The sequence below is a fragment of the Thamnophis sirtalis genome, unplaced genomic scaffold, assembly GCF_051295495.1.
Source record: "Thamnophis sirtalis isolate CommonGarterSnake01/CBP01778 unplaced genomic scaffold, rThaSir2_p1.2 scaffold_1, whole genome shotgun sequence".
NCBI classification, from domain to species: Eukaryota; Metazoa; Chordata; class Lepidosauria; order Squamata; family Natricidae; genus Thamnophis; species Thamnophis sirtalis.
The window spans coordinates 24776628-25064985 of NW_028261381.1; the positions used below are offsets into that span (position 1 = coordinate 24776628).

Below are 288358 nucleotides of genomic sequence, written 5' to 3' on the forward strand. Positions count from 1 at the left end.
CTGAAGTGCTGAGGAGCTGAGGTGCTGAGGTACTGAAGTGCTGAGGTGCTGAAGTGCTGAGGAGCTGAAGTGCGGAGGTGCTGAAGTGCGGAGGTGTTGAGGAGTTAAGGTGCTGAAGTGCGGAGGTTCTGAAGTGCGGAGGTTCTGAGGTGCTGAAGTGCTGAAGTGCGGAAGTGCGGAAGTGCGGAAGTGCTGAGGTTCTGAGGTGCTGAAGTGCTCAGGCACTGAAGTGCTGAGGAACTGAGGTGCGGAGGTACTGAAGTGCTGAGGTGCTGAAGTGCTGAGGAGCTGAAGTGCGGAGGTGCTGAAGTTCTGAAGTGCGGAGGTGTTGAGGAGTTAAGGTGCTGAAGTGCGGAGGTTCTGAAGTGCAGAGGTTCTGAGGTGCTGAAGTGCTGAAGTGCTGAGGTTCTGAGGTGCTGAAGTGCTGAAGTGCTGAGGTTCTGAGGTGCTGAAGTGCTCAGGCACTGAAGTGCTGAGGAGCTGAGGTGCGGAGGTTCGGAAGTGCTGAGGTGCTGAAGTGCTACAGATCTGAAGTGCTGAAGTGCGGAGGTGCTGAAGTGCTGACTTCTGAGGTGCTGACGTTCTGAAGTGCGGAAGTGCTGAAGTGCTAAGGTTCTGAGGTACAGAAGTGCTGAGGAGCTGAGGTGCGGAGGTGCTGAAGTGCTGAGGAGCTGAGGTGCTAACGTGTGGAGGACCAGCGGATCCTGGTAAGGACACACTTCTGGAATTATGGGTCACAGGTCACACTTCTAGAGCTGAGATGCCATTGCCCACCTTGCACCAAGCCTTGATGACATGTTTGCTTTCCGTATTTAGTGAAATTGGGGGGGGGGCAGACACCTTGGTGGATGTCTGTAAAATCCTGTTGCCAATCCCCATTTTAAAGGCAGATAAATCATAGAATCAATATAGAGTATCAAGAAGACTTCTGCTACTTGTCGACCTCCGTTCTGATCAAACTTTGAAGAAAAAAAGCTGCAAACCTCAATAGTTGAGCTTGTTTTGCATATGAAGCTATCATCACTATTGCAAATTTTGTTGATGCAATTGTGATGTCATGCGACCTCACAAAAAAGGTACTGTGAGGAAGTAACTTGTTGGGATACCTTTGCAGATTGGCATTTGGGAACAAAGTGAGAACTTTTCCCACATACTAAATCAAAACATGTACCTCTAGAAATTGTTTTGAATTGTTTGTGTCTGTTGTGGCATGAAAGAGAAAAACGTTCTTTGAATTGAAAGGCTCTTCATGGGGAATATTGACGGCCAGTTATATAGATCATTTGAGATAGTTCACAGATCCATGGCTGCATCCCAGTGGTGGGATTCAGCCAGTTCACACCTATCCAGGAGAACCGGTTGTTAACTTTATGAGCAGTTCGGAGAACCAGTTGTTGGAAGAAATCTCCTTTTTGTTTTTTTCTACTTTACAGGGCTAATCCTGTAAGGAAGGCAGGAAGGAAACATTCTGGTGCTGTTTCTAGCCTAATCTTTATTGCCCTCCTTACAGAAACTGCCTCTCTGGTTAACCCTAATTACATTGTAACAGCTAAGGTGAAGCGCCCATCGACCTGAGTGATATTGAGTTGGCCACACCCAAAGAGTCACATAACCACCGAGCCCCGCCTACCCAGCTGGTCATTAGGGCAGAGAACCGGTTGTTAAATTATTTGAATCCCATCACTGCTGCATCCCCTACATTGTAGGATTTACATTTTTAAAGCAATGTTAGTTTTGATTTTACCTGTTATAATCTGTTAATGTTTTATTTCATTTAGCTGCCTAGTGTTGCCTTTAGGTCAGATGGGCCACATATAAATAGGAAAATTGAATTCTGTGGGGTTTAGATAAGTAGGTTGTAGCTTCTAGGAACAATTGAAGGGGTGAAAATCGCATGGGGAACAGGAATGTCTCTTACATGTTGAATTGTCTATCCATCTGCTTTCATGAAAAAAGGTCATAAACTTCCCCTATAAGTCATAGGAGATTGAAAGTAGCTTAAGGTTATGGGACCTTATCAATTGAAAGAAATGCCAAAATATTTAGAAAGTGGGGCAAATGTAATTAACCAATCATGTTCTATTCTAGACATTGTCTCTCAAGTTACAAATGTCAAAGCTATTCTGCCTTGTCACCTATTTCTTTATCTTCTAGTTTCCATCACTGATTTTACGATGGAAAAAGATCTGTTGAGAAAATTAAGAGAAAACATGAAGTGTCTCCAAAAAAAGGTAAGAGAAAATATTTGTTCATAGGCTGTCACAATAAACATGTGATGGAATCAGTGGTGGGATTCAGCCTGTCCGCACCTATTCGGGAGAACCGGTTGTTAACTTTCTAAGCAGTTCGGAGAACCGGTTGTTGGAAGAAATCTTATTTTGGTTTTTTCCGCTTTACAGGGCTAATCCTGTAAGGAAGGCAGGAAGGAAAGATTCTGGTGTTGTTTCTAGCCTAATCTTTATTGCCCTGCTTACAGAAAATGCCTCTCCAGTTAACCCTTACTACATTGTAACAGCTAAGGCGAAGCCCCCAGCGACATGAGTGACATTCAGTTGGCCACACCCACCTAGACACATGACCACCAAGCCCTGCCTACCCAGCTGGTCATTAGGACAGAGAACCGGTTGTTCAATTGTTTGAATCCCACCACTGGATGGAATGTATAAAAATTTAAGAAAGACAGACAGGCAGATTAGGTAGTTAGAGACAGACAGAAAGAATATTAATTGTGGTTTCTGTTACGACACGGTTAAGGCATCAACCTGCAAACTCAGAGACCAACATTTCTTGCCCCACTTTAGAAGCAAAGTCAAGTGGGTCACCCTGAGCCAGTCAGCTTCTCTTAGCCCTAGGAAGAAAGCAACACCGAATCACTTCTGAAAAACCTTGCTAAGAAAACTGCAGGGACTCATCCAGCCATTCCCTGAGAATCATTAAAAACTTTGGATCTTTGGTCATTGCAGGAGGAACGATCAAGACTTCCTCTTCTGTCATCTACCACCGAAGAACGGAGACGTGCTGAGGTATATAATGTATACTTGTAGCTCACTTTAGAATATATTTATGAGAAAAATAAAAACAAATGATTTCTTCACAATTGGTAATTGTGAATAATGCATGTGCAGCATATTTTATAGAGTATATATGTTCGCTTTATATTTCTACTATATGGATGAAATCCATGCACACACAGATCTCTTCAATACAAACTAGTTTATTTGAAACTTCTATTCAAGAATGGCAATTGTCAGAGTTCATGCTCATTCTTGGTTGGCTCCTTCTTTGCCACATTAGCTAGTTTCTTTGGCCACATACAACACCAATGGCAGTGAAATAAAATGTAGATGATTCAGATTTTGTTTGAACCACCGTGTTTTGCGTTTCCTAAAGAAATGAACTAACACTAAATCATTCTTTTTCTATCCCGGTGTGAATAACCTTTATTGCCTGTATTGAATATCTACAGCAATAAATCGGGAGTTGCACATTTGTGCTCATCTTGACCTGCATGATTTTAATATGCACAAATATGCTTGTCTACACCCCAGACTTTTTTCCCTAAAGAGGATGTTTCAACAAATATCTTCTTTACACTGACATGAGAGAATTTATGGAAAACAAATTCATGTAATTCTTCTCATGACCATGAAATGAAGGAAATTATCAAGCAAGCGTTTAAAATTCATTTTGTTTTTCATTCTTCACGGAACTGCCAGGTTTCCCGGAGTCCAGAAAAGCACATGGACCAGAACATCAGTTTAAAGATGCGTTCCCATTGGGTAAGCAACCTAGCATGTGAGGAATCTGTTGAGAGTCCAGTACCGAGAGACAATTCATGTCATAAGAAGAGGTGAAGAAGCCCAGTGGGAGTGATGGGGTGGGGGGGTAGGGGGTAGTGAGTGGGCTGATATGGAAATATATTCCTGACTTGTGATGTATTTTGGCTTCTCTAGATTGTTCAGACAAAAACTGAAAAACTGGAAGGAGATCTGAAGAGAACAAGGGACCAGAGTTATATGTAAGTCTTTGCATAGTTCATCACATCTTTTTATAACCCTATTCAGTTCACACTTTCAATACAACATTCATCATTTGTCCATTGGCAATGGGACTGGCCATTTTACGAAACAAGTGATGGAAAATTATATTCTAGTAAAGCTTGGGAAAAAAGGGTGGAATGTGTTGTAACTGTATCAAAAGGTTTATAATTCAAGTTAAAAAAAAAACAACCCAAGGGCCTAATTTCTCTCTGGTCTTCATAATTTGCAGAAAGACAATGGAAATCTCAAAACTTCTGGCAGAAAAAGAGGAGCTCAAAGTTCAAATTCAGGAGCTTATAAAGGAAAACCACCAACTGGCCAAAGAAAAAGAGGAGCTCTGCGAAGAGTATAAAGAGTATAAAGAAGAGATGAGCAGGTTAAACAATTTAGATAGCCACCCTGACTTTCTCTTCCTTTCTCAGCTATTTCAATTAGTTTTAATTTTAAACAAGTTTTATAATTCAAATTAAAAAACCTAAGGGAGCTAATTACACTTTGCTCTTGATATTTTACAGAAAAATTAGTTCAGAGGAACTTGGGCAGCTGGAGAAACTGAGGCAAGAAAACGAGAGACTCCGCTGCAAGGCTCAGAAAGAAGCTGCGGAGAAAGCAGAGCTCCTACATGAGAATAATGATCTCAAGGAAGAACTTTATAGGTGAGAAATATTTAGATAGCGATTTGACTTTTTCTTTCAAATTCAGATTTATTTATTAGATCCCTTAGGCCAGATATACTGGATAAAAGAAATATTCCATTCATGTATGTATGTATGTATGTATGTATGTATGTATGTATGTATGTATGTATGTATAACTGAGTAAGAGAAGAGCAATAGTTATAATGGAATGCAATAATAATTAGTAATTCAAGTAATAAATTAAGAGGGCTAATATCTATCTGGTCCTCATAATTTACAGAAAGATAGCAGTGATGTCAAAACTGACTGTAGAAAGTGAAGCGCTCCGAAACAAAACAGAGATTCTGACGTTCAAAAATATTGAACTTAACGATGAGAAAGAGGAGATCTTCAGAGCGTATGAAGAAATACTGTGCAGGTGAGAAATTTTTAGATAGCCACCACAAAATACTTCTTCCAGAATTTCATATTAGGGTCTCCTTATCTTAGAAAGCTTGGAAAAACTCCTTACTTTAGAAAGAAATTAACAAACTATGTCTCTTATTCTTTTACATATACAAATCTAGGAGTTAGTCTCATGGAATGGGAAGATACGTATAGAAGAGACTTTTCAATCTCCATCCCCCGGTGCCCAACAATATTAATATACTTTCAGAGTGTTTCCTGACATCAAAGCAGTTCCCGTTATTTTAACTAAGAATACTTTGTTGTTGACCCAGATTCACAGCTAACATTCTGATTTTTTTTCAGAAAGGAACTACTGAGGATAGGCCGCTGCACCTTATTGACAGAGAGAGACCAGATGAAAGACAAGACAGAAGCTCAAGAGAAAATGAAGCCTCAGATGGCAGAATATCAATTGAACTCCAAATGGCTTAAAGCTTCGGTAGACAAAATTAAAAAATCTAAGGAACCCGGGTCAAATATTCTGAGGTGGCTGCAGAAATCTCTCAAACTCCTAAAAGAGGATTCCTCTGAACGGTCAAAACACACCCTGCCAGAATGGCTTAAAGCATCTGCCACCAACCTCCCGGAGGAATGTGCTAAAGCAGCCAGGGAGGATGTGAATGATTGGCTAGAAGCATCAATAAATCATCTCCAGGAAAAAGGGCCAGAAACGTGCGAGTTAGATGTGGAGGGATGGCTAAAAGCATCTATTATAGGCATTCAACATCTACAAAAGTTCAAGTCAGAGTCTCGTGGAAGCTGGGAAAAAGGGGATGGCTTGCTGAATCAATAGAAAACCTGAAGAAGGGGACTTCCTGTGGTGACGTCACCGTGCTTAGAGTGGAGGGAAGGAAGCTCTCCTAACTTCTAACTCTAACTCCTTTGTTGGGCTCTTTTTTGAGCACTGTTGATCCTGAAGGGGTCAACAGATTAAAGGGGATACTCTGTAGATGCTGGGGTGATAAGGCAAATCCCCCCACGGATAGGAGAAACCCCCTAAACGGACAAGGAGATATCCTACAAAAGTTCAAGTTAGAGTTTCGTGGAACCCAGAAAAAAAAGGGATGGCTTGAAGAATCAATAGAAAACCTGAAGAAGTAATGTCCTGAAGGATCTGAAGAATATGTTAAAATGACTTCGAGGATCCTTAGAAAGCCTGTCCCTTTCTAGAGAACCTAGACCAGTTCCTGAAAAATGTCTTCCACAATCCTTGAAAAACCTGGAAGAGGAAGGTCCTAAAGTATCTAAACAAGATGCCAACAAATGGCTTGAAATAGCTATAAAGAATCTTGAAGAAGAAGGACCTAAAACGCCACTCCAAATACTCAGGAATGCCTTGAAGCCTCTATTAAAAGCATTCGGGATCTACAGAAGTCCAGATGAGAAGGTTTGAAAAAATCAATAGAGAACCTCAAGAAGCAATATTCTGAAGGAACCGTGGAAAATATATTTCAATGGCTTCAAGGATCCTTAAAAAGCTTTGCATTTTCTGAAGAACCTATAGGACTTCTTGAAAAATGGCTTCAGCAATCCCTGAAAAACTTGGAAAAGGTCCTGCAACGTACAAACAAGATGCCAAAAATAGCTTGAAGTATCTGTAAACAGTTTCAAAGAGGAAGGATCATGAAACATCCCATGTGGTCCTTGGGAATGGCTTGAAGCATCTATTAAGGACATCCAGAATCTCAAATAATCTAAGAAATCAAAAACAAGCAGGGGAAAGACGAAGGAGAGAGTGATTTGGGTAGAACTTCCTTACTTGGAAAGAAACTGAAATATGGATGGATGGCTTCAAACGTCTTTAGCAAGTTCCAGACAGCCTGGTTCTACTGCATCCAAAACAGATATGCAAGCATAGCTACAAACATCTCTGCGAAAACTCAATCAAGAATCCCCAGAAGAAGCTAAAAACAATCTGGAGGAATTGTTCTAGGAATCCAGAGAAAATGTCTGAAGAATCCAAGCAATAGGTGAATGATTAGCTTGAGATAGCCTTAAATGACTTCCATGAGGGAGGCCCTGAAACTCCCCATCCATTCCATCTTGGTATATACTTGTCTCTCATTTCTGCTGCTACTAGTGTTACTGCGATCAAGATGACTAAATGAACAAACTGGAAATGTATCAGCAAGTATTTATTCTTTTGGTTTTCCAGAACTTCTTGGGCCTTTTTGGAGTGAGTGACATACTGTTTTACTAATGGACTACGGTATTCCAACGTGAGCTTCATAACCAATGAACCCTTGTCATCAACAATTTTTATTATTGTGGACTTCCATTTGGGTGTTCCACATATCCCAGCTGATTCTACTCTGATAGGAGGTCTTTAGGGTCACCCTGGAGAGGTGGCGAAGAAGCGAGGGATTACTTGATTCCGGGAGATAGGCAGCTCTCCTGCTTGATCCCAGGAGCCCTCCCAACCAGTGGAGAAGAGAGACAGCCATTATGACTGGAATCAAGCTGGAGCAACCGAGATGAAGTGGTGTGTGAAGAGAGGATTGGAACTTGGTGAGATGATTTTCAACTTCTTTATTAGAGACCCACCTAAATAAAAGAAGTTTTAAAAGTCTCCAAAGTGCAGAAAGTGGCAAGGTAATACATGGAGAAAAATTATAGACCCAAAAGAGAAATCACATTTTAAAGGAAGAATATGAAGTTTTACAATATAGAAAGACTGAACTGGAATTTTGTTGCTTTTAAAAGTGACTTTGATTTGCCTGCAATATTATTTGATTGTTGGAAGAAATTGTAAAAAGAATGTTTTTTTTTCTTTTTGTTGAACATTGATAATCAGCTGTTAGAGCTCTCCCTCATCTTGGCACCGAAAATTACAGTTGAGACACCATCTACTGGCCAAAGAAGATACTATATTATTATATGGTTGGAAAGAACCTTGGAAAAAAATGAGTTGATATGAAAAAAAGAAAAGAAAAGTCAAGAGTGATAAGAAGAGAAAGAAAGTGAAAGGAAAACAACTTCTGGAAGGCTGTCTTTTTGTTTCCCCTTTTTTATCTACTTGTTTTTTGGTGGCAAAAATCCAGTCAGAGTCTTGAGAAAGCCTAAGGAAGAGATGGTTTGAAAAATCAATAGAGAACATCACGAAGCAATGTTCTGAAGGAACCATGGAAAATATATTACGATGGCTTCAAGGATCCTTAGAAAGCTCTGCATTTTCTGAAGAACCTATACCACTTCTTGAAAAATGGCTTCAGGAATCCTTGAAAAACTTGGAAAAGGTCCCGAAACATACAAACAAGATGCCAAAAATGGCTTGAAATATCTGTAAACAGCTTCAAAGAGGAAGGACCATGAAGCATCCCATCTAGGTCCTCAGAAATGGCTTGAAGCATCTATTAAGGGCATCCAGGATCTCAAATAATCTAAGGAATCAAAAACAAGAATGGGGAAGACGAAGGAGAGAGTGATTTGGGTAGAACTTGCTTGCTCTGAAAGAAGGATGGATGGATGGCTTCAAACAAGTTCCAGACAGCTTGGTTCTACTGCATCCAAAACAGATATGCAAGTATAGCTACAATCATCTCTGCAAAAACTCAGCCAAGAATCCCCAGAAGAAGCCAAAAACAATTGTGGAAGAATGGCTCTAGGAATCCAGAGAAAATGCCCTGAAGAATCCAAGCAAAAGGTGAATGAGTAGCTTGAGAAAGCCTTAAATGACTTCTATGGGGGAGGGCCTGAAACTCCCCATCCATTTCATCTTGGTGAGAAAATCATGCAATATCAGAAGCAGTAGCATGAGATCTGGAATCAAGTTGACAAAATGAACAAACTGGAAACCTCTCAGCAAGTATTTATTGTTTTGGTTTTTAAGAACTTAATGGGCCTTTTTGGAGTGAGTGGCATACTGTTTTCTTAATGGATTATGGTATTCCAACATGAGCTTCATAATTAACGAACCTTTGTCATCAACAGTTGTGATTATCTAGATGCTGCCTTAAGTTGGGTGGGAGGATAAAAGAAAGAGAGAGGAGGGAAAAAGGAAAAGGAAATAAGGAGAGATTGATACGGAGGAAGGAAAGGAAATAAGGGCCAAAGAACAAGCACAATTTATGCCAAAATGCCAAGAATGGATAGACAATGGTAGAGCACAGAGAAACAAAGCTTTGGAAGTGAAAAGGAATCAACCAAAATCAGGAGGGTCCCTTGACTGCAGCATTGCCGGCATAACAATTCATCTTATGGGGAAGGAAAGAGGTGCATTATCAGGAAACCTCTCGAGACTTCCATGCCCGTCAGACAGTTACAGACCATGGTCTCGTCCACAGTCTGGGCTATATACACTCAGGGCCTTTGAGTATCATCATTACTACAGGGGAGTAACTTATGGGGTTCCCAGCAGCTGGACGGAGATCATTGGACCTGAAAGTGTGGCAGCATGAATGGATTTCCAGAAAAATTGCAGACTACGGGAATCCTTTCAGCAGTTCCCAAAACGCTGCACAGCTGTTTGCACTACTCAGGTGATCCTGAGGATCAGGCAAACATCCAAGTGGTCTCAACAACTCTCTAAAAGAATGCAAATGACCAGCTGTCTGCAAGGAATATCAATCCTCTCCTTCCTACCACCCAATCAGAGCTGAAGAAGCTTCTTGAATGAAGAGGGAAAATCTTCTAAGACTTGATTGGTTCTTCTATTTAATTTGCCTTCTGCAGGTACTTAATAAAGCCTGAAATCTCCTCATTAACTGGTGTGTTCATTGTGTTTGGATACTCAAGGAACCATTTTTTCGGCCCCTGGGCCGTTGCCTGATACTTGGCGAAAGAACTTACCTTGGTCAAAGTTTTAAAGAACGTGTTTAACATGTCTGAGAACATCGTATCTTATTTGATACGATGTGTCAAGGTAGCACAGTGGTTAGAGTGCGGTACTGCAGGCTACTTCAGCTGATTGCTAGTAGCGGTTCCGCAGTTCAAATCTCACCAGGCTCAAGGTTGACTCAGCCTTCCATCCTTCTGAGGTGGGCAAAATGAGGACCCAGATTGTTGGGGGCAATAGGCTGACTCTGTAAACTGCTTAGAGAGGGCTGTAAAGCACTGTGAAGCGGTATATAAGTCTAAGTGCTGTTGCTATTTGTAATTGAGCCATTACTGTTCCTATTCATTTTTGCTGAATGCAAAAATATAAGATATTCTTAATGTTAGCATTTGAGCACAAGATTTTAAGAAGGAAAACATTATTTTTGAATAAGCAATTTAGAAAAACTCAGTGCACTTCCGGAGAGGAAGGAATCTAGGTTCTTAACAGTTGACCATACAATTTTGTAGTTAGATGGTGTTTGCTGCATAGGCTTCCTAATCTGTATGTAATACATTTATAAATTTATAGATAAGAGATAAATTTAATAAAACTCTGATCAATGGAGACAGTAAGGAGAATGATTTTACTTGTGATATATTGCAACCCATAACAGGCGCATGACACTGTGCGACTGCATTTTATGCAGCTAACCTTGAGGCTATCACTTTTCCAACAAAAAATCTTATACTCAAACTGTTGGGAAAATTGGAGAATCCTTCCAAAGACATCATTAGAGCTTTGCAAGCAGACTATGTTGAAACTATGTGATTCTTTATAATGTGTTTCATTATACATTAAGAAGGTATAGAAAATCTTTTGCAAATGAGTGAAAATTAACCTCTAGATTAAATTACATTGGTAATATCTGATTCCTCATGCATGAACCTAAAACACTGAAGCTGCATTTCTAAGTTCTTTCCATGTTCTTCTCTTAGCTGCATCCGGTTTGCTATTTCTGTTTTAATTATCTTCTTTCCAATACATTTACCAGTAACCTATTGATAGAGCTTCCCTCTGACTTAGGGACAATTTTCAAAGCATTTTTTTAATAGTCTCACTGCATTAGATGGAAATCCACAGCACACAAAACGTCAAGGACTTCCTCATTACAGAAGAATGGAAATCTTCCCTTAAATTCTATTTTTGATGTTCTTGAAGAGAACTGGAATAAAAAAATAAGTTCCCTTGTCCCCAGTTTCTGTTATATGTTCCCAGGGTTTGAGTTCTGGAGCAATCTTTCACAGATCCCTTTTAAACACTGTATTCTTGAACTTTTATCTAATGGCATTTTCTTCTATTGTCTACATTTGGCAAAGGCGCAAGTCAAATAAAACATTTTTTTTTCTGGAACATTTGCAAACCGTTAAGAGTATGTCTTCTAAAATCTGATTCATACGGTTAAAGTGTAGTTTAGCCATACAAATAGCAGATTCTCAATTTCTAATTTTTTGGTTAGTAAATAAAAGTTTCGGCATTTAATGTGGCTGCTTCTTGCAACTTTGAAAACTCTGAATTTCTCCCAGGTTTAGAAAGGTTCGATTGAGCATATCTAGTTTGGACCCCAGCTTTTTCTGATAGTTTCCCCCTTAGAGGGGTTAGATAAGGCAACAACTTCAAGATCCATCAATATGATTCCAGTGATCCAAGATAACCTATTTCAGTTTTCCCAGCTCTTTGAAATGTGATATACTCTGCTGCTAAAGTTCTCCAGGTTTTCTACCTTATAATGCTTTGGGAATTTACCTACATTAATTTCCATTTACTATAAGGCTGGCCAGTACTCCAAATATTGCTAAAATCTGCTACCAAAGGCATTTAGATTTGCTCAGAAACAGATCCGTTATAACTTTTTCAGAATTATTTAAGAACTGAACCCAAGATCTATTGCTTGAAAAACATATAAATAGGCAATCCTCAATTTACAACCACAATCCAGACACAAATTTATGTTGCTACGCGACAGTTAAGTGAATGTGCCCATTTACGGCCTTTATCACAGTTGTTAAGTGGATCACTGAAGTTGTTAAGTTAGTAACACGGTTGTTGAATGAATCTGACTTTGCTTGTTAGGAGGTTGCAGAAGTTGATCACACGACCCCGAGACACTGCAAGAGTCATAAATATTTGGCAGTTGCCAAGCATCTGAATTTTGATCACGTGGCTATGGCAATGCTGCAATGGTTGTAAGCAGTCATCAGTCATTTTTCAGGGTAACTTCAAACAGTAACTAAATGAACTGTTGTAAGTTGAGGACTGCCTGCACTTTTTGAAGTCTGATTTACTTCAGAATAAACTAGGCAACATTTTCTAGACTCTATATTAAAATCAATTGAAAAGGAGAGGGGGGGGAGGAGAGTGATGAATTCTATTCATTTGAGTGGAGCTGTCCCCAAAATGCAGAAGACTAAGAGCTGCCATGGTAACTTCTTTGTGGTGACTTTGTGAAAGACAATTTTCTTATTTGCTTTGATTTCTGCCCCTGCCTGCTTGCTGTTCCTTTGTCTTGGAAAATTGCCAACACTCTCCGCCGAGCCAGATTTCTCAGTAACAATTTTATTTCCATTCTTCTTGTCACTGTACATTGTGATCAAACACTTTTCCCGGTTGTCAAGCTATTTATTGCGTTTTATGTAGCAAACCAGTACAAAATCAATATTGAATGGGACACAGATTGAAAGACACTGTGTCTTCCCTCTCCATCACACAATGTTAAGAATGGGCAGCATGTCAAAGCAAATTCTTAATTCTTTTCTTTTCTGGATTTGATGGAATTATGGCTCTCATTCACTCGGCTCTACTCAGTCGTCCCGGCCCTACCCCAAATAAAGGGACCATGGGTCATAAAAAGGAGAAACAATGGAGTGATGGAATTATAATTTTTAATGATTGTAACAAATTGTAATTTCACACATGACAGGTCTCCTGATCTTTAGCTGGAAATATTAGAAGTAGAAAAATAAGTGTTGGCAACTTATATATATTTATATAGTTATATTGTTATGTGGCTAATTTGCTAATTTGCTCTAAGATGCATAAAACAAATACATTTGCTTTACTTTATACCACAGATAGCCAGCCTTTGGATCCAAATAATAGTTTCTCAAGTCGAGAGATTCCATTCATTGGTTTTAACTCACTAGCCAATTATGATCTGATGGTAAACAAAACAAAAATAGAATATTCCCCCCTCCCTTTTTGTTTCTTCCTTTGGGTCAGTTTTTGACTCCTGGAAATTGTTTGGACCAAGCCCTGTAATTTTGGGGGGGACAGGATTTTGAAAGTGGTTTGCCCTTGCCAGCTTTCTAGGGCAGTGAGAAAGGGACTGGCCCAAGGTCACCCAGCTGTCTTTTTGCCTAAGGCAGAACTAGAACTCCTGGTCTCCCAGATTGTAGCCTAGTGCCTTCATCATTCATTAACCTGGCTCTCTTCATTATGAGCCACGGTGGCACAGTGGTTAGAGTGCAGATACCACTGATTGCCTGCAATTTGGCACCAGGCTCAAGGTTGACTCAGCCTTTCATTCTTCCGAGGTGGGTAAAGTGAGGACCCAGATTGTTGGGGGCAAGAGGCTGACTCTGTAAACAGCTTAGAGAGAGCTGTAAAGTGGTATATAAGTCTAAATGCTATTGCTATTACTTAGGGGGATATGAATGACGTACCTACATGAATGTGAGGCACCAACTACCAGCTATGGACAATGGTTCTTTGTGAATCTAGTATGTGTGAAGATTCTTATTTTTGGCCTTGCTGAAATAGGAGCTATAAAGTGATTTTATTTCCTACCTTTTGGGACCTGATCCCAGGCCAAGGTGGTTGAGGAACAGCTTTATTGAAAGTTTCGTTGCTTTCCTTTGAGGGGGGGGGGGGTTGGTTGCTTAGTAGTTCAAATGCTAAATCAGGTTTTTTTCCTCCCTTTACATATTCAAAACAAATTCCATAGCTTGCAACACAGCATACACAGCCTCCAAAGATATGAATAGCCTACTAATGGTGGATGGGTTGGATTTCATACCTCTGAAATGATTTAGGAATGAATTCCAAATAAAGAATGACAAGAGTAATGGGAATGAAATTGTATTAAATAAAATTATTTAAATTAAATTAACCCAATATCCACAGCTGACTGGTGGCTATAGAGGATGTGGGTAAGGTTTGTGTGGCTTGTGTGAGGTAACCAGCTCTAATAAGCGCACACACACACACACACACACACACACACACACACACACACACAGCCCAAGAAAGCTTAAAAAGGCCAATCGTCTAAATTGGGACAGCTCGCACTCATTTATAGTTGCTATGACAACCAGGCTTTCATATTTGAAACTGTAACATTCCAGGAGCAAGTTGGGCTTTGTGAATGAAAGTACGCCTGCCCTGCAGTAAATTGCACTGTACAATGTGGAGCTGAAGGTCGAAGGGGGAGAAATACACCCAAATGCATGTGGAATAGAAAATAACGCTAATAGGATCCCAGGGAGACCTCTCCCCCACCCCCCAGCTGCATTTTTAACCTAGGAATTTGCTTCACTATTAATAACATTAAAATGCTTTCTGCGTGTCATTTTTCTGCAGCTCATGGCAACCTGCAACTTAGTCAAACTTCCCAGAGCAACCTCGCGGACTTGCCTGGAATACCGTAAGCGTGCTGCAGTGCAGTGCAGGTCGCCTGACTGCCTCAATTTTCCATCTGACCTGCAAAGTGAGGCTACCCTGCAATGTTGATTTCTTTTCGGTCAACAACACAAGGCAATGTGTGCATTCAGTTTAAATACATGCACAGGCACAGAGACACACAAATCTCAACCTAGAAAACGCTGACCCTCGGCAAAGTGCCGATAGTTCACCTTCAACATTGAGACATTGGTCATAACGTCAGCTTTGGGGACCGATGGGGCTCCTACTTAGCCACAGAGTGTTCAAGGAAGAGAAAGCTGCATTGATTATATATTAGCCTTTACTCCACCTGAAGGAAAGGGCTGAGGTGACCTAAAATTGGAAGGAGGGGGAGGGAGAAGACAATTGGGGAGGGGGGGAAATCAAAATCTATTCTTAGAGAAAGGCTTCACATCTTGCACTAAAACATGGCTTATATATGAATTACATTTTATTGAATGGATCTCATTTGGAGGGGTTCGTACAGCATCCTTCATTAGAACCTGCATTATGTCTCAGCAAAAATGACAAGCTCTACAGGGTGAGGCGCCATCTTCGCCTAGAAACAAAAGGCGTGTATTTGCTCCGTAGGTTTTGGCAGGGTCTGTTCTCTCAGCTTATTGTTTAGCTCCTCCCCCTGCCAAAACCTACAATCTGAGCTCTGAATATACTCAACAATTGCTCCATTAAGATTTTTTTTTTAAACCATAGTTGGATAAGTTTTATATCTTAAGATAAACTACTCACCTAAGAGCTAGTGTAGTTGAAGAATACACTCGTATTAGGAACAAAAACCAAATTGTAAATATTGAGCGAGCTTTCAGGCTGCACCATCACACCTGACTTGAAGTTTTTATGCCGCAAAAAAATTCCATCTGCCTGACTTCTAATGCCACCTCCCACCGCACCCAAAAAACAAATTGTAACAGCATGCATTCCTAGGAAAAGAATAAAAATATTCAACTTTTCTTTGCCTAAAGAATTTCCATTTCGCTCTGTTCATTGGATCAAAATTATTCCCCTCAAGAATCTTTGGGAAAGTAAGGGGGAAATGTAAAAGGAACTTATCATTGTTCTGTTAAAAGTTAAGTGAAAGTTATTCATCATTATTCAATATTACTGAATTTCCAGCCTACATTATACTAGAAAACTCCATGAAAAAGTCTATTATAAATCGATTAATACTGGTTAATGGTATCCTGGTGGTGGCAGAGTGCTGCAGGCCCTCCAAATGATGGGTAGTTTGCCAGTTTGCAAGACACCATTAACATCCTAGTTTTTCTAGAGTGGTGTGAATATCCGCCAAGGGAAAACTGAGGTTAGGTGAGGAATACGGGCCACAGATGGGCTGCATTGACATCTTCACATAAGATGTGCATATTATTTATTATATCCTGATTTATGATACTGTATATTTGCATTATTCAACCTTCCCGGCTTAGGAGGCCACTGGAGATGGGGGGGGAGGGGATGCTTTCGCGGATGCGCACCCCTTTTACAAATGCAGCTGCGCACATGCATGAACTCACCCACGGCCTGTTCCGAAGAGGTTGTGGCCCAGCACTAGGCCGCAGACTGAGGGTTTCTGACGCCTGCTGTATGTGATATAGTATTTAAGTGTTTTCTTCATTTGTTTCATCTTATAATATAAAATGAATTTGTATCCCTGAGGTACAAATGGACACAACTCTTATTACAATTCATAATATGAAAATGGAGAAAAAACCCAGAAATGTGGGCGGAACTATCTTAAAATTGATCAACCTGTGAATCGCTTCAATCTATCATGCAAAAAAAAAAAAAAAAAGGAAAAGAAAAGGAGAAAAAGAAGAGCCTTTACTCACAGATAATGACAGTAGACTTTTATTAACATATTTTACAATATTGATTATGGTAGTTTTAGTTTCACATGTCGATTCTGTTTCTACAGTAATGTACTGTACTTAGATTTCCATTCATACAAGTTATCTCACCAGGACGCTGGAGGAATAATAGCAGCAGCAGCAGAAGCAGCAGCACACACACGCCGATCTAGCTTGGACCTGTTATGCTCTCCAAGTAAGTTTAATAAAGCAGATTTTTAAGAAGTTACGGGAGGAATCCAACTTCTGTTTCAGCAGCATGCAGGCATATTTCAAGTAGGATTTCCAAACACGTGTCTTGTCTTTTTGTCTTTAAAATGACCAGTGACTTAATGCACTAGTATCAAAATGAACATTGTGAAATACCAAGGTTTAAAAGTTAAGGCGAATAATTTTACTTCACAGCCATATACACAATCGAAAACATTCCATTTTAAATAACACGTTTGAGTCATTTTCTGAAAACATTATCTCTTGTGAAGTTTCAAATTATACAGAGGAGAAGCCCTGTCATTGTTATGCCATGAGATGCCCAGGATATTTCATCTTATCCTCATAAAATGGCTTGGTTCTCATTGGTAAGCAATGCAAAAAGAACAGAGGAGAACCAGGAGAATTTTGGATGCATTGACAAATGAAATCATGTTTTAGACAAAAAAATATTTTTTCCAGTAATGATGGAACAATATACAGACTTATAGAAATCCTCCCAATATTTGTGTTCATGTCTTTGTCTACACAATTTTCTATAAAATATATTGCCAAGTGTTATATTTTTCTAAAAACCGAAAGGGCTTAGAAGATCCTTATACAAATAATCCCACAGCCCGGCCCATGTGCTTTTCTATAGCTGAAGAGAAAGCAGCTTTCAATCAAATGCAAGGCTTTATAATGAGAACGCTTTTTAAAAAATAGTTTCCAGGTAAATGCCCCCCCCCTCCAGAAAAAAAAATATGTTTAAAATATGTAAATGTCACAAAAGCCTGACAGCATTGTTTGAAATTGTCAACTCTGCAAGAAAAAAAGAAAAGCATTTTGGCAGCGAAATATCAGCACTGAAAAGTACTGCCTGCCTGTGTGTTTCATTTTTGCCAAGGATGCCCATTCTGGCTGATTTCAAATTCCTCAAAACCAAAACGCCCTGAGGGTCTTAATTTCTACAACACAAAGGCCTGCTCACATCCTCCCAATCTGTGCTTAAATCAATGTGTGCAACCAGTTACATACACTGACTCCTCTGTGTAATCTGGGAGTCAAAGACTAGGAGGGTGAAAGGGGGGGGGGGAACGACTCTGTCAAACTTGGCCTTGCTCTGAAGCCTTGATTGCCCCACTGCCTTCAAGATCAAAGCATCTTTACTTGAGATGCAAAGGGGGAATGGTGAGAAATAGGAACCATTTGAGCACGGCTATCTTGCAACTCAATTCCTTACCCCAAGCTGCTTGAAACTCAATTAAGTTTCCAAAGAACAGCCCACTGGCAAATACTCATCAAGCCATCTTCTCCTGCACCACAACCCTACCAACCTGAAAAAGTCAGCTAATGGAAATGAGAGGAAGGGCAGGCTTGTGGCTGGGCCAGTGTCTGACCACGTGGACCCTTTGTTGCATGCACAGGGGCAGTTGAATAGATGCCTTGGGATTTCTTTGTAATTAAATTAACTGAAATGTCAGACACAACATTGTGTACACGTTGTATTATATTCAGAGTGGTAAACTACTTATTTTACAGCTATTTCACTAATCTCTGGAGTATATCTATGAAATTCCTGAGAATGAATAAGGTTTTCAGCAATGCCTGAAACTATTTCAATAGCTCTCTGGCAATAAGCGAAATATTTTCTAAAAATCTTTTAGACATTTCTATACAATTCCACAAATTGAAAGTGTTACAACTCTTACATACTTACAAATGCATATTGAGCAAAATCTTAAAACACAAGGAAAAGAGAAAGAAAAAAGGAGCCACATGTTTAGCAGGTGTCAACAGATATACAATTTCATCAGCACAATCAAACCACCCCAATCAGGGAAAAATAAAACACTCAATGGCCATTTGGTGGCATCTTTAAAGTACAATTTGTGCTTGTTTATTAGTGGATTAGAAAGCAACAACTATAAAATTAATTTAGATTCCATATCAAATCAGGAGAAATAATTCTTTTGTGTTTATAAATTACCAGCACCCAATTAATATAGGGCTTCATTTCACGACCTGGCTTCATGCTTTCCCAGAGAAGAAAAGGCTGGGTTCCCATTCCCTTAAAGCAAAAGCTAATCAAGGGGCAAATATAATAAAGGGGATGTCAGTTAGCGACCTATAAACCATTGTAATGTGGCCCCCATCGTTTATTGATGTGATCAAAAGTATGTGATACCCACTGCTGTTCCAGCATATTGTATCTTTCCTTACATATATAGAGTGGTTTGCCACGCCTGTAAAGAAAAAAAAAATCAGAAAAATAGCAAGGCTGATGCAAGATAATCGGCTACTTTAAACACTACCCTCCAACTATGACTGTCTGGAACTAAGGAAACCCAAGTTATCTTGCGTTATCACTTATTGTCTCAAGTTGGTTGTTTATTGCACAATTTCACTTAGGCCCACACCTCCTTTTCCACTGGCCGCAGCAGAATCCCACCCATGTGCTACCCAGAGGATGTGATGTTTACACATACAAATATCTTTTCATCTAGAAATAGACCCAAACTGTTACTAGAGAACTGTTTAAAAACAAAAGTTTGCCAGTACAGGCTCAAATGCCTACTAACCGTGTTTTTAAAAATTACCTGAGATCTCTGTCCTCTTCACCATGAGCGTCCAGGTAAACAGAGCCCCAAAGGCAAAACCGATGACCACGAATTATGATGATTACAGATGCATTGATCAAAAGAAAGATGCCCGTTCCAGCTCCACAATTTTGTGAGTGCTGAAGTTTTATTACAGAGCATGAAAAAAAGAGAGATGACATTTATTGTTAGTGCAATTACAACAAAGGGGAAAATATTTTGTTTTAATGAATAAAACTGCATTATCTCAGAACAATCTTATCCTTGCCTTTTCTGCATCTGTAAAAGAAGCTCTTCTGACTTAAACTGTGAACATATTTGTGAGTCAAAATCTGCCTTATTATCAAAGGCAAGCATGCATATTATAGATAATTTAGCATTAAAAGAGAAACTGATTCCAATGAACTGTCTTTTAGACTTTTAGCAATTGGGAATCAGATTTACCGAAAAAATATTTTTTAAAATTTTTTCCAACAATTGTTTCATTGAAAGAAGCGATTCATCTAATGATAAGTATTGAAAGTATTTTCCCTTTCTAAAATATTGTTTGGCAGCAGAACAGTAACTTTACAAGTCTCTTACCAAGACACATTCACAGAAGCTCTGCCGTTTGCAGCACAGTCCTTTCAAACACACAAAAGCACCACAAACTAAACAAACTGCAGGATCTTTGGGAACTTTGGAACAGATGAAACAACTCTTTCTGTGATAGTACTGAAAAACAGTATTATAATTTTCAGGCAATTGTAGAAGGTGTGGTAAATCCCAGGTAGGTTTTTCTATAAGTAAGACCTGGAAAAAAAAGAATTAAAAACAAACAAACAAACTAAAGTTAAATAGCATCTTTATAGTGCTCTGAATATATAACTGTTTCCTTGTGAAAGTAAGTTGGCATCTGACTTTGTCAAGATAAAACATGTTCAAGTATGTTTCTATAGATAAAGGAAGAAATGACCCAGATTGGAATGACCATCTGGATGACCAGGTCATTTGAGGCCAAACACATGCTTCCAGCTCAGTCCCTGCTTTGAGTTTTCAGAGACACCCAAGGGGCTCTTCGCAGAACCATTATCTTCAGGGAAATTCAGATTCCCTTTGCTTTGTCTTTTCACTCAACCCAATTTAAATCTCTTTGTGGTTTGTAGATCTATTTATTTTTAAAAGGTGACTTTTTCTTCCCAAAAAATACTTTATGTTATGTTAACTTATTTTTTCTCTTTTGCTTTACGCATCTATTGTGTGTAAACCTCAATGAAATAACCGTAGTTGAAAACAAGTGTGACACTGCAGCACATTCAGAACAAAAATTGACTGGTTAAAAGAAAAGGTCATTCACTATACATGTAACTAGTACTACATTAACCCACTGGATAAGTATTACATTAAATCCTGATGTTTCCCACTGTAGGCTCTGTAAAAGGAGAGCCCTGCCAATCTATGGTGGTAAAATATCAGGAGGAGTCTAGTAGCGCCTTTTCTGACTAACACATTTTATTAAAAGCCATGAGCTTTCATGAGTTTCGGTATCTCAAATGTCTGACGAAATGTGACGCTGTCAGAAAAGATGCTACCAAGGCTTCTCCTGATGAAAATCTGAAAAATTGTTTACTTACCTTGACTTGGGTTGGATGCTTGTCAGCAAATGAGACCAATTCTGAACACCACTGGGATATAATGTCAAAGGCTGACACAGACCAGTCAAGGCAAGAGGCACTAGGAAACTCCGACGATTGAAAAGAAGATGGTAGCAAACCCAGGCAATTTGCAAGAACAGTAAATTCTTCATCTTCCTATTAAAGAAACAAAACAATCAAAAGGGAAAGAGCTAGATGATATATATTCCAAAGGAAATAAAATTTCATAATACCTGGCAGCTGGGTAGCTCCCCTCCAAAGAGGTGATGCTGAAGAAGGCTGGTTATCCTGAGGAAAGGCAGGCAGAATTGCTGTAAGTAAGTCTCTATGGAGTGTGAGCACCAAGTACTGGAGCTATCCTAAATTAAAAGGAACACACAAAACAGGTGACTTTAACAATTTAGCTGTTGAACTGATAACCAACACCAACACCCTGCATGCAATTTCATAACGAGATATAGTTGGTGCTAAAAAAGTTTGACTAAACGATATACATAGACTATACCATATCTTCAGTTTCCTCTTGTTCTTGTTCATAAACCTTCCCTTTGAAAAGTTCACTGATCACATGGCTGAGTAACACCTGACAAGACTTTTTTGCATTGATCACGTTCTGTAATTAAGAAGAAATTCACCATCAAATGAGGAAAAATAAATAAATGCAGTCATTCCCACACGGGAGTCTCAAACTAAGATAAACATTTCATTGCATTAATAAATAATCCCACCAAGAAAGGTTCTAGTATTCCCTTCTGTAGGGAATACAAATCTTCCGCATATATAAAAATGGGCCCTACAAGAGAAATCAAGTGTTTATACATCAAAGCAGTCATAATGCTCTAGACTGGATAATAAATTGGGGTGGGTAGGAGGGCTGTACATCCTAATTTTCTACAGCAGGATGTCTTACAGACCAGTTAATGGAGGGTTGTTTATTCAAATGCACAAAAAAAAGAATAATGTACTTAAAACCAACATTCAAACGTGGAATTTTTTTTTATTTCATTGGGAAGCAACATTCTGATTGTAGGTCAGAACATCTGCATGTACTTCCTGGATGGTAAGAAGCATAACGACCTGGAAAATAGTGTCAAAATTAAGGAGCCCACCTTGCACAGAGCTGTGTAGCACCAGTAGGCTTGGGATAAAACTAGACTTTCACTCTGCTTGAGGGAGACTGGCCAAAATATATTCAAACTGTGTTACTGTTCTTACCGTTTGCCTGTGGCATGAATAATACAATCAAGGTTCAATAAGTTCATAACTTATTCTACAGCTTACTAACTTACTGAAAAGTATTACAGATACCTCCAATTGACTAAAGTCAGGATGGATGGAGTGAAAGTACCAGACACATAACAACGGATGGTTGAGCTTTTGGGACGTTGGAGCAGTCATCTGCATCCATGTAAAAACAGGAGGACAGAGACTTAATAATAAACAAGAAAAAAGCTTGAACCCTCTATTTCCATTCACCTGTGTATTACATTAGGGTGGTATTTTTGAAAGGTTATGGCTCTCCAGCCCTTGGGTATTTCAAAAGCCAAGTGTGAGTAAAAGTTAAGTGGCAACATCTGACATGGTATGTCTGCAACATTTATTTGTCAATGTTTATGAATCCAAACATGCGAGAAAAAATGATTGTGTGCACACAAAAATCCCAGAGGAGGAAATGGGTTGCCATACACTAACTAATCACTCATACTTTGTGGTGAGTTTCAATATTCAGGAATGGTCTATAGAGGAGGGAAAACACAATCTATCTTACTCAGAATTCCCTTCTGGAAGCATGGTTTGAAGCCAATTTGGTTGGGAGTGACAAACAAGGAATATAGTTCAGGTATAGCAATATACAGGGCATTCAGAAAGTATATAGACCCCCTTCACTTTTGTCAATTTTGTTATGCCACAGCCTGATTCTACAGTGGTTGAAATTCTTTTTTTTTTTTTTTGGTCATTAACTCAGCACCCCATAACAACAACAGAATTTTAGAAATATCTGTAAATGTATTAAAAAGAAAAAAACTGAGATAGCACATTGGCATAAGTATTCAGACCCTTAACTCAGTACTTTGTTGAAGCACCTTTGGCAGCAATTACAGCCTTGAGTCTTTTTGGGTATGATTTGACAAGCTTTGCACACCTGGATTGGGGGATTTTCTGCCATTCTTCCTTGCAAATCTTCTCAAACTCTGTCAGATTGGAGGGCGACTGTCAGTGGACAGCCATTTTCAGGTCCCTCCAGAGATGTTCAATAGGGTTCAAGTCAGGACTCTGGCTGGGCCACTCGAGGACATTCACAGAGTTGCCCCTAAGCCACTCCTGAATACTTTCTGTATGCAATGTATATAGTTACTGATGTTATGCTGCTATGGATAGAACCTTTGTGGGAGCAAACAGGCATCTTGCAAAAATTCAAAGTCCAATTTTTGTTAAAAATTCTAACAGTAGCACAATGGCCAGGACAAAACAAGTAATATAGCTACTTTGGTTTATTTCAAAAGGCTTCAATACTTATCACCTACTTTTATTTCTGCCCAATGAGGCAGACTGTTAAGTCAACAGCTAATCCCCCAATGCATCTTAGTCATCATCGAGACAAAGAACCTCAAAGTTAAAAAGGCTTTAAAGGGCTTTCTGGGTATAAGATTGCTTTTTTAAAACAATGTAACAACAATGTAATAATGTTTAAATATATCTTTTAAACTATCATAGATGAGTTCTTAAAAGTATTTCAGAAATGTTAATCTATCTGTCCCTTAATTTGGGGGAGGGGGACAGGGGAGGACATTTCTGTACTGCAATCACAGTTTGGCCAAACAAGTGGAGGCGGGAGCAGTTGGGGGGCAGTGGAGGGAAAGGGGGGGGATGGTGTGCTATGTTCATGGGATCACAAAGAGTCAGACATGACTTAGCGATGGAACGATTAAAAAAAAAATCATCTACACCATGCACCATACTTTCACACAATAATCTATTTAATTCTAGACAGCAATTATTTTAATACATGATCAGATAAATAAAAATCTACCCCGTTTATTTTCCACTAAGAACAACAGATTATCGATTGAACAAATCATGTGAAAGACTAAAGTGCTGGCCTGTCTCCAGTACCCAGCTATAGTAGCTCCATTCCAATTACATTTGCAGAATTTACTCATTTATGGTGGGTAAAGAGGTCAAGGAATATGTGTTAAATGTGTATACCAAGAGCCCCTTGGTTGAGATGGGAGATTAAAGAAATTGATTAATTGACTGACTGACTGACTGATTGAATATTGACTCCTATAATGTGTACATTTTAAAATAAAAATGGCAGCAATGCTGTGGTGTTGCATTAATAGTTGTGCAATGAAACATTATGTGATTTATTGCTTCTGAACATCACTGTTTCTCAGCATTGCCACAGTGGCGCAGCCTTCTGTTTTCCTATCTCAGAAACTAACAGACCTACATCCATGTTTCTAACTGCAATTCTTCTCTTGTGTGTGAACAAGGAAGGCATTGTAGTCTTTACAGGTCTATGCTTCAGCACAGACATGGATCATGGGGCACAAGTTGCAAGATATTTGAGATGGGATTCTGCTTTTCATTCAACCCTAATACTCCCAAGACTAATCAAGACAGACCGAAAAGTGTAAAGTACTGCAAACTCCTACAGCTACATTCCAACAAAAACATTCGACTGGCGCTTAACTAAGATACAACTACCTCCTTAGCAGCTTTCTTCAGATTTTTATTAAATAAACCAACCGTTTTCAGAGCTTCTGAATTCATCCAAGTCATCTTGTCCTCAGGGCTGCATTTCACAGAAAGTGCAACTAGAGCTTGTATGTACAACAATGTGAAAAGCACTTTTATGATACAGACAAAGTGTTCTGTAACAATACAAAAATATCATTAGACATTCTCAGGCCTCACATTTTTATGTATTAAAATATGGTCCCTAATTCGTACAGTCTATAAATCTGCAAATATTTTTCCCAGATGGGTAATCAAACATCAAGACAATTATACTGCTGAGACAACCATTCTAATTTTAAGCTTGCTGCTTTAAATCAATGTTTTATCACTGTTCGTGTTATGAATTTGAGTATGTTTTCTTGCTACTCTGTACTCTTTATCTTTGTTTAATCTGCAAATCATGTGAGTAAACTGAATGAGGCAATGGTTCTGGCGCTGTCTGAATAATTCAAAACCATGTTAAAGAAAGATATCATTGCCTTTTAAATAAACTAATCTAAAATATTAATTATCTGATCATAATAATGAGATCTTGTCCTTAATAATCAAGAATGGTAAACTAGACCAAGAGTTCTCATAATAGGCAGCACAATGAATAGACTGCTTAATTAGAGTTATTTCAATGATAATGGATCTATGGAACAATGTGTAGTTTTTTTGTTGTCTATCCCTCAGAAACACCTAAGTTTAGTAATGTGCAGAAAGATATAATTATAGATATAATTCCATGATAATCCAAGAAAACTAACCACCATGTTTCAGAATTTGTCTTCTAGATCAGTGTTTTTCAACCTTGGCGACTTTCAGTCCTTTGGACTTCAACTCCCAGAAGCTATGCTGGCTGGGGGAATTCTGGGAGTTGAAGTCCACAGGACTGAAAGTCACCAAGGTTGAGAAACACTGTTCTAGATATTCACAAAATCCAGATTGTTTTGAATGTTTTTAAATTTAACACATTTCTTGAAACACTAGCCAGAACTGAAAAAGGATGCTTGCTAATACTGAATGACGTTACAGCACACTTTATGGTTATCACTATTCTATTCTATGTTTCTCATAATTTAAATTAAATAGGGTTGGCCTTCCTTTCACAAATAGCCCATGGCATAATGCTGATCTCTGCTAAACTAGCTTGCTTTAAGAACAAGTATTTGTGCTTTTAATTTGCTAAACTATAGTCCTGATATCATTAATCCTCGGCCATGCTGGTCAAAACAAATGGAGTTGTAGTTAGGCATCATCAGGAGTAGATGTTCTCCACCCATGCCTTCAGTACTGTATTCTAGAGTTCTTTTTCCAAAGTTCTACATCTCCTACCGAAATGTAGAACTTAGGAACAAGCTTCCACACAACCTTATTTCTCAAATTGTCCAATTTGAGGTTTTCTTCCTATCATGTAACTATCTTTACCTCATGGACCTGTTTAGTTTACAGGCAGCTGAATACACCATACCACTACATTAGAAGGTAGTAAGAATCAAAAGATTCATTGCCATGAACAGTTCTAACTAAGAGCTAGATTAAAAAGGATGCTACTTACACTTCCAGTGTGAGCCTGTCTATGCACATGTATGCTAAATGTATGAGTGTATGACTCTCTGCATATCTCTCTCTCCCTCTCCCTCTCTTTCTCTCTCTCTCTCTGTTTGTGTGTGTACAGAGACAAAGCTACAGTAATTGCAAGGAGATGCACTTATGAATGGAACTGGATGGAGGGAAGGGAATTTAGGATTATGTTTCTCCCATAATCCCAAACCAGATTCCTCTACTCTGCAGGTGCTCAGAGAAAACCTTTCATTAGCCTTACTCTTAACTGCTCATTCTAGACAGCCCTAAAAACGGTTTACCTGCTGCCTTTCATGTATTTTTAGAATTCATGAGAACTGCAAACCAATGACTAAACTTTCCAAGTTAAAAAACCCCCCGAAGAAGCTCCTCTACACTGAACAGATTTTTAAATATTGGTTAAAAAATTTTTTTAAAAAAAAAAATCAGAATTCTGATGAGCTCTTACAGTATCCATCATCTGCCCTCCTTAAGGCTTTATTTTTTAACTTTGGACAAGTCTTACTTTCATTTTCATTATTTTCACTTATTCATAGAGAAAAATAATTCTTGCACAGCTGATTTAAAAGAACTCAGCTGAGGTATTAAAAAAATCACAAGAGTGAAGCCAACAGCATGTCAATTGACCCTATAAAAAGTGAAATGTTCATTTATACTGTAACAAAATTACAGAATGTATCCTTTAATAGTTGTGCAAAAGAAAATAGATCAACCTTTTCAAAATCATAACATTAAAAGCTTTCAAAATATGCAGTAATAAAGAATCCCTGCTTCCTTCAGACTCCAATAAAATGCTTGAATATATGTGCATGCAACAACTATTATAAATACTGTATTGTAGCAGTTTCCACTGTACTCTGTGCCAAAAATGCTAGTTTGCATAATAAAAATATTCATCCCTCTCCACTCTCCAACAATCACAATTCAACGTGAAATATTCAATACGTTTCTTCAGCAAACAAATGAAGAAAGATCAAAGAGGAAAAACCTTTCCCATGCTCCTGCAACTCAAAGAATTTAAAGGAATTTTGGGGCCTCGTGGTCTCCCTCCATTGTTATTTGATAAAGCTAAGAAGACAAGACTTCCAGATATGGCTGCCAAAAAGTCACAACAAAAATTCTGCCTGCTGCCCACTTCTAGAGCATAACTCATTCCTAAAGAATACCAAGCAAATAAGATTGATTTGCTGCAATTCTCAAAAATCGAAAGAGAGAGAGAGAGAACTTACTGCCCTCTATCTATTATTTATGTAACTTTGGTAATGTACCTTTGCGCAGTGGCTGAGGCATGGTTAAAATCTGGATGAGTAAAAGAGATGGGACATCTTTATAAAGCACTGGAACCTCTGGCTGATCCTCACTGGACATCCTGACAAAAATATATGCAGTTAAAATCCACATCAATTTTCTCCAGATTTAAATACATTTTTGACCCATTGCTATCTGATTCTAAATATCAAATAGAACATCATCATTTAAAAGTAAAATTGGAAATATTTGGACTAAAATGGAATTTATTTCACCTTGATTATTTAATCCTATTTGTGACATTTGAAGAAACAAAACTAAGTTTGAATATTTAAGATAAAACAAGAAAGGATCAAAAGAATGAATTGGCAATGGATGAATGCAGATTCAGAACAAAAGCAGAATATAAGCACTTTGAGGAGGGTTATTATAGAATGAAAATTGGGCAAATAGAAAAACCAACATGTGAAGCAAATCGAAGCAAAACAAATACATGAAGCAAATTGTACAAGCAAAGCTTTGCTTAGCTTATAAAATGGCTTTCCTGCTGATTCACCAAACTTGCCCTAAAAACATTCTATAAAAAATTCAATTCATGGTTATATGAAACTCCAATTGGCATTCTAACTTCCTGAACTTAAAAAAATTGTGGATAATTATGTAAATGTGAACACAAATGTTATAAAATAGTTATACTAAATAGGGATTGATAAGCACATTAAAATGGGTATTACAAATAACCCAAGTTATATTTTTACATGTATTCAATCTTCTCAATAATTGGCAACATTCATTTCTCTTTCAGGTATATTTTAACAGGCTACTAAACTTTCATAAATCAAACAGAACTTGATCTTCACAAAAACAAATGATGCATTTAGTTCCTTCACTAGAAGTGAAAGTAAAATTCTAGAAAATGCCAGTTTAGATAAGCTTCTTTAGTTTATGTCAAGCATCAGAGTAAATTAAGCCTTAAATCTACACTATTTATTAAAAGCTTAAGCAATTTCTTCATCATGATATGGAAGCTGTCCTTTAAAAGTCTGTTTGCAGTATAGAATATCTACTCTACTAATCCCTTCAATGCCTGTGGGACAAGTTGATAAATATAGCTTTGCATTACACCCATAGAAATAGTTAGTGAGGGGAAAGCCCTAATGTTTTTCAGGGGAAAAGACCACAATTATTTTATTTTGAACGAAAATTTGTCAAGTTGGTTTAAGAGCTGATAGATTCCAAATTCAGAGAAATTGACAACATTGATGGGAATCATGGCTGAACAAAAAAGGCGGGTTTCCACATTGCTGACTCAGATTTCCAAATGCAACCTATATAAATAAACTATGGCTACACTGAGCTAATAAGAGCCAGTTTGATTTAGTGGTGAAGGCACCAGGCTAGAAGCCAGGAATCTGCAAGTTCTAGCCCTGCATTAGGCATGAAAGCTGACTGAGTAACTTTGGGATAATCACTCTTTCTCTCAGCCCAAGTCCTTGGAGATTAAAGGAGTATTGTCTGCATTTGCCATTTTGAATTATTTATAAAAATGTGGGAAATAAAGAAATATGAAAGAAATAATAAATAAGTTCAAGCCAACTGCCAAATCTGTTTCCTACATGCTAAAGTCCATGCCTTTTCTGATTTTCTGAGGGAAATGGTGCCAACTCTTAAGTTAAAAAAGGGAATGGTATGGGGCCATTCAAGGGCCATGCCACATAAGGGCATCCTCATTTAATGGGCTTGAGTCTCATATGATTCCCATAGATGTTCTTAGTCACAGAGGCTAAAGTTCAAGGAATTATTGAGAAGAATGCTCATCTACTCAGGGAAAAAAGAAAAAGGAAAGGGGCGGATAGTAGACACACCATGGGGATTTAGATGGGGTGAGGGAAGCATCTGCCCAATTTTCTTTCTGGTAAATGTGCATTATGTGACTAGCCACACCTACCATAGTCACCATTATGTGGTTATGCAAGAGACCAGCCATTTGTCTGAAGAATGAGAACATGATTTCTAAATTCCAAGGATTTCCTATATTTTTGCTAATTCAAGTTTTTGAAAAAAGCTTTTGAACAAGCCACAGACACTCTTTAAATAAAGCTCATCACACATTGGCCAATGCTTTTCTAGGGGTGTACATAACCTGCTTCAATTAATCAAGGAATACAAACACTATTGCTAACTGGGTAGGCCTGATATTGTTTGATATAAGGATTTTTTGAAGTCTGGAAGGCTATTTTGGGGGTTATACTACTGTTTTATGCATCCTGCACCCAAAACCAAGAAAAGGCAAAACAAATTTTTCAATAATGACACGTTGATGGGATTTTGGACACCAGTTCAGAAACTGCATGCAATACTTGAGGTTGTGAATGTTTATCCTAAACAGGATTGTAAAACAGGGTTATGTATCTTTCCTTGATTAAAACAAGGTGAATATTAAAAATGTCTGTCTACTTACTCCAATTCTTCATCCTGTATCAACCGTGTCAGTTTCTTCCATGGATTGTAAGCAGAATCAATGCTGTAGAGTCTCATGTGCATGGCCAAAACATGAAATAGCTGATCTATAGAAAGAGAAATGAAGGGGGTTTTTTGGATGAAATTTCTCCATTTTATATCCCTTTGAAAAGGTTTATTCACCGTTTTTTTTATGTTTGCTTAAAACAACTTCCTTAAACCCTGATAGTTGGCTGCAACTAGACTCAAAAAATTAATTCCAATCCTAGATAAAACGATGAACTGCTACTGCCACGACTGAATTTCTTTGGTGCTACAGGTGAACACTTCAGGGGTTTCAATCTGATCTAATTACAAGATTGGGGGTCTCCATCCCCCGCTTCATGGCCCGGTGCTGGGCTGCAGCCTGTTTGAAACCAGACTACAGAAGTGGTGTACAAGCATGCACAAAGCTGAATTTGTGAAAGCAGTGTGCACATACAAATGAAACCATCTCCTCTCCCTCCCCCTGCTGCCACTTCCGCCAATCTGCCGAGCGGGAAAGGTTGGAGATTGCTGTACAAAATATTCTCAGTTTCATGGAATGCTTGCATTTCTCAATCTTTCCCATTGATAGCAAGAGTTCCTTAGAACTCAGTCTTGGGTTCGTATTTTCTTTATATAATCTTCCTCTAGGCACTTTGATTTTACATATCAAATTCTGCTACTACCTTTTTGCTAATGACTTTGAGATTCAGAATGGGACAATTTGCTGCGGCCAACTCGCCACAGGACAATTTGCTGAAGAATAACTCAATCATTAAATTTAATTATTTAAAATAATTAAAAACTTTCTTATTCACATTTCATTTGTCCTTCCTAAGCAGAGGCAGGTTGCTACTGTTCGCACCGGTTCGGGCGAATAGGTAGTGGAAATTGCGACTGGGTCGCCGAACCAGTAGGGACAGCAGGCTCGCCACGCTCCCAAACCGGTTCCCCAGTCGCAGCATGTTTTTTTGACATTTTTTATGACCTATTTACAGGCAACTGCGCATGCAACGCCAGTACCAGCAGAAGACCACCCCTGCTCCTAAGGCATCCTTTCTTTAATGATTCTATTTCACTATTTCTTTGATACTAGTGTAACTCTTATCCCACAGAGAGTAGTCCTATGGCGACTTGTACTAGACCTTTTTGATTTGTCTGTCATTGCCTTGGATGACATGACATTGGCATTGCTCTCCAACTGCCCAGGCAGGATTTGAGACTGAATGTGCTGTATCACCTTTAACTGAACACTGAATAAGACTAAAGAAATTATTGCACTTTACTTTGCTTATCTCATCATTCCTCTAACTGTATCTTATGTTGGGTTTCAAGGTTGCCAGTTACAGATCACCCCCCCCCCCAATTTGTGAGGAACATACCAATCCAAATTGAAAAATACCTTGCTATCTCCGGAGGGGGGGGGGAGCTTTAAGAATTAGAATCTTACTACTGGGTTTTTAGTTTTAGTTCATGCTTTACTTTTTGTGCTTGAATTAATGTAGCAAGCTTAGGGCTAGGTTACTCAAGAGTTTATTCTAATTCTTGATGTTGCTATTCACTTTATTTTTGACCTTCGCTACATTGCCTTCACCTTTTTATTGTTAACCATTGCATTAGTTGGAAATTCAAGTAAGATACTAATACAAATTACCAGGGTTGATGAATTACACACACAATTATTTAAAAGACCTGCTGTTTGGCTCACGTCCCTGCACACCATTATCAGTCCAGGGTCTTTTGCTACTACCTCGTTGTGGAAAAGCCACTTCCCAACAAAGAGCTTTTTCCTCACTTGACTTGTTTTTTTGGAATAAACTTCATCCAAGATCACATTTGGAACCAAATCACTGAAGGTTTAAAAAACATTAAAAATGCTTCTTTTTCAAGGGGCCCCTGCAAGGTTGCTTCAAAATCAGTCACTCAATACATTTTTATCTGATTCTTCATATATTCCAAGTTAATATACATGCCACAGACATTTCAGTTTTCACACTTAGTTTACATTATGATATAATTGATTGTAATGTCAGGGCACTTTTAAAAAATTCTGTGTTTGTACTGCACTTAGTTATACATCCATAAAAAGCCAAATCATTATTATCCATGCTTTTGCTACATACCGATGGATGGATGTGCAAACAGATCAGCCAAAATCCTCACTACTATTTATTCTGACATCTAGAATATAGTCCAGCTGTGCCCACAGGCAAGTCTAGATAATCTGGTAACTTTTTATGCAACCAAAGCCCCCATTTTATTCCCTGTCCGGAATAAAGAATTCCAAGAGGAGCTAAATGAAACAGGATATTTGAGGTTTATTTTTTGTTTGGATCTACAGATCTAGGCAAAATGAACAAAATTACACAAAATGAACGCAGGGAAATAACAATACTTTCTATTTCTATTCTATTTCTCATTCAAATATAGATGTAAACAAAATTACTACATAGATGGGAATCCCATAAACCATTATCAATTTTTTTCCTTATATTCCCATGCACGGGCAGTCCTCAGCTTACAACAGTTTGTTTAGTTCAAAGTTCCAACAGTACTGTAAAAAGTGAGGCAGGACCATTTTTCACACTCATGACCATTAGCATTCCCATGGTCACAGGATTTACATTCGGATGCTTGACAACTGGTTCATATCTATGACGGTTGCAGTATCCCGAGGTCATGTGATCACTTTTTGCAACCTTCTGACAAGCCAACTCAATGACGTTTCACTTAAGCGTATTACTAATTTAACAACTGCAGTAATTCACTTAACAAATGTGGCAAAAAAAAAGTTGTAAAATGGGAGAAAACTCACTTAACAAATTTCTCTTACCAACATAAATTTTGGGCGCAATTGTGGGTGTAAATTGAGGACTACCTGTATATTTTGATTCAATTTTAATATATTCCAGCCAAGGGACCATATGCATTTTACTAGATTGTTTCTTTCAAAATAGTGCAATGTATTTTTAGTTGGTATCAGTATAGAGGCGCTCCTATTTATTTACTTTTTTGTCCCATCCAAAAAATGTATTTCTATTTTCTCTTTATTTTATTTATTACCCCGGTTTCTAGCCTTGTGTCCCTATCACTTGTAGAGGCTCTTAAAAATGCCACGTATAAATATAAATCACAGAAGGAATTAATTTATTTTCTACAAATAGACAATTATTCATAGACACTTGGGAGGCCAAAACCAGCTCCTGCTGAAGTCAGCTGCTTCATGTAGAGCTTGAAGGCTGTAATTAACTTCTTGGTTTGCCAAATAATTGTAGGCATGGATGACATTGGAACTAAGTGCTGTCACCTGTTTTCTGAATCAGCAGCAGTGAATTAGGACAAAATGAGCTCCCATTCAAACTGTCAAGAGATGTTTAGTGAACATTCATTCCTTTGTTCTTTGGCTTGTATACGTTTATATAAGCAATGACCCCACCCACCCAGGCTAAAAAAACTCTCCTTTGGAAATGGTAATGGTTGTAGCTGTAGAACATAACACTGTATTTTTATGGGGGGAGGGAAGGGAGAGTATTAGACCTAGAAGTCCATCCATGTGAAAGGCAAAAGGGAAGGATTGCTGTTTTTGCTGATGCTCTTTCTTCTACAGAACCTTGTTGCCACCTCCCACAGAGTTCAAAAGTAGGGCTCTCTAACCTTGGCAACTCTAAGCCTGGAAGACTTCAACTCCCAGAATTCTCCAGTCAGCACATCTGGCTGGGGAATTCTGGGAGTTGAAGTCTGCCAGGCTTAAAGTAGCCAAGGTTGGAGACCCCTATTCTAAAAGGTTCTTCAAATCTCTGGAAAACAGCCTGCTTCAGTTTTCCAGTCACGAAACTGTCACCGGATGGGGAACAATTACATATGCCTCTCTGTATTGGTTCAATTGCACAATTTGGCATAACCACAGACTCAGGCATCTTTTCTCTGGCTACTTGATACTATGATTTTATAGACATAAATTCCCAGCAATTTTTGTCTGTGTTTTTTCTAACAAGCTAACATATTATGATTTGCAGGAACGGTACAGAAATTCTAGCATATAACTGGAAACTTCTTATGAGACCTTGTTCGTTCACTCAACACCATCCATAGCTAGTACAAATAACTTACAATATATCTCATTTATATTTCTTTTTTTTTGGGGGGGGGGGATTGATATCTGTTTTCATTACAAAGGGGAATAATGATCAGGGTCACTTCTATACTTCTGCGATAATTGTGAGAGCGGTGGTAGCGCAGTGGTTAGAATGTAGTACTACAGAGCACTTCTGCTAACTGCCACCTGCCTGCAATTTGGCAGGCCGAATCTGAGCAGGCTCAAGGTTGACTCAGCCTTCCATCCTTTCAAGGTCAGTAAAATGAAGACCCAGATTGTTGGGGGCAATAGGCTGACTCTGTAAAATCGCTTAGAGAGGGCTGGAAAGCACTGTGAAGTGATATATAAGTCTAAGTGCTATTGCTATTATTCCAAACAAACATTGCATTGTTGCACACAACATATTGATTTGTTTCAAGGTAAAATATGCTACTCTCAATACCACTACCAAAGAAACTACCGAAGAAAACCAGACTGTTATAGATAAAGAATACACACACATAAATTAAATTCATTCATTTCCCTGTACAAATTGCATTTACGTTTTCTTAAAATTATCTGCAACTTAATATTAAGGTTGAAACCTTAATTACTTATTGGTGGAACACCTCGTAAAACCCAAAGGCACTGATTTTTAAATACAAATGCATAGAATTCCATCAGACAGTTATCTTATGGTTGCACTTCAAATTTTGGACTTCATGCACTTACATACTGGTTCAGAATAAACCTATATTCAGTTTTACATGACTCCTAAGCAGCATAAGACACCAAAAAAAAGTTGCAAGTGAGACCGGGTCTGACATCTGCTTGTGATATATAGCAAATTCTGCTCAGATTAGAATATTAGTACCAAATTAGCTTCGCCTAGAATTCATATATATATAATTATTATTATAAAGAAAATATATAATATAATCAAAATTTAAAAAACACTGATTCATACAATGTGTAATTTCATATTTTTTTTACCAAAGAGAGGAAAAAAGGCAAACATTGCCCCCTAATGGGAACATGGTACTAAAGAAAAAGGGCAAGAAATGTGCCTTCTTTCTTTAAAAGTACTGAATTTGCAATTCTAAAAAAGCATCTATACTTTTTACTAAGCCATTAGCATTAGCACTTCTAGTAAGCTAGATGGAATTTAACAGTGTCCACGTCACTAAATTGTGCTAATTTTACATGAATATACCACAGGATATTGAAAGCTAAGTGATCTTTGATCTTTGACACACATTACGTGCAGGTTGCGAACTGGCAGTAACACTGGCAGCAACCCACCCCTGATCTATACTAACATATAACTTGCACCCACCCCCCAGCCTTGTCAGCTAGAAAGCTGGCAGCCCAGGTTGGAGACCTGAGTGCCATGTGACGGAATGAGCTTCCATCCATGCCTTACCTCCTGCTAACCAAGCAGTGCGAAAGCATGCAAATGTGAGTAGATAAATAGGTACAGCACTCTGTGATGTTATACTGGTCACATGACTGTGAAATGTTTTCGTACAGCACTGGCTCAGTGGCTTTAAAACAGAGATGAGCACTACCCCATATAGGCAGCAACGACTAGAAATCTGCAGGGAATCCTTTACCTATACTAGGGGCTTTCATTCAGCCCAATTATAACTTAAAATGGACGCTGAACGAATTGTTTTTAGGAGAATCCTGAAAGCTGTTAAGGTGTACCTTGAAAAACTCCATAGCATTTCTACAAAGTGGAACAAAACAGCAACAAATATGATAAATATAGCGACCAATAAATCCAATTAAGAAGTCCAGATAACACCATATAAATGAGCAAAAACCATCTAGTATTTTTGGTCAGTATTAATTCTAAATGTCACATATAACAGAATCCTTGTAAATAATCCACTTCTTACTCTTAATTCTCTTCTTCCCATCCCTTTTCTATTAAGATTAGATAATGGGCATCCATGCAGATTTTATGCAACACAAGACAATGCTGCTTAATTAATGTCAAGTTTTATCTAGGGCAGAAATAACAACATTTTGGTCTCTTTGAATTTCAGACACCAGCAACAGCACAATAATAGTATTAGGCTGTTACTTAGGATGAGCTGATATGGTTTTGGGGCTCATGCATATGGTGGTATTTACAGGGTGGTCTTAATTATGTTACTTAATGTAAAACTAATTCAATAACACTCTCTTACTTGAAGGATTGTAGCTTTGGGCAACAGACTTTACAATGATTTTCAAGGGAGTTGAGATTAGCATGAGACAAGCACAGCTTTACCTATTATCAGCTTTGACCTAATAATATAAGCTTTGAGCGATTGCAAAAAGTGATTAAAAATGGAATTATGGAGGCTTAAAAGTTGAAAAAAGTTGTCTGATTCCAACCTAAACACACTGTCTTATGTAACAAGAAATAGATTTTCCATACTTCAATGTTTAAACTTTTAAAAATGGATGCGGCACCACTTAGCAAAATTAAAACAGAGAACAAATTAGAAACTTTCAATGACCATTTACAACCATTTATTTAATTTCAAAAATGAAACTCTTTTTTAAATTTAAATGTTTATAATTTGGCTTCTGTAGACTGTTTTTATCCTTTAAATATAATTAATTTATTCTTTTATTCTTTCATCTTCTTTCATACTTATAAATGAAGCTCTTTTAACATCAGGTAGCTAGACAGACAAATTTTTTAAAAAAACAACTCTGACTTTGCAATCCTTCCTACAAAGTTTAATTATTCGCTATTATCCAATATTACATTAATCCCAAAAGAGGTAAAACCCTAAAATATACAAATATAATACAGTGTAAAACCCATACTAACTCAAAAAATAAAGTCTTCTTCAAGTCAAGCCTGACATCTGGTTATTTCATGGGCAACATTAGACTCAAAAGGGATGTTACCTTAATTTACCTACAGAAAGAGTTCCACAATCAATATTGGTTGTCAAAAAAAGATCCTGTGCTTTGATTCCATCAACGCTGGAATCTGGGCTTCAATTACAGCTCATAAATCACAAATATATTCACCACCATAACTGTGACCCCCAAACATATTAGAGATTACTACATAAGAAAATACAACTTGCGCTGAAAACAATTTAATGGCTTATACAGTTGCTGTAGGACTGGTATATGGAGTCCACACTAAAGGTCATCTAAAAGTCTGGCTGCAACAATTTCCATCAAGCTGAAATGTATTCAAAACCAGCTTATATGACTATATCAATCAGTGGTGGGATTCAATTTTTTTTACTATGGTTCTGTGGGCGTGGCTTGGCGGGCATGGCAGGGGAAGGATACTGTAAAATCCCCATTCCCTCCCCACTTCAGGGGAAGGTTATTGCAAAATCCCCATTCCCTCCCGATCAACTGGGACTCGGAAGGCAGAGAATAGATGGGGGTGGGGCCAGTCAGAGGTGGTATTTACCAGTTCTCCGAACTACTTAAAATTTCCTCTACCGGTTCTACAGAACTGGTCAGAACCAGCTGAATGCCACCTCTGGTATCAATGATTAAAAATCTGGTTGATCTAAGAAAGATGCTGAAGCTGGTAAAGGACACTCCTTAGCCACAGCCACCATTTAAGCATTCAAAAAGAAAGATGAATCCAGAAATATCTCCAGGTAGTGCTTCTGCTCCTTCAGAACCAACGTCTTTTCTTTTTCTTGTTTCTCTGAGAATACTGAAAATATGGTATGCTGTGTTCCGAATCTCAACTATGCCTCGAGGGTTAAGCTTTATATAGAACCATTCAGACTGACATTTAGCTCACTGTCCTTTTCATACTGTCTCAGCATCAGTAGTTGCATTAATCATTCCTAATTTTACTTCCCAACACACAGCTGTCCTCTTACATCTGCTAAAACAACACTTGACCTATTTGCTCCTACATCTTCAAAGACACCTGCTGCTAGAAGACTTCACCTGGAACATCATATTCTGTATCTAATCAACAAATGTTGCAGTTGTATGATTGACGCAGAACACTGTGTTCAGACACAAGACAGACACTTCATTAATCAATATCCAAGGAAAGACTGAGGGATGTGGGGGAATAAAAAGGTACAAGAGTTTTAATTGCACTAGAGAACAACATCATCTAAATATCAATAAATTGCATGTAGTGCTTCTTATTGATCTAAACATAAATGCACTATAAACCTTTTTAACTCTTAGCAGAAGATGGGGTGAATCTGCCAAATCAGAATTAGGGCTTCTAATCATTCAGTTACTTATGTCAAGTATACTGAGAGGTAAACAGTTACTATAGAGACTTTTTAGCAAAGTGCTAGGTTTTTTTAAAATCCCAATGACATCCTGCATTATCTTTGAAAAACCTCTGGGCATGCTGTGCCTTGAATAAGTAGGAAATGAGAAAACAATGCAAGGAAATTAGCCTAATTTGGATGCAATGGTAATAGAGTGATTGTGTGACACCCTTTAGAAAGAACATCCCTGTGACTGAAGAGCTATCATGATTCCATGTATGAAGGTCTTCTGTATTTCTCAAGCAAAGAGCTACACTTGATTTTGAGGAGTATGCTGAGAGCTGTATTCCTCAAGTGAAAGATGGAGACAGGACAAAACTAAATTTGCTGTTGATAGTGATGTGTCAAAACCTCCTACTCCCCCACCCCGCCCAAGACATATACTATTTTTGACCTAATGGCCACGCTTGGTCTTTTGGATGGTGTTTGGGGGGCAGCAATACAATGGAAGGGCAGGCTACAAAAAGTAAAAAAGCAAAATAGATTCTATATTAACATATGTAGCCGTTTTGCAAAGTTTTAGCAATTTCTTTTATTGCTGACAAACCAAAAGTATTATGCTGTTATTTAGGTAAACCAACAAGCTGAATATGTGTCTGTGTTCTCCTTCCTTTAATCGAGATGCAAAAAGATTAGACATTATCAATTTTAGAACTATTACATCTGAAGTATTAGAACTGTTTAAGATACCTCAGATTCATTAATCATGAAGATAGGCTTATTTCAACGAAGCATTTTAAATGTGACTTCCTTTTACAGCCCTTTCCAGATATTTTGGACTATAATGACCAGTGCCAATAGCCACTATGACTATGACATGAATTATATTCTGAATTACAACACATTACGTTAAAATGTCAGTTAATGAGCACATGTGGCTTTTTAGTTAAATTCTATGTTTTCTCATGCTTTGTGAGATCCAAAACAATGAACAGATTTTGCATTTCAAGAAACTGGGTCCAATACTTAAGGCCTATATAAGTCCCTGATGGCTGATTGCCAAATACACAAAATGGCATAAATCTGGAGTCTGGGTTATATAGTTAAGCACAAATCTTGATTATATATCTTCCTTCCAGGGTGCAATTTAGCCCAGGAAGATAGAATGACGGTGAAAATAGTTGTTCCAATCAAAAGAACTGGCAAAATATATTATCCATGATATAATCCTGGATCAAAGTTTTGACCTTGTACAGACAAAAAAGAGAAATAATCTCTCCTAGTTGTGACTCAAAGTTAATATAATTACTTGTATTATGAAAATGTTTCTGTATTTATAGTTTTCCTCATGATCCGTAGTCACCTTACCTCATATATTTATTAAAAAACTGCAGAATTTCAAACCAGGGAAGAATTTGGTAACGAGAATAAAACCAAGAGATCCTTTATAGATGTTTCTGTTTTAAATATTTAACTTTAAAGAATTAAAGATTCTGCTTTGATTCTAAAGAAAAACAAAACAATCCCCACAAATACAATACTCACTGACAAAGTATTATATCAGTCAGTTGGCCAATTTTGACTCCATATTTTGGCCCACCTAGGACCTCTGGATATTTGTGAAGTCACACAGCTTCCTTCCTGAGCTAGCTGAAGTCAATGATGGCTATTAAGTCATAGAATCAAAGAGTTGTAAAGAACCCCTCCATTTCCTGCTCGGTGCAAAATCTACTAAAACATTGGGGTCAGGTTAAGATTTCAATTCCATCCGCCGGCCAGTGTCGACTGGCAACTACCCGGAGGAGAGCCTTCTCTGTGGCTGCTCCGACCCTCTGGAATGAACTCCCCGTGGAGATTCGCACCCTCACCACCCTCCAGGCCTTCCGCAAAGCCCTTAAAACCTGGCTGTTCCGACAGGCCTGGGGCTAAAGAACCGTTGCCCCCGTCTCGAATGGTATGATTGTTGCGTGTTTTTAAATCATGTATTGTTTTGTGTTGTTGATAATTTGTCTGTATCCCCCTTCCCTGGTTTGAGTTGTGAGCCGCCCTGAGTCCCCCTTCAGGGGAAAAGGGCAGCATATAAATGAAATAAAAACAACATTCAACATTCATTCATGACAACTATTGACCTGATCCAGGTGATACCAGACCATGTTAAATTGGTAATTTATTCTAGCATAGAATAAAGTCTAGTATTCTAGTATAGCTTGTGATTAGAATGTGGGATATGGTTTCTACATGGCTTCTCTGAAATGGGCAGATGATGCCATGATCAGCTTTAGAATGGCAGCTAGTATATACACTACAGGAACTGAGGACTTGTTTAAAATAATTGGAAATCATTCATGAATCTTAGTAGTCTTCGAAAATAACTAAGAGAAATGTCCACATTGTGGACTCAAAGTCTGTGAATATATGAGAGCTACAGCCTGCTGATTTATAACCCATTAATTAAATTTATTAATAAGTATCTTGGACAAATATAAACTTCAAACTTTCAAAACAATTTTGTACCTATATGAAAAGAAAAAGACATATCAAAATGGGATAATTTGCAAGTATACCTATTTGGTAAAATCTCTGTAATTAAGATGTTTTACCAAAAATAGTATTTTTATTTCAGACTTTACTAATATTGATAACTGACATCCCATTTAAACAATGGCAAAAATGATACTTCTAAATTCATATGTCAAGGGAAAAAACAGAGAATTAGATACAAATCATTGCAAGATGCCAAAGAAAGAGATGGTTTAGGTTACAAGATTTGAAATTGTACTTTGATGCTTGCTACTTCATCTGGATGAAAAAGTGGGTGATTCTCCAAAACAAAAGACTACTGGGGCATGAATTAAGATTTGGATGGCACACCTACTTATGGTTGACAAGGTTAAGTTGAACATTGACTTTAAGAATCATTTTGTTAGGCATGCCATCCTAAGGTTATGGAATAAATATAAAACAGGATTCCCTCTTTGGGTACCTCTTTGGGTGTCATCTCAGGAAGTTTTTACAGAAAAGAAATGATGGCAAGCCCAGGCTGGTGGTTAGAGAATAATTTTTAATCAAGGTGGAACTACTCTTTAATATAAAAAAGAGTTGGAGTTAATTAGAAGGGTGTGTCTATCATTGGTTTACATACATACAACTCAAAGAATTAAAGTAGCCAAAATGTTATGGGTTTGACCTTGCAAAAAACGAATTTGAAATTGTATTATGTGGTAATTATGAACAGGTTATTACCAAAGTTTATAATCTGTTATTGAAATTGAATTTGGAGGACAAATATGTAAAGCAATGCATGATTCAATGGGCAAAGAGTTTTGGACATAATGCTGTAACAATGGAAACACAGGTGGACGAAGAGTTTAAAATTTACATTGAACTAGAATTTAAAATAATTTTTCTATAAAATGTACAGTTGATATTTAACACCTAATAAATTGTCAAAGATTTATAAAGGTACTTCAAATGTTTGTTGGAAATGTAGGCATATAGAAGATATGTTCTATTAATGTTGGTGGTCTTGTGACAAAGTAAAGAAAAACTAGGGTAAGATTCATATTTTAATATAGAAAATTCTTAATATAAATATATAAATTAAACAAAAGACTATTCTTCTAGAATTAATGAAAAAAGAACCTAAAAACAATTGGAACTTTGTTGTTAGATATGTTGACCACAGCGGGAATGTTTTATGTGCAAAAATGAAAAGAAACATTAACTTCCACAATGAAAGAATGATAGAACAAGCAGAGATGGTCAAATTAACGGCTTTAATCAACAAGAATATATCTAACTATCTGGAAATCACTTCTGGATTTTGCACTGAAGATAGAAAAAAAAAAGAAATTGTTACTTTGTGATTTACTGATTAGACACTTTTTTTGTTAGCGAAATGTCTAGTATATGTGAAATAAAAAGGCTGTAATGTAATATGTTCCTTCTACTGAACTGAAAAAGTTAATGCTTTTTTCCACTTTGTCCTTCACTTCTCTCTTTCCCTTTTCCCACAATTTTCATTTTCATTTTAGACTCTTAGTATGTTTATTAAAATTTTATAGTCAACATCAAATTGAACCTGGAAGAACCCATCTTACTATTCCTCAGTTGCCACACAGAAAGGGAAGGAGGTTGGAATAGCTTACTAGACACAACAGAGTGCTTTCTCGTGAGAACCAAGGTCATCTCCACCGGTAACGGATAAGGTCGGGGAAGGACTACCTGGAGAGCTAGCCTTGTCCTAATTGGCCAACGTGACCTGTGACACTTGGGGATGGGTTTATTTTCTATTTTAATTATACTGAAACCATAGGAGCTATTTAGAGTTGATTTTCCTTTAACATGTGCCGATATGATGTACTCAATAAAGAAGTCCTTTAAGGTGGATTCAATTCTCAGGGTTCTGATTTGCTTGGGTTCATTAGTCAAAACCTTGACATATATTAGATAAACAATACTGTGGCAAGATTTTTCTCCCCTTTCCCAACAAACTTCAGCACAATGTTTATGTATGTAATTCTGTTGAAGAGAAATTTGTTTCTCTTAACTATCATATTAAGGGAAACATAAATATGACTGTCAGGGCCATGTGACTGTGACAAGGCATCAAAATGTGGATTTTTCTCTTTCAAAAAAAGTGAAGTTCAGTTAGGAAAAAGCTAAAAAGGGAGATTGAGAGTGATACATTTTTAAAAAGTAGGTAATTAAAGGAAGTTTTTTATCCATGTATTGATGAGTCAGCCAGCTAGAGTTCTGTCCTCTCCTTATCCAACAGAAAGCAATTTCAAAGTCAGGTTGGAGATCAAATAATACCTGGCAAACAAAAATCATCTTGTTTTCTTGATCAGTAATTCAAGGAGTGTTTCCATTAAGGATTATTTCGGGGTGGAAATTTGATGTGCAATTTATATTCAGCAATGTTCTTGACTTGTACAGAGACCACTTTCTTGAGGACAAAGAAACTAAAAGTCTAAACAATTAAACAACTAATGGATAAAAAACACAATCAAACTCTACAAAGGTTGCTCGAATTATTTTAAGTTGACTCTAGTAAGAATAACTTAGATAAAACTAGCTAAATTATGTAGAATCTAGAGATACATACGTAAACAGGATCTCTTTCCAGCTGTGCTTGCACCCCCTAGGCACAGGTTGCCTCCCCGGTGAACCAGTTCAAGTTCTAAGTTTGTCCTGAATAAACAGAAGGGGAATAGCCTTATTTTAATTATTTACAAGCTCTAACAAAAATAGTCCAATTGATTTGTAAAACTCCCCAACCCCACCCCAAATGAAAGGAAACAAGAACATGACAGAGTATGTATGGCATACTAAACTGTCAAGGCAAGTTAATTTTCTCCTGAAGCTGCACAAATTCTTCCAGTCTCTCTTTTGTGCAGCCACAAAGATCATCATCTCACCATCCACTTATATCATTAAATGACTGCCCAGCTTCCTACAGCTCTTGATTGGGGGGGAAAAAGTTTAAAAAGGCAACTACAAAACTGCTGCTTTACCCTGCATCAGAGTAAAGAGAGCCCTGATGGTTCAGTGGTTAAAGTGGTCAGAATGTAGTATTGCAGGCAGACTCTGCTCCACAGGCTGGAGTTCGATGAGGCTCAAACTGGATTCAGCCTTCCATTCTTCCAAGGTTGGTAAAATGAGGATCCAGATTGTTTGGGAAAATATGTAAATAATGCTTCGACACTGTAAACCGTCCAGAGAGTGCTGTAAAGTGCTATGGGGCGGTATATAAGTCTAAACGCTATTGCTAAATGCTATTATCAGGGTAAAAGCAATTTGGTACCCTACAAATGTGGAATTTTAAGTCCTCCAGTTGTTGTAGAAATCAGTGGCAGATGGTAACTGAAATCGAGAAACATTTGCTGGGTACCAGATTGCCCATCCCCAAGATACAGCATAGCTAATTCAAATAATGTAAAGCACTTGGAAGGATTTCATTGAATATAAACTATTTTGCAAAAATTCCAGTGGCATATGTCAGAAAAGAACTCTTTTTGTACAAAATGTTTGTTAAAACATATTCACGTTACTAAAATAGTAGCATTTCAAATAATAATATTCCTAAGTTTGCAGCTTATGTCACCATTTTTTTTTTGAAGGAATGCTTTAATCCTCCTTACATTGAGAAAAAGCAATTTAACAGTGAAAATGTTTGGGCTCTGAGCTCCATCTGGTTGCTGCTGATAAGGCCAGCCACATGACTAGGGAATTTTCCACTCTTCAGGCAATTTGCAGCACTCGCTGAATTTCTAAAAACTTAACAGCAAAGCTGTGACACAGATTTCATATTAGTGAACAGGAAAAAAATGCAAATCACACCTTAGATCACTAGGTGAATATTAAAATATTTATTTCCTGAAATCTCTTCAGGAATGATAACTCACTGTTCTATAAAAAGAGAAAGACATTATTGATCCTTGAGAAATAACAAAAGGTGGCCCCTGTCCTTGAAAAAGACTGCACAGAAAGAGATGAGTGAGGAGGGGAAAGGAAAATAAAGCTTTTTCAAAATAAAAATAAACAGGATTGTACTCTCTCAACTGAGCCAGTAAGAGTGGGCCTACTTCCTGTCACTCCCTCTGCTGTGGTGAAATGGCCATTAGAAGTTAACTAGATTCCTCACAGAGCTTGGGATGGTCCATTTTGCTCTCTGTCCTCTTCAGTCATTTTACCTTCCAAATAAAAAGCTTTCTTCAACTAAAGCAACATATTTGCATAATTTCTGGATTTTTTTTTCAATACAGTAGAACAGGAGTATCAAACTTCATGGCACCACGTTGTTGTCATGTGACATATTGTGACTTTTTCCCCTTCACTAAAATGTGGATGAACATGGCCAGTGTGTGACGCATCCGCCCTGCGGCCCACGAGTTTGACACCCCTGCAGTAGAACTATCCGTGACATCTATATAATGATTTTGAATGTGTGGGACCAGCCACCATTTTTAGTAGGATCACCAAGTAAATAAACCATTGGATTTTTTACATTTCTAGAAGCATTCTTATAAACTGATACTGTATATTTTTCAGATAATGAAAACTATCCTGTACTTAAAAGTACTACAACCTCATTTTTGGTATTCCAGCACTGTTAACACATGTTTTGTAGAATTCATTTTTTCTTGTTGCAAATGGTTGGAATATATGACCTTTAAAAGTTGTAAAGTCCAATAGCACTAAAAAAGAACTTTCTGAAACCTTTTAAGAAAAATCCTGGTGTACGAATAAGTAACAATAACAAAGAACTCTTTAAACTAAATTTAGTTCTTAATACTTTTACAAAGGTCAAAGTATACAGCCATTCATCAGCTTAGAAAAATCACAGTTCTTCATAGCTTTACTGTCTTCTTGAAGACTCAAGAAAAGGTTACTATCTTCCTGAAATACTCACATGCATTAATAACTCTGATGTATCATGCACAGACAATGTGCAAGTATGCCCTGAGGTAATTCTACTGACTTTCAAAGTACCTAGCAGTCAATGGTGGGTTGCAGGCGGTACGCCCTGGTATGGGTGTACCGGTGCCTGCCCAGAGCACTGGGTACCCGGTATGGTGCTCCGGAGGGCCCACTCGCCTGCCTAAGCGCCTTACCTGTCCTTAAACTCTTCGGCGCTTCCGTGCACGGCACATACAGTGCCTGCGCAATGCTCCGCCGAGCAGCTGGAGCGTCGCGGAGGTGTCGCTGGAAGGTAAGACCCATGCGCGCGCTGCGCGCATTTATGTGGAACCCACCACTGTTTGCAGTGTCACACAAAAAAAAAAATCATTGTGGCAGGAAAAGCTACAAAAAAGTAACCAAGCATCCATTCTGAACACATGGGGCAGGTTATTTTATAAGAATTAGTGGAAATCAGAATTTGTAATTGTAAAAATTGAACATTATCAAACTGCAATTGTGATGACAATTCTATTTTCCCTGCAACTGTATCTACCCAGTGAAGATTTTCCAAAGTCAAAGGGCTCTTTAATAGAATCCTTTGAGACATATTTATTTTATTTTAAAACTTTTAAAAACATTTTATTTACCAGAATACTGGGTGACTCACAAAAATCAATACAATCATAAAAACTATACGAAATATTTGATGAGGATAAAATCAATCGCTAAAGATAAATTAGAATAAGTGCCCATGACGCAGTCTGATAAAATTCTTCTGAATGGTTTTCAGTTTTTATTTACCAAGGTTATGTGGAAAATGCTTAGTAAGATCAACTCCCGTTTATTCATTGTTGTACCCACATTTCCTCATTCCATAAACTTGTAGGTTGAGGGTTGGTCATTAAGGCAACTGAAACAATCTTTCAAATAGTGTTTTACCCACCTGGCTACTGAGTACATAAAAAGAAAATCATTGTCTGGTGATCCAGGAGTCTTGCTGTAGTCAGTGTATTTTTTCTGGGTAGTATTTTTGATATCTTTCATCACTGACTCCATTTCTTTACTTAAATTGGTTTCTGACTGTTAAAGAAAAGAGAGCTTGAATTTATTTGGCAAAACTAACAGCAATAACAGAAAAAACAAAGAATGAGTTCTGAAAATATAAGGCAATGAAATATTAAATAGAACTATATAACATTACATTACATCTTAACATAGAGATGTTCTTAACATAGAGATGTTCTTAACATAGAGATGTTCAACAAACTTTCAGCTATTCAATAAAGTATTCACTGTAGTTCATTGACAGAGATGTTTTAAAACAAACACTTCCAACATGCTAGACTTTCATTAAGATTAAATATATATTAATATTATTATATTATTGTTTTTGAAATCAGTACAAATGATAGAATATAAAACAAACTTCACTTAAATATAAAAATAGGCTATATTGTTTTAAAAACTAAGCAGTATGAAGTAAAAAGGAATAGAAAAAACTAAAAAGTCAGACCATATTAATCAGTATTGTAATAGCTGCTCAAAATATGTAACTGTAATTTATTTCCAGTAGATTTGGATTAATTGGACCCTAAAGCTTATAAATGAAAGTATATTTTTAAATGTCATTATAAAGCTTCAAAATATAAAACTACAAATAAAAGTTATGATAAAATGAATAATCCATAAAGATAAATATTCTAAACTGGAAGATTTTAAATAGCTTTCAGTCATAAATGTAGTCATTTTTACACTATTACATTTCTTGAAATATGATTTAGTACTAGAGAAAGGACCTGGAAAGCATGGATTTAATAATCAATATTTACTTATATTAAAATTCAACAGCAAAATGATGAGATAATCATAACTTTATTTTAAAGGTGATATAATTGAATTTATCTTTTTGAAATTAATTTTCCTGGAATGTTTACATTTAATGGAGAAAATGGTAAACAATGTTCGACTTTTTTAATTTTACCAAACAGGTGATGAATTATGAGGAGAAAAAGAGAAAGAAGATGGAAAGACAAATTAACAAGGATCTTTCTGCCTTACAATGATGCTTACTGGGAAAGTTCCCAGCTGCTCTTGAAGTTCTTCCACCTCCTTGATGAGCTCCTGCATATTCTTGGTACTATGACACTGACAAAGGTTTCGCTCTACATTGTTGCCAGGGTAACATGGAAGGACGCTGTTGGCGAACTGCCTACACAGAGGACAAGTAAATTCTCCCTTGTCCACAGCAAAACCCTGGAGAACCTGATCATTCTAAAAGAAACAACAAAATAAGTGAATTTCGGAAACATTTATAACTAACAATTCCAAAGGAAGTGGGGATTAAAAGTAAAAGAAATGAAGACTGCTGAAAGATGATAGGTTTACTTTGAAATTTAAAAAATCTGAAATAGACAATTAATAATCTGATTAATAGCAAAAAAAAAAAAAAATGTGCGCCGAACGGGCAGTAATGCTGGCAGCAACCCACCCCTGGGCCTAATAAAGAAATAATAAAGTGTGTCTAGGAAATTCTTCTTCTGTTGTTGCAACCTAAAACAGCATTTTCAACACATTGCTGCCTCATATTAACTTGGAATTAACCACTATACCAATATAATTTTTAAAAAGCAGCAAGCCAGATATATATAAGGTATCTTTCCCAAAGTCGTGTGCCTTTGACATTTAATAAACATTGCCTCATATCTTCATTTAATTTATTAATAAAAATATTGAAGAATGCAGGACTCAGGACTGAAACTTAACTATCAAGATATACTATGCTTATTGCATTCCCACACTCTATAGTAAATTACTCTGTTAAAATGAGGTAAAAGAAGGCTGACAATACTGTTTCAAAATCTTAACTTTAAAGAACATTGAGACAATTTAGCTTGTCTTCTGATTCTTCTACTTGCCCAGAGCATACCATCAGGACTAAATAAACCTGCAATACATTAAGCTTTATTACCTGTTTGTTTGTTTGCAATTATTTCTATATAAAAGTTATACAAGTTACAAGCTAAATAAATTATCCTGTATTACATTCTTCTTAATTTTAATGAGTTACAATTTGCATTCTTTGCATAAGAATATTTTCCATCCTATTGAACTTCATATACAATTTGTGTTTCATATACATAGCTTTAGAAATGTTTTAAAAATGCAATTAGCCATATTAATTGGAGGATAAATTACAGTGGAAAGTATTTTTTTACTTTCATATTACAAAACATTACTACTGAATCTTTTAGGAAATCTATATTGTTTATAAATTGGATAAAGTACTGTAGAATGTTTATAAATGTGGATTTCCTTTCTTGTATTTTAAAAGTTCCTATAAGTTCATTGAGGTTCCACCAATATCTACTGGAAACTTGTAATAATGTAATAATTTAATAAATAAAAATTATAAATGAAATTTTTCATTTTATCTTACCCGTAGCGATTCCATATAGGATTTATGACAATCTATGTGTAATGTATGGCCACATGTTTGCACATATACACCTCCTTCCCAGCCAATCGATACTGATTGCAGACAAGAACTCTAAAAAGTAAAGCATAACATTTAAAATGATGCATGTGGATTAATCATTACTTTAAAATTATAGGACACAAATTCATTAAAATATTCACATTTTTTAATAATGAGCAAGAGTGGCATAGGCACTGTTAAATCTAAAAATCACTGCTGAAGTTACTAAATAAGTGTATTATGAATGAAAATAATAAAAACAAATACAAACTGCAAAAAATAAGAGTGCAATACAAAGCAACATGAAAAAGAGAAAAAAGGAAAATAAAGAAGTAACATCTCCCTTTAGCCTAGTAGACAATTTTAAAAGCTTGTCACCATTTCTAAATACAACATATATTTTTTCAGCCCTATAACTCATTTCTTCAGTAATCACGTTGTCAATCATTCTGTCAACAAAAGTTCAGCAAAGCAACCACATATAATGATTTTACTCTTTTAGCCTTGTTCGAATAAGCCAACCTTGTATTCCTTCCCTTTGTTTTAAGAATCTTATTTCAACCTCTTCAAAATGAGTCCCAAAGCTAGTTTTCGTTTCTTTTTTTAAAGCCAGAAATCTTTCAGAGCGTTTAACAGATTTCTTTTGTATATCCAGTAAGTAAAGATTCTCCTTTTTTTTTGTCTCTAACAAAGTTCTTCAAGAAATAACAGAGCTCTTTTTTTACAGTAAGAAAAAGTTATCCAAGCCACTTTCCTGGTTCAATTATTGTGCATCTCTTTCAAGGAGTAAGTTATCCATTAGTTCCATTTGTGTGCCCATATCTTTTTCCATTTCTTTCCCATTGCTTATCACATTTAAGTCTTCCTTCAAAATAATTTGAAAATTATCCGTTGCAACTAATTCTTGTTCTGCAACTTCATTACAACATACTCTGTACATCTGTTTATCTTATCAAGACTTTTTTAGACAAAAAAACTTATGTTACAGATTTCTGCTGCGTTCTTTTCTTTATCCTCTAGCTCCCTCTAGTATCCAACATACAAGGTTCCCTTATCATAGAAAGATCATAAACAATTGCCATTTCCCAAGGAATTTTTTTCCTAATAATTCAAAGCTATAATTCCAAATTAGGTTGTTAATTTCCAAAACCCACATTCCACATTCCAAGCACCCTTTTGCTGCACAATTTTTAAAAAATGCATATTTCCAAAACTTTTAAAATCACATTTACTTCCTAAGGAGAAGGTCCTTCAGCTGATAAATACAGATGTTATGTCTTTGCTAGGCTAAAGGGGGATATTACTTCTTTATTTTCCTTTTTTCTCTTTTTCTTTTTCATACTTTGCCAGTCTGAAAGGTCTTAATCTTTCCAGTACAATAAAAAAGAAAAAAATCTAAAAAAGTGATTAACAAACATGGCTTGGTTGAGCTTAATGTCCATAAAAGGCTGCATTATGAGAGTGAGCTTGATGGAATCCAGATTCCTAGCCATTCAACTCATAAATTGATCACAAAGTTATCTGCTCATGATTGCCGATTTCTGGTGTCACTTGGGTAATCTCAACAATCTTGCCTTCTGCTAGACTAGAAAGATTCGACAACCTAGATCCAGCATCCAGCAACAATTCTCCTCATAAATGCCCTCACAGGAAACCCAGACATGTTACCGTTATAAGAGTTGTTATTACTATAGAAATTAGCCTAGAAAACATTATATGATATGCACTGACTAATAGCGGTTGCATTTGGAATACAGCACACGCTAAAGCCTTCATTTAACATTTTTAAAACAAATTTGTAACTCATTAAAATTATCTCTTGAAACCTTCCATAATAATTTTAATTATATGTACTACTATAATTATATGTACTGTTAAGGAAATTAGCAACAGGATTTATTTATTTTTACTGTTCAGAGCATTTCAGCAGACAATTCAAAGGTTTCAGAGGTATACATTTTTCTGGTAACCAAAATAATTTATTTTTTCTCGCTATGATTATTTTAGTGACTAATCTTCTAGAAAGCACCATTATTTGAGCCCATAAATATTAATGCATAGATTAGTTTCAAGTTTTTGAAGAAATTCCACAAGAGATTCTATTACAGAAATAATTAATGTAGTTTGAGTAAATGTTGACATTCTGACTCTTAGAATAGTTTCTCCATAGTATTCAAGATAATCTGTTCTGAATCTAGTATTTTAAATCTCTCAATGGTGTATTCACTGCTGCTGTAGCTGAGTCCATGCATTCTGTTGGTGGTGATTACTTATTTGTTTGTTTATATGCCCCCTTTGTTTTTACAAATAACTCAACCTAGTGAACATATCCAACATACCTTCCTCCTCCTATTTTCCCCACATCAAAATAAAAAACCCAGTGAGGTGATTTGGGCTGAGAGAAAGTTGACTGGCCCATGGTCACACAGCTGCCTTTTACAGCCAAGGTGGGACTTGAACTCTTAGTCTGTTGCTTTAGACCAAACATTATAGAACTTTTCCAGGGGCTGGGCTTTTGCATAATATATCCAAAATAGACGAGTTTTTCGTTTGTGTCTTAAGTGAGAATTCTAGATTGTTTTGTTCTATGATCCATTTATTTATATTCCTGCCTATCAATTGTATTCTGAAGACCCTTCTCCAATTCTATAGTTCATAGCCTTTATGGCTGCCCAATCAAGTGTAAATCTGTTGTATATTTCTTGACAACTGATTCCTTTAATGTTGACAGCAGAGCCCAACAGCTGATGTTATCCACCATTCTATGTCAATACTGTTCTAACCAGTTCCAAGGCTGTTTGTTGCATTGCTGCCATTAGTTGAGTCTTTATATTTAGTTGTACTCTTTTTCAATATATTCCTTGACTTTCATTACTAGAGCTTCCTGCTCATTTGCAGTTTTTTTGCATTTTCATCTATTAAAGAAGGATAATTCATCTATTAAAGGAAGGTTGGTGCATGTTATTTATGTTTGTTCCTCTAACTTTAAGACCACAGTTACCTTTTTCCAAACTGGCTTGTCTCAACATAGACTCAGTATATGAGCAGAACATAATGAAGCAGACTGAGTCCAAATCAGGAAAGGAGTGTGACAAGATTTCCTTCAACAAAATCATCTTTACAAAACTTTATAACATAAGCATTAGTTCTAAATACACTTCATTACAAGAAAAATAAATGGAATAGTCTTCCACTATACTGCTACAAAAATCTACGTACATCTTTAAAGAATTGTTGTAAAGTTGCAAGGCGCGTTTCATATATTGCTGCACAAGTATCATTGGGATATATTTGTTCCTTTTCGGTTGTTGGTAACTTCTTAGGCTCAGTAGTATTACGGCACTGCCCCAAAACTAGAGAAAGAGAGAGAGAGAGAGAGAGGGAGGGAGGGAGGGAGGGAGGGAGGGAGGGAGGGAGGGAGGGAGAAGGGAAGAGGGAGTGGGAGGGAGGGAGGGAGAAAGATATTTACAGCGTATTAGAAAACAGAATTAAAGTGCATCCTCTCCGTGCAGGCTAAGTGTCTTAAAAGAGTCACAGAACTGACTAAATAGCTGGCACTGTTCAATCAAAAATTCTTGTATTGGCATTATATTATCAAGCAAATGTTATTATCAAGAAAATGTTACATTTTATTTTAACAAACAGTTTATAGTAATGCCTTTCACTTCATTCCCAATGGAAAATGGAATTTCCCAATGGAAAAGTTAGTACATGTTGTATTCTTCAAAATAGACACTGGCATATTTTATTTAACCTAATGTTTCTGTTCTCTAATAAGTGAGAAATTGGATAATGTATCTCTGCATGTAAAGAGGTATATCCTTTGCCTCTCATTCTCAAACAAATGCATTCCTCATCTCATTCATCTGTTGGTGCCACAATAGTTTGATTTTTAAGCCATACCTGAAGAAGCTTGTAAGAGAACAACTAATCCTGTTGGTCGCTCTTCCGTAGAAGGGCCACTTTGGCCACAAATAACACAATCATAGATAGCTTCAGAAACATGCTCTTCTGCTGTCGCAATCTCCATAGCATTATCAGCATCTGGTGATTCTAAGGAATGGAGAAATAAGACTGTTAGCAAACAACAGTCTCATAATGTAATAGTAGGGGAAATTAATTGTAATTCGAACCATTACGTGAAGTTTATTGCTTTTGCCCTGGAGGATGCCTTTCTCTGGTCAGATTTTACCAATGTTACACAAAATCTCCATGCTTTAAAATTTTTTGATTGTAACAGGCAGCCTCTTCTGCCAAAGAACAGTCTAGGAGCCTGTTATGTATTTTAGTTCTGCAATGTTACAAAATTTATTTATTGAGTTTTCCAACATATTAGACTTATTAAGTTCTATCACAGAGCTTGAGTGGTCAACCAATCACAGCTCAGTTTGGTCAACCACAACATTGTGAGATTCCAGCATGGGAATTGCTAAAATGAAAACTGAATGCAAATGTCTACGCTGAAAAATACAATTCAAATGTGACATGGACTTCGTTTCATCTTACTTGCTTATTTACTGGGTTAACAATCTTACTGTCTGATACAGCCTGGATAGTATGACCTTGGAGAAGATCCTCAAAAGTTCAACTAAATAATTCTGACTCATTATTAGTGACTTTGGGGATCTGCTGCCCTTAGGATTTGTACTCATAGAGTGACTGTTCTGTCCCAAACCTCTACAATATATACGGACGCAGACTCCTAAGGAGGGAGATAAGCAACCTCGTGGCTGGGAGCCCAGAAAGTTATCTCTATGAAACAAGGCTTGAACTCACGAAATTCTCCCAATTTTTCTCTACGGCTGGATCAGTAAATTGTTGTTTCTTGCAAAATTTCCCTCCCGTTCCCCCACCTCACAGCCCTATGCATACGTACATCAGGGACAGCCTCCCTCTGTTCTTCCTCACTGCTCCCTGACTCAGACGCCACCTGGTGGCCAACAGGCCTCTCTAGTCCCTGCTCTGACTCTGAACACCCAGACTCCATCTGAGTCCCATAGTGTTCATCACTGTCAGATTCCACCAACAGCTCAGCCAGCCACTGTTGGGCCACAACAGTGACTAACAAACAGAATGACTAACTACAGTAAGCCTGCTTAATAAAAGTCTGGCAATGTTTGCAAGAGCCCACTGTGTGATCTTCCCAAAGGACAAAATAACAAAAGTCATTTGAACAGCAGAGCTGAAGTACTGACACTGGCGGAATAGAACTTTCAAAGGTGGATGGCTGAGGCCAGCAGGATAAAAGAAAAATTTTGTAAACTCCATTCAACAAAAGCCATCAGTGCAACATAGTGGATGAAAAATGAAATGAAATGAACTGACTGCTGAAACCATGCACTCATGATCTCCTTGCTTTCTAGCCTGGTGCCTTAACTACTAGCCCAAACTGATTCTCATTTTACACTATGCATTTAAAAAAAATTAAGCCATACAACTCCTGTATTTAAATTAACACTTTGAATGCCCAATATCTTTTAAGTGTTCAGCTAAACTTAAGATCATGTGTACATTTACTTAATAAGCTGAAGAAACTCCAAGACAAAATTCATAGCATTAATCTTAACAGCAATTAATTGTTTTTAATGATCTATTTTGAGAAGAGTAATCCAGAGTTACTCTTCTTTGGCTGCATAGCACCAGATACCCAATACCTCATCACTGGTCTACCTGGTATTCTAATAAATAAAAAAATAAATATACAGAATAGTTACTAATCACTGCAGTTTTGGGGATCAAGAGAACTCTCTCTCTCTTAAAAAAACCCAAACAAACAGCCCCTGATTAATGGAACAAACTTAGATCTTTCTGATCCTCAACTTTGATACTTAAAATGTTTTCTGCTTTCATATCTCCTACACTTAAACAATGAAAACAGTTAATATTCCAAAAGGAAAAGAGAGTTTACAATGTGTAACAGGAAGCAGCGCTGCCCTTATGGAACTGCTGTATCCAGATGATTCCCAGAATCAGCATGCTAATGATTGGTTGGCCTAACGTAGCATGTGTATTCTCAGAAGACCAGTGCAAGCTATTTATGTTCTCAAACTGTGCCGTGTGGCTTCTCTCTTTCTCACCTTCCACTCTTCAAAAAGCGTTACTTCAGAAATTGAGTGTGCCGAACAATGCAGTATTAATGAGAGATTAAAAAAACACCAATTCTACCTACAGTACAGTTCAAAGGATATATTCTTCACGAATTCTCAGAAAACTAAACTCCACACATTAATTTTACCGAGTTTTTTGAATATATCACATGTGATCAAATCAGACAGATTTGAAGGTCATAATTTTATGCAAAATGATGCAATTTTTCCCTTAGAACAGCTGTTCCATCAGGCATCTCTACAGACATAATTCATGGCAGCAAAGCAAAAACTAGCCAGCTGTGAATTATTATTATTATAAGTATATGCTATTTTGCCTTATAACAATTTGAGATAATAAAAATTCATCAATTTTCTGTCCAAAGAGCTAAAGCAACCAAGGAAAAGCAAAAGAAATCACTGTATTTTAAATAAGGCTCCTCATCCAGCTTTATTGGCTTTTACCAGATGTGGTTTTTGAAGTTATAGGCAAAACTTTTCCTGCTCTACCCACAGATCTAGGGTGATTTGTAGTTACTATAGCATTTACAAAAAAACAATATCAGGAAGTCTTGAAAAAGACATGTCCACCACCTTTCGATGCCAACTTTATTCTCCTAACCACTTCTGTTTGGCATTAGCTTAAAAGAACCTCAAAAACAAATATATTACGTAAATTGATTTAAAAATTAAATTAAATTAGCTAAAATATAAGTATTTAAACAATTCAATTAAAATAATTAAAGGGAAATATAATTCAAGGAAAACCTTTCGTTTCAAATAGTTTGAAAGAAAGCAACAATACAGGGAGTGTGGACTTATGACCACAATGGAGCCAAACATTTCTGTTGCTAAGACAGTTATTAAGTGAATTTTGCCCCCATTTTATGACAGTTTTCTTACGACAGTTGTTAAGTGAATCACTGCAGTTGTTTGTAACACGATTATTAAGTAAATCTGGCTTCTCCATTGACTTTGCTTGTCAGACAGTTGCAAAAGGTGATCCACATGATATTGCAACCTTTGTAAATATGAATCAGTTGCCAAGCACTTCAATGTTGAACCCGTGACCAGGGGGATGCTGCAATAGTTGTGAAGTGTGAAAAATATCATAAGTCACTGTTTTCAGTGGCACTGTAATTTCTAAATGTCACTAAATGAATTCTTGTAAGTCAAGGACTGTATGCCCTTTAAGACAATCCTCAGGGTTACTGAAAAATATTGATTCACACACTCATCATCATTAGGACATTATCATTAGTGCATTGTATTTTGTAATTTGTTCAATTGGGAGACATTTCAGTAGAGGAAACCTTATGTTTCAGGAGTCTGGGGGATACAGTTACACTGAGCATCCAAAACAGGTGACACATTTCTCCCCAGATTCTCCTATAGCCTGGAGTAAGAAAGAAGGGATTCAATTTTATAGCCAGGAGCTTCAGTTTCTAATATACATTAATGTATTGAAATTTTCTAAAAAGAACATACAGCTGTCTTTGAAAACCACTGCTCCAGAATGCATGTGACCAAGTGCATGGGTTGCCAGTATGTTTTTGGGTTAAATTCAAGATGTTGCTAGTGAGTATAAAACTGTTCATGGCATGGGACTGAATTACTTTCAGGACCATATCTCACAAGTTGCATCTACCCATACTCTAAGATCTGATAGAAGACACATCTGCTAGGAAGTGTCATCTGGTAGGTCAATGGAGGAAAACCTTTTTGTTGGGGCACTTGTCTTCTGAGCATCATTCATCTGGATATTAGATTTGTCCTGACCCTACTACCTTCCTATGAGGGCTTACAAAGTTGGCTTTGTTTCTAAGCTTGGAGTTCAGCTTCTGTGGCTAAGCCCATACCTTCGTGATGATTGCTTTTATTTTGGCTCCCATATTTGCTATTTATGGTTTTAATCCTGGTGTTTTTATTTTCTATTAGTCACCCTGAGTCATATGTGTGAGATGACTGGCCACACAGAATGGATGGATGAATGGATATTTCAAAAGTGATCCTGAGTTAGGCTTCAAGTCATGCTGGAAGAACCTTCAAAAACAGTTTCAATCAAAATGCTTCTTCTCTGAATTGTCAAATCAGGACTTGCAAAGCCTTCTGGTGGGTACATACTACTGAAAACCACCTGCAAATTCAACTAATTTCCATACATTGGTAAAATCTGTCTGGAGAAATAGGAAGCAACGTAACGCCTGACCAAGCTGTGAGCAACATATTGAGTTTCTTTGCTTATCTACAATACCCTCTTCTACTTTATATTAGTGAGACATGCAGTTACTTGGGCAGTTGCCAGTCTGTAGCTAATATTTTGCTTGTGCTGTTGTTTACATTTAGAAGAAATTAGAAGAAACTGTATATTGCCAGCCCCATTAATTAATTTTTTAGATTAGTTTTGCTTTCTTAGTTCACCCTCTACAATAGAAACACAACTGGATGATTTTGGACCATCACACTCTCAAGGTTAACCAATCTTATAGATTTATTGTGATGTAGAAAAACAGGATGGTGCATGTACACCATCATGAGCTATGAATGAAAGATGTAAAATTAATAAGTACATAAATTTAGTAATCCTTGATTAACAACCACTCATTCACAACCATTTGAAGTTTTGACCATGAGGAAGGAGTAATGATAATGACCGATCCTCAAAGTTGTCATGGTTCCAGCATCCTGTGGTCTTGTGATTGAGATCTTGGCAATTGGCTTGCCATTACAAAAGCTGCAGTATCCCACAGTCATGTGATTGTGATTTGCAACCTTCCCTGCTAACTGCTCCAAATCAAAGTCACTAGGGAAGCTGGCAAGGAAGGTAGCAAGTTGCTTGGATAAATCTCCCCTACCCGCCCACTATCCCTGAGCCTTGTTGCATTTGCCCACACCGTGTCAGTCCCTTGTATATCCTTGCACACCCTCCCCCACCTAGCAGCACCCACCTTACCCCTGTTCTGTCCTACATACCCCTTCATTCTCTCTCACCCCCAGCAGTAGCCACTTACTTGCCTGCTGGCCCGTTTGCAAGCTCTCTGTGACTTGCAGCTTCCTATTGGCTTCCCTACCGACATTGGTTGTTGGAAGCTGGCAGGAAGTTGCAAGGAGGTGCTCACTTAATGATCCTCACTCCTCACTTAATGACAGCAATGACAGGAACTGCAGGGATTGCCATCTCTAAGACATGTGGTCATGGGACATAATGCTTTATGACTACATTGCTTAGTGGCAGAAATTGTGGTCCCAACCGCTGTTATAACTTAACTTACAACAGTTCATTTAGTTACATTATCACTGAAAAAAGTGACTTATGATCGTTTTTGACACTTATGCGGCATCCCCTTGGTCGCATGATTTAAATTCGGATACTTGACAACTGACTCACATTTATGACGGTTACAGTGTCCCAGAGTCATGTGATCGCATTTTGCAACCTTCTGGCAAGCAAAGTCAATGGGGAAGACAGATTCACTTAATTACTGTGCTACTAATTGTAAGAATTGCAGTGATTCACTTAACAAATGTAGCAAGAAAAATCATAAAATGGGGCAAAACTCACTTTAAAAATTTCTCATTTAACAACAGAAATGTTGGTCTCAGTTGTGGTCATGAGGGCTGCCTATACACATTTAAAGCTAACAACTTCAGTTACTGTACCTGGGCATCCACAGGAACAATGAAAGACTCAGGAAAATACAAGTTTTAAGCATTACGGAGATGTAACCTGAGTGGTGATTCATTATCACACATCCTGTCACCTATCTAATTCAAAAATATATTTACCTGAGTCCATCATGCAAATATCATGCAAATCTCAGGAAAGGTGTGGTACTTATAAGGAATAGCTGAGCAATAATGAATGTGCCCACGCTAAATCTGAAGTATCTTTGTCTGCTTCAGATGCAAATACTACAACAAATATAGCTCAAGGACCTATTCCTTTTTTCAATGTATGTTTAACATGAAAACAAAACTACTGGGATAGCTTATATTTAGAGCAGAGATTCATCTTCACTATATGTAGGGGAACCCCATTTTGAATGTAAACAATTATTTCCATAGTTACTCTTACCTAGATGTTCTAAAATGGAATCTAAAGAGAAGATACTATTTTGTTTCGTTCAGTATAAAAGAGGTTCTATTCTTCCTCATTTGCCCTTTAACTTCATTTCCCAATATCAAGAACAACGAACAATGAATAATGCAAACAGAATACAAATCTCACCAACATCCATAGCAGTTTCCATAAAACTTTTCTGCCTTGATGCAAATTCAGCCAAAAGCTTCTGTTGTCGTTCCCTGGCCTTTTGTCGTCTAATGAAATAAAAAGAAGGGGAGTAATTACAAAGTAATTGTTGACATTATTTATAAGGTCTATAGATTGATATAAGAAGAAATTCTTATTCTCCCCCCCCCACCCTAAATATGAAGGTCATTTATGTCCCAAAGTCACTTCAATGTCTCAACTTTTCTTTTCTCTTCTAGCCTGCTAGGACAGAAGCAGTCTAGGACAGAACCAGAAAATGGGAAATTCTTCATCATTACAAGAAATATTCACTGGTTAGAGTTAAGAAACAATTCTTATTACTTTTACATTACTTCTGAGAAATCTTGAAAATGATAAATATTCTTAGCTCCAAATAATAGACTAGCTCAAGGACTAACAGATCAAGAGATATCAATACATGGTATTTTGATTAGCAAGCTATTTGCATACCTGCTGAATGACACACAATTAGACGAATATATAAATGGATTGAAGCTGCATTCAAGTGCAGTAATCAATGGTATCTTATCAAACTGGAGGGAGCGGTCAAGTAGAATGCCACAAGAGCTGGTCATGACACCTATGTTCCTCAACATTTTTACCTGTGATGTTGCATCTGTGTGTCTACTTCTCTACTATTCAAGCTGTTCCATTAACAGCTATTACCATCAATATTTTTTCTTACTACTACTACTACTCGTATCTTTTCTTTCTTTCTCTCTCTCTTTCTTCTTTTCTTTTCATTTCAATTTTCTCCTGCTCTCAATTCCAACAAGAATAAAGTGTTTATGTCACTTTAGATCCTTATAGATCACTATCCTATTTACATTTAGTCTTCTCTTTTGTAAGCTAAACATGCCTCTCTCATTTAACTCCTTAAACTGTCGAAGTTATCTCATCCTAAAAGACACAATATAGTGGACTCTCCTCCTCTGGATGTGTAAAATAGAGACTGGATGGGGATCTATTGTGACTGTTTAATTTTGGATTCTTGCTCTGAGAGGGATAGGTTTACCGTAATTATCTAAAAGGCGCCTTCCAACTATTTAAGTGTGTGTTGTATAATTCAAAACAATATAGAATACGTTAAAATAAAACATTGAATAAAACAAGAACACATTGTATATAATTTTTTTTTAAAAAGTGCCCACATATACGGAATAATGCTGTTGAGATGTATTACACAGGAAGGGGACTAAATATGTTTACAGCACATAAGTAAATTGTAATCTCTCAAAGGAAACTTATATCAAGAATATGAGGCAAACTCATGTTTTCCCAAGATATCTCTCTTCGCTGTGCCTTTGTTAAACGGGCTAACTGTAAATAGAGACCCTTAATAAGGAGACAGAACCAAACTGACAGAATCAGTACAAGTTGGTAATTTTCCGCAATGCCCCAAGGGGGTCCACGCAGAAAGACTGAAAGTATTACAAAGCAACCCAGCAAAATCCTTTTCTGTGCCTTAGTTCCTATAGCAACAAATTCTGCAGGCGATGCCAAGTTTGCCTAAGATGAATAAGCTAGAAAATAGGTCATCCAGCCTCTTTTTGCCCAGTTTTTCTTCTAGCGTCAACAGCAATAGCTGAGCTGCTCAACTCCCCGGCTGATAGATGGCAGTTGCGGGCAGCACTGACAGATAGAACTTTATTGTGATTCATGTTCAGTGAAACAAAGCAAGTCATGCTAGATATTTATATCTGTGCGATGATTTTACATACTGCAAAAGATTTAGAACACAACGTTGCCACAACCTGTTTTCTATTGACATAAGTCTTCTAAGAATGTCTGTACAACATGCCTCCGAACAGAAATACGGTTCTGTGTCCTGGAAACTTAATTTTTCAGAGAAAAAATTCCAATCCACGCAAATGTGTCTATACCGAAATAGTATGCTGTTTACCTTTCAGGTGAGTATTTACCAAAATAAAATACATGGCAATTGCATATTATTCTACCACACTACTGCTTTCAGTATTCTCTTTAAAATCTTTTTTTCTCCTCATATAAAAGCTTTTGGTTACTTTGAATGCAACGTTCAAATCACAGACAGTAGGCTAGATTTATTCTTGCACATTAAGTAATATTGACTATAAACTTTTCAAGTTATGAATCCTGGGACAAATATGGTTACTTAAAACATGCCCATCTGCATTTGAAGTTTTTCCAATTCAAATATTTCAGAAAAACTCACATCTCTTTCAACCCTCCTGGGAACTTAGCTAGCAGAGGGTCATAATTTTATGGTACAGTATACATCTCCGTAATGATAGCAACACAGCAACATGACTGTTTATACCTGACTGTTCCTTGAATCCTCTGTCAAAAAGATCCAATAGGATTATACTTAAGAGTTCTGGTATAAAGACTCTTCTCCAATTCATCCCTTATTTGTTGTTTATTATCATTTTAATTTTTATATATCTGGGGGTGGAAGTGCAGAGGAGATGTCACAACATCTTTTACTAACAAATCTTTACATCTGCTAATTTGCTCCAGTAAACTAGTTTTCATGTACTGGGTCCTCTTCTTCTTATTGCATTACATTGCAATCAGAGCATGACATCACTAAAATACTTTATACAAATTTAGATTGCACTTTTTATAAAGATTTGAAATACATATTACATATGCACTCATTTTTACTTGGAATTTAGGTTCTACTCTGTATGAAAAGTTGACTGCGTCTTACATATGCACTCATTTTTACTTGGAATATATTTTCAGAGTTGCAGATGCTTGATACATTCTATAGGGATTAATTTTCAAATTGCTATGCTAGATCTTTGTGTCATGTTTATGAAATATTCTAACTGTCCCCCCTCCAAATACCATTTACACTTTTTTTTTAAAAAGTATGCATAACTGTGTGAAGGCCTAACCTAGTCAATAGATCAACAACAACAAAATTCCTCTGCTCTTCTCTGTGGCATTTCTGGGGGGAGGGGGGGAGAATATTCTGTTGAAATAACAATTACATTACAACGGAAAATTCTTCATATGGCTGCTGATAAAGAACACAGCAACAACTGATACATCTGAAAGCTGCTAGACAAAGGATAAAAATTGATTGATTTACTAGTTTCATAGCTCACTGAACTCAGTATATATTCTGGAAGGCTTACGGCATATAAACATTATAAAAGCTACAACAGAAACAAATCCAATTAATGAAAAACAACAGTAATAATAATAATTCTCTAAGATGAATACCAATAAAATTTATTTAGAGTTGAAGGCTCATTGAAATTAAGCTGTCTCAAAATTACAAGGGAATAAGCTTCACAGACTTCTAGGCTGAAGAGCAAGGGCTCCCACAAAGAAGACCTCTTGCCTCAGCCATATGACCCTCACTCCCGAGAAAGGGAAAACTCTTTAACAGATCTTTAGATGTTCTCACTGGATATGCACATTCAATTCTCTTCTATACTTCTTTCTAAAGACAGGTAAACAAATAATTAATCAGAAACTATTCCTTTGAGAGCCAGATTTGTACAATGGTTAGCACACCCGTTGACCTTCTGAACTTCAGGAACAACCTTCTCTTCCTCACCACTTCATGATGACTTCTCAAATCCATCAGGACTACCATGCTGAATGCGAGGCTGCTGTAAACCACTTGGTGAACATCGAACTCTATGCTAGCTATGCTAGCTATGTCTACTACTTGTCCATGGCCCATCACTTTGACCGTGATGATGGAGCTTTAAGTCATCTGGCCAAGTTCTTGAAGGAGTAATCCCAGGAGGAGAAAGAGCATGCCAACAAGTTTCTGAAGTACCAAAACAAGCGAGGAGGACATATTGTGTTGCAAGATATCAAGAAGCCAGAGAAAGACTAATGGGGCAACAGTCTAGATACATTGGATCATGCCCTACAGCTGGAGAAGGAGGTCAACCAGGCTTTGCTGGATCTACACAAGCTGGCAACAGAGAAAGTAGACTCCCATCTCTCTGACTTTCTGGAGAATGAATTCCTGGAGGAGCAAGTAAAGGCCATCAAACTCATGGGGGACCATTGCACCAACTTGAAGCGCCCGGGGCTGCCCCAGAATGGCATGGGCGAATACATCTTTGAGAAGCTCACCTTAAGCGAGAGCAGCTAAACTTTGTCCCGTTTGATTTATGCTGTTTCTCTTGGCAGGCAAAAATAAAACAAAAATATGTTTATGTACAATGGTTAAAGGCATTGGGATAGAAACTGGGAGATTCCAAGTTCTAGTCCTATCTTCAAAAGAAAACCAGCTGGGTGACTTTGGGCCAGGACCTTTCTCTCAACTATATGATGAAGGCAAACTACCTCTGAAAAACCTTGCCAAGAAAACTACAGGACCTTGCCTATGCAGTCACTGGAAGCCAAGACTGACTCAAAGGCACAAACATATACAAAAACTATTCCTTCAAACACCAATTTGTATTTTAAAGTTATCTAGATTTAATAAAGACCTTTTGGGAGACTGGATTTTAGACTTGTTTTGGCAGCAATGTATGTTTTGATATGAATCTATACATATTCACAGTCTAGTGGCCTTTTTTGCCTTAACTTTAATTCACTTAACTTCAATTACAGATGGTTCTCGCTTAACAGTGGCAACTGTGACACAAACCTCTATCACTAAGCAACACAACACACCACAGAGATTCTAGCACGTCTTGCTGTTGTCATTAAGCAAATCTGCCATCACATGGTCGCCCTGTGTAACTTCCTGCTGGCTTCCACACTGACTTTGTAAGAAGCTAGCAAAGACAGTTGCAAATGGCAATCACGTGACCATGGGCATGAGTATATTATAAGTATGGTAACTGATTATAAATACCATTTGTTTAACTCCATTAAAAATTCAAACAGTTGCTGAACAACTGGTCACTACATGAAAGCCACCTGTATATTTTTTCAAGGCCAATTCACACACGACATTTCTCTGTCAGTTGAAAAATTGCCAAAATGGTTTTAGTACGACCCCATTCCTTGTATAGTCATAATTTATTACCATAATATGTTGATATACACAGGCAACCATCTTAAAAAGCTCTTGTACTTTGCCTATTTTAACCAGATGTGTCTTTTTCTGATTCATCTAGTTCCTCACTGCATCCTGAGCAACTTCACATTCATCATGTATTTATTTCTGTTCCAATTTGGTAGACATTTAGCTCCACAAGTCTTGACAGCCAAGAGCCAGTCTCTGCTGATATTCATGTGCCTTTAGATATCCTTGCATTTTGCTTGATGGCCATGTGGTTAGCAATCGGAACAGACGTAGGATTTAATTTTTAACTGAAATATATTGTAGAGGTGAATTTCTTGTCTTTCTTTTACTTTAGCTTCCTTATATCTTATTCTGTCAATCAAAACTACAAAACTGCCAGACCCAAATAATTAGGAATAGGAGATGTGTTCAAAACACTAAGAGTTTGTTCTCACCAGCTGTACTCAAGAATCTGAGAACTAATGGTCCAAGCTAATTTGGAACTAGATAAGGGCCAATGGAATTCATGAGAGGTCGGACTTAGGTCTCTTGTGGCTGCGCAATGACTCCAAACTGATTACACATTTAACTCTTCCCTCTAGCAGAGCCTGCTCATCTCCCTGTATTAATACTCATGTACTGTATTAAATAAAATAATAATAAAATAATAAAATAATAAAATAATAATAAAATAATAAAATAATAAAATAATAAAATAATAAAATAATAAAATAATAAAATAATAAAATAATAAAATAATAAAATAATAAAATAATAAAATAATTAATAAAATAATAAAATAATAAAATAATAAAATAATAAAATAAATAATAAAATAATAAAATAAATAATAAAATAATAATAAAATAATAAAATAATAATAAAATAATAATAAAATAAATAAAAAATAAAATAAAATAATAAAATAAAATAATAAAATAAAATAATAATAAAATAAAATAAAATAATAAAATAAAATAATAAATAAAATAAAATAATAAATAAAATAATAAAAATAATAATAAATAAATAATAAATAAAATAATAAATAAAAAAATAAAAAATAAAAAATAATAATAAAATAAAATAAAATTTAAATTAGAACCTGGCTTGTATTGTTGTTGTTAGTTGAGAAGTCATGTCCGACCCATCGCGACCCCATGGACGACGTTCCTCCAGCTTTCCTGCCCTCTACCACCCCCCAGAGTCCATTTAAGATCACGCCTACTGCTTCAGTGACTCCATCCAGCCACCTCATTCTCTGCCGTCCCCTTCTTCTTTTGCCCTCAGTCTTTCCCAGCATTAGGCTCTTCTCCAGTGAGTCCTTCCTTCTCATTAGGTGGCCAAAGTATTTGAGTTTCATCTTGTATTACCCACAACCTTTTACCCACAAACCACTTTTTTAGAATATGTTTTCAAACGCAAAATAAAGCAATGTTTCAAAATAAAGCAACATTAACAGTTTGAGAATAAAATAATACCATGCTTCTATTGTCACCATTTTTTAAAAATTACCTTTCTTCTTTGTCTAAAGTTTTCTTCTCTGCTGGACTAATCTTTTTGGGTGGCACTGTTGGAGTTACTCTTCTACATATTTCTTCAATGATGTGTTTGTTTAATTTACTTTGAAAAGCAGCTTTTAATAAAATCCTTTCTATGGCAGTCATTCCATCGCCATGACAATATTTTGGGTTTTCATGATGAATTAAAGTATCCATATCATCCAACCAAGGAGGATAGTAGGAGTTCTGCTTGCCTGACAGTTTATGGTGAAGCTTAATAAGCAAAGACAATATGCTTTCTTTGATTTCTAAAATAGCTGTTGTTAATTGGGGAGTTGCACCAGGAGCAGACCATTTCATTGAAGACTTTGGTCGAACAGCCTGACTGGCTTCAGTAGTATTGCGGTTAATTATCTCCTGAAATTTCTTTCGACGCTCTGCAACCAGACTGAACACTTGTGCGGTCCCTGAATTCTTGAAAGGAAAACATAAACACTGCATTAGATGCCAAAACCACTTTTTGTAAAACATTTTAGCAGCAACACCAAAAGGATTCTTATTTGTTATTTCAGTTTAATCTTAAATGCTGTGAAATTGACAATTGAAAAATACTGTGATAATGTAATATTACACCCACACCTTTACATATAATGTTCATATATAATGTTGAACCATAATGTGGTATGCTTGTGCTTGATTTAGCATAGAATGGAAATTAACTTGTAACAGTTTAGCAGTGTGTGTGAATCAAGCCATAATAGCTAGTTAAACAACACTTAACAAAATTAAATTTCAAAAATTTAGCTAAGCATTATATGCAAATACAACTTAAATGAATGACATGTTCTGTAAGGCTAAAGTGTATATAAGTCTCCACTGCTACACCAGGTAATGCAATCAGGAGAAGGATCAAGTGCTCTTTATCCCATCTTCCCCTTTTGGAGCAAACTTTCTACATTTCAACTGATTTAATTCACACGCTAAGCTTTGATTGTGTAAAACTTTTTGCTGCATTTGTGTGCATTGTTAAACATGGTTTATTGAAGAAAGTAAAATCCTATTCAACATTTGGGTCATTATACAGAATTACAGGACTATAAAGGTATTTCAAAGTTCTCTAGCCACTGCATAGCTGCTATATAACTTCTAAAGGAGCCTTTGAATTGGAGTAGTAAAATCAGCTACTATTTTTGGATGAGCTTTTTTTAAAAACCTAGATTTGACAGCATGGACAGGTTTGTGTTCAATGTTTCACAGGGGAGATAGACAGTTAGATAAAATTTGTAAACCACTCAGAATCTTGAGGAGGTGGTATATAAATAAATGTAATAAATGCTCCCCAACACATCTTTTTTGCTATTTCTAGTTTTCTTTCAGTACTAAAATGTTAGCAGTTGGGAACTAGAAGTACAATTATTTACTGTAACTTGATACTGAATGCATATAAGGATTGGAGCAGAAACAGGATTTAGTGTTGACTTGGTAGGCTTTAAAACAAATTATTCAATCTGTTGAACAGCTTCTTTAGTTTACCATAAGAGCCGTGATTGTGCAGTGGTTAGAATGCAGCATTGCAGGCTACTTCTGCCGACTGCCAGCTGCCAGCAGTTTTTTAGTTCGAGTCTCACCGGCTTAAGGTTGACTCTGCTTTCCATCCTTGCAAAGTGGGTAAATGAGACCCAGATTGTTGGGGTCAATATGCTAACTCTGTAAACCGCTTTTACAATGCTGTAAAAGCCCTCTGAAGCGATATATAAGTCTAAGTGCTATTGCTATTGCTATGTAGGAAATATGTACTTTTAACATGTATCTTTTATGAAACAGAGGTAAATACCAAGGTAAGTGTTCAGTGTTGCTCCCTGTAAAACCAAGAAGTGTTGTGAAGGAAGAGGGAAAGGCTTGTGGGAAAGAAAAGAGTTGGTGATGGGCAAAGTAAAGAGGGACAGAGAAGTCTGAGAACTATGAATGAGAAGTTCTTAAACTGTCTTGTAGGGTATTTTTTCCTAGATGTCCTTCTCCTTCACAGTTGGAAAAGAACAGAATGAAATAATCAACTAAGATTAAGCAAAGAAATGAAGTTGGGATGGAACAACAAGGCACAAATACTACAAAAGGAGATTCATCAGACAACTTCAAACCATGATTTCAAATGAAGGTATGCTGGTAATATAAAGTTAGTTCATTTCAGCAGGTTGCAATATAAAAAGCATGAGTTAAGCCAAATTAACAATTGAATACTAATATATTCCAAACTGAATTTTTGGGAAATAATAAACTCAGTTTATTCTTATATAAGTACCAGAATGTATGTTAAATTATTTATGATTATTTTTAAATCCAAAGTAAGATTCTAGAACTTCTTTAATTGTTTAACATTTTTATCAATTTATGGTCTAACATTTATAGAAGGGGAGCAACATATAACATTTTTTTCTTCCTTAAAAAGCAATCACTAACAACTGCACATTTAATACTCCAAAATATTTGGAATGCTTAAGAAAAATTCTAATGATGATCCGAAGTATCAAACTCTACCCTACATGATATATTTCACAAGAGGGTGTATATCATAATAATATGAGCTTATTGCCACTCTTGAAAAACTAAAGTAGAAAACCTACTTTCCATTTAGTAGTTATTCTAATAAAATATAAGAATAAAATATAAGAATGCATGTTCATTTTACATAAGAAAAATAGATTATAGCTTCATAATTTTTCCATCTGAGAGGTAGCAATCCAATTATGAATTAGTTATAAAGCATTTAAATAAAATAATATGTTCATGAACATGAATAATTTTTCAACTCAAATTATTTGAGTACTGGAAGTCTAAGTTAACTGGGAAAAGGGGAAACTTAAACAGCAAAAATATTAAATATTAGCAATACTTCCAGCAAAAATTCACACATATTCAAACAAAGCAAGTTGGCATATATTCCATTAACAGGTTACTTATTATTTTGGCAGCTCGCATATAGAATTTAGGACCAAACTAAAGGATTACACTTATATATCTTTTAATACAATCATAAGAATATTTCAAGTGCTATTGAGTCTCAGTGTTTTGAAATAAATATGGAAGTGCCTTAATGTTAGGGCCAGCGTAGTTAAAGCAACATTGTATTAGGTTTACAAAATACACACAAATCTACCTCTCTCTGGAGTCCTTTAGAGCGCCTTGGGTTCTGATAAGTTGGAGGAAAAAGGAGGCTATTAAAAATCCTTTAGACTCATACTGCTAAATACCAGATATGTAAACAGTAACAAAGAAAGATATATTTTAAGCAAACCTTACTTGAATTCACTATAAAAAGATTAAAACCTATGCACAGTAAGAAAAAAAATGGAAGTTACAACTTTACCTGAGAAGCTGCTAAGCCATCAGAGCTTGTACTTGCAGGCGGTTCTCTTTTCACCTCTGGTGCTGTCTCTGGTACTCGCACCCGCACATAGTTAATAAAGTGACGCATGTTCGACACCAAATTATTCCCTGGAAACCAGCTATCATGGCAACGTTCATGGCCCCCCATGGAATCCTAGTATATCAACCGTAACACATGAAACCAGTTATCAACACTGTAGGATTCAATTAGCACAAATAGTAAATATATAAAAATTAATATCAATTTCCCACTAAAATATAGAACAATATCTTTTTTTGGGGGGGGGGGAAGTATGTTCAAGATCAAACAGAATTTATACTTATACTTATTCATGCTGTGCAAAACATTTGGAGAGACATTCTTGGAGTGGTTATGTCACCTAAAGTTTAATCGTGGCTATTTCAAAAGTTTTGAGAATTGTCCAGGAGATGCTTCTCTTGGGATTGCTAACCAAATGAAGTCCTCAAATGGATTGCATGACCCTAATGTGTATCATCTCGCTTTACAAAGTACTCAGAAAACCTGGGCACATGATACTTTTACTACATTCCAGAGTCATGCTACTATCATGGATTTTTCTTTTATCTTATCGTGAATATTATATCTTAGCATTTTATGTGTCCCAGATTACTGTGATATGTTCAATACACTATTTTTTTTAAAAGAAATCCTAATCTACTATTATACACAAATGGAACCCCCCAAAAAATTAAGATAGCAATCCTATGGAATTCATACTTCCATATACCAAGGTCAGCAATGCATGTTCTTTGTAATCCTTCAAAGAGGTTTGTGATTTACTGCTATTCCTATACTATGCTTGGTAAGTGGAGAAGAAATAATTTGCACAAGATTAGTTTGGTTAAAATACTCATTTTTAGCTGACATGTTATATTACTTTTCCTTTGAGCTCACCTTCACCCTTTAAATCCATCTATCTTTACTCAACGAGAGAAACATATAAATCTCTAAAAATAAAATACACCACAAAGGCATATACTAGTATATATTGGAGATTTCTCATGTTGCAGAAATAGAACTAAAATTATATCATACATACATACATACAAGATATTAGCAGATGTGCGGTAGCCCCAATCGTTGCAAATTGCACAATTTTGTAGGAATGATTAAAAATTATCCCATAATAATTTGGTAATATAGCATATAGAATCTATAGGGAATATAGGTTGACTTGAATGGGGATAATCAACAAAAGTGGCAGAAGAAAACAGAATAGAATGGCTGTAACAGGGGAATGTGTGTGTGTGCGCGCACGCCCGTGTGTGCTGGTCTTGTTGTATTCGGGTCTTTTCCTGTGTAAGATTGAGATTGTCTTGGCAACGTTTCAGCGAGGTCTCACTCAGTAGGCAGAAAATATGGCAGAATATAAAAAGAAAGGAAAATTGGAGAAAAATGGTATGGAGCAGCTAGAAATCTGAAAAAAGCACACAATACTGCACCGTTTCAATGCAAAGTTCATTTGTTTTCTATCTAAAATGCTTTAATTAGCACTTACTTCTTCATCAGATTCCTGCTCAGAAGAATTCTCTAGTCCCAATTCAATCAAATATAAAACCATGCAAAGGACATGTTCTGACAAATTTTGATGATCCATTAAAATCTATGACAAAAAAAAGAAACACTTTTTTTTTACTCTCTATAAACTTTTTCAATTTAGAATTCAGGGGAATAAAAGCTTCCCATTCAGAATTCAATAACTGAATATATGAATGAATGTTACAAGAAACCTCAGCCACAACTGGAAAAATCCTTTCATCATAATATTATTATTATTTTTAAAAGAGCTAACTGAAAAAGTACATGCATACTAGTAAGCTTAAATATATGTACTTGTGTTCAGTTTTTCTTTTGGAAATACAATAAAAAAGAGGAAAACCTGTAAAAGTTTTGTACTGCATTATATTGTGTGTACTAAAAACAAAAATTCACGCAAAACTTAAAACAATGTTGAAAGTAAATTTTAGTTTCAAATTCTTTATCCCAGCCTTTCCAATAGTACCTTGTAGAGTAGAGTGAACAGTACAATGTGTAAAGTTTTGCAATGCAAGAGTTTCATGAGTCCTTTATAGCTTGAGTGCAAATGTGTTCGTTTCTTGTAAGGAGGCCAAGGATTTCCATGGACTTTTCCACTCTGTTTTAAACTGTAAAAGACAGAAATTCTACACTGAATATTCTTTACCTGTAAAAGTGAAGAACTATACACTTGAATTTGGACCACTTTTTAAGCTAAGGATACAATAGTTGGAGGAAAAAAGGAATAGAAGACTTAGGGAAAGAAGAAACTCAAAAGGTTGATTTCCAATCTGATTTTACTTCACTTGAAGGAACACATTATTCAATTCACTAAAAAATGAAAAGGTTATATATTTGTGAAATATGGCAGGTGATACATCATTTTGACATATCATTTCTAAAAACTAAAGAAATAAGAACATAGACCAAATCTAGCTCAGAACCATACATTTCATAATATTTTTGCAGTATACAAGAAGTATACATACAACCGCTATGTAGCACCCTAACAAGGAAAGGGATAACTTGTCATAATCTGTAAATAAAGCAGGTTTTCCCTGGCTAAATTGAAACTATATATAAATATTGATCAGATTTTAGAGTTTATCCACACCAATGGATTTTCTCTTGACTATATTCCAGCCACAATTGATTCAACATGCAATACTGAGTCTTGCATATATTCGCAGATTATTTCTCTGGTACTTGGTTTAAACACAAGAAATATCCCATTATATTTAGAAGCAGCTTGCATGCAATTCACCTAGATTGGGCACTAACATAATATAGAAAACCACAATTATTGTTACTATTTCTGATGCAAAGTGTCTATTTTCCTGAATAAGCAGAGTACTGCTGCCAACAAACCAGCGTTAAAAGATAAATTAAAAATTCAGCCATTAGCTTGAAGATGGCTAGTTTTAATTGGTAAGCCTATATTAAAGGAAAGCTGGGGTTTTTTTGCCTCCTTAAATTTTTCTGTAAGGGACCTAAACAGAAAATTAATTAATTCAGAGGGAGAGAGGGAAAAAGGGGGAGAGACAGACAGACAGACAGAGAGAGAGATAAAGACAGAGAGACACAAAGAGACAGAGAGAGAAATTCCAGTTAACAGCTTCCTATTTCTGTTATATAACGGTCTTCCTTTTTATGACACAGAACATATTCCACTTACAATGCAGTATATCTATCCATTGCAGACTGTACATCTCTGCGATAAACTGTTCGGAGAATTACCATGACTGGGTCAAATTCTTCATCCCAGATCTCAGCTGTTAGAAAGAATCAGAACATATTTACTATTATATTATGAATATTTCATTATCGTAATTTTATAATTCATAATGTGCACAAATTCATAATGTAACTATATTAAATATATAATTATAATTTAATATATAGCTATGTATGTACTATATAGATAGATCAGTGACAGAATGCACTTTTGTTTTTCCTCACAATCTCCACTGTCACAACCTTTCTTCCCCAATATTAAAACTGAGCATTATTATCCGTTATATTGTTTTTTATACATCGAAAGTAACCATACTGTTTCTTTAAATCAAGTGATTAAGGAAGCAAAAGCACATATCATTCAAACATTCTGTACAATTAAAACTATATAACTGGTGTTAAAAATGAAATAGAATTATTTCTGAACTTTGTAGATTGCTTGAAATAAGTTGCAAATGTACAGTACATTAATACATTTTATCCTACCTTTAGGTGTATACATTCCTTGCTGCATGGAACCCCCTGCCTCAAATACAGGGGCTTTAAAATCAGCCACAGCCGACAGCATTGATTCAAAACTTAAACTTCCAGGAATAATGCCACTTTTAGGATTAGGATTTTCTGGAATGTTATCATTTGGTTAAGACAATAGCAATCATTAAGAAGATATTTTCTGCAGCAAGGTTTGCCTGTAAACATTGTATTTATCTGTTTAGGAGGAAAAACCTATCAACATGACCTTGTGAAAATACTGAATTTCACCACAAGAGGTCTCTATTAGATCATTTAAATTAGAATCCCATTCTAATTTTACATTTTAGTCTTTTGAGGATTACAGGAATTAAATTTGTAGTACATCTTTAAATAGCCAAATTTACATAGCTAGAAGAATAATGGTATACTGCACTCTTCTGGTTCTTTGTATATATTGCATAACTTTTAAACAGATTTATGCTTCAAACTATCAATTACATAAGATATATGCTTATTTGTCCTGGTCCCCTCTACCCCTACACAGAATTCAAAGCCCAACGAAGTCAAGGCACTTTATCTAAATGCCAAAATATAAACAAGTTTTAAATCTTGTGTCACTTCTTTAGAAACAAATTGTAAAAGAAGCGAAGATAAAGTGTGATAGATTTCTTACATCAAAACTAGAAAGACTTGCCTTGCTGATAGCATTTTGCCAACCTGGTAATACAACAAACATTTAAACTTTAATCCAAGATTAATGTGGTTTTTGTATGTAAAGCTTAGCCACAAATAAGGATTAACTTGATATAGCCAGCACACATTCAAAAATTTTATTTGTAAAATAAATGAAAGCAAAATGCAACAGAATGCCTGAAATCATAAATCAAATAATTTCATATAACAAGGATATAAGGTCTAGTAGAGAACTATGAGTTCTGTCATTCATGCAGAGCTGAGCTACCATTTCGGCTCTTAAAATCTCATCATCTGTCATTCCTAGGAAAAATTGATAGGGAAATTAGTATACTCAAACACTAAAAATAAAAGATTTGTGTTTACTATGCAACTTTTTAACTAAGTGATACACCTGTTCAAATGGCCTAAAGTATATTGAAGAAATCCAAGTATAATACACGTGTATGATATTACAAGCCCAGTTCCATGTAAGAGACCTTTATTAGACATTGAGTCCCATTGAATCATATAGGCTTATTTCTGGATAACACATATATAAAATGCATCGTAAATTAACATTCTCCTCAAGCTGATACCAACATTTAAAAGGGGGGGGGAGGGGAGAAGCTACTTAGTGGGAAATTTTCTCCAGATTTTAATTTCAAGTTATTAAGGCATTGTATAGTTAATACATTATATAATTATTGACTTTTAAAAAATCCCTCACACACAGTTTTTTTTTTAAAATAGATATTTAAAAAGCAACTGTTACCAAGCTTGGGACTTTGAAGTTGAGTCTGTATCATAGGTATATTGATTGTGATGATTAGATTTATCTCAGCTACTATATTTATTGTTCCTTTTGTTATGATGCTTTTTATATGTGTTCATTCTTTGTTATTGGCCAAGATTCATATGTTTTAGATGGTAGTAATATAAATAAACGGATCACATGTGCAATTACAGTATTTTTAAATGCCGTGTTAACTTTTTATATATTTTAGTTTTTTTAAAAATAGTTTCTATCCCATCTTCATTATGCTGGTTCCATGACCATAATAAAAATTTGATTGAACTATCTAAACAATTAACTTTTACTTATTAACAATAAATCCCTGCATGAGTCAATACTTCAAAAGACCTTTTATGAATGCAGTGGCATATACAGTATAAGAATAGTCTGATGCAAATGCATTTGATCATTTGGTCCAACATAAGCTTGAATTTTGTTAAATCATCAGAAATGAACTGTTTCCTTAATAAAGACAAGGAAAAATAAAAAGCTCAAGTAGAGCAAACGCTAACCATTTTGCCATTACTGATCATTTTTCCAACTGACATTAGATTTCACCCTTCTATGGAAATAAGTAGGACAAGAAAAGCCAAAGCTTTTTTTTTTTTTTTTGGTAGTTTGGAGTTGGGATAGAATAATCCTAATGTTAACTTTAGCCCTACAATCTAGCTAAAGTTTAGAGAGTAGACTGCTCCCCCATTGCCAAACCAGAAAGAAATGTTGGATCTGGCTATCTGGTTGTGCACGGCAGGAGTAACAGGTAGTATTCATCTGCCTAGCTAGAAAATAAACTAACATCTTCTCTTCCAGAGATGAAAGAAAAGTTGGCTATTTTGTTGCAGGCATCCTGGAGACTTCAAAGGTCTCAATCAATAACAAAACAAACTAAGTAAGAAGAACCAGATTGTTTTTCCAGGATGTCCAAGCAAAGTCAAGAAATACTTCTGCCTTTATCCCTAACAGACTGTTGAAAACATTGAACTAAATGAAACAACTGATTTGATGCAGTATTTATTTATAAAAATTTATTGACCACCCATCTTACCCCAAGGTTAACTCTGGGCAGTTTACAATCGTTAAAGATGAAGATAAATATAATAACAAACTAAATTAAAACAAGCCAATCACTACGATCCAATGAAAAATGGGGCAAGGGCAGGTTTGTTCATCGATCAACCACCTCTACTGTGGTGTTCCCCCATTGGGGCCCAAGCTTGAATAAGGCAATTTTCTACAATTCCCCAGTTTCGTAAGTCTTTAACTAGAATAGGTAATAAAAGATTAAGGATCAAAACAATAATGCTGCACATATTTACCTGGGAACTAGCCCCATGAAACATAACAATGGGCCACTCAAATTAAGAATTACATGTTGGCTTCCTTAACTATGCCTTTACTATAGCAATCATTTGTAAAAAATAAAAAATGTATATTTAACCAGGTTGCAAGAAATAAGAAAATAAATTGTTACCAAATAGTTTGTACCTGTTGTTACTATAAGTTATCTGCCCCTACCCCATAATTTAAAATTCATTAAGGTCTGTGTTACGGACACTTGCATAAATAAGCTGCTAAAAACTAAAGCATAGAAGAAAAGACTCCAAGTTCACCTAAATGTAAACGTAGACTTAAAAGAATGACAAGAAAGGTTAAAGCGCCTTCTAACATTGACCTCTCATGCTCCGAATCTAGCACTGTATTCTGATGTTGGGAAGCCATTGTTAAGAGATCGACCACTTTGAACCTATAGGGATAAAAAGGAAAACAAAGACAAATTCAGAAATGTAAGAGTGCAAGGGTTTGAAGAAACCTTTGAATTCATGCGACCCAAAAATCTATTCTTACTAACAACGTGAGAGGGTTATGAAGCTGTAGAAAATCCTGCCATCATACACTCGTGCTATCATATAACATATTCTATACATTATATAAAGAATTAGGCCCCAAACAACATTATTAGCTTAATTTGTAAGGTCAGCATCCCTTTTATGCTATCCTTTTTCTAAAATGTCTTGGACCTATCTTGTATTTTCCACCATTGTACTCTACAGAAAATGGAACTTGGCTGACATACCTTGAAGGCTTCTTCCAATTTGCTATGAAGAGGGCAAGCATGGCCTAAATAATCCTAACATCTATGAAGGCAAGAAAATCAAGTAACTAAACTCTTGCCGATTATCTTTCTTTAGCTTTTTGCCATTGCTAAGAGCAAGAAATTTGAGAGGAACCTCTATAAAGGTACCCTGAGCAAGAAAAAAAACAGCCTAGAAGAAGTTGGCTATATTGCTAAAGAAACGTATCAGTCAAAATAACATGTGCATTGGGATACGTTCTTTCTCCCAAACTAAGAGACACTTTCTGACCAGTGTACTATTTGATGTTTTGAGGCATCCAAGTCTGGGATACTGGTAGTTGTCGCTTACTCACCGTCTTGTTTAGTTACTGTTCAAAATTACTACTGTGGTTAAAAAAAGTGTGAAAAATCTTTGCATTTATGACTGTCAAAGCATCCTAGTTATGTAATCATCATTTGGGCATTTCACAACCAGTGCACATTTACAACAGTCATGTAATTGCCATTTGCATGATTCCTAATCAGCTTGTGAAAGCAGAGTTAATGGAGAATGTAGAAATAAAACTGCAAATTGTGGGAACATAGTATTTTATTTAACATGGTAATTTACATAATGACCAAATGGAAAATTATAGAAGTCCATCATAGTCATGTGATTTTCCATCTTAGTGACTTAGTGAGAGTTTCCCATCCCAATTGTGATGAGAAATACCTCTATGTCGAACCTATGTAGGAATGTAGTGAACTCCACTAGGTTTTAAACAACCTATAGAGTCTATATGGGAGAAAGAATCAATGACAAAGATTGACATCCAGAAGACCCTATAGAGGCATAAAGATCCAACATTCAGCTCTACCAAACTCTAGTGAGGGGAGGATTTGGAAGGAATGTTTATGAGATGGCTACAACCATAGATTATGCAATGACACAAGTTTCTGACTTAAGAAATTTCTTCTTGAGAATGGGATTGGTTGTTGTTTTGACTGTGGAAAGTTCCATACAATGGAAATTCCTGGATACATTATTTTTGTGTTATCCCAGAATTAATCTGGTAAACAAATTCCAAACCGCTGCCAAAATGAATGAGCTGATTTCTGATTACATAAGTTTGAAAATAAGTAGGAGTTAAGTACAGGGTGACGCCTTAATAGAAGGCTGAAAAAGAATGTCAGCAGGTGTACAGGTGTATGAGAAGTGATAGACTGGGGGGGAGGGGTGTTGCATAGAGAACAACCAGAGAGTGGGCACAGGTGTATAACAGGCAGATAAAGAAACTCCCTAAGTATCCTCCCTAACTTATGAAACTGGAAAAAGAGTCAGTGGAAGATTTGTACTTTCAGACTTGCAAGATTCTTTTAAGGTAGCCTTAAGAGTAAAGCAGAATTAGCTCACTGGGTCGTGTTTCCAAATAGTGGAAAGGCTGACAGAGATGTTCCCATTTGTTGTGTTTTCAATGGGAACAGCTTTCCAAATTGTTATAATTATTTTCAGTATTATAGAAATATCCTTTCTAAATAGGCCTCTAGATGAATTATTTTCTTTTGAAAGGTTTAATGGGAAATTATTTCTGTAAATCAGCATTTCTCCACTGGAACTCTAGAGTTGTGTGAGAGGTAGTGATTAGAAGAAAAAATTAAGAACATTTTTTTTAACCGTGAACCATGCGATGCTAACACAGTGATGGGAATCTTTATATCCACCGCAACTCAGTTGCCAACTTGATGGTTTAATGTAGTTGTAAAGGTTTAGGGAGCAGCTCTATTTTGAATGTTTCAAATTTGTCTAGATAGTTTCTCTCTTTTCCTCACATCTATACAGTTTGCAATTTTAAAAATGTGTACTGCGGACATATTAACTGGATGTACATTTGTTGGAAATTGGCTTTTTTTGTTTATTGGTATACAAGCAGAATAAATACAGGTAGTCCTTGACTTACAACGACAATAGCGCCCAAAATTTATGTTGTTATATGAGACATTTTAAGTTAATTTTGTCCCATTTTACGACCTTTCTAACCATAGTTGTTAAGTGAATCATTGCAGTTAGTAGCACAATTATTAAGTGGCTGGCTTCCCCATTGACTTTGCTTGTCAGGAGGTCACAAAAGTTGATCACATGACCCCCCTGGGACACTGCAACCATCATAACTATGAGTCCATTGCCAAGCCGCCAAATTTTGATCATGTGACCATGGGGAGGCTGCAATGGTCGTGTGAAAAATGGTCATAAGTCACTTTTTTCAATGCCGTTGTAAATTTGAATGGTCACTAAATGAACTGTTGTAAGATGAGGACTACCTGTAGATTATTTTTTTATACAAAATAATAGCATCTTACCTTTCAAAAACTGAGGAAATAAAATAATCGGGGTCAAGTCGAGAAGCACAAACCTTCGGAGAAAAAGCACACATACACATATGTTAGTTATCATATTCAATTATGTACTAACACTAAACAATGGAGTCAAAGAGAGCGTTGACCTACCTGTAATAGATAAATGTCAGGATCAATCATAGAATTACAGAAGTGAGACTGCACATATGTCATGGCTTGTCCTTTAATCTGCAGGCCGTTCCTTACCCACATATTACTATGAATTTCAGAAAGGCTTGCCTACAAAATGTGAGGGAAAAGGAAAACAATTTTCACATTATTATATTTTATAATTGTAGATAAGCATGTGATCTATTGACTGTGTGTGTTTTTTTATTTTCTGAAAATACATTCTTATATTGAGTTATACAGTTTTTGCAGCAGATCTCCATCAGGATTGAAACCTATGAAAATATTTGTTCTTTTTAGGACCACATATGCATGCTATATCAAGAAAGTAGCAACATATCTAAGTTTCTTTTTTATGCTTTAGTGCAATGATTGCCATCTTCAGCTCCTAGAATAAATTTAAACATTCAATAAAATAAAGTGGTAGTCCTGATAGTACCTTGCCTATTTTTCTTGTATTTAATTTCCTTTGAAAGTTCTCTCATGCTTTTGTTTCTTGAAAACTACCATTATCTAGCAATTTGTCTTTCTTTACTGTGCTCCTTAGGAACACAAATATAAATTGAAACATAATAAAATAAAAATGCTTTGACATAGTGACAAGAGTTTGATAAATACATTCAAGTTGGACAGCTAGAGTCATACATTCTGCTATAAAACAATTGCAATTTAGACTAAACAATTTAGTCTTCCAAGGAGTGTGAGCTGTTCTGTGTGGGGTATTTATAGTGCCTGTTGTAGTACCCCACATAGAACAGCTCACACTCTGCTAGAGAGAAGTTCCTTGAGGATGGGCTCCAAAGCTGAAAGCTTGAAAGACTAAAACTCTGGTCCCAATGACCAATCCAGATTGGATCCTGTAACATTATGCTGGGACACGTGTATTCGCCTTCATTCATATAAATCAATTGCTTCCAGTAAATCCTAGGCAAATTGAATACTCTGTCTATAAAATTTCATCAGTGATCACTATTTGACACCTCTCAAAAGTTTACATAATAGTATGCTGAGATAAGAAAACATTTACCTGAATTTGAAGTGGATGAACCATTAGTTTCATCAACATCTCCTGGTCTGGAAGAAGAGAATCTAAATCTAGCTCTTGACATTTAACAGCCTAAAAATAAAGTAAGTGCATATTTTATCCTCATGTAATCTACTTGTAGAATGTCCAATTTTACTCTGCAAAAATGATTTACCTACCTTACTCAAAAACATAGCATAGTAGCGATGCAATGGGAGATGAAACGTAACCTGATTAGGAGTAGGCTGCAAAAAAAGGACATTAGACTATTAGTAAGAAATTCAACTTGGGGATTATGACAATAGTTTTCTGGACTTGAGGAAACATTCATAGTCAGAACTCAATTTTGCCCTGAAAATCAAGATCACTGAGTCCCCACCTTATCGATGTTTTCTGAAACATTCAATTCATAAAATGTGTTTTTGAAGTACTTGGTAACATAAAAATGAATTTGAAGGGAAAATCTGATAGTGGGCAAGTAAGGATAAATGCCATGTAAGAATTGGGGTGGGGGGGGAGCTTTGCGAGTGTATTTGTCATTTCATTAACAAAGATCCTTTACAAATCATGCAATAGAAGTCACAACATCTTCCAAAGGGATCTATGGCTTGCAATGTGTAACTGCTCCCTGCACAGACAACCCACCAACTCTAATTACAACCATATTACTGATTTACCTAAATATTGATTGTCTATATTTTTAATTGAATATCAAGGATAAAACTCATCTCAATTTCAGCACATCCCAAAGAATTTATACCTTCAAATATTTGTGAGGGCAGAAAATTCTGAATTGCGCCCAAAAAAATATTAAAGGTGAACTGGTAAGCAAGAAATGTAGGCTAAAGGGGAAAAACATCATTACATGTAATTCCAAAATTATATGATATTATATGGTATGATACGATGTTCAAATATCAAATTAAATATACAGGATATACCCACCTCATCTACAAAGTTGATTGCATCAAACCAATCCTGAAGTGCTTCTAGGCAGTATCTAACAACATTTCGTGTGTACTCTTGCGTCTCCTGAAGTGAATTACAAATGTTGCACAGACTGAAAAAAACAAAGACTTGTAGCATTTCAAAGACGTAGTAAGGTAAACGCAGGAAGGCTACATCTTCCATGTTTCTTTTTTGTTTTCCCTAATGTGCCTTGGATTTACAGAGCTCCACTCATGGGAAGATTAAACACAGAGGTGGGGTTTTTTTGCTATTACTTCTCACTTAACAGTGGTTGGAAAGGTTAGCAGTTAGACTTATATACCGCTTCATAGGGCTTTCAGCCCTCTCTAAGCGGTTTACAGAGTCAGCATATCGCCCCCACAGTCTGGGTCCTCATTTCACCCACCTCGGAAGGATGGAAGGCTGAGTCAACCTTGAACCGGTGAGATTTGAACCGCTGAACTGCAGATCACAGTCAGCTGAAGTGGCCTGCAGTACTGCACCCTGACCACTGCGCCACCTCGGCTCTTTGGGTTGCCCCCAAAAGGACCTTCTTTACACTACTGTAGATAGGGAGAGGGACTTTGCATGAAAAGTTTGGGGGGGGGGACACCCTCTCTGCTTCTCTTAATTCCTTCCATGAACAAAAAGAGGATTTGCATTTAAAGGAAAGCCCAATGCCAATATTGGAATCAAGGAAGAAAGCAAGAAAGTGTTACAGATTTCAGGAAAAATAAGAAACAGTTATCCATTTTCCAGGAAAACTGCAAACTTGTTCTTCACACATATATATTCTCTTTTTTCTTGGCTTGCATTTCTTATAGTTGTGTCTTATGGCTGAATGGCTCTTTCTGATCAGATATTCAGGCCAACTGGAATAACATAGTGTATTGGCCCAACGGATCACAAGATTCAGTACTTAACACAGGTTGATGTTTGATTTGACCAAACTGCATCCCCAATCATAAAGATCCACAGGAGGGAGGGGGGAACCATAGCTCAACTTACCCTGATTTTGCAGTGTGAAAGTAAGCCCCACATTGGTTGAGCACAGGCCTCAAGTTCGGCAGCAAAAGCAGCATAGTACGTCTGGGATTCAAACTCAACATGTTCATTAAGTTCTCTTTTATTTAAATTCATGCCTTAAAAGATTGAGACAACATTGTATACTTTAGCTATGAATAATAATGCATGTTTCACACTGTTCAATAAATTTGCTGCTAGCTATTTACAAAAAACTGTTTCAAGCATGCATTAAACAACGAAGTTAGTCAAATATATGTGGGATAAGCATTAAAAGCAAGGAAAATGGCCAAGCAGAAAATAAAAATTTGAAGCTTAATCCTTTTACAGCCCATGTTCAATGCAAACTGATCTTACAACAGTTGGAATACTGTTCTAATTGTAGAAGCCAATTAACTTCATTAATTAATTAATTACAATTAATTACAATATTTGTAACAGCTTTTGAAAAATAATCATTATAAACTCCCTCCATATATGTTTGAAAATGTTCCGTAAAACCGTTTCTCTATTCAAAAATAATGTGTTTGAAATGAAATGAAAGTATCACATACCTTGAAAAAATGACACAAAGTTCATCCATGTTACCAGTAGCCTGTGATCTTCTAAAAATTTCTTAGCCACACTTTGATGTGAAAGGATATTAATAAAGTCACTGACAAGTGGCCAGTAAGTATTGTTTTTTAACAGTGCTTCTCCACAGTTCACAACTACATGTAAACTGTTTTCCTCATCTAAAAGTAAAAGCAAATGTTAACAATGTGTTAAAGATGCAATAGTTAGATAAAGGGATATATATTAAGGATATCTAGGGAGACAGAAAACATGCTGTTATTCTACTTTAGTACTGATAGTACACCAATAGCAAATTCTCTTTGAACCAATCAATGAGTGGGATGGATTTAATAGCATCTTTTCCAACATTACTTCAAATGGGAGAAGAGGGAGTAATCCATAGGGGTTCGTGGCCAAACCTGACTTATCCTTGCTCAATGATGGCCAAACTTGACTTATCCTTGCTTGATGATGGCCAATATTCAGACATCTCCAATAAATACTAGCAATCAGAGGAATGTTTGAAATGGTCCCCAAAAGCTATATTAGGATTGATGATACTAAGAGGTAGATAGCTGAAAGCAACATCTGAAAAAGTCCATAGGCCTTCTATATTTCTATCTGAAACAATGTGAAGTGGACAATGCTGAGACAGAAGTTGCTATTGATAATACTTCAGTAAAACATGCTTCTGCTTCTGGTATTGCAACTTCATCAGGTGTGAAAAGGCATGGGCTATAGGTATATGATGAAAAAGAATGAGGTTGGATTACAGCCATACTTAGCCATAATCTTTTTTAATCCTATGCAGCTCATAACAGACTTCCGACAGAAGAAAATCCCTTCCCATCAAAGGAAATCTTCGTAATTTGGTGATGCAAAGCTACTGCCAGGCTATTTTGGAAACCTATTCACAGAAACCAGAGTAACCAGGTGCTTAAGATTTAGAAAGGAAATGGGATAATAAGCTGTGCCTCCATGTATTTGTGCAGTAGACTAGAAAAGAATCCTTTTTACTTGCTTAAAAGGTTTAACTAGAGAAGTTGGATCATTTCACATGGGGCAGAACCCATTTGATTGAAAGTATAAATGTTAGAACAGAACAGTATCCAAGTCTCTTAAATATTCTGAAAGTAACATGATGACCTCAACAAGTGATGGATTTCTATTTCCTTAATTCCACCTAGCACGGACTTACTAGAAGTAAAATCCAACAATTTTGAACAGCATTGTTCAAATGAGAAAAATTATCATAAAGCAAGATACACACTTACCTTGTAACTCACTTTTAATAAGGCAACTCTCCATCATATATAGAAGGACAGTAACCATAATATCAAGCAGTTGGCATTCTTCTGTCACTTGGCGTGCTAATTCCTCATTGCTGAATAGCTGGACGCTAATGTGTACGATTCTGTTAGACATGGTATCAGATTCATGGCTTTTCTTCAGTGTTTTCATAATAAAAGCATAATGCTGCACAAATGTTTTAGTAAAAGCAATCTGTAATGTATAAAACAAATATTAGTGTTACAATTTGCTCTTTTCATATATGTCACAGTACGTATGCACTGTATGTATTGCTTCAATTATTTTACACCAATCTGGCTGATTTTGAGAGGTTTATAAAAATCAAACATCAATAATAAAAACAATAACAACTCAAAATACAATATCCACAGCACAATTTCTCAATGAAGACCACATTATAATTCATTCTATCCTTCAATTCCTACCTTCAAAATAGTCAGGTCTGACAAGCTTTTCAAAAAGTCATAAGAAAAGGGGTCAACTTCACCTCAAAGGCCACCCTGTTACATGGAAAGGAAGCTTTGATATCTAATTCTCTCACGGTCATGTGGTCAGAGAAAGACAATATATTGCTTGATAGTGAGATGAGAAGCATATAAATTTAATGAATAAAAATAAATTTTAAAAATGTCAAATATATTTGTTAAAAAATAAAGGACAAGTGGAAAAACACCACTGCTCAAAATTGGGAGCCAAATTGTCCACTATATTAGTATGGAGAGTATAAAATTTAAAAAAATACTTTATATAGTGTTTCTATATATATGTTGCAGATAATTTTTAGCTAAACATGACACACCTACAATATTTGGAGTCTCAAACTCTTCATCTCACTGATCCCTTCAAGAATTTTCCGACTATTCACTGATCCCCCTCCCTATACTTATTATACATGTATCAAAATAATTAAATACTAATTTAATTGACGGAATTATGAAAAGTAGTAGTAATAAAATGAACTCTTTAGTCCCATTGACCCTTTGATTTTGATTGCTTTGTAGGAACCTTACTGTCTAAAGTATAAGATCAAATGCAACGTATTTCTGCAAATTTCAGTACATGCTCACTATTTGTTTGCGGTTCATTACAAATTGAAAATAATTAATATGACAGGTATTAATTTGGAAACACTTTTAATATGCATTTTGTAGCAGCTCCTTTGGCGAAATAAACATTTCCAAATTTTCCTATAGCCAGCTAAGAGTCTGTCTATTGTTGCATTTAGAGTTTATCCCCACCCCCACCCACAAGTCTTTTTTGCAGAATTCTTCTACTCAAAAATATTCTTAGGACTCTTTACATGCATTGTGTATTTGAGATCTCCACATAAATCTTCAATAAGCTCCAAGTCTGGGGACTATGAGGCTTTTTCCAAAACCTTTACTTCTCTTTCTTGGAAGATCTTCATGAATGACTTGAAGGAATGTTTTAGATTGCTGCCTTGCTGAAATATCCAGCCTCTTTCCAGATTCAATTTCTTCAGTTTTAGCACCATTTTGAAGAACAGCTCCACTGCAGTAATCTAGTTAGAAGATTACCAAAGAGTGGATAGCAGTAACAAAATTCTTTGTCCAGAAAGGTTCTTAACCTGCCTAAACTAATTAAAAGTGATGTTCGCAGTGGAAGCTCTTCTAAAGGTAAAGGTTCTCCTCGCATATATGTACTAGTCATTCCCGACTCTAGGGGGCGGTGCTCATCTCAGTTTCAAAGCCGAAGAGCCAGCGCTGTCCGAAGACGTCTCCATGGTCATGTGGCCAGTATGACTAAATGTCAAAGGCATTATCTTTCCACCAAAGGTGGTTCCTATTTTTCTACTTGCCTTTTTACATGCTTTCAAACTGCTAGGTTGGCAGAAGCTGGGACAAGTAACAGGAGCTTACGTCACTCCGTTACGTGACGCTAGGGATTCAAACTGCTGAACTGCCGACCTTCTGATTGACAAGCTTAGTGTCTTAGGCACTGAGCCATTGTGTCCCTGGAAGCTCTTCTAGTGACCCTCAAATCTCACATTGCAAATTGCAATTCTAATTGTTTACAGAAATATAACACTTCCCCAAGGAATATTTTAAACGCCACTCAGTGAAGGAGCATTAACTACTCAGTAACAGAAAGTCCTGCAAGGCAGAAAAACCTTCCTCCTCTGCACTTAATTACATTTGTAGATTGCAATTTGTAGATTGCAGTTTTGTTCAGGGTCTGTCTGTTTATTTCTGCTTTGCTGTTGTTTTTTTCCTTTTTGCCTTTAAGTCCTATGTTGACTCCTAGTAACTACCTGGACTAAACTGTACTTTTCTTGGCAAGATTTTCAGAAAGGCATTCCCTCTTTGGGAAGATCTGGGAGGTTATTAACACTTCTTTATAGGAAAGGATCATGCTTGCCCCCTAGGAAACATTCGCCTTTTTAAGGAAAGGATGCTGAGAAGATGGTATGGAACAAGTTACAGAGCATCCTAGAAGACTCAGAATTCAGGCACAAAAACAGCATTAGACGGTCTGGAAGAATATACCCTGCTTGGTTCTATTAGATCTCTTGACAGCATTCAATACTATTTACTATGGAATAATTCTGGATCTCTTTCAAAGGTTGGGAGCTGGGGTCTCTGTTGATAGGGGAGGAGGGGTTGTATCTGAGTGTTTTGACTGATGAATATGGATGAAAATGGAAGGGAACTGTTCAAGTCTATGGGAAATCCAATGTTGAGTTCCATAAGGCTCAAGGCTCTCCCTCATCAGCAAAGGAGAAATTAACATCGACATGAAATCACTGTAAAGAATCAGCCATCAGTCTGGGATAAGGATACCCCATTCAGAAATACCAAGAAGGTCTTGAATCAGTCTGAAGGCTGTAGGAATCTGGATGAAGCAAAATAAATTTGATTAAGTCCTACCAAGAGGTAGTTGCTAGCTGCTGATAAGCATCTGGGCACATAATAGTAGACCTGGTACTCACACAGACAGGGTTGTGTTATCCCTAAAAGAAGCTGTTCTTGACTGGGATTCACAACATCTGCTCATCAACAGGTGGAGAAAGTGGCCAGGACTCTTTCCCACTTTTGGCTGCTATGCCAATTGTGACCCTACCTGGACCAGAATGCCCTGACCTTTGTAATTCATATCTTGATCATCACCCATCTAGACTTGCTGAAACATGATATGCAGTATATTGTCCTGTCTTTGAAGATGGTCTACGAGTTACTAGCAGCATAAAATGTAGCAAACTCATAGATGGAAAATATGCCAACATAGAATTACATCTAAATTCAAGTAATTAATTTGGTTGCCAAAGCTTCTGAAACATTATCTCTAAAGCCCTACAAAACGTAGACAAGGCTGTAACAGACAATGCTTGCCAGCTAAATATATTCATTCAATCATTAGCCTCTCTTTGGGAAGAACATTGGATGTGGGCAAAACAGCAGCGTGTTTTCACCCATAAGTATGCTCAGACTCCACTTTGTTGACATTCCATAAACAAATCAGTTTTATTCCATTTAGACTTTAGCCTGAGCTGACTGATTATTAAGGGTGCCTGTCTTCTTATCTTCTTAAATTACCTTTTAAATAAGCTTTGTGTCCTTTTTATGTTTTCTGTTTTGTTCTGCATTTTTGCTGTACGCTAGCCAAGATCATTTGGAATTGTGGCAAATTTATACAGTAAATACAAATTAAATAGATAAAACAAGAGAACATTAATCTTATATAGATTAAGTTTAAATTTATTAACTGTAATGAAGTGTCAGGATGCACAAGTATTGGTTTAAAATAGCCTCTGATCAAACTAAATTAGATAAAATGGAGAGATAATAGAGAATATAATTGTTCAGTCTCTCTCCAAATTATTTCTCCCAGAAGCCCAACCATGTGTAATTTGAACTCAATTTTTAGGTATATTTTGTCACCTAAAATTTTGGCACCTACATTATATTAATGTAGTGGGACTGTACAATGAGCAGAAAGATAAAATATGCTTTACAAATAAACAAGAAGTAATACAATTCAATGAGTTCAGTTAACTGACTAGCAGAACTTCCAATAGATAGATCCTGGTCCAATAAATTACAATGCATTATGTTTTTTTTAAAGAGCCAAAAAAGTAGATGTGAAATTACTAAGCAACAACTTTACTTTATTTTTAATTAATTATTCTAAGTAAGATCACTCCATATTATTGCTAAGAATCAACACCAGCTTAATGACATAATCAATTAAAATATACATTAAAATAGGTTACATTGTTAAGCAGTCTCATATAAAGATACTTCTATACAGCAATTTTCTTCACACTTATTTCAATTGTGAGTACAGCCTTAAATTTTAAATGCTACCAAAAAAATGACAAAGTCCGTACAATTTTGTATGTATATATGTGTGAATATAAGTATTCCTAGAATTTAGAGTATTAAGAGTTATAGTCCCGTTAATTATGGAAGTCGAGCACAGAAAATGTAAATCATTCTTTTCATAGCTTAATGCATTATAAAGAACCCATGCCATGTCTGATTAAACAATATTCTTATCTTGTTTCCCCAAAATCTCTCACATATAACTAGCAAAAACTCATCAAGCTTTTATCATTCAATAACAAGGAGGGTTCTTTTATGATGTCAGAAATGGAGCAGTTGGCTTGACTGGGCAAAGCAACAATCAGCCTTCCAAAAGGAGGAGGACTTTCATTTATGGTTCACATTTAATAAAACAAGGAGACTACTGCTCTAGAAGAATAAGAGGCACAAAGAGGGCCTTGCCCAATTCATCCAACCAGGAGGCCCATGTTAATTTCTCTTAGGTCATCTTATCTACAATACATTTTAAACAAGTTTTCAAACCAAACAATTCTTCTCAAAGAGATGCATACTGTAACTGGTTAAATCAGGCTGAGTGTACTGATTTTATACAAATTCTGTATGATACTATCTTTCTTTAGGCTTCCCATATTCCATCTTTTCCAATAAGCTCATTTTTACATCAAAACATTTGGGTTAATTTGCTTAATTTGTAATCTTCCTGATGTACAATAGTATTTGGTTGCACAGCTAGTCCTCTGTTAAATTCTATATTTCTGGTTACAGGGAGAATGACACTATTTTTTAATTCTTACAAGAGCTGGCCTGAAAGAAGATATTTTTGGTAGAAGTGGTTGAATAAATCAAGAGGTTCATAATTATATTTAATGGAAATAGAAATAGAGATCTACCAGTGAGATATTATATTTTTACTTCCAGCCAACTCATAACATTGTTCAAAACATTTCTGACTTCTTTCAACACTATCTTGATATTTTAAACTACTGCAATTTAGTCCATATTATTTTCTATACTATTTTCTCTTAGTATCCTGAATATTGTGTTAAATTGTTGGACATTTGCCTCTAACAACAGCCTTAGACTATTACAAATGATTTCACAAATCACTGTCAAATTGTCAGGTCAAAAGAAAGAAGAAATACGCTAATACCTTATAATCTTGATCTGGAAGCATGTTGAGCAAGAAAGTTACCATTTTCTGAGGAAATTCGTATTTTATTGTCCAAAATAATAATTCTTCTAGAAAACATTTATGCTTCAAAACATCCATGATGGACTGATCTGTAGAAAAATGAGAATAAAAGCTAGATGGAAGGGTTCATGGAGAACAGATTACAAAATTTATCTGGATATTTTTGAGACAGACACCAAGATCTCTTGAAAAGTCCATATTTTAGAAGATTTCATATGGCTGTCCAATGCTCCTGACTCTACTCAATCACTGAATGCGTACTACACAGCTGCATCTGTAAGGGGGAAGAGGGCTGTCAAAAAAGTCAAGATCGCAGTTGGACCTTCATAACTGAAACCCCGCCTCTCTTACACAAGTCTCAACATTGCTCACAATGTACAAGAGGCAGAGTTTCAATTACAGTCATGAGGACCATCTTGATATTTTCCTCTCCCCAGAAGTTTCTGTTCATTGTCAGAATAGAAGAGAAAGGTCTGGATTGAAAGAGTTTTCGTAGCTGTAAGGTATTTCTTTGGGGGATGGGTGGGAAGGTCTCTGACAGTGTTAACAGGTGTGGTGGCAATACAATAACATGTACTGGACAAAAGGAAACTATTTATCTCTTTTATTCACTTTTCCTTCCGAAGTGAATAGCCAAACTTAAAACAAGCACAATATACCTATTCAAGATGTAGAATTTCTGTTTTATCAAGAATTAAGTAATAAACAACATCACTGAAAATGGATAATTTGTAAATTTTAACAGCAGGGGAACGAATGCTGAGGCACATATAGTCTCAGGTTGAAGATTTCCTGTTCTGAATGATATGTGGATCATAAAAACATAGACAGATCTATGATTTCTTGCAATAGTTTGGTGTGCCAATTGACTGCAGGAGTCTGGGAGGCATGGAACAGAATTGTTAAGGCAATCTAGCAAAAGACAACTTTTTCCAATGATGGCTGCAGTTTAAAATTCTTTTCAGACTGCAGACAGTGTGGAGGGGCAAAAAAGTAATTTTAATGGTCCCCCCCTCCCAGATATGGGGGTTTTAAAGTCAGTTTTCTGATGTAACATTTGAAGGAAGAAGAAAAAAGTTTCGTTTTTAAAAAAGATGAATTTTAGTGATGTCAATAGGACAGAAAAGTTACATACAGCTAATGGACAGCTGCTTATCCAACTATGCCCTAAGCCATTTTACCTCTTGGGATTCGAAAATGCATAGAACTATAAAATAAGGAACACTAAATCTTCTAATCAGTCTATATTGCTCATATGTGAAATACTATAGAGGCAAAAGTGTGTGTATAGGGGTGTGTGTATGAATAAGTAAAATAAAGGTAAAGGTTTCCTTGTTAACCATGCATGGTGCTCTTCTCTGATCCTTGGCCAAGGGAGCCAGTGTTGTCCAAAGACAATTTCCTTGGTCATGTGCACATATTCTCCCCTTATTAAAGAGATTGCCAGGTAGGGCAGACAATTTTTATCTAGGCTTTCTCCTCCAGGACACTAACCTGGTTACCACGTATGCAGTTGCAAAGTTCTGTTCTGCTGCAATGTCCATAAGAAAAAAATTGGCTACAGAAGTATAGTTATCATCTTGTACCAATTATCTGGACATATCTCTAACAATCTTTGGACTATTGTATTTACTCCTATACTTAACAGAGTTGCACCCAGGTAAACCAGGGAGTGACCCGAACAATCTGACAACATATGTTATTTTCCTTTTTTAACGTCAATACCTTTTAATTATATCTTAATGTCAGTATTTTTTAACATAGTGTAAAAACTAATGTGTATTTCTGATCTTTGACCGTAATAAAGATTTACTTACTTACTTGGTCATGTGCCAGCATGGCTACATGCCAAAGGCACATGGAACACTGTTACTTTCCACCAAAGTGGTACCTATTTATCCATCCTCATTTGCATGTTTTCAAGCCACTAGGTAGGCAGGAGCTGGGGCAGGTAATGGAAGCTCACCCCATTGTGCAAACTTCAGGTCTTGAACCCAGGCTATATATAACCGGACTGACTGATTGTCTGTGTCTGTCTGTTTACACATACATACAAACACACACACATATATGCACTTACTTTTGCTTCTATAATATCATACACATTACAGATCTTGAAAGCACATTCACCTTCATCCATGGAAGCTCAAAACTACCAGTAGAGTAAAACATGGTTATAAACTATAAAGTATCCAACAAACAATTTACTGTATATACCTTTGGTGGTGGTACTTAGTTTTACTCTCTTGCACTTTCCCACACCTTGGTTACCATCCTGGTCTTCCTAAGATAAAGAGATTGAAAATGGATGAATAGAAAAATCTAACATCAGATTTATTATACTGTGCTGGGTGAGACATGAAAATAGACTCCCCCTAGGAACATTACTTCACTGCCCTAAGTTATTCAGAAACACTTCCAGTGTTTCAAGCGAAATATTAGTATGTTATTTATTGAAAATAGGTTATAAAAGTATATTCTTTATCAAAAAAACCTTCTTATAGTCTCTTTTAAATATCTTTCTGTTTAGATGTCCTGTTATGGTTATATCACTTGGGAATCTTACCCCACATAAACTGTCTTTAAAGAACTACTAAAACTCTAAGCTAAGATTGGAAAGCATAATCAATGAGGAATTTGCCATTAAATGGAGAAATAATATAAGGGGTATTATATAAGGGTTACTAAAATCATAAGCATATTTGTTTAAAAGGAAATACTGTTTGGTTATAACACACTCAATTAGAAACACTTGCAAAAGATCTCAATTATTGGAAACATTCAAAGTTTAAGTACTGTTAGAAGAATCTGAAGTATTTTCTCATATCTGAAGCATTTTCCAATACCTAATTATTATATAGTGCAATACATTTCTTCCATTAAAAAATTGGAAGTGTACAGTGGATATTAAAAGTCTATACACTCCTGTTAAAATGTCAAGTTGTGATTTATCTTGGTTTGATTTTTTTACATCTAATAAATCTGGCATTTTAAATGAGGTGTGTAGACATTTTATATCCACTGTATATAATGACAACCTATTGAAATAGTATAATGGCATTCTGCTGAATTAAAATCCAATTAAGTATTTATCTTCCCTTCATGACAATAATCATTGTCATGAAGATTGATGGAAAATCTAATTATTCAAAGAAACCTACTGACATTCACTTAAATAAATTCAGTACATAAATATCAAAGGCAGAATCATTAACTTTAGAAATGTAAGGTTTTCAGTAACTGCTTGAAACCACCTCCTCCCCGATTCTCTCGTATGATATACTACAGGGATCCCCAACCCCTGGTCTATTCACCAGCATCGGGCCACAGCGTGCCAGAAACTGGACCCCTTGAACAAACAAATGCCCATCCATGGAATGCAGACAGTACATGAAAACACACTCCCTCTGGTCTCTGGAAAAACCTCTCTCCTTGGAACCAGTCCATGATGTCCAAAGGGTGTGGGCTGCTGATATACTATATATAATATCTATATTACTGATATATAAAAATAGGAGCAAAAAAATGCCTGATATATAAAAATAGGAGCAAAAGTTGAAATATACCAATATCATAAGAAAATAAAGGCATCAGATTTATTATTTTCCTGGAACTAAATAGCCTACGTTTAATTTCATCAGCAGAAAAATCAGAGAGAATTGATTTTTAAATATTTAAAATCTTATCTGTATGGATTTACATTTATATACAAAATCTCTAAGAATATGGATTTTAAAGTTCTCTGTTTATCATACAAACATTTATTAATAAAGAATTTAGTGACCTATATCCTAAAGTTGCAAAATTAAATAATCCAAGTATATTGGTGTTAAACATTACCGTATTTTCACGACCAAAAGCCGCACCGGATTAAAAGCCGCAGTATCAATTAACGTTAATTTTTTTAACTTTTTCCACATATAAAGCGCACCGGGTTATAAGCCGCACATTTCCCGACGCTTCTGGACATCGCGAGGAGCGGCACGAGGGTTCTTGGCGCTCCGGGGGGCGCCGAGGGCGGCTGGGAGGGGCGCGCGGCTTGGTTTCTCCTCCCTGGACGTCGCAGCGGCGGCCCCGGGCTCACCGATCTCTGTGTTTTTCGCATCGGGGCATGCTCTTGCAGCGCGCCCCGATGCGAAAGGCACTGGGATCGGTGAGTTTGGGGCTGCTGCTGCAGCGTCCAGGGAGGAGAAACCAAGCCGCGCGCCTCTCCCAGCTGCTTTCGGTGCTTCCTGGAGCGCCGGGAGCCACAGATGTCCAGAAGCGGCTTTTGGGGCTGGTGGGGATTGGATTTCCGGCTCGGTGGCCCCTGTCGCTTCTGGACGTTGTGGGGAGCCGAGGAGAGTGTGGGGGGGAGCGCGCGGCGGTTCTTGGCGCTCTGGGAGGCGGGAGAGGCGCGCGGTTTGATTTCTCCTCCCTGGACGTCGCCCGATCTCTGTGTTTTTCGCATCGGGGCGTGCTGCAAGAGCATGCCCCGATGCGAAAAACACGGGGATCGGCGCGCCCGGGGCCGCCGCCGCGACGCCCAGGGAGGAGAAACCAAACCGCGCGCCTCTCCCGCCTCCCAGAGCGCCAAGAACCGCCGCGCGCTCCCCCCCACACTCTCCTCGGCTCCCCACAACGTCCAGAAGCGACAGGGGCCACCGAGCCGGAAATCCAATCCCCACCAGCCCCAAAAGCCGCCTCTGGACATCTATTGCAGTCGCGAGGAGCAAAGCAGCTGGGAGATCTTTTTCCACATATAAAGCGCACCGGGTTATAAGCCGCACTGCCGATTTTGGATCAAAATTTAGGATTTTTAGTGCGGCTTATGGTCGTGAAAATACGGTAATTTCTTATATCCTTTTTTACCTACTCTGGAACCCTTAAGAAAAGCATTTTTCAATACCATAAACAATATCCTTGGGTCCCCTATTCTGTCCAGCCCCACTGGGGGGAATTTTTTCTCTCCTGTGTCATATTAAAAATTATAATTATGTGGCAATTTCCAAACTAATCCTGGGGGGGGGAGGTGTACATCCAAGGCTTTCCGAGTTTTGCATGCAACTCCTGGTCCTCACATTGTATACTTTTACTTCAGATATTTCTTTGTGTCCAATGTTTTAGAAATATAGTACATTAATTAAAAAGATTAAAATAACCCACAATACACTGCATTATAACAATATAAGCAATACTGTACTGCTATGGTGTACCGTAATAGAGCCTGTTATTCAACTAATATTTTCTAACTTGTTGTGGGCCTAAATACCTCATTTTGTTTCTTCTATAAATTCAGTCTGGTAAGGTCCTGAAAATGTTTACTGAGATTAGAAACATTTACTTCTTCAACGATAGCTGAAAACTACCTTGAAATAGCATCAGAAAAAGTCATGTTCTAAAACTGAACTTGAGAGTATGAATTGTGATTTTCCAAGAAGAGATAGCTTTTTTACTAGTTTCACTGTTTATAATAAACTGACCTGCAGAAATTTAGCAATCCCAACAATAAAATAGGAAACGTTTTGTTGACTGAATTTTTGCCATATCAAACTATTTCTAAAAGAACAGCAAAAAAAAACCACCAAATTTGAAAAAAAGCTAAGAGGAATATGACAAAATCCACTGACTTGAAAAAGGAAAGGAAAAAAGAACATATCTGGAATAATGGAGGTGGTGAGGAGGCTGAGATGAGATGAGATGAGATTGTAGGGTGGCCTTATCTGGGGCAGGAATGGTTAATTTGGGTCTGATAGCAATAGGAAATGAAATGAACTAGGCTGTGACCTTGGTCATATTTAAAATATCTAACTGTTTGTTATATTTATTGAATTAAATTGAATTGAATTTATATACCACCTATATCACTCTGATCGCCCTCCTTTTTCTCCACTACAATTAGCAGTTGAGAAACAAATCAGCAAACTGAGGTGTAATAAGACTAATAGCGCATTATACTTCTCTGATTCATTTAGGTTTGGTTCAAAATGCTGTCTTAGTTTTGTGCAAAGACCTTGCTTACAAAGGGATGCGCATAAACTAACTTCAGTATGGCTTAAATTATTGCTGATCTTCAAAAAGAGAAAAATAGTGGAATACATTTTATCTTAAACACTGCTTCTACAGAGATAGACAAATGGCTACCATACAAAACTCTGAAAAAAGTGCCCTAATGGAGAACACTATCAAAGAATTGCTTGAAAAACATTGCATTCTCAATGTTCATAGGATGTCAATATAATAGTGAATCAATGTTATAGTCATGGCTTTCATTTTCTTATTATTTTTTTCTCTTGTGATATAAATCAGCCATCCATATTCAAGCATCATCCTAAACGTGATATCAAGTCAAGAATGTCTCTCTGTCTAATCTCTCCCTTATCATCATCATCATCATCATCATCATCATCATCATCATCATCATCATCATCACTTTAAATAAATAAAGCAGGGAACATAACTAATACTCCCCCTCTTCCTATTTTCCTAACAACCCTTTGAGTAGGTTGGGCTCAAAAAGAGAAACTGACCTCAAATCACCCAGCCAGCTTGTATGCTTAAGGCAGGACTGAAACTTAGTCTCCTGGTTTCTAATCTGATGCTTTAACCACTAGACCCAACTGGCTCTCATTATATTAATTTTAATTTACCTTGAGATACTGAAAAGTGGAAGACCTGAAGGAAGGCATAAAATGTGTATGGATAGATACAATATTGCCTTAGTTAAAGAGATCAAAGTATTCAGTATTTCTTTTTAAGAAAAGGTGTTAAATAAAGCAGATGCAACCCTAGGAGCCTCTTATCAAGTAATTTATTTAAACAAAAATGAGGGTGTCATGGATGTTAGGATTAAATCTAATCCCTTGCTCCATATTGATTAGGGCTCCAGTCTTCCTCTGTACTGACTCCTTTTATTGCCCCTAAGACTGTGGAACAACTAAGTGTCAATTGCCCCTTTTTCCCACGCCCATGCCATATAGACATTTCAACAAATCTACTTAGTTTTGGAAAATAGCACCACAAATTAGGGTTGCTTGAGAAGCTCCTACGATGGATGGGATGCAACACTAGAGCTTAAAGAACAATCTCAGAGGCAGTACATAGGATATCTGAGCCTGTATACAGTACCACCTTGGAAAATACTGTTGGTTGTAACTCACAGAAATAGTTTCTGAGAGGCCTGAATAGTAGCTGCAACTATTTTTTATGGACTCTGAGAAAATTTCCAAAAATGCTGCAATGGTACAAGCATAATTAAAAGTCATTCAGTTTTACTCAAGGATTTAGAAGTATTCATTTAGCTCTTTGACAGGGTCAAAAAGAGGACTAATTTATGTTAAAAAATGAACACGCTAGCTCTCAAGCATATATGGTTTAACTATTATTATATAATTAAGATATAAGAAATAAAACCTTTGAAAGACAAATAGCTTCAGGACTAGAACAAGATAAGTGAAAATAGAAGTAAATATTCTGTCCTGGACAAGAGACAGAGGCCTGAAAGAAGATATTTAAATTTAAAGACCTTTCATAAGGTGGAATCCTGCCTTATGGCTTAGAAAAGTAAAAAGGCAAAAAAGAAAAAAAATACTTAGAAAAGTAAAAAAAAACAAAAAAACAAATCTTGGCTCTCTTTTCAGAACTTAACATTATCCATTTATTGAGTGGATTCTCCATTGAAATAATATTATTCTCAGTTTAGATAACATTAAGTAGGAACATATAATAGAAAAATATTTTATAAAATTATAAAATCTGATATTTAAGATGCTATTTTTTTCTTTTTCCTTCAGTCTTATTTTTAATTCTGGATACAGCTTATTATACTAACCCTCTCCATTTATGTATGTTTAAAAAGTCCTTAACCATTCATGTAAACATAAAATAAGGTGATCTCTGTACATAGTTGCAACGTGCGGCACCGTTTGCTTCCATATGTAGAAACTACATCAGCTAAATCTTTCTTGACCCTGAGCCAGAAGCCTAGTTCCAGGCCACAACTACAGAGACTGAAGCTTCAGCAGTCCCTTTCCCAATGTTTCCCCTTTTATTTCTGTACTACAGATAGATAGATAGATAGATAGATAGATAGATAGATAGATAGATAGATAGATAGATAGATAGATAGATAGATAGATAGATAGATAGATAGATAGATAGATAGATAGATAGATAGATAGATAGATAGATAGATAGATAGATAGATAGATAGATAGATAGATAGATAGATAGATAGATAGATAGATAGATAGATAGATAGATAGATAGATAGATAGATAGATAGATAGATAGATAGATAGATAGATAGATAGATAGGAGGAAATCAGAAAGAAGCCAATCCAATAACTATTCAGAATAACAGAGTTGGAAGGACCTGGGAAGTCTTCTAATCCAGTGTTTTTCAACCTTTTTTGTGCAAAGGCACACTTTTTTCATGAAAAAAATCACGAGGCACACCACCATTAGAAAATGTTAAAAAAATTTAACTCTGTGCCTATATTGACTATATATAAAGTAATTCTCCCACGGCACACCTTACACTATGTCACGGCACACTAGTGTGCCACGGCACAGTGGTTGAAAAACACTGTTCTAATCCAATCTCATTTTCAAGCAGGAAATCTTTTAGCATATCAGAAAAATAGTTGTCCAATCTCTTCTTAAAGGTTTTTTCTTGTTCTAAGAATTCCTGGTTTAGAAATCTGAATACTTATTTATGCCAGGTTTCATTTTTCTCTCCTATCTTTACTGCATATATCAAGATAAATCTGATTTACAATACAAATGTCAAATGTAGACAAAATGTAGTAAATCACAAAGATTTAGAAGTTTGCGTATCATTTTCTCAGCAACACTGATTAAACCTGTTTTACAGAAGTAAAATACATGATATTAAGCTAGCTTATTTTCAGAAGTTACTTTTAACATCAGAGGTATACGTGGCTCTGAATAGCTAGGCATGTGGCCCCATAAGATAGTAAAAATTATAAAAATAAGGGAAGTTTGTTATTTATGTTTATTAACTACATCATATATTATTTATGTGGCCCAAGACAATTCTTCACTCAATAAAGCCAAGAGCAAATCAAAAAATTTGACAACCATGATCTACACTATGATTCCTAATGTTGACAAAATTAATTCAACAAGAGTAGTAATAACAATTTTCTTACTGGAGGCATTTTCAGCATAAATAATCCTATTAAATAAATTCGTTAGCAAAAACAAATACGATGAGGCTCATGGTATCTTAATTTCCATCACACAAGATTACACTTTATTTTATTCTGAAAGTCTCACCTCATCTGAAGAGTCACCTTGCCCTGAAGCTGGTGTAGAACCTGCAAAACCTTGTGAAATTAAAAATTAAAATATCCTTTGTAATTCATACAAAACTGGAAAAATATTTTAAAAACAAACCTACAGTTCTTCTTCCATACAAACCTACATTAACTCTTTAGAATCTGAAATTAAAATCTAGCTAGAAAATGCTAAATCTTTTAAGTGATACCCATGATTTGTTACTATCTCTAGAATGGAACACAAATGTCGCTACTATTGAAATGTCATCTTAGCACAATAACGATTCGTAATCCAAAATCCTGTATTTTCTAAACTTATTGGAAAGGGGTCCTAATATTTCCCATAATTTAAACTGGTATTTAAGAATGAAGATATTCCCCAATTTTAAAAATTGAATAAGGATTCTGACACACTTTTTTCTCCCTGCCTTTGTGCTGTTTCAGGTACGTTTCATAAGCCACTTTAGAAATTCTATATGTTAACATATCAAAGATGGGAATTCTTACAGTTACAATTAAAAGTATTTTTTACACAAACCTTGAACTACTGAAGCGCTAGCTCCAGCTGCTTGATCCTGCATTCCACATGCAAGCTTATCTTCAGTAAATGTCAGTCCAGAACCTTTCAAAGCTATAAGGTATTTTTCATGGCTTTTCTTTGAACATGTATTTTCTCCACCACCTTAAATATATTTCAAAGATACAAGTTCACTCCAAGGACCCATCTTTACAGGATGGTATAGGCTAAAGAAAAAATGGCTAACAGACATTATAATAAATGGTCCACAAGTACTTTACAGAAATTATGGGATGGGATTGGTGCATTATCTTCAAATAATGCTTTCCATTCATAAATATTATATTTTCCAGCACTGCAATGCTTAGTTAGCAAGAAATTTTTATTCCTCTGTAGATAGCATATTCAGCCATAGTGAGTCAAGATCTCTCTGACATGTGAATACACCAGAACTAAAAACCAGCTACCAGACTACAGCTCATCCATCCTTTTATTGTGATTTTTTCAAATTTATCAAAGGTTGAACATTTCTGCATGATATTATTCCAAAATGGAGACTATAAACTTGGTTCTTGAAATTAAGATCAATATGCAAATTCTATTTAAAATTGTTTAATTTGGTTTTGGGAATGCTATTTTTTTCCAACCCTAAGAATGCTGTTAAAGAACATTCTTATAATCAGGAAAGACTATATAAATCATATAAAATGTAAGAGGAAGTTCTAACTAAGCTTGAAAAAATACTGAAATTCTCCTGTCATGATGGACTCTAAGGATAGTCCTTTTAAAAACATATAATCGGAATTGTCATCGTTGGCTGACATATATGTAAAAATATCAAATTGATTTCATGCAACCTGTCACTTGCTGCTCAACTGAGTAAAAATGAACTGCCTCAGGGGAGGCACTGTTGATTCTGTATTTCCATCCCTTAATATGTACTTGTCATGTTCTTAGCTCGCTGGCTGCATTCTCACATTGCATTAAGGCATGATTTGCTTATCCTTTCTTGAATAAAGTACAATAGATTACTTTACACACTAAGCCTTAGTCTAAGAGTCACAATGTGTGGATCATTGACACTCTTAAGCCAAAACAAAATAAATAACTTTATGGCTTAGTTGTGCAATGTATGAAACTAGATCACTACTTTTACTTCTATCTTCATGGACCTTTAAACCTGAACTTGTTAGTTTGAGCAAAAGGAAGAACAATATAGTGTTATAGGGGAACAATGACACATTTACTCTAAGAAAAAGAACAGAAGCAATATGTAGCATATATTCTCTTTTAGCAGATATCCTGATCCTAAAGCATAAAAACATGTTTAATGATGAATGCTCCTTCAAGCAAAATAAAACAACAACTCACCAGAACTAAGACTTTTATAGTACTGCGGATTGGTCAAAACCTGAGTAAGGACTGAACGCATTGCTCCTCCCATTTTTGTCAGATCTTCCAGAAATGAAATGTGAGGTTCCAACATCTGAAGAACTTTGTGAAGTTCTTTTTCTGATGGCAAATCAAGAACTGAAAGAAGCCAAGCAAGAATTTTGCACAAAATTGGTTAAATGGTTTTAATTGCTTAAAAACTACAGATTGGCTTCTATTTTGCCAAATAGAACACACCATTCTTACAATCATAACTTGGACTGTACATGCACCCTATACCATAATAACAAGAATTTCCTCAAAAGAAATCTCTTACTGTAAAAAGGTTTGTAAGTTACCAGCCTAATGATATTTCATTTTTAGGTATATATTTAATATTCAAATGTTTCTTTTTGGGTAACCAGTATAAGATCACAGTTCCTCTTAGCAAAGCATACACAATCTAAGTTGGTAACCACAGTCACTCCTGTCAGTTTTCTGAATATTAGTACAGATGTTGCCAAAAATTTTTACCACTTGTATGCTTCAGCGAATCAGTTTCTATTGGGCTATGCATGGCTGAAGCAGCAAGTGAACTTTCAAAGCTGACAGTTAATGGGCAAAGGAGGCAGGGCTGAGTTGATGAGCAGGTTCTGACCAACTGTTTAGCAAGCACAAAGAAGCAGAGCCAAAATGGTAAAATAGCTCTTGCCAATGGACTGCTGGTATGCATTGGGAGGTAGGAATAAAATGGCAACTGGATTCCAGCCCGGGAATGTACAAAGATCAGCATGTCCCTAATGAAATTGAACCACACTTCATAATGTCTTTATGTGACTAGAACTGGTGACTTCACTCAAAGTGGTTTTGCATAACAGAGATTATTTTGATGTAGGACAAGCTGGATTCCTACAAAGAATTAATTTTGCTCATCTTGTCGATGTCTGATATCAAAGAATGGTTAGGCAAAATGATCTTACTAGTTCCTTGGACCTTGGTGGTTTTCCACCATTCATCATTCATATATCCTTCTTAGTTCAGACCTTTCTGAAAAGGCAAAGCCAAAAAAATAACATTGGAGAATTTATCCTCCAACTTCTGAGATATCTCAATAGTCTGTTTTGTTTCATATATCATCTACTTGAAGCCATTTACAGAAGCCACAAGGAATTTGAGTTGAAGTAATACTGATATGCAGTATTCACACAGAAGTTCCAAGAAAATTGTGACAGAATAATAAACTATTTTAACTAAGTAATTGACTTGCTTTCCTCCTATGTTTAGTGTAAGATTATAGTTATTCTTATAACTTTTGCACCCCAGCAGGACTCATTTTCTTGGTTTTTGAAATTTTCAATTATCCAAGTATTTTTCCTTCTTTCACTCATCACTCCATTCATTATCTTGAATGTAATCTGGTGTTTATAATAGCTTGGCTCTTGCTATTCAAATTGTATTAAGAAGGGCACTGTGTACTGTTTGTGATGTGTTTTTTTAGAATTACTCTTCGAAACAACAGAGAATACAAACTCATCTTCTCTTCTATCTGAAAAACATGGAATTCACTTTTTTCCTTCCAGTTCTTCAAAAAAAACATTAAGAGTTGCTTAAACAGGACAGAAAGAGAAATTGCTTCAAGGGAGTCTACAGAATGTTGCAACATTAAATTCATTTAAAACATAAAATATACATATTTCCTTCGAACTTTGGCAAAACACCATTCATTTGCAAATCACAAATTACTTGAAACTAAACTTTCCTAGAAAATATTGATACTTGAAGCCATCAGGTTGGTATTGACAGTTAGTGACTATATCAATATTTTCAATGATCCTGAAAATAAAAAGGAATATAAACTTCAACCCATCCAAATCAAATAAAACACAATTCAATTTATTACTAGTGTTAAAAATTTGACTTCTGACATAAAATATTGATATTAGGCACAAATATTGATATTAGGTTTACCTGGCTCATTATAACCTTCTCTTAAGTACTGAATAAGACAGAAGATGAATTGCGGAAGAACTAGTTCTGACATTATCAACAAATCTTTTGGAACAGATGGAACTTCTGAGCTTGATTTTATTCGATGCCTTTTGCAGAACCTGTAAATAAAGTTATTCAAAATTAAATTATCACAATTAACAAATGTATCTATTTTCTGATGATGATGATTCTAGCCAGGTTAAACTAAAAAATAATTGATGTATGTACGTATGTATGTACCATGTTTCCCCAACAGGGACTTATTTTCTTTTAACCCCCGAAATAAGCACTTTGCCTTATTTTCGGGGAGGTCTTATTATTTTGGAGCTGCAGGAGAAGGCGAGCGTCGTCACCTCATGGCTGCTGCTGTGTTGCAATATTTTGGGGGAGGGCTTATTTTCGGGAAAAGGCTTGCGCTCAAAAGCCCAATTGGCCTTATTATCCAGGGAGGTCTTATTTTGGGGAAAACAGGGTATGTATGTATATATGTATGTATGTACGTTTTCTGCACTGAGCAAGGGGATTGGTCTCCATGGCTTCAATGCCCCCTTTTAATTCTATCATTATTCACTGGACTTTAATGCCACACTTAAGCCAATCTCTGTACTGGCATGGAATCATAGAAAAGTCATTTTTAAATACTAGCACACCAGGAAAAGCTAGTGATCGCTTTCTAATTCAATGGTATTATTCAAACACTGAACAGGTGTTTTTCTGTGCCGTGGCTTCAAATAAGGAATTACTTCCTGAAAGAAGACTAACCCATTTTCTCAAGCAAGATAAAAAATAGTTTTACTTCATTAGCTTTTCTTTTCTCCAAAAAATATTTTATATCAAACAGATTAACAGGAAAAAAAATGTAGAACATAAGGCCCACATCAAACGTTGGCATTTTATTTAGCAGTGCAGAGACATGCGATTGGCAATTGATGGTTCTGTACCCTGTGTGGATGATGACCTCTCCTAGAAACTTCATGTGCGTTCAAAAAAAGAAGAAGAGAGCTCTGCAACACCCCACAAAACAAATGTCTAGAACTAGATCAACACAACATAAACTGGAACTGATCCAAGAGGAAGGAGGAGAACCATTACAAGTGAGTGCTTCCCCATTCCTAACTGCTTGTCTGCTCCAAAAGGACGCCATGGTTGAAGTATTAAACATTGCTGAGAAATCAAGGAGAGCATTACTCTCACTTCGAACCCAACACAGGGCATCCATAAGTGCAACCAAAGCTGTCTCAATACTGTTATCAAAGAATTGTTCTTATTTGATTTTTGCCCTTCCACAACAAAAAACAAAAAGGAAATTATTTTGATGAATCAAATGAGAAATCTAAAATTCCTACCAGTATAAGGATGTGAGAAAGAGTTGGGAGCCAACTTTTAGCAATCTTAGCAGAACTCAGTCCAGCCTTTGGCATGATCCCAAAGTATCCCAATGAATTGAATGACATTTTCACAGGGATAATAGTTTGTACCCTCAGTGATTTATGGAGGGAACAGACATAACAATATTAACTACAGGAAGCTGAATAGGAGGAAATGGTGTTGAATGATAGAGGTTTGCTGGATGTGACATGTCTGCAAAGTAAGTAAATTAAGAGCAGTTACCAAGAACAAATCATATGTACTGTATGTACACATCATTATTTCATTTATGTAGCTGCTCATGTCACAATAATGACTTCCCAAATAAACCTGGAAAAAGCTTACAAGCCTTCCTGTCTATCCTGTACACAAATTACAAACACCTCAAATTCATCCCCCTCCAAATGGGCATTACCTGAATCGACTTTTGAGTTCATGTAGGTTCCCGAACAGGCAGATGGCAAGCAAACCATATGAGCTTCTCCTTTGTAAGGAGAGGACATAGATTGGTTCTATACTTCTTGTACCATTCTCTTTAGGTGCGTAGGTGATAACGTTAACAGAGTTTGTCCTCTCTTTCACAAATGCTACAAATTGTACTCAACTGGCAATCACAATTGGGCCCAGACTTATGAGTCATTGCACTCATAAGTCAAGTCATTACATAAATGGATCTTATTTTATGATAATTTTTACCATGGTTGTAAGTAGAGTCACACCACTGTGAATGTCAATCCAGCTTAACCAGTGGCATTTACTGATGGAAACTGGGGGTGGGGGGATTCACAAATGATTATGCGATTATATGGCCATGGGATGATGCAACTGATCATAAATTCAAGCCCATTACCAAGTACCCAAATTGCAATCACATGACTGTGGGGATGGAGTGTCAGTCATAAGTTCAAATTTAGGTTGTAATTTACATTTTAGGAAGCTGTCGTAAACCAAACAGCTGTAAGTTGAGGACTATGTGTCTCTCCATTTCATGTTATCCCCTGTTGATCTTAAAAAGCACCTAAGATTGCAAATGTGCACAGTAATTAAGCATTGCAGATAATAAAGCTCAAAGTTGAAGAATGGGGCCATGTGCATGACCCCTACCCTGCTTCTCTTCTGCCCTTCCTTCCACAATATATTTCAGCTAATAGCTCAATGAAAAAAAAGTAAATGTCACTGCCTTCCAAAATATTAGCAGCAGAACCATCTTAACCTTGAGAGGCAGCTGTGATGGAATTCTGTGACCTGAGAATGAAATGTATGCTTCTAAAATACAGCAAAACAAGGGCAGATGGACATTTTTGTGGTTTTAGATAAGCAAGTAGCATTCTTCCCATTAAGTCAAGGTTGTTAGAAGGCAATAAAAAGCATTGCCCTAATATACTCACTAGCTACACTCACTACACACAGTTTTCAAGATTCTATAATCTCATCCCTTTGTTCATTGCAATAAACCTGCCTCCTTTGAATTCCTGAAAATCCTACTTCCTGGATTGTGAGCTGCCATAAGGCGTTTGACACAGTGAATTTCTGAGCTACAAAGTATAAAAAAGAATGATTGCTTCTGATCACTTTCCCATAACATCCTGAGAGGAAGCATTCCCAGCCTAAGCAAAACAAGTGGGCAGATTCTACCTGAAGTTTTGGAAACAGAACATTTTGGAGTACAATTTTAGAATTTAAAGCAAAACTTATTTTACGTTTAGTATATGTTCTTTTTCCAGACATAAAGAGCAAATAAGGAGCTTTATTGGCATAGAATATCTCAGGTGTAAATTAGTACTCTGTTTCCCCCAAAATAAGACCTCCCCGGATAATAAGCCCAATCAGGCTTTTGAGCACATGCACTAAAATAAGCCCTCCCAGAAAATAAGACCTCCCCAAAAATATTGCAACACAGCAGCAGCCATGAAGTGACCACACTTGCTACCTCCTGCACCTAAAAAATAAGACCTCCCCAAAAATAAGGCCAAGTGCTTATTTCAGGGATCAAAAGAAAATAACACTCTGTCTTATTTTCGGGAAAACACGGTATGTAATAACTTTAGAATGCAATAAAATTTTATTTTCATGTAAATAAGTATTCAACTTTGTCATCTTTCATAATCTTTTCCAGAATCCCCATGTCTCCAAAAAGAAAGTTTGGTTTTTCATCTTTACTACACCATCACTTCACTATTTACATTCTTGCTTAGGAGTAATTCCAGTCAGTGGAGTGGAATAACCAGTGCCATTTCCAAAATGTAAAAAAAAAAAAAAAACACCTCGTAAGACATTAGAAAGAACTATTGCATAGCAGTCAACACTTGCTGAGTTAATTATGTCCAAGAAATTATTAACTCTCATAAATATCAACGGTGGAATAAACCTGTTTCTTTAAAGAGACATAGAAAAATAATTTCATTACCACTTTCATTTTCCTGACTCAATAATACCCCATTCAAAAAGTTTCCCTGAACAACAAAAGTAAGGTATCATCACCGTATATGTCAATACCAATGATCTATAGAACACTACCTCACTCCCCATCGTATCTGACTTTTTGACCAAAACTCTGGAAAGACATTTGTACTATGGGCAGTGAGAGAAAATGTAATATGGGTTTGTGAGTGGGTGCGCAGCATGCACACATACACAGAGACACTCATTGAGCAAATTTTTATTTTTGTGTGGCAACTTTTTCTAAATATGAAAAACGTCTTCAAGTAGAAATTTTAGTTTGTTTTCCCAAAGTGCTAAAATACAGGACAAAATATTTATTGATTCATCATACTGCTGTAACTTCCATGATTCTTTAGATATTGTTGTCAGATAACAAGCTACAATATATTTCACTTACTTTAACTGGAAATATGTCATAAACATACATTATTACTTACAAGCTCAGTGACTGGGTTCCAGGGATGGGTTCCTGCCAGTTCTAACCTCTTCTATAGAAGAGGTTCCACAAATCTACCATGCTGTTGGCCACACCTACCCAGTCACATGACTGCCAAGCCACTCCCACCTGGTCACATGGCCAGCAAGCCACTCCCACAAAGTAGGCCACACCTACAGAAGAGGTTCTAAAAAAATTTGAAACCCACCAAAGGATCCTATAATATTCAAAACTATAAGCAATCACTTTATGACTTACAGTAAGATGTGAAGCTTTTCCACAAATCTGAAGACTACTATTATATTACCACTAAATTATAAGATGTAATAGTGTTTTAAATAAACAGCTTGTCTACTGTCATGTGCAACTGCTTGTGCATGAAAATAAAAATGACTAGGGCCCACAGATATCTTTGCTTTCTCTCTCCAAATTCATACTAATAACAATGGGCATGGTCTGTCACACTGAGTAGTCAACACTTGAGACTTGTTTACATATTGGCGTACTTCAGAGTTCATGTATCAAACTACTGACATGGAGGCAGAGGATAGGATGACTCTATCACATGCTTTTTCTGTGATAGGAAAGTTTGGCAGCATTCAATCATCTCATCCTGCCAAAAAAGTACTGAACTGAAAATATGCCCTCATAGCAACTTTGCATCTACTATTATCCCAGCATCACCTGCCACAGATCTACCCAACATTTGGGCACATTATTTACTTTCAAAAAGGAAATGTGCCCCATGTGTCATCTCTTTCATTGCAGTTCTCTGCATCATTTTATAAAGTCTCTTATAAAGCTGTTCTCTCAGACTACTTTCTTGTTCCCAACTCACTATTTTAACTATTTCCTCCATTCTTTAAGGTAATCTATATTTTCTAACCTTTTTCAAGTACATCCTTCAATTTACCCCATTGGCCCTCTATTACTCTTTATACTGTATTAGTTAAACCAGTGGTAGTCAACCTGGTCCCTACCGCCCACTAGTGGGCGTTCCAGCTTTCATGGTGGGCGGTAGGGGTTTTGTCTGATACTGAAGCACTTTCCTTTTAATTTAATTGACTTTTTAAACAAATTTCATAGCATTATTTAAAAACATTTTCATTAGGTTTTCATAAAATCACCATTATTGTGGAACCGGTGAGCGGTTAGAAAATTTTACTACTAACAGAGATACAAAAGTGGGAGGTAGGTATAAAAAAGTTGACTACCACTGAGTTAAACTATGTTTCAAAGGTCCTTCTCCCATCACTATCATTCATATTCAGAAGTCAACATACATTTCAAGAACTATGATAAACATATATACCATTTTGTTTTGCAACAAAATAAAAGCAGGTTGGAGAGGAATTTGTTTTGGTAATTTGCTTGGATATTATTTTGTTCCAGGATTTAGGGACAAAGCCTGGACAGAAATTAGAAACAAGTTTTCAGTGCAATAGCCTGTGTGCCCCATGTCTCCTCTATTTCCTACTATAGACAAGAGTTATTTGGTAGGTGGGATTTCTCTATTTCTCAAATGTAAAAAATGAGCCCTAGCATAGGCCTTCTATTGACAACTGTATAAAGCCTCCTAATAATATAAACATTCATATGGAAAGACTAAAGACATAATTATAATTAATCTCTTATCGGTGTTAAGAGTATATGGGGTAATAGTCATGGGCATTTTGGGGGAAACATAAAAAACTATATGGAAACTTCTATAACTTGCTGATTTGTAGCTAGCAAGAAGGATATTACTGAACAAATTCACATAAAATATTTAACCCTACAATTGCTGGTTTTATATACTATACAGAACCATGAATTAATACACTGACATGATGTAGCCAGTCCAGCCAATGTTTTTTAACTTCAGGAAAAAAAACAGAATAAAAAAGGTAAGAGAGAACTTTATTAATAGTATATTTTGCAATCTCATACATAAAGGCATAAATCAGGAAATATGGAGCCACATTATTCTGCCTTCTATCATGTTTGTGCTTTTGTTTTTATGGATAAAAACAAAGTTTTTAACAGCAAAATCTTATAGGCCTCCAGGGAATAAGGAAAATGTCCCAAGAGTTTGAATTTGGCTGACAGAAATATTGGTACCTAACTTCCATGTCCAAGAACTGATGTTTTCTAAGAATAATTTTTGCTGAAGTAAGGATTGTAACTCACAAACAAATGTAGTTTGTGGAACAAATGTAAGTCAGTTTTTGTAACAAATTTAAAGAGTTAAGTTTTCTTTAAAGACAAATTTATTGTGGCTTCTAAACCCGCTTCATCATGCCTACAAAAAATATGCCACAATATATCAGATTCTGATGGGAGTAATATTTATGATGTTACAGAGAACACATGGTTGTGCTCCTTTTCAAGGGGACTATCCCTGATTCAACACATAGTAAATGGACACAAAAGTACAGGTAGTCCTTGACTTACAACAGTTCACTTAGTGACCATTCAAAGTTACAACAGCACTGAAAAAAGTGACTTATGACCATTTTTCACCCTCACAACCATTGCAACATCCTCGTGGTCATGTGATCAAAATTCAGACACTTGGGAACCAATTTATATTTATGACCATTGTAGTGTCCCGGGGTAATTGTGACCTTCTGAAAAGCAAAGTCCTCAATCCCCCATTGTCAGCTTTAACCTTAAACTGTACTGTTGATCTCACCGCATTCCTAAGAGGTGAGTAGGAGCGTACATAAGCACACTATTGTGCCTAACGTCCCTGTCCTACTATTCCCATTTATTTGTACCCATTTCCTGTGTTCTTATTCATATTTATTCGTATTCCTGTTATCTTGTACATGAGTGACAAAATAAGTAAGTAAGTAAGTAAGTAAGTAAGTAAGTAAGTAAATAAATAAATAAATAAATAAATAAATAAAAGTCAATGGGAAAACCAGATTCACTTAACAACTGTGTTACTAATATAACAACTGCAGTGATTCCCTTAACAACTGTGACAAGAAAGGTCGTAAAATGAGAGCAAAATTCACTTAACAAATGTTTCACTTAGCAACAGAATCTTTGGCCTCCACTGAAGTCTACCTCCACTGAAGTCTACCTGTACTAGGAGAACGAATCCTAAAAGCAGATGCCCACAAAGATGAGTTACTACAGTCCCAATGAAGTAGTAGGTGGCTACTTCTATATACCAAGCTTACATCCACCTGTTCCTCCGGATCACAGCCCTGTCATACCCGGTTGTTATTATTATTTATTTATTTATTTTGCACGTGTGCTTCCTTCAAAGACACTTGGGAGAAAAAGGGAGGGAGGGAGAGGAGGAAGGGAGGCATTCGGGGCTCGTGTAAACCCCACACACTTGGCTGGAGTCCCCCCCCCCTCCCGGGATCCTCCCATTCGCAAGACGCGGGTGGGGGGTGGGTGGGGGGAGAGGGACGTTTCCACTCGCGATACTCACCCGGCTTCCCGCATTACGTTGCCGTCGCCGCAGTCGCAGGCCCCCCCCGCCTGGCTGCGGAACATGTTGTAGTCGTGCCCGGCGTGCTCGCCCTGGTGAAAGCACTCGGCGCAAAGGCTCATGCAAGGCGAGATGCCACAAGTCCGGCAGCGGTAGGCCACGAAGTTGGCCGTCCACACCAGGCCGCAGAGCGTGGCCGGGTCGTAGGCCCTCACCGCCTGCACGAAGCTGTCCCACGGCTCGCCGCCCGCCAGCAAGCAGCGGCACCACCCCAGCGCCTCGGACACCGCCTCGGCGTCGTCGCCGCTGCCCGTCAGGGGACCCAAGACCCGCTCCAGGAGCGCTTGGAGTTCTCCGGCAGCCTCGCTCTCCTCGGCGGCGGCGGCGGCGCCGAGGGCCGCTTTGAGGCGCGCCGCAGTGGCCCGCTTCTCCTGGGCGCCCCCTCCAGCCCCCGCACCCGCCATGAGGGCGGCCGAGGACGTCCCTCCACCGAGGCAGCCGCTGCTGGCGGCGCAAACCCTTCTCAGACTCCGGCTGCGCTTCTTCCCCTCACCTGCCTCTCTCTCGCCTTTCCCCTCCCTTCCCTCCTAGCGGCGCCTCTCGCGATAGCCGGGAAAAAAGTCAGCACCCCGGCCGCCTACGGTAGTCTCTCTCTCGCTCTCTGCCCTTCCACCTTCTGCCACAGCGCTGGGCGGCCTTGCCTACCGGCTTCCCTCATTGCTTTGCCCGCCCGAGACGCCCTCGTCTCCCTCGGGTGGAGAGAGGGAGAGAGAGGTGGCTGCTGGCGGCCGCGTTGATAAAAGCTGCCCGTTTTTGTCTCGTTTGACGGGACCTTCATCCCCAGCGGGTCAGCTGGAAGAGCTGGTTGGAAAGTGGTGGGTGGCGTAGTTGGGCAGGGCCGCCAAGAGGATTATTAAGTGCTGGAACAAGACAAGTATGCCCCCACCCTTCATCTACACATGGACAGATAAATCAATAATGTCATCATTATACATTTACAATGTACAGCATATTTTTTCTTAATAAAGTTTTTTTTTAAATTATTTTTAAACATCCCCTTGCATGAATGGTTTTGATTCCTGGGTGTCATACACTTCAATACCAGTATTATTCCTAGTAATTGCATTTTATTTTCATTTTTAGTTTTACTAACACGTAATTCTAAACCTTCTCATAGTTCTACCGTACATTGTATCATCTTGTGAGATAAAAACCCAATTATCAAATCCTCACAACACAGAGACAAGTCTGGTTCACAATTCAAAAAGGTTTATTTACAGAAAAATAAAAAGTGTTTGCAAAGGTGGCCTCCAAGTCTCCTCCCAAGTACATTGAGTACAAGGAAAGCAAAGAACAGCATTCAAACAATACATTTTATACACTCTACTCCTCAGAAAGTCCCAACCCTTCCTGGTCATTCATTTACATCATTTCTTTCATCATCCCATACTGTAAAGGGTCAAGTTGACATTTTCTTGAGAGGCCCCGATCTCTTATTTGGTTTTTCTGGTGCCTTTTGTCTGAGCAGATGGCTTCCCATCTAACTTGTACGTAGGTGCCTGTAATAACAAAGATTATCTTGTCCTGCTTACTGAACACATTTTGTGTTTAGCAAATGCCCAGTACTTATTACACATTTTAGGCAAGAATATAATGGCTTATACATTTAACATTGTAAAAGAATACAAAAGCAACCTTCTAACATTTTATAAAAGAGTAACTTAATATCATTTCCTTCAATCTTAACATCTGTTTTTCCTATTTCCCTCCTCTGATTTCTACCTCTATTTTAGCCCCCCCTTTTTTTTCCTCTTCCCCTATCATTCTAATATTCAAAGACTCGATCCTTTCTTTTTTCATTATTCAATATTTCAATATGCACTTCTAGTATCAATCATGATCTTTCAAGCATTTATCAAATTACTTAATCATAATTTTTCACTGTTAATCACATTTTATACAATTTAATAATACCCTTATTCAAACTGTTTATCTAATTTACAAACTATTTTTCATCCTCTATAATTCTAATAATAATATACACAAAGCACAGCATTTTTTGAGATCCAGATTTTTGAGATGACATTTCATCCCCATTCATACACTGAAATGAAATATAAACTATATTCATAAACGAAATGAGACTAAACTTGCAAACTTAAATAAATAAGTCATGGAATTAAAATGCAATAAATGACATAAATAACTGTTCACTGAGTTTCCAATTCAATAAAGGTTATGTCAAACAAGGCTGCAAGGCAGTTTTGCTACACACACAAAGTATAGGGTATGAAGTATATATCAATATTGTTTTTCTTTTTAAAAATTAAAAAAAAGTAAACATTTTCCCCTTCATGGGCCCCCTTTGAGCTCCATGAGCCCCCGGAACAAAGTACCAGCTGCACCCCCTCTCCTCAGGCCTGTGGTTGGGTGCTCCATCCAAAGTGGAACGGGTGGCTCTTTGGCTGGAATAGACTTAGAACTTAGAATAACTTTATTGTCACTTGGTACACTATTCGACGTACATTAAAATGAAATTACATTGCATACAGCTATCAGAAGGTCTATCCATCTCTAATATAAACATAAACATGACAAGAGAAATAATAAATATAAAATTATAAAAAACATATATGGTATAAGGACTACTCTAGAAGATCTCTTGAGGTCCCTTCCACCCTTATTATTTTTCCTTCTATGTTTTCATTGAGGAAAGGGGCACTGCTGAGGGATGTGTGTGTGCAAAAACAGAATAAGGTTGGGGTTTTTTTTAATATCTTAGTTCTTCCTGCGGGAAAATGCTGACACCTGTTAAATGTTCATCTTCAAAAGACTTAAGCCGAGACCAGTGTTGTATTTAACAAAAAGCCCGGTAAACTGAAGAGAAATGTCATTTACAGAGATTCGGGAAAACCGAGAGCTGCAGTCCCCGCGTGCTTGTGCAAGGAATTGAAGAACTTGCCCCTAGAGCAGACTTTAATCCGCGTGGAAAGGTGCTGAATACACACAACACACACAACACACACACCCTGCGTAGGACCTCGAGCGGCACTTTTTCTCGCGGTGACCAAGTTCTTCCTTTAATGAACGCGATCCTGTTAGGCATTGATTACGGCTGAATGGAAACTTAAAAGGAAGCAGGACCAGAAGATTTTAGGGATGAAGCAGGGCACTTCTCCCTTCTTACATAGCAACCTGTTGCTAAACAGCCAACTAGCAGGGACTTTAGTGTGAGAACCTTTCCGATGGGAAACTTTCTCCTAAACTTTCCCCGTGCCAAAGGAACAAGTGTCATCCATTTCTAGAGAAGGTAGAGAAAGCCGCCGTACCCATATAGAGCAAGACTTTTTTTTCCCTTCAGACAAGCTCCGCTGTACTTTTATGCCGTGTGCATAAAACGCACAGGAAAAAAACCAAAGAACGCGGAAAGGCAAGGCAAGCCTTGGTGAAGCGAGCAGGAAATAAATTTCATAATCTTAAGGCAAATAATCTTAGGGCAACCGGGAAAAATAAAGAGTTGCTTAAGGCATTCGTCTGTGTGGTCGGCTGGGAGTCGAAAATGACTTGACACAGAAGGCGTTTAAAAACCCTAGAACAGCAGTTGCCGCAGGTTCAGTATTGCTTGATGTTTAGATAAGTTTACGAGCATAATCGTATGCAGATGATTCACATTTAAATGGAAGGATTTTTCTAGGGATTGAGTCGGATCGAACCGAGTAGAATCGAATCAAACCTGTGAGACCATGGAAAGTATTCACTCCCTTAGGGCAGTGGTCTCCAACCTTGGAAACTTTAAGACTTGTGGACTTCAACTCCCAGAGTTCCTTCGGGTATACTGAATGATCAGAAATGGTGTACCAGGGTCGCCTGCTCGGGCGGGGGGGGGGTTGGACTATTTGACTCCAAGGTCCTTTCCAACTCTGTTATTCTGTTACTGTACATTTATGTGTAAGTAAAACCATACTGCTACGCGTTGCCTGATTTATTTCTTTAAAAGTCCGGGGAAATAAAGGATAACAGCATTACATAACAATCCACCGAAAACCGAACTTCTTTACTTTAAAACTTTTTTTCCCTCCCGGGTAGACGTGTCCAAATTGAGATCCTAACAGCTTCGGTTCTTTTCTGTTTGTAGAGGTCCCGGAGTAATGGACCTGGTCCTGGGGAGGAAAGGTTCCCTGTGCTGTTTTTTAGATAGGAACTGAAGGCACGGGACTTTGTTTCCTTTGTTTGGGGGGATGGCTTAAGTTCCTGCACAAAGCGGAAATACGTGATCGCTGAGAAAAGGGCAGAGAGGTAAAAGCGTTTCTATGTTTCTAGGAGGTGTAGCTTCGAGGAGATCTTGCGATTATTTGTATAAATAATTTCTGTACTTGGATGAACAGATAAAATAGTTAATTTGGTTTTCCTCCGGTATAAGGATGTTCAGCAAATTTATTCCAGAATTAATGGAAAGACGGGGGAAAAACAAACAGGAAATTATTGGCTTATTAAGAGACTTGGAGTCTACGCTAGACTGGAAAGAGACTTGGTGGATACAACCATCCTTCTCAGGATTAACTTCATAGTCCTGAGAAGTTCATAAACTCAGAAGTATGAAGTTGTATTTACTTCCTTCCCCCAATTTTTCTCATTCATGTCCATCTGAAGAATGTAAGGTCGTTACTTTAGAACATTTTAAATTTTCCTAAATATTATATAATTCTTCCTTTTTTATTTCTTTTATTTTTATGTATTGGATTTGTAAGCTTTTTTCCTGCAATGTTTAAAGTTAAGCGACACTAAATTTTGAGCATAAAAATTAACAGATTCTCCCCCCCCAGTCTAGTTTGACATTTCAAAATACTATCTTGTTAGTATACATTTAGTTTAATATGTAGTATTAATGCAGCAATTATGGTTTGTAGAGCATAATAATGCAGCAATTATTATTTGTGGTGCATAGCTTAATGCAACGCAAATCCAGATGATTAGTCTGTTGTAATATGAACCAGTGTTTGCTGGATACCATTTTTTCATCCAAGGGAGATTTTTTTAAAGAATTATGAAATATAAATATGAATAATTTTTTGAGTTTTGTATTTTAAAGTGCATGCTCCAGTTTAAAAAAAAATAGATTATACAAAGAAAGTAAAACAGACTAGGAAACAACCATTAATATTTGTGTGTATGTATTCATTCTTTCCCTCTATGTAACTGATTATAAATATCAAATTCTAAGTATGAAAAAGTTAAAACTTAAAGAACTTGAGAGTTGTTTGCAACAAGTTGATGTTTTTGAAAATCCAAAACTCCTGCTTGAACAATATCCAACTCAGCCACATATTGCAGGTAAATTTTACTCTTCTTTCTTGTCATGTATATAGTGTTGGTGTACTACACACATTCTTACAGCTAATTTTAAATGTTATCATTAAATTATATTTTCATTATGTAATATAATAATTCTGATTGTTTTATTCCAGGAATCTTAGAAGTTGGAAATTTAATATTCTGTTAAAGTTTAAGTGATAAAGTTTAATGAATGTCTAATAAGTTTATTTGTTAAATTCTTGATTGGATTCTCTCCTATACTTTTTCTACCTGTATAAATCAGTACTTGATGGAAAATTATAATGTGAGCTCAGTGGAATAACAAATATTGTTCTCAATCTAGATGTTTATATTTAAAAAGGAGGGCCTTTCCTTAGAAGCCTTGGCATTTCACTTCTGTGAGCCACTTTGTTTTTATTTGCCTTTTAAACATATTGTAGCCGTCTTAGTAGGTGTTATACTACATTACTGTTATAAAGTTTGCTGACATATTAATTTATGGATGAATAAAATAAAATGTTGCTTGAATGAGGAAATAGATCAGATGGCCTTTATTCATCCAAGTTTGTTTAGTATACTTCGTATTTGCTCTGAACCTGTGTCTTTATTTAAATGTGTCTTTATTCTCCAGCATGTATGCTTTATACAATTCATAATACATTTGATGATATTGAAAACAAGATTGTGGCAGATCTTGGATGTGGTTGTGGCATACTAAGCATTGGAAGTGCCATGTTGGGAGCAGGGTAAGAACTCTCATTTTCTTATTGCTTTTTTAATATTAAACTAATGAGGAAGGATAAAACGAGTAAGGATGAAAACCAGGGATACTTCAGAACAAAGAACGTCAAAACAAGGAGCCATATCATCTTTAAATAAGTCCATCTAAATGGTACTGGTAGCTTTATAAAGTGATTGTTGCATGTTTTAATGAGTCATGAGTAAAACTAATCAGAATCAGATTACTAGGAAATCCCTGGGCTGTAAACTAAACTACAAAGAAAATAAATAAATAAAGCAAAAGTAATGATAACCCACTACTACGTTGCCACTAAGAAAAGTTACATGATTATAGCAGCCAAATTGAATATTTGTCATTCAATCCAACTACAGGCAGTCCTTGCTTAGCAACTCATTGCTTAGTGACAATTCGAAGTTAGGATAAATCTCCCTGAGTTACTTACAACCTAGTTCCAGAGTTCTCATGGCCATATGCAAACAAACATCTGCATCGAATGATATTTTGGGTGCTTGACAACTGGATTGCATTGAGGGTCATTTGCACCATGCCAGTCTCACAACTGCATTTTTTAGTAGTTTTTGCTGTTTTCTTATATTTATTTCTGGGTTTTGGCAAAAAAAAAAAAACCTCCCATTGAATAAACCAGTGGCATTTGCTTAACAACTTAGACTGTGAAATCAGGCATAGTCACATGCCTGTGCCTGATTTCACATTTTACACAGCGACATCACACTTCAATTAATTACAAGTATAATTTTGATCATAAGTCAAGGACTACCTGCACTGTAAATACAGATTTATTAGGCACATTTCTAATTAACAATGAAATATAGTTACTCATATTATTTTAAACATAATGTGCACCTAAAACATATTGCTAGGCTAGTGGTAAATTAGTACTTAGTTTACGTATGAGTAAACTGTATCAGAGATTTTATAGGATACATACTCCATAGTTCAAACTTTTATGTCTGCTATTGAAGTAGCATCACATGAAAAGTCATCCAAATATGAAATCACATTGACTAATTGTTCAAAATTTATATAACTGACATTTAGAAATCTAAGTTTTTAACAAAAAAAAAAACCAAAATCACAACAGACTATTAAAATTAATCTTAAAATGGATGTTGAACAATAGGAGTTGAGATGTTTTAAAAGTAATATGTGCTGCTATAATTCTCTTAATTTTATTTTCTCTAGATTATGTATAGGATTTGATATAGATGCCAATGCACTGGAAGTATTTAACAGGAATGCCGAAGAATTTGACCTTACAAATGTTGACATGGTTCAGTGCAATGTATGTTCTTTGCCTGACAAAATGTCTAAAACATTTGATACAGTTATTATGAATCCTCCTTTTGGAACTAAGCACAACAAAGGTTAGCCATTTTTTCCTTGATTGGGAATTAACTTCCTGAAAAAGCTATCGAATTTTATTTATTTTACAGAATTTCCATACTGCCACAGTGAACAAAAACTTCCTTTTCTCTTAGCTGCCATTGATGTCTTTCCCTCAGACATAATATAAAGAAACATTCTTCATCCTCACCTTAAAACCTTTGTGCTGGATTTGTTACATTCTGTGGTTCATAGTAAGGTTAATTTATATCTTATCCCTATAATTTCTTTTAGACTGTGTTCCACCAATCATCCATAAATTCAATTCCTTTATGTCCCTACTTTTATCTGACTTAAAACAAGTATAGCTTAGAAATAGCTTCCATTTTATAAACATATTTCTACCATTACATAACATGATTTTCAAATCATGCAATTGCAAGACATTTCTGATATAAGAATATGATTTTACTGGAATTTTTCTTGAAAAAAAAATGAACAGAAGTATCTTTTCCCCAGTCTGACAAATTTTACGACTGCATTCTGTTCTATATTTAAGGTAAAAACATTTGATATTTTAGCGTATACTAGATAATTATTTAACCAATTATGTATTTATGAAGTATATTTATTTGTGAGATAATCAAAAATATCTGACAGAAATCAAACCTTAATCTCCAATGTTAGAACTTTAATTCAGTATAAGAAATAATTGAAGCAATATACCTAAACAAAGATGATTACATAACAGCTGAATTGTTTAAAGTGATTAAACATTAAAACATGCTAATCAGGAATGTTTAAAAATAAAATTCAATTTGCTGTCTGTTGAGAATAGGGTAAGTACTGAATATTTAATACAGATGGTCCTTGATATACAACAGTTCATTTAGTGACTGCTTGAAGTTACAACATTGAAAATAGTATGACAGTTTTTCACTTACTACTGAGATATTAGAAATTCAGGAGAAATAACAACTGTGTGACTGAGTAAAAGAGGCTTAAAAATCTTTAATTTTTTTTTATTTTTATAGGCATGGATATGGCTTTTCTCAAGACAGCTGTGCAAATGGCAAGAATAGCTGTGTATTCCTTACACAAAACATCAACTCGACAAGTACGTCTAAAGTTTGTCCTAATGCTCATCCTTGAAGATTAGAAATTTAGGGTGTTCTAGAATTATAAGATGCTGAAATCAGGTAACCTGGAATAGCTTAAGACATTTTATTAACAGCATATTCAAGATATATTACAATTAAATTTTGTATAATACTTTACAGTTTGTCCATAATCTAGATGTTTAGTTTCCAGTGGCGAGAGAGGGAGAGATCAAAATCAAGAGATCCTCTAATATCTTGCATTCCTTCCATGCTCAGCATATTCAGAAAAAAGCAGATGAATGGAATATAGGAATGGAAGTTGTAGCAGGTAAGAACAAGTTGTTATTGTTAAATTCAGTTTAAAGGCACACAAAGTTCCCGTTAAATATTAAGACTATCTTTATATAGGATACCAAATACCTTTATAGCATGATAAAACATGTTTTATTTACTTTTAATCATTTTATTCTATTGTTTCATAGCAGTTTCCTTTGTGCTTTTTTAAATATGCAAATCCAAAACTATTGTGAAAATAATTTTATAACGGTATCTTAATATAGGTATTTGCATTATAGAAGTTAATCTAATTGAACTGTTGCTACTCAACCAGACACAAGATAGTTTTATGTAATCATAAGTATTATGAATACATAAACGCAGTATCAGATATTCAGATCATATATACATGCATTAACAGTTTCCAGCTAATATATTTCATCCTTTCTCAAATATATTTATGATTTTCCATTACAACTTATATTCTTTTTAATTCACTTTTAGAACTGAGATATGACCTACCAGCATCATATAAATTCCACAAGAAAAAATCAGTAAGTATTAGGCCACTTTTAATTAAGAGTAAGCCTATTATTTTTTTGCTAAATAACAGAGTTGTACGCTAATGATTGTAGACAAAAATGCTTCCGTTTTAATGTGTCTATATACATATAACCTAGCAGCAAAAACAAAATTGACGATCTAAGCAAAAGGCAGAAGAAACGTACTATTTAATTTCTAGAACCATAGGAGTCCTTTATCCTAGTCAACAATATGGAACCTATTTTACTACATACACCAATTCATTCTTCTCTTGCTCTTCAAAGGATTGCTGATGCAATCAAATGTGTGGCACCTAATCTTTCAGTGACAGATTGATGTGTTGTATGATAGATAAGGAAGACATACAAGTGAGAATTCCTACCCAGAAAAGATTGACATTATCATGATGTTTTATCAGAGAAAATAAAACCAACAATACTAACCTTGTAAAAGGAATGCAAAGCTGGGATGCTTAATAACAAATGTTAGGAGAATCATGCAGATTTCCCTGTGGTAAAATCACTGCCAATCCATATGGATGGCAGAATTATTAGAAGGCAGTATTATGTTTTATTTGCATAGGCATTCACTCTTGAAATAATCTGGCATTACTGATTTAAGTTAGACTGTGCCAAACCAGTTCACATAAATAAAAGAGTATAAAATTCTGTGTTTGGGGCCATGCAGGATTTTATTATGGGTACATAAAGTAAAAAAGATTCTTTGGAGTGTGCAGGAACACACATTTAGCACATGTCTAAAACTCCTTAAGTCAAAACTCACATTTTCTTGGGATCTTGTGCTAAGCAACTGCGTGATTACAGGAAAACCTACATATTAAGCATTTGCAGACGGGTATAAACTGAGCATCTGTAGAAACCCCAAATTCATTTTGCCTTCAAATTGAAAGGCCTATGCAATCTCTCTGTTTTGCACATATTCCATTCTACCTGCAATCTCAAGTAGCTATTAACTATTTAGCTAACAACAGTGAACAAGCAAAAAAAAAGTATTTCTAGAGTCTTCCACAGTAGTACCAGGAAGAGTATAAGATAGGAAGCATCCTATAGCTGTTCTGTTTTAATTTGCTTTTTGTCTATCACAAGTAGAATAGTTGGGAAGAAGAAGAACAGGAATAATATGGATCTAGCTATTTGGTTAAGACAAGTTCAGCCCACAAATCCAAGAAAATGGATCACAACTATAATAAGCTCTCAAATTAGCACATTTACTTGTGAAGGGTGCACATGTTAGAAATTAAAACTAAATGGGATTTTCCGCATGTAGAGAAGCATAGACTCGATGGACATCTTTTGTTCATAATACATTACAATACTATTTTTAGAGTCTCTGAAATAAAGGTTGTTATGGGCAGGGTGCATTTTATGGTTGGCTTTACTAGATCAATTCCCTTGTTCCTTCATTATATAATGTAATCTATATTGGATTTTTCTATATGAAGAGCAGAAGCTACATTTGGACACTTTTGCACTAAAACCTAAAGCAACATCTGTTTATTGGGGTACACACTTTCTGTCATTGTCATACAAAGAAAAGTATTCTATTTTGAGAAAATTCTATTGCAACACAAGACAAGTACAAAATTGGAGCTAGGTGCTCATGGTAACGCTACATAGTTGCTTTATTTTATTTATAGATTTTTTTTCTTCCAATAAAGGTAGCAATACAATTTGAAACATCTGGAACTGAACACAAAGATTCACAAAATTTGAATACACAAGATACTGATACTTATTTGTTATATGCTACTCAAGAAAAGTTTTGTACATAACATATTAGGATATAGTTCTGATTCTTCAGCCTTTTCTTTCAGCCTAATTACAGGCTCACTCATCAGATATTTTTAAACACCGCGTGTTAAATCAGCCACTATTCCAAGAGAGAATTCTCAAAATGTAATTTTCTTCTTTGTCTTACAGGTAGACATCAAAGTAGATTTTATCAGATTCCCTTGTGGGGGAAAAGAGATGGATGGTGGAATGACTTAAAACTGTATTAAAATAATAAAAATAGCATTAAATGGTTTTTGAAGTATTACAACTGAATTCCAGCACCATTTTCTGTTTTTAGCTGTTTGGCAGCTGGCTCTTCTTGCACGTCTTCTTCAAGCGGTCTTTTCTTGGGACTTGCTGACTCTGTAAAATTGAGATTTTAGTCATGGTGGGCCACAACAATCACAATCAGACCTACGGTAATAAGTCAAGTGATAGCAAGCTGATTGATATTGTTTTATATATTACGTGACGCCATAGTCAATTTAATTTGGTCTCTTTTTCAGAACAGGTTACAAAACTGCTTACATTAACAAATCTGAGAGTACCACTAAGGAATAGACAGTCCAATCTCATGCTATGTGGGGAATCTACCCATGGATGTGAAACCTTGCTTTCCAGTCTGATTCATCATTTATGCAGAATCATTTATGCAAAAGAGCCGAGGTGGCACAGTGATTAGGGTACAGTACTGCAGCCACTTCAGCTGACTGCTAGTTCTGCAGCTCGGCGGTTCAAATCTCACCGGCTCAGGGTTGACTCAGCCTTCCATCCTTCCGAGGTGGGTAAAATGACGACCCAGATTGTGGGGGCAATATGCTGACTCTGTAAACCGCTTAGAGAGGGCTGAAAGCCCTATGAAGCAGTATATAAGTCTAATTGCTATTGCTAGAATGCATAGTCTCCCCCCCCCCCAAAAAAAAATGCTGCAGATCTAAAATAATGGTTCTGAATACTACAAACAGTTTTAGCTGGCAAGTTTCCAATAGCCTACACAATTCTGTTTTGGGGAGCAAAGTTCCAAACAGCTGACAAAGATTAACACAGAAGCTTTGACAATAGCTTAATAGCACATCAACATAGCCTGTACGTTTTGCATAGCCTGTACGTTTTGGTATCTTGTTCCACAAAGACAAGTCACCTGTGATAATTGCATCTTCACCCTCCTCTTCATCTTCACTTTCAAATTTTGTTTTCTTGCCTTGGAATTTCACTTTTTTGTCTTGTGTGTCTTGTGCTCCCTTGCCACCTTTACCTTTGCCTTTGCGACCTGGCAAAAAATGATACGTACAGAATTAAGATCATCACACTTTTAGAAATTTATTCCTCACAGTAAGAGGGAAGGCAATCATATAAAATAGCCCTCCTCAATTTGGACCATAGGTAGAACTATTGTTTCCATAATTCCCAGCCAATATGGCCAGTATCTGTGTTAGCTGAATGTAAAGAGTAGTCAATCTCTCAAGAAAAGGAATGCTCACAGTGCACAATGGAAAGAAGATTTAGTGATTTCTTTTCCATGTTGTACATGAATAATAAAGGAACACTGATGCTTTCTGTGAACTACAGCTATGGAGCTAACCCAAATAGGTTGATTCTCATTTGTTGTTTTTGTGTATTATCCAAGATGCATGGAAGCTCTTTCTCTAGTGTAAAGTTCCTACTAAATACAATGACTCTTGTAATAACCAGTTCATTTGTTAGTTTGACTACTAATATAGCTGCTACTCTGATAGCAACAAATTGATATTAAGAAGATGTTAAACATGTTTTCCTATGCTATGGCAATGAAGAGTGTGCCCTATTTGGCATGGGTTAGAGTTGCAGAATTTTTCCTCTTATGATTTGTATATTTCTAATTGCTCCAGCTGGTGAAATACAAGGCACTATTAGCAAGATACTGGGATTATCAACGAAGAAGTGATTTTAGAATGAACAAAGTCTGCTCCAATGCATACCATTCTTCTCTAGGCATTCTACCGACAAAATGGTTTTAAAAGAGATTATCTTTATAAGGAGAAGAGGATTTAGAAGACTATCATATTTTTCGGAGTATAAGATGCACATTTTTTTCCTCAAAAAAGAGGCTGAAAATCTGGGTGCATCTTATAAATCGAATACAGCATTTTTTGCCTCCCAAAGCCCTGCCCCTTCACCAAAATGGCCGTGCATAGCCTTATGAAGGCTTTCAGAGAGCTCCTGGGGGCTGGGGAGGACATAAATGAGCAAAAAATGGACCATCTCCCCCCCCCAGCACTCCATAAGGCTATGCATGTAATTTTTTTTTTGACAAAAAACAGGCCTGTTTTTTGCTCGTTTTTGCTCCCCCCCCCCCGGAGCATTCGCAAGCGTCCCCCCCCCCAAGGCTATTCATGCCTTTTTTTAAAGGGGGGTTGTTTTTGCGAAAAACGGGCCATTTTTGGGAGGTTTGCAGAGTGCAAAAAGGTTTTTTTTTTCCCTTTTAACTGATGAGAATTGCATTGATCAAGTGCTGTGCCAGCAGAAACAAAGTCTTAGGTGCTGCAGATTGTCAATGATTTCCTTCTCCAGTACATGGATAAATACACCTGGAAACATCTACCTACTCTCCCTACCTACCTACTGTATTTCTCTCTCTCACACTCTCTACCTACCTACCCTCTCTCTCTCTCCCTACCTATCTACTGCATTTCTCTCCCCCCTCTACCTATGTACCTACCTACACTCTCCTTCCCTCCCTATCTACCCTATTTCTATTTCTCTCTCTATCCCTCTACCTACCAATCTACCTACTCTCTCTCCCCCACCTACTGTATTTCTCTCTCTCTCTTTCTCTCTCTATCCCTCTACCTACATAACTACTCTCTCTCCCCCTACCAATCTACTGTATTTCTCTCTCTTTCTCTCCCACTCTATCCCTCTATCTACCTACCTTTTTTATTTGCCTTATTTGTCAAAACCTTAATGTGTCTTATACTCTGAAAAATACGATAAATAGTACAATTATGTAGCTCAAAGGACTGGAGGAATGCCAGAAGAAAGGGTGAGTGCCTGCTTAAAAAAAAAAAGTAGTTTACTTCAGTTTTTGACATAAGCCAAAGCTTAGAATAGCCTTGATGATGCAAAGTCTAATCTTTCCAGGACTTTTAAAAAGCTCTACTAGCAAATGTCCTTACCCGCATAGGGCAGTCTTGCGTAGATCTATGGAAGGTTAATCACAGAATGGAAGGCATCAAAAGAGCCGAGGTGGTGCAGTGGTTAGGGTGCAGTACTGCAGGCCACTTCAGCTGACTGCTATCTGCAGTTCAGCGGTTCTAATCTCACCGGCTCAAGGTTGACTCAGCCTTCCATCCTTCTGAGGTGGGTGAAATGAGGACCCAGACTGTGGGGGCGATATGCTGACTCTGTAAACCGCTTAGAGAGGGCTGAAAGCCCTATGAGGCGGTATAGAAGTCTAACTGCTATTGCTATTGCTATTGCTATAAACGCACTCAGATGTTCTATTAGAAAGGAACTATGCCTCGATCATTAGAAGCTAGATAATTTTTGAGATCTAATATCATCTGAACCAATATAGAGCTATTAAGATTACTGCTATCTAAGACAATCAATGATTAAGATTTACTTTATTCCCTAAAAAAACAATGGCTGGGGGGTGGGGGCAGGATTATGGCAGTTTAGTGGACATGTTGGTGTGAGTGTACCCATGGCTTGTTTTTCCTTTTCTTGAAACCACTAAACAACTCAGAGATTTATAGAAGAGGTTTTATGGGAAAACCCCACTTTCTGGGTGATGTGTGAAAACAGAAGTTTATATTTTGATCAAATGTGTTTGATTGCTCTCATGGATTGGTAACAAAAGACTTTTCTAGAAGCCACAAAGAGAAGTGGTTACAATCACATTTTAGTAGGAAAAATCCTGAGGCCTAGATATAACTAATAATTGTTCCAAGATCTTAGTTTTGGTCAACTGAAGAACATGCTCAGATCAACAATGTATCTGGAAATGGAAGGAAAGATGAAAATGTACAATTTGAACAAATCCAAACAGACTCACAAACTCAAAAGAAATGTCTCTGTAATGAAAAGGCTTTTGTTGGTAAACAAATGACCAATTTTCAATGTTTGGAGAATACGGTATACAAAAATGCAGATAGTGGCAAGCCACAAATCCATTTTCCGCCCCCCTTGTAGTATCACAAAGAATCAGGTGTGGGCTAGGTTGCTCTTTTTAAAAAAACAAATGTGAATTAGTTATCCTAATAATCTAGTATATGAAAGAAATTCTGCAGTTCTTCCCTGCATGAAAATATTACCAAGAATTTGATTTTCTACATCTTTTGGCCAGAGGGTATTTTTAAGAAAAAAATTGTACTCTGAGGGCAAGTGATGATAGCACTGGAAGGCTATATTTGAAATGTTTATCCATTTTTCAAGGGAAGAGGTATTTAAAACCAAAAACCAGAAGCTTTTTAATGTTTTGATATACTATTAAAAAATTAGGTTGATGGTCAAGGATCACCTCCTTCAGTGCCCCAAAGCCATAGGCTACTCAAAAGCAAGGCCTTTGGCTGGGCTATAGAGCTCAGATCGCGTTGTATTTACCATTTTTTCCCTCAGCCCAATAACAGTTGGTCTTCTAGGACTCGCCTTCCTTTCCCTTTCGCTCTCGCAGCTTGTCCTGTGTGCGTATAAATCTGGTCCTTCCCAGAGACACTGAGGACAAATGGAGCTTTCTTTCTAACACACAAAGATGGGCTCGCTAGATCAGAACTCCTCTCAGAAGAGAACAGTCCATTTCAACAATTTAAGTATAACTTCCAGGAGAGATTAAATGATAAGCAAATGCCTTAAAAGGAACAAATCACCTTTTCCTCTTTTTCTGTTTAACAGCTCCTGCTGGCTCTCCATGATTTTCCTCAGTGCTTCTTTGGCCAGATCTCCTTCAAGCACTTCCCATGTGACATCTTTCTCTCGCAACTGTAATTTCCCATTATTTGCTTCTTGGGCTTTATCCAGTGCACCTTTGGCACTGCTCTTGAACAAGATGATACCCTGTATACAGAAATATAATTTGAATCACTGCAGGCAGCATCCAGCCATTTTAAGCCTCACAATGGGATATTTGCAATGGACAGTTTCTGGGGCAATAGGATAGCTCTGATCCACTGCTTCCAACCATCAGCCAGAAAATAGCATCTTCCTAAAGATTTAAGCAACAGTCACTGCGAATTAAAAATCTTCTATAAGCTTCATCTTACTCAACGGAACTGAATATGTATAGAACTCATTTGGGGGACAGATAATTGTCTTAGGATCGTCTGTGACAAATGCAGAAAGCAGAAGCTGAAGAAAGCAACACACAATCTGCACATTTCTCCCTTATCCTTGAGATACTTGCTGCTGACTACAAAAAGAAATTAGGAATATATTGGCAGGGAACAAATAGTTGCAGTGAGCAACTTATCTAGGATCTAGAATTTTTCCAGTCCATCATTGTTTAGCAAGCAGGAATGTCCTTGGTGTTCTGCAGTATTACTAGGAAATTACTTCCCTACTGAATAGTTGAAAAATATATCAAGTTTTTCTCCGTTAAGATTTTTGCCATTAACGTGTTCTACCAGTAAATTGTAAGGGAGATGAACAAGAATAGTAAAAAAATCAGTGGTCCTTGCTTCAAATTATGCAAATTGAGCCCTGAAAACAGAATGCCATCTATCTGCTTAACATTTCACCATTTAGAAATATCACAGTAACCCTTCTGACCTCTTTTGCACCCCTGACAAAGTCTATCCACTTGATTTCACCATGATTTGAAAAAACAGCATGGAGGTCTTCTCGACAAGTATGATCTTCCAAGTCACCAAAAAACTTCAGCAGGCATCCCTGTTTCTCTTCCAGATATTTCTTTTGAATACAAAAAGAGGAAAGAATGTGTAAGATACTTGTTTATGTCCTAGATGATTTACTGGACTTCAGTAAAAAAAAGACTGCACAATCAGATCTTTCCATAATTTAATCAATAGAGATGTATCCAATAAAGCATACCCAATCTTGTCCCAGTTGAACTGACCTGTCCCACCAGGTCAGACAGGGATTGTTATGTTACAGACCCCTTTTGTTAAAGAATGTTAATTGATGGGAGCTAGGAAAAGTGCCTTCTTGGCTGTTGTTCTCATCCTATAGAACTGTAATGGCGAACCTATGGCACGAATGCTAGAATTGGTACATAGAGCCCTCTTTGGGTGCCAGCTACTCTTCTGGTTTCTGGTGCACACTGAGTAAGCCAGCTGATCTTTGTGTATGCCGGAGGCCTGGAAACCTGAAGACCAGCTGGCCAGTGCAGATGCACTCCAGCTGCCTGGCACTCCGGCACACGCGAAGACCAGCTGGGCGGTGCATGCATGCACACCAGTCAGATGGCTTTCGGGTTTCTGGGGCTCTGGTGCACGCACACACGTTCCAGTTTGGGCACTCGGTGTCAAAAAGGTTTGGCATCACTGCTATAGAATATCTTGCCCTGGAAGGTAAAGCTGGCTCCCACTATTTCAGCTTTCTGGAAGAACGTGAAAACCCGGCTTTGCCAAATGGCATGGGGATCGAAGAGTGGCACAACACCCTGGGGCTGCTCTCACCATTTTTAAAATTGTCTTTTAAATTTTGCTCTCATTTTATTTTTCACACCTTTTTAAATTCTTTTTTAAACTGTATTTCCTTTATATGGTTTTATTTATAAACTGCTTGTTTGGATAGTAGGTGGGTGTTATCTAAATTTGATACAAGGGTTCCCTACCAAGTGGGATGAATGCTAGGGACCTATTGTCCTACCTACTGGGAAAGTGGCCTGGAGGTGGGTGGAAGTAGATAGAGCTGGTTCATTTCTCCAGACATTCCACACCCTAAATCCCATAGAAGATAGTAGGAGCAACCCTGATTTGTTCTACAGTGCTTTTCTGAATATTCCCATTGCCCATAAATTTTATTCAGCATAGCTCTTTTTTCTAGGTGATATGCTTCATCCTTGCTTGATAACGAAAACAAAATACTATATGCAGAATATCCAATGAAGTAACACTGTATTCATCCCATGAGGATTCAGCGATATCCAGCTGATCCAGAGAGGACTGGAAATTCTGTCTGTTTCTGCACACTCTTGTCAGTCCCAGCGTTGCTGGACCTGCCACTCTTTTTGTGGCCACCACTAAGAGAAGGGGCACGGTAGCTAGGGTTTGAGGGAGCAGCCTCCGCGAGGCCGTTCTGCATAGATGGCAGGAGCATGAAGGGAACGTTGACCATGTCCCCCCCCTTTCCACCCCAGTAACTGGCAGGGACCAGCTGTGCAGGTGTTTAAATATTTTAGGGGAGGGCTTATTTTAGCACATGCACTCAAAAGCCGGATTGGCCTTATTATCCAGGGAGGTCTTATTTTCGGAGAAACAGGGTAACAGCCTTTGCAGATGATTTGGTTGCCTTTGTCAGGACAGCCTTCTCCACAGAATGAGTGAGCCAAAAACTCAGGACTGCTCCTAAGGTCCTTCTTTTCATATACTTCGTTAGATTCATCCTAAGCCCAGTAAAAAGCCTTTATGGGTCTATTTCTAAAAGAAAATAATATCTATCGAGTTTCACATCCATCAAGGAGTTTCACTTTATTGGAAGAATTGCACTGGGCACCTCCTGAGGGGTATATGTTTTAGAATTGAGCCTGGTAAACACCTAACCATTAAAAGCGGTTGATTTGAAGTATCCAGCTGACATTGTCCCATTTGCCTTAGTTTCAGGAAATCAGATTGTCTAAGCAATTTCCTCTTTATTTTACCACTGTAGCCTAAATTGTAGCCACCGAAGCATGGAAAAACGTAGCCACCACCAGAATGGATCATATAGTCAGTGAAATCAAAGGGAATGTACCATTTCACTTTCTTCAGCATGCTTCTGTTTCTCTTCTTTCTTCCTGTTGTAAAAAGAAGGAAAAGTCAGATAACAAAACTTGGGCACAAAAGCCGAGTGTTAATTTCAAAGCTGACATTGCCACTTACTGTTTAGCCTTTGCTTTTGCTTCCAGTTTATTCCTTTTCTTCTCATCATTCTTTTTGGCAAAGTAATCTTCCCTGCACAGAATATAATCCAGTTTTAAGTATATGCATTTGGGATTACGACTGAAAAGTACCAAAGTACTGTGAAATCTTCAGGCCATGATTTGAAAACATTAATCAGTATTAATAACTAAACTTAGCTTAGTTGGCAACTAGTGCCAATTGCTAGTGACAGTCTGATCTTAACCTGCAAATACAATAAGAAAATACTCAATAAATCCCAAAGGTGCTTTTTCAAGAGGCAACTGGACTTTCTGGTTTGAAAACTTTAGCTTCTTGGATGAGAAGAGAAACATCTTCGAAGACAAACCAGAAAATCTATGACTGGATGACTGAGAATCTCCATAGACATTTACTCACTAAATCCTTGTTCAGTAAATGATTCTGACCCAGAGTAATTTGTTCATTCAAGACCCCCACGTGCCATGAATCTGCTATAAAGATTAAAAAGTAAAAAAAAGTAATTAAAAAAGGAAATTGGAGAGATTTTATGACTTTAGTTAATTCAAAGCCTCTCAGTTTAGATCTTCTCCTTTTACCCAATTCTAGTTATAGATGAGAAGGTCCAAAAGGGACCTTAAGGAGGTTTCCCTGAAGGCTCCGGAGGACGAAAAATGGCCCAACGTACAAACCGGAAGTCACTTCCAGTTTGCTCATGGGGCCGTTTTTAGTCCTCCGGAGCCTTCAGGGAAGCCTCCTGAAAGTCCCTGAAGGTCTGGTGGACTAAAAACGACCCTACAAGCAAACCAGTCGTTCTTCGTCCTCTGGAGCCTTCAGGGAAGCCTCCTGAAGGTCCCTGCAGGCTCCGGAGGACTAAAAACAGCCCTATGAGCAAACCGGAAGTGACTGCGCTTATGGCACATGAGCCATAAAGGTTCACCATCGCTGCTCTAGTGTAATATAACAACACACATTTTATGTATACTTGGTGGAAAGAAAGGAGATTCAGAGACAAAATATGTTCTTTAAGCTTTGCAGAAATGTATGGCACCCACTATACACACTAAATCCCCTTCCCCAAAATCAAGATCCTCCTCTTTGTATCTTCAGGTCAAAACTATTTCTTTCTTCAAAACTTTGTCTAAATGCAAATTCTTGGGCCCCACAAGTCTATTGGTTTTTCTCTTCCATCTGTTTTTTATTTGTTTAAAGGGGGTGGGGCTACAATGTTCTCTTTACAACACTCTTCCAGAAGGCGCTGAAGACATGGTTTTGCTAGCGAGCCTGGGGAACCCAGAGGGATGGAGCCCATTAAATGTCTTGTATAAATAGGTGTTGTCACAGGGATGGGGAGCTATTAGTTTATTAATTTATTAATTTAATGTTTTTATTATTTTATTATTTTCTTTTATAATTTTTTAAAATGTTTTAATATTTGTGTAAGCCACCTTGAGTCGCCATGGGTGAGTAGGCAGCAATATACATTTTCTAAAATAAATAACCAGAAAGGGCTGTAACACCATAGAATCAATGTCCCTGTGTCTTCTTCTGAGGCCAGGAAAAAAACAAATTGTGGGAAGAAAAATATGTAAATCCCATGCAATAAAATAAGAAAAATAGCAAGATTTTAAAAACAAGGCTTAAAGACAAAAAGTAGGCCATCCATCTGAAGACTTGCACGAAGCTCATATCAAAATCCAAATGCAGAACTGAAATGATACTTACTTGAAGAGCACAATCAGCTCTGTGTCCTTATATTTTTGGTTTGGTGTCCCAACGAACTCCTTGGCAGATTCAACAGTGTCAAATACTGCAAAGATGGATCCCTGGAGGAAGGAAAAGTAGAACTGAATCTCATCTTGGGATCCGATACCACCTTAGGAAATTCAGAGTTAACAGAATTCTGTTCGAAGGTTATTACCTTAAATGTTTTCTGAAGTGTTCTCCTCATCTGAATGTTTTCTACTTTGCCTTTACTATCCAGCCATTCTTTGATATCATCTAAAGTTGCATCTAATGGAAAACCTTTCTGAAAAATAAAAAGTTTAAATAATTCTCTTATTTAAGTTCAGTGTTTTACAGATCTGTGCAGTTCAGAAAAAAAAAGTTCCATTATTATATGTAAGCAATAAGTGCTTTTAATGTGGTTTGGTCCTCCATAATCAATTACTGAGTTTGTGTGTAAATAATTAACACAGAGCAGAAACCATACAACTTACAGCAAAGGCTAGATTTAAATAAAACTCATGGCTTAGAAAAATAAGATTTTCAACAACAATAGTAAATACTTTATACCAAAGACCAAGAGAGGTCTGCTTCATAGGGAAAATGGAGGGGCTGCAAGTTAGACCAAAAACATATTGTTCGTATCTTACTAGAACAGGTGTCTCCAACTCCAGGTCTGTGGACTGCCACCAGGCCGTGGCATGCAAGAAACCGCTCCGCGCAAACAAGCAAAGCCTTATCCACGGGATGCAGGCAGAACGCGGAACCACACCCTCACTAGTCCACGGAAAAACCTTTCTCCATGGAACTTGTCCCTGGTGCCCAAAGAATTGGGGGCCACTGTACTAGAAGGTGCACCTTTCTTAAAGATGGGAAAATGGGCTGAAAAACTTTAAGTCAGGCAAACGGTGGGGAAAGGGTACTATGGTACCTATGTCAAGAAGTGAAAATGGTTATTTGTAATAACGTGCTTCTTGAATTATGAATTATGGATGAATGAACGCAGAATGAATACAAAAATAGTTGGAGATACTTTGTTCACCTGAAGAAAATGAAAGAAGATCAAAATCCAACCAAACAAGCAGATGAAATAGGAAAGGGTCATGAAGAAGGGGAAGACTAAGAAAGAATGATTAGAATTGATGGAATCCTCAAAAAAAGCAAGATGAGGTTTAAAGAACAAGAGTCAATATATAAAGCAGTGTATGGGAAAGCAAAGGTACGTTACAACAACAGAAAGGTATAGAAAGTGATACAGTGAATTAGGGTCAGTAAAAAAAAAATAATTTAGCAATGTTTCCTTTTCTTATGTTAAACCGTAAGTCCTCACTCCTTCTCTACTTCACATACTTACCCTGCAAGGAACAGCATGATAGGTATGTATCTAAATGGTTTATGGTTTAATTTATTTGTATGCCGCCCTTTTCCCTGAAGGGACTCAGGGCGGCTCACAACTCAAAAGGGAGGGGAAGTACAAACAGAGTTACAAAACATAGAAACCATACATAGTTAAAAGCACAACAATCATACCATTCGAAGTGGGGGAGCGAGTCTTTAGCCCCATACATCAAACTAAACTATTTGCATACATCAAACTAAACTATTTGAATCCTTTTTCTAATATATAATAGAGAAGCCCAGAAAAATAAGAATTTCTTTTCAGAGTGATTTTTAGATTATTATGACTCTGGTAATGATAAACAGAATTCTTGAGAATCTGAGATCAAAACACAGTACATTCTTTGCTGAAACATAGGATTGCTTTGTGATATGTAGTAAATTATCAGGAGTCATGCAAGTTACTGAAAAAGCAAAGGAGTATATTCTCAATTTATACAGGGCTTCACCACACATCAACTAAATAGAATTTGGAATCCTTTGCATGTTCTTGGGGCCATTAAACAGAAAACCCTGATGGAAAAGGCAGAGTCAATCATATCAAACCTGAAATTCACAATGATACCTTATACCACCATTCCACTTACAATATATATAGATCTGCTTTTAATTGCATTCTTATATTGTTCAGTAACTTCAGGCAACGGTTTGTCTGGAGATCTTCGGATTTTAGTCTTATCTTCACTAACTTCCATAAGTTCGGTCTTCGATTTCTTTAATGCCCCAACTATTACATCAAAGTCTTTCGTAAGGCGATTTAGCCTACAAAATGGAAGATAAAGAAGTTATTAATTATTTTTGTTGCCTCAGTCAAATGTCTTCCGACAGTCACACATCTTCTGACATTTAAATGAAATGTGTGCAATCTCTACAATTAATCCTCTCAACGAGGGTAGGTGGCTGGATAGCAAAGGCAAAGTAGAAAACATTCAGATGAGGGGAATAGTAGAACCACCCTCCCTCACACAACTTTTTCAGCAGTATATTCCAGCAACCTTACAAAAATCTCTTCGCTTCTCAGATGGCAAGGTCCTGAGAGAAGAATATTAGCTTTTAAGCATTTCTCACTCCCTTTGATGATTTTAAAATGTAAACATTTCTCAGGGGTTTTTCAAATCACATCTCCCTGTGTCTTTCACAATAGCAGTAAACAGACTCTGCCAAATTCTGGGAGGAGAGCCAAATTCCCACAGGAGGATAGTATAAGCTCCAGAGCTTGTAACATCAGCCAGCAACCCCCTCTACACTAGAATGTTCCACCAGCTTCAAGGTCAGGTTTCGATAAGCATGGGAGGCATTAATGCCCTTGATTTAACTAAAGGGAAGACACAGGCATCAGCTGGCCCTACAGAAGATAAGGAAGAACTAGCCCTCCCTACACAAGACCAGGAAACCATCACATGCAAACCTGAGGCAGTTAAGTCAATGCTTCGGTCAGAGACTGCTGAAACTGAATCTCTTAGTACTTTACCACCCTCTAGCTGTCCTGTTCGAAAAACTGAAAAGTTCATTTTCCGAAGGCCTAACACTTCCACAAAACAAAACAAAATTCATCCAAACAGATGAAAGGAATACCAAGCCGATTGATGGGACACACCACCTCTTTATAACACTCTAGATGTTCACCCACAGGTGGTATTTCCTCACAAATGGATTTTAAAAGAGCAAACCAGTGAAAATTATTGCCACACTTGTCTCAGCAGGGACGTGATTCTAACCATCTAATGAATACCCCATAGCTTGTTATTCTTCCTTACAAATGAACCCCTTTTCAAAGCAGCCCTGAACATCTTCAACCTACTGGTTCTTATCCCCAGTCTGGACTTACTTGTTCTGCCCATGAAATGTCCCTCGTGGGAATTGACCCAGACTCAGGATAGTGGCCAACTTAACTGGCATTAGGAGGTCTGCTCTCCATCTTCTTCCTAAGTCCACAATCTACTCATCCCAAGTGTTGTTTTGTCTGAGCACTTATTCAGAAACAGCACTCTAAGAGAACCAGCAAACCATTGACAACTACAGATAGTCCTCAACTAACAAACAGTTCATTTAGTGACGGTTCAAAGTTACATTACTGAAAAAAGTAACTTAAGACCATTCTTCACACTTGGGACCATTGCAGCATCCCCTTGGTCATGTGACCAAAATTCAGACACATGGCAACTGATTCATATTTAAGACCTTTGCAGTGTCCTGGGATCATGCGATCCCCTTTTACAACCTTCTGACAAGCAAAGTCAATGGGGAAGCCAGATTCACTTAACAACTGTGCTAATAACTTAAAAACTGCAGTGAATCACTTAACAACTGTAGCAAGAAAGGTTGTAAAATGAGGGAAAACTCACTTAACAAATGTCACACTTAGCAACATACATTTTGGGCACAGTTGTGGTCATAAGTTGAAAAAAGTTGATAACTACCTGTATATCCTATTAATGATCCATCATTTCTTGGAACATAGCTGAATGGTCTCCAAAACAAGCAAACCCACTTTTTAGGCTACCTGTCCAAATCTGATATTATCTTTTGTGTGGGAGACTTGGATGTTGGGGGGATTCTCAATCCCTAATTATTTTTCTCTGCTAGAGGTGGCAAACCTGGTGGGGAGGGGGTGCTCAGTCTGTTTATAGCTTCTAATTTACATGTCCATGTTGCAAACCAATCACGAACGTAAATTAAACTAGAATATTTGATAGACAAGAAAGATCCAGTTTAAAGAAATTCATGGATTGACATTTTGTGGCCTCTTTTCTATTACCATCAACTTTCCCCAGAGTTAAACCATTCACTTTTTAACTAGCAGCCTTCTGCACAAGTTTCCTTAAATAGGCTTTAATATCAAAATCACAGAAGTAAAAACCTATACTTTTATGTGAAGCAATAGAAGCACATACAACTTTTGAGATTTAAAAAGTCAAACTTCTGTATTTATGATTGTAGAAATATGAGAAATATATCAAATTTAGATTATTTTCCCATGCCATGTAAAAACCCACTCAGAATTTCCTTAAATTCTGAAAGATTACACTGTGTTGAAATAGAATAGAACAGAATCCTTAATAAATGTCCTCATTACATGCAGGGGGAAAAGCTATGCATGTGTATGCCAAAAAAAAAAAGGCAGAACAAAAATCTGCTTTAACAAGTATTCCCCTCGGTGGGTGTAATTGTTTTTAAGGAGAAAAGCCACAGGAGATATATTTCAAATTACGCTGCAGAACATCACACACAAATTAAAAGCTGCCAATTTTCATTATTATGGCCACTAATAAACATGAATCAGTAAATAATCAAACGTACACAATAAAAAGTGCTATTTTTCACAGAGATTTAAAATCAAATCTAGTCTAGGACAAAAGTTTCCTATAAAATCGAAGTTCTTTTTTTTTTTATGAAACTATGAGCCCACTATTAATATTACCTATTGAATTTGATTATTGTTTCTAAAGTCACCCAGCCATCATCTGATTTGATCTTCTCTTGAAGAAACTTGTCCCGGGGTAAATTGTGGTCACCAAAGTAGTACTGTGGAAATAAATAAGAATAATACAAGCATCAGAACCCAAAATATGATACTCTATTCATTGCTTCATTTATTCAGTTCCAGTTCCTTACTGCAAAAGCTTTTATTGCATCTTTTGCCTGTCCCAGTTGGTCCCCACTTACTAAGAACTCATTTAAAGTTACGATGGCACTGAAAAAGGAGACTTATGATCCTTCCGCAAAGGTGCAACTGCCACAAGATCATGAGTCAAGCAGTTGGCAACTGGCAAGCATTTATGATGGTCACCGTGTCATGTGACTGCCATTTATGCCTGTCACTGCTGGCTCCTAACAAATCAATGGGGAAGCCAGCAGGAAGTTGCAAGTCACTGTCCTATGACACCACACTTAAGGACCCACAGTGATTCAAGTAAAGATCACCGCCAAAACTGATGTCACATGTAGGTGCGGTCATGTAATGTTTCACTTTAACAATCATACCTTTTAGTGGCAGAGCTACTGGTGCCCATTGCGGTCAGTAAGTTTAGACTACCAGTTCTCTGGGCTAGTTTAAAAATGCATGTTCTTCTTAAAATGTAAACAACAGCATGAAGCAGTTATGCTAATGATTGTTTTATATTATAAAGCAGAAGTTCCCAACTCCTGGGCTGCGGCCACTTCAGAGTGGGCCACATACCTGGTGAACCAGCGTACACGCACGCCAGCCCACCACTTGCATGAGCCAGTTCCCCTCTCCCCTCTCCCCACCAGGCCTCCAAACCATTAAGGTTGGGGATTACTGTTATAAAGCACTACTAGAAGACTTAAACATGGTAATAAGTATGAAAATAACAAATTGAGCTATATTATCAATTCCAATTTTTTTAAATGGAAAATTTGGATTTGAGATTGTATCCAAAAGAGTGTCACCTCTGATCAATTAGTGCGTAAATTTACAATTTTACTATAGGGTAGCCTTTGTAGTAGTTTAGCTGTAGTGTAGATCAATCTGCTCCAGTATAATGTACTTCAGATGTATTGGATTATATGCCCTATTATCCAAAGCCTTACATTTGCACATTATATTAATATGCATACCAGAAGTATTCATACCTCAATTTGTTGACAAACCTTCTTTTCCAAATCGGACATATTTTCACTATCTCCGTTTTCAGCCATTTTCACTTCCTGCAATCAAAGCAATATTTAGAAACACTGCACATTCAAACCATTAAGACCCCTCTTTTTTTAGTATATCTTTAATCTTTTAGAAAGATATTTTTTACTCTCTCTCCATTGCTCAAACCAGGCACATTGAAGAGAATAATTGAAACTAAAAATGAGAATAGCCTTGGTATATAAAATTAGACACTGTCACACAAGAAGAATCAGTCTGCTGACCCAGGAAAGTATGAACCCACTGGTAAAAAATAAATGTGCTGCATGACAAATGTAATCATTTGTTAATCTGACTTCTAGAGTAGCATATAAAGATAAAGGTTCCCCTTGCACATATGTGCTAGTCATTCCCCACTCTAGATGGCAGTGCTCATCTCCGTTTCAAAGCGGAGGAGCCAGTGCTGTCCAAAGACATCTCCGTGGTCATGTGGCCAGTATGACTAAACGCCGAAGGAGCACAGAACACTGTTACCTTACCAAAAGTGGTTCCTATTTTTCTACTTGCACTGTAACATGCTTTTGAACTGCTAGGTTGGCAGAAGCTGGGACAAGTAACAGGAACTCACTCCATTACGCGGTGCTACAAAGTGGCCTAAATGTCTATAATTATTGCAAATTAATGTATTAAAAGAAAGAGCCAGAAACTCAACAGGTTTTTAATTTTTTTTCTACTTTTTAGTATTTTAACTGTTATTAAATTTGCTTGTTTATATATTTTTTCACTAACATGTATATATAATGTCACTTAACAAATATCTCACTTAACAACAGAAAATTTGTTGGGTTCAATCATGGTTGTAAATTGAGGACTACCTGTACAACAAATACTTTCAAGGTGAATTTTAGTAGTTTTTTTCTACTCAACTACTAAAAAAAAAGCCAAGTAATTTTATGGTTGTAATATTGATATCTTAAACTGTAACAAATAATTGATATAGCGTTTAGACTAGAAAAGAGAAAAATATTCTAAGCTATCTAAACAATAGAATATTAATTGTATTTAATGATAGTCTATAAACCTCACTGTATTGAACAATGCAATGTTATCAAGATGTATAACATAATAAAATGAAAATGGAGAAAGGGAGAAAATGGTATCTAACAGGTCTGGTGCTGGAGCAAAACTGATCTCAAACAATTTGTTATGACAGAGGAGGTCCTAATTCTTATCCAGATCTGACTACTGAATTAGCAGGGTTTTCCAAAAGATCGGAAAAGCAGGCAGGCAAATTTTAGAGGCAATGATCTGTAAGATGTCCTGGAATCAATTCTCAATAGAATTAGTCCTCAAAAGGTGATCACATGACTCAGTGACACTGCAACCATCATAAATATGAGTCACTTGTATATCACCTAACCATGGGAATGCTTCAACAGTTGTGAGTGTAAAAAATGGTCATAAGTCACTTTTTCAGTGCTGTTATAACTTCAAACAGTCACTAAATGAACTGTTGCAAGTTGATAACAGTTAAGTAGTTTACAAGTGTAAAACAGAGGTGGTATTCAGACCGTTTGGACCGGTTTACCCGAACCGGCAGTGGAAATCGCGGGTGGACCTGCCCATCCGCCCCAGTTCTATGCCATCCTACCTAGGCATATTTTCAAGCTGTGTGCATGCGTGCAAGCCCGCATGCACGGACAGCCGTGTTCATGCATCAATGGCTTTTGCGAAGCCGTGCGCGCTCACATTTGTGAACCGGTAGGGAAAGTAAGCAAATACCACCCCTGGTGTAAACTACCTGTAGTTTACACTATCTGGGGAGGAAAGCTGTAATTGGTGAATGTACATATTTATTTGTTCATTGTACATTCATCTTTTCTGCCAAGAGTTCAAGGAAGTTTACACAGCACTCCTTACTCCACGGTTCTCTACTCAAACCCATGGGATAAACTGGGTTGAGAGAAAGCAACTGGCCCCAAATCTTTCAATCAGTTTCCATGGCTGAGGGTGGACTTGAACCACGGACATAATCAGAGCCATAACCATCATACCACAGTAGTTACAATATATGTTGCATGCAGAATACAATCTTAGATAAAATTGTGTATTAATATACTTGCTAAAGAATTCTGGATTAACCAAAGGTTCCAACGTATCTACTTAAGCTCATTATCTACCATGAATTAGTCATCTTGCCTTAATATCTCATAATGACCATGTTTGTTTGTGTTTGTCATAGAATAAGATAGGTAAAGATAACCTAACCATACCTTCAAACTTAGCATTCAGATGCAATGTGAATGTGGAGTAAATAAAATCATTTAAAGTTGAATTTAACTCACTTAACTCACTGCTACATGGATATATCTATGTTTTCTGGCAGAAGTAAAATGTTTGCCATTGCCAACTTCTGGGATTTTTTTAAAAACTTCTGAAGCTATGGGATTTCTAGGTGACTTCCATCCAAATACTAACCAAGTTTGCAGCCTATTTAGCTTTTTGAAAGTCTGTGAAGTGTCACCATCCAACTGTAACTAGCTGCCAGCTATTGAACTGAACTTGCTTGTGAAAATATGCTAAAAGGGAAAATATTTAGAACTAGTGCAAATAAAAAAAATGGAAGCAGCATGGTTTCCCTTACAAAACTGGATAAATAGAATGTCATATTTTTTGTTAAGACTTATCCCATCTCTGATCAATATTAATCTAACTAGTACAAAAAGCACGGTTTTCACTTTCCTGGAAGACAGCAAAAAGATAATGAATCATTATTTTTAGATTCATTAAAATTTTAATTTACCAAATGATATTCAATTTAAAATAAATTAACTCTTTAGTAGCTATATTTGAAGCAGTTTAGAATTCAACTAATATACTAAAAAGCTTGGGTCATAATTTCTTTATTTGCTTTCCCTAATCATGTTATGAATACAGTACCTCTTTTTTTTTGTATTAGCAATCATGCCATTCCATTTCAAATCCTGCCTTGCAAGCTTTATAAATTTAAAACTAGAAGTTGCTAAAAAATGAATTTTATTCCCAATTAAGCAGCAAATTTGTTCCTTTTTTCCTTCTAAAAGACTCTTTTCCCCAGTCAAATATTTCAGCTAGAACCAAGGGTATATTGATTTTTCCAAGAGAAAAACAGCAGCTTATTATTCTCCCAAGTCCCTTGAGCAAAACTCAAGTGTCTGATCAAATGGTTTTAGCCAGAAAAACCAAATGAAGACTTGTTCCACCCAAGAGAACACTGAATGGACAGCCCTCAAAATGAATGAAATAGGCCCAGCAGGAGTAACTGTACAATGTACAAATCACACCCAGCAATTTATCATTTTATGGACTATCACAATCCTAAAGGACTCTTGGTAGTTCACAAGTATTATCTGTTCAGTTTTCATGTCACCTGTATAAACTAGGCATCATGGCTTGTAAACTACAGTTTGAGTGTATTGTATAAACTCCCTTATTCAATAAACTATGATGCTCCATGAGATGAGAAGCCAACTCATCCCAGCATAACTTGTAATCATATATATTTATTATCCTCTTTGAACAATGAAGCTCAGACCACAAAGCTGGATTCAGACTTTCCTTATTTATAAAAGGTTTATCGTAACTTTCTAAGAATCAGCCCATCATTGTTTATAAAACAGGTGTTAAATTATGTTGTTTAATATTCAAGAGTATAGGAAGACATAGAATAGAGAAACAGAATGCCAAACATATCCACATTAACAGAATGTCAGTTTGGCATCTGTTGAGTTATGTTTCTATAAATTTAAAATACTATGGTATTAATTCAAATCTTTACTTTGATCAGACCAGTATAGAATTTAGAACTACAACCATTTTAGTAATAATGAAACCTTTGAGATATTTTTTAAAAAATACTGAAAGGCTAGGATTACTCAATTTAATTTTATATCACTATACATGTTCCTTTGAACTATATATCAACATCAGAGCTTTGATTCTCACAGAGGAAGCAACTTGGATCTTGATTAAACCATTTAAAGCTTTGGGTCTTCCATAGGAATAGCATCCTTCTTTTCCATAGGGTGGAACAGTACCTATTTAATCCACCCCTATATTGTTTGTTAGATTTATAACTTGCCTTTCGATCAGGAACTCAATAACCCAATAACTTGCTACTCTCAACTTAAGTCTACTCAGAAGATCTCCTCACAATGAGTCCTGTCTGATGGCTGTTGCCCTACAAAGAATTTACATGCAGACTTTTTTCATATTTTTCCTATTGAATTAGTGGAATAACTAATATCTGCTGATACTATACTTTTCTTTTTATTGTTGTGTGGCCTTATCATTGTTTTAATCGAAAACATATTCAGAAATCCGCTATCCAACCTATGTTTTGGAGCAAATTACTAATTATTTCCAATGTAAGTTGCCTCTTCAGAGGCAGAAGATGGCAGAGAAAATTCTACAGATGACACAAGACTTTTAATAAAGTTTCTGAAAACTCTTCCTTGTTACAATAATCCTGCATACCAAACAGAAAAAGTCTGGAAAAAGATTCCCCTAACTTACTGTCCTATGTACAATTTACAGCTCCCAGAATTCCCCTACCAGTTAGCTCCAAAGATTATTATTTCAAGGTTCCAAGTTTGGTAGCCACCAGTTACCCTAAGAAAAATTATTTAACAGAACAATTGTTAGAATCATTGTTAGAGAAAGTCTGTTACTAACTCCTGTTCATTTTCTAATAAACCCTCTACGTCTTGCTACCACTTCCATTTTACTCAAAATTGAAAAGGGGAGAGAAGTCAGCACTTAGAGAAGCTGCTACTCTACTATTCTCTTACAACTATGTGCATTTTAAGTAAGGGATTCATCTGCCCCTTTACGGGCTCCATGTGATACAGCACTACATTCTCACAGTATCTTTCTCTTCTGTGGAGAATCTCCTGAATACAGACAGTTCCCAGAGTTTAAAAGGAAGAAAATGTTGCCCTTATTCCTCCTTTTTCCTACTCGGAGAGAAATACTCTCAAATAAAACACGGGGACGAATCCCGTTGCCTCCTGCAATCTGCAAGTGATAGAGCCCGAAATAAAACACGTTTAGACTTCTATCTGTTATCTTATGCATGCTTGACCAAATGAATAAAATTAACAATTAAAATTAACAATGTCGAGATTCTACCGCCTCCTCCGGCTCTCCGTATTAGCGCAGCTCGATCACCCAAGCGAGCCTGAAGATCAGGTGTCATTTATGAACCCCAGGACCCCAAGTCCGCCAGCCCCCTAAGTTTCTTTTTTAATTATTTACGTATTTGAATTTATTAGCCGGCCAACTCCAATGGACTTCCCTGGTCCAGTATCCCTCCCCCGCCCCTCACTCCTTTCGCCCCCTGCGCCCACACTACAGGCCCCGACCAAGGCAAGGAGCGAACCGGCGAACCCATCCAGATACAGAACGTGGGAACGCGGTGGAGCCTTAAGGGGAAACTCCCCGTTTTGCAAAACTCCCCCCGTTCCGCGATACTTTCCGCCAAACCCGGTGGACGGCGCCCCTCACCACTACGCTACCACGACGGTATCCCTCACTCACGTGGACCTTCTATGACTGTATGGTGGTCAATGATCGATTCCCACCGCGAGAGCCGCCGTCGACCGCCCTGTGGGGCAATCCTCCCAAGCCGCTTTCCCCTCCGCGATAGCCCCAAGAGCCACGGCCACCGACGCACGTGGAAACTCCGCAGCCTCGAAAAGAGATGTGGGGGGGAGGGAGTATCGCGAAAACGGAGCCGGACGAAAACCTAACGGGCGGGAAACGGAGAAAGTACTGCAGCCAAACCGACCTGGAAGAAGGAGCGACTGCTTCCTCCGCCCGCTTCTTCGAGCGGCAGGCCTCCGCGGCGGTTAAGGCTCCTACCTTTAAACGCGGATCTTTCCTCGCCGGCCAGCCCAGCAGCCAGTGCGGCAGTAACCACACCTCCTTCCCGTCCGGACCCACGCGGGTGGAGTTTCATCTCCGCCTTGACTCCTTTCTGGAGGACGCGGCGGCCTGGTTGGAAGAGGGGGGTGGGGGGAAGAACGTGCGAGCGAAGGCAGATTCGAATCTTCCGCTCCCCGGATTCGCTGCTCGAAGATTTTTCTGCCGGGATTCTTCCCGCCGCTGGCGGGATTTTTTGAAAAGGCCGGCATTCCTTGGAGAAGGAACGGAGAGAGGGAAACTTCGCGTATCTTAATGTCTGTGGAGATTCTCAGCCATCCAAGGGCCACGGTTGTCCCAAAGGTGTTTTTTTTCAAGAGGCACTTCAAGAGGACTAGATGACCTTCAAGGTCCCTTCCAACTCTGTTAATCTGTTACTTGAAGCTTCATCGGTTCAGTTCTTCAATTCAGGATTGAAGAATGTTCTTGGATGAGACTTTGTTTTTTTCCTTGAAGATGTTTTGCTTCTCATCTGAGAAGCTTCATCAGTTAAGTTCTTTCAATTCAGAACTGAAGTTCTTGGATGAGGCTTTGTTTTTTTTTCCCTTGAAGATGTTTCGCTTCTCATCTGAGAAGCTTCATTGGTTCAGTTCTTTCAATTCAGAACTGAAGAAGTTTCTTGGATGAGGCTTTGTTTTATTTCCCCTTGAAGACATTTCCCTTCTCATCCAAGAAGCTTCATCGGTTCAGTTTTTCAATTCAGAACTGAAGAAGCTTCTTGGATGAGAAGCAAAACTTCTTCAAGGAAAAAACAAAGAAAGTCCAGTTGCCCCTTGAAAAGGCACCTTTGGGATTCACAATTCTTAATTTTGCTTTTTCTTCTAATGGACAATTTGTCAATTCCGTCATTGCTCTAAGAGTAAAGAGGCTGCAGAATAAGACACTGTACACCAGTATGCAATTTAGTTAAGTTTGGATTCCCTCCCTGTGCTGAGTGAATTCTTCACTGTGGAGTACAAACAACAGTGTAAGTATTCAGGTATTTGTCGACCTTATTTGTGGAACTGAAGAAGGTTTTTGGATGAAAAGTGAAAAGTTTCCAAGGGAAAAAACCAAAATGAAGTCCAGTTGCCTTTGGGGAAAACACCTTTGGGACAACCATGACCTGAATGATTGAGAATCTCCATTGACATTCAGATATTTGTCATTTATTAAGTACTGTATCTCATAGTCAAGTAAATCGTGATTTAGCATGAGCTTAGCTACTGAAACTTTTAAATAGCTGCTTCATGCGCTTAAGTAAAAAAGCATGTTTTTACTTATTTCAGGTATCTGGGTTCACTTTAGGCACTACACTAGAAACAACTGAGCTAGAAACTAAACAGATGTTTCACCCAATACACTGCTGTAAAATAGAAGCTAGTTTGTGAGATTATGTGCCCTGTAATGTGCAACGCAATATGGCTTAACGTTTTTATTAGAAGGGTAGGAGGGAAAATTGCACTTTGCCTTCAATAAGCAGTTTCTATTTCTCTTGAAGTCTTGGCATAAGACTGCACAACTGGCTTGAATTAATTTTGAATTAATTTTGACTATTTCCATTATCATAAACTAGAATTAAACATTTTACAGATTGATAGAAAAGATAGACCACCCTCCTTTAGTGATCTGACACCAATAGATCCTATTGGTTTTTAGGAATAATGTGTGGTTCTTTCTGAGATTCTGATACATGGTGAAAAATGGACCTTTGTTACTGTTTGGAATGAGCAGAGAATAGCTACTTTAGACAGGATCATGGTGCAGACATTCCCTTGTGAATTCTGGAGAATCCCCAAATTTCCAGAGGAGATCCAGAAAATGAAGTGGTTGAAAAGTGCTGTTGAGTGCTGCTGAAGAATGAAGATTGAATTCAATGGTACAGGATAAAATCCTTATTAAAGTTTGCCATCACTTTGCAAACTGCACTAGCTGCACTTCACGGTCCAGGTTATCATATGCAAATAGTCCTCGCCTTATGACCACAATTGATTTATAAATTTCTGTTGCTAAGTAAGGCAGTTACATGGTTTTGTCCCATTTTATGATTTTTTTTTGCTACCTTTGTTAAGCAAATCACTGCATTTATTAAGTGAATCATTTTACAAACCCAGTAGATACCACTTTAAAATGAAAATATGATCTTCAGAAATAATTATAACAATGGAAAATATTTTTCTGTCAAAAAATTTATTTGAAAATGATATCATCCTTCAGTTTGGATGATCCCATGAAAAATACAGATTGTCCTCAACTTACAACAGTTCATTCAGTGACCATTTGAAGTTACAAAGTCACTGGGAAAAGTAACTTATGTTTTCACACATACAATCTTTGCAGCAAGATCATGTGAACAAAATTTGGAAGCTTAGCAAACTGGTTCATATTTATGACCATTGCAGTGTCCCGGAGTCATGTGATCTCATTTTGCAACCTTCTGACAAACTCATTCAATGGGGAAGCCAGATTCACATAACAACTGTGTTACTAACTTAATAACAAGTGATTCACTTAACAAATGTAGGAAGAAAGATAAAATGAGACAAAATTTACTTAACGAATATCTCACTTATCAACATAAATTTTGGGTTCAATTATGATCATAAATCAAGGACTACCTGTATTAGAAAAGAATTCTTTTCCAGGCAGAACTGAAAATGTGACATAATTCTAAAACTAAAGTACTTTGATATACTGTCCATATTCATATTTTATTATATGATTAATAGCAACACATAAATCAAAGTTTTGGTTTATTACAATCAAAGATCAATACAAATTGTACTGTACTGTACAGAATACAAATTAAAACAAACATTCTTAATACAAATTAAACCCCTGGCATCTTGTGTAGAAAGTTTTGCAACTGTATAAAATTTCATCTTTCATATCAGCCAGTAGCAAAGGAGGCAGATAATATACAAGAATCAACATAACATGTGTTATATGTGCCTACCTGTAATAAAGGTAGAATATTAAGACACGGGTAACTGATCCCATCTCTTCTGACCCCATGGAGAAAGACATTCTGAAAAATGTCTTTCTTGTGCATTGGTCCTGTAAACTGCTGAGGGCATCACATCAAAACACACTAGTGTACATGCCCTCTGTTTGGCAGGAGCAACTCAATATAGACAGTTTGCCAAATTATCAGCTTCTCTATATTGCCAATGATTAATGACCTTTTTATAAGTCTATCAGTCTGGGCAGCAATGTCCCATAGCTCCTGTTGAACAGTTTTCTTTGCTTCCAAAAGTCCGACAATAGTAAAAGTTGATAAGTGTAGGCCTGCCCTATATTAACCATCTTCTGCCCTGCGTCATATAAAACTTGGAGAATCAGAGGGGTAAGGCCAGATAGTTGATATTTCAATCTGAGGTAGTACTGTATGTAATTTTCTCTAACTAAACCTGAGTCTCCATTGTTAGCAATCCCAATCCTGATCCTATAGCAACACTGCAGGTACCCCTAGGCATCCCAAAACAGCATGCAACAACTGAGTTTGAATTAATTCCAAAGGGTAATAATCTTTGCGGTTGTAGAGTTGTGCCCCGTATAATAGCTGGGGAATTATTTTTCCATTAAATATTGGAATTACAGGTAGTCCTCAATGTACAACAGTTCATTTAGTGGTATCAAAGTTACAACAGCCCTAAAAAAAGGTCTTAAGACCATTTTTCACAATTACGAAGCATCCCCATGCTCATGTGATCAAAATTCACATGCTTGGCAATTGGTTCATACTTATGACCATTGCTGTGACCCAAGATCATGTGATCGCCTTTTGCAACCTCTTGACAAGCAAAGTCAACGGGGAAGCCAGATTAACAACTGGGTTACTAACTGATCAACTACAGTGATTCATTTAACAACTGTGGCAACAAGGTCATAAAATGGGGCAAAATTGACTTAACAAATGTCTTACTTAACAATAGAAATTTTGGGCTCAATTGTGATCGTAAATTGAGGACTCCCTATAATGTCAATAATTTAGGAGCACAAACTTTGCAGTGCTCCAGGTTTAAAGAGCTCGTAAATAGCCAATCAAGTTCAACTACCCCGCTAGTTTTCTGTGGCACACATTCAATTTTCTTACCATTCTGTAATTATACACTATGGCATACCTCCAGGTACCCTACTTTTAGAACTAAAACAATAGAGGAATTATCATTATCCATCCTAAAGCATACCTCAAACTCTACAATGCAATGGCCACATTTATTAAATATTAATATATAGTTTAAGTTATGGGAACCATACCTTGTCAAGTGCAAGCAACCAAAAGCATTTGTGAGAAAGCCAAGGTATATAGTTTATTGTGGACCACCTATATTACAAGAATCACACCAGACTGTCTAACTTCCCTTGGGAAAAATGTGATATAGATTAAGGGTTTGACCTCAGATATTTCCTCTCTGAACTACCCCTAGTGTGTGTTGTGGGGGGGGGGCAGGGGGTTCCTCCCTTTCAAACCACAATTCCACCACATCTTGGAACAATATGCTGTTCTCCTAGATCCGTGATGGCAAACCTATGGCACACATGCCAGAGGTGGCACGCAAAGCCCTCTCTGTGGGCACATGTGCCATCATCAGCTGCTCTTCTAGTTTCCAGCATGCACATGCGTGCCAAACAGCTGGTCTTTGTGGGCACCAGGGCGGCGGAAAATGGCCTGAAAATGGCCCCAAAATAATCTGAAAAACAGCCTGAAAATAGTCCAAAAAATGGCCCAAAACAGGCATGTGTGCAGCTGGTCTTCAGGTTTCCGGTGCTCTGGTGCATGCATGCACACCCATACGTGCGCATGCATGCACGTTCCAGTTTGGGCACTCGATGCTGAAAAGGTTTGCCATCACTGTCCTAGATGGTCGTTTCATATAGAACCATTTAGGATTCCAATACCTAAGTTACAGAACATCATTCCCCCTCAAGGTATGGTTGCTCCCCCCCCCCCCCTGAAAACATGGTTGTGTCAGTGCCCTGGGGACCACCAATGGAGATCGAGTAGATCAAGTGCTTGATTTGATTGTGTTGTTGTAAGCTTCCCAGAGTCACCTATGTGTGAGTTGGACAGTTATATAAATTTGCTTAATAAATAAATAATAAATAAATAAATAAATAAATAAATAAATAAATAAATAACTTGCCATTTAGACAAATAATAGGCCTTTCCAACTGAATTTGGTAGCCTTAAAATAACATATCAGGGCGAGAAATTCCTACATCTTCAGGAGGGGCTAAGTTGGCATAAAAGAGGGTAGAATAATTTGACCCCATCCTACTATTGGAGTCTCATCCTAAATAACACATGCATATGAAAACCTCAGTAAAATAACCATCTACAGTGTAACATCTACATTGGCTGGGATTTAGCTTGATAACTAATTGGCGGTATTGGGGGTCAAGTAGATATTTACTACTTATCTCCCTTAAGTTTAAGAGGCAAGATAAGGCAAAATGTTCACAAGAAACTGTGCATATTGTATATCTTCACATCTATGTCTAAAGCAACAAAAGAAGTGAGTTCCCCCACCCCACATGCAGGACTTTCCCCTCTTCCTGTTATTCTTTAGTGTTCCTTTAGCATTGGTATACAATCACAGGTCATAAATCAATTCATATCTCCATCACATAGCTTATAATATTGGAACTTCAAAGAGTTTAATGTAACTCAAGAATGGGGCAATTACACATGTGTTTCTTGGAGAAAACATTATTTAAAATGTTATCATTCCGAGTTGAAATTGAGCAGGGTTGAAGAGTTAAGTAGGGTAGACTAGCCATTCCTAAGTAAAGGTGTGATGTACTTTAAGAACCCACAGCCAGAGTAGAGATTATAAATGTTGTGATCCATCACCCCCAGAAAGAACCAGGTTAAGAAAGGCTGTGTTTCTACCAAAAGGTACTGAACTGCAGGGGGTGGGGGGGTGGGGGGTTGGAAACAATAGCAGCTTTTCCTCAGAAACTATAATCCCTGGAACATCATGCCGCTCAAGACAAATTTCGCACCCATTGTTTTGGCCTTCCAAAAGAACCTGAAGACATGGCTCTGCCAACTGGCTTGAGGCCCCAATGGGGACATGTCAATCCAGAGTTGGTTAGTATGCATCTTGCTCCGCCTCTTTGTCAATTTTAAATCAAATTTAATGTTACTATTTATTGTTTTAATGTTTTGCATTGGTGTTTGATTGATTTTAAGCCACCTAGAGTCACCTTTGATGATGTGGGCAGCAATAAACATTTAGCAGTTTTTGAATCTGATTCATAATAATTGTAATATATGGATCACTTGTAAAGCAGAGCGAATTAGTAATATTAATCAAATTGAACTGTGATATTAGTTATCTTCTAACCTGTAACTGCTGAGCTACTGAAAGACATTTTTGTTTCCTGAAGGCAAATTCTTGTGCTACGTGGTGACTCATGTTGTAGTTACAGTCACAGAAGTGACATTTGCTTCATCATACAGGGTGTATATGCATACACAACCATGGGAACGCATAGCACTAGGAAGATTCCCCACAATTTCCCATTTATTACTTTCAGGATCATATTTCTCAATGTTCTGCAGGTAAGAACCTCTGGAAGAGGAATAGCCTCCTGTCACATAGATACATCCGTTCATGGCGACTGCACTGCCTTCCATCCTTCTTTCTATCATATCAGCCTTTTGAGTCCACACATTTTGCTCAGGATCGTAACAATCTGTGATTGTCGTCTGACCGCCCACAAGATACAATTTGTTTTCCAATGCAATGGAACATAATCCATACTCTACAGCAAAACAGATGAATTATTAACATTGTCCATTACATTTTGAATAATTAAAAAAAGAAAGGAGGCCTACCAATTGACAGTAGAATCTTCATCTAAACATTCTAATCTAGTTCTCTATTAATTTCAAGAATATTGGCTTTACATTATGATTGGTAGCCATATTTTACTTAATCAAGATAAGGAAGTGTATTTATTTACTTATAAAGATATATTCTTCAGAAAAGTGTTTCCTCAGCATTGTACAGGAAAGTCACAAATAACTGACGTTATTGCAAAGAAGTTCTGAGAAATTCTAACAATTTAGATATGTGTATATATTTATTGTTTCTATCCTGCCACACTCTAAGGACATGTAGTGATTTACAACATCCTTACACAGCTAAAAAAAATAATAATCATAGGTTATCAATATTATTAAAACATTAAAACAATCATCTCCAAAATCACAGAAGTGTTATGCGGCATCCTAGATGACCTAAATCTTAAATTAAAAATTCTTCTTAACAGGTCTTCTGAATACTTCTTGGTGCTACAGTTAGAAGCACTGATTTCTAGCAACTCTTGAATATGTGGGGGAAGAATTCTCAGTCCTATACAGAACTCATGAATTGAAAAAGTAGATTTCAGAGGGAGTAGAAGTTATGTAGGTTGCCAGGTCAAAGGCATATAAAGCTTTATTGGTCAAAACTAACATTTTGAACTGTACTCAGAAGCCTTTCAGCATTACTGCATGGTTTGAAAAGTAGATTAACAGAGTTGGAAGGGACCTTGCAGGTCATCTAGTCCAACCCCCTGCCCAAGCAGGAGACCCTACATCTGTCTCTACCTAGGATTGAATTCACAATCTCCTGATTGTGAGGCAAGAGCTTCACCTCTAGACTGCATTCTGTATCTTTAGAAAGTTTTAGGTAATCCTCAGAGCAGTCCCATGGAGAACACATTGCAGAAATTTAGACAAGAGATGATAACAGCAGTATCTGTCATCAGGATCTTTTTCTCCAAGATTTGCAACTAGTATATCTGGGCAGATTCCCCTTGAAAAATACCAGAAGGGTGTCCCTTTCAGAATCATTTGCCTGTTAGCAAGGAGGAAGATTTCAGGAGTCAACCCCCACATCTGAACTGTAGACTTTCTTAATGGTCAGGAGATTTAATTCTTGAGGCTTGAGTCACCATGGGCTTTTAAAAGAGAACAAGGTATGAGAGTAAAAGCTAATAATGATCATGTCCCCAGAACTGTATGCTAGGGGGTGGGGGTTGCGTGTAAGCCACCAGAGACATCCTGGAGTCAGGTGTCTTTTAAAGCTAATAAGTAGTGAGTAAGTAAATAAATACATTGTTTGACTAGAATGGGAAGCATTTTTCATTAGAATTCGAGGTGGGGGGGTGGCCATTTTTCTATGTGATATTAAACAGCCATCTGTCCTGAATGTTTAATTGACTAGAAATTGCCCTGTTCCACTCTATGACTCATATGTAAATACTTTTAATAGGAGAACTGATCTACAGTATTTATTTAAGTTCTTTTGCAGAAGTAAAACTTACCTGGGTAAGAACTTGTGGTGATTATGCTCCATTCATTAATATCTGAATTATATGTTTGAATTTTATCATAAGTGCAGCTTCCCCGATAACCATAATGGCCTCCGGTGACATAGATGACTTCATTCAGGACGCAGGCAGTGGCATTTCCAACACCTATTTAGTAATATTAAATTTGTAAAAGGCTTCTAAAAAGAGATAAATAATATTCAGCACAATTTCCATCAACAGGCCATTAATGTGATACATGCACACAGCTAATAAGATAATACACACACAATGTGTCCATCATCCAACATGTCCAACCTTTATGGTAAATAATATTGTGCAAAGCACCGAAAAAGAGTAAAAAAAAAAGTAAGCCAAAGAAATAAAAAAAAATATGAAAAGGACAAAGAACTAACACTAGCTTACATGGACACAACTCCCCACATCTTTCTCTGCTTGCCAACCAGTCTTATGTCCACTACATCGAAGTATGCACCTGTACATTTTCATTCATTCTTCTATACAGTTATTTTTTACTTTACTCTTTGCAACCAAGCACTACACATTGCCCATCTTCCAGCATTTGTGTATCTTAAAATATCTTATTTTTAGTAAATATTCTATCATGGTGTACTAATTCTACTTGCTCCAGCTCTCTCTCCCTCTCTCTCTCTCTCTCCCTCTTCCCGATAGAGATAAATTTCAGTATCAAAGACACATTACTCATTTTTTGACAATTATTTTTCAGATCTATACTCCTTGTCACATTGCATCATCTACTTAATAATTGCTGCAAATAATTTGAGATCTCAATCCACAACAAAGCTTGGTCTGCATACAAAGTACATAAACGTTCATATCTCTAACATATATATCTGCATTTCTTATACCTTTAGCCAAATATTAAATACATTAATACACTAAACAGCAAAGGAGAAATTATATATTTTTGTCTTACTTCCTGATTAATGATGAACTATTCCCTAAGCATTTTATTTATTCCCACACATTCTTTATAGTTCCGGTAGTCCTCACATAATGATCCTAACTGGGACCAGCAACTCCATCACTAAGTGAAGCGATTCAAGTAGAATAGGTGGCTCAATCATTTGGGATCAGTGAAAATGATGTGAAAAACCTCAGAAAATGGATGTCACATCAAGTATGGTAAGACAGACAGTATCCTTTCTAATTTTTACAGTAGAAAATTCTCAAGGGACAAGAATATTTCTAGTAGGGAGAGTAAGAAGCTTTGTCTTTCTATATTTTGTCTGCCTGCCTGTCTGTCTACCTATCCATCTATCTCATGATTCTGGGAAATATGCAATTGTTAGAGAAAAACCTATATGTGTGAACTTTTTAACTGACAAGTTTTCTCTTCCTTCTCAAGGAAAAGTTTGTTTTATCTACCAGAGGAGGATTTTGAAGAGTAATTTAGCCTCCAAAAATTTTATGATAGATTTATAAAGCCAGCTTGTACACTTGGATACGTTCAGTAACATCCAGTGGTGAGACCCTGATACAAAGACAATAAATTTATAATGAAGCAATACAGGCATGTTAAACATATGATTGATTACAAAGAAAATACAAAAACAAGTGATCAGATTTCTATGCAACAGCAAAACTTCTTACTACTTCTGAAAACTTACTTTCTGACTATGCTTAGGAGCTCCATTCCAAAATATTAATTAATGTTCAAATTCCTTAAATTTGCTTGCACCCAGACACCTTCTGACAAACAAAGTCAATAGGGAGTCAGTGGGAGGTTGCATGTCATGGTCACAAGATGTCTCACTTAATGACTGCAGGTGATTCTTTGCTTAACAATCCCAATTGGGATTGTTGGAACTGCCATTGCAAGGTGGGTGGGGGGCGTCTCACATGATATTCTAACCAGACCTTAATGTTCTATTAGCACCTATCCAAAGCAGCTCAAAACAGAAGTGGGCAACAATGCAGTTTCATTTAAAAAATACATGCAGGACTCAATTAACAAGTTATGTAGCAAGTCAATTACCTTTAATCATGTTTGCAATTGGGAACCATTTCTTTCTTAAAGGATCATAGAATTCCGCTTCTTCAGCCGGAGCCCCTTTTCGATAACCTCCCAGAGTATAGATACAGCCACTTAAGGTTACTGCACAGTGGTAGTATTTTGCATTAAGCATGGGATGGCCTTCAATCCATTCATCGGTTTCAAAATTGTATATCCACATTAAATCAAGGGCTTCTATATTGTCTGTTCTGTAACCTCCAGTCACGTAAATATTGGGTCCCAGGCTTGTGACTGCATAACTTTCTCGTGTGTGATCTGGCATATCTGTTCCCTGGACCCAAATGTTATTTACTGAGTCCCATATGTGGACTTCAGACAAAGGGTGCCAGTAATAGCCCCCAATCACATACATAATAGTGGTAGATCTTTTTGTAACTGCTCTTGGCTTGGAGCCCAATACACTACGTATTAGAGATCTGATTTTATTTTCCTTTAACTGGCATGTCTTGTATAAGCTGAGGGCTGACTTCAAGTACATTTCATCTAAATCAATTTCAAGGCACCTCAACAGATCATAAATATGTTCAATCCTGCTGTCCACCTCATAGGCAATCCACTTGGCAATGGGCTCTATCATTGCTTCTTCTTTCCATATATCAAGATTCTTTCTGGAGAGAATGAACTGGAGTTTCTCGTTGCTAATCTCTAGAAATTCTTCCCGTCTCCACACTTCTTCAAATCTGGACAAAATTATCCTTCTGGATTCCTTCTCCAGCTCGGAACAGACATGGAATTCTGCAAAGGCATGCATCCCTAAACAGTTGTCAAGGTCTAAATGTCTGATGAGAAACTGCTCACAGGCTTTTTTGACGGAAGTAAACTGAAGATGATCAGCAGCTTGAAGGAGGCTTTGAACATTTTGTTTTGTTATCTGGATCTCTGATGTGTACGTGTACATCACCAGGGATTCCAGTATTGTAGGACTGAACAAAGAAAGATGAATCTGATCCTTTGACTTTTCTTTCATGTCAGAAGTAAACATGGCTTTGAAATAGTTGCTACAAGCAGCTAGTACAGCTTTATGGCAATGGAACAGCACACCCGGTGCACACTGAAGGGTAATATCAGTGAATAACCCTTCAAGATAGAACGTCCTGAAGGCATCCAAAAACTCTATAGGATGAGAGAGGTCTTTGTATCTATAGGTATATTCCCCCTGCTCATTCAGTGCCATCACTGGAATAAAACATCAGAAACAATACGGCAGTGAGGTTCATGTATTCACTCCTACCAGTGTCCATTCAGATATAAGGCTTTCGGATTTCAAGGGTAGAATCCTTTTGCAAATAATTTACCTCTAATGCTTACATAAAGATAACAATTTTAAAAACCCAGCACATCAGATCAAGAAACACATCAGGTAAAAAAAGAAAACCCAAAGCCACCAACAGAAATATACTCCCTTACAAAAAAAAAAAAAAACCATCCAGAAACAATCAGTTTTAAGTTATTAAGCTTCACTGGACTCGGCTCTTCAAAGGTCTCCACTGCCTCAAATTACTCGAACCTTCTTTCTTGCTCTCCCAAGCAGTGCCTCATCTGCTCCAGCATTTGATGCCAGCATCAAATTATCTTCCAACTGGGCTCACATTTTCAGTCACTGGTCTCCATAACTTACTTAAATGAAGCCTGCAGGACTGGAGAAAAGAACAGTCCTCTTATTGGTTGATAGTAAGAATTCTACACAGATCACATACATGTGCATACTGTATTTTACACATACACGACATATGCAGATTTCCCATTATAAACAATACACATATACGTGAGCAAGAATCTTTCAAACATTACAAATGTACAAATGAACGGTGATCCTATGTAAATCCCTCTGAACAGAACAATAAGCAGCTATAAATCCCACTTAACAGTAGTTGGACTTAATGTATTAGCAAAATTTGTTTCTAATTTTGTTAAAATACACGATCATCAGATCTAGGCATGCTAAGAATGTAGAATCACTTTAATTTTTAATTCCAGGCAAAAAGTCATTTTTATCATTGTCAACCTATTTCATTTGCTCATTTTAATCACCGTTATTCATTCAGTTATTCTTCCACAAACCTCGAAGTAATATATAGCAATATAAGGGGTTCTAATGCTACTATTTTTAAAAAAAACGATAAAAGGGGTTGTAAAATCAACAATTAATCAGTTAGGACAGTGAAAAGAACAAATTAACCCTTCCATCCTATGTATATTTAACTATGGCATTTACCTAGGAGTAGACACTATATACCTCCAGTCCAGTCCAGTTTAGTTTTAGGTAAACAGGCGTGTACCTCTGTTGTTTCTTAGGGATAACAATACATTCTCATCCATCTCAAAACTAAGCCCCGTTGATTTCGATAGCCTTATTTTCAGGAAAGGGGATCGAAAAGCCAGATCATGGGGCACATCGCTAATCCCACGGAGGATTTCTCGCAACACCAAACACAATGCAAGCTCTTTGTAGGTAATTAAGAGATTTTGGAGAGCAGAAAAGCAACATTTGGAACTTTTTAACTCTCCCCAAAGCGGCAGGAACAATAAACCGGCAGCATTTTAAGAACAAAACGCCATCCACCCAGTTGTCTGTCATTTCGCGGGATCGGTGTTGCCTTGGGAAAAAGAAAGCCGACGTAGTTAATCCGAAATGATTTTTAAAAATCCCTCTTTTTTTAAAAAAAAAGGCTTCTATACGTCTATGTGGTCGGCCGGCATAGCGCACCACCAAGTCGCCAGCCAGTTCTATGGCTTGCCTCGAGAGCCATCCCAGAAACTGGAGTTACCCTGGCAAATGCTGCAAACCCCATTCGGAAAAAAAAAAAACAGTCCAGTCAGCCGCAGGTCCTCGTTTCTTCGGCGACTGTCACTGAGGTCGGACCAAAGCTCGTTAGTTTTTTTCCGAAGCGTGGTCGTTCGGCCACCATGCATTTGGTAAAGGCTCACCCACCTGCTCTGCAAATGAGGGTGACAGGCAGAGACAGAGCTGGGCTCGAACAAGGAAAGGAGCAGCTTTCCTAAATCTGAGCTAGAAGGGGAGAGGGGGAGGAGGGGGAGGACCTTGGCACTCAAAGGCAAATTGCCCGAAGTCAAACCCCTCCCCCCACGGGGCTAAGGTCGGTCGTGGGGCCTCGTGGGAGCGCCTTTCTAGCCGCTTGTCAATTCCCCCCTCCCCAGCGCGTGGAAATGAAAGGGGGGGGCTATTAAACGGGGCACCAAAGGAGGCCAGGAAGCGCAAAGCAGTTTATTTTGCTTCCCCCCCCCCCTCCATTCCCTCCCAACCCGGTCCGCCAAATCGAGGCGCGCTTTGGAACAAAAGGGAGGGCAAATTATCCGAGCGGGGCTTTTGGAACAGGTTGCAAACTTTGAGGGAAGCGGCTTCGGCCGCGGACCGGCGCGCGCGCCTGCAAGGCTGGCGCTTTTATATTCCTATTCAGAGAAGTGAAGGGTGGTGGAAAGAAGCGCAGGATGAAGCCGCTAGGAAGCCCCTCCGCGAGTCTTGACTATCTTTAGAAAAAAATTCAGCTTCTCTTCGCTGCTGTAGGCTATAGAAGGAGCAGATGGAGAGGCCAGTTCCTATTTTGGGGCCTCAGCTGACTCGCCTCCTCCTCCTCCTCCTCCGGCCAGGCCCCGTCTGCTCCTAACAAGGCCATCCTCAGCTTTCTGCCGTTCAGCTCCCCTCCCTCTCATCCCCAGAGAAAGCTTTGCCTGCTGCTTCTGGGCCTCAGGGGTGGGGGAAAGGCAAGGATTTCAGTAAAAGCGTCTGTTGGGCTGCTAATGGTCGCCGTTTTGCTCCCAGGGTCTGAAGTGAAAACAATAGCTTTGCTTATCCAGAGCTCAGCAGGGTCTGTGTGTGTGTGTGGGGGGGGGGACACTCATGGGATATCTCCATGAGAGAATCTCCATTGACAACTCATGGGGTGTAAAATTGCTCCATCTCCTCTCCCTGCCCAGCCATTCCCAGAGATGCTGCCCAAGCTGTGATAGCAACTTGGCTGGTTATAATAAAGTCTTTCTCAATAGTTCTTTGGTCAGTTTGGGTAGGCAGTGGTTAAGTAAGGCATCAGGCAAGAAACTAGGAGAATGCGAGGTCTAGTCTTGCCTTCAGCACAAAACCCGCTGCATGACCTGAGATCTCAGTTTTAGAGAGGAGGTAATGGGGAACCACTTCTGAAAAATATTGCCAGGAAAACTGCAGGGAACAGTTAGCCCTCGACTTACAACAGTTTGTTTAGTGGTCATTTGAAGCTAACGCACTGAAAAAAGTGACCGATGACCATTTTTCACACCTATGACTGTTGTAGCCTCCCCATGGTCGCATGATTTATATTCAGATGCTTGACAACTGACATTTATCCCCAGTGTCCCGGAGTCATGGGATCCCCTTCTGCAACCTTCTGACAAGCAATAGGGAAATCAAATTCACTTAACAGCCGTATTACTAATTTAACAACTGCAGTGATTCCCTTAACAAACATAGCAAGTAAAATCGTAAAACGGGGCAAAACTCAGTTAACAAATTTTGGGCTCAATTGTGGTTGTAAGTCAGGGGTGGGTTTCTCGCCCCGTTCCAACCGTTTCGGTTGGAACGGGGCCGGCGGCGTCCTCGTGCACGCGCGCAGTGCACGCATGCGTATTAGCGTCTGTGTGATGCTCCAGCTGCTCCTGGAGGATCGCGCAGGCGCTGTATGCGTCCTGCGCATGCGTGGAACTCATCAAAACCGGGTAAGAAACGCAGGCAGGCGGGTGGACCCTTCGGCGTTCCCGGAAGTTACTTACTTCCGGGTTCGCCGACCAACCGGTTCGCGGGGACCGCCACGAACCGCCTGAAACCCACCCCTGTTGTAAGTTGAGGACTACCTGTAGTCTAGGCAATGGCCTGGATCAAGACTGACTTGAAGCCATCATCACACACACACACACACACACACACACGGTTGCCTCTTTCTATGATACATAGAGTCAACCAAGAATGAAGGACATGATTCATTATTTTTCTAGTTTTCCTATCCCAGGAAGACTAGGCCCACACATCATAGATGAATATATAACCCTGATGAAATGTAAAAAAAAAAGATGGGAGAATATAGTTCACAAAATTGAGTATATTGATGGAAAAGAATTGAAAAAATTTACAAGCAATATACAGTGTTGTAAGGACATTTTCTACAGAATCCACATTTGTTTGCTTTTTAATTATAATAAAAAGGAAGTAATAAAGAACAAAAGCAAAACATATACTTTTTTTTCTCTTTCACATTGTATGTATCTTCCCCATTATCATCAGAATCTCTAACTCTTGAAAAATTCCAAATACTGGAAATACTGCAAAGAACATTAAGAGTTATATTTGGGAGGGAGGGCGGGGCTTGTCGTTGCTACGACACGACATGCAATCTTGGGGCTCCAGGATTGCTGTCGATATCTCTGTTGCTGGACGATCCTTTTGGATCTAAACCATTCTGAAGGAACGGTGATAGAGAAGAGCAGGTCCTGCTAATCTCAGGGGCATCACAAAGCCTCTGACTGATCCAGGAAAAAGCTTTTTGCCTGCTACAAGAGAAGCAGCCATGGCTGCAGAAGGTTGGGACATACCCCTGAAAAGGAAGCAGAATAGGACAGACAGTGTGTTGAAATGGTGAGAAAAATCTTTATTATTAGAGAAGAGAAAACCCCAAAGACTTAGAGTTAAAATAAAATTGGAGACAGAAGAAACCAAGCGGCGAATTAACCCTGGTTTAAAACTATCATGTTATCTTTTTCATTTTAATTTTGTTTGTTTTCTATGGATGGACTTTTTACAAATGCCTCTTACTTTTAAACTGGACTGGCCTTTTTTCCCCCTTCTTCCTCTATACTTTTTCCATTTTTTGTATTCGTGGATTAAAAGTTTCCTCGCAAGGCTCGGCCAGATCGTAAACTTTAAACATTTTTTTTTTCTTTTCTTCCGGAGTTCGGAGCTTAGAAAGAGAGGCAAAAAGAGGGAAAAGATATAACTGCCATCTAGAGGCTAGAGGCTTGGCAACATCTGATATTACAAAGCTATTGGCTTTGTTTACTGAAAGGGTCAGTGGAAAACGTTTTGTTTATACAGGTGTTCCTTTGAAGGAAAGAGAAAGCTTTGACTTGAAAAACTTCACTGAATTTATTTAAAACCCAGCAAAAGCCTTGGATATTTTAGTGGCAGTGTTTATAACCTGGAAAAATGGTGCAATATGACTAACATTGCAAAGAATTATGCTAGAAATTCAAAAAGTCTTAATAATCACAGAGAGAATTGAAAAGAGACTTGAAATTATAGTTCAAAATCCAGAAAGTACAGAGGGAAGAGTTGAGAATACTTATAAAATGATGAAATTTGAGGACAGAGTTCAAAAAATCAGAGACATATTAAAGTGATAAGAAAATTGTAGAGACTGACCGCAAATCAAGAGTGGAGGGAAATGATAAGTGTGAAATACGGAAAGGAGAGATCAATGAACTGGAACTCTATCTCAGATGTCAAAACATAGATGAAGAAAGGAGAAAATTTGGCAGAAACAATGAGAGTAATTTTGGCAGAAGCACCAGTGATAACAAAAGTCAAGCTGATGAAAGGAAGAGATAGAGGGTTTCGAATCCTTATAAGATATGCAATGAACAACAAGTTGTCAAGAGAAGTCCACATAAGACTTATCAAAAATAGCAATAACAGACTTATATACCGCTTCATAGGGCTTTCAGCCCTCTCTAAGCGGTTTACAGAATCAGTATATTGCCCCCAACAACAATCCGGGTCCTCATTTTACCCACCTCGGAAGGATGGAAGGCTGAGTCAACCCTGAGCCAGTGAGATTTGAACAGCCGAACTGCAGAACTGCAGTCAGCTGAAGTAGCCTGCAGTGCTGCATTTAACCACTGCGCCACCTCGGCTCTTTTCTAAGAAAACACTTAGAATACAGATTCTACAAATGGCAACAGATATTGGACTGCACTATTTCTGGAAGGATACAGGATGATGAAATGAAATGTCACAATAAAATTTAGTTAAATGTAGTTAAACTTTAAGTACTATGTATGACAAAGTAATAATAGCTATAGTCCAATAAATGATAAATAATAATAAAGCATTTATATATACTAGATTGATAATATGAAATTTTATATAAACTGTAAGTGAGGATGATGGAGATGATGTTAAAAAGCCTTTTTATAAAAGATAAATAATTTTATATAGAATAGAATATAAAAATGTATCATTGGATGATTTCAGGATGATGTAATGAAATGCCATAATATACATTTACTTCAAATTTAATGTTTCATATAAAAAGGATGTAATAATAGCTATGCTTAATGGATGTTTAACAACTATAACAATTTGTATACATGTATATTAGATTGATGATACTAATAATGGAAAAAACATGTAATTGAAAATTATTAGAGAATGTTATCAATGCTTAAATAATAGAATGACTTGGAATAGGATATAAAAAATTCTTTATTATTGGATGTATTGAAGATGATATAATGAATCATTATAATATAAATGGATACATATTTAGTATACCTTGTTTAAAATGGAGAAACAATAGTGATAAGAAAACAAATGCATTATAATAATGTATACAAAGATATTTGATTGACAAATGTGATTTTTGATAAAGCTCAAGTGATGACTATGGAAAGGATGCAGAAAGACCTTGTAACCAATCAACACACTGTATGCAGTTGAAGAGGTTTTATGTTATATGTTTTGTTTTGGTTTGAAAACAAAAAATTTATTTAAAAAAAGTTAAATTTGGGACAAACCTATGGCAACTGTCTATGGAGATTCTCAGTCATCTGGGTCATGGTTGTCCCAAAAGTGCTTTTTCAAAAAGCAACTGAACTTTGTTTTCCCTAAGAAAAACAAAATCCAGTTGCCTTTTGAAAAAGCACTTTTGGATTGAGGCTTCTTTCAGGAATCTCCAAGAAAGCATATAAAGCATCCAGAGAAATAATCTGTTGTATTTTGTTCTGAATATTATTGTTATATATAAATTTCTTCCATTTTTTTTCCTGCTGATCCTACTAGATCTAGCAAAGAGGGCATATTTCAGGTCCCTTCTATTAAATGATATCATCTTGTGGAAACATAATGCCTTTTCTTTGACAGTGCCCACCTTGTGGAACAGCATACTCGTAGAGATCCGGTTGGTCCCAACCCTGTTAGCCCTTCATAAGGTTCTCAAGACCTGGCTGTTTCCTTAGACTTTTGGATCAGAAGGTTAGGAAAGCACTGTTGTTGATAATGAGTTTAAGATCAGAATGTATTATTTCCTTCAAGAGTCATGAGTTATTGTTTATAACTGTTGGTTTTTAACCTTTTACATCATCCAGTCACTGCTCTGAGATGGGGCAGCCATTTGAATTACCATATTTCAATAATAATTAGCAGAACTCTGATAGTCTGATTATAAATCGGCCCAAGATGGATGCACAATGGTTGAAAGAACTAGCTATAATCCACGAGCCAAGGTAATTGTTAAAATCAGCATTCACATTTATCAAATAAGCAGATCTTTAGACCATGTAATAGGGTCCATATCTATATTGGAAGGAATGCAATATAAGCATAATTAAAACTAGGGGAGAAGAATTAGTTAGAAAAAGCTTTAATATATAGTATATCCCTAACAGAGGAAGAAATAGAAAACCAATGTTCTTTTGATACTAATCATCTAAACATCTGTTAGGTCCAATACAGCATGTTGTTTTTGTTGATTTATATAATCACTATATTCTACAGTTAAGGCAAAATATTTAACAGGTAGTTTCAGTAATAAAATATTTAATTGTTATCTTTATAAGCATACATCTTAAATAAAAACTACAAATGGGATAAATTAATCATTATTTTAAATAATACACATATTCCAAAAATTTTAGTAGGCACATAGTATTTTAAAGAATAACAAGTGAAATACGGATTTCTAGGCAAATTCATTGTTCACTATATTAAATGTACTCAGTATCTGAATTTTAGCATAGTTAAATAACCTACTTATTAAGACCAACATAAATTAATATCTGAGAGCCAGCTAATATTGAGCTAATTTTTCATCTTCTCCTTTCATTAATTTTAAACTAAAAAAATACATTATCCATATATACAATTCCACATATGAAACCAATTTTCACACATTCACTTTTCGCAAAGCTTAAAAAGACCAACACAAAACTGCTTATCAAATTATGCCCTTTTTCAAAACTTTCAGATATAACTTTCACATTAAGAGGAGTTTGGCAGCACATTTTCTAACTAACCAATTTTATTAAAAGGCATAGATTGTCATGAACTGAATTTCAGCTTATGAATTTCAGCCTCTTAATATTTACTAGTTGAAAAAGACAGTGTCATATTTTTGCACATAGCCTAATACAGTCCTCCTGTTCCAACTTCTTGATATTTGTAACAAAATTACATAAAAGATTATACCTCACAGGTATTAGCAAAGATAAATGTGGTGCCTTAGTAATAGATTGAAGCAGTGATTTTATCTTTGTGGCACTGACATATTATACTCTTCATTTTACATAATTATTTTTTGTAAGGCTTCAGTTCTATGTAGTTTATTTAGGAATAAATCCCACTGGCCTAGATTAGGGATTACTTCTTAGTAAACATGAACAGAATTGAACTGGATTCATATAAATTATTTTGCTTATTAAAGGAAATCTCTCTCCCTGCATCATCTCATTTGCATTTTTATGGTTTATTTGGAGATAAAACCAACACTTCTATGGACAGTTAAATCAGATAGTATTAAACAATATTTAGTATTGCCTACATTTATTTGTATTGGTGCATTACCTTTAACCAGATTGATTGATGTAGAATATATCTATTAAATAGGAGAAAATGGGTATTATTTTAATTTATGCATTCTTTCAGTTTGTATCACTAAACTACAACCAACTGTTATATTGTAATTGGTTACAAAAAATAATCTGGATCTCTATAGTTTTACAGGACTATGAGAAGGTTTTTCAATTCTAAGAAATAATATTCTGCTATTTTTCTGAAAAGCAGCAAATGATGGTAATTATTTGAGTGGGATCTCCACTCACACAATGGGATTTGCTTCTTTTTCCTCTTTATTGGTAAGAGCAAATTTGAATGTATACTATCATGCCACAGTTACAATTAAACAGAACTTACCATCATATATTGTAGAACAGACCTTATCATTCATCTGAAATGACACAGATGACTATTACATTTAATAATAATTTTGGCATCTGCTTCATTAAATTATTCATCCGACTAACTATATATTGATTTTGTACAAGGAAAGGGAAGACAAAATGATGTAAACATGTGATTTTTCTAATATCCATAAAGAAAGGGTCCTACTATGATAAAGTCAAGACAGTAGCACCAATTTCCTGTTGTTAGGCTAGGGAACTATTCTTTTATAAGCAATTCTAAGTAGGCAAGAATCTCAACACCAGAAGACCAAACAAGAACTGATGCTTCCAATGGAGCAAGATCCTGAGTTAATTGAGAAATCATTTTCTCCAAAATATACCCATGGCGTGGCATAACAACATCATTCTTTTTTAAACACATTACAGGACACAGATCATTCCCACCGTCACCTATATATACAATTTGTGAGTATTTAACTCTTGATGTTAAATTGCTTTCTAAAAATTCTTCTAAAACTTTCCTCTTACACAAATTTATGGGGCACTTTGTACAATCATGGATATGACAATTCTGTACAGAAAGATAGCCAAAGCTATCAAAACTTGCAGGGTTTGTAAACACTTCATCAAATAGTTGAAAAACATTTGCTGCTTTTAAAATCCAGTCAATAAAGACAGTATTGGAATCGGATATAATTATGCAATCAAAAAAGCCTTTGTGTTTGCCAATAAAATCTAAAAGATCTATCATTCCTGAAGTAAATGGGATTGTTGTCATAGTCGTTTTCATATCTTCTTCTCTTACTCCATTATCTCCCAGATATCTAAAAACTCTGTCCATGTGTTCTGTCCAGTGTCCCTTTTGATAGGAGTTTTTTACTTCATCAGGAAGTTTTGAACCCGGTGCACTTTTAACAATCCAGGTATCACTGTTCTCATCTACAATTGTATGATCAAAATCAAAAACCAGTAGAAATCTCATTGTTGTTAGATATAAGTATAACCTGGAAATGAGAAAAATAGTTTACTTATGAATGAAGTAAATCATTTATATAATCATATTTTTATTTGATAGTCTTAAAAATAAAATTTTTAGCAAGAAAAATAATACTGAGACATATATAAATCATTCACAACGTTTCTAAAATGCATCTGAATACTTCTCAAAATATAAGTTATCTTTCAAAGAGGAGAGAGTCCAAGCTATATACTGCTTTACCAAATCACAGTTTGTTGTGGCATCTAAACTGGGCAGCAATTACATGCAGCAAATCCTGGCATATGTTTCAGACACAATGTCCACATTATGTTTTTATATAATGTGTAAGCTATAAACAATGCAAGAAGTTAGGGCTGCTCAAAGCATTTCAGTTTTCATTTTAGTCCTCTGTGTGCTATATTTATATTGATTTGCCTTAACTAACAAAGAATATACAATAAACTGAAGTACTAGTAGTCTCACATAATGACCAGTAGTTTAACAACAATTTGAAGTTATCATGACCCCCCCAAAAGTTACTTATGACCCATCCTTGAAGTTAGGATTATCACACACCCACACCTCCATACCACTGTCACGTGATTGCATTTTGGGCACTTGACAACTGGCTGTTTATGACCAGTTGCACAGTTTCCAGCAAAAAATACCCATTTGGGAAAATGAATTCACTTAATGACCTGATTCATTTAACAACTATGGTAACTCACTTTATGACCATTGTAAAAAGTTGTAAAATCAAGTCACATGATTTGCTTAACCATCAAAGTAATTTATGGTCAAAATTCTGACATCATTAAGTGAGAACTCCCTATATAGGGTAGCATATAAAGTAATCATTAGTCAAAATATAAATTCAAAGACAGGATATTTGATTACATTATCAAAAAGTATAGAATTGACACAGATAAAGATAAGAGGGATTTATATAGATGCACAATTTTTTTAAAAAAAATCAACTACAATCCATCAATTATACTCACTGGATGATGTCTGAAACTTGACTTCATTGAAGTAAATCAAATAGAGTGAATTTATCTTAATTCTGCCAGAAAATAACTGCAAGTACAGAGATAGAGAGAAGAAAATGTATGTTCTTATTCTAAATATAAACGTTTAGTTATAAGTTTAAGACAAGTACTCGTTCTATTTGCAAGCCCACCCCCCCACCCCCCCCAGAGCCTGGCAAATGTGAACTATCAGAGAAGCAATTCATCTTGTTCTGTAGGGACAAGAATGGCATGTAAGACAGAAATAGCTCAAAGCTTTGCCGAGCATTAGCAGACGGAAGGGTCAGCCAAGTGAGGATCTCTATACAAGCAAAGGCCCCATTTGCAATCGTTCATTAAGAAACCCGTATTTTGCTAAGCCTTTTCCATTGCCCGCAGCAGGCTATAGGCACATTAATGGTTCTTTTTCGTACGGTCGCTCTCTTTACAAAAAGTCACCTACCACTATAAAGGCTTGTCAGCCCGTCAGATGGCTCTTCTGCGGGGAGTCTTAGGGAAGCAAAGCTGCCAGGGACGCCGTGGGAAAACGAGCCGCGGACGACACGCCCAGGCTCCTGGCGCGCACAGCAGTCACTCATTGCGAGGCAATGGAACGGCTCCGACGAGGAGGCCAAAGCCGGTCCGAGGACTTGCCTGGGCCACCGGCCTCGAGGCCACCCGTAGCAGGCAGACCGATCCCTTAGAGACAGCCCGTCTTCCGAGTGCACCTCACGGCTTCGGCCCAAGCCCGGGGACGGCGGTGAGGGCAGAAGCTGTCAGCTCGCACAAATGGCAGGAAGAGAGAAAGAATCCAGCCGTAGCACGCAAAAAGAGAGAGAGAGAGAGAGAGAACCGTGAAGGCGGCCTACCGGCGTCCAGCTCGACGTCCGTCCGCCCGCCCCGACTGATTTGCCCTGCAACGTCTTGGTCACGCCAGATCATGTGACCGCCCAAGCAAGTCTCGCACTCCTCCTTCCCCCCCGACAGCAGAACGTCGCGTAACTTCGCCACGCAGCCGTTCCCCGGTTGCCTGGCAACCGCCGAACATCCTAGTGCCTCGCGCTGCTTCGGTTAGGGCGTCTCGGGGCGGCCTCTCCCCCTCCTCTCCCAGCTGCCATGGGGGCGATGCTTCGCCCTGAGGTGCGATTCGGCAGGCGCAAGGGGCAGATGCGAGAGGTTACGCGTGAGTTTCTTGCGGGCGGGGAGGAGGAGAAGGAGGCTGGAGGGGGCCTTCGTTTTCTCTGAGCATGGTGGTTCTCTTGCAAATGCCTCGTTCCCCAAACTGGGTAACATCAGCAATGCTCAATCAGTGCTGAAATTCCTCATTTTAAGCCCGAGCTACAATAATATCCTCCAACGGACGCCGTTATATTATCTCTACCCGCCGATTGATTGATTTCCTCAGTCTTTGCTCTGCTAGAGTGCGGGGGGGGGGGAAACCCGATTCTTCAGACTTCCTTAAGAGGACCTTAAAAGTTCACACACTGTTCCACAGAATATTGGATAATTAATACTGTACTGGTATTAAGTGTGTGTTCTTCCAAATTTGGCAACTTAAGATGTGTGGACTTCAATTCCCAGATTTCCCCAGCCTACATGTCGGCTGGGAAATTCTCAGCATATCAGCTTTGGAATCCTGGGAGTTGAAGTCCACACATATTAAAGTGGCCAAGTTTGAAAACCACTGGTGTAAGACAACTTTGTTTAGCTATGAGTTAGTGCAGTGCTTCTCAACCTTATCAACTTGAAGATGTCCGGACTTCAACTCTTAGAATTCCCCAGCCAGCGAATGCTGGCTGGGGAATTCTGGGAGTTGAAGTCCGGACATCTTCAAGTTGCGAAGGTTGAGAAACACTGAGTTAGTGAATAAGCTACTTTTTGGCACAAGCTACTGACTAACCCCCTCAGTTGAATTAAGCTTTGTTTTTCATCTAATAGAAAAGATTGCAGCCATGCCTCCCAGTTGTAACTAGTGAGAAGTTTCAAATTATTGTAGTGTGTAGAAAATAGACCACTGAAAGTAATTCCATTTCTGTTTCACGTTGATTCTATATGGAATGAATACCTTGTTTCTAGAAAAGTACATAGAATTTCCTGGTGAAAATAACATCAGCTTACTGGCTGCTTTTCAAATTTCCTTCTATGCTCAGAGCTATAATGGCTATAGCAAGTCTATATACTTTTGTGAATTTTTTTAAAAAGTGATTTATCTTAGTCTGATTTTTTTATATATATATAAAAAAACTGGTATTTTAACAGGTATGTAGACATTATATCCACTGTATCAGGTACCATTGTTCCTTGTTCATTGGGGTGGAAAAGCATGACATATTCCTTTTTCCCCAATCACCTATTCTACCTAGCCTTTCTTAGTCTGTGCTTCATTAAATCTTTTGGGACAAAAACTCAAATAGTTGCTTCTGAATGAAAATATTTCATCTTTAATTATAAAACTTGGTACGTACATAATTTAGGCATAGTTGAAGACTTGTTAAAACCATTGTTAAGAAGTAAAGGATTTATATGCATAGGCATATATGTATTTATTTATTTGATTTTTATCTCACCTTGATTCTTTTTAAGTAGTTCAAGGTGGGGAACATATATAATATTGTTTTCACCTCCTACCCAGCCAGTTTTCATGCCTAAAGCAGGACTAGAATTAACTATCTGCTGGTTTCTAAGTCAGCATCTTAACCAATGTACCATACTGGCTCTAATGTGTATGTGTTAAATTTATAAACCATCTAATCTGTCACAGTGCTGGGTAGTTTATAAAATAAGACAATTAAAAACAAAGATACACATCTTACAAGAGTTTGGGTACTCGTTCTAACACATTATTTATTTAAACTATTTTTCTTTCTTGCCCAGCAAATGATGAAGATGATGTAATGGAGGGACTATTTCTTCCAGTGGGAGTAGATCTTCACCAGATAACCATTTTGCCCAAAGCAGAATGGCAAAGAATTCAAGACAGTCTCACTGCTCGTGCAAGAGAAACAGAACAGATTCTTGCTGAAAAGAAAGCACGGAAAGATTTGCACTTAAAATCTCAAGCACTTGTGAATAATTGGACACATACTATTGCAGTAAGAAGAATTTGTGAATGCCAATGCTTTCAACTTCACTTAAAATGTATCTGTTCACCAGGGCTTTAACTGGTATTACTGCTTATCTCTGTAGTGCCATCTGAGGGCTATTGCTACTTTCATCAGAATGATAAAAGGAGTATTTCACAGCAAGCTCTACCCTTTTGGGAGTTGGAATTTTCTAAAATAGAACAACATACTAAGTTGGAATATGGTTGCATTTTGTCATCAGAATTGATGACAAATGTTCTATGAAACAGAACAATAGAGAACCCATCACATCCTGGTAAAATTATCCCCATGAGAAGGGAATATTTCAGATAGAGTTCCAAGGGACAATGATTTTATTTAAAACTATATAAGTATTGTTCATATCTTTAAAAGGTACAATTTATCCTACTTTTTAAAATAATATCACTAATAAGATTATTTATACTTTCATCACAGGGTATGTCACAACAAAAACTGAAAGCCAAAAAAGTGCGGCAAAAGATAGAGGAAGAAGAAAAAAGAAAGGCTGACCTTGAAGAAGCAAAATACCAAGCACAGATGCGAAAAGAGAAAATAGAAGAAGCCAAATTGAAACAGTATTATGAAACCGATAGAGTGAAAAGTTTTCATGTAATACAGATTACATTTTTTCTTTCTTTTAGTTTTTGGCCATGTTGTAGTGTAGAAGTGTAGAATATTATTAAATATTAAACCTATCTTTTACAGAGAGCCTTATTATATTCTGAAGTTTTAAAGGAAAGAGATGCCCAGATTGAATTTAAAAAGCAACACAAGAATTTGTACAAAAGCAAGAATGAGGCAATAGAACGTGAACGTCTAAAAGCTGTACAGTTACAAGAAGAAAAAGATAAATTACAGCACATGAAGAGAGTGCAGACTGCTAAGGATCAACTGGCACAGTAAATATAATACAGATATATTCTTTTCCAAATAAAACTATTTCTCCCCTCCCCCCCAAAAAATAGAAAAATTAAGCTATTTTAGTACTTAGTTTTTTCCCCTCCCTGACAACTGCAGGTCCTTTTCACTAATGCTAATGACAAAAAACCCAAACCAAACTTTCATTCAGGCACCTTCTAAATGAGCAGGTGTTGCAGTGATCAAGATCCTCTTGTCTACATAGGCACCGATCATACCAGTCTCTTTCAGGATACGCAACTTTAGGTGAAATGCAGAAAACAAATAAGTACAGGTAATTCTTGACTTACAATCACAATTGAGCCCAAAAATTATGTTGCTAAGTGAGACAGTTAAGTAAATGTTGCCCCATTTTATGACCTTTCTTGCCTTTCACTTATTAAGTGAATCACTGTAGTTGTTAAGTTGGTAAGTGAATCTGGCTTCCCCATTGACTTTGCTTTGCATTGACTTTGCTTCTCAGAAGGCTGTAAAAGGTGACCATATGACCCTGGGACACTGCAAGTGTCATAAATGTGGGTGAAAAATGATCATAAGTCACTTTTTTCAGGGCCATTGTAACTTTCATTAGTCACTAAAGGAATTGTTGTAAGTCGAAGACTACCTGTAGTAAATAAGCTAAAGGCAGGATGTGAGAGAAAAGGAAAGCTAATTACAGCTAGCTAATTAAGATAATTAATTATCCCTAAATAGCCTTCCCTCTTTGCAAAACCATGCCTGTACAATGCTTCATATGTTGTCTTTTCCTCTTTTAAATTCTTACTTTTGTATGTCATCTTTTTACTATACATGTTTTCCTATATACATTATCTCATTCTCACTGCATTCAGTTTACCTTTCTGTTTTCCTTGACATATCCTACTTTCATTTCCATATAACACAATGAGCAGAAGCATGTCTTTATGCCCAGTTATGTTGGGTTTTTTGACTAACTCCCATTGTGCGCAAGAGACCACATATAGTACACTTCATTTAACAACTGCCTTATATAGTGACTATCCAGTTATGATGGTGATGACAAGGTAACCTTGCAGTCTGCTTGAGTTTTCTTGTTCAGCCATTTTCACTTTCCAAAAATTATAATTTGTATTTTTCCTGCCTTTTTTTAGCCTTAACCATTCCTTGCTCTCTTTGGCAAGATTCTTTGCAATTATATTTTCCCTCCAGATGCATATGATGGAATACTTTTCTCTTTTCTTCAATGTTTTCAGTAATAATTTATTTGCATGTATTTTTCTTCATCATACCCATTAGCATAGCTCTTCCATTCAGTGGTACTTGGTAAAATAATTATTTCACTTCATTGTAACCAGTTTCTACATACTCTCTTAAAATCAAGTTTACTTTCATTTTGCTGGGAGATTTAACTATTTTAATGTTTTTTTCACACAGGTGTTTTATTTTCTTCTCCAGTTATTATCCAGTTGCTTGTGCATTACTTTCTTTCACTTCTTTCCTTCCTTGTTTGTTTTTCCACCAAGATACTCTCTTGGTGGAATAATGTCCTGTCCTTCAGAACTCCGTAATTTTTTTCCTCAACATTTCACCAGATTAATCACTCTTAGATTCAGATCTCTCACTTTCTAACAGTTTTTCATGATAAACAAATTATGCTTTGATACTCATTCTCATGTTCATTTACGTTTGATGCTTCATCCACTTATTCAGAACAATTATTTTTAAAATTACATATTCATTAATCCATTCATTAATAGATCTTCAAATGGCCTAATAATTTTTATTATGTTCTGGCCTTGTTCCTGTCTAATTATGCTAGCTTGCACAGGAGTAGCTGATTCATCAGGATCATTTATTTAGAATGTTGGATAATTGTTCCCCAAACTCATTTTTGATGTTGTTCTTATTATGAAACTCTGGAGCATAATAAACACATATCAACTGCCTATTGACTTCATGATTTAGTATATACAAAGAGTAGTCTAGAAGACTTCAGTTCTTTTTCTAAACAATTGTACCTTTTTCATTCAAAATTAATTCATACTTAGACCTACACATTGACCTCCATGCTGCTTTTGTCAACTCCAAAGGATTAGCCCATCTTGATTCAGATTGCTTGCATCCTTCCCCTCATGCTCTTTACCCTGTATTCCTTTCACATTTCCAGTTATAGTCTTCTATATACCATGATCACCCACAGATGGGTCAGTGAATTCTGATATAAACTGCTCATTATGCCTTTGACCAACTTTGATATATGAAGTGTACTATTGCAGAATATGCACATTTTTTTCCTCCCTGCCAAAAATTACTTGCTAGGAAGTGAAAAAAGTCTGGTCTATCAGACAGACTTGGTACTAAGTAGTTTTGGAGGTTTCAACATCACTTTTAAAGAACAAGGAATCTTGGTGATAATTTGACTGAAAGTTCAGCAATATTTGGAGAACCATACTCTCCATTCCTACTTTAGTCAATAAATGCTCATTCTCTTTATGTGTTTTTAGGATAAAGGAACATGAACACTTAGCAAACATAAGCAAGTTAGAAGAGAAAAAAGAAATGGAAGAACTTCAGAAGTTGACCAAGTTATATTATTTGGAAATGCAGGAAAAAGAGCAATCACAACGTGAAGAGAAGGTTAAACGAAGACAAGCCCATCTGGTATGTTGAAAGAATCTGGTAACTAAATACTTGGCAGTTAATTGCAAAGTAAAGATAAGAAACTGCTGCCTTCCAGATATTTTGGCTGACAATTCCCATAATCCTTGATGAGTATGAGGAGCCAAGGTGGCGCAGTGGTTAAGTGCAGCACTGCAGGCTACTGCTAGATCAGCAGGTCAGCGGTTCAAATCTCACCGGCTCAGGGTTGACTCAGCCTTCCATCCTTCCGAGGTGGGTAAAATGAGGACCCAGATTGTTGGGGGCAATATGCTGACTCTCTGTAAACCGCTTAGAGAGGCCTGAAAGGCCTATGAAGCGGTATATAAGTCTACTGCTATTGCTATTGCTATTGCTAAGTATAATGGGAGCATAATCCAAATTATCTGGTTGCCATAGGCTGCCTATGCTACATGAAATAACACTTCTCAATCCTTATAATATTTAAGACTTTTAGGGGGTGTTAGTTTTGAATACTCTTTGTCAAGTTCAAAGGCCTGCATTTTGGGGAAGTAAGAGATTTGAAATTTCAGACATTGATTCAAAATCAAGGAGCCTTTTGACAGTAATAGTAATTTCTGCCAGTATGGGAAATACTGTTGAACTACAATATCCAATCCCCTGCTTGCTACTATAAAGATAGTTTCATCTTCCTGTTGGCACCTGTTTGCTTCATGTGAGATTTGATCAGAAGATAATATCGTTTCTGCATCTGACTGAGCTGTCTTGAATTTTAGATTTGCTGGGGGGGGGGGAGATATAGCATTTAATTATATTTTTGCAGGGGGTTGCCATGCAAATGCAGTTTCTAAAATCTTATATATGCGTGAAATGGCCTGTTTATTGCTTGCTTCTTTCTTGCAGGGGCAGCATGTCTTGCAGACTTTGTTGAAGCAGCACAAATGCTTTTAGTTCTGTTTGAGTTTAGAAATGCATACTATGCTTCATGTTCTTTTTCCCTTCCATAACGAAAGGAAGAACTAAGAATGGCATCAGCAAATGCCATGGAGCAATAGCAGTTTTTTCTGACTACAAAATGTATCATTATATCATCATGGTTCTTTGTTCTGATATGCTAAAATAACTCTACCTAACTCTTTAACTAGCATTGAGAGCTATTTCAAGAGGTGTTATGTTCCTGAATTTTACTTGAATTGACATCTTTTGACACGTTAAGCTGTGAGATGTAAACCAGAAAAGGTAGGCAGATTGCAATGATTTGCCTGTCTGATCCTATCAGTATGCAGGCATGTAACATAAAGGGAGAGATATTGACTTGGTGAAGGTCTCTACCCATAACTTGTCTTGTGGCCAAGAAAGTACAGACATGGAAACACTCTAAGAAGTGAGAATAGTGTGCAGACACAGCATGGAGCTAATCAGATTTTAAAGCATTCTGCTTTTTTCCTTTTGATCCCATCTAAAGCTCCTGTTGTTTAAAAGGCTATGCTTATTTGCTTTCCTGCCTAAGTTCTGAATACCTCTCAGAAGTGTATTTTCTTGTTGCCTTCAGCTCCTAAATTCAAGTTTTTCTCCTAGTACCATTTCATTTTCTGGATGAGAGGATAAATTTGTTTCTCATCCTCCATCTTGAAATTATAACAAAAAATGCCATTAGCTGAATGAGGCAAAGTCACGTAATCAAAACAACTTAGTGGTGGTCATAGCAATAGTAATAGCAATACCACTTCACAGTGTTTTACAGCCATCTCTAAGCAGTTTACAGTCAACATATCACCCCCAACAGTCTGGGTCCTCATTTTACCCCCTTGGATGGAAGACTGAGTCAACCATGAGTTGGTGAGAACTGAACTGCTGGCAGTTAGCAGAATGACCTGCAATAATGCATTCTAACTACTGTGCCACCATGGCTCTTAGACTCAATCTCCAGTTCTTTTTTGCCCTTCACCAGGGCAGTAGTCTCTTTTTTTCTGGCACAAAGTTTTAAGGATTAGAATATTTTCCCCCATTTGATGTAGCTCTTCTCTATCCTTTAGGCTTCTGCTATTATAACGATTTTAATTATTTTTTAAAAAATCTCCAAAAGTCTCTTAATTATAATTTCTCTCCTCCCAGCATTCTTGATACTTTCTTCTGTCTACCTCGTTCCTGTCTTTTCCTTTGATTAGCCAAAATCTTGCCAGCTTTGGTTCAGCAACTTTTCTCTCAAGTTTGTCTTTGAGTTCTGCTTGTTGATTTTAGAAGAATTCAAATTTTCTATCTCCATCAGAGTGAAGGAATTAGATTAAATTTGACTCTGCATGTGAGTAAAAGCTATGCTGGAAGACTTAAAGAAGTAACAAGCAAAAAATGAACTAACTGTATGTAGAAACAAAGCAATGCCATTGAAAGCTGCAATTCGGAGACTTTTTACCTAAGAATTGGGAGAGTGAGAATTTGGCAATGAAGTGAATGTTTAGTTTTGTCTGATTATTTTAAAGGCATATGTTGCTGACCAGGTAACTCTCAGAGCTATAGAAAAGCAAAAACAAGAAGAAGAGGATGAGAGAATTCAAACACATTTTAAAGCAAAGCAAGCAATGGATAAGTTGAAGAAAACAAAGGAAGAAGAGTTACGCAGGTACATAAAAATAATGTTTACATTAAAATTCATAATTAAAAATAAAGATACATTTTTCCAGATGATTACCTTTTTGTAGAGATTCTATTATAGATCTCTCTAATATGATAAAGATGCAACATTTTAGCAGACTGAAGACCATAAGTATACAAAATATTCTTACTAGAGAAAAAACATTTGGGATATTTCAAAATATTTTGTTGTTCTTCCACACCATCCTGGCTATCCTGGGAGCTGTTGACAAGAGTTTTGCAAATAAATCTGGAGAGTTTCAAAGGATACTGGACACAGGGCAGTTTTGAATGTTTTTCAGACATACTTTACTGAAGATGGTCGCATGTAGGCAACCTTCGATAATTTTGAAAAACTTAAGCAGGTTTTGGGAGACCACCAGAAAACTGTAGACTAGACTGGGAAGTTGGAAAGTGGTCCCAAAAGGCAGTGATCCATTCTTCCTTACAGTTGCGAAGAAAACATGGCAAGAATGAAGCTAAATTTAATGTCCTTACTTTTCAGTTTATTTTATGAAACATAAAATATTAATTTTCTGAATCTTTTAAGATATGATACAGATAATGGCTTGGATTCTATTGAGAAGTTCCTTTACCTTGGAGTTCCATTCACTAAGTGCATCATTGATTCCCCTTCTGCTCATTACTCCTCTGGGAAGTCCATGAATGATTGAGGAACTCTGAGGAATATGGTATTGATAGCATAAAGGATGCAGAAGAAATGGAAATGGAATTGAAATTTATTTCACTGGTGCAAGGCCCTCATGCAGTCAAAGAACATACTATCCAAAATCAGCTGCATTGGGATTGCACTGTATATGCTAGTAGTCTATAAAAACTGGGAGTTCCACAAAACTTCTTTGTTCAGTTAGGACATCGAGTTCCTGAATCATGTGTTTTGTTAAATTCATTCTTCTCCAACCTTGATCTTACACCTACATAAGATTATGACCCTTACTCTCCTGAATATTGGCTAAGAAAGGTAGATCTTGTACATTTACACAGAGTATCTTTGGAGAGCATCAAATTAGGAAAGCAAACCCCTTTCCATGGCTAAGGCTTTGCTGGTCTAATAAATTCCTGAAGTAAACTTTAAAGTTGTATCTCAATAATCAACCTTCATGATAAATAATTTGTGGGGTGATAGTAAAATAAAATGGACTAGCTAAGCTCATATTCTCAACAATTACTTTCCAATCATATCTTCTGAGCAATTGTACTGTTAATTCAGTTTCTTTTATCAGAATTATGCTTGTTTCAGAGCACACAAGAAAGCAGTCCGTGATTCACTGACATTTCTAGGATTTCAGTTGTGAAGGCCTGAAAACAGGCACTTTTATGGGTTGCAGACAGGTGCTACATTCATACATTCCAAAGGATATCTTCTGATTCAAATCCAAAATGCTCTACAGCTCAATTTCATGATTTGTATAGTAGAAGCATAATGTATTTCTGATTAAAACTGGAGATATTTGTATTGATATATAATTATTGTACAAATGTACAAAATGATATGTAATTATTGATATGTAATTATTGTACAAATCACTCTTCTCTTTGCCAAGCCATTCACAAGAGAGATTGTGCTTTGTAGATAAAAGGCTACACTTCTCCCATCTGTACTGGTTGGTGAAGAATCCCTGTGTATCTTTATTGTCATTCTCAGAATGGTGTGTACTCCTATTTCTTGAAAGAGACAGGAGCTGTTTATATCAATTGGGGCTCCCCTCTTCTAACAGAAAGTGCCTTCTATCAGTATGAAATTGAATTAAGGTATATTTCAGACTGCCTTCTATCCGGTGTAGAATCAAAGTGATATTTCAGACTCTGCTAGCATACAAGGCAGTAAGTATCGAACCATTGCAGATTAATGGAAGAGCAAAGGGAGAGGATTACTAACCGCCTTTTAGCACGAAGCAAAAAGAAGATGGGTGATGAAGATGAGCGTGTTGCAAGAGAAATTGCAGAGAAAGAAGAGGAGCAAGCTAAAGAGGAGCAAGCTAAAGAAGAAAAACTCCAGGCGGATCTGAAATCCATTGCAGCACACAGAATCAACGTGGTAAGAAAAAAATCCAGATTATTTGTATGCTTTTTGACATGTTCCGCTATTTCATAGTGGTTAGCTTTTAAAATTACTTATACTCTCTCCCTAGTGTATGTGTCCTGTCTTTCTGAGCACCTTGTATGGAGCAAGTTTAATTGAAATAATGGCATTTCCTTTCAAATAGTAGTACTTGATAATGGGTTGCCCAAGGTATTACAGAATTCAGGGCAACCCTAAATTATGTTGTAGCAAGTTAACACAGTCATCAGTTTCAGATTTTATAATTACGGCATGCAGATAAGAGTGTATCATTTCAGATAAAAAAGAAAGAAGAAAAGGAAAAAGAGGAGAAATTGGAAGATCAAAAAATACTTATTGGACTGATGGAAGCAGACCGGATCTATCAAGAACTGGAGAAGGATAAAATACATAGAAATTATTGTGCAAATTTAAAATTGCAAGAAGCTCATGTTGCACAGATAGTAAGTATACATATTATAATATTTGGAAAGTATTTCAACTTATAAAATTTCTGTTCAGTCCTAAGATGGTGAAAGGATACTTCTGTATCAGGGTATTGTATCAGAGAAAGCTTTATTTCCAATTTGGGTTATGCAAATACATTAAAGGGAACTTTCCATCCTGTCAGAGAACATAGCAGCTATAAAAGATCAGGATCATTAGTACAATGTAGTATAAAAAAAACATATCAGAGCAAGAGATCGCAGAAATATGTTTTCTTCCCCCTCAAAGAACCTCAGGATTAAATTAATTCAAACAACATATAGAGACAACTCTCCTTTTCATGTAATCTTTACAGCACTATAAATGTTTGTAGATTATTCATACATCATTTCTAAATGGTAGTAAATTTTAATCATCTCATCGAGGGAATTATTTTGGATGACATTGAAAATAAACCACAAAGGCAATCTCCCCGTGGAGATCTGGACCCTTGCCACCCTTCAGGCTTTCCGCAAAGCCGTTAAAACCTGGCTGTTCCGGCAGGCCTGGGGCTGATGAGTTCCCAGCCCCACTCGAATTGTTGCGGCTGTTGATGAGTTTTTAATCTGTTTGTATTTGTCTGTCTTTTCGTTTTTTGTATTTCCCCTTTCCCCTATTTAGTTTGTTAGCCGCCCTGAGTCCCCTCGGGGAATAGGGCGGCATACAAATTCAATAAAACTAAACTAAACTAAACTAAACCTAAAGCATACCCATTATTAAAACAGTGTTTACAATCTTACTGGCAATCCATCAGAAGTCAAAGGTGGATGACCTTTTGATTTAAATACCAAGACCAAAAACCCTGATACAGAAACTTTAATTTCTTATATTTTGCATCCAAAGAGACATGAAGAATTAACAGCTTACTTCCTTTTTTTGGGGAAAAACCCTTGTATTTCATTCATTTGTACAAGAACACATTTTAATTGCAGACTATAAAGCTAATCTCAAAATGCTTAAAATGTTTGTAATAATATGAATTGCATTTGCATGTTTCATATGCGGATCGATTATTTTGCTTATTTTTTTTATACTGCACTCGTGTATTGGGCTTGGTTTAAAGAAAAAAGTTTTCCACAAGGATTAGCACATATATACGGTATATACTTTTAAAATTAATTTTTCACAATACAGGCTGATAAAATAGCAAGAGGAGAAAATGAGAAGCAACAAGATGATGAGTATGTTAGACAGCAAGAATTGATTGCGTTATGCACGGAGCAGGAGTTCCAGAAATATGCAAATAAAGTAATTGATCAGCAATCTAAGACTACTCAGAATCTCTACCCACTTCTCAAAAGACTGCATGAAAGCATTCGTACTTCCAGTGGTCCAGTTTATAGTGAAGATCAATATTGCGGTGAGAAGCGGTCAATTCAACCACCCTACACAGGCGAAACTGCTCAAGAAATGAAGCTATTAAATGAACAAAAATATGATGATACTAAAACACGATTAGGATTTACATGGTAAAAACATTTGGAAGGATCAAATAGAAGTGTAACATCTTTTTCATAATCCTAATTGTGAAAAGTAGAGTAAAAAGAAGCAAGTTTATAATAAAAATTGTACCTTGATATAGCTGTCTTTTGCAGAAAGCTCAGAAAACTATTGAGATGAAACAATATACAATGTTTTTAAGCAGAATTAAAACTGCAAGGTTTAAAAAGAAGAAGTATAATTGTAGTGAAATTCTAATTCATAATTCCAACTTAACATTTTATTTGTAATTTAGGAAGAAATTACTTGCTGATTATTTTAAAACTTTTGGTTTGGAAATAAAATGTAGTTGATCCATTGACTCTTCCCTTGTATTACTGTGGTTTATATCTGATTTTCTACTATAACAAATACTCAGGATGGAACAAAATTCAGTAAGTACCAGTATATAAATTCTAACGTTAGTCATTAAAAACATGGCAAAAAGTTATTTCTCCACAGATTTTCTAAATGACTAAATGTAACTCCCAAAGGTATGCATTCTACTGCCTGGGAGATACAGTATATAAAAGAGTCTTCCATTCTCATGTCTTAATGTTTAATACCATTACCTTAAACAATTCTGAGTAAGCAGTAGGTCATCAATGCAGATCTTTTGATAAAACTCTTACTATGATCCCAGAGCCTCACAGTAGTTGGCTAATTGCAATATTTTGCAACAGTTTTCCAAGGGTAGCCCCATGCAGAGTGGATTGTAGCAGTTTGGATGTGATACCTTGTCAGCTTTGACCAGCTCAGAAGCTTGTGCATCACAGTTGCTGTCTGTATATTTCATTTCAATGGAGCATAGTCCCAAATGATGTTTTCTTTCACAGCAAATACAATCCATCTGAAATGGGCTAAATAGGCTCAATCTCTGAGTCCAATAGCTCGGCTGCCTTGCCTGGATCAAATTTTAGCATGTTTCCCCCATTTACCTCATTATTGCAATTAGGCAACCTCAACGATACAATGTTATTTGAACCATTATTTGCTGGTGGATCTTCCCTGCCTTGGAGCAGGGCTCTCTTTTTCGCAACCCCTCACGCATCACTCTAACCACGGATGCGAGTCTGCAAGGCTGGAGAACTCACATTCTGTCGCACACAGCCCAAGGCCTTTGGTCACACTCCAACTTGAATAGACTGTCTTGAATAGACCCACTAAGGCTGAAAGGGCAGGTGTCAAGTCCTCATCATCTGAAAGATCAGAATCCCGGGTTACCTGTTCCTCAGATTCTGCGGCAGAGGGCTGAGAAGTACTTCCAGGGGTAGTCCCCTGAGAACAGCAGGACTGGCCCTTATTTGATTTATTAGAAGTGGAACACTGAAGGGTGATAGCAGTCAGGTCCCGGTGCTGAAGTCCTGCTGCAATCCCCTGTTCTATAGCCGCTGCTATGATGTCAGCCATCTCATTAGGATTGACAGTAATAGTTCTGGGGGAAGAGGAACCCACACCTATGTCCAGAGTGACACTGCCATCCCCTTCGGAATCATACTCCTCTTGAAACCCAATCCCATCCTCCAGGTTCAAGGGGGAAGCAGGAGTGGAAATATCCCCATCAGTGTCAGTAGAGAGATCCTCAGGAGGATTGACCACTACTTGAGGAGAAACCACTGGGGTAGAGAGACGAGCAGTGCAATGCTTAACCCTAGAGGTAGCCTTTCGTGGAGCCAAATTTGAGGCTTTGTCATGGTCTGAACCAGGGGCAGGAATGTTTGAGGCCTCCTGAGAGGAAAGTTTTAGAGGCCTTAGCCGGCTTGGCTGATGGTGATTGAGAAGCAAAAATTCTCTTTTTACTCCATGGTTCAGAGGGGAGAGAAGGAATGGTGGCTGGAGGAGATGGAATATCCCTGAGGGGTAGAGGTCTCGTTGGCTGACATTACTCACGGTTGGTAGCACACAAAATGACTGCCACAGTTTTCCCGCCCAAAGAAAATGGCCACCGGAATAGACCAGGCCTTAGGAGAGATTGAGGGAGTGAACCGACAAGGCGGCTAAACGCTCGATGGAATTAACCACTTGACAATGGCCCCGGTGCAGGGAGAATGATCACCCAAACAGAAGTACCATCCGCAGTCAAAAGGAGGAACGCTGCTGAGGTGGCAAGGAAGAGCGGCGGCATGCGAAACACCCTGCACTCAAGCAGCTTTGGGGCAGCTGCAGCGGTTCGATGATTATTCAGCCGATGAGATAGCAACGATCGTAGGTTCTTCTGGCAGTGTGGCTGCAGCGATCAGCTCTTTGGGCGGTGCGGCTGCAACAATCGGCAAGATAACCAGAGCCTGAGGTAAAACCTCGTAGGCTAGCCTACGAGGGTCGAGAGAGAGCGAGGCAAGAGCCTCTTGGAAGGCTACGAAGCCTCCCAAGCAAAAATCCACAGCCAATTGAATTAAATTTGGAAAGCGAACCAATTAGAAGAAATTTGGAATTTTTTAGCAATTTAGTTTTTTTCACTTTAAGGGTTCTTGGAGTATTCATTACTCTTACAATCTTCCATTTTATTTTTGGCCTTTTTTAAAAGACTAGTTGAGCTTGGGGGGGGGGGGAAAGGACTACATTCAAATCTTTCAAATTTCTGCTAACTTATTCCAGTTCCTCACAGCCAACACAACTCCAGAATCCAATCAGAAAAATAGAAAGATATGCAAGAATATTTATAAAATGTTTTTCTGTTGAGTTAAAGACCAATTTAAGGAACGATAGTATAGTCCAATTAATGCCTACTTATAAAATAAACTCAATTTAATTCAGTTTTATTTTTACTTATTAGACTGACAATCCACAAAAGTCTAACATGCGTAGTTGTAAGCAGTATGAAAACAAGAAAGCAGAATGAGCATAGAAATATCAAGCATTTTGCTACATGTAGATTTTGCTTCATGAGTAAGTATCTAAAGCACATCTTCAAAAATATCAACTATGGTGATAAAAGAGTATAAAAACAGCTTTAAGAGTCTCAAAATACTTTTAATGTACAAGTTACATGTTCCATATGAAGCATTCACATTTTCACATCTTTCCCAGATGAGAATTACAAACTATAAAACTGTCCAAAAGCATGATTTTCTACTCTGCAGGCAAAACCAACAGAGTTATGTTATCCAAAAAAAAGAACCTTTCAACAAATTGATCATAGACCCCTGCAAACTGCCACTTGGTACAGTGTTGACTAAATACAAACTCATCATGGTTCAGTTACTCACAGTAAAAAATACATTTAAGTGAACACACCAGAATTAACATACATTTCTTTGCAATTTTACAGAAGTATATGCAAAACGGGCTATATGTAATTAAAAATAATCAAAACTTCTATAAACATGCACTGCATGTTGCAAAATCTATAACCGACTTTTTAATCAGTTATTGCAATCATTTTAAAGTCCTCCCCACCATGTGTTCTGTATTTTTAGAATTCTGACTGCAAACCTTTATCCCTTTGAGATAGATAAACACAAATGGCGAATCTAAAATTCCCACATGGCAGACACTAGGTCCAATGGACATGTCTTGCTACTGTCCTATGAAGAAATAACTTGGAGAAGGCAAGCAAGTCCCGTTTAATAAATTGCCTGCTTTCTCAACTAATATTTGTACGAATTATTTGAAAACTTATCTGTTTCGGCTGAAAGCAGGGATTTCTTTTTTATGACATACAACTAAAATGCTTGTTACTGGCTTTCTTAATTTTAAAAAGTTTGCTATATAAACAAAATTATTGTCACTTCTATTAGCCTTTTGACTGTGCATCTTGATTTGCTTATACAACTGAACATTATATATTTCTTCCATCAGTCATCTGCATTGTTAGTTTTTATTAAAAGATTTTATCTAAAGAAAAAAAGAAAAAAATGTAACCATGAAAAAGAAAAAATAACGTAATCTATGTTAAAAGTGCCTTCACAAAACTACATTTGGATTTTTCTATAACAAGATGAAAGCTTTTTTTTCTTTTAAGCTCTCGATGAGGAATGTTGAAGACTAGGCTCTAGTTTAACTGAGCAAGAAGACATCTGCAAAGGGAAGGAGGGAAGGGGTCACATGGCTTAGCAAGCTGTTGAATGAGCTACAAGTAACTTCTTTATCTATTCTTCCTGGTTTCTGTGCAATCCCAGCATCTGGGAAAACAGGAAGCAGATTGACCCGGAAGCAGAACTCATCCCATTTGAAGAAAGCATCTGCCTGAACCAGTGACGTGCGGTGAGGTTTATGGCTGGTGAGGCAGTCTTCTCTCCGCGCCGGACATAGAGGCGAGCAAAAGAAAGCCAGCGGCAGGCTGCCGCTTTCTTTTGCCCAGAGGCGGGTAGCTCAGGCAGGCTGCCGCCCCTGGGCAAAAGAAAGCGCCAGCCCGCCAGCAGAGGCAGGCAAAAGACCCGCCTCTGCTGGCAGGCTGCCCCAGACACAGAGAAAGAAAGCTGGCGGGCTGCCCTCCCTGCCTCTTCCCCCTTCCCTCTCAAACTCTCTCTCAAATTTGAGAGTTTGAGTGAAGAAACAAACACACACGCACAAAGACATTACTTACAATCACTTATAAATTACATTAATTTTGAATTCCTCCCCTTCCCTCCGACCCACATACCTTTTCCAGCTGTTTCACAGAGGATTTCAACTCTGCTCTTGCCTGCCATCATGAAAATGTAAAAATGTAAAAGGAAAAAGGCAAGAGCTGCTGAGGTCAGGCTGGATTAGCTGCTGCCAGAGTCCCCAATGGATGACTCTTCTTAACTGTTTAAAAAAGCCTCTAAAAAAACGCCCTCTGCAGCATGAGGCAAGAAACCACGTGCCTCATCTACATGAGGAGTTTTTCTGCTTTTAACCCTTGCTTAACTCTGCTCGAGTGATCATAAAGTCAGACTAAATGAGGCACGTGGTTCTCCTGCCTCCTCCTGTAGAGGGCACTTTTTAAGAGGCTTTTTTAAACAGTTAAGCATTAACAGTTAAGCATTAAGCAGAGTCGTCCATGGTGATTCTGGCAGCAACTAGCTCAGCCTTTTTCCTTTTAAATTTTTCTTTTCTTTTCATGATGACAGTGGTGAGGCTCTGTCTTCCCTGCCTGCACGTCACTGGCCTGAACACACATAGACATATTCAAGTTGTAAAGCCTGATCAGTTTGAATGGCTTCAGTCAAATCACTCAATACCTTTTCTACCAACATGCAGACATCCTAATAAAAACTAATATATAGGAACACTATTCTCATCAAGCCTGTGGCTTAAGTGGGGCATACATTCTATCTCAGACAGGAAAAATGGAATTTTACTGTATCTTTGGGGAGCAACCGAGCGCTAGACAGGGAAACTCAGAACAGACAAGTGGAGATTTAAAAGGCCTTCTATAAACCATTTTACAAGTGGATGTGGAGAAATGGCAGGGATAGAAGAGAATTTGCCTCATGTAACTCTTAGTCTTTGTATTTCCAAAGGTGAAAAAAACAGGGCTTTTGCCTAAAATTTCTGTGGGCTGCATGCTTAAATTGGGATCTGATACTTTCCCGTATTTATCCAATTGTAGGAAACATGGAAAAGACTTTTACCATTTTACCACTTTATAAAACTAGAGCATGACAGAGGCCTGTTTTTCAAGGTCAGGAATTCTGCAATCATTTTAAAGTTTAAAGTGGAGAGCAAGTTTTTGACATAAACCCTAGATAGCTGAAGAACCCATTTCCCAACTTTAGTATTAGACGAAAAGTCAGAATGGGTGAATATGAATCACAGTGGGTGTCATCTTTCACATCAATCTCTTATGAAAATCAACCAAATCCAAGGCCACTGGCAATATAGCGGGCAACAGAAATCTGACACCTCTTAAGATCGTTGCCAAAAACACTGGGGTAGAAGTTATGTAAGTAGTGATCAAGGTGAAAGATGGAAACAAATCTGCAGCAACACATTCACAACCCTAGCATCTCAACTCTGATGTAAAAACACTAAGGTGTTGCTACCAGTGAGACTCTTGCTAACCCATTAAGTATCTTGACATATATATAGTAACAGCAAACTGGCTTTGGGAAATAGGATTTACAATATTTTTCTTTTTTTGCTTTCAATCTGAAAAGCCAAGTAACTCAACTTCTTGAAACTCTTGCAAACTTAAGAGACGGGGCAATCTAGAAAATAGTTTTTGATAAATGATGACGGAACTTTGTGGTACATAAGGATTTCACTTAATTGGTAACAACATAACTTTAAAATATAGTGAATGACATGACTTAGTGTAACACAAACACTTCACATATATAAAAGGATTCAATAATCGAGGGAAGATTCTATAAGATGATTTGAGATTTTTTCCACGAAGAAATAGCATCAAATTACTTCTGAGCCTTAACTTGTGAATTGCTGTTGCAGTGAAACAGCTCACTGTATTAGGTTGAAGGCAGTGGTGGGATTCAAATAATTTAACAACCGGTTCTTTGCCCTAATGACCAGCTGGTTAGGTGGAGGGGGACTACAATGGTGCAACCGAACACTTAGCTAGGGTGAACTGATGAACACAAACACACATAGTCAAAGATGCTGCAATTAAGTTAGTAAAGATGTTCCATATGCCTATGTATCATAAAAACAATCTCAGGACTTTCCTATTGCACGACAGAATTGTATGACAGAGAAATTTCCACATTTTAATGCACACCAGCATTAAGATTCCCTAAAGAATTATGTATGGGGGGGGGGGGAGAAATGCAGTTACCTCTGTATCTGTACTTTACTGAATTTTGCAGTGGAGTTACTACAATCAAGTAAGTATACAAAAAGCACATGCATTTATGAAAATGCCAAAATGCACATTAGGTAAAATTGCTTGCAAAAATATTTATACTAGGCAAAAATACTACAAAAATACATATATAATCAGGAAAATGTGTACGTTTTTATGTACACTTTAAAAATGTGCAAATTGATATAGAAATGGGATAAAAGACTCTTAAATCTCAAAGACGTAGCAAATATGTCATTTCTTCGGTTGCATCTTATTTGCTATGTTTTTGGCCTGCATCATCACTCATAAAGCACTATAGTACATACAGGTGAATGTTGGGATCTTGATGTAGTGCATTAAACATTGATTATACAAATGATATTTTTAAAGGAAGGTGGATGGATTATATTTATGGACATTGCACACAGCAAAGAAACAACCGTAATGCCATAAGGGTGTCCCAATCCAAATTTGGGATCAGTCATTATTCTTAGCAGTGATTCATTATTAAATTGTAAATTATGGCCTTTCAAATCCAAGAAAGAAATACAGATATAAAACCAGACTAAATTTTATTCTATCATAGGTACTCGGCACCTTCATGAAGTTTTACACAAATTTGACTATAAATTTAAAATAGGTTTTTACAAGGAAGAACGTGGTAAATATAACAGTATTTTTCTCTAGGTAAATTCCTCTAAAAGATTATTGAAACAACAATTAGGAACATTTATACTCTACAGAGATTATCATTATGTATCTGATAGGATCTTTATACATTTAAGAGGAATAATGTGATTGATACACGGTATTTAAGTTCAAAACAATTTTCTATGATTGTCTCTTGTCCACTTCTTTATTGGGCAAGTAAACTAATTCTTTCAACTTTTGTAATAAGAAAACTCAACTGAAACAGTAACATATTAGTCTTGTATTTAATATTATTGCAGTAATTTAGACAGGAACTACCTGTATACTAAAGTAAAACTCAAGTTTTAAACCGGGTGATCACCTTAGTTTAAATATTCAATCTTTAAATACCATGGAAATTGTTTTCCAGGTTTGCATTATCTAATTGTGCTTGATATTAATAAGCCCATGATGGTGAATCTATGGCACACGTGCCACAGATGTGCACAGAGCCTTCTCTGCAAGCATGCAAGCCATCTCCCAGCTCAGCTCCACCATGCATGCGCACGTTCCTTCTGCCAGCCATCTGATTTTTGGGTCTCTGCAGTGCACGCGGGAGAAGCGTGTGCATGCATAGGGGGTGGGGGGAAGCGCGAAGGGTGTGTCACCCCCCCTCCCCGCACCCATTTTTGGTTCCAGGAGGCTTCAAGAAGGCTGGCTAGGCCCAAAATGGGGAGCAGGGGGTTCACGCGCATGTGGGTTCACACACACTTGTGCAGGGCGCATTGCATTATGGGTGTGGGCACGCATACATGTGCTGTTGCACGCGCACACGTGTTTTTGGCACACGAGAAGAAAAACCTTAGCCATTACTGAGATAGGCCATAATGAACACTATATTACATATTCTGCAATTTGTAAATATGGCCCTGTAAAAGAGATCTAAGACAATAAAAAAGGGGGTACAGATGTATTGTGTAGTAAATAAATACTATTATTTAATAGCAGACGCATGCTGTTGTATTTGGTAAAAACCAAGAGATGAACAGTATTTGAATGTACAGCAGGAAAGGTGCTTCCAATCCAGCATGAGCGTGACACAGGTATAGTAAGCCACCCATGCTAGATCATATCTGCATTTCCTACAATGGATCCAAATGCTGGTCCCAAATGAGAACAGTCCCAAGTCCATGCCCAGACAATTTTATGGCTGCCTTACTGAAAAGATCACAGGAAAAACGTCTTGACTGCTTAGTCATCAGGTTCACGGTATCACAAAAGGTTTTTTTTGTCCATATACGTAGAAAAAAATTAACAAATTCAATTATCTTATTATACTTTCCCAAAACCTATATTTATGTACATCTGAATTAACATAGAACTTGTTTTTATTTTTCTTCTCGTCACTAAAGAAGTCTGCAAGATAAGAGAACAAACTGAAATCTGCAGCACTAGTATGGGAATGCAGTACATTTATTATAAACAAAGAAAAGGCGTACAGTGTTTTGTTCTGATATGTGTTGAAATCTGATGAATATATTAAACTTTTGTCATTTCTTTACTCTTTGTGGCACTTTTTCCTATCTGTTAGGAAGCTTTAGAAAGCAAAATTAGTATATACACTACTTTACTTATTTTTCATCCAACAACATAAATGTGAGCTACATTATACATATTTTGGGATGCACCCAATGGTTCCTTTTTCCTATCAAAAAGGGTTTCCACTCACGCAACTGGAGGTGGGAGTAAAAATTCAATTTTTGACAATTCTCTTAAGCAGCACAATTTTCTGTTATACTGCATGTTGTTCCAGAAAGCCCCCCCCCCCCCGATCTGCAATAGCAGTTTTTCAAAGGGAATTTATTTTGATAGAAAAATGCGGTACCTTTACAATAGCTAACACTCAGGAAGGATTACAAAATTATGAAAGAGATTTCTTCCTTATAAATTCAGTGAAGTCAGATTTTCTTTCTTTCTGAAAGAAATTTTCTCCTTCAAACAAACTGCAAATTTAGTGAGGAAAAGATAATCAGACAGCATATAAAATGCACTCAGTTAAACATGAATTTTCTATAAATTCATTATTATCAGGACCATACAAATAAATTATTTCTGAAATAATTGCTTCATGGAAAGTATTTCATTCAGAACAAATAACTGTTCCAAAGATCAAAGTGATTAACCTTTTCCTGAAAGGGACAACAATGAAATACAACAGCAATGTAACAATCTGAGTTAACATATTCAAACTGGAGAACATTCATTGTCCTTCACTTGAATGTTCTGTTTTTTTATATATGCTGGTTTTGTTTATTAATTATAGTTCTGAAATGTTAATATAATTTAGTATTAACATGTTATCTAAGTAAAAAGAATTTGATTCAAAGATGTTTGTAATTTCAGACCAACTGACCAATTTGCAGTGTGCTTCTAAATTAAAATTAAATTAAACATACAGTATGCTTCCATCAGGTAACATAGAAATAGGATACATAAACTATGGAATATTAAAACACAGCACGCTGTATTACACATAAAACTTGTTTTCCCATTTCAAGTTTATTAAAACTTTAGCAGTACAAATGATCCAGATTGTGGATTATCAAAAAACCAAACTGAAGTCCACATTAAAAAAAAAATGTTCCCCAACATGTCTCTAGAACCTAGAAGCAGAGTGGAAACAATAAGTTCATAAACTCATCCATGCCTATCTTCATCAGTTCCAGCACTTGATTCATGATCGGATTTTTTATCTTTGCCATGGGCACGCTCTCTCTCCTGATATTTTGATTTTTGGTTGATCTCTTTTTCTCTTGAAGAACGAGATCTGTCCCTTTCCTTTTCTTTACTCCTTCGTGAGTATGATCTTTTCAATTCTCTGTCCTTGCTGCTTCTTCTTTTCTTTGAGTCAGGACTTCTATCTTGATTTCTACTGGATTTTTTGCTTTTATTCGTCTCGGAGCTACTGCTGTCATGGCTTCTTGAGCGCATCTTTTTCCCAGTATCTTCCTTTCTGCGAGAACTTTTGTACTCTTGATCCCGATGCCTGTCTTTACTTCGACTTTTTTCCCTCTCAGAGCTATGGGATTCCTTCCGCCTTTTATGGTCTTTCTCTCTGGACCTCTCTGGCGTCCCTCTTCTCTCTCTACTCCTTGATCTTCCTTTTCTTTTCACTTCTTTATCTCTGTGTTTGGAATAATCTTTACTTCTGCTGCGGTCTCGTTCTTTACTTCTGGACCTGGCTCTCTTGCCTCTGTCCACACTTCTGCTTCGCTCTCTGGCTTTATTATTGGAACTATGTTTGTTTTTAGGCTGCTCACGTTCCCTGCTTTTTGAGTGTTCATGTTTTCCCCTCTCTTTACTTTTGGTATGATTCTGGCTATTACTTCTAGATCTTCCCCTTTTATTCTTCTCCTTGCTTTTGCTCCGTTCTCTGCCATGAAAGTCATTATATTTTTCTTTCTCTTTTTCTCTGCTTCTCGATCGCATTTTTTTATCTTCATGTTTACTGTATTTTGAGTCTCTTTCTTTACTTTTTGATATCTCTTTGCTTTTGCTCTGGCTTTTGGATCTAGCCTTTTTTTTGGCTTTACTTTTGTTATGTTTGTCCTTATCTTCTTTCTCAGAATTCCGCTTTGTCCCTCTGTCTTTACTGTCAGATTTGGGATCTTTGGGCTGTGTTTCTTTTTCTCCTCTTCTATCTGGACTTTCAGAACCCACTCTGTGGTCGGTTATTTTTCTTTCTTTTCCTCTCCCTGGACTTTGATTTGCAGCATCCTTCTTGTTTTCATTCATTTCACTCCTTCAAGACAAGCAAGCAAACAAACAAACAAACTTGAACATAAAGCTAGTGAAATAATCCCACATCATTATCTGAATTTACGTTGCAAACTGCATGCAGATGCAGGTACATTTAACATATGATAGAAATACCCCTAAATCAAAAACACTACATACTATTACAGAACTCTGCTGTATGAGTCAAATGTGACATGAAGGCGCCTAAAAATGTTTGTGGAAGAATTTCCTAAGAGTGGAGAAAGAAAGCACATGTACCTGCTTCTTTCCTCTCCTCTATACTTGTTTTAATTTGCATTTAAGCAGATTATTAGTTTTATTTTCTTTTTCTTCTAACAAAATACTACATGAGCAAAAGAGGAAATGGAAAAATAAATCACTACTTACAGGAGTTTCATTGCTGCTCTGACTACTGACTGAAAGTGAGATAAAAATCTAATAAATAAATAAATAGCACAGAAATGGCTACCGCTTTGAGTGCATCTTACTTGTCTCCTTTTATCCATCTTTCTCCACTTGATACTCTCATTCTTTGAGCTCTCTGCATTTCTTGTCTCCAGTGTGGAGGAGTCTCACTGCGTCTAAAGCGATCCCTCGACCTGGATCTTGAAGGTGTCCGGTACCGCTTTGAATACAGAAGGAAAAATTAGATAAAACAAAATGTGGATCCTAATTTGTACAGCAACCATCATACATTTGATTGCAAATTACATATTTTAAAACATAATAAAACCTCCATCTAATGGACCATTTGGGGATAAGAATTGTTTGTTGATTCAATGTTCAAGTGAGATAAATCAACACAATTGATACAGGAAATGTCAATTAATGCTTATGTAAATAATATAAATGATATCAAATCTCCAAACTGCCATGGAAATAATAAACTTTCTTGGTGAAGATGACATCTGATGTAAAATTTTATCAGTTGCACCTGAGGAATTGTGGTTTTATTGTATCAACATTCACAGTTAAACATCCATACTATTTTCCAAATCCACATTTGTACAAATGGAGCTAATCTATTGCTAAACTTTATTTATATAACTAAGTAGAAATCAGTTAGTGTAAGCAGTTTTTAATTAACAGAATCCTTAAATTTTACTGTTGTATTTATTTTTCAATCAAAGTGATTTCTCACTTTTAAATACCTGTCTTTCAGTTTTCCAGTGCCTTGCTATAATAACTTTCGCATCTAACAACAAAAGGAATTATTTTCTTATGTGTTACTGCATACTGAATGGTATGCAGAATCTATCAAATCTATGTTATTTAACAAATATTATTTTCTTTTTGATATGTTATGTTTTTATAATTCTCATTTGAAAGAAGCCAATATATAAGTTTACTGTTTAATTTTACAATTATTTTTACTAGAGCTATGCCATATTCAGTTCTAAACATTTGATCCTTAAAACAGAAATAAAAGACTTTAAAAATTGGGTTCTTTGGGAGTAAGGATTATGGGAGAGTCAGGAGCTTTTCCTTAGCAAATCTTTGTCCAACAAAGCTAGTGAACATTAATGAGTTTGTGGGAGTCTTCTAATGGCACTACAAAACAGCCTTGGCAGAAGGCAGTCAATTACTGGAGAACAGAAAAAATTAGCAATAAAACATGTTCATACTTGATGTCTCCCTCATCGGGAGACTAATAAAACATGCATCCCAATTTAAGGTCAATATTTTGACACAATATCAGCTTGCTGTACAAATCACTATATGCTAACCAACCTGCAAATACATACAGGCAGTTCTCAACTAATGGCCACAACTGAGCCCAAAATTTCTGTTGCTAAATGAGACATTTGTTAAGTGAGTTTTGTCCCATTTTATTACCTTTCTTGCCAAATCTGTTAAGGTAATCATTGCAGTTATTAAGTTAGTAACACTGTTGCTGAGTGAATCTGGCTTCTCCATTGATTTTGCTTGTCAGAAAGTCACAAAAGGGGATCACAGGACTCCGGGACAATGTGACCATCATAAATTTGTGTCAGTTGCCAAAAATCTGAATTTTGATCACATGACCATGGGGATGCTGCAATGTGCAATGGTTGTAAATATGAAAAGCAGTCATAACTCAATTTTTTTCAGTGCTATTGTAACTTTGAACAGTTACTAAGTGAACTGTTATAAGTTGAGGACTACTTGTATTGCTTTCATTATGGCTTGATATCCAAACTTAGCATGATACTTAAATGCAAAATGCTGCATTTTGTTTGCTAAGTCTACTAGCCTTGGGTTGGATAGGCAGACAGACAGACAGACTGACATATATCACACAACTAAATCACGGTTTATTAAAAGCCAAAGATCAAAGAAATCAAACAGTAAAAAGTAAACATACCCTTGGTCCCCTTCCTTTTATTTTTCGTCCTGACCTTGTCACCAACAGCCTTCTCTGATATGATGCTTGACAATTTGATAGGTTGCTAGAAATCATGAAAAGGAAAAACAAACCTGCTATTTAACTATGATTTATCAGTTTCTTCTACAATCACATACTTCTGAAGCCCACAAGCTGCCAACACTATGCTAAACATTTTCTTCATAAAAAAAAAAATTCAAATATTGAGTGGTGAGGTGACAGTAATAGTAGTAATAATAGTAAATTGTAAGAGTCTTAGTCCAGCAATACCAACTAAAATTCAATCAACAAAGAGAATACAATTAACAATAAGATATAATTTGAATTGAATTTGAATTTAATAACATTTATATGCCGCCCAATCCCGTAGGACTCCGGGCGGCTTACAATACAAAATAAAATTGAAACGAAAATATAAGGAAAAGAAAAGATAGATTTAAAAACAACACTCCATGCACTCAGTTCTAGATGGGGCTGGACCGTATTTTGGGGTCAACAGCCCCAGGCCTGCCGGAACAGCCAGGTTTTAGTGGCTTTTCGGAAGGCCGAGAGTGGGAAGGGTCCGGATCTCTGCGGGGAGATCGTTCCATAACATGGCACTTTTCTTATATTACTTAAAGATGACTGCAGAACATCATGCATATGCAAAATTAACTGAAAATAGTTAATAAATATTTAAATAATAAAAATATTTGTTTGTTCCTCCCTTGTAGAATGTTATCAACTTATCAGTAAATATATCCTACTGAAAACAATATGTTACCTTTTAAGTATGGTAATGATGCTAAAGTCTGTGTTAGTAATTATTTTAATTAAGGGTTTAAAAGCTATTTTAGCAGTTTTATGTTGCTTTAATGTGTATTTTTAATGTGTTTTGGGGAAATTATTATTTTTTAAACTATACACATATTTGTTCTGAGAAAACTACCTTAAATATTTCCAAAAGTCTGATCACCGGAACAGATTTATAATTATTTTGAATCATTGTCTATATGCATGAATACAAGTTAACATACAGTTTACACAGATCACAATTCTGGATCAATTCTGATGTCAACCCAGTTAACATGTTGTTTATTTACCCCAGTTAAGATATAGACTTAGCTAAAGTGGGCAAATTTTTTAGTAAGAAGTAAAACTGTGCATCTCACTGCGAAGTCTCTAAGGGCCAAATATTTTTTATATAGCTTATTTTTTAACCATGGTCTGTGGATATCCTAGGAAATTAGCATATGTAAAATTTAAACAACTTGCTGATTTTCCATATAGTTATATTGCTCTATTATGTGTAATCTGGCTTGATATTTTGATAATTGCATTGCTTTGGGTGGGGTGGGCAAATGCAATATTCTGTGCATTGCATTAGGCATTTTCTTGTCCTGAGTCAAAGGTCATTCGTTCCATTCTTCAATAAGAACAATCACCCTGGTTGCTGCCAGATTTGGTGGGGGTCTGCTAACATGAAATGGCTTATCAGTCTACCATACACTTTCGGTGACAACTACCAAGCTAAATCTAACAAAATTTCTCAATTGAACAGCCCAGTGTGTGGGTATGCTAAGAATGAGTTGTGGGGTGGGTGTCTGCAGTCTCATCTTTCCAGAATTAATAATCAGAATATTGAGGTATATATCAGAATATAACCACTGTACTAGGTGATCAGAATGACTGTTCTGCTTTTGTTAATCCTGATTTTATACTAAGCATACTAAGAGGATACAGCCACTTTAATAAAGGAGAAAAGTGAGGGACAAATTTATCTAGTGTTAGGTGCACAAGCATTGATCTGTTACTATTGGGACAGGAAGAAATGGTGAGAGATACTCTATACCAAATAACCGGATGCTGCTGCCCTTAGTATTGGCATTCATGGTTATAAATTAGTAGATTAGTTCAGAATGGTTTCCATAACCATTTATCTACCTGATAATATCATTGGTTCAGCAAACCACCTTCCTATGCAGAAGGAAATTGACTTACTGTAATTGATGACCTAAATGTGCTTTACTGTAGGTTTGAGAGGAAACCATTGTTACCTATCCCCACCATCTCCATATCAGATACACTAATAACAGCCAAGCCTCCTATAACTGACAGCATCCCTTTGGGGATTCCATCTCTGGTGATTACAGAAAATGATGTGCATGGCCTATTTCATAAACAAAAGTGGAAAAGCATAAAGCTCAGACAAGATAACACCTGTTTGCTTGAAAGCTTATGCTGACCAATTGGCCCCCAACTTCACCTGCATCTTTAATAAATCACTAGAGATGTGCTATGTTCCTTCTTGCTTCAAACGTTCTACTATCAACCGGTGCCAAATAAACCTTCCATTAAGGAGCTGAATGACTATAGACCTGTTGCTCTGACATCTGCAGTTATGAAAACCTTTGAAAGGTTAGTGTTGGCCCATCTGAAAACCATCATGGACCCACTGTTAGATCACTTGTAATTTGCCTACCGAGCAAATAGATTGGCAGATGATGCTGTCAATATGGCTCTCCTACATCTTAACAGCATCTTGAATCTCCAAAGACCCATGCAAGGGTCCTTTTTGTAGACTTCAGCTTGGCATTCAATACAATCATTCCGGATATTCTTCTAGCTAAACTAAATCAATTAGCTGTGCCTGACCACACTTGTAAATGGATCATAAGCTTTCTAACAGACAGGAAGCAGCAGGTGAAGCTAGGCAGAATCACATCAGATATCTGTACAATTAGCACAGGAGCCCCCCCACCCCCAGGGCTGTGTGCTCTCTTCCACTTCTCTCTATATACCAATGACTGCATCTCAAAGGATCCTTCTGTTAAAGTACTGAAGTTTGTAGATGATTCAACAGTGATTGGTCTCATTCAAGACAATGAATCTGCATACAGATGGGGAGGTTGAACAACTAGCCTTGTAGTGCGGCTGGAATAATCTTGAACTAAACACACTCAAAACTGTAGAAATGATAGTAGATTTTAGGAGAAGCCCTCATATACTACCACCACTTACAATACTAGACAACACAGTAGCAACAGTAGACTTCAAGTTTCTAGATTCTCGAGACTTAAAATGGACATCTAACATCAAATATGTCATCAAAAAAGCACAACAAAGAATGTTCTTCCTCTGCCAACATAGAAAGCTCAGGCTGCCCAAGGAGCTGCTGATACAGTTCTACAGAGGAATTATGTAGACAGACACAGACTTCAATCGAGTTAAAACTGCAGAAAAAAAAATTGCTACCAATCTGCCTTCAATTGAGGACCTATATACTGCACGAGCCAGAAAAAGGGCCGTGAAATATAGACCCCTCGTATCCTGGATATAAACTGTTTCAACTTCTACCCTCAAACTAACGCTATAGGGCACTGCACATCAGAACAACTAGACATAAGGAGTTTCCCCCCCTTCCCCCCATGCCATCACTCTGCTAAACAACTAATTCCCACAATACTGTCAAATTATTTACAATTATTCTTCTCATCTTCCCTATTCCCTATCTCCTTATGGCTATAATGTTGTTGCTTGTATCTTACAATTTATATTGTTTACTTAGTATCCTAGTATGATTTGTGTTGATTGCTTATTTAGTATCCATGACTATCACTAAGTGTTGTATCTAATGAATGTATTTTTACAATGACTATAATAATGATCTATCACTATTGTTATATGTAGAGAGCTTATGCACAGAAATGACAAATTGCGTGTGTCTAATCACACTTGGCCAAAAAAGAATTCGAATTCTAATGTCATTATTTTTCCACTATATTATTCTATTTTATGTTATACATTATTTCCACTAGTTTGTTATCTTCATGTTTACACATAGATCTTAGTAGTTTAATATCATACTATTGTGTTGGTATTTTTTTTTTTTAAAAAAAACCCTTACCTTTCCCTTTCTCTTTCTCTGTTCTTTATCTCTTTTTCTTTTTCATCTACTTTGGGAGGACTTTTCCTCATCAGAAATCTGTTTTCTGGAACAGGAGGAATCTCTTCTGGACGAACTGTAGAAAGTGGCTGTTGCAATTCAGGATTTTCTGTTTCAGCTTCACTAGCTGAACTTAAATTTATAAAACAAAAGAAGATATTTATCTATATTTTTAGAATAATGTGTTAAGTTTTCAGATGGCAAACATATTTCAACTTTACTTTATTTTAGAAATTTGTATTGGAAAGTGGGAAAATATTTAATATTTTAATTTGAATTGTGCTGGTTTTTCTTATGCCTTGCTGATTCTAAAGACATGGTTGAATATGAGGACGTGCTTTTTTTGCCTTTTTACTAACATAGCAATTTTAAAAAACACTGTTGAAAATTACTGAACAAATATAAATCAACAAATTTAATCATGCTTATGGATAGTTTCTGAGCTGCTTAACTGGAAATGGATCCACACTACAGAAAGTCTCCAGGTTGTGACCCTCCAGTTTAGAAATGATCACTATTTAACCTTGCAGTATCTCCATGAGCATTCGTTTTTACTGGTTCCTGAAAGCATTGCACAGCTCAAGAAAGAATGTTGTCTGTCATTTTCAGTCATGTCGCACTCATTTTTCTTTCCAACTCAAATGGCAAACATTACTTTACCTCCATGAACTGAAGCATCGCTGAAGCAGCACAATGCCTATATGAGCATCACAAAGTAATGCATTTATTTTTAATATGCAGGTAGTCCTCAGTTTATGAACACAATTGAGTCCAACAAGTGACTAAATAGCTTGTTGCAGTTTACATACAAATAGACTTAAAGGTAATTTAGGATTTGTTTTAAGCTGGGGACTTGCTGTCTTATAAAACCATTGGATTGATTTCCTACCGTGTTTCCCCGAAAATACATCATGTCCTGATAATAAGGCCATGCCACATTTTTCTGGTGGCCAAAAATATAAGCCCTCCCCCACAAATAAGCCCCCTGGACAACCCCCCACCTTCAGCCAGACAGAGCGCAGCTCACCAACCTAGTGGTATCCCGAAGGTGCCAAGCCGTGGGAACCTTGGGGGGGGGGAGGCAAAAGTGATCACGTTGCTTGGTGCCTTCGGAATACCGCTAGGTTGGTGAGCAGCACTGTGCCCAGCTGAAGAGGGAGGGTTGCCAGGTGGCTGCTCTCTTGCAAGCGGGCTCCCAAAGAGCCGGGCACAGCCTCATGGGCGAATGGCTGTGTTGCGCTGTCGCAGCAGTGCAACACAACAGCCATGAAGTGACCCCGCTCACGAGCATCCGCCTGGCAAACTTCCTTTCCAGCCGGCACAGCACTATTCACTGACCTAGGGGTATCGCCAAGCCGCGTGAGCACCTGTTTGCCGCCGCCCAGTCCCGTGGCTTGGCACCTTCGAAATGTCAGTGAAAGGTGCTCTGCATGGCTGGAGAGGGGGGTTGCGCGAGTGGCTGTTCTGCTCCCGCTCGCGCGCTTCCCAGCCTCACAATGCCCTGGCCCAGCTCTCCCTGCAGAGGCAGAGAACCTCTGCAGCTGCCGCCGCATGGCTTTTTCTGTGGCTTTCAAACTGAGTCTTCTGGCAGTGGCCGCTCTGGACGTGCTCTCTATGGTTGTGGACCAGCTACCAGCCGAGTGTACAACCATAGTGTACGTCAAGAGCGGCCACTGCCAGAAGACTCTGTTTGGAAGCTGCCGAAAAAGTCATGCTGCGGCGGTGGCACTCTGCCTCTGTGGGGAGAGCTGGGCCAGGGCATCATGAGGCTGGGAGGTATCTTTAATTCCTTCAATTTATTCTGTGTTACATTTGTTGCAATAATAGTGCAGGAAATGTTTTAATGCTTTCATAGAAATCTTCCCTCTTATTCTCTATGTACCTCTTTTTGCTTTTTTCCTTCTTTTTCTTTTCTTTCTTATGTTTCTTAGAGGTTTTTTTGTGTTTCTTTTTCTTTTTCTTTGTTTTTTCTTCAGCAGCACTGTCAGATTCACTTGATGAATCAGAAGATGTTTTTGAATCACTTGAACTTTCTGAATCACTAGATGAAGATGACGACTTACGTCTTTTCTTCTCTTCCTTCTTGGCTTTAAATGAAACCAACAGAAAAGCATTTACTGCCTAAGCGTAAAAAAATACTCTTTTTCTATCTTCTCCAGTTTATCCTTTAATTTCCAAATATTAAGGCAAATAAATAAGTTATTTCCTAAGAATGATTGTTCATATATGAAGATGCTAAATATTATTAAGAAATTTGTTTTAACTGTAATCACAGAATTGCAACTGTATCACCTTCAAGCAGAAATATATTGTTATACCTGCAGTGTCTAAAGATTCTTAATAAACAATTTTAACAATGGTGGTCTCTGGAGTTTAAAGCATTAAAGCATTAAAATAAGCCAAATAATTAATTTCTACAAAGGTGATTGGAAAACAAAAGATTAAAGCTGACTATTTTTCTTTGCTGAATATGCAATTTGAAATGGAAATAGCAGACTATTATTAAAAAGGTATTTTAATTTTACCTTTAGATTTTTGAATTAGTTCTCCACAACTCATTATTCGCACTTCTGCATATGGTTTGCTAGATGCATCAGTCTTCTGATTTTCTATTTCCCTTACAACTTCTTGCCCAGAAATTACTTGTCCAAAAACAACATGATATCTAAATGAGTGAAGCATAATTTTAATAAATGACTAACATTTCTAACTCATTGAAGAATTCAGCAGAATTTTCCAATTACAAGTAAGAGACAAAAATACATACCCATCAAGATGAGGGGTAGGCTTAGTTGTTCTATAGATGACACCAGGGCAAGAATTTAATAAAAAAAGGATAATATTAGTAAAGTTGAGAAGGAGAGTGAGCACAAATTTGGTTTATTATGACAGAAATGACAAATATGAACAAAACACATTAAATATTGAACAGCAACAAAGTCAATACATTAACATTTATATACAGTTCTGATTATTACTGTAACCATACCTAAAATTCAAAAAATATGTTTAAACAAATATATTCTACATAGCCTAATTCTGACTGAGGTAGTATACTTTGACAGCACTATACTATATATGGCATGAATATTCAGAACACTTCTGAATAGGAACAATTTCCTTCACCTAATGCCGTGATGGCGAACCTATGGCATGTGTGCACCTGTTAGATGCATATGTGCGCTGGCCAGCTGTCTTTGGCCTTCTTTTAAGGCTCCGGGCCCAACAGGAAAAAAGAGCCCTACGGCCAAACCGGAAGTCCGTTCCCGAACTTCCGGTTTGCGTGTTGGGTTGTTTATCACACCCAGGAGGGCCTCTGGGGGCAGGGCATGGGGGGATGTTTTCACCCTCTCCAGGCTCCTAGAAAGCCGCTGGAGCCTGGGGAGGGCGAAAAACGGGTCCATTCCGGGCCAAAAGTCAGGAGAGGGGGGGGTGCGCGCATGCTTGCAGAGGTTGCGCACATAGTATTATGGGTGTGAGCACACCCGCGCATGACCCCCCCTGCACTCCCCCTGCTTTTGGCCCACGATGGGAAAAAGGTTAGCCATCATTGACCTAAAGTATATTATACTATAAAACAGGCTAAAGTAGACCATTTCCAAACATCCAATTTCTGTATGAGTATCATTTTTATATGGAGACATTTTCAATAACCTGAGCTATCACTTTTGCAATAGTTTAGACTCAGGTTCTTTTGTCAATGAGGCTATAGCTACAGTATTTTTCGAGGTATAAGACGCACCGGAGTATAAGACGCACCAAGGTTTTGAAGAGGCAAATTTTTTAAAAAGTAGGTAGGTAGGTAGATAGAGGGAGGGAGGGAGAGAAAAATACAGTAGGTAAGTAGGGAAAGAGAGAGTAGGTAGGTAGCTAGAGGGAGAGAGAGAAATACAGTAAATAGGGAGAGAGAGAGAGAGAGAGAGAGAGAGAGAGAGAGAGAGAGAGAGAGAGAGAGAGAGAGAGAGAGAGAGAGAATAAGGTAGGTAGGTAGGGATAGAGTAGGTAAGTAGGTAGGTAGATAGAGGATAGAGGGAGAAGAAATACAATAGGTAGGTAGTGAGAGAGAGTAGGTAGGTAGGCTGTGGGAGAGAGAGAGTAGGTAGGTAGGTAGAGGGATAGAGAGAGAAATACAGTAGGTAGTAGGTAGTAGGGAGAGAAAGACAAAGTAGGTAGATGGGTAGGTAGATAGAAATACTGTAGAGAGAAATACAGTAGGTAGGTAGGGAGAGAAAGAGTAGGTAGGTAGATAGGTAGAGGGATAGAGAGAGATAAATACAGTAGGTAGGTAGGGAGAGAGAGTAGGTAGGTATGTAAGTAGATAGAGGGATAGGGAGAAATACAGTAGATAGGTAGGGAGAGACAGAGAGTAAGTAGATGTTTCCAGGTGCATTTATCCATGTGCTGGAGAAGGAAATAGCTGACAACCTGCAGCACCTAAGACTTGTTTCTGCTGGCACAGCAGTTGATCAATCTAATTCTCATCAATCACTCTAACTAAAGAGCTTTCTGAGGGGGGGGGTTGCACTCTGCAAACCTCCCCCAAATGGCCCTCTTTTCAAGAAAACGGGTCTTTTTTTTTCAAATAAAAGGCATGAATAGCCTTGAGGGGGCTTGCAGAGTGCTCCTGGGGCGGGGGGGGGAGGCCAAAAATGAGCAAAAAAGCGTTTTTCATCAAAAAAATTGCATGCATAGCCTTATAGAGTGCTGCTGGGGGCTGGGGCAAAAAACAAGCCCATTTTTTGTTCATTTCTGCCCTCCCCAGCCGCCAGCAGCTCTCTGAAAACCTCCTTAAGGATATGCACGGCCATTTTGGTGAAAGGGGCGGGGCTTCAGGAGGCAAAAAATGCTATATTTGATGTATAAGACGTACCCAGATTTTCAGCCTTTTTTTTGAGGGAAAAAGGTGTGTCTTATACTCTGAAAAATACGGTACTTCTTGTTAATAAAAGATGCTATGTAATTCAATTTCAATAGTACAATACTACTGAAGCATTTGGTTTTATACCAATTTATTTGTTTCGCAAATCTCTCTAAACTTCTTTACCACTAAGCAAACAGTTTACATTCATTTTTGAAGAGGCAATTTCTGGTTAATGTAAAATTGAAACTAAAGAAGCAAAGACAAAGAAAAATTTAGAAGACACTACAGTCCTCAATACATTATTCAATCAATAATTTTAATTCATTGCAACTGGTAAATCTGTGGCCATTGAATTCACACTGGAACTTATTAAATATTTAAAAAACTAATATATTTTTATTTGTTCTAAAATTCAGTTACTCCATTCCCTTAGATGAGATGGATACTTTTCTTCCTACTCCTGAGCAGACATTAAAGACTTATCAAGGAGTCATTCTCATTCACCTGTTAAAACTTCTGGCTGTATAGGGGAAATCTATTAAACACAGATGTGTCCTTAATTTCATAATAAATAGAATTGTAAAATAGCATATTCTGTTATGTCTGGAATATTCAACAATATTGCTTGTAAATAAATGTTAACTTGCTCTGACAATCAGAGAATATGTACATAAGCATTATCCACTTTTAGCTAGTATCACTATTTAGCCCTAGAAACCTTATAGTCATTACACATTACATGGTTTTTGTTAATGCAAGCACTGATTAGGTTGCAACCATTTAGCTTTTACAGTGTTAGAACACTCTACATACAGCTCTCTTTTTGAAATATAAAACTGTAATAGCTGTCCCTATTTCACAGGAGATTTTGAGTATGGCTATTTGTAAGTCTATTTATTACTTCCAATTTGGAACAGAATACAACAGATAGATACACCATTTAACTCTGAGTGAGCTTAACTCAGTAATTAGAGCAGGATTGTGAAACTTCCGGCCCATAGGCCGGATGCATCATGTGCTGGCCACACCCATGCCCAGTTTAGTGAAGGAGGGGACAGTCCTGATACATCACATGATGCTGCTATGACAATATGAGCTTGATACCCCTGAATTAGAGGGAATTACAGATATGGTGCTGTGTAAGTAGCAGAAAAAACATAGTAAAGAAACTGTAGTAGTACACACACAAACAAAAAAAACAAGGAAAAGTTTACTGTTACCTATATTTCCACACTAGCAACAACTAAGTGTTTTATGGCACTTTGCATTATATAGAAAACTTTCATGAGTTTTATCTGGAATGTTTTTAATGATTGTATGGAAGAAAATCAGTGGTTAGTTGCAAGTTGAAGGAAATATTATGTTGGGGGACTGAGATTTCATGGGAGGCCTATTAATATACTTATTGCTTCTGATTTTTCTCTCCCTCAGAATTATGATGGCTTTATTAGCTTATGTTTTGATTTGCTTGTGATGTTAAATCCCACAATAATTAATATTCTCTCTCTCAACCATAGATGTGTTTTGGTAGAAATTCTGACCTGCCATATATAATCAAGACTTGGATTGTGAAGGATTAATCTCTTCAGAGGTGCTCTCCTGTTCAACAGATTATAAAGTGAAGGAGTATTCTTATAGATTAGATTCTTCAATCTAGTACTTCTATCATCCCTAACTAGAGGAACCAGAGCTGTCTGGAAATTATGTAAGAATTTGAGGATCTAAAGTTTAGAAAGTCTGTGCCCAATCAAATTGTTTTTTAAAAAAAGTATCCCTCTTGATAGATCAAAACTGGGGAATGCTTGTTTATTCACATTTTGTCAGAGCTTTAATAATTTGCTGTGACATGAAATGTGTTTTACAAGTTTAGATTAGTAGGTTAATTATGACCCAACTGGGATAGAAATAGTGGCTTCATTAGCCCATATTCTGATATCCTTTCATTTAGCTTGGTCAATGAATGTATGTGGTTTCACTGGCTCTTGGACCTATGGCAAATGTTGGTCCTGTATAAAGCAGTAGAGACTGCTTACGGATTAGAAATGTATTTCAGCTGGTATCATTATCCCAAGCCATGATATTACTATTAAAGTTTCCTTCACTTATTTATCATCCTTGGCAATTGGGCAAGCAAGGGTCAGTTAGGCCAGTGTTTTTCAACCTTTTTTGTGCAAAGGCACACTTTTTTCATGAAAAAAATCACGAGGCACACCACCATTAGAAAATGTTAAAATTTTTTAACTCTGTGCCTATATTGACTATATATAAAGTAATTCTCTCACGGCACACCTTATACTATGTCACGGCACACTAGTGTGCCATGGCACAGTGGTTGAAAAACACTGAGTTAGGCAACATCTGTTTGACATATACCATCAAAACAGACACTGTTGAAAAACACTGAGTTAGGCAACATCTGTTTGACATATACCATCAAAACAGACACTGGAAATATCACTCAGTTTTCCATGACAGGCAGTAGGATATACACTCCGGCACCAGCTATATATTCTAAATCAGAAAAGATTTTATCTTAGCCCAATGTAATGCTCTCCCCTCAGCACTTCTAACTGGAGGATATAAAACAATCCAATATTCATTATAGGTATGTCCTTGAAACTCGGTACAGACAGAAACTATTGAACATGTTCTTATCTATATCCACATATACAGAATCTTGAAATGCCCCCATTGCCCCACTTCTGACTAGCAAAATGGGATACAGTGACCAATAGTATAAACAATGTCTACTTTCTGACATCAACGCTGAAGTAACATACAAGGTTGCCAAGTTTTGCATGGCGTGATGTAAAATCAGACAAAGAATAATTAAGAGTAATTGGACCAGACAGAGTATGGATAGTCAGATAGTCAATGGATCAGGTTCAGCATTAACCATTATGTTTCTCTCAGCCACAATAGGGTTTCTGTAAGAGAAGCTTACAATTGTTAAAGTCTTTTGGATAATTTTATTGTTTTACTAATGGTCTTTTTTTTTAAAAAAATGGATTTTTAAAAATTTAAATATTTTTTATTTAAATTGTGTTTTTTAATTTTATCAAATTTATTTTAATAAAATGCTTTTGGAGTAAAAATCTATCTAAAGATAGTTTTCTATTTCAGATATACTAATAATTTAGTTTATTCAGCATGAAATGGAGATTAGATATGTAGCCATGAGGCTGTATTTTCTGCAATATTTAGATTTTTGGTAAACCCATTCAATGAATACAAGCTCTGCAAGCTAAATAGGAAACCTTCATTTTGTTTGCAAATAATAATATTGAAGATTTTAATTACCAGCAAGAAAAGCCGCATAGCAAAGAAATGACTTCACTTAATGACCATGTCATTTGCCTAACAACCAGTGTTCACTTTACAATTGCTTCATGACTGCCGGAAAGTGGTTGTAAAATCAATCACATAGGACTATCACAACATATGACTGTAATTGGCAGGCTCCATTACGATTCCAAGTCAAGGACTCTGCTTGTGTACATTTGCATTTATGTACTATTTGTGTGTGTTTGTATTTTATACTGTTATTTCAAGTTCATATTGTACAGATTGCTAATTTTAATTTCTTCTTGTTATATACATATAAGCCTGGGCATATTTGATTTAATATTGTACTTTTGCCAAACGGTTTTGTTCGTTTGTACTTTTCTTAACTATCCCGACCTTGTCAATTTAGTATTGGTTATTTTAAATATTTGAATACCAATTCTCTTGCACTAGTTAATGATTGCAATAAAGTTATTATCAAACTCTCCTCATATTTTACTATGGCATGTTGAGTTTTTATTCAGGAGCAAAGAGTTCTTACTTACTCTTTACTTGTAGCTTCCCCTCCTCCAATTACAGTACACCTTCAATAGCGAAGTCCATCTGTAAGTTCCTCTACATTTAGGCATTAAGAAATATTTTTATTGTTATATTGTTCTTTTTAAACTTTTCTTAAATTTATGCTAATTGTGATTTTAATTTTACATACTTGGAACTTTTTTGGAATTTTATGATGGTAGTTGTTTTGCTGGGTTTTGATGTACAATACTCTAATAATTTCTATTTTTTTTTCAAATTGTATTTCTGTTTATCTTGTAAGTTAGTCTTATATAGATCTTCCATAATTCTTAGAAATAGTTAAATAAAAGCATTCTCTGTTCTAAAGATATTTATACTTGTAAACAGAAAGTTATTCCAACAATTCAAAGTTCTTACAATTTAAATCATAAGGAACTCCATCCAAATGATGGAGCTAGCATGATACTTACATAAAAAACTGTGAACCATTTGTATCTTTCCCTCTGTTGGCCATTGAAAGAAGAAATTCTTTGTTGTGCTTTACAGCAAAGCTTTCATCTAGAGAAAGCGTTTGAATTACTTCAAAAATCCAAGTTATTACCTTGCAGTGGCATTTTTTAGCATTTTAAATTAGGATTGTCAAACTGCATAAATGTTATCATTGCTGTGCCAAACAGTATTCAAATAGATAAAACTAAAGACAGAGATGTATACTATAATTCCAAGTTTATTGGGCAAAAATATAAATATTATTTGATTAATACTGTTGGACAGCATTCTCATATGATAAATGAATGCAGAAATACAACTATCTAGTAATTCATTGATCTGTTAAACAAGAACAACCTGTAAATGACTCATTCTTATTATTCAAAAAGACAAGATGATTTTTTGTGGAAAAAAATGTTATATTTTGCTACATGCAGTTTATAAGAGTGTGCCAAAAGTAATATGCTGTATTGTTAGTTAAAAAATGCCTCATGAATAGCCCTCTGTATTTTAGAAAATGTAATTTGGAAATTTGAAATAAAAATAAATTTCAATTGTATGCAACAGACTTGTTCGTAACATATTTGTGTCATAAAAGTGTCTTCTCTAACTTCCAGTAACAGCCTTTTAATACTATCAGCTCACATTTCTAGGAGCATGAAAAGAACTTGGATTGGTTAGTAAGAACTAGCATTCGGCCATCTTCTAATTTTTACAGAGAAAGACCAAAACCAGAACCATTTATTGGTCTACTTGGTCCAATTGTCAAATTAGCATTCACTTTCTGCTAAAAAAATATGATTGTTAAAGACATGTCAAATGACTGGAATGATGTTTTATCTCTCTCTCAGACATGACCAAGGAGGGCTGGTTTGTTAGCAACCAATCAAATGGTTAAGCTGGCCTTGGCAAAGGGACGTTAAATGGAGGCAAGATGCAAAGCTGTCCCACACCTCAGGAAGAAAGGACTTACTACCTTAAGAGAAGTAGAAAAAGAGGTGAGTTGGTATGCCACTGATTATGAGATCACTTGAGGCCAGACTTTTTACAAGTTCTAAAATAACTGTACAGTTTATGATTCTCATTATGAACCTCAAAATAAACTATCATCCTTAGTAAAAGTTATTTTGTAGATTGATAAAATATGTTGTTCCTATTCACAACATAATGGTGGAATTGCAGGCTAATCTGAGAAGAAATAGTTCTTACCTTCAAAAAAGCCTCCATAAATTGATTCTCCTCCTCTTCCATTTCCTTGTATGGAAAAAAAACACACACATATAAGAAAAGATTATGAAAGCATCCAATAGAAGATAATATAGGTAGTTCAGGATTAAACTGGGAATCTTAATGTTCTCTGAGCTTGATTATTTGTTGACATTTCAGTACCTGAATTGGGTAAGATCATCAGTGCTAGTGAGTATGGAGTTTGCTCCCTATTTATATATACTAACTTGCCCTGCCAGTGTTGATGGAGATGTGGTTTTCTCCTTGGTAGTATTTTTTTATTAAGGTATAGCTTTCTGCTAGAATGTTTGTCTAGTGTTAATCCATGCTTATTCAGATATTGGCATCAAGGGTCTTGGAATTGATACCAAAGAATTCACAAACTTTAAAATATTTATATTCAGACTGAATAGCTTTATACACAATATTGTTATGGAAGAAGTAACAGAAAACAAGCTTGTTATTTTCCTATCCATCTAGGCCATTTAAAATAGACATTAATAAACCAGAATGAGAGAGTTCTAAATTTTTTATATTTTTACAAATGAATTCAGATTTTTTAAGAAGGAAAAAATGGCAATATTTTAGTAACATTTTTAGCAAAGTACTTAGTTTGAAACTATCATAGAAGTTAATTCCTAAACCTTTGCAAGAGACTATCATCATAAGGGGTTTTTCCACAAAAAATAGACATCAAAATTATTTAAATATTATAAAATGTGTATTTACATTTGAACAATTACAGGTAATAATTTGAAACAAGTAATGCCATACCTTCACTGAAGTCACCACCTTGGATCATGAAATCTTTCACAACTCTATGAAATAAACAACTTTTGTAATGAAGTGGTTTCTGTGTTGATTTTCCAATACCTTTTTCACCTATAAAGAAATAATTTAATGCACATTAAACATTAGTGACAGAATCTCACACAATGAAATACAAATAAAATTGTAAATCAGCTTTTGGTTTTTTAAAAACTCTAAATACTAAGCCACTAAAAGAAAAAAAAGGCCATACAGTACTAATAATAGTAAAAATGTGAAATATTTCTATATAATAGGCAAAATCCACAGAACTGTACCCATTTGTTAATTCATAAAGGTAGTCCTCATTTAGCAATTATAATTGGTTACAATGAAATGGTCCCTAAGCAAACAACATGATATAGAGAGAAAAAGGAAGGGGGACAGCAAAGATTACTGGATGCTGCCATCTCATTTATATAGTTCCCTTGTGCAGCAATGCCAGTGTTACTCTTATTCTGACATGCGCTGTTGTCAGGTGCAGAAATTTGAACCTAAAGGTATGCATTGGTTGGAAAATAATTTTAATACCATTTATTCCCATTGTATTTGTAAACAGTTGCTCTCTGAGGCAGTTACAAATGAGGACTGCCTGCATAATAAAGTGGTCTGAAACATCAGTTAACTTATCAAATGTAAGGCACCACTATTCAAGGACAGACTTGTTTGCATTTTGTTTCAGATAAACACAACCTGGCTGCAGAGTGCTAAAGAAAAAGGACGAAAAAAGCTAAGGTTGTTTTTTTCTGTATGTCTCAGAATGAAAGAGTAGATCTGTATACCCTGCATTTAAGTCACTCTCGAGTTACAATCATTTGTTCAGCAATGTGTGAGTGGAGGATGGAAGATATTATGGTAAGATATGGGCAAATGTCTTCTCTAAGAACCTAAATGAAACTCAAGAGTTAGTCAGAATTAACAAAATTCCTCCAATGACAGCGGAGAATTTTTTTCAGACTTAGAATCATTCAGTTTTCCCTGTCTTTCTGACTATAGAAAGAAAACTAAGAATTCTCTGAAACTTTAACTAATCTAAGTAGTTTCACATTTCAAAATCGGAGCCATCGTGACCATGTTTTTAAATTACTAAAGCATATTACATGTAACAGATAGTCATTAAAGCATTTTATGTATGAATTAATGCTAAAATACTTCAAAATGGATCATAAACAAATATATTTATACTTATTAAGTTTAAGATAAATGTGTAATATTGTGAGATTTTTTTGCATCTTGTGACATTACTCTTAAGAGCAATTAAATCAGCATTAGATTTATATAGCAAATTATGCAAGTAAGGGAAAATATCTACAAACCTGTACAAAGGCAGCGAAAGTTCTCACATGTCTTTGGGCAAACATCTGAAAATAATTCAAAGACAACTCTTCCAGCTAAAATTAAGGGAAAAAATCATTACATTTATATTAACTAACTTTTAAGAACGCAAGCTTGCATACATGGAAATAAATATTAACCAATATACAAATATAAACTTATTCTAAATCAGTTTAACTATGCATTTTTAGATAGGCTCAACATTTAACATTGAAACCAGCAGTCTTACCAGGAGTATTATTGATGCCTATGTCAAAAAAACAACGAGGTCTTTGTGTTTTCACTCCCATGGCTTTAGAATGTTATATCTGAAATAAAAATAGATATTTTAAGGATATTTGATTATAGCATATTTATTTATTTATTTATTTATTTATTTATTTATTTATTTATTACATTTATTGGCTGCCCATCTTACTACAGTGTAACTGTAGAATTACTACTACTACTGCTAATAATAATAATAATAATAATAATAATAATAATAATAATAATAATAATAATAATTTGTATTTTGTATTTTATTAGGATTTATAGGCCGCCCTTTTCCCTGAGGGGACTCAGGGCGGCTTACAATCATTAGGGAGGGGGTGCAATTCAAAATAAACAATATGTGAGCAAAATAAAGTAATAAAAACACAACTTGCATTCAACATTCAACACTCGGGTGGGGCAAATTAGAGGCTTATCCCCAGGCCTGTTGGGATAGCTAGGTCTTGAGGGCTGCGCGGAAGGCCTGGACGGTGGTGAGGGTGCGTATCTCGACGGGGAGATCGTTCCACAGGGTCGGAGCTGCAACAGAAAAGGCTCTCCTCCGTGTAGTCACCAGTCGACATTGACTGGCGGATGGAATTCGGAGGAGGCCCAGTCTGTGCGATCTTATCGGTCGGAGGGAGGTAATCGGCAGAAGGCGGTCTCTCAAGTACTCAGATCCACTACCATGAAGGGCTTTAAAGATGGTCAACAGCACCCGGAGATCAACAGGTAGCCAGTGCAGCTCGCGGAGGATGGGTGTTATGTGGGCGAACCGCGGTGCGCCCACTATCACTCGCGCGGCCGCATTCTGAACTAACTGCAGTCGCCGGATGCACTTCAGGGGCAGCCCGATGTAGAGCACATTGCAGTATTCCAGCCTAGAGGTCACAAGGGCTCGAGTGACTGTTGTGAGAGCCTCCCGATTCAGGTAGGGTCGTAACTGGCGGACCAGGCGAACCTGGGCAAATGCCCCCCTGGTCACAGCCGACAGGTGATGGTCGAGAGTCAGCTGTGGATCCAGGAGGACTCCTAAGTTACGAACCCTATCTGAGGGGTATAAAATTTGACCCCCCAGCCTGATAGATGGAACATTAGCCAAATTGTTGGGAGGGAAACACAACAGCCACTCGGTCTTGTCCGGGTTGAGTACCAGTTTGTTAGCGCTCATCCAGTTCTTAACGGCCTCAAGACCCTGGTTCATCACGTCCACCGCTTCATTGAGTTGGCACGGGGCAGACAGATACAATTGAGTATCGTCCGCATATTGATGGTATTTTATCCCGTGCCTCCGAATGATCTCGCCCAGCGGTTTCATGTATATGTTAAATAGTAGGGGGGATAAGACCGAACCCTGCGGCACCCCATATTTTAGGGGCCTCAGGGACGATCTCTGCCCCCCGACCAACACCGACTGTGACCTGTCCGAGAGGTAGGAGGAGAACCACTGCAAAACAGTGCCTCCCACCCCCACCTCCCGCAGTCGTCGCAGAAGGATACCACGGTCGATGGTATCGAAAGCCGCCGAGAGGTCAAGGAGAACCAGGATGGACGCATGGCCTCCATCTCTGGCCCTCCAGAGATCATCGGTTAATGCAACCAAAGCGGTTTCTGTGCTGTAACCGGGTCTGAAGCCGGACTGGAAGGGGTCAAGGTAGCTAGCTTCCTCCAAGGCCCGTTGAAGCTGAAAGGCCACCACCTTCTCAACAACCTTCCCAACAAAGGGAAGGTTGGAGACAGGACGGTAGTTATTTAAAATGGCTGGATTCAAGGATGGTTTCTTCAGGAGGGGTCTCACCACCGCTGTTTTAAGTGCGGTGGGGAAGTGCCCCTCCCGAAGGGAGGCGGTTACGACCGCCTGGATCCAGCCACGTGTCACCTCACTGCTGTTGGCAACCAGCCAGGAGGGACACGGGTCCAGAATACAGGTGGAGGCACTCACAGCTCGAATGGCCTTGTCCACATCCCCAGAGGCAACATCCTGAAACTCAACCCAGAGATGGTTTGCCAAGTGATCCTCTTGTGTCCCGGCTGGATCTGCAGCGGTGGAGTCCAAGTCCGACCGAAACCGAGCAACTTTGTCTGCTAAGAATTGGGCATAATCCTCAGCTCTACCCTGCAAGGGTTCCCCCGTATCCCTCCTATTTAGGAGGGAACGGGTTATCTTAAACAGGGCGGCTGGGCGGGACTCAGCGGACGCAACCAAGGTGGCAATATGAGATCTTTTTGCTGCCCTAAGTGCCCTGATGTACTCCTTGGTGCAAGTTGTTAGGAGTGCTCGGTTCGACTCGGACTTATCGGACCTCCACAATAATAATAATAGGCATGATATTACAAAGCTTTATTATTTCATTTAGAGAAAAATATATACATATAGACAACAACATTGCATCGAAAATATTTTGGTTGGATTATTTTTATGGGTTCTAAAATGAACACAATACTTAGTATTTATATTTAGGAATAATCATATTAGACTAGTCCAAACTGAATAATCAACTTCCAATTCCTTATGTGTTTGTCCTCTAACATTGGTGAAGAAAAGCAGAACAGTGATACGCTAAGCAGTGAACACATTACTACTGTATGACCTTTTCCTTCCACCTCTCCTTTACCACATTTACCACTCCCTTACAACTTATTCCAGATATACCAGAAGGTGATAAGAAGACAGGATAAAAGAACCATTCAACAATGCAAAGTAATTAAGTTTCTATAAAATATTTTATTTTTAAAAAGTATTGATAATGCCCCATTTCAACAAATCTGAAAATAATACATCACAACCAAGTCATTCTGGTTTGTTTATTACAATATTAATCTATAAAATTATATATGAATGCAAATTCTGGTTTGGATTTGCAGTAAGTGATGGCTAATATTAAATAAATGTAGAGAAGGGAATATATGCAAATGGATAGCGTTACACCAATCCTCCCTTACAAAGGCACAAAGTAAATTAATTTTTTGCAATTATGAATCCAGAAAAGACAAATCTTTTAGAATCTGACAGTTGAAAGGTGATTTCTCCAGCATAAATCATAGCATCTTCCTATTTCATCCATCACTGTTCACACTAGTGTATAACCTTTCTGAAATATTGAAAAACAGATGGATCTGATTAATATGTAATGGTTCTTCCACTTGGTATTATTTCATATATGATAGGACAAACACTGATGAGGCAACATATGCCAATACATGGAGAATTGGCCAAGTTTCAGGTTAAAACTATAAACAGAAAATAAATAATGTCTGAATGTTAATTTCACTTTTCACAAATTCATTTCTTGCATAATATAAACATATTGATACATTTATTGAATGCAAACTATAAATTACTTAATCCATCAAAATATGTTCCTTTCACTAAGAACTTGTCTATAAATTAGAAGTTCCCTAATTTTTCTGCAACTTAAAATTAGTGTATTTCAAATCAGTATTATTTATTCTAGTTACACCAAAATTTCCAGTGTTCTCTAGATCGTTAGAAATACTATCAATGTGAAGGAAAAAGGTCAAAGAATTAAGTATAGTGCTCCACACTGCTTTCTCTTTTGATCTTCCAAAGCCTACATTTTCAAGCGTCCTATACAAGAGAGCTAAAAACTATATCTAATTAGGTATTCCCATATAATTCCCAATGCTTTATGTAACTACAAATACATTAAACAGAAATGGATACAGTATACAACTTACAGTCCTCAACAATTCATTTAGCAACCATTCAATATTACAATGGTACTGAAAAAAGTGACTTATAAACATTTTTCCCATGTATGACCGTTGCAACATCTCCATGGTCATGTGATCAAATTTTGGGCACTTGGCAACTGGCATATATTTATGGCAGCTGCAGTGTCCTGGGGACATGTGCGTCACCATTTGTAATCTTCCCAGCTGGCTTCTGACAAGCAAAGTCAATGGGGGAAGCCAGATTTATTTAACAATTGCATAATTCACTTAATGATGTCAGCAATTTGCTTAACAATTATGGCAAGAATGGTTGTAAAATGGGACACGATTCATTTAACCTGACTTGCTTAGCAACAGAAATTTTTGGCTCAATTTTGGCTATAAGTCAAGGGCTACCTGCATTTGCTTTCTCATTGTCACTTTTTTATTATTCAAATTTATATACTCATCCTTTCTCATATATGTGACTCTTGCCAGCTAACAAGCAATTAAAACAAATATAACAAAAAAGAGTAATATTATATTTACAACTATTTGAAAACAAGAAAAAATATGAAAGCATATAAAAACCATGACAGAATACATAAAACAACCAAGGCAATGCCATTCATCAAAATGTTTACAATAGTCACTGTACCAGCACCACCACACTCCTGGCTCCCCATGCCTAGGGTCTTCAGGGCTTTGTGAAAAGTCAGCAAGGTAAAGGTCAATCCAATCTGGGAAGGGGGAATCATGTTCCATAGGGCAGGTGCCAAAAGAGAGGCTCTCTTCCTAGGTCCTGCAAGACAATACTATAGCTGATGGGACATGCAATATGCCCCTCTTCCTAGACTGGATGGGGTGGATAGATGTAATTGCGGAGACAATCGATCAAGTAACCTGATCCCATGCCTTTCTTACATAGAAGCCAAACTACACAATATTTTAAAGGTTAGGATATACTTGTTTATATGCACAAATTCTCCTTATACTATATGGCAGAGGTCTTCAAACTTGGCAACTTTTAAGACTTGTGGACTTCAACTCCCTGAATTCTCCAGCCAGCATAGCGGGCTGGAGAATTCTGGGACATGAAGTCCACAAGTCTTAAAGTTGCCAAGTTTCAGGACCCCTATATGGACTTGAATGAAAACTACGTTTAATCCCAAACCACTTGCTTTAGGGCATGGTTGTCAAACTCATAGTATCACGTTGCCATCTCATGACGTATAGTTATGTTTTCCCCTTCGCGGAGCTAGGATGGGCGTGAACTACATGTGACGCTGCTGGCCTGCGGGCTGCCAGTTTGACACACGTGTTTTAGGGCATGAAGAAAAAGGTTTTCTGTCTAACTTCCAGTAGTAAAAATCTTGAAAATTTAGGTTCATAACGCACCCCCCCCCTTTTTTTTTGGTTAAATTCGGTATCTATTACCAGCTTTCATTGGCTAACAGTAGCTCTGCTGGATCACAAAGAAAATCCTGTCTAATCTTGTTTTTTATAGCAAATGAGTAGAATCATTTAAAAAAATATTAACAGGCAAAGTGTGCAAATTATGGTTTGAGTTTGGGGAGAAAATTTGTACATTTAATTTTCTGAAAGTTCCACTGCTGTAAATAATTGAGACCTTGTTAGCATAATGTGTTATTTTACGTGCATTTAATAAGTCAGTACTCTTTAAGAAGCCAAATAAAAATAAGTGGTCTGTTTTTTGACAACAAAACTCCTTCCTGTCATTAGGGCAAAGCAGGTCATTAATTTCCTGGATGGTCAAAATGATGCTACTCACTCTTGTATATAATGTTTCAGTTTAGGCAACATTAAATAAATAACTTTAAATTTTTATATGTAAAAAAGATTTTACAAAAAGTTTGACATTTACAAAAAAAAAGTTTTCCCCCCAATATTAGCCTGGAGTGGATTGATAAAACACTTAGTATGGTTTAAATGTTCTCTTCAACAAACAAAAGCTACTCCTTTTTTAAAGAATATTTGTTAAATATTTTAAATATGATAGTGGAAACCTAATTTTATGATTTCTATATTCACCTTATAGCTATATTTAAACAGGAAAAAGTGAAATATTAAGTTCTAAATGCTCAGGAGTTTCAAACTCAGAACACAGGCCAAATGTGGCCCTTCAAATAATTTTCTACAGCTGGCAACAGTACTTTAAAAATGAATAAGCCTAACATGGCATGCTTAGCAAGTGAAATCTATACCTAAAGGCAGCAATGTTCCCTTATTACTTTAATGGGTATTAACAAGTAACAAGTAAAGTGAGAGAGCAACCAAAATCATCAATCTGTTACCCTCCAGAGTGAATGAAGGATGTCATATTGTTTTGGGTCCCAGGTGAGCTGGCATCTTCTGGTTCTCTCCCTCATCTCTATTTATCTGACCAACTAATTTATGTTTGCCAGACAACAGGCAAAATTGTACAAGACCATGACATTTGGGTTTGTTGCAATGTTGATGCCCACAACTCCAAGCTGAGAAGTGTGACTTAATACAAAACCTGGGCCTGACAGGCAGAGGGATGATTCAACTCGTAGCTTTGCATTAGCCAGGACTATAGCCTGCTCTCCATTATTTGCCTTTTACTAGCACCCTCATATCACCATGTCTACTTCAGGTTTATTTCAGGTGACTTGCTATGCCAACAATGGTATCTCCTGCCTGGGCGCCTCAGGTGGAAAAGAGGCTCAGTGACAGGACCCATGAAACCCAATGCAGAGTGATGACTCGAATCCAACTGTTAGGAAGTACCCTATCTTATTTTATAATTGGGTTCCTAAGGTTCTTTGTGCAAAACTAATTAACCACCATATACCAAGTTCCACTGGCAGTAACAATCCAAACTGTTATTGCATTGCTATTACCATGGCTGAAATGACTAAAGTAGCTGAACAACACACAGAATAAAAAGTACTGCAATCTCTCAACTGTTTTTTTTCCTCTTTTCTAAATCATTTCTAATATTACAATATTTTATTTAATAAGGAGCTTATACATTATCCCAGTTGTGGCTGGTTATTTCATAAATGTATTTATTATATGATGTATTTACATTGAATCTCATGTTTCATTTTATTGTTGCCAAAGTTAAAGTTTGGTTTAGGCTTTCCTAAATAACTTAGTATCACAAATTTAACTACCAAACTCAAAGCAATGGAATTGAAGTAAATCGCTTTTAATACTGCTTGAAATACAGTGATTCTTAAAACTATCAAAAAAAGAAAGAAAAAAAGAAAAAATCCTTGGATCCAGAATGATATATAGAATAATCCATTATGAAATGAACTTTCAATAAACATATCGTTAATTACAGGGTTCTTGAATTCTCTCTTCTATTACCTAAATTTTTGGGGCAAAGCAAATTCCCATATTGATACTAATTTAAAAGAGCATGTACATCAGTTTTCAAATGCCTTATGAAAACAATTGTATCAACGAACAAGTATTAAACAAATTCCTTAAAAATACATTTAAGAAACCAACTGCAATAACTCCTATAACAGATAGTGGGTATTTTACCTAATTTCTTATGTTCGCCACCTTCTTATAAAGTAATAAAGCTAACATAAAATCCCAATAAAAATTAATGTTGCATCAATAATCAAATCTGTAATTTTATTAAATGTCTTATACCTTATACTGAATATATATTTTTCACATGTTTAAGAAAAGGAAAACTGAGAGAGTAGAGATAAAGAGCCAAATTTTGCTTTCATTTAGTTAATCCAAAGCAAAATGAATCTGTGCCTTTTGGATGCTTCAAATTCCTGAATACACCAATGGTTACAACTGTAAAGCACAAAATTGTACTACTTAATCATCTCCTTATCCTTAAGAGTACACATCTGTATAATAATTTGTACATTTGAAAAAAAATCATGGTTTTTTTTTTAGAATTTCAAAACTATAGTATTGTAATGATAAGCAACATATGAAGGAGATCTATTTTTCAAATAAAGTGCTGGTTTTGGAACATATGATAACTAATAGTTGGCAAGTTCCTGAAGTAGACTGTGGGAAGATCAATACAAAAGGAATAACAACACAGAACTGGACTATTTAAGTGCGATCCCACTTGGTATAAATTGATTCATTTCGTTCTTCTCCTCTTCCCATTGTTAATTTCACTTCTTACTCTTTGCCTTTTTAAAAAAAAACCTTTTTTACTTTGGTTACTATTCGGAACAATTGTCCCATTATCTGTCTTCCCTTTTTCCCCCAAGTTTTTTTTAATGATGAAACGGACTATTTTCTTTCATTGAAAAGACGTTTCAATCAGCCTAGATTTATTTCTACAAATTGGAGGGAAAACAGGAGAAAAAAGGGGGGGGGTAGAATAGCATTAATTTTGTTTATTGTAATACTTGCGAGAGAAGAACCGCGGGTTCTTGTCGTCGTCCCCCCCTTTGCACAAGTTGCCCGAAACCAACCCTACAAATCACTATTAAAACCCGAGACATACACACACGCCCCGGCTCTCCCTTCTCCCACCCATCCAAGGCCCTGTATTATATCCCCCAGCCATTCAAGGCGAAATTGCTTCTCCTCCTCCCCCCTCAACCTGTGGAGAGGGCGAAGCTTCCCTCATCCGAGGCCCTCAGGATCAGCCACTGACTCTGAATGAGGGGGGGGAAGGGCCTCTTCTCCCCGTTAACCTCCCCCCCCCAACCCGTCAGCGTGAGGCAGATTCAAACTGGAAGAGAGCGAGAGCCTACCTCGCTTCCTCCTTTCTCTCCCGCCCGCTCCGCGCTTCTCCCGAGGGACATCCTCCCTTCCCCCACGCAAAAAAAAAATGCCTCCGTGTGGAGCCCGCTTGGCCGCGGAACTCTTCTGACCACTCACCCGGCCCTTCTCGCCGCGGCCCTTCAAACCTCCCTCCGGCCGAGCTCCTCACCACCTCGCCGCCGCCATGTTAGGACCTGGTGCAGACGGACTGCGTCAGTGGAGGAGGGGACGAAGCGGGAAACCCGGAGCGGCTGGAGGCTGGCGCGGGCAGAAAGGAGGGGAGCACGGGCACGCGCGCGTGTATGTGTGTGCATGCGAGTGTGTGTGTATCGACGTGCTGGAGGAGAGTCTGAGGCTCTGGCGGCAAAGTCATTCCACCTGGCGCTTCAGCAAGGCGGTCAAAGAAGGCTCTTCAAGATCCCCGCTCCGCAGCTGAGCCCCGTTGTTTTTTTTAATCGCTCTCTTAGGGACGCTGCCTTTGGCGGGCTCCCGGCCTGGCTTGTCTCAGAATCGACGCCGAAGGAAGCGAAGGGATGGCCTTCGCTCGCCTTTCTGTTTCGGCGACTAGTAAACCATATTCCCGGTGGCAGTTTTAAGAGGAGCGTTTCAAGGCGCCCCGTGCCATTACAAGGCCGACAAGCCAAGACATGACGGCGCTCTTACTGCTAATGTCTACGCCACCACTAAAATAGAATAGAATAGAATAGAATTCTTTATTGGCCAAGTGTGATTGGGCATACAAGGAATTTGTCTTTGGTGCATATGCTCTCAGTGTACATAAAAAGACAAGATACATTCGTCAAGAATCATAAGGTACAACACTTAAAATCATAGGGTACAAATAAGCAGTCAAGAAACAATCAATATAATTTGATATTGACTAGATTTGTTAAAGTAGGAAAAACGGTATTGTACATATCAATTTCTAGACGGATTAAGCTACACTGGAACAGGATGTCCTACCTAGGCTTTCGGCTGGACAGGACCTGGAAGTAATATTTCAACACCATTGACAGCACAGTTATTCATAATAAAAGCTCACGGTCCCTCCTTTTGGATGGACAATTATAGTCACTGATTTTGATCACCCTTTCTACTATTTCCCACATCTCCCTTTCACGCGCCGGTGTGTGTCCTACGTAACTTTCCAATAACGAGTTAATAATTCAGGTTGTCATACGGAACGCGAACCTTAAGTTCTATCTCTGCCAAATTTGATAACATCTCCCAACATTTTAATAAATCACTTTGTATGATAGATATAACAATAACAATTTAGTAACTAATTATTAATAATTTTAAATAATAGTTTTTGTATTCCTGTAAGCCGCCTTGAGTCGCCATGTGCGAATAGGCGGCAATATAAATTTTCTAATAAATTTATTCAACTTTTATCCCGCTCAATTCACGATCCTGGGAGGCTCATAACAATCGGAGAAATTAGTAATCAAGATACGGCACAGGCAGAAGTAGAAATTGGCCTTTATTTATTTATTTTGCATCACCAACGTCTGAATTCCCGCCTGCGAGATCCAAGCGTCCCTCCGTTTAAAGACTACAATTCCCGAAAGGCAGCGAGCTTGGCCGGCGAGGCACGCCGGGAAATGGAGGACAGGACGAGATTCTTTTGAGCGGGCATTGAAATAGACAGTTACGGAAGCCGAGGAAGTACAATTAAGTTCGTTATTGGAAAACGGCCGGATACGGGGCCCGGGATTTTCAAGGCGCTTTTTGTACTCTAGGTGGGGTTCCGTGAGAGGCTTTCCGTACAACCAGGAATGGCTTTTGCACCACGTGATCTTTGAGGAGGAGCCGGCGGCGGGTCATTCGCTGGGCGTCTACCTTGCTAACCGGCAGCATGGCTGCGCGGAGGACACCGCATGGGTTTAATTTGCTCCTGGAGGAAGAGGCGGGCTGCCGTGTCTTGCATCCCACGGAGGGGAGAATTTCAGCGGTTTGTGCAGAGTTCAGCTAGGTATTGATTTCCAGATCTCAAGCAATGTGCTTCGTTACACGCGAAGAAGTCCAGTGCATCGTGTCAAAAGGTCGTATCCCCGCTTCTGCGTAATTCCCATCGCCAAAGGTGGTTTTTAACTGCTTAGATTAGAGAGAGTGCTGTATTCTTCTTTTTCTTTAAGATGGTGATGGAATTCTTATGCCTACTTTAAATACGTATGTCTTTGTTAAAGACGTTGCAGTTGTCTGGAAAGATTTTGGTTCAGATGCTGTCTTGTCTTTTTCATGGGATGCTTCCTTGTTGAAATGCCAGCTTTTTGGAAAAGCGCTGTATTGCCTTCGTGCAACGGTACTCGGTACAGTTGCAGATTGTGTACTTATTGGAAGAATAAAATTTCCAAACATTTGGAAAATAAACGGTTTAAAAAAAAATACACACTAGGGAGTGTCACAAAGAAACTTTGAGGAGCTTGGCAGTAAGAAGGCTATTGAATATGAAAATAAATGTTTTAAAATATCATATTTTTACAATAATTGGTGTAATATGAAAATGATAAATGCTATTACAAAAATATTGAATGTGCTGACTGTTGATGAATTGTTTCTTATCTGATTCTCTTTTAAGCCTCGGTTTATAACTAACAAAAGCATAAGCCATTAATTCCTTAAGGTTTTATAAGTTTATTCTAAAATCACCCAGCCATCATTTGGGAAATATCATGTATGTTCGTATTTTAATTTGGATGCTGTGGTGGTTCAAGGTTTAAGTAAGGTGTGTCCAACCTTTTGGCTTGCCTAGGGGCTGCATTGAGGGTAGAGGAATTGTCTATATGTAAGTACAATTAATATTATATGTGTGTATAAAGTTAAAACTTTATGATCTTGTGCCACCACAGGTAGGCAGCACATTGGAAACATCTGCTTTAAATCAAGGAAATGACCAAACTAATATTTTTCTCTTGATTTTCTTAATTATGACAACTGTCTCCTGCTCTTATCTACCAGAGTTATGCTTTATTTTGAATTTGCAGCCATAGCAGCCATCTGCAGTTCTTTAAAGTAGCCATACTTATTTTATTCATCTCAGAAAACAAAAATATTGTTCCGTAATTGTGAAGGAATCTGCTCTTCATCCATCCTGCAGTAAGATTATCTTCTTTGGTAATGATCTCTTGGAGTTCACTTCAGCCAAGAAAATCTGATTTAAATGCACATTTCTGAATATAAGCGCCATTTGCACAACATGGAAAGTTGTGTTACTTTTGAATTTGGCATACCTTTCAAATCAACCTTGCGTTCAGCTGTAGCTAAAACGAATCAGGGTACAGGTAGTCCTTGAGATATAATGGGAACTCAAATTTATGACAGGTTCCCCCCAAAGCTACTTACAACTTCATTTTGCAGTTACAGCTGCTGCTGTTTCCCTGTGGTCATTCACTCTTAAAACTGACCACAGGAACACTGCAGCACCCCCTGGCTCCCCCCCCCCCATCCCATCCTGCTCTATGGAGACCCCACAGGCCTTGTGCCTATTCCCCGCATGCCTGTCACCTATCACACACTTACCTTTTGAACAACTCTGGATCTCATGTTAGGGAAAGAGTCAGGCCATGCATCCCTGGGCCACATGGCTGCTTCTTAGAAGTTGCCATCATTTTGGTAATTTGGATCCACACAAAAATTTTGGAGTTAAACATGAGAGGTTGAAGAAGATGGGAAAACAGGGCTGATCTAATGATGCCACTTGTTTTCAATCCTCACACAAAAATGAGGGACGTGGAATGGCAAGCAAAGGTATAGGGAGTCACCCTACTCCACCCTCATTTAAGTATCACAAATACTTCATTTCTTTAAAAACTGGATGAAGCAGAAAAGTTGACTGGGATGTTGTATAAGATGAGAAGAGTCTTACAACAGGATTGCCCTAGATTTGCTGGCTTGACTGGAGTGAACAACCAGATTAGTATTTCATTAATAGTTCTCGCCTCAATAGGTTCCACCTGTCATGGAAACCTGCTCTTAAAGCTTTCTCATTGATGCTTCCGTTTCTTCCTGGGAGCTAGCCGATACCTGTTTTTCCTCAGGCTAGGCAAAATGTTGTAATAATGGTAGAAAGGCAAAGAGGATGACATTAATTAAGCAAACGATTAACTTTCACCCAAATCCTCAAAGTAAAATTATTACCTTGAGTATTCTTTTTTTTTTACTTTGGCTTTTTAAATTTCATGTTTTCAAGTCCATTTTGCATTATCGTTGTGGATATTTGGTTTTGTGATGAGTTGTGTTGTATTTTCAGTTTTACCACAGTTCTGAATTAATTTCATATATCTTTTCCTTATGGTGGATGTTTTAATTGTACTACTTTTTTAAAAACCTGGGCATCTTCTTGAATATTATTTTGTAAGTTGTGGAAGCCTGACTGATACAGCACCCCATATGTTGAATCAATAATGATAATAATGAAAAACCCAGACTTAGTTCTACCTAATAGGAAGGGCTGTGTCAATTGATGGAGGAAAATAGAATACATCATATGCCTCCATTTGGAATACCTAGAATGAGATGACAGGGACATAGGAACATAATTGTATGGTTATCCGTGGTTAGAGTTCATGACAAATTAGAGTCAATTTCCAAATTATGCTAAACTCACTCAATTCCTCCTCACTGCTATGCCAGAATAAGCATAAGAATAGGAGGAAAACAAAATGGTTTCTCACTATAGTTTTTATAGATAGTCTGAATAAGAGTATCTTGTATTTAATTAAAGCATTGTGGGGCTTATTAATAAGAAATACTGTGTTTTCCCCAAAATAAGACAGGGTCTTATTTTCTTTTGCCACCGCCCCCCAAAATAAGCACCTGGCCTTATTTACTGGGAGATATTATTTTTGAGATACAGGAGTGGAGAGCATGGTGACCTCATGGCTGCTGCTGTGTTGCAATATTTTTTGGGAGGGCTTATTTTTTGGGGAGGGCTTATTTTAGCACATGCATTCCAAAGCCTGATTGGGCTTATTATTTGGGGAGGTCTTATTTTCAGGGAAACAGTATATCTTGGCAGACAAATAATTTTACATTTTTATTCTTCCTACAGTCATTTCATATTATATGGTAAAGGAAATAAAAAGTGTTATATCTGCAAATAACATTTCTTTTTTTCCCCTAATGTGTGCTTGTGGCAGTCAGAAATGAAGAAAGAAGTCCTGAGTGCCCTTGGAAGAAGAAACCCATCCAAATGACAAATATGCTTAGCCTAAGACGTTTTTCTCCAATTGCAACAAGATGTTTTAACTGTCGAACTTGGAGCAGCGACACTTTGTTGAATCAACTCAATAACTTTACAAATGAACACCAAGTGTTCAATCTTGTTTCCAAGAACAGAGCCAGACTCTCTGAAAAACACGTGAAAAGTGCAATTAAGAAACTTGTGCAGGTGCAAAGGAAGAGACCTTGGTCCTCAGAAACCATGACTTACATAAGAAGTCATTCTCAGTTTTTTGTACTTCGCATCTTGGCAGAAAATAAGATTGAATGTATGGATAATGAAGCATTGATAGATGTGTTATATAGCATGCTCTGGTAAGTAGCATGATATTTAATTTCAATCATAGCTTTTATTGTCTGTCCCAAAGGTGCTTTTTTTCAGGAGGCAACTGGACTTTCTTCTTTTTTCTTTTGAAGAAGTTTTGCTTCTCATCCAAGAAGCTTCTTTAGCTCTGACAGGATACTGGGGAACGGAAGGATTTATATTCCTTGCAGACAGCAGGTAATCTGCATCCTTTCAGAGGGTCTCTGAAGCACCTGGAGGTTTATCTGTGTCCTCAGGGTTACCTGAGTAGTGCTTCTGGTTCCTGCAGTCTACAATTTTTCTTCTGAAAATCCATTCCTACTCCCACACCGTTCAAAGGGTGTTCATCCCAAATTGTATAACTAAAGGTCCGTAGAGATTCTCCGCCATCCAGGTCATGGTTGCCCCAAAGGGGCTTTTTCAGGAGGCAACTGGACTTTCTTCAGACATCCCGAAGACGTCTTCAAAAGAAAAAAACGAGAAAGTCAATTTGCCTCCTGAAAAAGCACCTTTGGGACAACCACGACCTGAATGACCGAGAATCTCTACAGAGTTTTATTGTCTGATTTTATTTTTAAGAATGAATCACTTTTATATACCCATAGGGAAATATCCTGTTGTTCCACAGGCAAACGTATTAAGTGTTAAAATTTGCTTATAAAATTCATACTTTAAAAAAAAACTTCTTAAAAGTTCAATTTAGCAATCATAAAAATCACATTATATAGCAGCTATAATAGATTGTATATATGCATTTTTTTAAAACCCAAAGGAAAAAAACAGTGGTGTAATCAAAATAAAGTACAGCGCCCTACCTTTGCCACATAAAAGTTAGGATCAGTTTTTAAAATTGGAGAAATGCTCCTGGAGTAAAATGCAATAGAACTCCAGCATCACCTTTGTTCCATAAGTATATAAAAAAGAATATCCATCACTGATTTTGATATTCATCACAAGGCTGAATATCAACAAGTTTTGTTGCATATTTTTAAGTTGTTACATTTAATTTAATTTATTAACAGTTAGAAAACTATTTTACATATGGGTTGGGCGGAATTCAGAAACCGTCAATGGTTGCTAAAAAGTATATTTTGAAAAGAGGAAAGTAGCACTCTCTCCATCTTTGGCACATTAATCCGTTAATAATATTTCATTGTTTAGCCATAAGGCCATTTTAGAACACAAAATACAGAACAATAATATGTGCATGCATCAGTGGTGGGTTGCAGGCGGTACGCCCTGGTACGGGCGTACTGGAGCCTGCCCAGAGCACCGGATACCATTCTGGTACGGTGCTCCAGAGGGCCCGCCTGCCTGAGCTCCTTACCAGTCTTTTAAGTCTTTCGTGCTTCCACGCACGGCGCATACAGCTCATGCGTGACGCTCCGCTGAGCAGCTGGAGCATCACGGAGACAGTAAGCAGCATGCACACGCTATGCACACGTGTGCGCTGCACGCGTCCATGTGGACGATACTGATACAGCATGGGTTGCACAGGTAAACCCACCAGTGGCTGGCCAGGTTAGGTGGTCTTAATAGAATGGACCTTATGGAACACGGCATAAAAGTAGGATCCTGGGCAGAGCTCAGGTCAGTTCAGATGTTGGTGTGTGAACACGCTGAACTTGTTGCATCCAATAAACCTGTTTCTCTTCCTTCGTGGTCTCAAGTCCTGATCTTTCGTAAGTAGATTACAAACCACAATCTGCTACAACAATACCAGGCCCATTCCAACCGTACCGGTTGGAACGGGATGCCGAACCCACCACTGGCATGTATGTATGTATGTATGTATTTTATTTATTTATTTAGTTTGTTAAATATGTACAAGATAACAGGTATAAGTATAAACATGGACATGAACAAAGGAAATGAGTATAAATAAATGGGGATAGTAGGACAGGGGACGGTAGGCATGCTGGTGTGCTTATGCACACCCCCTTTACGGACCTCTTAGGAATGGGGTGAGGTCCACGGTAGATAGTTTGAAGCTGTGGAGGTTTGAGGCTGTAACAACAGCCGGGCAGGGGATTCCAGGCATTGATTACTGTGTTGCTGAAGTTGTATTTTCTGTAATCGAGTTTGGAGCCATTTACCTTGAGTTTGTATCTTTTGTTTCCCCTTGTATTATTGAGGTTGAAGCTAAAGTAGTTGTTGACAGGTAGGACGTTGTAGCAGACAATTTTGTGTACTATGTATGTATGTAGGTAGTGTAACAAAAATAAATACAGTATATGCTACAAAGTTACAATTTGTTGATCTCAGTATATAGATTTCATTAACTCTAAAATATCTATGACAATTTGTTTGGCTCACTTTTTATTCCTTCTGAAGGTTTGATGTTGATGCCCATGACTCACTTGTAGAAGAGTTGGTTATAGAAGGCTGGAAGCGATTAAATGAGTAAGTATATTTTTTATCTGTTTGTTCCTTTTCCTATTAATTGGAAAGTCAATATTTCATGCTTGGAATAAATCTCACAAAATTAGCACTAGCAGCAATATTTTTAATGCTTTCTCTTGTCTCACAGAACGCTGATGGTTCAAATTGTGACATTAGATAAATTTTCATGGATTATTATATTAAAAGTAGAAACTATCAATATAAAATTATGTTACTGTAGTTATTGATTTAAAATATACTCTTAGTAACTTTAGACAGCAATTCTGAATTCCATATTCACTCACTGGAGTTTGTCCAAACTGAGTGTATGAACAAGGAGATCAAACAAAAATTTGGTGGTGAAGTTCAGCGGGAGGAAGAGACAAAGAAAGAACCAGCTGCTCATTCTGAGGAACCCTGTCCTCTGCTGTGAGGAATAAAAATATGTCCTCAGTAGCTACGGATTGTGAAGGATGTGCTCTGATGTTTGTAAGTTGTCAATTGTGAGTAACTACTGTGTTTCCCCGAAAATAAGACACGCTCTTATTTTCTTTTGACCCCCGAAATAAGCGCTTGGCCTTATTTTCAGGGAGGTCTTATTATTTTTGAGGTGCAGGAGGCGGTGAGTGTGGTCACCTCATGGCGGCTGCTGTGTCGGGGAGGACTTATTTTCAAGGGAGGGCTTAGTACATGCGCTCGAAAGCCCGATTGGGCTTATTATCTGTGGAGGTCTTATTTTCAGGGAAACAGGGTAGTTAAGTAAGCAGAAACTGTAGGAAGGCATTATTCGTAGTCCTGTGCAGTCTGCAACTTTTTTTCCAAATTAAATCTGAAGTACTATACAGCTTCAAATACTAGTGTTCCGCAGTATTTGGATCTGAAGCAGGAAATGTACAGGTACTCCTGAACTTATGACCACAGTTGAGCCCAAAATGTGTATTGTTCAATGAGAAATTTGTTAAGTCAGTTTTTCCCCGTTTTATGATTTTTCTTGCCGCGTTTGATAAGTGAATCACTGCAGTTGTTAAATTAGAGACACAGTTGTTAAGTGAATCTGGTTTCCCCATTGACCTTGCTTGTTAAAAGGTCTCAAAACGGGATCATGTGACTCCGGGACACTGCAATCATCATAAATGTGAGTCAGTTGTCAAGCATCTGAATGTAAATCATGTTGACAATGGGAGGCCACAACAGCCATAAGCATGAAAAATGATCATAAATCACTTTTTTCAGTGCCGTTGTAACTTTGAACAGTCACTAAATGAACTGTTGTAAGTTGAGGACTACTAGTGCTTTGCATCCAGCATATTTAGGGTGGATTTATGCTGGATCTGAACCAATCTTAAGTTTAATTGCAATCCCTTAAAGAGAGGAAGTAGGTGGATATTTGCACTGGAATTTATGGTGACAACGAATTCCAATTGCTTTATACCCTGAAGTTATTGAATGCTTTCTGGAAGGCTTTTCTACCTTTACTTAATTAAGTTTCTAAGCTGCAAATTTCTCCTTAGGATATGTATAGGGTACTCATGGAGAAATAGTGAAAATTGACCTAGTTTATCTGTAGCCTTTTGACACAGTAACGTTATTCTCTTTGTTATCCTCAGACTGACTCCACCTCTGCTCTCTAAATTTGCATTGTGTGTACATGAACAACAACTACATCATAGTCCACTCATGGGTGACATAGCTGATATGGCAGATAAGAAATTGGATTCCATACAGGATTCAAGGTAATTTTTATTTAATAAAGATTCTAGCCATAGATTCACAGGTCTTTAAAGATTAAATGGAGCAGACTTGTCAAACTCCCGGCCCATGGGCCAGATGCGTCACATAATGGCCATGTCCACATCTGGATTAGCAAAGGGGAGGAGAAGTCCCGATACATCACATGGTGATGACGTGAGTTTGACACCCCTGAAATGGAGAGAATTAATAATTAACAATTTCTGACACGAATACAGCTTTGGGTGTACATTGTAACTCATAGATCTTAAAAGCGCCGGGAAGGAAGTTTAGTATTGACTAGTATCAACTACTGTGTTTCCCTGAAAATAAGACAGGGTCTTATTTCCTTTTGACCCCCGAAATAAGCCCTTGGGCTTATTTTGGGGAGGTCTTATTATTTTTGAGGTGCGCAGGAGGCAGTGAGCGTGGTTATCTCATGGCTGCTGCTGTGTTGCAATATTTTCAGGGAGGGCTTATTTTCGGGGGAGGGCTTGTTTTAGCACATGTGCTCAAAAGCCCAATTAGGCTTATTATCCAGGGAGGGCTTATTTTTAGGGAAACAGGGTAGTTGATACTAGTTTAGTAGAGAATATTCTCAACTTAGCTCATTGTAGAACTAATGTATAATTGAACGTGCTCTGTTGTGGGGATAACATAGTTTGAAGGTTTTAAATACAGATGATCCTTCTATTATGACTACAATTGAATCTGGAATTTTGGTTGTAAGTTGAGTCACCACATGACTGAACTCAAATTTATGACCATATTTACAGCAGTTGTTAAGCAAGACATCATGGCAATTAAGAGACTAATGTGGTCGAAAGCCCAAATCCCGCTTATCCAATGGGTGTATTTTCTCAAAAAAATGACAAAATAAATAAATAAATTGCAAAACGCAATTGTATCGCTGTGGGATGCAACTGGCCATAAATAGCAATAGCAATAGCAGTTAGACTTATATACCGCTTCATCTAAGCGGTTTACAGAGTCAGCATATTGCCCCCAACAACAATCCAGGTCCTCATTTTACCCACCTGGGAAGGATGGAAGGCTGAGTCAACCCTGAGCCAGTGAGATTTGAACAGCCGAACTGTAGAACTGTAGTCAGCTGAAGTAGCCTGCAGTGCTGCATTTAACCACTGCGCCACCTCGGTTGCCAAGGACCCAAAATGGAATCACGTATCTGCAAAATGCAATCGTGTGTCTGTGGGGATGGAGCAATATACTTACACTTACGAATCATAAGTAACTTTTTTGGGGTGTATTATAACTCTGAGCAGTCATTAAATGACCATTCATAAGTCAAGAGCTGCATATAATGCCTGAAATATTTCCAAGTGCAATTTAAAATAAGAGTTAATGTCTCTATTTGTTGATTGGTAGGATTTAATGTCTCTATTTGTTGATTGGTGGGATTTATTTTTCAATAATGAAGGAGTTGCTTGCTTTTTAGTTGGGAATGGCTGATGTTATAAGAAAAGCATTACGTGGCTTTGGGTTTCCTAACTTGCTGAATCTTGTCTAGCTACCAGGGATGTTGTTTCTAGAATTATTTACCCTAAACCTAACCATATGTAAACTTGCCTGTAAATCAGTATTATTATTTCAGTAGCAAGTATGCAGCTGAGCTGAGGCTAAGATAGCCTTGAGATTTGAAGTAGGAGTACATTGCTTTTCAAGTCAATCTCTTATAGAAACGGTCCCCAACCTTTTGGGCATCAGGGACCAGTTTCATGGAAGATAATTTTTCCACAGACTGGGGGTGGGTGGGAAGAGGGTCGTGCAACCTACATCCTTAGAAACTGCATGCACGGTTTTGCCCACCTGCTGCTCACCTCCAGCTATGCAGCCCAATTTCTAATGGTTCAAGGACTTGGTATTGGTCCACAGCCTGGGGGTTGGGGAACCCATCTTATACCACACATATCTATTCAGAAATAAGCCCCCTTGAATAAGCTCATTGAAGCTTAATTTCCGTGAAGCAATCTTATCTACTATCCCACTTGAGCTTACGTATGAATGCTTTCAGTTGTTTTGCCTGCAAGCATTGCGGTCTTCATAATAAGGAGAAATAATTTGACAGGTGGCTTTCTTTTAAAAGAAGAACAGCATTGCTGAAAGGCAAAAACTTTATTACCATATGTTTGGAGTATAAGATGCACCAAGATTTTGAAGAGGTAAATTAAAAGAAAAAAGTTTTTGCACGCTGCAGACCTCCCAATCCCTCTGCAGGCCTCATTTTTTGTGTGTGTGATAATGCAGAGAGTTTGAGAGGCCTGCAAAGTGATCCTGGGGGCTGGGGGGGGGCAAAAACAAATAAAAAAAGGCTCGTTTTTGCCGTCCCTGCCCTCCTGGAGCACTTTGCAGGCCTCCCAACCCTCTGCATGTCCATTTTTGTGAAGGGGGCGGGTTTTCAGGAGGCCACAAATTCTGTATTCAGTGTATAAGATGCACCCAGATTTTCACCCTCTTTTTTGGGGGGGGAAAGATGCGTCATACTCCAAAAAATACGGTACGTAACATTTGTTTGCCCCCAATTTCAAGTAGTTAACATAAATGCTCTAATATGCCCTGTTTAAAACCACCCTCCCTTTTTCTCTTTACTCAATGCTGATTTCTTAAGCATTGTTCGATTTTCTGATGAAATGAATAAGCACAATAATTTTAAATATGTTTTTTTAGGGCTTTGTCCGTTGTAATGAACTGCATATCTTCTGTTATCTCATGGAATTTTAAAAAACGGTTAATAGAAAAAGCAGAAGGCTTGTTTGAAAGAACAAACATCTCAGTCAATGACGCCAGGCGATTTGTACAGTTTCTCCGGAATGTCGGTTTTCTGCACTGGCCGCTGGTGAAAAAATGTAACAGCATTTTTATACAGCATTCACAAGAGTTACGGGTTGAGGACATTTCTATCATTCTTGGACTCTACCAGAATTTACAATTCAACAGCACTGAATTTAGATTACTTGCCAAAGAAAAGCTGATAGAACTTAAGGACAATTGCAGTAGTCCGTTGAATATCATGCAATTGTTTATTCATCTTGCACCCATGGTACAACAAGAGATGCAAAAAGAGTAAGTGTATTTGTTGTCTTGCTGATTTATTTGTGCATTCTTTTTAAGAGTAGTGAAAGTTTAAATTATGAGTTACATGTACACTGTGGCTATTGAGAGTTTATTTCCTCATAAATACAGGCTGTAAACCAAGAAATCAAAATGTCAAGTATTAATGAATTATCTTCATAAGGAATTACATTCTTTGCAAGTTGCAGCCCCAGCTTCTAGATAGATGACTGCCTGTATGCAGGAGAATTATCCTTCCCTTCTCTGAACCAAAACCAAATATCCCATTTTCTTCTTTTTCTTTTAAATCTTAATTCAAATATTATTGCACATTCAGCATTTGAAAAGCGTTTCCACAAGCAGAATGTCAGAGTTCCAAATAGCATCCAAAAGTAAATCAGAGTCCAAGGCAAAGTATTGCTCTAAGTTCCAATTTATTAAGAGAGCCATGTTGGCACATCTGGGAAAACCCGAATCTGAAAGCTTCCTGGTTTCCCCACCCAGTTGAAAGTTCAAGATCTTGCCCCCACACCCACAAGCCCATCACATGGTCCAATCTCCCACTGCCATGCGGGTAGTTCCACCCATCCAATTCTGGTCAGGATGACCTTGGCTCTCTAGAAGGAATTTTGTTTTTGCTACATAGTATGTGACTCCTTACAATCCCCCTCCCATTTTCCCACAATAGAAAATGCATAGCAGAATAATAGAAAGTGTGGCAAGCCAAAGACCCAAAAGAAAATATGGCTGCAGGCCTGACACAGGTATTGCAAATGACCACAAATTATGTGGAACTTTGTCAATTATATCTAAAAATATTTCTTTAATCATGTTGGTTTATGTTGCTATTTTTTAAAACTTGTTATGACATGGTCTTAGTTGGCAAAATATTTGTGTTTGGGGTGTTAAAGTCGTCGTTCCTACAGGATGAATGACTATGATGTTTCCATTTTTCACTCATTGTTAATAAATATTTTTGGGATATGCTAGACGGGGTGGGGTGGGGGCAATTAATGAGAAACTGGGGCCGTGAAGGTACATAGGCACATACTCATGCAAATACGTAAATTGAAAACAGTTGCTTTCAAAATAAAAGCAATGCTGTTGTATTGCATGCATGGCGCATATTTATTTACAATTGATTTCTAATTTCCAATTGACCTTATGCTGGCTGGACAGGGATTGTACTAGCATGTCTCCCTGAAAATGAGACCCAACCAGAAAATAAGGCCTACCATGATTTTTCAGGATGCTCGTAATATAAACCCTACCCCCCAGAATAAGCTCCAATTAAGATTGTCAGGCCTCGGGGGGGGGGAGGAGGGGGCTTGGCCAGCACAGGAGGCAGTGATCACGCAGAGATCAACGGTGTCTGGTAGCCCACCTGTCCCTTGGCTGGTGCACTTGGGTTGTGCAGGTGAGTCTGAGCGACTACTGGGCTGGCCCTCCAAGTAGCAGGCAGATGTAGAGGCACGGAGGGGAAGCACGGTCTTAATTGGGGATTATTTGGGGAAAGGATAGGGTTATATTATGAGCATCTGGAAAAATCATGCTAGGGTTTATTTTCTGGTTGGGTCTTATTTTTTGGGAAACACAGTAGTTGAAGAGATGGAAGATTCTCAGGCAATAGAAAAACGTAGGCTAGGCTGGGAAGTAGAGGTAATCCTCGACTAATCCTCGACTAACAAACATTTCCTTAAGTGACTGTTCAAAGTTACAATGCATTGTAAAAAGTGACTGATTATTTTTCACACAGCCATTGAGCATCCCCATGGTCACGAGCAAAATTCAGATGCTTGGCAGCTGACTCATATTTACGACAGTGGGCGTGTCCCAGGGTCATGTCATCACCTTTTGTGATCTGATAAGCAAAATCCATGGGGAAGCCAGATTCACTTTACAACCACGTTACTAACTTAACAACTGCAGTGATTCACTGTGCCAAGAGAGATAATAAAATGGGGCAACGTTGACTTAACACATGTTTCACTTGGCAACAGAAACATTGGACCAAATTGGGGTTCGTAAGTCGAGCAGTAAGTAGGCACACACTTGCACACACGAAATCAGCATCAAATATTTCACATTGCTGTCAGGTCAAAATCCCTAATAAACATTGACTTGAAAATTTCAGTTTTTTATTTGCGGAAAATTAACTTGTGTTGTTCATCTGAATTTCTACACTTTTCAATGTCTTTCAGAAAATTTCTTTTGTGAAACTTTGTTCTTGGTTGATCAGCAAACTATGTTTTAAAAGAATGATGGACTCTGAATGCTCAGGCAGGTTTTCTATCAGAAACATATGCATATATAAATATATCTGCATTTCTTTTTAGGTTAAGTGAAAAGATCCTACTAATCGCAGATGATTTGGATCGATACCAAACGTTAATTGTGGCGGAAAAAATGCAAGAAGTACAATACAGAAATCCACTACTGATTCAAAAGTAATCTTCTAAGACAACATAAGAATCCTATTCATGTTATAAGTTATTCTTTATTTTTGTGAGCAAATGTCTGGGTATATTTTAGTCAACATACAACATGGCGTGTTCTTACTTAGTATTGTACCCCAAGTCTAAATGTATTTCTTAGAAGTAAAAACTTGCAGTCAGCTAGACACACTTATGATCATGCTGTAGAGAAGGATGTCCCTTGTCACTTCTGCTTTTTATTTTAGTTCTAAAAGTTTTGAAGAGCGATATCAGACAGGATGAGAAAACAATAGGCTTGAAAATTTAAAGACTTATAAAATAGGGTCTTTTGCTGATGCTTTAATTTCAATTATACAAGAAGCCAAGAATGATATAGAATATTTAATGAATGAAAGAAATCAAGAGATTTTAATGCATTAGCTGGATTTAAAATAAATAAGCAAAGAAGAAAAATATCAGTTAAGAATATGACTGTGTGATCGAGAAACCCCGATGAATAAAGCGGGTTTTAAAATTGAGAAGAAGGTTAAATACTTTGAGCTTAGATTGACTAATATGGAACTGTATGTTATTTCAGAATAATTATCTCAAAATATAGAAAGACATTATTGAAGTGGGGGGGGGGGGAAACTCCAGTTGTCGTTGCTGGGTTGTAGGTTAGTGATTAGGATGATGGTGTTAACCAGGACATTATTTTTATTCCAGACAGTACTATACTATTATTGCATAATTTATATAAAAATTATACCGTATTTTCACGACTATAAGCCGCACTGAAAATCCTAAAATTTGATCAAAAACCGGCAGTGCGGCTTATAACCCAGTGCGCTTTATATATGGAGCAGTTTCCCTCCCCAGCGCCCAGGCTTTCTTCTCCGTTCGCGCCTCCCGTCCCTTCCACCGTCTGAGCAGTTTCCCTCCCCAGCGCCCAGGCTTTCTTCTCCGTTCGCGCCTCCCGTCCCTTCCACCATCTGAGCAGTTTCCCTCCCCAGCGCCCAGGCTTTCTTCTCTGTTCGCGCCTCCCGTCCCTTCCACCGTCTGAGCAGTTTCCCTCCCCAGCGCCCAGGCTTTCTTCTCCGTTCGCGCCTCCCGTCCCTTCCACCGTCTGAGCAGTTTCCCTCCCCAGCGCCCAGGCTTTCTCCTCCGATTGGTTTTAATGGGGAGGTCCGATGGAATAGCGCTTAATGGGAGAAGGATTAATAGTTTCTCGGGTTCAAGCTGCGGATTCTAACTTTCACAAAGGGAACTAAAGCTGAGCAGGTAATTGCTTTATTAAAGCCGATTCAGTTCGCGGGAGATATTTGGTGCGCTTCTTTGAAAATCTCCCTCCCAATTCTGCCCAACGCCTCCCCGACCTTACTGGACGAATGGTGGGGGGGGGTGTATCATGTAGTGCGGAGTGTGAGGAGTGGCAGGTTGCAATTTCGTTAGTAATTGCAAAAAAAAACATGCGGCTTATAACCCGGTGCGCTTTATATATGGAAAAAGTTTGAAAAATTAACGTTAACTGATACTGCGGCTTATAATCCGGTGCGGCTTATGGTCGTGAAAATACGGTAATTAAAAAATTATACCAAAAAGGTATTTCTAGTCTGTATGGCGGGCCAAAGAACCCTAAGAATTACATACGAATTGCTGCAAGAGAATGGACCTTTAAAACAAAGTCCACTTGTTTTAAAATTGTACTTTGCTGCTTGTCTGGTATGTATAACGGAATAAGTCACTCCAGAGAACATTCTAACTTGAAACCTAATGCTGCAATGTGTATCTTTTTGGCTTTCAGGATTATATCCCTCTTTCACAAATACTTGGATCAGTATAAACCATACGAGCTTTTGAGAATGACAAATGTGCTAGCCATGCTGCATTGGCCCAAATCTGACCTATATTCCAAATTACAACAATTGACAATCTGGTAAGAAGGTACTCCCCCACCCCTCCCTCCCAGCACATCTAGTTTCTCAGACTTGAACTTTATTCATTCGGGCTTGTACATGGGGGTTAGAAACACTTGATGAGTGTAAGGGAATATAAAATGGTGGATCTGTCTTTTTCAGACTTTTTAGGAATCCTACACTTCGCAGCTGAGCACTAATGAAATACTGATTTAAACAAGTGACAGAACTGCCCAGGTCTGCAAATTTAATACAGCTTTGCAAATAGGTTCACAGAACACTTGCCCTATAGAAGTGTGCATTACACTTCTACAGAGCAAGTGTTCTGTAAGTCTATTTGATACTGGCTCATCAGCTAACTCATACAATGTCTGGAAAATAAATCATTTCTAACAATTTCTTATTTTCATAAAAATTGTGGTGACAGCTATTTGAAGAATAAAAATGAAGATTTTGGACTCAATGTCTCCTTCTTCCGGGTGCGCTTCAAGGTGCTACTTATCACCTATAAAGCCCTTCATGGTAGTGGGCCTGGGTTAGGCCTCCTCCGAATTCCATCTTCTAGCCAGTGCAGACTGGCAACTACCCGGAGGAGAGCCTTCTCGGTGGCTGCTCCGACCCTTTGGAACGAACTCCCCGTGGAGATTCGGACCCTCACCACCCTCCAGTCCTTCCGCGCCGCTTTAAAGATCTGGCTGTCCCGGCTGGCCTGGGGTTAAGATTGTAGCCCCACTCGAATTGTGCGACTGTTGTGTTTTCTTTTTAACATGCTGTATTGTTTATTGTTTGTCTTCTCCCCCCCCCCTTTTTTGAATTGTGAGCCGCCCTGAGCCCCCCCAGGGAAAAGGGCGGCATACAAATAAAGGCAAAAAAAAAAAAAAAAAAAAACCTTCCAAATTTCAATGCATGCTGCATTTCTGTATTAATTTAGCATTCAAATAGACTGTGACTCACCTGGAAAATTCTGTTTGAACTTCCAAGTGTTTGTTACATACATGAACAAACCACATTCCATTCCCCCCCACCCCACCCCCCCAGTGTCATTCTCTTCTATTTGAGTGGCATCTACCTAAATGTCCCTCTATTAATCAAAACTCAATGTACTGCTTTTTGACAGTTTACCCTCCTTTGTAAATTCCCCCCTCCTCTCTAAATTTTATACGTACATATATGTATGTGCGTGCGTGCGTCTGTGTTGTGTGTTTATTTCATTTGTATGCTCAGAGCAATGTATGTGCATCATCTGGAAATAAAAGGACATGCATTAGTTAAACATATTGTTTTTACCTTTATGGCTTTAATAGATACGTATCTTCATTAAATTCTTAGCTAAAATTCATAGAAATAATGGTTTCAATTATAAATGTTTAATACTGTTGGTTCCTTATTTTCTTTGTTCCTTGTTTCCAGTTTTCTAGCATTATAACTCTGAAAATAATCCTCAGCACATTTTAATAAGTATGCATGTGATCTATCTAAAAATCATGTAGTAAAAACATACGTGGTACACATATCTTGTGCATTGATTTTTTTAATTAATGGTCCCCCCCCCAATTTATTATTTTATTAATGTATTTTTTGTTTATTGTTGTCTCAATTCCAGCCATTTACAAGTTAAAAGAGTCCCCGCTGATGTTCTCATGCTGGTCCACGTTCTCTCTAATCTTCCTTCTCCTTATGTGGATGAAGCTGTAGTTACTCAAATTGATGCTGTCCTACCTCAGTGCAATCTGAATCAGCTCAATAGCTTTACCATAGATCTCCTAAAATGGATGAAACATCATAAACCGAATCAGAAAAGCTATTCCGGACCATACGGGACACTTTTGCAAAAAGTTAACAATTGCGCATTTCAGAGACTTGAGAGAATGAACAATTTGGATCTTTTGCTGAAGGAATTCAGATATTTAAACGGGAAATGGTTTCAGGAAGTGCTTCTCGGGAAGACCATAGCTGCTTTACATCAGTTGCGAGATCAGATCACACCATCAAATGTCGTGAAGTTTGCATCCTTTCTGATTGGAACCAACTATCGCTGTCCACTGTTACTGGGCAGAATAGCTGCGGTTGCCACCGAACATATTGATCAGGTACAAAGGACTATCTTGTCTCTCTCTCTTGAAAGTGAAGAAATGGGTAGTGGGCAATGAGGGAAGGCCTGCAATTCTGCAATAGAGCATATGCTATACACACTGAAGGTTCAGTTGCGGCATAGAAATTGGATTTAAGGAACCCTGCTAGTTATGTGAAAAATGTCGGCTTGGTGCCAAAAGAACATGATTTGTCAAAAGATAATATCATACATTGCTCTCACGCTAATGGTGAGAGCAATCAACCAATGGAATAGCTCGCCTTCACAAGTTTGTCTGAAATAGTGTAGGGTATCCTTGAGCAGGGGGTTGGACTAGAAGACCTCCAAGGTCCCTTCCAACTCTATTGTTTTATTTCCATGGTTGTGGTACGATCTTGTTTTCTTCTAATTCCAGCTGTACAGTACCATACCTATTTATATTTCTGTACTGTTCTTTATTTGGTGGGTTTTTTTTATTTGTAGTCACTTGAATTGTCAGAGCTCCTCCTTTAAACCCTGTTTAATACAGATTATTGATTCTCAATAATTTAAAATATATTTTAGTTCATAAATACATATATTTTTGTTACAGATTGTAGGATGAGGAGCATGCAGAAATATTGAATATACAGGAAGTCCTCGACTTATGACCAAAATTGTTAAGTTAGTAACACGGTTGTAAAATGAATCTGGCTTCCCCATTGATTTTGCTTGTCAGCAGTTCACAAAAGGTGATCACATGACCCTGGGACACTGCGACTGTCATCAATATGAGTCAGTTGCCAAGTGTATGAATTTTGATTATATGACCGTGGAGATGCTGCAACAGTCTTAAGTAAGAAAAATAGTCCAAAGTCACTTGTAACTTGATCACTAAACAAACTGTTGTAAAAGTCAAGGACTACCTGTATACAACCTCAAATAATGAGAATTTGATTGATTTTTAAATAGAAAAGTGTGGAGTTGCTAATTGAAATGAAATCAGTGAAAACTGAATGCATATATTTAATCTGAACTAGTCCGGATTTCACAGCATTTTCATTTTTTAAGTTACATACCATGTTTCCCTGAAAATACAACCTCTCCTGAAACTAACGCCTTGCCACATTTTTCACATGGGCAAAAATATAAGCCCACCCCTGAAAATAAGCCCCCTGGACAACCCCCCCCCCAGCCAGGCAGAGCACCCACCGCTCACCAACCTAGTGGTATCCCAAAGGCACCAAGCCGCGGGAGCCAGGGGGGCAGAAAGGCGCTCACGTTGCTTCGTGCCTTCGGGATACTGCTAGGTTGGGGAGTGGCGTTCTGCCTGGCCAGAGGGGGGAGTTGTCGGGTGGCTGCTCCCTTGCGAGTAGGCTCCCGGAGAGCCGGGTACAGCCTCAGGGGTGAAGCAACCATGAGGTGACCACGCTCATGAGCAGCCGCCCGGCAAACACCCTCTCCAGCCGGGCAGAGCACCATTCACTGACCTAGGGGGTATTCCTAAGGTACCAAGCCACCTGGTGCTCTGCCCACCCCGCAGCTCTTGCAGCTTGGCACATTAGGGATTCCCCCTAGGTCAGTGCATGGAACCCTGGAAGACACTCTGTCCAGAAGACTCTCTGTCCGGCAGCCAGCCCACAACCATAGAGCACACTCCTAGAGCAGCCGCTACTGGAAGACTCAGCAGCCGAGTTTTGGAGTTTGGAAGCCGGAGAAGAAGTTATGCTCAGAGCGCGGCACCATTGCTGCCGCCGCCGCCCTGGCCTTACAGGGAGAGCTGGGCCATTGCACAGTGAGGCTGGGAGGCATGCTTGCTGGGGGCGGAACAGGCGCTCGCGCGAGCCCTTCTCCAGCCGGGCAGAGCTCCATGCACTAACCTAGAGGGTATCCCTAATGTACCAAGAAAAAAAAAAGATTTTTAGATTTTCAGAAAAAAACATAGGATGGAAGTGGGTTCATAAGATCAAAATGTACTGAAAAGGGAAGAGAAAGCAGAAAACAAAACTGGATGAAGATGAGGGAAAGAAGCAATTGAAGGTGGTGGTGGTGGTGGCGTGTGTGTGTATTTGTGTGTAGAAATAAAACATAGTTCCTGTCATAGAAAGGGTTAAAATCCACCAAGGAACCAGCCTCCCAAATCAGACATCCTTGGTTAAGCAGCCTTTTGCACCTCCCACCCAATCATTTGTTTTAAATAAATGATTTCTCCTCCTTCATTTGCAAATGTCTATTAGTTCAAGATCAGAAATGACATCAGAACTCAGATTATGATTGTTAAGGTGAAGTTTTCCATTTAGGATTATTTCAGAATTGTCATCTGAACCGAGGGGCCCAGTTTTTGCTGAGAATAGGATTCTGTCTTTTTTTTTTTTTTTTAATCTATCTTTTGTTGAGGTGCCAAATCTATAGGGACAAATACTTACCGTATTTTTTGGAATATAAGACACACCTTTTTCCTCCCTAAAAGAGCATGGAAATGTTGGTGCATCTTATACATGGGCCTTTTCCCCCCAAAACAGAGGCATTTTTGCCTTCCCTCAGCCCCCAGCAGCCCTCTGCAGGGTTTGTAAGGGCTGGGGTAAGGCAAAAACGCCTCCGTTTTTGGGGAAAACAGCCCATTTCCCATCCATTTTTCACAAAAATGGGGGCGTTTTTGCCTTACCCCAGCCCTGCTGAAGCTTGCAGAGTGATGCTAGGGGCTGAGGGAAGGCAAAAACTTTTTTTCCTTACTTCCCTCTTTGAAATCTTGGTGCGTCTTATACACCGGTGCGTCTTATAGTCTGAAAAATACAGGTAGTTAAATCTTATATGGAGTACTATAACTTGGCCTTTGCCTTTGAAAAATGCTGAGAATATTGCAAGTAAGCAAACAACTGGAGCCGATTAGAAAAGCATGACTCCCTCATTATAATAACCTCCTGAGCTACCCTTCGGTTTCAGAACATAACTTAAAGTGCTAATTAGAAGTATCAAAGTTTCTTGGGACCAGAATATTTGAAAAACTCTTCTCCCCAGGGTTTTAAGAAGGCTTGGAGAGGTTGACAGATAGTTGTAATCTCAAATTTGGTTGGATTTTGACTGTTATGCAAAACTGGCAAAAACAGATGAGCCAATTTCTCCTATTTTCTTTTCTTTCTCTAGATTTACTATTCAGAAGTACATGTTATTCTTGTTCTATTTTCTTTATTTAATTATGAACCCCCTGAATCTGAGAAATTTTTTGAGGCTTGCATTAATCATATCAGTCTTCACTTGGGTAAGTTGACTATCAAAAGGATTGTCAGATTACATTTTTCTGGAAGTGATGTCAAGCTATAAACTGTTCTATTTCTGTCTCTTTCTTAAAAGGAAAGAAAGCAAATATATGTACTTCGTCTCTTTCATTATTTTCATTGAGAATATTCTAACTTCCGAATGTTTATTAAACGTTCTTAAAGAAGAAATTTAAAGAACCAACCATGATGTGGGCACTGTCCCATTCTATAGCTTTTAAAAATAACTACAGTTCTAAGTAGGAATACATTAAAATGGTCACTGAAAATAGATTTTTTTAAAATAAAAATAATGGATTTTTAAGAGTATTTTATCTGGTTATTTTCTCTAAGGATGCTTACAAAGTTGCTTACACTTTTGCTTACATATTTTTAGAAAATATGTTGCAAAAGAGCCATACACATGAAGGCAAAACTTTGTAAATTTGTGAAAGCAATCCCCTGGCAAGGACTGAGCAAATAAAGGAGTGATATGCATACTGGTATTAAGTATCATTGTTCTTACAATTAGTTACATGGAGAGAATGTGGGTATAGAATCTGTTCTTCTCTTCAACATAAGCCCAATGAATAAAAACAAAAAGGTCCTGCCCTATTGAGTGATATTTGCCATCATGCCCTTCCTCCCATGCTGATTATTCATTATTTGTTCACACAATATGACTGTAATGAGGATAGGATAGGATTTTGACAAATAAGTTTAAGTTGTTTGTGCCATGCTGGGGTCAATGTTCTAAGTAATGCACCCATTACGCGGAGGAGAGCCTTTTCAGTGGCAGCTCCGACCCTCTGGAACGATCTCCCCGTGGAGATTCGTACCCTCACCACCCTTCAGACCTTCCGCGCAGCCCTCAAGAGCTGGCTATCCCGCCAGGCCTGGGGGTAAAGACTTGATCTGCCCCCACCCGAATGTTGAATGAATGTTGTTTATTTTTTAATTATGTGTTATGTTATATGTTACTGTTTGTATCCCCTCCCTATAAGTTGTTAGCCGCCCTGAGTCCCCTCAGGGAAAAGGGCGGCCTATAAATAAACTTATATCCAATATATATATATATATCCATAAAAAAAGCAGAACTCTGAGGCAGGTAGATTCCTCAAAGAACAATTCATTAGATACATCATATCGGCACAACTGGTGAAAACTAACTCTGGAAGTTCCTGTGGTTTTCACCTGATTAAAAAGTAAAAGTTCCCCCTTCCCCCAAGTCATCAATCATATTGTCCAATAGAGGTGCTGGCCGGTTGCTCCACTCCTCCTCTTCCCAGCTATCTATTGGAATGGCCTTGGTTCCCACAGAAAAACTTTTTGTTTTGACTACAAAACCCCAGCTATCTATTTCCCCTCTCCCTGTCCCTTCTTCCTTGTGGCAATCCTGAAGCCTCAAAAATAGTTTCAGCCAGGTTCGCTTCAGAGTTGACAGCTGGCCCTTCTGTTATACAGTATATGGTGGAATGCATTTAAAACATTTCTCAGCAACACTAAGGGCCAGTGCTGATGTATCTTTTAAAGGGCCATTATCTTGGCTTTCCTCAATCATGAATTCCCTATTTCTTAGCATGGATTGTTTTGCTTCTACCGGTAATCTCAAATGTTTTTAGATTATTATAGAACATTTTGGGCATCTCTCAAAAGAGGAGCAGTGCAAATAAATGTTGAATGAAGAAAAACTGGAAATATCAAAAGGGAAAGAAAGGAAAATGAAAGTGTTATGATGTCATAATCTTTTTTATAGTTTTGGAAATGCTTTATAGTTTTGGAAATGCATAGATTTTTCAAAACTGAAAAGAATTAAAAGTTATATTAAAACAATTTCAAAACTGCTCTTTTCCATTCATTCTTTACACTGATTGTATGTCCCCTAATCTTAATAACTTGGTAGAATAAAATATATGAAACTAAAAACATTGCTAAAATAAAGCAATTAACAATAATTAAGGTTGGAAATATATTATTTCTACTCCCATCTAAACCTTTTAAAAATGCCAAGTATTTAACTCTCAGATAAGAAAGCATATCAATGTTCTCAACTATTCAATTTGTACATTTCTGTGACAATTTGGGGTGAGGGTTTGTATTTCCTACCATGTTGCCCCGAAAATACGACCGGTCCTGAAACTAACGCCTTGCCACATTTTTCGCATGGGCAAAAATATAATCCCTCCCTCGAAAATAAGCCCCATGGACACTCCCCCCCTTGGCCAGGCAGAGCACTGCTCATCGATCTAGCGGTATCACGAAGGCAGCAAGCCGCAGGAGTCGGGGAGGAAAGGCGCTCACGTTGCTTGGTGCCTTCAGGATACCGCTAGATTGGGGAGTGTCGTTCTGCCTGGCCGAAGCGGGGAGTTGCCAGGCGGCTGCTCCCTTGCGAGTGGGCTCCCGGAGAGCCGGGCACAGCCTCAGGGGCGAAGCAGCCATGAGGTGACCACGCTCATGAGCAACCGCCCAGCAAACCCCCTCTCCAGCCGGGCAGAGCACCCTTCACTGACCTATGGGGTATCCCTAAGGCACCAAGCCACATGGCGCTTTGCCCACTCCCCAGCTCCTGGGGCTCGGCACATTAGAGATACCCCCTAGGTCAGTGCATGGAGCTCTGCCCAGCTGGAGAAGGGGGTTGCGCGAGCACCTGTTCCACCCCCATCACCATGCCCTGGCCCAGCTCTTCCTGCAGGGCCAGGGCGCCGCCACGGCCGTGCTCCAAGCATAACTTCTTCTCTGGCTTCCAAACTCCAAAACTCGGCTGCCGAGTCTTCCAGCAGCGGCCACTCTAGGAGTGTGCTCTATGGTTGTGGGCTGGCTGCTGGAAGACTCTGTCCGGCAGATGGCCCACAACCATAGAGCGCACTCCTAAAGCGGCCGCTGCTGGAAGACTCGGCAGCCAAGTTTTGGAGTTTGGAAGCTGGACAAGAAGTTATGCTCAGAGCGCGGCAGCGGTGGCAGTGCCCTGGCCCTGCAGGGAGAGCTGGGCCGGGGTATGGTGAGGCTGGGAGACATGCAGGCTGCTTTGCCCCTGCGGCTGTGCCTGGCTCTTCGGGAGCCCGCTCGCAAGGGAGCAGCTTCCTGGCAACCCCAAAACAATAAGCCCTCCCCCTATAATAAGCCCAAGGCCATATTTCGTGGGGCAAACGAAAATAAGACCCTGTTTTATTTCGGGGAAACCTGGTATCTGCTGTACTACTTTTAGAAAAATAAGGTTTTTAATAGCATGCATTCATATTTTTATTTTGTACAGAACATTTTGAGCCTTCTCTCCTTGTATTACTTGGTTTCGCATTGGCTTCTTCTGGGTATTTTCCACAGAATGTGATAACGGCTATATTTAATATAGAGTTTCTCTCCAAGTTGGATGCTGAGCTTCAAAGTAAGTGCTAATTTCTATTTAATAAATAGAATTTAGAAACATCTCTTGTATTTTAAAAAAATGAATTCTTGAGAATAAAGTATTCAATTCTTTGGGGAAAAAAATAAAAGACAACTCCAAATAAAGTATAGTACTTTCGTGCATTGACTTGATAGTACGTAATACTTAAAGGGTTTTTTCTTCGCCAGCAATTTCTACTCCTGTTTTTTATTTAAGCCTTTCAAAAAGTATTATGATGGTTAGTTTGCAGATACCCTGTATTCTCAGGGTCTAAAAATTGGCCAAAGTAATTTCTGCAATTAGATTTGCTAGACTTTTATATTGTTTGGGCCTGCATTGTTCTCACTGAAGTGTACATTTCACCCACAGTTTTATTTATAGATAAATAGATGGATGGATGGATGGATGGATTAGATAGATAGATAGATAGATAGATAGATAGATAGATAATAGAGATAGATAATAGAGATAGAGAGATACAGATAGATATTGCATTTCAACAATGTTCTTAATTGAAAAATGAACCTATAACAAAGGAAAAACTTCAACCTACCCATCATTTTATATATTTTATCTTTACATTCCTACTGTGTTTATCGATACATGGATAAACAGCTGCTAAAAGTTCCATGAATGTATTCTAACAAAAACATTCCAATAATAAAAAAAAGTATAATGCTGTTTACTTTTGCTACATTTATTTAAGTATAGCTGCCTCCAAAGAGGGGTTGTCACCAAGAATCTTCTTCAGAAGCTGACATGAAGTAAAACAAAATTGAATGGATTCAGTACTCCCTGAATTTAACTTTTAGAAATTAGTTTTGTTTTAATCTTAGCATGTTTTTTATTCTTAAAAAGAAGTGCTAGTTGTTAATTTATGAATTCTTCAATGATACCTGTACTTAGCTATCACAGTGAAGTAAGAAATGTGATACTAATACATTTGTGATTTTTTTTGTCTAAAAAATAGCCTTTTTTCTTTTCTTTATTCATGGTTAGCAGAGTTATATTCTAAATATTGTCTTGTTGTGCTTATTTCTTCTGGATTTTTTAAAAAACAGTTCTACCATGGAAATCAGCAAGGAAGTCCTCCCTCCAGCTGATGGAGCTGAATCGAGCTGTGTGTTTGGAGTGCCCTGAGCTTCAGATTCCATGGTTTCATAAACGCTTCTGTGAACAGATGAAGGAAAAAAGTGAATATTTCTACTTTTTGGCACCTTAATAGCATTAAACCTCATCAAGGCTGCAATTCCTTTGAATCGTGGTGTTCTTTTTATAAAAATGGATTTGTTACTCCTTGGATATGGAAAAATTAGAAACTTTGCCTACTGTAAAGTTAAAGGCCTCCTTTGTCATGTTTGATCTGCTTCCTTTGGAGAACTGTGATCTTTTTTTAAAAAAAATGAGCCAAGATGGTGGGAAGCCTCTGATAACTTTGCCTTTGAGAAATAATAGATCATTTGGGGGGGGGGTGTTTGGTCTCCTCTGTATTTCTAACTTGGTGTTTATTTTCTTCACTGTCTTTTTTTTCCCCCTAGAGACTGATTCATCCAGTCTGTTGCAACAGCAGATATATATACTACTTGGAGAAATCCTAGGAAGAAGTCATTATGCCAGATGTTCTGCACTCACGTCTTACTACTATAGAATTGGTGGGTTGTTTCAAGCACAGAGTATAACACTTGTTTTGTTTTCCCTTAAGACTTGAGTGTTTTGTCTAAATGGTTATGATCTTGTAGGGGCATGACATTCTTGATTTGAAGACTGTACATGTTTTTCTCTTAGGAGCAATTCTTTGGCACATGTCTAATTTTTGCAGCTGCATATTAGCTAACCTAAAAGTCCCAAGCAGCTGCCACATTCATTCATTCATTCATTCATTCAATTTCCTGACCTTATTATTTTTGTTAACTCAAGGTGACAAACACACAATAATTCCTTCTTCCTCCTGTTTTCCCCACAACAGCAACAACCCTGTGAGGTGAGTAGAGCTAAGAGCGAGTGACTGGCCCAAGGCCACTTTTCTTGCCTAAAATGAGATTAGAACTCACAGTCTCCTGACTTCTAGCCTGATGCCTTCACATTGCTCTTTTTCATTCATGCCCTCAAATGCTCTGAAGCACCTCACTGCCTTCAAACGCGAACACTGCACAGTCCTACTTTATGTTATTCTGGTGATGCAGAAGTAATGCCTATTTGCAAATTATGTTGGGTATGATTTCAGCTTCAAATTGCTGATAGCCATTCATGTCTTTCAGATTTTGAATTTATGATTGGCAAAAACAGGAAACCTGTGCCATATATAGACCAACATGTTGCCGTTCCCAATTCAGACAACATAGGTTGTGCAGAAGCTAATCACTCCTGTGGAAGGAAAGGGCTACCATCAGGATTTCAAAGGTGACCATGTATTTTTTTATGTTACACAGGTAATGTTATGCAGGTAATGCAGCACGATAAGGGTTTTCACTAGATTTTCCATTCCAGGCAGTTCCCTGAGCAGGTGATGGCACATTGTATTTACAATTTCAATCAAGTGAACAGGGATCTTAATTAGACAGGTGGCATTTTTTCCCTATTCACGTATTTATTTGATTTATATAGCATCTCACATATGTGACTCTGGGTGCCTTCCACAGACACATAACAGAAAACAAAAATAAACAACTAAATGCAGCCGCGCGAGCAATCGTGGGTGCACCTCGTTTCACCCACGTAACACCTATCCTCCGCGAGCTGCACTGGCTGCCTGTTGATCTCCGGGTGCGCTTCAAGGTGCTAGTTGTCACCTACAAAGCCCTTCATGGTATTGGATCTGGGTGCTTGAGAGACCGCCTACTGCCAATTACCTCCACTAGGCCAATAAGATCCCATAGATTAGGCCTCCTCCGAATTCCATCAGCCGGTCAATGTCGACTGGCAACTACCCGGAGGAGAGCCTTCTCGGTGGCTGCTCCGACCCTATGGAACGAACTCCCCGTGGAGATTCGTACCCTCACCACCCTTCAGACCTTCCGCGTAGCCCTTAAAACCTGGCTGTCCCGACAGGCCTGGGGCTAAAGTCTTCAACCCCACCCGAATAGTATGACTGTTGTGCTTTTTAACGATGTATTGTCTTCATGTGTATAACTTGTTTTGTCCTTCCCTCCCCCTGAATTGTGAGCCGCCCTGAGTCCCCTCAGGGAAAAGGGCGGCATACAAATAAAGTTAAATCCAATCCAATCCAAATAAAATAAAAACATTAAAATAATGAAAACCATAAAACATAATCTGCAGGAGAATGCAATCCATTCATTATAACCAATTTGTAGATTCCAGGCACGCTGACAAAAACATGACACCAGAGCTTCCAAAGGCAGGGTGGGTGGGGCCTATCTAATTTCATTGGGTTATTATATTCAAAAAGTCAGATGCTGGGCCAGATAAGGCTCTCTTCCTGGGTCCTATCAGATGACACTCTTTTATTGACATGACCTATAACATGCCTCTTCTGTTGGACTTGATGGAATGGGTAGATGTAACTAGGGAGAGGTAGCTTTTCAAATAACCCAGCCCCATGGCATATCAGGTCATTGTACTTTGCACAGTGTACTTATCAGCACTTTGAATGCAACCCGGAAGCAAACCAGCAACCAGTGAAGCTGACAGAGCTCTTTGTTGACCGAGGGAACACGTACCATTTCTTGAAGGGCAACCTCATGTACATTGGAATGACAGTAGTCCATTCTGGCCCTGACTAAGGCAAGAGTGATAGCCTCTGATCAAGGAATGGGGACAGCTGGTGCAACCTCTGGTTTGAAGATAGTTATAGAAAAGTCTATCACTTTAATACGTAATTTACACAAGCACATATATTATTGTATTTTTCGATAAGTGATATCATTTAAATAAAATCGGAATACAATCCAAAGAAGGCATATTAAGAGCCGAGGTGGTGCAGTGGTTAGGGTGCAGTACTGCAGGCCACTTTAGCTGACTGTGATCTGCAGTTCAGTGGTTCAAATCTCACCGACTCAAGGTCGACTCAGCCTTCCATCCTTCCAAGGTGGGTGAAATGAGGACCCGGACTGTGGGGGCAAGTTGCTGACTCAATTTGCTAAAAAAATTTGTAAACCGCTTAGAGAGGGCTGAAAGCCCTATGAAGCGGTATATAAGTCTAATAAATAAATAAATATGTACTCTAAACTGAACAGATACCCATAGGTCTATCACTTACATAAAATTCATAGCAGAATCAAATCTTACAGAACAATGATGCACTAGTGAGTTTTTATATATGAAATAAAAATAATCTAATGGCCAATAAAATTACAAAAAATAATATAGGTACCTTCTGAACAGTTGGTCCATAAAGATAATTCTAAAACAACTTTGTGTTCTATTTAATGCCAGAGAATTGCAGGGAACCACACCAAAATTTCAGGCAAGAAGTAATTTAGGGTTTAGAATTTAACCGTATTCTTATTTTGGTTTAAAGCAACTTGCAATATGTTTGATATAATTACATTTCTACTCCGTACAACAGGTATTTTAAATTCCAGTGATGAATTTTTTAAAGATGAGAGATAATACTGAAGCCAGCTATAGATAAATATAACTTTTCCTGTGTTGTAAAAAGTGGCATTACAGCTAAATTATTGTAACAATTAATTCAGAAGTCTTAATCAGATGCTAAATTTTAATGGCAGTTCAGTGTTATAATTATGTATAATTAATAGAATTACAATTATAACTGTAGAAAAACCTTTGGGGTTTTTATTAAAACAACAGGTGTCATGAGTACATAAAGTGATTATAAAATACTTGCAAGCTGTATTTTTTTGGTTATATGAAAATAAATTTGAAGTTTTATTTAATTCAGGATTGCTGTGGAATTCCTTGATTCAGAAGCTTTCTGCAAAAATTCAAATCACGTCAAAGGATATATTGCCATGAAAAAGCGGCATTTAGAGATTCTTGGTTATCAAGTTGTTCAGGTATGGTGTCTCCTCTGTTTTAAAAAAGTTGAATAACATTTCAGAATTTTCTGCATATTTTTTCTTAGAATAAATATGCACCTGTTGCCCAAAGGCAGCAACCAACTTTAAAGTACCCATGTAAATAATACATTTGAGGAAAGTGGAAGGGATGAAATATGAATAACATTTTTAATAATGGACTCCCATTTTAATCATATACTTCTCTTTCAGATCCCTCACTATGAATGGAATTCCATGGGATTGTCATCCACGGAAGCAAAGACTGAATATTTAGAAAAGAAAATATTTGAAAAGCTTTGATATCCTAGTATGGAGAAAAAAATAACAATTTTTATACGGACTGTAACATTGAAAATTAATTATTTTTAGCCTTCAATAAACTTTTTTTTTAATGAAGACTATGTTGAATATGGAGATTTCGCATTTGGAATTGCAGAGGGCAAAGTGCATTGCACAATTTCATTTCTTGCACAAGGTGTGACCATTTTTGGCCTAGCAAATTACCTAAGCCGTAGTTATAAAAATTGACCACCAGGCTACACAGCACATGAGCCTATCCTTGAGGAGTGCTTAGAAGTTGCTTTTGTTGCAAAATCTAATAACTAGGCTGCTACCGAGTACCCAATCTATTATTCTCATGTTGGAAGACTTGCAATAGTTGATCTCTGATGTTGGCCACAATTTAAGGTATGTATTTGCACTGCTAACGTACTAAATGTCTTCTGACCTGACATGAAGGACTCCTGTTTTGTTATAAACTTCTCCAGGAATGAAAGGTAGCTGAAGGCCGATTCAGGGAAGAGCTTTCTCATATAACTCTTGAGCCATGGAATAGACTCATTGGAAAGCTTCACTGCTATTGATTCAGTTTGAACTGCCATTCATAACTATTTATAACGCAAGGTTTATTTTTATTATTAGTTACCTTGCATATGCAAGGCCAGCCAAGCAGAATTTGATTTATTTAGATCAGGGGTCGCAAACTGGCAGCCCACAGGCCAGATGTGCCATGTGCAAGCCACGCCCACCCTGGTTCCACAAAGGCAAAAAAAGTCACATGACATCAGGTGATGCAATCGAGTTTGACACCTGTGATTTAGGAGCTCAATTTATTAACCGTCTTAATAGCCAATAGGTACATACATACAGGAAAGAACAGTTCAAAATAGGCTAACCTAGAAAACAGTAAGCAAGTGTGTCTGTTTGTGTTTGTATACGTATACACACACATACACAAACACATGTATGTATGCATCTGTGGTGGGTTCCAGATCCCCTTGCAACTGGTATAGTTGCAATAGAGCCCAGTATCCACCACATGAATGTGCGCAGCGTGCGCGCACACATGCAACACTCGCATGCGTCCTTACCTCTTGCGACGCCTCTGCAAGCCTTGACGACACTCCAGCTGCTTGGCGGAGCAAATCCCTAGTGCCGTGTATAAGCTAAGATGCTGAGCTTGTCAATCACAAAGGTTGACAGTTTGGCGGATCAAATCCCTAGTGCCATGTAATGGAGTGAGCTCCTGCTACTTGTCCCAACTTCGGCCAACTTAGAAGTTCAATAGCATGTAAAAAATGCAAGTAGAAAAATAGGGACCACCTTTGGTGGGAGGATAACAGCGCTCCATGCGCCTTCAGCATTTAGTCATACTGGCCACATGACCACGGAGGCATCTTCAGACAGCGCTGGCTCTTCGGCTTTGAAATGAAGATGAGCACGGCCCCCTAGAGTCAGGAATGACTACCACATACATGCAAGGGCAACCTTTACCTTTATATACCGTATATACATTACAATACATACATCGATAGAATCACAAGTCATCCCATCCCATATCCTGTTGAAAAGGAATCTTTGTTTCCTAAAGTTCAAGAAACTAAGGAGAACCTTGTTCCCAAAGGCAGGGCCAGCCACAGAGAAGGCACATTCTTGGAGTTCAACCAGTTGGCACAGCCTGACCGATGGGACCTGCAGCTTCTTGTTCCTGACGGTTCTTATTGATGGGCAAAAATAACCAGACAATAGTAGGCCTCTTAAGTGAGTCAGTACAGGTAGGCCTCAACTTACAACCACGATTGACCACAAATTTATGTTGCTAAATGAGAAATTTATGGAGTGAGTTTTACCCCATTTTACCACTTTTCATGCCACAGTTCTTAAGTGAATCACTGCAGTTGTTCTGTTAATAAGACAATGGTGAATTGAATCTGGCTTCCCCATTGACTTTGCTGGTGAGAAGGTTGCAAAAGGGGATGGATATATAGCCTTTATTGTCATTGTACAAAATAAATATAACAAAATTGGTTATCAAGTGGCCCCGGGCAATACTGCCATCGTCTTAAATGTGAATTACTTGCCAAGGATCCAAATGTAAATCACATGACCACAGGAATGCTATAATGGTCCTAAATCACATTTTTCAGTGCCGTTGTAACTTCAAACCATCACTAAGTGAACTATTGTAAGTCAAGGAGTACCTGTATTCATTTAAATTATAAAACACAATGCCTGTTAGTATACCGAATAAGCTGGGAATAAGCTATTCTTGTGCAGAAAAAATGATACATAAAAACGGATACACATGTTGAATACTTGAATTTTGTGTGTTGGTCATCCTGGTTTGAAATGACTTGATCAATCTTCCAGGGCACATGAAATTGTATTTCTGAATGCTGTAGTCTTGGATTGAATCTCCCATGCTAAATACGAACCTCCAATTCTAAATATGAACTTTCCATTGTTACCCTTCAAAAATCTATGCACTTTAAAGATATTTTTTTTAAAAAAATATTAGTAGTGCCTAGAGCAAATTACTGTTCATTAAATATTTTGTTTTTGATATTGTGTATCCTCTTAAGTTTCTTGTAACATAAAGATCGTGCATAATTAAATATTCTATTTTTTTACTGTATATCCCCCCAGTCTTCTAACTTCTCATGAAATAAATGTACAAGTATCAATCCTAAAATAACATTGTTGCTGCTTTGGATAATCTGTGTCTCATAAAATCATTTGAATGTATGCTGAGTTTGTAAGAAATTTGTTGCTTGTGCCAGTGACAGTCTTCTTGCTGTTTAAGACTGAAGCCCCGAGCTCTTGTCATATCCATCCCCCTCCACACACATTTTCCCCTTTAACAATCCCCAAGTTCTTAATACTCATGTTTCAGAGGTGAAATCAACTTACAGGATGTGATGATGTCCGGGCGGGTGGGTGGAGCTTCCCATCGCCAATGCTACTGGTTCACCCGAACTGGATAGAACCGGCTGAATTGCACCACTGCCCTTTCCCCCCCACATAAGAGCTCCTCCTCCCTTTCAATCTTAGACTAGGCATTGTAGGCCCACAAGGGATGACTTTCAGCGCCTTCATGCTCTAAGTGGGGAAGGGTTTTGCTGCTTCCTCATCCTCTTCATGGTTTGTGCAACTGAATCTGAAGGTTAATGTTTGTTGCCAGCGTCAGAAGGAGCATTCGTCAGGATTCGTTCATGTCCTAACCTAGAAATCACCATAATTTTCAGAGTATAAGACACACTTTTGCCCCCCTAAAAGAGGCTGATAATTGGGTGCGTCTTATACTCCGAAGGTATTTTTCAGCACTAATGAGGCGCTAATGAGTGAAGCCATCTTCCATGCTTTGCCTGCTTTTCTCATTGCTGCTCCCTCCATCAATCAGCTGGGCTTTAGAAGCTATTTTTCATCCCTCAACCAAGGGATAAAAAGTGTGCACGCTCAAAACCAGCACACCTATGTGCTGAAGTTGACCAGATGAAGATCGCTAGGAGATGAATTACCTGGTAGGCAGAATTTTTTTCCCCCTATTTTCATCCCCCAAAATTAAGATGTGTCTTAAACTCCAAAAAATACGGTGCCTCCTCTTCTTGGGTTTGAATAGAAATCTCAATTTTTAGCAAATCCCCATTAAAATGCTATTAATACTTTCAGAGTTGTGCGCTAAATTTTCTTTTACTGAAATAGATGATTCTTCCATTTCAACTTCAGGTCATATTTAAATCTTTTAAAAGTTCAATAGAGTTAGACTGCTCTGGGATGATAGTAGTTACACATGGAGGCACTGTCTTACTGGTTTCACCCTTAGTGGAGAATCTTCTATTGAGGGTGACCAGATGTTATTAACAGTAGGCCCTACTTTGGTCTCATGTTCCTGTTTTCCACTGGGGGAGGGCTGCCAATTACATTTTTTTTGCTCTTTCGTGTATGCTTTGATCCCTTTAGTTCAGTGTTTTTCAACCACTGTGCCGCGGCACACTAGTGTGCCGTGACATAGTGTAAGGTGTGCCGTGGGAAAAACACCTGCCTATAGTCAATATAGGCACAGAGTTAATTTTTTTTAACATTTTCTAATGGTGGTGTGCCTCGTGATTTTTTTCATGAAAAAAGTGTGCCTTTGCACAAAAAAGGTTGAAAAACACTGCTTTAGTTTGTTGTGAAGCCCCTCTCCTAGATGGCTTATGTTTCTTAAATACTTTAGAGGGGAGTTCAGTGCAGATAAGTAGTTAATAATAGTTGCTGATGCTGATGCTGAATAGGGAAAGTTGAGGGAGGAGCAAGGCATTCAGCCATCTTCCATTGAGGCTTTAAAGGTTGGCTGTCTGATGTGAGAAATCCTTTGTGATACCCATTTCTTGATGTTCCCAGGGCTGATTGAGAGCTACTGAACTAGAAATGGCCAAAAGTAGTCAGTAAACATCGCATTAGTAGAAAGTCAATTCATTTCCTACAATCTGATCCTCAGAATAAGTTCTAAAGTAAGCAGAAAGGTAAACAAATCACAGGTGGCATAAACAAGATAAAAGGAAAATCCTAATCTGATTATTGAAATTCTTTTCTATAATCAGAGCAGCCATACGGTTATTTATTTAAATTTTGATATTTATTTTAAAACAGAAGCCCAAGGTCTAATCTCCAAGACAAATTGTTGTTCAATTCAGTTTTATTTACTGCTGTCTATAGCCAAACCTATTCACCATCATATAGTTAGTAAATGTTGGGAGGATCTAATATTCAACAGAAGTTAATGGACATTTAAGACAAATTATTTAACTGAAATTACCAGTCTCTGTACAAGGTAAGCTTATACAACAAAACTAGAGACTATTTTTAAAAAAAAACCTCATCCGCAATCAAGTAGCCACTTAGTTTACAGCTTTGATAGTTTAAACAGATTTAGGCCAATAGAAAGGCAAGTGGCTCCAGACGCATAGCGGATTTCTTTCAACATGCCGCACCACTCTTTCTTCTCATCGTCATACCTGCAGGAACAAAAAGTTATATAAGTGGGGCCCTTTAGTTTTTTTCCCCAAGCCCGTCTCCCAAAATCTGTGTTCAATAATTCCAAATTTCTTTTTTAGCACTCTGTCTTATATCAATACAGATATTGTAAAATAATTGCTAGTCTAAGAATGTAACAACCATTGCTACACAAGGCAAAAACTCTTCACTCGTTTTTATCTTCCTGTCCTCAAAGTTTGCTTCCCAGGTTTCTGATTAACGGCTACAGTTAAAGAAGATCCTTTGGTCCATGTGCTTTCAAATGCCGCATCTTCAGTGAACATTTTCTACTCTGATGCATCTGTCTGCATGTGTTCCTGATCTTTTTTTCCTTCCTTCCTTCCTTCCTTCCTTCCTTCCTTCCTTCCTTCCTTCCTTCCTTCCTTCCTTCCTTCCTTCCTTCCTTTTCCTCCCTCCCTCCCACATGCTTTCAACCATAACTTCCTAAGCACTGTTAAGCTGTTGCAAGGAGGGCAAAGGTGCCAGTGGAAATAGCTCTTGGCCCTATAGCAATGGCACCTTGATGCAGGGTTAGGAGGGCAGCTGCCCCTCAGCCTGCCCTGCCAAGCATACAGCTGTACTTTACACTGTGCAGTGATGGTGCTTCCTGGAAGAGCAAGCCCCAGCTTGGGTCTCTACTGGAATCCTCTTGCTTCCTCATTCTCTCAAGTTGCTGGGAGTCAGTATATTTTATTTATTTATTCACTTTTTATCTCACTTTTTATTACCTTTCAAGTAACTCCAGGTAAACAAAAACACTCAATACTCCTTCCTGCTCTTATTTTCTCCATAACAACAACCCTGTGAGGTCAGGGGGGCTGAGTGATTGGTGCATCATTATTACAGCATGCTTTATTATGTGCGTTACAAGAATTTAAGAGGCTTTTGCATCAATACATGAAAAGGCTCAGGCATTTGCGATCGAGACCCCCTGCTTTTAAGGTCTTTCGTAAGAACAGGTACACTTTTAAAGTTTGGGTTGGTTAATGGCTGATTTACAAAAAGGTAACCTCTCTGTCATGAGTGTCCCAAAACATCACCTCACAATGCCAAGCCATGCATTATTTGAAAGCCTCTTGTGAAAAAGTTGTGGTGGGCAAATAGGAGTTGCCTGAAATAAGTCATAGAGATGTGCCCAGGTCTCTTTGAATCCAGGCCAAAACAAAAATGCACACAGTGCGCTCAGGAAGAATATAGCTCTCGGTGAACAAAAATATATATTCTGCAGGCAGTTGTATAAAGTAATTTGTTATTTTTAATACTCTGAGAGAATATTAAAATTAATATGTAATATGTAGAATATGTTGACGTAAAACCAAAACTAGGCAATACAAGATCAAGTCTACATTTAGTACTGCTAAAGAATTTAGTGGAGTTTTACTCTACGTTATCACACACACAACTAATACGAATGACTTGAATCTCTTGAGCTAGGAAAGGGGGGGGGGGAAATGTTTAAAACAAACTTACTTCCAGATGTCATTGACCTCATGAGGAGCAAATTCCTTTGATTCAAGCTGAATCATTGCAAAGCCTCCAATCGCATACAAGGATCCAGACAATTCCACTAAACTAATGGAACTTCTCTCCTGGGGGAATTCTGGCATAACTTCCCACCTGCAATTTAATGAATAAAACATTCAATTTGAGAATATGACGCTTGAGTATAATATGTTGTTTAAAAAAAAGGAGGGGGTATCTATAACATGCTCCTGAAGACCATCTGAAGATGTAGTTGGTGCCAAATGCATTGGTGTGGGTAGTTTTGGACATACCACAGTAAGTCCTTATCATATCACTATTTTACAAACTGCGCCGGCTCATATGAGGTTTCCAAGTGTAATTCAAGGTGCTGTTTGTCATTTACAAAGAACACATAATCTAAATAACCCTAAATAACACATAATCAGGTAATTTGCAGACATACTTATTTCCAGTTACTTTTTGCTTGTCCCCACTTACTCTCTCATAATGAGTAGCATCCAGGTCCCCTCCTTCAGACAATACCATTTGATGGGCTCTAGGAGCACCTGCCCTTTGGAATGATCTCCTCTGCCCCCCGTCTTCCCAGAGATTTGGATGGTCCCAACCCCATTAGCATTGATGGAAACTTTGAAATATGTCCCCTCCCCCCAGGAGTTTAGTCAGAATGGGAAGTAGAGCATGTGGTTGATGAACTCTGGCTTGATGCTTTTGCTATGCTGGCTTATGGATTTGGGATATTGTTACTGATATAACAGTATTCCGTGCACCTTCGGCATTTAGTCATGCAGGCCACATGACAGCACTGGCTCTTCAGCTTTGAAACAGAGATGAGCACCACCCCCTAGAGTTGGGAATAACTAGCACATATGTGCGAGGGGAACCTTTACCTTTATTGATATTCATTGCAATATTGTTTGGCAAAGTTATTTGGTTATGCTGTACTATTTCCCCTCGGTTTACAAAAGGAAAAGACAACAGTTGCAGGAAATGCAGACAAATAAAAATACCTTTACATACTGTACCTGACGGTGTTGTTTTACCGTGAGAGATTTTTTTTAAAAAAGAGCTTTAATTAGCAAGATAAATACGATGACATTGCACTAAGAACTGTTTGTTTGTTTTTTAAAAGTAATTTGTCAGAATGAAGAAATGGCTTTAAGAAGTGGACTGGCTGAATAAAGTTAGATGTACATTAATAAAGGACGCATTTTCTCAGAAAGGGCAGAACAGGTTCAGTTAAAGCATATAGTTAAAGCTCAAAAGACCATCTCCTGAAAAATGCTTAGAACTTAAATATGCAACAAGGCGCATTACATGTACGTACACACATGCACACGCATGCACATACACACCCTTACACGGTGAAAATTATTTCCTTAGATCAGATCATGTATCATAGACTGGATGCAATGTTTATCAGGCTGTCTCCTAGTAATTGATACTTCAAGACCAATTTACAATGTAGATAGTCCTCGGGTTATGATCCTCTCAGTCAGCAATAATTCAAAATTACGATACTGCCGAACAAGGAGAATTTATAGCGGGTCTCCAAAAGGTGCGGCCACTGGAGTGTCCCCATGGTCACTTGATCATGATTGGGAGTCTTGGCCACCATCTCATAATTACTACTGTTGCAACATCCTGCAGTCATGTGATCATCATGTGGAATCTTCCCTGCCGACTTCCCACCAATAAACTGGCAGAAGGCTGCAAGTCACTCCCACTGCTTTTTTGCTCGCCTACCCTGTACTGCCAGATCCTGCCAGATCCTGGGACAACATTTATACCATTAAAAGAAGTTGATTGCACTTATAAATAAAGGAACAAGGATTCCAGTGGGCCCCAAAGAAAGTGTGCACAGTGGCCCTAAGCTGTGCTGTTGAACAAGAATGGATGTGTTGTAGACTAACTTGTTAGTGGTGAGATCAAAGGCTTCAACAGTAGCAGAGAGGCCTTCTTCGGTAACACCTCCGGCAATCACAATTTTCCCTTTATGGATGGCAATGCCAAACATGGAGCGAGCCACTTTCATGGGAGGAAGATCACGCCAGTCTCCCCTCTTGGAATTGTAGATGAATACTCTGTTTGTGCATTTTCTGTGTACGAGAAGAAAATCAACCATTTGAAAAATGGGGACAATAGCAATGATCAAACACACATACTTAAGACAAATGGGATTGGCTTCCCGTCAGGTAATGATGTGCAAGAAAGTCCTTGACAAACATGGGGAAGAAATGCAAACATGGAGAAACATCAGATAAGAGAGGGTTCAACCTGCAACTGCACAACGGACAGAGAAAGAGGCTCAGAAGGGACCCTCCCTAACTTCTCAGGCTGCGGGGAGACAGGGCAGAAGAGCAGACTTGCAAGTGTCTGTTAATGTAGCTTTACAATAAAGTAGAAGGAGCTCATTTGTTCATATTTCTTGTTTACATGGGAAGGCTGATAACCTTTCTACTGTTGCACCATAAGAGTATTCTAATTTACTGCACCTGTTTGTCAATTGCACAGTGGCAGATAGGACAGTGCTCCAATGAATGCCATTGCCCAGAGGATCACTGGTTGTCCTCTGCTCCTCTTGGGAAGAGCTTTATAACTCCTTCTACCTCAAGAAAGTTCAAAACATTCTCAAAGATCCATCTCATCCTGGGCACTTTCTTTTTTGAACTATTACAATCTGGCAGATGGTACAGGACAATAAAAACAAGGACAAACAGACTGAAAAATAGCTTCTATCCCAGGGCAATATTGAATTCTACATTATAGTGCTATATCAGGTTTTCAATTTCAATTGTATGGAATGTAAAGGATGCATGTTTGTGTTTTTATTTTTATAATTGTAATGTACACTGAAGACAGCATTTAATTTCATTGTTACCATGTGCAATGACAATAAACTAAACTAAACTAAACTAAACTAAACTAAACTAAACTAAACTAAACTAAACTAAGTCACTGACTCAACTGGATGGGGAATATGTTAACCCCTGCAGACAGACTATCCCAATTGCCTGGTTTTTAATAATGCACAAATGAAAATTGCTCTCAACTGCTTTGCTGGCCTGCCCGATGCTTTTTAAAAAAATACTTTGCTGTGGGCTCCATTCTATACACATGTACTATTCTCTGCTGTACTTTCTTTCATTGATGGGTAGCCATTAACAAACAGTATGTGCCCGTTGGGTAATATATAAATATAACTAATACTGTTTTGGTTTTCAAGCTCTGAAGAATAAGGACAACGATTATGTTGGTGGTCATTGAGATATGGTGTGAATACAATATATGCTCCGTGCATATACTTCTGATGCTGAATTTTCAGAGTACATGTTAAAAAATATAAAAGCTATTAGTCCTGTTAGTTTGTGTCTCTGTAGTCCCAGTGTACATTCTGTTGTGCCTTGTTGCTGTTGAACTTTTCAGAGCTCAAAAAGGACTGCTTCCTTTGGGAAATTTGTAATGTTCTCAAATTTTACAATAATTCATTTAAAACGTTTTCTGTAGTCAGATGACAGAGAGCAATCAGCGTTGATCACCACTCTGCCTAAAAGTTATGGATAAAAAATAAGGGAACAAATAAACTTGTTCAGAGTTCTTACTTCACTTTTTTCAATCTGTTACATTTGATGAATTTCACGTTATGCTCTATTTATAGCAATAGCAGTTAGACTTATATACCGCTTCATAGGGCTTTCAGCCCTCTCTAAGCGGTTTACAGAGTCAGCATATTGCCCCCAACAATCCGGGTCCTCATTTCACCCACCTCGGAAGGATGGAAGGCTGAGTCAACCTTGAGCCGGTGAGATTTGAACCGCCGAACTGCAGAACTGCAGTCAGCTGAAGTAGCCTGCAGTGCTGCATTTAACCACTGTGCCACCTCGGCTCTATTTACACAAAATGGAACATTTCAGATGGAATTGTTTCATCCTGAGCTTAAAATAAAAAATGATTTCTGTTTTATGTGCATCCTTATTAAAGATCAGACAAAGCCCTTAGGATTTTAAAGTTAAAACCAGTCTTTTCTGTTATAGCACTTTTTCTTTTTGGGGGTAATTTCCATTCAAATATTGTCTGATATAGCTTAATTGCAAATTTCTGGATGCATTGTTTTATTGCCATGGCTAATTAATATTATTGCTGTGATGATTTCAGAAAATTAGATGGTCAGGAATAATAAAATAAAATCCTTAAGATTAATGGAAACCAATTGCTTAACCTGAATGTGAATGTAAAAACAAACATAAATTGATTCCTCTTTTATATTATTTGTGAATTATTTCTAATTTTTATATCAGTGCCAGGCACTGATTTTTAAATTTTTATTTTAAAAAAAAATCAATATTGTTGTGTTAGCTTTCTTGACTATAATGTAACTTTTTTGGAGACGTGATTTATCTCTGCCCTTAAACTCTTGTTACTATCCTCCGATTTGCTGAATGATAAAACTGCAAATATAAACACTTGTTAAACCTCTGAATTTATAGTTCTGCACTACAGCAAGATCTTCATCACAGCATTGCAGAAATGGAGCTTCACACTTCCAAAACCAGTACTGGGAAATCTAAATAAAGAGTGGTCAAAACTTCACTCATCTTGAATGACAGGATCTAGACCAATACACATACAATATACAGAGCAGTCATCAGCTGCTCTCTTCCAAGCGTTTTCCTTCCCCGTGTTGAATGTCTGCATTGATCTTGAAAGCAACTAAAGTTTACACTGACATCAGCTGTTAATAGGATTTTAACCAGAGCAAATAGTTGTGTGGGATAATTTGGGGAGGGGAGGACTTGCAACACTCTTGAAGCTGTCCAGTACTCACTTATCATCTGTCTTTCCTCCAAGGCAATATATAGCTCCATTATGTGAAGCTGTAGCATGGCCGTATACTTTCAGGGGCAGCTTCTTGACTTCATTCCATTTGAGTGACCTGGCAGGGAAAAGGGACACCAGTGAGGCTCTTCAATCTCACAGGCCATCAATTAGAGACCTTGTCAAACCAATAAAGTGTTAATCAAGCCACTTACTCTGAATCGTAACATAAGACGGAATCCAGAGACTCCTCAGTTTGGAGATCTTTGCCTGCAATTACGTAGATTTTGTTCTCTGATTCTCCCAGCCCAAACAAGCATCTGGCAGATGGCAGGGGAGGCAGGCCAATCCATTCAGATGTAATGGTGTCCAGCTTGATTAAAATGTAGAATGAAGATGGTTAGCAAATGTGCCAGGCATGTTGAAAACAGCTCACAGCAGCATTGTATGAACGTCCCATCACTTTTAACCTTAAGATCTGGAAACAAACATATTATGCTCTAACCCTGAAACACCTGGCTATCAGCCTTTCCCCATCTTTTTTCCATCCCCCTTCCCTATATATTTGGATCCCAGTCAGGGATGAGATGCTGTGGGTTTGCACGGGTTCGGGTGACCCTCTAGCTGAGGATCTGTTCAGTTCAGCAAACCCACAAATGCTAATCCTGGCCGGCCCCTCTCACCCCTCCCCTCTCCTCCCAGGTGTCTCACGTGGCCTGTTTGGGATGCCAGATAAGTACAGGGCCCATGAGGAGGCTTGGGAAAGGTAAAAAATGGGCCTCCCAGAAGTTCCAGAAGGCGACTTCCGGCGCCCGGAGAGGCAATTTTTGCTCAAGGACAGCCTCTGGAACCTGAGGAGGGTGAAACACCCCCCTGTCATGGTGGAGGAGGCCAACTAGGCCACACCCACCATGGCCACACCCACCCAGCAACGGGGCAGCAAACCCATTGCTAAAATTTTTGAAGCCCACCCCTGGTCCCAGTACATCTTTTGAAACTCACTCCTCTGAGTCCTTCAAGGCTTTGTGGTAGGGATGCCCAACCTTGGTGACTTTAAGACCTGTGGGCTCTCAGATGGCTGGCTGGGGAATTCTGGGAATTGAAGTCCATAGGTCTTAAAGTCGCCAAGGGTGGCCACTCCTGCTTTAGGGTTTGTTTGCTGCAATTTTTTTCTAGGCAGAACTTAGCTTGGCTTTTGCTTTTCTCAGGCTTCTCAGTTTCCTTAGAATGTCAAGCATTTGCCTCCAAAGCTGAGCAAAGGCTCTCCCAAGAATAGGCTGAGCTGACGGATTTGCTCCTTGCGAAAAAGAATTCCATACTCTTTCGTGGATGGGAGTATCTACGTAAGGCATGAAATCCACATCTTTAAAAGTGTCAGCAGCTGCTTTAAAGGAAGGAAGGCTTTTACTTCTAGGTTTAAATTAACCCCTTTGCACTTCTATGAGCTGTTGTAATTATAGATCGTGAATCATTACTCGATTGTAAATCATTGGCTTTAGGATTTAGGACATTGGACTGAGGACTAAGTTAAGACATTACCAGGGGTGAAATGCTACTGGTTGAGGCCGGTTCGCCCAAACCAGTCGTAAAAAAAAAGTCCCAACTATCCTGCAGGACAGCTGATTGTCACACAGCTGGAAAACTGGTAGTAAAAAATGCTTTAAAAAGTTTTTTTTAAAGTTCCAACGATCAGCTGTGCAACAATCAGCTGTGCCGCGTGATTTATATTCACTAAAAAGCAAGATATCCTGCTTCCTAGGGAATCTAAATCACATTAGCTGTCGTCCCCCCTCTCGCTGTTCTACTTACCTTTGCAGACTCAGTAAAGGCTTCTTAGTCCTACAGTGTGCATTAGTGCAAAGCGTGCATGTAGGTGTGAAGCAAATCGATAGCAGACCTCAGAGCATTTCACCCTTGGACATTACTGATTATTAGTTTAAAAAAAACAGGCATCAAGGCTAAATGTTCCCCTGGACATCTTCCTTGACAGGTTCCCTGCTTACCTACATTCTTTAGAGTTTCCTTTTTTTTTTAAAGGTTTGAAGCTGACATGGTCCAAAGTAAAGTGTGGTTTCTTACCATAGTGCTTCCCGTAATGTCTCTGGATTTACATTGCTCATTAACATAAGAAAATAAAAATGGGTGGGTGCTCATCAAAGGAGCAAAGAAGAGGTAAGGTGGCTGAGGGCCTCTTGAGGGCTACAGAGAGTTGGTGTTTCATTACATCAATCTGCAGGTGCCTCACCAGCCCGAACTGCCCTTTTGCTTACGCAATTGCCTGAAAACATGTTCCAAAATGTAGTGACAATCAAACAGGGTGGAATTTTTCCCCCCATCAGTTTTGGTCAATGATGTGTAAGCGTTTGAAAAGGCTCAATGCACTGTTAAAAGCAGAAACCTCTTGGGGGATTTCATTAGAATGTTTGTCTGGATGGTCCCAGTCCTCTTTACCAATAAATAAAAGAGCAACATTTGCCCATCTCTGCATTAAACTATGACTTAGTAACACTATAGTTTAATGCAGAGATGGGCAAAGTTTTGAGCATAGTGTAATGGATTTTCACCTCATGGCTGCTGCTGTGTTGCAATATTTTTGGGGAGCTCTTATTTTTGGGGGAGGGCTTATTTTAGCACATGCGCTTAAAAGCCTGATTGGGTTTATTGTCTGGGGAGGCCTTATTTTTGGGAAAACAGGGTACTTAGGTGGAATTCAATATATTTGGACATTTCTTTATTTTTGTTTATCTCTTTCCTATGTTGAAATGAGCAAGGAACATAAATGAAAGAGCTACATGTGATACTGGATTGAGGCAAGCAATGAGTAAAAACAAGAAGTCACAAACATTAAAAAAAACATCAAGAACTTCACTAAAGTCTACATCATCTCATTCAGACATTCATTTGAACAAGCATACAAAAGGTTTGTGTCCTGTCCTTATTCACAGTTGATAGAAAGATGAAAGAGCTTGTGTAACGACAACTATGAGTAGTTTCTTTCAGGCCTTTTGCCAAAGATACTAACAAGGCAGGATTGAGCATGCCCACCAGCCGCCAGCTGACCTGATTCAAGTATTTCAACAGCCGTCTGAACAGTGATTTAAGGGTAGATGATGCCACAGCATCTCTTATGAAACCAATACAGGCTCATTTTCACACATAGCTGTAGAGAGAGATAACTATTAAGCAGGAAAATATGCAGAGGAAACTGGTTTAGAACATGCTATCACTTTAAAAGATTTGTTAGAAATCATGCTAAACTAAGGGAATATACCATATTTTTCAGACTGTAAGACGCACCAGTGTAAAAGACCCACCAAGATTTCGAAGAGGTAAGTAAGAAAAATATGTTTTTGTCCTCCCTGGCCCCCAGAAGCACTCTGCAGGCTTCAACAGGACTAGGGTAAGGCAAAAATGCCTCTGTTTTTCACCAAAATGGGGGCATGTTTCCCTTCCCCCAGCCCTACTTAAGCCTGCAGAATGCTTCTGGGGGGTGGGGGAAAGCAAAAACGCCTGTTTTTGCAAAAAATGGCCCCTTTTTGCCCCTTTTTCACAAAAATGGGATGTGGGGTGGGGCTTTGGAAGGCCAAAAATGTCTCTATTTGGTGTATAAGATGCACCAACATTTACATGCTTTTTTGGGAGTGGGGAGATGGATCTTATACTCCAAAAAATACGATACTTTTTTTGGATATATGTGAATACTTATACTGCTGCCAATTACCTCCCAAAGACCCATTAGATCACCCAGATTAGGCCTCCTCCGGGTTCTGTCTACTAGCCAATGTCATCTGGCTACTACCCGGGGGAGGGCCTTCTCTGTGGCGTCTCCGGCCCTTTGGAACGAGCTCCCCGCAGAGATTCGGACCCTCACCTCTCTCCAGGCCTTCCGAAAAGCCGTTAAAACCTGGCTGTGTCGGCAGGCCTGGGGTCGATGAGTTCCCTTCCCCTCTCGAATCGTGTGGCTGTTGGTTGTTTTAAATTCCCTGTACTTTTTGTTGTAGTTCTTGTGTTTCCCTTCCCCTCCTTTGGGTTTGTGCGCCGCCCTGAGTCCCGCTGGGAATAGGGCGGCATATAAATAAAATGAACCTTGAACCTTGAATACATCCCTGAACTGGAAAGAATAAAAAAAGATGCATTAAAGATTTAGATAGAAGTTAGAATTTTTAATATGTGGAACTACCCTTTTCTTATCCAGAGTAAAAGAAATAAAGGCCTACCTGAAAGAAGTATGACTGGAAAGGACGTTCCTTGTTCTCTTCATCCACATACAATCCTCCAACCACATAGACCTGCTTTTGCTTTGTGACTAAGCTGGAATGATTTCTGGGAATCTGTTCGGAGAGCGCTGCTAAATAACACTCGTTTTCTGTAGGATCATAAGCTACCGATGCGGTATCATTGATCAAAAGAATGAGATCTTTAACAAACATCCCATGCCTCGGAACATCATTTAGGTAGCCGGGGAGTAAATCTTCATCCCCTACATCCCCGTTCACCTCTCCTTTGGCTGACTTTCCTGCGGCTTTTGTAGGTTCGGGCAATTTCCCACCAAAGGCATCTTTAATAACTTTCATTTTTTTCGAAAGGTCTGGGTTGCTTTTAATCATGTCTTCCTTCTCCACGTGGTCCTTGAAATACTTCTCCTCCATCAGCCGAAAACGGATACAGTCAAAGATTTCTCCCAGACTCTTCACCCGGTTCTCTTTATCAGACTTGACCCATCTCATGACAGCTTCGAAGACGACTTCCTCCTTCTCCACATTCACACTGTCTGGCGAAATCACTGAAATGAGTTCATGAGGAGCGAGTTGCATGAAGTCCTCCTCTTTACAAATTTTCACAAAGTGGTCAGACACGAAATCACGGGCGGACAGTGCCAGCCTGGGGCAGTCGAGGAGGAGGCCTAACCGAAGGATGGCCAAGCAATTGCCAACAGCCAGCCTCTTCTGAAGATAAGAAACACAGACGGTAAAAATGGATGGAATTTGAAAGCGGCTGGCCAGAGCGAAAATATCTTGTACGTTAGAATCGTTAAGGTCAATCGTTGCAGAATAAAGGTACTTAACGATCATATCAAGGTTAGCCGGGTCAACGTTATCCAACTCTACTACTTTCTTTTTATCTTCACTTTCCTCAGATAAGAAGTACTCACGGAAATAAGGACTACAAGCTGACAAGATTAGTCTGTGACATGGCAAACTTTTATCCCCCGCTTTTAGGGAACAGTCAACAAACTTTTTCTCTTCCAAAAGCTCCCTAAGGCCATCTTGAAGAAGAGTGGATTGATAAAGTCGGAGTTCTTCGGCAAGTTCTCTCTGGGAATCCATTTTCGGGAAGGCTTGGCTACCGAAGCACAAAAGAAACCCCTCTTGTTGGTACCTAGGTCTGCCTGAAAAAGGCAGATCAATGTACGTTGCCCTGCTTGAAGCTTCTGTAATTTAATCTTGCCCACTAAATATAGTACAGAGTTTCACCAGCTGGAATTCAGAATGGATGGTGTTGGAAAATGGAGCTTGCAGCTGTTATGGGTTGAAAGAAGCAACTGTTACTTTAGTCACTAGGGAATCAGTTTTACTTGTTACACATGCTGAATGATGGAGGTTACTTGTAAAGTATACTTAGCATTGTGACTTAGCAGCGGTGCAGAATTAGGTTTGAATGTAGTGACTAAGAGATTGGTCCCCATAACATTTGTGTCACTTAATACTTCAGCTCAAATATGAACCAAAAAAGATGGAAGTTAGCAGGTGAAAGTAGGATGACTAACAGCCAGTCATGACTGAAACTTCCTATGAAGATTATTGTTTCCCTGAAAATCTTCAATCTATATGCCTATAAAAAAAACAAATTCCTCTAAAAGCTGTGCTAGGGGATACATTTGGGGGTTTATTTTAGCCTCTTAGTGGCGTTATTCATCTTATTGTTTGGAAGCCTGTGCATTATTTAACATAAAATTAAAGCTGAGTCTCAAAGAGCAATCCAGGGAATAGGAGCAGTTTGGGCATGAATGCTCAACCAAATTAAAGATATGTTCTGTATCATTTATGAATCAAAATAGACTGCAAAGAGGAAAAGGGTTTAAGGTGCAATCAATGACATCATAACAAAGCATTAAGTATTTGTGAGCTTGAGTACTGTCTTCTACTATAGGTAGTCCTTGACTTACGATCACTTGTTCAGTGACTATTCAAAATTATAACAGCACCAAAATGCGGGAACTTATGACTGGGCTGGGAAGTTGCAGATATTGTAGCATCGCCACAATCATGTGATCACCATTTGCTACCTTCCCTGTCCACAAACCGTTAATGGGGGAAACTGGCAAGGACAGTAACAAGTTGCTCTATAGGTTTTCCCCAATGCTTTTTCTCCTGAGTAGCCCCACCAGTGGTGGGTTTCAAAAAAATTTGGAACCTCTTCTGTAGGTGTGGCCTGCTTTCCGGGTCCACTGGTGGAACCTCTTCTAACCTGTTCGGTAGATTTGATGAACCGGTTCTACCGAATAGGTGCGAACTGGTAGGAACCCACCTCTGAGCCCCACTATGGAGTATGATATCAAGGATTCCATATGCTGTAGCAGCCCCACCCACCTGAGTTCTGTAGTCTGTGTCTGCCCATAGCTTCTTCAACACCTATTACCCCCACTGGTGTTCTGACCTAGGCTTTCCAAAAGCACGAAGCTGACTCCTTGTCCCAATAAAACCCTTTTTATTTAGTTTAAAGTGAATTCCTCTCCAGCAACTGTCTTTCAAGAGATTTCACAACTACAGTCCTTTATCAGGCTTGGAGAGAGGCCAGGCCAATATCTTCCAAACACCACTCTGTAGCAGACAATACTTGGCAAGAAGTCAGGATCAGATCATCATTGTAATGAATTGAACTAATTCATCTCCTGCAAACTCCCCTCCTCTTTCGCTCCTCCTTCTTCCCTACTGGAGGGCCCATTCACCGTCCACCTGTATCTTTACTTCCAAATCAATCCTTGTTCGTTAGCTGTTCCCTTCTCCTGGCAGACCTGTGCATGCACATACTGGGAACAGGCTCCAGTTGTTCTTCTGCCCCACTGATCTCTGACTCTGAAGGCAGCTGATAACTGTCAGACGGCTCTGGTCCCATCTCTGCCTTTGACGCAGAGCACTCGTCAGAGGCTTCCCCAGACTCCAGGATTGGCCCATGTTCCTCCCCAACCTCCTCACTGTCCAAATCTGCTGCTAGATCCACTGGCGGGCCACAACAACTGGTACCTCCTCACCCCTAGGGCTTCTGCTTAATGACCTGCATTGTCCTGGAGTTATGATGGCAACTAGAACTGCATTAGCAATCCCATTTCCAATTGCTGTTGTAACTCGAGAACTATCTACATAGTGTTTAACTTTTATTGGATCAGAATGTTATCCAAAGCGTTTTGTTTGAAAATTTGTACTGAATTTTACATATGTAATTTTTAGACTTCACTGGCAGTGCTAGTCGAGATCTGAAGATTAAATCTTGCATGCTTTTACAAGACTTAAGTATTACTAATTGATTCTACCGAGGTTGACATTTAGCTATACTTCTCAATATACTATATATTCAGACTAGCTTTGCAAACAGGCGGTTTATGAATTCACAGCCACTTTCTCTTGCTGGGGTTCTGTCTAGGTTTGTTTCTCCCTATCTGCCAGGCTCAGGAAGGATGTCCATAGCTGGATGTGGTGGAACCACTGGCTGAAGGGAAAGAGGTACTAATAGGAAGAGTTAAAAGGCATTCCATCTTAGACTCTTGTGAGGAAGTGTATAAAGTCAAGACATTAGCAATATATATGTCATTTCCGAAGGGAAGGCAGACAGATGGAGAGATTACAATGGTGTTCTTTACTAAAGAAGCTGAAGAAGCTTCTTGGATGAGAAGCAAAACATCTTTGAAGAAAACCCAGAAAGTCCAGTTGCCTCTTTAAAAAGCACCTTTGGGAAAAGATGATTGAGAATCTCCATAGACTTTTACTAAAGAAACGTCTTTAATAATTTCTTGGAGCTGTTCTGGTTGCTTGTGGCCAACCATTGGCAGCAGCAGCATATTGATGAAATACCCGATTGTGCCACCAATGACTTCTCCCAGTGGTTTCATAAAAGTAGGAACAGTAGGAAAAGAAGCAACACGACCCATGGCAACCCGAACTGGAGCTTCCTAGGCCATGACCTCTTATCACCCAACGCTATCAACTGGAACGCACTATTTAGGAGTGAGAACCATTTCTTTAACAGTTAAGAGTTCAGTTAATTCTTGTCACTGGCTCAGAAGAATACTATGGTTGGTGGTATCAAAAGTCACCAAAAGATTAAGCAGGACCGGGAAAGTCATTCTCCCCTTGCTGGTTCTGCCTAAGGTCATCAATAACAGTAACCACTGCAGTTTTGATCCCGCACCAACCTGAATCCTGACTAGAAAGGGTTTCGCCCATGACGTTTTGCATCTGAAGCCCAACATCCTTCTCAATAATCTTCCCTAAAGAAAAGGGGGGGGGGATGTTGGAGATTGGTTGATAATTAAAACAACTGAGCTGAGCAATGGTTTCTGGAGAAGGAATTCAACAAAGTCCAAATGCAGGCGAGAACGTCTTCTCACTCAAGGGCTTTCCCACCATCAGTTATTCATTACCTGGCAGCTTTCATTAACTAGGTGAGACAGGAGTCTAGGGCACAGGTGGCTAACAGGCAGAGACCCCTGTCAAACCCCTCAAGATCCACAGGCTTAAGTCTAGCCAAGATAACCTTGTAAGAGGAAGCTTCCGTCTCCTCAGCTAAATGCCACCCAGTTGGAATCTACCTGAGTGAATATGATATGATCTTCCAAATGCTGCTTTGGCACTGCTCAGCAGATGAAGATCCAGTTTGATTTCTATTTTAATAGGGACTGTGTCACTTTAAAAAAAAATCTTTCTGGCAGTTTCCTGGGATGCAAGAGTGGAGAAGTAAGCTTGTTTAACCACTCCAAAGACCTCTGCTTAGGTTTATAGAACCAAACTTGAGCTTTGGACTGTATTTGGACCTATTCACTTTTTCTTTTATGCCATTTTTGTCCTATGCATTACTTAAGATGTTTCATCTCCTGTTTGTTTGTTCTTTATAATGTATGTATGATGTATGTATGTATGTATGTATGTATGTATGTATGTATGTATGTATGTATGTATGTATGTATTTATTTATTTAGTGTATGGCAAATCCATGGACGTATAGTAGTTCAAATGTTAATGTCCAGTCTAACCAGCCATTCAAGGACAGAGTGGTCTATGTTGAAACAAATCACACATTAGGCCAGTATAAGCCCTTGATGGACATTTGGACACAATGTGATGGATATTTTGTCGAGGAGCACCACAGTCACAGTGAGGGGTAGAGACAAGACCACACTTAAACAATGAGTCCTGGCAGAAACCATGTTAGGTACGGATCCTGTTCAGAGTTGACCAATGCTGGTGAGGAAGGTCAAAACCTGGCACCTTTTGTGGAGGGTCATTTATATAACTGCTTGTATCTGGGCAACCCATTTGGCTTTCCGCTGTGTGTTGATGTCATAGTTGTTAGACAGCTGTTGAGCCAGTGCCAGAGAGGCTCCATTGTATCAATGGCCAAAGAGGCTGATGAGGGGTAATTCTGCCAAGTACTGCAGCCAACCTCTCAGTCCAGAAACTAGTAAGTTACTTCAGAGTAAATTGGAGTTATTCCCCAATCTATTCATTCCAAACTTTTCATTGTCAGAGAGGAGACACAACCTGGGACAAGAAGCAGCAATATATCTCCCTTACGTATGGATTCCAATGGGAAAGACTATTCAAAATAAATTTCCCTTGCATCTAAAGGCCCAGCAAAAGTTTTCTTCATACTTGGGGTGTATGAACTGTTTTGCTTCTTCATTTAGGACCGACTGTGAGGCACGACTGAAAGATGTAGAGGAAAAACATCATAGCAACCAAAGCAACCACAACATTCAAATTTAGAACATCTTTTCTCAGTTTATATTATGAACTATCAATTTTATTTACAGTGATATTTAAATAATACATAATGGATATTAAATGCAAGCAGTTGAAGCACTGTATAAAGATACAAACCACAGCTTAAATATCTTAAATATACAAGAAATTATGTTAAAACTATACAAGAACACTATTTTTTCCTTGCAATCTACATAAAAGAGGTAGCTATAGCTTGATTGATTAAAAAGACTGCAGCATGACTTTTAGAGACAAAATATATTTTGTTAATTATTACATCTTTTTAAGATGCATATCAACCCATTACTTCCCAGAGTCCTTGCAATGTGAATCCATCTTTTAGCTTCTCTATGGCGAGTCCTAGCTCTTCGGAAAAAACAGGCTCACGGTCTTGTTGCTATTTGCAGGACAACAAGAAGGGGGGAAAAAAGTAAGTTGTGGCTAATAGTGTTAACAAGAAACTAATTCACTTTTATTGTAACTTAAAAAATACCTTGTTTCCATCAGCAAAATAAGCCTATGATATAAAAATAAAAATAAGTTATTGTGGCATTCAGCATTATTTTTAATTGAAATTCAGGCAGTAAATCAATTCATTGAAAAACTTCGATTACCTCAAAGACATCAACATTTACTTAGTATTAAATAAAATGAATTCATTTTCAATTTAAACTGTCTTAAAACTGTTTTTTAAGACATTCCTATTAATATGTATAATCTTACATAACTATTCTAAATATAAAACTTATGGCAAATAAACAATTAGCTTTGATCTGATACATCACATGCAACTAAACAAACTGATTTATTCCTAGTATTAAAGAGAGAGTTTGGATTTCTTGTTTAGTGTAACAACAATTGTTATAAATAAGCAAATGAATAAAGGACAACTACCGTATTTTTTGGAGACTAAGACGCACCTTTTTCCCTTAAAAAAGAGGCTGAAAATCTGGGTGTGTCTTATACACTGAATACAGCATTTTTTGCCTCCCGAAACTCCGCCCCTTCACCAAAATGGCCGAGCATAGCTTTTAGAAGGCTTTCAGAGAACTCCTGCAGGCTGGGGAGGGCAGAAATGAGAGAAAAATGGCCCGTTATTTGCCCTCCCCCAACCCCCAGCAGCACACAATAAGCTTCCTAAAGGCTATCCATGCCCCTTTTTTGATTTAAAAACGAGCCCGTTTTTGTGAAAAATGGACCATTTTTTGCTCATTTTTGCCCCAGGAGTACTCTACAAGCCTCCTAAGGGATATTCATGCCCTTAAAAAAAAGGGGGGGGGGCTTTTTGCGAAAAATGGCCCATTTTTCGGAGGTTTGCAGAGTGCAAAAACCCTTTTTTTAAAATTTTCATCTTCAAAACCTAGCTGTGTCTTATACTCCGAAAAATACAGTACCTACATTTAATTGGTAACTTCTTGGGTTACTTGATTAATAGCATAAAATGACAATTGTTAGTGAAATATTACATCCAAAAGTTTATTAACATTTTGATCTGGGCTGTGAGTTCATTATAATTTACTGACGAGTTTAGTACGCTAGGTGTATAGGGAAACAATACAAAAGTTATTAGTTTTAAGAGACGCTTACCACAAAGGCATCTGTTGGCTCATTTGCCTCTATTTCCACATCTTCCTCTATTTGTTCTACTTTCAAATCTTCTAGCTGTTGAGGCTGAATATTGATAAGGAAAACAATTTGAAACAACACCTACATTTCTTTAATACCATTAAACAAAAGCAGGAATTGATTAAAATTTCAAAAAATGTACCTTTTCTTCCATTTCATAGTCTACTCCAAATATAGGACTGTCTGAAAATACTATATGCAATAAATTCATTTCTTTTGAAGTTTTCAACAGTTTTTCAACTGGGTCAATCTTAAATTCAAGCATAATGCCTCCAGTCTGTAAAAGAGTAATATGTTAAATAAAATGTACACAATAATTATGCTTGAACATAATTTATAGTAATTCATAGTAAATCAAGCATATTTTACAAATTTTAAAATGGTTCATTATCATATGATAAGTCAATGCATAGTATTACTTTAAATCATGGTTAAATATGTAATATATTGAGATAAATTAGCAATAGCAATAGCAGTAGACTTATATACCGCTTCATAGACCTTCCAGGCCTCTCTAAGCGGTTTACAGAGAGTCAGCATATTGCCCCCAACAATCTGGGTCCTCATTTTACCCACCTCGGAAGGATGGAAGGCTGAGTCAACCCTGAGCCGGTGAGATTTGAACCGCTGACCTGCTGATCTAGCAGTAGCCTGCAGTGCTGCATTTTAACCACTGCGCCACCTTGGCTCTTTTAAACAAAAAGATTAAATTAAATTAAACATTTAAATTAAACATTTAAGAAAACTAGAAGCTGCAGTAGGATTTACTTCTTAACCAGACATGCAGAAAGATACCATCTATCTATCACATAGGAGATATATTATATACGTGTGTGTACATGTGTGCGTAAGTGTATATACTTATGTATATATACACACACATTGCCTAATATGTATGTATGTATGTATATATTATAATATAATATAATGCATTTTAGTTGGCTTTTCATGTGCTCATTTTCATGTACCATTTTTTTGTGAATGAGTACAATTTTTAAGATATTGTTACCAAAGAAACTGGACAATTCAAGGCTGGAAGCTATTTTTAAATACTAATCTCAGCAGCAGCATAAGGAAAGTAATCAGCAATGACACATGCATTTCCAAAGCCATTTATTCACAGTCTTTCTTTAACTTCTCAGAAGCAGATACCTTCAATACTGCACTTACAATTTTTATAGGAACACATTGCTCAAAAATAGTACATGACTAATCTGGAATGCCATGTTTTATTCAGAGATCTGATTGGTCACCTGCTGCTAATTTATCATGGTTATTTTCATTACTTATGTTTATTTACCAAGTGTAATACTAGGCTACTATATTATGTGAATCAAAGCAACAATTTCTCTAGAAATGGTATATGAATGGAAAGAAATAAACTATGCCATTAGTTTCTTACCGCCTGAGAACTTTCAATGACAAGTGCCAAGCCAAATTTTGAATCTTTAATCTTTATAGTACGCTGGATGCAAAGATTATAAAAATATATATGTTAAAACATTTTAAAAATAAGCTTCTTAACAAAAGTAACTGAAAATATTGATACAATCTCTTGAAATTAAGATCTTTATAATTATGCAAAATATTTGAAAAGACAAAACCAAAAATGACACACTAAAAAGGAAATGAAAAAGCTAACTTTTGTGAATTTCAACCAGAATTTAATATTTGTATGGTTGCTTCCACAACACTTTTAGTTGCCATAACAATAATTACCTTGGAAACCAAATAATGTTTGGCACATTTAAAGAGTGATATAATTTCCTAATTTAGACCATGACATCCAAAGCGAAGTTTCTAGTTTACACACACCTAATGCCACTCATCATACCACCTTTAATATGTCCTATTGCTTAATTTCCTTTCCCCAGTTTCACTAGAGTGAAAATACCACTAATGTGCCTCATAAATGTGATAAAGAGATCTTTAGTACTAATTAGACATGAGTGTTGTGTAATTTGCACGTTTTTTAAAAAAATGACAAACAGTTGTGGGAGATAGACATGTCAATGGTTAATTTGTAATGATGTGTGTGACGTCTCCACTACTTATCCACTAACTCAACAAAAAGTTAATTAGTCTGAGAAATGAGTCTTCCTCTTCTATGAGATTGCAATTAGGAATGGAAAGCTTAAACATTTCCTTTTCAAATGACGCCATCCTAATAATTACAGCCATTTGAAAATGGAGTACCATATTAACAAAGTGATAGCTTCACAGATAATTAAACCCTAACAAGCCACACACCCTCTTCTTATGAGCACATAGGTGATCTGGGAGGGGAGCTGAAAGATTATTGATTTCAGCCTGCAAGAGCCAAATATACATTTTGCACAATTAAAATAATATCATACATAATTACTAATAAGAGAGATAATTGTAGCTACTTACAATTTGCAGATATGGTATACTGACATTAAAGCTATCGTTCATATTAGCGTGCCAAACTACTCTTACATTTGTAATAAAAAATGTACCCAGGTTTCCCTAGAAAAAGAAAGAAAGCAAAGTAAACCTGGTTCCTTGGAGCTTTCATATTTCTATGCATTTGTGTAAAGTCTAAATAGAACAGCACATTTTCTAAAGTAAACCCAACATCTAAATGCTTATTTAAATAAGAAACTCATTGGGAATCACCTGTAATAGAAAGAAATCATGGCACAAAGGAGGAAACTCTCTGGCGTTCCTGCCAAGTTCTCAAAATAATACGCCATTCAAATACAATGGCATGCAAGTTAAATTTAGGTTGTTCCAGAGGCAACTACTGACATCAAAGCGACATTATTCAAACAGAGCTGTTTTGCTCTGCCATGCTGATTTTCTTCCTATTTTTAGCTAAATTCTTAGATGTTAAACAAACTGTATGTTAGAAAGTATTTCCTTTGTGAGTTTTTTTTTTTTTAAAATATTTCCTGGGATCCAACTGGATAAGCTGTGCCGATTCATGATTGTAATAAAGATTTGATTTGATTCACAGAGTTAGAAACAACTTAGTATTTTAGTATTTTAGTATTTTATTAATATTTATAGGCCGCCCTTTTCCCCGCGGGGACTCAGGGCGGCTTACATAAAATAGGGAGGGGGGTATAAACAATAAACATAAAACAATACATAAGAGTTAAAATAGTACTCAACATTCATTCTTCATTCGGGTGGGGACAGATTGTGATCTTATCCCCAGGCCTGACGGGATAGCCAGGTCTTGAGGGCTGTGCGGAAGGTCTGAACGGTGGTGAGGGTACGAATCTCCACGGGGAGATCGTTCCAGAGGGTCGGAGCTGCTACTGAAAAGGCCCTCCTCTGTGTAGTTGCCAGTCGGCACTGACTGGCGGATGGTATTCGGAGGAGGCCCAATCTATGTGATCTTATAGGTTGCAGGGAGGTAATTGGCAGGAGGCGGTCTCTCAAGTATGCAGATCCACTACCATGGAGGGCTTTAAAGGTGGTGAGTAGCACCTTGAAGCGCACCCGGAGATCAACAGGTAGCCAGCGCAGCTCGCGGAGGATAGGTGTTATGTGGGCGAACCGAGGTGCGCCCACAATCACTCGCGCGGCCGCATTCTGGACTAGCTGAAGTCACCGGATGCTCTTCAAGGGCAGCCCCATGTAGAGCACATTGCAGTATTCCAGCCTAGAGGTCACAAGGGCCCGAGTGACTGTTGTGAGAGCCTCCCGGTTCAGGTAGGGTCGCAACTGACGTACCAGGCGAACCTGGGCAAATGCCCCCCTGGTCACAGCCGTCAGATGGTGGTCGAAAGTCAGCTGTGGATCCAGGAGGACTCCCAAGTTGCGAACCCTCTCTGAGGGGTATAAAATTTGACCCCCCAGCCTGAGCGATGAACCACTGGTCGAATCTTTGGGAGGGAAACACAACAGCCACTCGGTCTTCTCCGGGTTGAGTACAAGCTTGTTAGCCCTCATCCAGTCCCTAACGGCTTCAAGACCCTGGTTCACCACGTCCACCGCTTCATTGAGTTGGCACGGGGCGGACAGATACAACTGAGTATCGTCCGCGTATTGGTGGTATCTTAACCCGTGCCTCCGAATGATCTCGCCCAGCGGTTTCATGTAGATGTTAAATAGTAGGGGGGATAAGACCGAACCCTGCGGCACCCCATATGTTAGGGGCCTAGGGGTCGATCTCTGCCCCCCAACTAACACCGACTGCGACCTGTCCGAGAGGTAGGAGGAGAACCACTGCAAAACAGTGCCTCCCACCCCCACCTCTTGCAGTCGTTGCAGAAGGATACCATGGTCGATGGTATCGAAAGCCGCCGAGAGGTCAAGGAGAACCAGGATGGAGGCATGGCCTCCATCTCTGGCTCTCCAGTGATCATCGGTCAATGCGACCAAAGCGGTTTCTGTGCTGTAACCAGGTCTGAAGCCCGACTGGAAGGGGTCAAGATAACTGGCTTCCTCCAAGGACCGTTGAAGCTGGAAGGCCACCACCTTCTCGACAACCTTCCCCACAAAGGGGAGGTTGGAGACTGGACGATAGTTGTTGAGAACAGCTGGATCCAAAGATGGCTTCTTCAGGAGGGGTCTCACCACCGCCGCTTTAAGTGCGGCGGGGAAGTGCCCCTCCCGAACAGAGGCGGTAACAACCGCCTGGATCCAGCCTCGTGTCACCTCACTGCTGTTGGCAACCAGCCAGGAGGGACACGGGGCCAGTACACAGGTGGAGGCACTCACAGTCCTCATGGCCTTGTCCACGTCCCCAGGGGCAACAATTGCCAGAAAACAGCTGCACCGACAGTTCTTAGAGCCCCTGGGGTGGTCCATGTTACATTGCTGTTCTGCGAGCTACACTGGCTATCAGTCTGTGTCCAGGTCCAATTCTGGGTGCTGTTATCACCTTTAAATCCCTTTGTGGTTATGGGTCCAGACTAACTGAGAAACTGATTTACCCTGATGGGATTGGCCCACCCTATTTCTGCCGGCAGAAAGGGGTATGCTGTGGACCCCAATAACCAAGGAATTTCTCCTGGCAGACTCCAGAAGAAGAGCCTTTTCAGCTACGGCTCCCACTCCCTGGAACATCTCGTCCCTTGAGGTCGGATCTGCTCCCATCATTTTGGCCTTCCAAAAGGTCTTGAAGACATATGTCTATGCCAATTAGCCTGGGGTCTTAACGGGCGTGTGGGAGGAGGGGCATTTTGAAAGTGGCTAATGCCTCCTCCCCACCTGGGTGCATTTTGTTCGCTCCCTATCCATCTTGCTTAATTTTTAGTTTTTTAATTTAAGATCCTTATTTATTGTTTTAAGTGCATTTTGTTCAATGATTATAAGCCACCTAGAGTTGCCTTTGGAGAGATGGTAGGCATCGCAGCTTGGTAAGTTGATAAATATATAAATAGATAAGTACTTCTGATCCCAGTTTTTAAGGAGCTACAATATTTCATTATTATATAATACAAGTTTAATAGGAGTCAAAGTTGACAGATCATAGTTTTAGTGGTTCCTGCTGTAGAGAAGAAAACAACATTTCTTAATGATTTGATTTGAAGTATTAATGCTAAAACAATCTACTATCCCTACATAATATATAATATAATCAAATAGTTTGTGTATAGGTTATACAATCCTTTTGGCACATTAGGCGCTTTTAAAGAAACCACTTTCTTAATATTGTTTTCTCATGCTACATTATACCTGGTCACTAGATAAGTTCCAAACGCCATTTATTTTGTTGTACACTTGTTCTTTTGGTAACAATCTCAATTGCTTGTTCTGAATTAATGCGGATCTCAACTTCAGCTCACGGTACATTTTCGATGTTTCGTAAGCTCTACAAATAGTGGAACACAGTGTTTTAACATTTTCATTTTTAACCGCATTTTATTTAAACGTATCCATGAAACAGTCCATTTTGTGTACAATTCAGTCCAATTAATTTATGGATGAGTAAACTGACCATATTAAGCAGCAGTTAAAAAATATACAGAAAAAAGACAGTATATCAGCATCCCTGTAGTCAATCTCAGTCTTCTGTAAGTGTCCCATCTTGTTCTTGATATTTTTTGAGGTAAAAGATGCAGACTCATAGAAATACACTCAATGCACAAAATATAAGTTTATCCTTAATATCCAACTATTTCTAAGATTTTTAAGAAAAAACTTTAAGTAATCAGTCCTTGCTACAATGTATTCTTTACACTCAAATAAGGCAGCAATTCTCAACCTTTTCTTCATCACGGACCGCCTTTTAATGCCTTTGGGGTCAGAGACCTCCAAGACTTAACGTAAGATTTAAATCATATTTCTTCAAGCCTTCACAGACACAGACACCCCCCCCCCCCCCGTGACGACACTGTAGATCCTCATGGGTCCGTGGCCCACAGGTTGAGAACCACTGAAATAAGAATTTTTCTGCAAATGGAACTCCATGAAATCTCCCATACTTTGCCATAGAATTGAGTTATTCAAACTATGCTCTGGAAAAAGCACTTCTAAGAGGTTGAGGCATGTAGATTGTTAAGCACTTTTCTACTGAAAAAACTATTTGAGTTGTGCCACCTCTTTCAAAGCCCGCTTAAGGGATACCGCCAGCAACATCCATCCAGGAATATTTATTTCAGTTTTTTCTTGGCCTGTTTGAGTTGGCAATTGAACATTATATATATATATATATATATATATATATATATATATATATATATATATATATATATATATATATATATATATATATATATATATATATATATATATATATATATATATATATATATATATATATATATACACACACATACATACATACATACATACATACACACACATACATACACACACACACACACACACACATATTAGAATATAAATAGTATATTTAAACACATTATAAAATATCTATTTGTTATTTGAAAAGCTGTAGTGCAAGAAGACTTGCTGTACAAAAAATAATTTAAGTAAAAAGATAAAGATGCGTAACTGAACAGCCCTCTTCTCTGGAAAATTGCTTGGCTGAAAACATGAACATTTCATCCAGAAGTTGGGAACATACTGAAATGTTTTTTTCTACAAATTGCATTAAACTCAGATGGTTGATACTGTAGGAATTTGAAAACAATATTACTATTCCTCAGTAAAATAGTCCTTTTAAGACGGTTATTTCCTGATGATGGCATGCATAACTCAGGAACTGGCCTTGAAGTGAGATGGGCAGCAAACAAATTTAATTAACAATAACAATAATAATAATTGTTTAGCTGGGATTCAGATTAACTAGCTATCATTTGAATTAGAACAAAAAGGATACAAACAAAAGTAGAACTAAACAATAATATAAATTCATTTCTTGGAAAACAATATTTCCTTGTTTTTAATCATTTATGGACCTAAAATTTATGGACCTAAATTTTTTGATAATCATTAGTAGCATTTAATATATTCAGAAGAATATCTCTCTCTGCATGTGTGTATTTAATTAAAAAGCCCTAAAATAAAATACCAGTACCTGTCATGGACTTTTAAAATGTACAAAATGCAGAGATTGTAGAAAAGGGATGGTAAGGGAAGGATTTTTAAATAAAGGGCAGAGTAAATGTGCCAGAGTAAATGTAAATATCGAACTGTATTCTATTTCAAACCAACACAGCACAATTTCTGAAAATTAATATACCATATGTAACTAACTAATTTTGTAAGGGTTGCTTTAGTGAATCTTTTTTGTTTCTACATAAAACTTTAAAAAAACACCTTAAATACCTGTGAACAGAAATAACAGAAGAAAAAAGTCTGGGGCTTCCAGGAATCACATTTGTAAATATGAATTCAAAACGTTTGTTATTGCATTTGGTCAAGATATAAAGTGCTTCGGTTTGTCCTCTTAATCTCTATAAGGGAAAATATCAGATTTAATATCTTATTGCAGTTTTTAAAAGAAATGAACATTATAGTCATTTAACATTTCTGAACAATATTATACAGAGTTGCATTTAATGAAACCTCAGTTTTTGAGAGATACAAATGTGTGCTACATTTTTAATCTGCCGTGTCACAAATGCCTTGAATAGATAACAACTCACATATTATAAACCCAGGTTCAGTAAATGTAGAGCACATAAAGGATCATTTCGGTTAAATTACACATTTAATAAAACATGTGAAGTGAATTTTAATTATGAACTCATTAAATAAAGCTGACCTACATTAAAATTCCAATTATTTATGACTATACTAATCAATATCATTGTTCTTTCTTCCCACCTCTCTCTCTCTTTTCTCTTATGGGTCAAATCTGAAGACCCAAACTATATTAACAAAGATGCTATTGTATTAAATGATGTGTAATAATGTAGAATTAGGAGAACATTTATTTTAATGTGAGATGATAGATCTATAACTACCTGGATGATATTACAAGATATCACATAAATATATTTGATTACTATTATTACTTTTTAAGAGTTATTTTCCTGTCTTTTGTAAAACTTCTAGTTATTATTGACTTAACCTGTTAAAGAACATTAGAAAGAGAATGAAATCTGGGCTAGGAATTTAGCCTTTGGAGACTCATCAAATAGTCTTTGGGTTATGATGACAACTGGGACTAGAATTTCTGTTGCTAAGTGATGCAGTCGTGACCACATTCTATAGCAGTGATGGCTAACCTTTTTGTCCTCGTGTGCCCACACCCATAAGGCAATGTGTGCATGACACCCCCATGTGCCCCACCCCCTGTGTATGCGCAGGTGATGCCTGGTCCTTCCCCCTGTGCCTGTGTGCACAACCTCTTGCACCCAGTTGTGGGCCTAGCAGGCCTCCCTGAAGCCCCCTGGGACCAAAAACAGGGCATGGGTTTGCACCGCGCACCCTGCATTCCCCCACCCCTTGCACATGTGACCCCCCCCTTGATCCCCACGCATGCGCACACATTTCCTGCATGTGTGGCAGAGACCCCAAAATAAGCTGGCCGGCAGGAGACAAGTGCGCATGCATGGTGGAGCTGAGCGACGGCTCACATGCCTGGAGAGGGCTTTGCGTGCCACCTGTGGCACGTGTGCTATATGTTCACCATCATGGTTCTACAGCAATGGAAATCCGAGAAATCCCAGTTGCTATCATAACCCTAGGACTACATGAGGACTTTACATGTTCATGACATGGGAGGAGGGAGTCTCAGGCAAGCAGGCTAAGAAGCAATAGCAATAGCAATAGCAGTTAGACTTATATACCGCTTCATAGGGCTTTCAGCCCTCTCTAAGCGGTTTACAGAGTCAGCATATTGCCCCCAACAATCCGGGTCCTCATTTTACCCACCTCGGAAGGATGGAAGGCTGAGTCAACCTTGAGCCGGTGAGATTTGAACAGCCGAACTGCAGAACTGCAGTCAGCTGAACTAGCCTGCAGTGCTGCATTTAACCACTGCGCCACCTCGGCAAGACCTAGGTGTGTGTATATGTTGTGGGCAGGCATTATGGAGCATGTGTAGGCAGGTGCTGCAGGAAGGTGCTAGATTTCTGTGGGCAGATGCTATGGAGTGTGGGAGTGTGAAAATTGACTTGCGACCTCCTGCCAACTTCTCTATTTATTTTGTTTTGTGGGAAGCTGGCAGGGTAGGTCACAAATGTGACCGTGGGATGCCATAATTGCGAACTGGTTCCCAAGCACAGAATCATTATCATGTGATTAAGGATGCTGCAATAGATGGAACTTTGAGGATCAGTTGTAAGGCCCCCCATGTTCAGTGCCATTGGGACTTTGAACAGTTGTTGAATGGCTGCCGTAAACCAAGGACTACTTGTATTTCCTTCCTTAAATACCAACATTGAAGAATGGAAGGAGATAGAATATAGTACCCTTCCACAAATAGTACTATTTCAATTTAGGAAATAGATAATCTACGTCAGTGGTTCCCAAACTTTTTCAGTCCAGCGCCCCCTTGGTGCTACAAACTGATCCTCAGTGCCCCCCACCCAGTGGTGGAATTCAATTTTTTTTACTACTGGTTCTGTGGGTATGGCTTGATGGGCGTGGCTTGGGGGGGGTCATATGACTGGGCAGTTTGCATGACAGAAGGAAGATAGTAACAGTAAAATTCAAAACTGTAACAATTAATTGCACATTTTTTCAAAATCCAATTTAAAAAACTTTTTAGTTAATGTTAATTCAACAAAATTATTGAACATGATCCAGTGATACCAGGTTTTCAAAGTTTGATAGTCATTTATCAAGAACCTTAGTAACTAGTAACTTAGTAAACTCAGTAAAATTTAGTAACTACTTCACTGTTTAGTAAAATCTTAATGTGATGGATGGGCTTGATGAAGTGATGCCATTCCCAATGTCTGGTTTTAAGTTCACTTAGCAGGAGTCTTAAATCACCACGTTCAGCAATCTGGAGTCGATTTCTTTGCTTAGAGAGAAGTTGAATGACCACACTGAAGCCACCTTTCACCAAATATGAAGTTGGAAATGCAATAAGGAACTTCTTAACCACTCTCCATAGTGTAGGGTAGCGATCAGAATTTTCTTTCTGTAACCAAAACTCTTGGTACGATTTCTTAAACTTTGGCTTCAGCTCAATGTCATTTTGCAGCTCTATGAGTTGTTCTTCCACTACCCCATCTTCCTCAGTATCTGAAAGTGGATTTATCACCCAATCTGGAATTTCCATCCAAAGAAGATCCCGATATTGCTCAGATATATCTTTATGCAGCATGTCCAAATGGTCACAAAAAACTTGAAGATCATCATCTTATATCCCACCTTTTTCTTCTAGCTCAGACAAGCTCGGAAATTGGTATAGCTCGTGACGGCCTATATTGCACTTGAATAGACTTAACTTTGAAATAAACGTAGAGATGACAGATTTGGCCTTAATAAGATTGACCTCATTTCCTTGCAGCTGCAAATTCACTTCATTGAACTTTGCAAATAGTTCTGATATATAAGCAATGTCATGCCTGATCTCTTTGAGTTCACCAATGAGCAAAGCTATCAAAAAACTCCACAATGGTGTTAAAAAGATTGTAAAGGCATCTCACACAGTTGCCTTTTGATAGCCAACGAATTTCTGAATGAAGCAGCAAGCGATCAAGATTCTAGGAAGGGAAGGAGCAGCATAGCAGCAGCCAGAGACCTCAATTACTCAATCAGAATAGAGCTGGAAGAGACCTTGGAGGTCTTCTAGTCCAACCCCTGCTCAACCAGGAGCAATCCTATACAATTTCAGACAAGTGGCTGTCCAGTCTCTTCTTGAAAGCTTCCAGTGATGGAGCACCCACAACCTCTGGAGGCAACTTCTGTTCCACTGATTAATTGTCCTCACTAGTTGGAAGTTTCTCCTTAGTTCTAGGTTGCTTCTCTCCTTGATTAGTTTCCACCCATTGTTTCTTATCCTGCTTTGGAGAACAGGTTGACTCCCACTTCTCTGTGGCAGCCCCTCAAATAATGGAAGACTGCTATCAGGTGTCGTCCCCCCCCAATCCATTTCTCTAGACTGGCCATTCCCAATTCTTGCAACTGTTTTTCCTATGTTTTAGTCTTCAGGCCTTTAAACATCTTAGTTGCTCTTCTTTGCACTTCTTCCAAAATCTTCCAAAGTGCATGGAACACTGTTACCTTCCCACCAAAGATGATCTCTATTTTTCTCCTTGAATTGTTTATGTGATTTCCAGCTGCTAGGTTGGCAGAAGCTGGGACAAGTAACAGGACCTCACTCCGTTACACGGCGCTAGGGATTAGAACCGCCGAACTGCCCACCTTTTGATCGACAAGCTCAGCATCTTGATTTAGTAAATGTTCAACATTACAACAGCACTGAAAAAAGTGACATGACTGTTTTTCACACTTAAAACCATTGCACCATCCCTGGGGTCACGTGATCAAAATTGGGATGCTTGTCAATTGGCTCATTTTATGACGGTTTCAAGGGTCATGTGGTCCCCTTTTGTGACTTCTGACAAGTGAAGACAATGGGGAAGCCAGATTCGCTTAACAACCATGTGACTCACTTAACAACTGCAGAGATTCACTGTAACTGTGGCACAAAAGGTTGTAAAATTCACTTAACAAATGTTTCACTCAACAACAAAAAATTTGGCCTCGGTTGTGACCGTAAGTGTTGGCTGCCTCCCAGTGAGCCGGGGAGAGAGGGAGGGGCATCAGATGGGTTTCAGAAATACATCCCTAGTGTTTTTCTCCAGTCCCCGGGGAGTGTGTGTGTGTGTGGGGGGGCACACCTGGCATTCCTCCAGGTGCCCAGAACCAGCTTTTTCCCATGGAATGCCAGGGAGACACAGGAGATCACCACCCCAGCAGCGAGTCCCCCCCGGATGCTCGAAGCAGTCACCCATCTAGGCCCCCATCGACCCTGGGCCAAGTCCGAACCTGCAGGAAGCAGCAGCGTCCCCCTTCCCTCCCGTGCATCCTCACCTGAGTCCTTCCCCCCTTAAACGGGGAAACTTCAGCAGGCAGGATTGGCGGGTGACGCTCATCGCCTAGGAGACAGGAAGGGCGGGGGGGCTTTGCGACCCTCTGCATTGGCTGCGTGTTCTGACCAGGGCTCCACAGGGTGCGGAGAATTCGGGGCCAAGAGATGCGTGTCCTAAGTCGGCCTTGGACCGCATTCCCCCCCCCGCCCTCCCGGTCCCTGCGCCAAGGCTTGTCCGGGTCCCCTAAGGGCATCCGGCGCAGCTGCTGCCTTGCCCACCGCTGGCCAGGAGAGGCGGCGGGAGGAGATGGAGCCCAGGCTGTGCAATCCTCCGCTTGTTATGGAGCGAATGAAGAGAAAGACAAATCGGGTGAGGAAGCACGACGGCTGACACGAGGAAGCATCTGCGGGACAGAACTGCGTGGGGAAGGGCCGCGGCTGGCCATCCAGCCCAGCACCCGCCACTCCAGGTAAGCCGTTGGGAAAGGGAGAGATGGGGTTTGTGGGAGCATTGTCCTCTTCTTGGGGATAAGAGCTGTGGCCTCAGGCAGCTGCCCGCCTCTTACCCTACAAACCAATGACAGACTTGGAAGGGACCTTATAGTTCATCTAGTGATCTAGTCCCTTGCCTCTTAGTGTCCCCCTGCCACCCCCCCTTTCCTCTTAGCGCCCTGACGCCCCCTTGCCTCTTAGCACCCCCCTAAGTCATCCCATCACCCCACAGGGGGCGGTACCCCCCACTTTCGGAACCACTGATCTATGTGCTTCTATTTGAGCTGCAGAAGAGGCTTATTCTGTGTTTGGAACATACTTATCAATTTGTGAATGCTAGCTGACATCAAATCAGAAGGCATGACCATAAACATACACTGTGGTTTATATACCAGATCTTTCATAGCATTAGCAAAATCTATATTTTTGTTATTAATTTCCTTTTTGATAGCTCTGCCTATATTTTTATTCTGTGTACAACTGTATAAGTATTTGTCAGATTAAGTGAAGAACGTAATGGAACTCAATGAATTCATTAAAGTCAATGCCATATATAAAACTTTGATATCACTAATGTTCTTGCGTTTGAAATTTAAGGAGCATCTGTAAAGCAAATCAAATAATGATGAGCAAGTTATGTTATTTTAAAACAACATATCTCTTTTGAAAAATATTCTGTATGCTTCAAAATTAATTTTGTAATCTCACCGAGTTAGCAGTTCTTGTTGTTGTATTCACAAAGCAATTGTAGCCAACAGCTAAATAATTAGGAAAAGAAACACAGCATTATCTCTGGTACTGTTAAGTGAAATGAAGCAAAATAATTTTTCATTTTTAACAATTCCAGATTAATATATAATATCCAGAGTGCTTTGAAATCATCTACTATTGCTTCATACGTCTCAAACAAAAAAATTTAAGACAGTGTGAGGAATGTGAATGTAATACCACAGAGTACGCTGAATAGCAATTTTGATTCTACCATTGTTATCTATAGAACAGACCTCAAAAATCTCTTTCCAATTCACTTCTTTTAAAATGCTCCATGCAAATCTCATTTTACCACTCCTTTACTACCAACAATAGCAGAAAAAGAAACAAGTTCACCACCTGCCACTTGTAACTGCTCTATCAGTATTTTCATTAGGGGTATGATACACGTTAAAATACATCACACATTGTTTTAGGCTTTCACATAACCATCACCTCTCCTCCTCCTGCCCAAGATGCTACTACTTTAAGGACTCTCATTACAATTAATGAAATAACAGTATCTTTTTTCAGTTTGATGAGAATCTGAAAAGGGTCGGGTTATTTTAATAACAGCTAATATGTCAGGCCCAAGCCCAGAGATGACACAGGAAAATCCAATAGAATACCATCTTTTATTTGCTTATACCTAATGCACAGAATGTGCAGTAGTGATGCTATAAATCATCAGGAATCCTCGGAGATTATGGTGATAATTTGACAGATTTGACAAACACATCAGAGAGACTTTTTGGCTGACATTTTAAAAACTGTACATTAGTAACAAGTGGGGATGTGTGGATAGACAAAATATGCATTAAAAAACAAAATGATACTTACAGAGGTTGACTTCAGGGAATACAACAGACTGCCAAAAAATTCTTAAGTTTGTTACTAAGAGTCTGCCTAGAAATTTAAACAAAATCATTGGAATTTTTACATCTAATAACTTTATTTTTACATATGAGAAACGGGGGATAAAGTGCATGAACGAATGGGCAAATGGACATATAATCAAATATAATGTAAAACAGCAATGATTTTTGACCAACAATCCAGAGAGAAATCCTGTTAATAAACTTAGCTGTTGTTTCTCTTTTTTAACTTATTCCAACTGGAAGTAATTTTAATAGGTCCCCATGAGATGGCTGCTAGAAAATGAACTACACCTATTACAGGAAGGATTCACCAGCCTGTTCCCAGTTTAATAATAGACAGCAGCTGTGGCATGCACAGGCCTGCTAGATCAGGTCAAGCCGGTCTTAGGCAAGCATTTTGTTTCTCACAATGACCAGCCAAATGCTCTGGGAGATTTACAAACAGAAAATGGGACATAGCATCCCTCTTTGGTCTCTGCACTGTAACTGCTTTTTTGAAGCATGCTGCCCCAAACTGGAGATAACATTGAATCTTCAAAACCTTGGCCAATCTGTCCTCCAGAATCCTTCTGTCCTGTTAGACTGAGGGTCTCCTGTACTTACAAATATTTTCAGTGTAGATAACGCAATATTGACTAATAAGTATCCACACTGAGGGAATGAGTTTGCTCTCAATATATAGGATATAAAAGAATATAATACAGTTACAGAACAAGATAAATAAACACTGTGAATGCCATCCCTAGAAGCAAACAATCTTAGGTAAGCATTTATGGGGGAAATAAACTAAGGAAGCAAAACATTAAAGGGTAAGGCAAAGATTTCAAGAGCTAGTTGTTTTGTAGATTTGAGAAAAGTGAAAAAAAACAACCCCACCTAATACCAGATAGCACGGGGAAAAGCGGGAGATAAATACTTTAACAAATAAAGGCAATTGTGGCCTTCAAATCAGTGCTATACAATGATATTCCCTGTAATAAATTCAGATAATCGTGAACCACAAACTGCAGAAACAAAATAAAATTCATCTACATCCATGGGGGATACCTTAATTTGACAGAAGTATATTTGTTAATTAAAAGAGACTATCATTAATGCAAACACCCCCCCCCCCCAAAAAAAAAGAGTTTTAGGAGATGAAATATCTGGGGAAAAACAGAAAAATAAACATCCTCATTCTCTCTCATTCTACTCTGAATGCATGATTTTGTATTGCACATGTTCAAAATCAACCAACCAGAAAAACTTTTCTTTCTTTGAAATGGGTGTGGAACAAATTTAACCAACTTTTAAAAACCCTATGTTACCTTTCTGTCCATTGTTGCCTTTGGTATCTTCAATAGGCTCCAAACAATCAATGAGGACCTCTCCTGGTCTCATTTTCATTTGCCTAAAGCAATATTATATTCTTAGATATTGCTATAAATAGTCGTCTTGTTTTTAATTACAGAGGTCAGTCATAGTTCATTGAATGTGAATGGCATTCTGAGAGATAACAATTATATACAACTCCCCCCCCTCCCCACCTACAATTTCTGTGAAAGGGCTTCTCCTATACCAGGTTGCCATCACTCTTTTGCCAAAAACCCCATTCAAGAACTTCTTAAAAAATAAATAGCTATCCTGTCTTCACATTTAAGATCTAAAAGGAAAAATAAATTGGGATAAGAAAGTAAAAGACAGCACTACAATAATTCTTAATTATAACTATCAAGCTTCCCAGTGGCCCAGTCCCATCCCAGTGTTATAAACAATCCTGTTCAGAATCACATTTCAAGTACAGTGAAGCAGGTCCACCTGGATGGGAAACCAACGATAATATCATTTTTAATATATTTTGCTTCCGAATGATTCAATTCAAGGGGTTTTCTCTTGAACCATTACATTTACAGCTAATTCTTTTGAAGGTTCAATTAATTTTATATCAACAGGCACATCAAATATTCATATTGCCAAATGATTTCCAGCCATAAAACTGTTAATATCCTTCCTTTGTTCAAAACAGAAGACAGTTTTTGAATTATGTTTTAATTTTGATTCAATCAAAAATGCTCAATATCGGACTTCCGGGGCGGGACTTTGCCGTTGGTGGCGGCTTAATTGAGCTGCTCCCAGATTTCTGGCTCGTTATCTACTTAAATACCCAGCAGATATCTCATATCTTCAGGCAAGAAGATTGCAGAGAGAGTTTGAAGTTTGCAGCTTTTTTTTTTTGCTGTGAACGGAAGGGGGAGATAACCAAAGCTGAGTCATACCTCCGGCCAGAAACCTCGGCTGTCTTCACAGCACAAGGCAAAGAAACCCCTCTTAGGACAATTTCTGAAACTATTTTATCTGAAACTAATAGAAGCAGAGCCCGTACCTGAGAACTTTATTTGCTTTTTTCTAGGAAAAATCCTAGCTTCAGTGTTATAAAACTTCCTTTGTGTAACTGTTTCCAAGATGGCGATTTTCCAGCTTTCGCATTTGCAATAATGGTATATCCCTAATTCCTTGGC

At 37.9% G+C, this 288358-nt stretch overlaps 11 protein-coding genes and 1 pseudogene across 21 annotated transcripts in view; 5 read left to right on the plus strand and 7 right to left on the minus strand.

The window, feature by feature from the left end:
- The first annotated feature begins 4276 nt into the window (after positions 1–4276).
- LOC148049359 (uncharacterized) lies at positions 4277–5918 on the plus strand. Its single transcript, XM_087705799.1, has 4 exons — positions 4277–4416; positions 4556–4696; positions 4959–5096; positions 5429–5918. The coding sequence occupies exons 1-4, from the start codon at positions 4277–4279 to the stop codon at positions 5916–5918; spliced, it is 909 nt and encodes a 302-aa protein (XP_087561925.1).
- Positions 5919–16444: 10526 nt separating this feature from the next.
- On the minus strand, positions 16445–110857 carry UBR3 (ubiquitin protein ligase E3 component n-recognin 3). The gene is made up of 40 exons (XM_087709251.1): positions 110287–110857; positions 102590–102729; positions 100622–100780; positions 99272–99415; positions 98732–98781; positions 91670–91736; positions 89411–89541; positions 83920–84148; positions 82645–82824; positions 82076–82209; positions 81065–81151; positions 80299–80364; positions 80123–80212; positions 79078–79206; positions 78931–78983; positions 76130–76263; positions 73962–74047; positions 73064–73205; positions 72519–72615; positions 71331–71472; positions 70827–70931; positions 69287–69460; positions 69077–69109; positions 65936–66396; positions 59410–59498; positions 52999–53148; positions 52315–52448; positions 49057–49167; positions 47679–47891; positions 46564–46700; positions 43324–43409; positions 29902–30007; positions 27461–27561; positions 24636–24760; positions 21388–21495; positions 21116–21241; positions 20862–21038; positions 19831–20040; positions 19249–19388; positions 16445–18894 (listed from the first exon to the last, which is right to left on the minus strand). The coding sequence occupies exons 1-40, from the start codon at positions 110748–110750 to the stop codon at positions 18777–18779; spliced, it is 5628 nt and encodes a 1875-aa protein (XP_087565377.1). The 5' UTR covers positions 110751–110857; the 3' UTR covers positions 16445–18776.
- Positions 62650–64629, plus strand: LOC106544258 (ferritin heavy chain A pseudogene; annotated as a pseudogene).
- A 3394-nt stretch (positions 110858–114251) lies between the features above and the next one.
- METTL5 (methyltransferase 5, N6-adenosine) lies at positions 114252–121670 on the plus strand. Of its 2 annotated transcripts, XM_087709284.1 has the most exons (8): positions 114252–114582; positions 115508–115617; positions 116231–116345; positions 117545–117726; positions 118720–118802; positions 119062–119113; positions 119566–119615; positions 121545–121670. In XM_087709284.1, the coding sequence occupies exons 2-8, from the start codon at positions 115509–115511 to the stop codon at positions 121611–121613; spliced, it is 660 nt and encodes a 219-aa protein (XP_087565410.1). In that variant the 5' UTR covers positions 114252–114582; position 115508; the 3' UTR covers positions 121614–121670. The 2 variants fall into 2 exon arrangements, with proteins under 2 accessions (XP_087565410.1, XP_013915969.1); XM_014060494.2 differs by lacking the exon at positions 114252–114582 and having other exon boundaries at positions 114971–115617.
- On the minus strand, positions 121104–143105 carry SSB (small RNA binding exonuclease protection factor La). Of its 3 annotated transcripts, none has more exons than XM_087709264.1 (12): positions 143037–143105; positions 137132–137206; positions 135957–136060; positions 133123–133297; positions 131334–131441; positions 131138–131238; positions 129416–129487; positions 129288–129330; positions 127143–127283; positions 126245–126431; positions 122539–122667; positions 121104–121760 (listed from the first exon to the last, which is right to left on the minus strand). In XM_087709264.1, the coding sequence occupies exons 2-12, from the start codon at positions 137195–137197 to the stop codon at positions 121660–121662; spliced, it is 1227 nt and encodes a 408-aa protein (XP_087565390.1). In that variant the 5' UTR covers positions 137198–137206; positions 143037–143105; the 3' UTR covers positions 121104–121659. The 3 variants fall into 3 exon arrangements, with proteins under 3 accessions (XP_087565390.1, XP_087565382.1, XP_087565398.1); XM_087709256.1 differs by having other exon boundaries at positions 142963–143096; XM_087709272.1 differs by lacking the exons at positions 135957–136060; positions 137132–137206; positions 143037–143105 and adding an exon at positions 133536–133673.
- A 5586-nt stretch (positions 143106–148691) lies between these two features.
- KLHL23 (kelch like family member 23) lies at positions 148692–154850 on the minus strand. The gene is made up of 3 exons (XM_014060484.2): positions 153403–154850; positions 151398–151550; positions 148692–149849 (listed from the first exon to the last, which is right to left on the minus strand). Exons 1-3 carry the CDS (start codon positions 154613–154615, stop codon positions 149497–149499), a joined length of 1719 nt encoding a protein of 572 aa, XP_013915959.2. The 5' UTR covers positions 154616–154850; the 3' UTR covers positions 148692–149496.
- A 7196-nt stretch (positions 154851–162046) lies between these two features.
- Positions 162047–166513, minus strand: PHOSPHO2 (phosphatase, orphan 2). 2 transcript variants are annotated; one of them, XM_014060501.2, is made up of 3 exons: positions 166455–166513; positions 165580–165655; positions 162047–164603 (listed from the first exon to the last, which is right to left on the minus strand). In XM_014060501.2, exon 3 carries the CDS (start codon positions 164579–164581, stop codon positions 163856–163858), a length of 726 nt encoding a protein of 241 aa, XP_013915976.2. In that variant the 5' UTR covers positions 164582–164603; positions 165580–165655; positions 166455–166513; the 3' UTR covers positions 162047–163855. The 2 variants fall into 2 exon arrangements, with proteins under 2 accessions (XP_013915976.2, XP_013915975.2); XM_014060500.2 differs by having other exon boundaries at positions 166049–166493.
- A 98-nt stretch (positions 166514–166611) lies between these two features.
- CFAP210 (cilia and flagella associated protein 210) lies at positions 166612–179169 on the plus strand. 2 transcript variants are annotated; one of them, XM_014060496.2, is made up of 9 exons: positions 166612–166768; positions 168460–168677; positions 169125–169298; positions 169395–169588; positions 172070–172226; positions 174665–174804; positions 176682–176874; positions 177177–177341; positions 178498–179169. In XM_014060496.2, exons 1-9 carry the CDS (start codon positions 166702–166704, stop codon positions 178834–178836), a joined length of 1647 nt encoding a protein of 548 aa, XP_013915971.2. In that variant the 5' UTR covers positions 166612–166701; the 3' UTR covers positions 178837–179169. The 2 variants fall into 2 exon arrangements, with proteins under 2 accessions (XP_013915971.2, XP_013915972.2); XM_014060497.2 differs by having other exon boundaries at positions 166616–166725.
- Positions 179170–188718: 9549 nt separating this feature from the next.
- Positions 188719–217729, minus strand: PPIG (peptidylprolyl isomerase G). 4 transcript variants are annotated; one of them, XM_087709311.1, is made up of 16 exons: positions 217580–217699; positions 216914–217029; positions 213375–213518; positions 212053–212133; positions 209019–209097; positions 208771–208845; positions 207422–207529; positions 206630–206674; positions 205402–205489; positions 199034–199063; positions 198792–198931; positions 198149–198353; positions 196228–196398; positions 192321–192405; positions 190465–190601; positions 188719–189980 (listed from the first exon to the last, which is right to left on the minus strand). In XM_087709311.1, the coding sequence occupies exons 5-16, from the start codon at positions 209077–209079 to the stop codon at positions 188876–188878; spliced, it is 2250 nt and encodes a 749-aa protein (XP_087565437.1). In that variant the 5' UTR covers positions 209080–209097; positions 212053–212133; positions 213375–213518; positions 216914–217029; positions 217580–217699; the 3' UTR covers positions 188719–188875. The 4 variants fall into 4 exon arrangements, with proteins under 4 accessions (XP_087565437.1, XP_087565442.1, XP_087565450.1 ...); XM_087709316.1 differs by lacking the exon at positions 212053–212133; XM_087709324.1 differs by lacking the exon at positions 216914–217029 and having other exon boundaries at positions 217580–217695.
- A 1471-nt stretch (positions 217730–219200) lies between these two features.
- On the plus strand, positions 219201–251187 carry FASTKD1 (FASTK mitochondrial RNA regulator 1). 2 transcript variants are annotated; one of them, XM_087709349.1, is made up of 15 exons: positions 219201–219545; positions 222604–223000; positions 225324–225392; positions 226979–227104; positions 229785–230180; positions 232505–232615; positions 234387–234518; positions 236102–236588; positions 239693–239807; positions 243056–243184; positions 244246–244377; positions 244723–244836; positions 245443–245584; positions 248046–248160; positions 248374–251187. In XM_087709349.1, the coding sequence occupies exons 2-15, from the start codon at positions 222657–222659 to the stop codon at positions 248461–248463; spliced, it is 2502 nt and encodes an 833-aa protein (XP_087565475.1). In that variant the 5' UTR covers positions 219201–219545; positions 222604–222656; the 3' UTR covers positions 248464–251187. The 2 variants fall into 2 exon arrangements, with proteins under 2 accessions (XP_087565475.1, XP_087565480.1); XM_087709354.1 differs by having other exon boundaries at positions 222608–223000.
- Positions 251188–253102: 1915 nt separating this feature from the next.
- Positions 253103–265161, minus strand: KLHL41 (kelch like family member 41). Its single transcript, XM_014060488.2, has 6 exons — positions 263973–265161; positions 259971–260128; positions 259766–259873; positions 256854–257039; positions 254929–255075; positions 253103–253439 (listed from the first exon to the last, which is right to left on the minus strand). The coding sequence occupies exons 1-6, from the start codon at positions 265080–265082 to the stop codon at positions 253328–253330; spliced, it is 1821 nt and encodes a 606-aa protein (XP_013915963.1). The 5' UTR covers positions 265083–265161; the 3' UTR covers positions 253103–253327.
- A 4563-nt stretch (positions 265162–269724) lies between these two features.
- LOC148049360 (BBSome complex member BBS5-like) overlaps positions 269725–288358 on the minus strand; it is a 26404-nt gene continuing 7770 nt past the window's right edge. The window contains exons 2-12 of one of the 2 annotated variants that reach the window (XM_087709370.1): positions 287168–287250; positions 285823–285888; positions 284941–284990; positions 279072–279199; positions 277014–277149; positions 273753–273848; positions 272761–272823; positions 271501–271635; positions 271320–271403; positions 270226–270249; positions 269725–270129 (exon numbers count right to left, since the gene is read on the minus strand). In XM_087709370.1, coding sequence (XP_087565496.1) covers positions 270028–270129; positions 270226–270249; positions 271320–271403; positions 271501–271635; positions 272761–272823; positions 273753–273848; positions 277014–277149; positions 279072–279199; positions 284941–284990; positions 285823–285888; positions 287168–287250 — 967 coding nt within the window. In that variant the 3' untranslated portion in view covers positions 269725–270027. The remainder of the gene's footprint in view (positions 270130–270225; positions 270250–271319; positions 271404–271500; positions 271636–272760; positions 272824–273752; positions 273849–277013; positions 277150–279071; positions 279200–284940; positions 284991–285822; positions 285889–287167; positions 287251–288358) is intronic. The other variant, XM_087709376.1, reaches the window with a different exon arrangement.

Bases quoted from the DNA above. Each gene is read 5' to 3' on its own strand.
- LOC148049359 (XM_087705799.1), top strand. From the start codon at position 4,277: ATGGAAATCTCAAAACTTCTGGCAGAAAAAGAGGAGCTCAAAGTTCAA. The intron at 4,697-4,958 runs GTGAGAAATATT...CATAATTTACAG, and splicing joins CTCAAGGAAGAACTTTATAG to AAAGATAGCAGTGATGTCAA. The intron at 5,097-5,428 runs GTGAGAAATTTT...ATTTTTTTTCAG, and splicing joins TATGAAGAAATACTGTGCAG to AAAGGAACTACTGAGGATAG.
- UBR3 (XM_087709251.1), bottom strand. From the start codon at position 110,750: ATGGCGGGTGCGGGGGCTGGAGGGGGCGCCCAGGAGAAGCGGGCCACT. The intron at 47,892-49,056 runs GTAAGATAAAAT...TGTTTCTTTTAG, and splicing joins CCTATATGGAATCGCTACGG to AATGATCAGGTTCTCCAGGG. The intron at 24,761-27,460 runs GTACATTACCAA...GTATTGTTACAG, and splicing joins GCCTCAGCCACTGCGCAAAG to AACACTTTGTCTGTATCATA.
- METTL5 (XM_087709284.1), top strand. From the start codon at position 115,509: ATGAAAAAGTTAAAACTTAAAGAACTTGAGAGTTGTTTGCAACAAGTT. The intron at 116,346-117,544 runs GTAAGAACTCTC...TATTTTCTCTAG, and splicing joins AGTGCCATGTTGGGAGCAGG to ATTATGTATAGGATTTGATA. The intron at 117,727-118,719 runs GTTAGCCATTTT...TTATTTTTATAG, and splicing joins TGGAACTAAGCACAACAAAG to GCATGGATATGGCTTTTCTC.
- SSB (XM_087709264.1), bottom strand. From the start codon at position 137,197: ATGGCTGAAAACGGAGATAGTGAAAATATGTCCGATTTGGAAAAGAAG. The intron at 129,488-131,137 runs GTAAGTATCATT...TATTCTGTGCAG, and splicing joins GAGCTGATTGTGCTCTTCAA to GGAAGATTACTTTGCCAAAA. The intron at 126,432-127,142 runs GTCAGAAGGGTT...TTCTGTATACAG, and splicing joins TTGTCAGGGGTGCAAAAGAG to GGTATCATCTTGTTCAAGAG.
- KLHL23 (XM_014060484.2), bottom strand. From the start codon at position 154,615: ATGGCACTGAATGAGCAGGGGGAATATACCTATAGATACAAAGACCTC. The intron at 151,551-153,402 runs GTAATTGACTTG...ATTACTAAATAG, and splicing joins AATTGCAAACATGATTAAAG to GTGTTGGAAATGCCACTGCC. The intron at 149,850-151,397 runs GTAAGTTTTACT...GTTTTGCTGTAG, and splicing joins CACCACAAGTTCTTACCCAG to AGTATGGATTATGTTCCATT.
- PHOSPHO2 (XM_014060501.2), bottom strand. From the start codon at position 164,581: ATGAGATTTCTACTGGTTTTTGATTTTGATCATACAATTGTAGATGAG.
- CFAP210 (XM_014060496.2), top strand. From the start codon at position 166,702: ATGGGGGCGATGCTTCGCCCTGAGGTGCGATTCGGCAGGCGCAAGGGG. The intron at 168,678-169,124 runs GTAAGAAGAATT...CTTTCATCACAG, and splicing joins ATTGGACACATACTATTGCA to GGTATGTCACAACAAAAACT. The intron at 177,342-178,497 runs GTAAGTATACAT...TTCACAATACAG, and splicing joins AAGCTCATGTTGCACAGATA to GCTGATAAAATAGCAAGAGG.
- PPIG (XM_014060489.2), bottom strand. From the start codon at position 209,079: ATGGGAGTGAAAACACAAAGACCTCGTTGTTTTTTTGACATAGGCATC. The intron at 208,846-209,018 runs GTAAGACTGCTG...CCTTAATTTTAG, and splicing joins AGGCATCAATAATACTCCTG to CTGGAAGAGTTGTCTTTGAA. The intron at 196,399-198,148 runs GTACATAGAGAA...TATAAATTTAAG, and splicing joins AAGGAAAAAAGCAAAAAGAG to TTCAGCTAGTGAAGCTGAAA.
- FASTKD1 (XM_087709349.1), top strand. From the start codon at position 222,657: ATGACAAATATGCTTAGCCTAAGACGTTTTTCTCCAATTGCAACAAGA. The intron at 225,393-226,978 runs GTAAGTATATTT...TGTTATCCTCAG, and splicing joins GGCTGGAAGCGATTAAATGA to ACTGACTCCACCTCTGCTCT. The intron at 232,616-234,386 runs GTAATCTTCTAA...TTTGGCTTTCAG, and splicing joins AATCCACTACTGATTCAAAA to GATTATATCCCTCTTTCACA.
- KLHL41 (XM_014060488.2), bottom strand. From the start codon at position 265,082: ATGGATTCCCAGAGAGAACTTGCCGAAGAACTCCGACTTTATCAATCC. The intron at 259,874-259,970 runs GTAAGTGGCTTG...TTTCCCTGCCAG, and splicing joins GTCTTATGTTACGATTCAGA to GTCACTCAAATGGAATGAAG. The intron at 257,040-259,765 runs GTGAGTACTGGA...TCTCGTACACAG, and splicing joins GGAGGAAAGACAGATGATAA to AAAATGCACAAACAGAGTAT.